General features: G+C 42.4%; 1 protein-coding gene across 1 annotated transcript; it reads right to left on the bottom strand.

Moving 5' to 3' along the window:
- Window positions 1-67,111: 67,111 nt before the first annotated feature.
- On the bottom strand, window positions 67,112-222,832 carry MARCHF11 (membrane associated ring-CH-type finger 11). Its single transcript, XM_063451848.1, has 5 exons — window positions 222,779-222,832; window positions 221,275-221,592; window positions 108,243-108,398; window positions 95,774-95,966; window positions 67,112-67,520 (listed from the first exon to the last, which is right to left on the bottom strand). The coding sequence occupies exons 2-5, from the start codon at window positions 221,437-221,439 to the stop codon at window positions 67,195-67,197; spliced, it is 840 nt and encodes a 279-aa protein (XP_063307918.1). The 5' UTR covers window positions 221,440-221,592; window positions 222,779-222,832; the 3' UTR covers window positions 67,112-67,194.
- Between the last annotated feature and the right edge of the window lie 65,526 nt (window positions 222,833-288,358).

Genomic DNA, 288,358 nt, shown 5'->3' with positions numbered 1-288,358 from the left:
GTACTATGCCTCATTCTGACATCCGACTCCACCAGGGCCGGAGATCGGGACGCTACCCAGTTTTCAGCCCAGAACCGCCCGACTGCCCACGCCGAATGGCGAGACCTCCCCTAATTTTACAGGACTCCCTGGAACCGTTAGCTACTTCTACGGCTAGAACTGGGGGGGTCCAGTGTCAGGTTGGGGTGGGGCGCTGGATGAGAGGGGGGAATTGGGAGATTCAGGTTATGAGTGTTATATTGCATGCCAACTATATTGTAGCCCGTTATGTAAGATACTAGTAAATTCGCCACTGTATGCATGTCTTAACCTGTATAACCACCATACACCCCACCCTTCTGAAGTTGCCATTTTCCCGGATCTGGCACGTCCCCTTGCTGTTGATGGAGCGGCCGCCCGCTCCTTAGTTGGGGGGGGGGGGGAGGGGGGCTTGCGGGGAGTTTCGAATGGGCCTGGGAGTTGCACGCTGCACGGGGTGTTACAAATAAGATAGTGAGCAGCCTGCACCGCCCACGCCCAGTCAGACACAGTACGATCCCAGGATAGCCGATATACCGGTTGCGCCCCATAATGCCGCAGTTCTCAATGACCACGGGTACTGGCGAACCTCCCTTTGCCCAGTGGCTAAGACATGGGGAACTGTGAGCATAAGGGGAACTTTGCTAAAGGTTTATCTACTGTTAAATCTGAATAATGTTGCCTGTACTGTATGCTCTCTGCAAAATTGTTCTCCCTTTATCAGAATGTGTGCAATTTCCCTGCCCGCGCATCCCTCCCCTCCCCCCCCCCCCCCCTGTTTCGCCCCGACCGACTGAAGTCACCCCAAGTTCCGGATACTGAGACCATTATTGGACCCCCGCCCCCCCAGCTACGCTTGGGATACCCAAGAGACGTCCCCCCCCCCATAGAAGCCAGCCTGACGAGACAGGGCGCCCCCCCGGCTCCGACTCCCACCGTACCACGGCTTAGTCCCCTGCTCCGCCCCACGCCAGCCCGCACGGACCGCCCAACGTCTGATGATTCCGTAGCCCCTCAATAAGACCGTTGACTTCCTATATATTGTTTATCCTATGCGTCCTAACTCGCACGACCCCTGAGTGTTGCTGTCCGCCCCTAAGTGGTCCGGGGGAACGTGATACCCGGTACCACCTGACGGACCACATACACGTGACTTCCTAGTCCCCCAGCAACGGACCCATCTGTATATTAGGTCACCCATACCTGACCTAGGGCCACGGTTGCCTATAACCCCTGACTCAACCCCTGTCCCGACCCCTATCTACTCCCCCCCGCATCGCCTTTCCTTCCTCTACCCCCCTCCCCCCCCCCACGCGTTCCGAGCCCGAACACAGCCATGGCATCGAGCTATCTGCCCTCGCCTTTGCTCCTACGAACGCATAATGTTCGAGGTCTTAACTCTCCCGAAAAGAGGAGACACTTACTACGCTCCCTCTGGGCACAAAGGACCTCTGTGGCATTTATTCAAGAAACACACTTACAAGGTAAAGATGCCCCCCTGATTAGCGATAAACGATTCCCCCTAGGTTACTACGCCAATCACCCCGAAGCCAAACGAGCGGGGGTCGCCATTCTCTTCTCCCACAACACCCCTTTTGTCAGCTCCGCCTCGCAGGCAGACCCCCTGGGCAGGTACATATTTGTCAAGGGTGAAATCGCCGACCATAGGTACACTTTCGCCACGGTGTACTGCCCTAACAAGGGTCAACACCGGTTCTTGACAAAAACCCTTGCACTATTAGAGAAATTCCGGGAGGGAACGCTGGTCCTGGCGGGCGATCTCAACATTCCTCTGGACCCGCGGATGGACTCATCCGCGGGCACCAGCACCATCCCCTCACACTGTATACGACAGGCCAAACAATCCTTAGCTAGATCAGGCCTGATAGACTGCTGGAGGGTGGCGCACCCCGAAGACAGGGATTACACATGCTACTCAGCGGCCCACACCAGATACAGCAGGATAGACTATATATTCCTTGCACAGGAATACCTCCCCTTCCTGATAGACGCCTCCATTGGCATACAGCATGACTCGGACCACGCACCGGTCCAGGTTACAATCAAATCTCCGCTCTTTAAACCCAGTGAACGCCACTGGAGACTTAATGAAAATATCCTGACTGACAATGTTATCACCACACAAGTAGCCCAGACCCTGACCCAATACTTTGAGGAAAATACCACACCAGATGTCGCCCCCCTCACTATATGGGAGGCACATAAATGTGTAATACGGGGACACTTGATCAGGCTATGCACTCAACGGAAGAGGGAACACGGCGCCAAAACCCAAGCTCTGATACGTGAGATCTCCACCCTAGAGACGCGACATAAACTTGACCAAACGGACGACACTTATCGACACCTCACGGACACACGTAGACAACTCAAGGACCTCCTATCCCAGAACCTATTACACACCATTCGCAAGTCCAACAGACACTTTTATGAGTTCTCTGACAAATGCGGTAGGACTCTGGCACGCACACTGAAACAGAGACAGAGACTGCATCACATACACCAAATCAAAGGACGGGACGGGACAATGAAAAGGACCCCGACAGATATCCTGCAGACTTTCAGGCTCTTCTACGAAGAGCTTTACAATTTGGATACCACCGACCGAAGTACTGACGCGCGCCAACACCGGCGCAAAATAGATGACTTCCTCACGGACCATATAGGCCGCACGCTCCCGGAAGACCTGGCTGAGGAATTGGAACAACCGCTCACGGTAGAGGAACTTGCTATTGCACTCAAAAGTTCCAAAACCCATAGGGCTCCAGGCCCGGACGGACTGCCCACTTCGTACCTGCGCAGGTTTAGGGACATACTGCTCCCATGCCTGGTGCAAGGTTTCAACTCTCTACTAGAAGAAGGTCGGTTCCCAACTGATGCCCTACGCGCCACCGTAACGGTCATACCGAAGGAAGGCAAAGACCCCGCGGAATGCGGGAGCTACAGACCGATCTCCCTCCTCAATGCCGACCTCAAACTATTCGCCAAAACCATAGCCATGAGGCTCTCCCGTGTGCTCCCCACCCTGGTCCACCCGGACCAGGTGGGATTCCTACCTGGGCGTGAGGCGCGTGATAACACCACCCGAGCCCTACACATGATCCACTCTGCCCGGTCGACGAAGAGGAACCTAATCCTGGTCTCCACAGACGCGGAAAAGGCGTTCGACCGGGTAGACTGGACGTACCTTGAAGCCACCCTCCGCCACATGCAATTCGGCCCTCATATCCGCTCATGGATCCTCTCCCTCTATACGAACCCCACGGCCCGCATTCGGGTTAACGGCGCTCTGTCTGCCCCCTTTGCCATCCGGAACGGAACCAGACAGGGGTGCCCTCTGTCCCCCCTCCTGTTTGCCCTCACTCTAGAACCCTTCCTGGAGGCGGTCAGACAGGACGGGGGAATTAGTGGGTACAGACTCCACAACGCAGAACACAAAGTGGCCGCCTATGCGGACGATATGCTATTTTTTCTAGATAACCCCACAATCTCTTTTCCCAACCTGCTCCGAGCCTTTAGGACCTTCGGCGGTATATCCAACCTGAAACTTAACTTAAGCAAGTCGGAAGCCCTACCGATATCTCTCACGGCAGAGAAGGTCGCGCACCTAAAATCGCAATTCCACTTCTCCTGGTGTGACTCCAAACTTAAATACCTTGGCGTCTGGCTGCCCAATGACCTGTCACTCCTATACCGGCTAAACTTTTTACCCATACTCGCGACAATACAGTCAGACCTCCAACGTTGGAGGAACCTCTACGTTTCCTGGTTCGGCCGCATCAACGTGGTAAAAATGAACGTGCTGCCACGTCTTCTGTACCTGTTCCAGGCCGTCCCTATCACTATCCCCAGAGCATACTTCCAATCTCTGAACACAGCCATTCGGCAGTTTGTATGGAACGGGAAGGCGAGCAGGGTCAGCAGGGCGCTATTGGAGCGTCCCAAAAGCAAAGGGGGCGCGGGCCTCCCATCCCTTCAAGGATACTACCACGCGACACACCTACTCAGAGTGATAGACTGGCATGCCCACCCCACGGTTAAACTGTGGGTCCCCATGGAACATGGGCAGGCAAGGGGAGCGCTCCCTTCCCGATTATGGCTCAGCTCCCTCACGCTTTCCTCACTGCAAACAGGCAATCCCTTGATTGACGCTACACTACGGGTCTGGTGCTCGTTGAGGTATACACGTCAACTCACCTCTACTGACAGCCCCCTCACACCTATTACACACAATCCGGGTGTGGGAGGTGGCCTCACGCCGGCAGACCTACACTCATTCCCCGACCCCGACTGGCTTAGCTTCCGACAGCTCCTGCAGGGACAGCAACTTAGACCCCTCACGGACCTCTTGGGCGATAAGGTACCCACTGGACTGGATCACTTCCGCTATGCTCAAATACGGGCTTACTATAAGACATTCCCAAACAAACAGTGCCTACACAGACCCCCCACGCAGTTCGAATCCCTATGCATCTCTAGAACCCACCCAGACAAGGGAATCTCTATGCTGTATGCGACGCTTCTACACAACGAACACCAGACACACCCCAGATATGTGACAAAGTGGGAAGAGGAGACAGGGACTACTCTAACAGCTCAGGAATGGGACAAGATCTTTATACTGACGCACAAAACCTCCATCAGCTCTAAAGTTCAGGAGACAGGCTATAAGATTCTCACACGCTGGTACAGGACCCCTGATGTTGCCCACCGCATAGACCCTGGGATCCCTAATGAATGCTGGCGTTGCGGAGGGCCAGACGGCTCCTTCCTCCACATATGGTGGAATTGCCCTGATATCGTCCCTTACTGGACACGGATCAGAGAAGCTATCCGCCTTATAACAGATATCACCCTACCCCTCCACCCCCTCACTATGCTCCTACACCATACTGACATGTCCATCGCTGCCTACAAAAAATCCTTGCTTAGGCACCTACTGACTGCAGCCATAGCACTCATACCTACCATGTGGAGACAAAAGGGCGCGCCCACCTTCCAGCGGTGGCTGGACAGGGTTGGGGAGATACATCACATGGAATCACTCACGGCAGCCCTGCAAGGCAGATTGGAGAAATGTGACCACATCTGGATGCCATGGCTGTGGTACCTTATGATGGACGGGACCGGAGCCCGTGGATCCCCTCCCTCCCCCCCCCCCTCGTCCCCATCCCTTCCTCCCCCCTCACCCTCCCCACTTACCTGCGATGAAACATAGGCTAACCGTTACCCAAGCCCTGCCCCGCTTAGACTGCCTGCCACCCATATCTCGACCTCGGATATAGGGTTGATGACACCCCCCGACCTTGACTGTACCGGATCCAAACCCGACGAATGCCCGACACTACGGACCTTGTATGACCTGGACCCCTAGACTATAGACCCAGACGAGCCCTACCTATACTCACCAGACCGCCCCGCAAACACTCCACGACCAGGTGAGGTAAACCGTCCTTTGAAACTGGGGACCCCACCTTTCCTTTACGTGACATGTTCCAGGCCGATACACCGGTAGCCCCAGTTACTGACAGCCGCAGAATCTGGAAACTCAACTCCCACTATGGTCAATCTGAGTAACCCCACAGGTGGTCCCCACTTGGTTTCACTGTTTTGGGCTATATAATCCCACACCGCCCACCCGCGTTAGCTCTCTATGTTTCCTGAAACTACACGTACTTTACGCCCCGTTTCTGTTACCCTCATGCGAGACACTACTCATAATCAGGAGTGGGCCCCCACTTGCCCAACGGGCTAGAGGGGTCCCTTCACTCCCCCCCATAGCATGATACAGGACATGCTCTATTGCCAGCGGGTATTGATGACCATGGTCACCTGAATGTTTTCTAGCCAATGAATGTGCTTAGGTTGTGTCTCCTTATTACGTGACTCACCAATGTAGTTGTAACTACGCTTGTGGTATATGTTGATACCGTTACCACCACACAAGCTACTGTCTACGCCTGGGAGTCTTCTTCAGTACGCCCTATTGGTTCGAGGCACCTAAGTCTCCCCCACGTAGCACGGTACAGACCTCACGATGGTGTCAACCGCTGGTTACAAAAATATGTACGTGCATGTCTACCAGTTGCTTAGTTTGGTTACTCTTAGGCACCCTATTTATGTCTTTGTTGTGATTTCATTTCGCCGTGTCATTACCACTTATGACACTCATTTATGTTACGTTTTTATGCTATTGATGATGAACACGAGCTAAAGCCTGTCCTTGTCGCTCGTTATGTGTAAACTGAAAATTGAAAATAAAGATTGTCAAAAAAAAAAAAATAACATACCCTGGAGTGTCTGCTTTCTCAAATGGAAGGCCTTTGTGGGGTTATTTGAACAGTCAAATGGCTATAATGCCACAAAATCAGACATATGACCATCTATGAAAATTCCAACTATAGAAACTGAAATAGCATGGTCTCCTATATGGCATTGTAGCTTCCCAGAATTGGGGCAAAGGTATACAATGGGGGTATCGTTTTACTCAGCAGATGTAGCTGAACACAATATGGGGTTCTGTACAGGGATAGCACACACTAGGTTTACAAAATATATATTACAAAAACCTTGTAATATGTGTATATGCCAAAATAGAGAAAAAAAATAATTTTACTCCAATATTTAGCAGAGATTGGCGGTGAAATGGCTACGCAAAAAGTGTCAAACTAACCTTAGGTAAATAGCCTGTGATGTCTACTTTATATAAATATATCCTTTTGTGTGTCAATTTTGTTTCCTGTAATGGGTATTAAACTTCCAAGACAAACATACCAACTTCTAAAATTGTTTCACATTGAAATTTTATTTTAGACCTTGTAGTTTGTGACCTGTAACTTTAAAAATAAACTGAAATCCTACACATATTATGCGTTTTGTAAATCAAGACACATAAATGAATTTATTTTGAATTACTTTTCCTAAGCTGGACATATTATACACACATTATTATTGCCAAAACTTGGGGGGAAAAAAACATAAATTAAAGCCATTTTTGTTGTATAAAAAACGGTATATAATATGTGTTGGTACAATAAATGCATTTGAACACAAACAGAAAAAAATGCAAAAATTGCTTGTGTCCTTAAGGGTATGTCCAGCTTCTGAAGCTGTGTCCTTAAGGGGTTAACAGGCATTATACCATTATACTGTTTTTATTTGTGTCACACTTTCTAACATGATATCACTCATTGGGGACATTTTTAAGGTTTAGTTGTTTTAGTGGGGCTTTGCCTGTGTTTAATGAAAATTATATAGATTTAATCAATATCATTGTACGTGTATTTTGATATTAATATATATTTATAATTTTCTATATATTAATATTAAAATACACGTAGACAGTGTATGTGTATGTGTGTATATGTGTATATATTTACTTAGATCATATATATAATAAATATATATGTGAGCTAAGTATATATAATGTTATTTTACACTGCTTTTAACATTTATTATTTTTTTTTTACAGTCAGCAGGGGGAGTACCTCTCATTACAGGCACTCCCCCTGCTGGCATTAGTGATGTCGCGAACATGAAATTTTCAGTTCGCGAACAGCGAACGCGAACTTCCGCAAATGTTCGCGAACGGACGAACCGCCATAGACTTCAATAGGCAGGCAAATTTTAAAACCCACAGGGACTCTTTATGGCCACAATAGTGATGGAAAAATTGTTTCAAGGGGACTAACACCTGGACTGTGGCATGCCGGAGGGCAGGGGTCAAGTCCTGGGGGAAAAAGTGTGGGAACTCACCCAAGATCCCCCCCCCCCCCATCTCCTAGTGCAGTGTGTGTATAATGAATGTAGTGTGTTTGTAGTAAATGCAGAGTATGAATAATAAATGTAGTGTGTTTGTAGTGAGTGCAAAGTGTGTATAATGAAAGCAGTGTGTTTGTAGTGAGTGCAGTGTGTATAATCCATGTACTGTGTTTGTAGTGAGTGCAGTGTGTATAATAAATGTAATGTGTAGTGAGTGCAGAGTGTGTATAATGAATGTAGTGTGTTTATAGTGAGTATAATAAATGTAGTGTTTGTAGTGAGTGCAGAGTGTGTATAGTGAATGTAGTGAGTGCAGAGTGTGTATAGTGAATGTAGTGTGTGTAGTGAGTGCAGAGTGTGCATAATGAATGCAGAGTGTGTATTGTGAATGTAGTGAGTGCAGAGTGTGTATAGTGAAAGTAGTGTGTTTGTAGTGAGTGCAGAGTGTGTAGTGAGTGCAGAGTGTGTATATTGAATTTACTGTGTTTGTAATGAGTGCAGTGTGTGTAGTGAATGTAGTGTGTTGTAGTGAGTGCAGAGTGTGCATAATGAATGCAGAGTTTGCATTGTGAATGTAGTGAGTGCAGAGTGTGTATAGTGAATGTAGTGTGTTTGTAGTGAGTGCAGAGTGTGTAGTGAGTGCAGAGTGTGTATATTGAATGTACTGTGTTTGTAATGAGTGCAGAGTGTGTAAAATGAATGTAGTGTGTTTGTAGTAAGTACAGATTGTGTGTAATGAATGCAGTGTGTGTGTGCTGAATGATGTGTGTGTGTGCTGGATGAAGTGTGTGTGTGTGTGTGTGTGCTGGATGATAGGGGGGGGAGCATTTTTTTTTTATTTTTTATTTGTGTTTATATTCTTACCTTGCCAGGGAGGGGGAAGATCGCCTGGTTGTCCGGTGGTATGGTGGAGAGAGCCAGCCGCTGCACACGGGGGCCCAGCAAACTCTGTGTTCCCTCTCCAGGCCCTTTGTATATCTCTTTCTTCCTACCTTTGTGTTTCTCTTACTTCCTCATCAGCCCCTTTTGTGTGTCTCTTTTCTCCTCACAGCCCTTTTGTGTCTCTTTCTTCCCCCCAGCCCCTTTGTGTGTCTCTTTCTTTCCCCCCGGCCACTTTCTGTGTCTCTTTCTCCCCTTAGCCCCTTTCTGTGTCTGTTTCTCCCACCACGAGCCTCTTTGCCTGGCTTTTTCCTCCCAAACCATACAGACATAGATATACAGGTACAAATACATACATGCACAAAGGCACAACCATACAGGCACGTAGTCATAAAAGGAACACAAACAAACACAGTCATACAAGCAACCAGTCATGCACAGACACACACAGTCATACACAGACATACAGGCAACCGGTCATACAGAGACACGCAGACGGTCATACAGAGACACGCAGACAGTCATACAGAGACACGCAGACAGTCATACAGAGACACGCAGACAGTCATACAGAGACACGCAGACAGTCATACAGAGACACGCAGACAGTCATACAGAGACACGCAGACAGTCATACAGAGACATGAAGACACAGTCATACAGTGACAAAGATACAGTCATACAGTAACATACAGAACAAGGCATACAGACACAGTTATACAGAGACATACAGACGCAGTCATACAGAGATTTACACACAGTCATAAAGAGACAAACAGACGAAAGGCATACAGAGACATACATAAACAGACATATACTGCTAGTGATGAGAGGAGGAGAGGGATGGCTGCTAGTGATGGGAGGGAGAGAGGGGGATGGCTGCAAGTGATGGGAGGGAGAGATGATGATAGCTACTAGTAACAGAGAGAGGAGGATTGCTGTTAGTGATAGGGGTGAGAGTAATGGCGGCTAATGATGGGGAGAATGTGTGGCTGCTAGTGATGGGGGAGAAGGGGATGGCTGCTAGTAATAGGGGTGAGTGAGGTATTGCTGCTAGTGATGGGGAGAAGGGGATGGCTGCTAGTGATAGGGGTGAGAGGTATTGCTGCTAGTGATGAGGGAGAGGCGGATGGCTGCTAATGATAGGGGAGAGGAGGATGGCTGCTAGTGATGGGCGAAAGGGGATGGCTGCTAGTGATGGAGGAGAGGGGATGGCTGCTAGTGATGGGGGAGAGGGGATGGCTGCTAGTGATGGGGGAAAGGGGATGGCTGCTAGTGATTGGGAATAAGGGGATAGCTGCTAGTGATGGGGGGAAGGTGATGGCTGCTAGTGATAGGGGTGAGGGATGGCTGCTAGTGATGGGAAGAAGGAGGATGGCTGCTGGTGGGGAGAAGGGGTGGCTGCTAATGATAGGGGGAGGAGGATGGCTGTTAGTGATGGGGGAAAGAGGATGGCTGCTAGTGATGAGGGAAAGGGGATGGCTGCTAGTCATGTAGAGAAGGAGATGGCTTCTAGTGATAGGGGTGAGAGAGGGGTGGCTGCTAGTGATGGGAGAAGGGGATGGCTGCTAGTGATGGGAAGAAAGGGATGGCTGCTAGTGATAGGGGTGAGTGAGGGATGGCTGCTAGTGATGGGGAGAAATGGATGGCTGCTAGTGATAGGGGTGAGTGAGGGATGGCTGCTAGTGATGTGGGAGAGGAGGATGGCTGCTAGTGATAGGGGATGGGTGGCTGCTAGTGATGGTGAGATTGGATGGCTGCTAGTGATTAGGGTGAGAGAAAGCATAAGAGTAATAGAAGTGAGGTGGCACTGTTGGACCAATAAAACACAGAGCTCCACATGAACTACAAGATTTAGCTCTGTGGAGCTCTGTGCTAGGTACATTATTATTGCATGAAAAAATAAATAAAACATTGCTGCTTACCTTGGTGGTGTAAGTAGCTGAAGAGAGATGTTCTTCCTCCTCCCTGCTCGGTAATCCTCTAGCAGGGCCTGACAGGAAGTGAAGTTAAACGCCCCGCCCACTGCAGGCTTCACTCCTCAGTAAACTACCGCGGGGGAGAGTAGTGTGAGCAGGCACATCTCCTGCATCTTGACAGCCATCAGACCACCAACAGCAGACAGTGCATTGTGCTGTGTACGGGGAGAAATGAGCACAGCGACATTGCGCCCCCTGGGCAGGTCCTGCAGGATCACTAGCGGGAACGGCGTTCCTGCTTTGGAAAAAGTGCAGGAACGCCGTTCCCATGCGTTCCTGCAGGACTCGAGCCCTGCCGGAGGGGGATCCATGGCAAAACTCCCATGGGAAATTACATAGTTGATGCAGAGTCTGGTTTTAATCCATAAAGTGCATAAATCACCTAACATTCCTAAATTGTTTGGAATAACGTGCTTTAAAACATCAGGTATGATGTTGTATCGATCAGGTAGTGTAAGGGTTACACCCGCTTCACAGTGACAGACCAAACTCCCCGTTTAACGCACCGCAAACAGTCCATTTGCACAAGGTTGTATACCAAGCTAGCCATGTCCCATTCCTTGTCCTCACTGATGTCATTGAAGGTCTCTTCCTCCACCCAGCCACGTACAACACCAAGGGTCCCCGAAAGGTGACAACCAGCCCCCTGTATTTTTTTTTTAAATGTACACTACTGTTACACCAGATATGAGTTGCACTGGTGTGACACTGTGCCCTGGCAGGCCCTGAAACGCACACATGTGAAGGAAACTGACTGCTATTATATCACAGTCCAAAAAATCTTTTCATCCGCTATACCACTTTATCCCACCTAGAACTAGTGCCCAGTTAAAATACTTGACTCTTACTTACCCACTTACTAAACACAGGTTACTGGCTATGGGGGGGATAATGTATAATGAACACAGGTTACTGGCTATGGGAGGATAATGTATAATAAACACAGGTTACTGGCTATGGGAGGGATAATGTATAATAAACACAGGTTACTGGCTATAGGAGGGATAATGTATAATAAACACAGGTTACTGGCTATGGGGGGATAATGTATAATGAACACAGGTTACTGGCTATGGGAGGGATAATGTATAATAAACACAGGTTACTGGCTATGGGAGGATAATGTATAATAAACACAGGTTACTGGCTATGGGGGATAATGTGTAATAAACACAGGTTACTGGCTATGGGAGGGATAATGTATAATAAACACAGGTTACTGACTATGGGGGATACTGTATAATAAACACAGGTTACTGGTTGTGGGGGGATAATGTATAATAAGCACAGGTTACTGGCTATGGGAGGATAATGTATAATAAACACAGGTTACTGGCTATGGGAGGGATAATGTATAATAAACACAGGTTACTGGCTATGAGGGGGATAATGTATAATAACCACAGGTTACTGGCTATGGGAGGATAATGTATAATAAACACAGGTTACTGGCTATGAGGGGGATAACGTATAATAAGCACAGGTTACTGGCTATGGGAGGATAATGTATAATAAACACAGGTTACTGGCTATGGGAGGGATAATGTATAATAAACACAGGTTACTGGCTATGGGGGAGATAATGTATAATAAGCACAGGTTACTGGCTATGGGGGATAATGTATAATAAACACAGGTTACTGGTAGTGGGGGAATAATGTATAATAAACACAGGTTACTGGTTGTGGGGGGATAATGTATAATAAACACAGGTTACTGGTTGTGGGGGGATAATGTATAATAAACACAGGTTACTGGCTATGGGGGAGATAATGTATAATAAGCACAGGTTACTGGCTATGGGAGGATAATGTATAATAAACACAGGTTACTGGCTATGGGGGGATAATGTATAATGAACACAGGTTACTGGCTATGGGAGGGATAATGTATAATAAACACAGGTTACTGGCTATGGGGGATAATGTGTAATAAACACAGGTTACTGGCTATGGGAGGGATAATGTATAATAAACACAGGTTACTGGCTATGGGGGATACTGTATAATAAACACAGGTTACTGGTTGTGGGGGGATAATGTATAATAAGCACAGGTTACTGGCTATGGGAGGATAATGTATAATAAACACAGGTTACTGGCTATGGGAGGGATAATGTATAATAAACACAGGTTACTGGCTATGAGGGGGATAATGTATAATAACCACAGGTTACTGGCTATGGGAGGATAATGTATAATAAACACAGGTTACTGGCTATGAGGGGGATAATGTATAATAAACACAGGTTACTGGCTATGGGAGGGATAATGTATAATAAACACAGGTTACTGGCTATGGGGGAGATAATGTATAATAAGCACAGGTTACTGGCTATGGGGGATAATGTATAATAAACACAGGTTACTGGTAGTGGGGGGATAATGTATAATAAACACAGGTTACTGGTTGTGGGGGGATAATGTATAATAAACACAGGTTACTGGCTATGGGGGAGATAATGTATAATAAGCACAGGTTACTGGCTATGGGAGGATAATGTATAATAAACACAGGTTACTGGCTATGGGGGGATAATGTATAATAAACACAGGTTACTGGCTATAGGAGGGATAATGTATAATAAACACAGGTTACTGGCTATGGGGGATAATGTATAATAAACACAGGTTACTGGCTATGGGAGGGATAATGTGTAATAAACACAGGTTACTGGCTATGGGGGGATAATGTATAATGAACACAGGTTACTGGCTATGGGAGGGATAATGTATAATAAACACAGGTTACTGGCTATGGGAGGATAATGTATAATAAACACAGGTTACTGGCTATGGGGGATAATGTGTAATAAACACAGGTTACTGGCTATGGGAGGGATAATGTATAATAAACACAGGTTACTGGCTATGGGGGATACTGTATAATAAACACAGGTTACTGGTTGTGGGGGGATAATGTATAATAAGCACAGGTTACTGGCTATGGGAGGATAATGTATAATAAACACAGAAAATGGGACTAGTGGTTGACAGAGTTAAGACACACTGCCACACCAAAAGACCTTATATCCTTATATGAAAAAGGCTGTTTCTGCACATACCCTGTAGGGGAACTCTTATGAGCAGATAGCCAGAAAAAATGTCAATGTCTATAGCACTTTTAAACGTCGGTTCAGAACCAATTCTGAAAATGTGCTAACCTCTGAATATGACTCATCTGACAATGATTCAGAGAATAGAATGCTGACACAAACAGGCTCATTAGACTCTGACTCCAGTTCCTCTAATCAAAGCAGCTCAAGGGGTATTTTGAAAAAGGGGGTGAATTTTTTAGAGATGGGCCATTTGGACGACCCACTACCACGCCAACCACCATATCACACGCGCAACAGGGGCCGAGGGAGGAGCGTAACAAGGAGACGACGATACTAATTAACAACTTACAAATAATCAATCTATCCTTGCACTCACTAACTACCCAAGAAACAAATGTTCTCTCAAAAGGCCTTTCGTTTGTGCCAGTCCCACCATTTAACAAATTTACGTGGGTTAAAGATCTACATCTATTCGTTAGAAAGCTTGCTTTATGCAAATATCACCAAATTAAAATGGACAAAAAACTTAAAGATCTAGGTCTCCTTGACAAGGACTATGACTGCCTAATGACTTTAATTTCTCTTTTGGATGAGAGTGATACTACCCCCAATCCCCACCAGACAAATTTGAAACCTCGTTGTCGCTTTACCCCCAGTTTGGGGAACTTTAAGAATATTGAATTCTTCTTGGAGTCAGCCAAATTTGCTATTGATAACATCCATCAGAAAGATCTAGAAATACATCCAAATATGAACCTTACTAAGTCTGAAAATAAAGCCCTCCAGTCCCTTAAAAAAGACACTACAATCACAATTAAACCGGCTGACAAGGGAGGGAACATTGTCATTCTAAATACAACCGATTATGTTAAAATGACTCTAAAAATTCTTGACAATAGGGATACCTATCATCTTTTGGAAAAAGATCCTACGGATGCATTCCTTTATGACTATCAAGTCATTCTGGACATGGGCCGCAGTAGAGGGGTGCTATCCAGGGAGGAATATGACTTCATTCTGAACAAGTTCCCTAGGATAGCTACCTTCTACTGCTTGCCCAAAGTTCATAAAAATCAGACCAACCCCCCCGGGCGTCCAATAGTCTCCGGTGTTGAAAATCTCACCCAAAATGGGAGCATTTACCTGGACAAGGTACTCCGTCCATTTGTTGAACAACTACCCTCATATATTCAGGATACCAAGCAGACGCTGGTTCGCCTAGCAAGCCTACTAGTTCCTGAGTCTGTGTCACTTTGTAGCCTCGATGTTGAATCCCTCTATTCATCGATTCCACATAAGGGGGGTATTCAACACGTTAAACATTTCCTGGATAAAAGGGGCCCAGCCTTCAGCGACCATTCCTATTTTTCCTTGGAACTGCTTAAATTTGTCCTTTGCCACAACTACTTCCTCTTTAATGAGAAATTCTATCACCAGATACAGGGCACTGCGATGGGGACGGCTTGTGCCCCATCGTATGCCAATTTACATCTAGGCTGGTGGGAGGAAGTGGTTGTGGCGAAGGACATGGCCTTTGCACCATATAGACCGTTCATCTACCATTGGGCCCGCTACATCGACGATATCCTGATCCTGTGGACAGGTAGTGAGGAAATGTTTAAGAACTTTGTAGCATCACTTAATACAAATAATTTGAACCTATCTTTTACATCGGAATTTGGGGGTGATACATTGAATTTCTTAGATCTTACCATTACAATAAATGGTGACTCCATTAGCACCACACTGTTTAGGAAACCAACATCCTCCAATAGTCTTTTACGCTGGGAGAGTTTCCATCCCCAAACCCTTAAACGAGGGATACCCACAGGGCAGTACCTTAGAGCCCGCAGGAATTGCAGTAACATTGAAGATTTTAAAATTCAAGCCAACATACTGAGACAGCAATTCAAAGCAAAAGGGTACCCCAACAAATGCCTTAAAAAAGCATACAAAAGGGCCCTAGAGGTAGACAGGGATACTTTACTAGCTCCTAAGAAAGGGGAGTTTTCTACTACACCACAACCCCCACGCCTAATAGCTACTTTTGACTCAGGCTGGGAGGCTGTAAAAAATGTCATTCAAAAATTCTGGCCCTGTCTTATGGATGATACTCACCTCAAGAGGATTTTGGGACCAAGAATAGACATGACCGCACGCAGAGGGAAGAATCTTAGGAACCTTCTTGTTCCAAGTCACTTCCACTGCCCCCCGGCGCGCACTTGGCTACATTCCACTACGGTGGGATCGTATCAATGTGGCCACTGTGTGGCCTGCAAATTTATCAAGCGGGATTCCAAGACCATCCCGGACAGCACGGGAAAAAGATCGTTCAACATCAGATCTTTTTTCAATTGCAATACCTCTGGACTGGTTTATCTCCTCACATGCAGCTGCCAACTACAGTATGTGGGTAAAACCTTTAGACCCTTTAAGGAGCGGATCAAGGAGCATGTTAGATCACCGAAACTGCTTATTGATACCCCCATAGGCCGCCACCTAAAAGAGTTTCATGCGGGCAATCCCCAGGGGCTTCGTTTCTGTGGTCTAGAACTGGTCAGAAGGGATAGACGAAGGGGAAACTATGACCGTTTCCTGAGACAACGAGAAAGTTTTTGGATTTTTCAATTAAAGACGCTTCATCCAAAAGGTCTAAACGAGGGTTTTTCCTTCGCCCCTTTTATCTAAAAATTTTATAAAAATTTCAAAAATTCATGAAGTCTCTAATGACATCGAAATATTCTAACAATTCAACTGGCCCGTAGATATCCAGTCTACCCATCTATGGTCACCCTTATTTACCAATTAATTGCTTGTAAATAATATCGATTTATACCTCCAATAACCCTTGATCGAATCTTGTCCATCTGTTCAATTTGTGGAGTACATCTCCATTCTTCTACCCATATTTGTCATCACACATGTGTTACATTCAAACAGATCTCTTTTTCTTGGTACTTACCCCCTATATCTTGGGGGTTTTAATTTTAATTTTAATTCTAAATATCGCTCTCCAACACTACTCTTTAAATGCATATGAATAGCTATCTGTTCCCTACTAATGGTATTGTCCAATTTAGGGCCTCTGTCCAGCTATAAAGTATTACCATTACATTGGGTCCCCCAGCATCGGATATGGCCCCAGCAATAAGACCAGATTTATGATAAATACTTGATTTGGAGACTCTGACAATGAAGGGCAATATGGGCATTTACAGATCAACCCCTTACAGCCGATAATGTGTTTGGACAGCTCCTGTTTGCCACTTTAAGGAACGCCTGGGCATACATATGGTGATATAATCGTCCATACTCACTGCACACAACACTCTTGACATTTATCAGGAAGGCTTTTTTGCCTCGTATACCCATGTATGTAAAAACTTTTACAGATCATCTTTCTGAGTCACATCGCTTTTTCACGGAAAGGGTTAATCACTGTGAACATTATTGGAAGATCTCTCTGCCCCTTCATTTATACGAAGCCCACTGATTGGTCAATGACGTTTACGTCACACTAGAGGGCGGTACCAAATATGCATTTAAAAAGAGGCGCCACTCATTTCACAACGGCTCTTGACAAAGGCGACGTACATCGCCGAAACGCGCGTCGAGCTACCGACACAGAGCGGATGATTCCCTAACTTTTAAACTTTATTTTGGGACAGTTCTGGGGTTTTTTTGACTAATCAAACGGATTCTCTGGACTCTACCTGCGGTTGCTGTCTGTATGAACAGAATGCTAGGGACTCCTACCCCCAAATCTCATATAGTTGTTTGGCATTCTGCTACATATTTGACATAACGCTGTTTTGCACCTTGTTACATATTAGACACAACGCTGTTCCTTTTCTGACAACGAGGAACTGAGTTTCTGTCTAAATTTTCCCACAAATCTAGATGTGCTTCTAGAAATACTCCTCGCTTTATCTAACTGAGATTTACCTATTGTATATTCTGTTATGGTGTCTTTCTGTCTTATATATAAGTAATCTACTATAAGGGTCTGACACCATACAAATGAAATCAATTTCGGTGTGCTACTCTTGTAGATCTCCTGTATATTTTTCTCTGGTTTAGGCTAGAGGAGCATTTAGCACATGGGATATTAGCCAAGGCATGTCCAGGAACCATTTGGTCCGCAAGTTATAATTTATATACATTTATGACACTTGGTGTTCTGTGATATTAGTACATTGTTACAATCCCTGGCAAATTTTCAATATTTTGATACAACCCTTGCTACTTGCTCGTGGAACATTGTTTCCCGGTTTAGTCATTACCATTCCCCACTAGGTCCCAATTTTAACCTAGTTTGTATGTTTGTACGTTTATTCATTTTTTCTCTCCCCAAGAGGGACCATTAAAGAGTTTTTTTGTTTTTTCTGGCTATCTGCTCATAAGAGTTCCCCTACAGGGTATGTGCAGAAACAGCCTTTTTCATATAAGGATATAAGGTCTTTTGGTGTGGCAGTGTGTCTTAACTCTGTCAACCACTAGTCCCATTTTTTGTCTCTATTCCCAGGGGTTATGCCCCACCATATCCTTTAACCACCACAAACTCTGGTGGGTGGATATTTTGTGTCCATTCCACCTCAGTGTTGTTCTTTTTATAATAAACACAGGTTACTGGCTATGGGAGGGATAATGTATAATAAACACAGGTTACTGGCTATGAGGGGGATAATGTATAATAACCACAGGTTACTGGCTATGGGAGGATAATGTATAATAAACACAGGTTACTGGCTATGAGGGGGATAACGTATAATAAGCACAGGTTACTGGCTATGGGAGGATAATGTATAATAAACACAGGTTACTGGCTATGGGAGGGATAATGTATAATAAACACAGGTTACTGGCTATGGGGGAGATAATGTATAATTAGCACAGGTTACTGGCTATGGGGGATAATGTATAATAAACACAGGTTACTGGTAGTGGGGGGATAATGTATAATAAACACAGGTTACTGGTTGTGGGGGGATAATGTATAATAAACACAGGTTACTGGTTGTGGGGGGATAATGTATAATAAACACAGGTTACTGGCTATGGGGGAGATAATGTATAATAAGCACAGGTTACTGGCTATGGGAGGATAATGTATAATAAACACAGGTTACTGGCTATGGGGGGATAATGTATAATGAACACAGGTTACTGGCTATGGGAGGGATAATGTATAATAAACACAGGTTACTGGCTATGGGAGGATAATGTATAATAAACACAGGTTACTGGCTATGGGGGATAATGTGTAATAAACACAGGTTACTGGCTATGGGAGGGATAATGTATAATAAACACAGGTTACTGGCTATGGGGGATACTGTATAATAAACACAGGTTACTGGTTGTGGGGGGATAATGTATAATAAGCACAGGTTACTGGCTATGGGAGGATAATGTATAATAAACACAGGTTACTGGCTATGGGAGGGATAATGTATAATAACCACAGGTTACTGGCTATGGGAGGATAATGTATAATAAACACAGGTTACTGGCTATGAGGGGGATAATGTATAATAAGCACAGGTTACTGGCTATGGGAGGATAATGTATAATAAACACAGGTTACTGGCTATGGGAGGGATAATGTATAATAAACACAGGTTACTGGCTATGGGGGAGATAATGTATAATAAGCACAGGTTACTGGCTATGGGGGATAATGTATAATAAACACAGGTTACTGGTAGTGGGGGGATAATGTATAATAAACACAGGTTACTGGTTGTGGGGGGATAATGTATAATAAACACAGGTTACTGGCTATGGGGGAGATAATGTATAATAAGCACAGGTTACTGGCTATGGGAGGATAATGTATAATAAACACAGGTTACTGGCTATGGGGGGATAATGTATAATAAACACAGGTTACTGGCTATAGGAGGGATAATGTATAATAAACACAGGTTACTGGCTATGGGGGATAATGTATAATAAACACAGGTTACTGGCTATGGGAGGGATAATGTGTAATAAACACAGGTTACTGGCTATGGGGGGATAATGTATAATGAACACAGGTTACTGGCTATGGGAGGGATAATGTATAATAAACACAGGTTACTGGCTATGGGAGGATAATGTATAATAAACACAGGTTACTGGCTATGGGGGATAATGTGTAATAAACACAGGTTACTGGCTATGGGAGGGATAATGTATAATAAACACATGTTACTTGCTATGGGGGATACTGTATAATAAACACAGCTTACTGGTTGTGGGGGGATAATGTATAATAAGCACAGGTTACTGGCTATGGGAGGATAATGTATAATAAACACAGGTTACTGGCTATGGGAGGGATAATGTATAATAAACACAGGTTACTGGCTATGAGGGGGATAATGTATAATAACCACAGGTTACTGGCTATGGGAGGATAATGTATAATAAACACAGGTTACTGGCTATGAGGGGGATAATGTATAATAAGCACAGGTTACTGGCTATGGGAGGATAATGTATAATAAACACAGGTTACTGGCTATGGGAGGGATAATGTATAATAAACACAGGTTACTGGCTATGGGGGAGATAATGTATAATAAGCACAGGTTACTGGCTATGGGGGATAATGTATAATAAACACAGGTTACTGGTAGTGGGGGGATAATGTATAATAAACACAGGTTACTGGTTGTGGGGGATAATGTATAATAAACACAGGTTACTGGTTGTGGGGGGATAATGTATAATAAACACAGGTTACTGGCTATGGGGGAGATAATGTATAATAAGCACAGGTTACTGGCTATGGGAGGATAATGTATAATAAACACAGGTTACTGGCTATGGGGGGATAATGTATAATGAACACAGGTTACTGGCTATGGGAGGGATAATGTATAATAAACACAGGTTACTGGCTATGGGAGGATAATGTATAATAAACACAGGTTACTGGCTATGGGGGATAATGTGTAATAAACACAGGTTACTGGCTATGGGAGGGATAATGTATAATAAACACAGGTTACTGGCTATGGGGGATACTGTATAATAAACACAGGTTACTGGTTGTGGGGGGATAATGTATAATAAGCACAGGTTACTGGCTATGGGAGGATAATGTATAATAAACACAGGTTACTGGCTATGGGAGGGATAATGTATAATAAACACAGGTTACTGGCTATGGGGGAGATAATGTATAATAAGCACAGGTTACTGGCTATGGGGGATAATGTATAATAAACACAGGTTACTGGTAGTGGGGGGATAATGTATAATAAACACAGGTTACTGGTTGTGGGGGGATAATGTATAATAAACACAGGTTACTGGCTATGGGGGAGATAATGTATAATAAGCACAGGTTACTGGCTATGGGAGGATAATGTATAATAAACACAGGTTACTGGCTATGGGGGGATAATGTATAATAAACACAGGTTACTGGCTATAGGAGGGATAATGTATAATAAACACAGGTTACTGGCTATGGGGGATAATGTATAATAAACACAGGTTACTGGCTATGGGAGGGATAATGTGTAATAAACACAGGTTACTGGCTATGGGGGGATAATGTATAACGAACACAGGTTACTGGCTATGGGAGGGATAATGTATAATAAACACAGGTTACTGGCTATGGGAGGATAATGTATAATAAACACAGGTTACTGGCTATGGGGGATAATGTGTAATAAACACAGGTTACTGGCTATGGGAGGGATAATGTATAATAAACACAGGTTACTGGCTATGGGAGGGATAATGTATAATAAACACAGGTTACTGGCTATGGGGGAGATAATGTATAATAAGCACAGGTTACTGGCTATGGGGGATAATGTATAATAAACACAGGTTACTGGTAGTGGGGGGATAATGTATAATAAACACAGGTTACTGGTTGTGGGGGGATAATGTATAATAACCACAGGTTACTGGCTATGGGAGGATAATGTATAATAAGCACAGGTTACTGGCTATGGGAGGATAATGTATAATAAACACAGGTTACTGGCTATGGGGGGATAATGTATAATAAACACAGGTTACTGGCTATGGGGGATAATGTATAATAAACACAGGTTACTGGCTATGGGGGATAATGTATAATAAACAAATAAACAAAAAAAATACAAAAAAATAAAGGAATGCAGCTTCAGAATTAATCTAAATTGTATGCTGTCTAGGAGGGAGGGTCTGCTGCTGATTGGCTGGAATGTGTCTGCTGACTGTGAGGTACAGGGTCAAAGTTTACTCAATGATGACGAATAGAGGGTGGACCGAACATCGCATATGTTTGCCATCCGTGGCGAACACGAGCACGCTATGTTCGCCAGGAACTATTCGCCAGCGAACCGTTCGGGACATAACTAAACACGAATCTATTGTGTGGAACTATATCAAATGCCTTGGCAAAATCCAAATAGATCACATCCACTGCAACACCCTGATCTATAACCTCTACTATCGTCTTCGTAGAACGCAATCAAGTTAGTTTGACATGACCTGTGCTTCATAAAACCATGCTGATTTTTGCTGATAACCATGTTCTTCTCAAGGAATTCTTGAATATTTTTTTTTTTTACATTCTTTATTTAGTTTTCTCACAATTATAAGATATGGAAACATTGGCTATGCAAGTTATAAACATAGAGGTTTAAGTGCTCCCTTTTTTCAAAGGGTTGTGCGGCAGTAGTCGCGATACGATCACGTAGTAACAATACAACATTAACAACTTATTAATACTTGTTGATTACAAGTTAACTTGGGAACATAGAACGATATGCATAGCAGTGTCTTGGGGCATGTGCTCGAGCTGTCCGAGTGTGCCATCCAAAACGGCAGAGTCAGTGGAGTGTGTGGGCTGCTTGTTAGCTAGAGAAAAGACACTATATTGCAAATAGGGTGGTTGTCGGGGCCTAATGCCCTTGACATCGATGTCGGCCGCAGTCTTGTTGTCTCAATAGCCTTTGACTCTGGGCAGGGGGTTCTATGCGTCACTATGTTATATTATGGCGTTTCGTCGGGGCGTGCTACCGGTCTGCAAGTGGTTGGGTTTGCTAGCGCATGGAACTATGCTGAGTTGACGTGGGTGTCTTAAGGGACCTGTTGCGTGCCATTCGCGACTTATGTTAGGCTTGACACTACAGGTTTCTATAATCGTTTTCTTAGTCGTCTTTTGTAGTAGTTGATCGTATGCCCAGGCGGGCATGTTGAGCAGGGGCTGTCACATAAAGTCCCCAAGTCACTCAATTGAGTGTGCTGTGCCCTGGGTTTGTGAGACGGTCGAGATCGTCTGCTCAGGCATGGGTTTTGCCGTTTCTCGGTTATGTGGCTATGCTTGTGTTTGTTCTATCATTCGTCTGCGTCCTGTTATCGGCTACCTGTGGGTGTCTGTGTTTGCTGTCGTGGGTGATATGGTACGTTGTGGGGTAGCTGTTTTTGTTTGTGTATGTTGACGGTTCTGGTGTTGGCAACACTCGTTGGATGGTATATTTGCCGGTTGTTTGTGCATTGATATCATGTATAGGACCGAAACAGGAGAGAGGGAGAAGAAGAGAAGAGAGAAAAGGAATTCTTGAATATTATCCCTTAATATCCTTTCAAATATTTTCCCAGCCACAGAAGTTAAGCTCACATGTCTATAATTTCCAGGCAAGGATGTTGAACCCTTTTTGAATATAGGAACCACATCTGCCTTCCTCCAATCCTCCGGAACACTTCCTGAAAGAAAATAATCTTGAAAGATTAAAAACAGAGGTTCACTTATTTCTACACTTAGTTCCTTAAGTACTCGTGGATGGATACCGTCAGGCCCTGGTGCTTTGTTTATATTAACTTTCTTTAGTTGCTGCAGCACCTTGTCTTGAGTTAACCAATTATTCTGCAAGTTTTTAGTAGCAATCATTTGCACATCTATTGCCATGCGTGTATGTCTGTCTGTGGGTGTCTGCCTGTGTGTGTGTGTGTGTCTGGCAGAGAGTGTTTGACTGTCAATGTGTGTGTGTGTGTGTCTGCCAGTGAGTGTCTGTCAGTGAGTGAGTGTATGTATGTCAGTGAGTGTCTGTGTGTCTGTCAGTGAGTGAGTGTATGTCTGTGAGTGAGTTTCTGTGTGTGTCTGTCAGTGAGTGAGTGTGTCTGCCAGTGTGTGTCTGTCAGTGAAAGAGTGACATGAGGGGGCGGGAAAATGGATCATTACCTAGGGCAGCAGAAATCCTTTCACCTCCCCTGCTCCTTAGTCTCTATAGGAGAATACTCTTGCCAGCTGCAGCTGCAAATTAAATACTGGTAAGATTTTAAAGTATAGAAACAGACAGTTGTCACTTACATGTGAGACATCGATTTTTAGCAATCATTGGGTTGTCAATAAAATGTTACAACAATGGAAATAAGCATTTGGTGGGCACAAAACAATTACTATTACATGCAATATTTGGATTACACAGTACAGGGTATACAGCTGCTTCCCCCTACTGATCACCTACTGATCATTATTAACCCACAAATGTCCATGATAGGATGGTCTATATTGGTTACCAGGGACTTTGGACGATTGCTTTTTGTTTATCCCTGGTCACTTACTTGCCATACATGTTTGATCAGGAACTGTCACCATAAGCATTTCACAGAAAAATTAAATGTGTGCATTTCCTTTAATTGTATTAACGATTGTGCAAAATGGTAAATTGTTGGTAATTTGCCAAACAATGATTTATACCTGTATATAACTTTATTAACCTGATTACATATATAATCCACCTGCTTATTTACATTATCAAGACTGTACCAGAAAATGTGAGTCTGCATTTCGTTTGATGTTGAACAATTCTGGGTGATCTACACAGTGCAGCATCCTGTCCTAATAAATGTCTGCAAGTCAGAGATAATGTTTATGGCAGAGGATATCAGACAGGATAAACCATTGTGTACATGTCGATAAGGCTCAGAAGACCTTAACCTGCTGTTAGCTGGTAAGGTGCCTACTTAAAATCCAGATCTTGAAAAGCTCTTTATACTTCAGATCCAGTGATATAGGTAAGCAATTTTGCTTGTTGACCATTTTTTTCTGGTTTGCCTCAATCAACCAAATGGTCAGTAGAAAGCAAATTTCTGATTTTAATGTATTTTTTTAAAATTCATACAGGCATTTAATTGATGTCTAAATAGTAGATGCCAATTAATGTTTCCTCTCAGTACACACAGTTGGAGTATTTGAAGATAATAGTTCAGTAAAACAAAATGGTTAGTTTGTTATACTTTTTTTTATTTTTTCTAGGTTAATAATTCCTATAGAATTGTTGGATCAATTAAAGGATATTTATTTATTGATTAAAATTCCTGTTTAATTTTTAATGGATGCAATCTATTTTTGAACACTAAGCCCTAAACATCCTTTCACTGATGTATGCATTTTAAGAAGGAGCTTGCACTATTAAGATACCATTAATCAGAGACATGTGACTGGTAGCAGTGAAGCCGCTGTGATGAGTTATATTCATGTTTAAATGCAACATTGGTTTCAACCTCTTTTTTAATCCCCAAAACACTTTATTTTATAAAAATTCATTTTATATATGATATATGACGGGCTAAATGTTTGAATATATACATATGTTTTCATTTTCTTCTCGTTTTACTTTCTCTTCTTCTTCATATTCGGGTATGTATTTTTAAATGTTTTGGTCTGTTGAACATTGTAAAACATGTCACAGTACAGCATGACTCTTCATCTAAGTGTACCTGCTCCTTTTGGGCATTCCTAATGACAGGGGGAGGGGGGAGTTTTGAATTCTGTATACTGTCCATAACTCTTTCTTTTTCTTTTTTTTGTTATAATAATCTTTATTAAAGTTTTTGTTTTTCATTTTTCAACATTAAATGCACATACATATAGACAACATTTATAAACATGTATTTCTTTCTTTCTATTTTTCTTTTTCTTAAAATTTACATAAAGTTTTATCGTAAATTGAATTTGGTACTGCTGAGAGGAGAGAGAGACCCGATGTGAATGTAGAAAATGTACTTGTTTTGACTTTAGGGTCTATTTGTTGCTTTTATATAGCTTGTTATGGTTTCTATTTGATTGACCGTAGTATTTTATTTAACCTTTGATAACCATTGGTACCATATATATTGTTGTTTTGGAGAATTTAGTATAGTTATACTAATCTCTCTTTGCATTTGGATTTGGGATGTTGGTTGAATATATGCTTTATACCAAGTGGGTTTATTATTAGATTTCCAGTTTTGAGCTATAATTAGTTTTACAGCTATTAGCAAATGGATGAGTAGCATTTTTGATGATTTAGACATATTAGGCCAGTTCATATGTAGCAAAACTTCTTTGGTGTCTAATTTAATTCTGTTTCAGATATATTACAAAACCATTCATAAGATTTTGACCATATTTCTTTGACCAGTGCACAATCCCACCATATACCGTGTTTCCCCGAAAATACACCCTACCCCGAAAATAAGCCCTAGCTGAATTTTCGGGGTGGGCTGCAATATAAGCCCTACCCCGAAAATAAGACCTAGGCATTGCACCTTTGCGGCCCGGCGGGACTTCCTTCTTCTATGAGGAGGAGGGGGAGGAGAGTTGCGGGCCGCAGCATCGCGCAATGTGATGACGACACGCGCAGCGCCGTCAGTCTGCCTTCACGGATCTTCAGCGGAAGGATCCATTTCCGGGAGGTGAGGCACCCAGTGGTTGGACTCGGCAGGCAAGGAAGGCCTCTTTGAAATGTGAGTAGATATTTTATGTCTGGGACTGAATTAATTAAAGGGGGCGGTGAATTAATTAAAGGGGGGGGGGTGAATTAATTAAAGGGGGGGCTGGATTAATTAGGGGGGGGTGGATTTATTAAAGGGGGGTGGATTTATTAAAGGGGGGGTGGATTTATTAAAGGGGGGTGGATTAATTAGAGGGGGTGGATTAATTAGAGGGGGTGGATTAATTAAAGGGGGGGTGGATTAATTAGAGGGGGTGGATTAGTTAGAGGGGGGTGGATTAATTAGAGGGGGTGGATTAATTAGAGGGGGTGGATTAATTAGAGGGGGTGGATTAATTAGAGGGGGGTGGATTAATTAAAGGGGGAGTGGATTAATTAAAGGGGGCGTGGATTAATTAAAGTGGGGGTTCAATGTACATACCGGTACCGTAAATAAATAAGCCCTACCCTGAAAATAAGCCCTAGTGTGTTTTTTGTGACTAAAATTAATATAAGACCCGGTCTTATTTTCGGAGAAACACGGTATGTACATAGGTTCTTATTTTTTATTGCATCTCCAACATAGATTTAATTTATTAGGGGAGATTTTTGATGATCTAGTTGGGACCCAGTGCCATCTATTGGCTAGTTTGTATTGCATTCCAATTAAATTTAGACAATGAATTATTGAAGATGATATATGTGCGCTACGTCATGCTACATCACCGTCAAAAGAATGTAGATCTTTAACCCCTTAAGGACACATGACATGTGTGACATGTCATGATTCCCTTTTATTCCAGAAGTTTGGTCCTTAAGGGGTTAAGAAAGACTTTGAGCATTAAATATTATTTTACATTTTATTTTCATTTATAAGGTTATGTCTCCCTTCCCTAATATTGATTAATAGAGGGAATGGTAATAAAGATGGTAATTTGGGGAATTGGTAAAGGGATGGCTATGGGCTCATTGCCGATGAGGAGGGTTGCATCTAACCTTTTTGAGTTTGGGGATTTAGGGGAGGGGTGAAGGATTGGGGTATCTTCTCTGGCTAGCGGTAACAGGGACCCCTTACTTAGCATCCTAGGCATCTATTATAATGTTAGAGGCACGTGATTGCAAAATGCAAAAATACTTGCTGGAGATATATAAACCATAATTCAATAAACATCAAATGTTTAAGAACACAAATTGAGTTCTGTAAAGCATATGGATTCATTCAAATATGATCAATGCCGCACAAGCAAATTCTGGATATAGATGGCGATAAAAACCTATGTAGTCCATCATATGGTATGAGTGTGTAGATGACACTTTGGTTCCTAGCCTGACATTTCCTTGGTGTGAAAATATTTTTAGTGTATGAAGTGGAGTTTTATTTCTACAGGAATTCATCAACACTTTGGTAATCAATTAACACTAATATGTGTGTTTATTTTATTCATTTAGGAATACACTGAGATTTCTCTTATTTTCAAGTATGCCTTACCAGAGTTTAAGAAATGTGCAAGTCGGTTTCTAACTCTAGACAATATTCCTGTAGGTTCTATAGCAAAAGCCAGCTACCTTAATGAACACACTAAACACCATAACCAATACAGAACTCTGCATTGGGGAGCATTCAACATTTCAATACAGTGAACATGCCTAATACCAAAGATTGCAGTATGGCAACAAGAGGGGCCTCTAGCTAATGTCTCAGAAAAGACTGTGTTTATCATTTTCAGCCTGCAGGGTCAAACTCTAGAACCACTACATTAAGCTCACAGACGTCAGAATGCACCTCAATGGGAAGTCTTTACAAAGTAGTTTAGCAGTACTGAGCTAAACATACCAGGAAGTAACGAGACCAGTTGTTTGATTCACAGCAAGGGGTGTGAAACAAGGTCCTATTGAAATCTGCTCATTTTGTAAAATGAAAAAAAGAGGACACACACTTTTATGCACTTCAGCAAGCTAACTTGGTTTAGGGCTCCAGAGTGTCCCTTTATGTGTGTTAAAGTAGGGATATCAATTTGTACATAATTACAATATAAAAGTAGGAAATGCACCTTTATATATTTCCATATAAGGGTACTGTATTTACCAAGATTTTGAATAGCATTTTTTAGTCTTTAGCCCGGTCAACAGAGTTCATAGTCCTTTCAGTCTGTTAACTCTGTTGTCCGTGAGTGTTTTATGTGCTTGCATTTAGTTGTGGATGATGCAATGATGAACCCATTTTAAAATAATTTTTGGTACAAATGCTATTTAGGTAATGCTGATCATCACATCGATGGTAACATTTCATGATCAGATCATTGATGGGGTAGCTTTTCTTAAGGGGAAGCTTGCTGTGTCTGGTGGTGGTGAACGGGTGCTGGAGAATAATAGCCTTTCATCCTAAAGTGATACACAACAACATCTATTAGCAGCAATAACCGAATACTCCAAAGTGAATCAGATTCCAGACACTATGTCTGATACCTTGTGGCTTGCTCATAAGGTAGAATTAAGGGGACATTTTATCAAGTACGCTAAGACTGTCAAAAAACTGACAACAGAAAAATTGCTTTCCTTACAATCGCAACTTTCTCATCTCAAAACATTAACTAAAACAACAGTATCAAAACCATGTTTCAGCACTACAACTCCTTTAAAGAATGAGATGAACATGCATGCATATAATGCATTTAGAGAAAACTCAGTCTATGCTCAAAAGACATGAATCAATATTTTAAAGAAAGCTAATTTGGTAAATCAACTTGTAGCAACTAATTTTGTGAACAGAGTACAAACTCCAACCTTCCTTACCTAGAGGGAGAGGCAAAAGATCTATCATATACATAGAATTGGAAATTTATATGTAGATTTCTATTAAAATTCTATGAAAATGACATAAGTGTCCAATGCACTGTACCTGAATCCTGGAGTGATTGCAGAGCATCTAAAATAGGATGCGTGACACGATCACGCCCTTCATCCTGAAGGCAGTAACGCCCGCGGCACCCACGGCTGCACATACCTGAGGTGGACAGTAGGTGAACTGCGCCTTCCTCCTTCCATACTTGGGACTTATGCTTTCCTGGCATGTTTCCTGGTAAATCATATTAATAATAATATAAGCCTCTGAAGATCAAGTGTTGTCAAGTGCCCCAAAATAAAGTGTTATTTCACTTTGTTTCTTAGGTAGAATTATTATTATTGTAATAGTCGTATTCTATCTATATATTTAGGTCACCACCATCCCCCTGTTTTTCAAGCAACTAATCTTTCAAAAGATGATGACCGGCACCCAGTATGCCTGATCTTAATAGTAGGAGTCACTGAGTGGAAGTGGATAGTCAGGGCCTGGTGCAGGGTAACCACACGCCCCCCTGGTGTTGAGCACTAGCGTTTGTGCGGCCACCAGGGGCGGACTGACCGGTCGGGCACTTAGGACATGGTCCGAGGGCCCGCCATCAGGGGGCCCGGCCGCCCCTTTAAATGCTGCAGCCGCCTGAGCGCTCTCTTAAGAGCCTCAGGCGGCTGCAGCTTCTCACCTCCCCTCCCCTGTAGCGTGGCCGAGCTGCACTCCGGTCCGCGGTGCCCGGGCGGAGTGATAGGAAGGTGCACACTGAGTGTGCACCTTCCTGTCAGTCCGGCCGGGTACAGGAAACAGAAACTCCTGTTCCGCGCGGAACAGGAGTTTCTGTTTCCTGTACCCGGCCGGACTGACAGGAAGGTGCACACTCAGTGTGCACCTTCCTATCACTCCGGCCGGGCACCGCGGACCGGAGTGCAGCTCGGCCACGCAGAGGGATGGGGGTTAAGAACAAAGAGAACAGAGAGGGCTGGGGGGGTAAGAAGAAGGAGGGAGGGGGGTAAGAAGAGGGAGGGGGGTAAGAAGAAAGAGGGGGGTAAGAAGAGAAAGGGAGGGGGGTAAGAAGAAAGAGGGAGGGGGGTAACAAGAAAGAGGGGGGTAAGAAGAAAGAGGGAGGGGGGTAAGAAGAGAGAGGGGGTAAGAAGAGAGGGGGGTAAGAAGAGAAAGGGAGGGGGCTAAGAAGAGAGAGGGAGGGGGGTAAGAAGAGAGAGGGAGGGGGTAAGAAGAGAGGAGGGGGGGAGTAAGAAGAGAGGAGGGGGTAAGAAGAGGGGGAGGGTGTGTAAGAAGGGAGGGGGGGAGTAAAAAGAGGAAGGGGGAGTAAGAAGGGGGGGAGTAAGGAGGGGGGTAAGAAGAGGGGGAAGGGGGGAGTAAGAAGAGGGGGGAGGGGGTAAGAAGAGGGGGGAGGAGAGTAAGAAGAGGGGGGAGTAAGAAGAGGGAGGAGTAAGAAGAGGTGGGAGTAAGAAGAGGGGGAGGGGGGAGTAAGAAGAGGGGAAGAGTAAGAAGGGGGAGTAAGAAGAGGGGGAGGGGGGAGTAAGAAGAGGGGGAGAGTAAGAAGGTGGTAAGAAGAGAGTGAGGGGGGAGTAAAAAGAGGGGAGAGTAAGAAGGGGGTAAGAAGAGAGGGGAGTAAGAAGGGGGGTATGAAGAGGGGGAGGGGGGAGTAAGAGGAGGGCAATTGCCCCCTCCCCTGTCCGCAGGCACCGTGCGGGCAGGGGAGGGAGGAAGAGAGGATCCGGGAGCTCAGCCTTCAGCTCCTCTGGGTCCTTCTTGCGCGAGCACAGATCGATGCCGCGGTTACCACGGCAACGTTACGGCTCTTGCGAGAGTAAACTCTAGCCCTGGAGCTACGGGCTAGAGTTCACTCTCAACACTGTGACCACCAGGGATTCCTGGTGGTCGCAGTGGTGAGAGTGAACTCTAGCCCCATAAACACACTGCCCCCACACACCATACACATTCACACACTGCCCCCATACACCCACACACACCATACACATTTACACACATTGCCTCACACACACACACACATACACTGCCCACCCATACACACACAGCCCCCCATACTAACATTGCCACACACATACACAGCCCCCTCATACACACATTGCCCCACACACCCTACACATTCACACACTACACCCCCTCACACACACTGCACCCCTTACACATTGCACCACTGCTCCTATACCCTACTACAGCCTCATATCCCAGCAGACCCCAGGTAAGTTGTCAAACTGTTCTTAAACGGTTTGACTACTTACTCTGAAAGGGGGCCCCGGCCCTCCTGGCACCATAACGACTACACAGAGCACTAGTGGTTATTGTGCATGGATTATTTCTTTAAATAATCTACAAGTGCCCCAGTAGCCAGCAAGCCAGCCAGCCCACAGGCCGGCCAGCCAGCCAGCCCACAGGCCGGCCAGCCAGCCCACAGGCTGGCCAGTAGCCAGCCAGCCAGCCCACAGGCCACCAGTTAGGCTTACAGCCAGCAAGCCCACAGCCTGCCAACCACAGCCAGCAAGCCACAGCCTGCCAGCCAGCAAGCCACAGCCAGCAAGCCAACAGCCTGCCAGCCGCAGCCAGCAAGCCCACAGCCTGCCGGCAGTAGCCAGCAAGCCCACAGCCTGCCAGCTGCAGCCAGTAAGCCCATAGCCTTCCAGCAAGCACACAGACTGCCACCCAGCAACAGTAATTAAGGTAAGAGGAGCCAACTTGGCCTAGGTATCAACGAGCTATGTTGTGTTGCTATATTGTGAATAGGAACCAGAGTGTTGGAGAGACCCCCCTCCAGGCCCCATTAGACTCCATTGTAGTCTCTAATGGGACCTGGAGGAAATTCTTTCTAACACACTCTCTCTAAAGGACACTGAGATAGCCTCTGCTAGAATGCTCCCCCCCCTCCATGGCCCATTAGCCCTCAATTGTAGTCTCTACTGGGGCCTGGAGGCGACTGTTTCCAGCAGGGACACTGAGATGGCCTCTGTTAGAAAGACCCCCTTCCAAGCCTATTAGACTCCATTGTAGTCTCTAATATGGCCTGGAGGGGATTCTTTCTAACACACTCTCTAAAGGACACTGAGATAGCCTCTGCTAGAAAGACCCCCCTCCATGGCCCATTAGCCCTCAATTGTAGTCTCTACTGGGGCCTCGAAGGGATTATTGCACTTTTGTTCCTTGTGTCTAAAGATTGTGTAGGGTGTGGCTGGAGGCGGTGCATGGAGGCGGGACATGGGTGGCGCTTGCTGCGGAGTATGGGTGGGGCCTGTAAGGGGGCCCTTGATTTATTTTGCCCGGGGGCCCTGATGGTTCTCAGTCCGCCCCTGGCGGCCACATACCAGGGCCCTGATGCAACTTCTGCGGATCCCAGGAGCTTGGAGATATGCAGATCTCCCAGGAGCTGGATAGGGAGGCTCTGCAGCAGACATGTATCAAGTACAGAAACAAGGCAAGACTAGAATAGACACCAAACAAGAAAACAAGACAAAACTAGGAGAAGCCAGAGCCGGAGCAGAACAGAAAGCAGAACCAAGAACATGTACACAAGACATGAGGGAAACATGAACAGGGCAGGACAGGACTGTACAAGAACTGGGAATACAAGACAAAATAAAACAAGACCAGAGACACAAGGCAAAACAAGAGGAGACATAACTAAGTACTATATATGTAAAACACTGTAGATTTAGACATACATAAATGGCCAAGATGTATGTAGCCCACCAACTGCATCAAAGTCCTCAAATTAAGGTGGGTCCTAGACATGCATGACTAAATAAACAATAATAAAACACACTTACCTGCAAGAAAGGGGCAGATGACTTGAGCAACTGCCTGCAGGGACCAACTGAAACAAAAGGAATCATGGAAAAGGAACGGGTGTGGCAACATAAAACAAACATTTGAAGGAATCCTGGAGACTGGGAATTCCAGGAACGGAATACAGGAATGAACCCAGAAAACCCAGCATAAAGAAAACCAGACATAGAATAGAAAACCAGAAAAACTAAACAAGAATTGTAAAAAGATTACTGGATACCAGAAGCCATTGCCAGAAATGATCCACAGCCAGGAACAGAATGTGACAAAAACTTACTTGGAATCCATTGGCGGGCCAAGTTCTCCAAGTCCTGCTGGATGCATTTGGCCCTGAATTTTGTTAATATCAGTCCTTTGTGGATCTTCTGAATCCAATACTTTGTATTGCATTTGGGTGTGAAAGCATTGATTTTAATCCAGGCATCGAAAGCATCCAGGCAATTGCTGCAAACCTACTTGGGTCGACCGAATTCTCACTTAGTTAATTAGAGATTTCCCAATAGGTCAGAATATGGTATTTTTCAATCTTTATTCTTTGGCTCAAAAAGGCCAAATAAATAAATATAAGGCCACATACACAGCTAGTATAGGCTAATGCAACTGAAAAAAAGACAAAAACAGTTATGAATAAATAAACATCACGAAGCTTTCATGTGAGCATATTATGAATTCCATGGAAAATGGGCATTCAAGGCAGGCAAAACCTTTATTTTAATGCATAGCAGAATCACTATAATAAGTGACAACACTACAGATTGTTTGAGACTTGCCTGGTAATGAGACTTGCCTGGTAATCCATGTATATGGATTATATGTGGACTATATTAGTATCTGTAGGAAGTAAAGGACGTTTGATTTTATTTACTTTATTTTGTCTGCTTCCAACAGGCAGGGGTAAGTGTAAAAGCTGCAGTTGGTAATACAAGCTTGCAAACTTTTCCGAAACTAGCTGTTAGAAACGTCCATTATACTCTTGAAATTGTGAAGTGGAGACACAGCCGCTAATAACCAGGGGTCAAGTCCTGGGGGAAAAAGTGTGGGAACTCACCCAAGATTCCGCCTCCCCCCTTAAAAAAAAAAATTACACTCCTATGCATATAGTGCAGTGCAGGGTGTGTATAATGAATGTAGTGTGTTTGTAGTGAATGCAGAGTATGAATAATAAATGTAGTGTGTTTGTAGTGAGTGCAGTGTGTATAATAAATGTAGTGTGTTTGTAGTGAGTGCAGTGTGTGTATCATGAATGTAGTGTGTTTGTAGTGAGTGCAGAGTGTGTATAATGAATGTAGTGTGTTTGTAGTGAGTGCAGTGTGTATAATGAATGCAGTGTGTTTGTAGTGAGTGCAGTGTGTATAATGAATGTAGTGTGTTTGTAGTGAGTGCAGTGTGTATAAAAATGTAGTGTGTTTGTAGTGAGTGCAGAGTGTGTATAATGAATGCAGTGTGTTTGTAGTGAGTGTAGATTGTGTATAATGAATGTAGTGTGTTTGTAGTGAGTGCAGAGTGTGCATAATGAATGCAGTGTGTTTGTAGTGAGTGCAGTGTGTATAATGAATGTAATGTGTTTGTAGTGAGTGCAGTGTGTATAATGAATGTAGTGTGTTTGTAGTGAGTACAGTGTGTATAATGAATGTAGTGAGTGCAGTGTGTGTATAATGAATGTAATATGTTTGTAGTGAGTACAGCGTGTGTATAATGAATGTAATATGTTTGTAGTGAGTACAGAGTGTGTATAATGAATGTAGTGTGTTTGTAGTGAGTGCAGTGTGTATAATGAGTGTAGTGAGTGCAGTGTGTATAATGAATGTAGTGTGTTTGTAGTGAGTGCAGTGTGTGTATAATGAATGTAGTGTGTTTGTAGTGAGTGCAGAGTGTGTATAATGAATGTAGTGTGTTGGTAGTGAGTGCAGAGTGTGTATAATGAATGCAGTGTGTTTGTAGTGAGTGCCGTGTGTATAATGAATGTAGTGTGTTTGTAGTGAGTGCAGTGTGTGTATAATGAATGTAGTGTGTTTGTAGTGAGTGCAGAGTGTGTATAATGAATGTAGTATGTGCAGAGTGTGTATAATGAATGCAGTGTGTTTGTAGTGAGTGCCGTGTGTATAATGAATGAAGTGTGTGTAGTGAGTGCAGTGTGTATAATGAATGTAGTGAGTGCAGAGTGTGTATAATGAATGTAGTGTGTTGGTAGTGAGTGCAGAGTGTGTATAATGAATGCAGTGTGTTTGTAGTGAGCGCCGTGTGTATAATGAATGTAGTGTGTTTGTAGTGAGTGCAGTTTGTGTATAATGAATGTAGTGTGTTTGTAGTGAGTGCAGAGTGTGTATAATGAATGTAGTGTGTTTGTAGTGAGTGCAGTGTGTGTATAATGAATGTAATATGTTTGTAGTGAGTACAGAGTGTGTATAATGAATGGTGTGTTTGTAGTGAGTGCAGTGTGTATAATGAATGTAGTGTGTGTAGTGAGTGATGTGTGTATAATGAATGCAGTGTGTGTCGTGAATGTAGTGTTTTGTAGTGAGTGCAGAGTGTGTATAATGAATGCAGAGTGTGTATAGTGAATGTAGTGTGTTTGTAATGAGTGCATAGTGTGTATAATGAATGCAGTGTGTGTGTGCTGGATGAAGTGTGTGCGCTGGATGATGTGTGTGCGCGCTGGATGATGTGTGTGCGCGCTGGAATATGTATGTGTGTGTGTGTTGGATGATGTGTGCTGGATGGTGTGTGTGTGTGTGTTGGATGATGTGTGTGTGTGTTGGATGGTGTGTGTGTGTGTGCTGGATGATGTGTGTATGTGTTGGATCGTGTGTGTGCTGGATGATATGATGCGTGTGTGTGTGTGCGCTGGATGAAGTGTGTGTGTGTGTTGGATGATGTGTGTGTGCGCTGGATGAAGTGTGTGTGTGTGTTGGATGATGTGTGTGTGTGCTGGATGATGTGTGTGTGCGTGTGTGTGTGTGTGTTTGCTGGATGATGTGTGTGTGTGTTTGCTGGATGATGTGTGTGTGTGTGCTGGATGATGTGTGTGTGTGTGCTGGATGATGTGTGTGTGTGTGCTGGATGATGTGTGTGTGTGCTGGATGATGTGTGTGTGTGTGCTGGATGATGTGTGTGTGTGCTGGATGATGTGTGTGTGTGTGCTGGATGATGTGTGTGTGCGCTGGATGATGTGTGTGTGTGTTGGATGATGTGTGTGTGTGTGTGTGTGTGTACTGGATGATATGTGTGTGTGTGCTGGATGAAGTGTGTGTGTGTGTGTGTGTGTGTTGGATGGTGTGTGTGTGTGTGTGTGTTGGATGGTGTGTGTGTGTGTGTGTGTGTGTTGGATGATGAGGGGGAGCATTTTTTTTTTAACTTTATGTGTCTCTATTTTTTTTAGTTTTATTCCCCCCTCCCTGCTTCTTACCTTGTCAGGGAGGGGGGAGATCGCCTGGTGGTCCGGTGGAGGGAAGCAGCCGCTGCACACAGGGGCCATCACACGCTGTGTTCCCTCTCCAGCTCTAACTCTCGCGAGACTCGCCTGTGCGGAGCGTTGCCATGGTAACCGGTGGCAACGCTCTAACAGCCGCGGGTCTCGCGAGAGTTAGAGCTGGAGAGGGAACACAGCGTGTGATGGCCCCTGTGTGCAGGTAGCAGGGCAGGTCCTGCAGGATCACTAGCGGGAACGGCGTTCCTGCTTTGGAAAAAGTGCAGGAACGCCGTTCCCATGCGTTCCTGCAGGACTCGAGCACTGCTAATAACTCATCTCAGTGGTATCCACTTTAGCTAGTAACAACGTGCGTGATACTGACAACATTGGAATCGAGTAATCTGTTGTGCGCCCACAGTCATTCCATTCTGTACAAATATCCTAAAGTGGAAGTTAATGCTAGCACATAAGCAATATCAGTTTTGTGCAAATTTGAACATTATTGATTGGCTACGAGTGTCATTATGAACTTCCAGTTTGGTACAGTACATCAGTGTAGACCAGAAAACACAGGAACCCTATGACCCTTTGCAGGACTTGATAAATATTGGATCAAATATTAGCGCTTTTCAAAGTATATCGAAAATTGAACCTGTCGTTTCCATTGAAGTTCTATGATTCAATACAATTTAAAAAAGACACAATCCTCTATAAATGGCCATAAAAAAAAATTTAAATCTTTTTTTGACTACTTGCCAGCTGGCAATGCTAGCAGCACTGGCAGCCAGCAAGCAAATAATAGAAAACAAAAGCCTATGAGGTCAGTATGACCACCACATTAGTCCAAGGAAGGCTACGCACCTCTCCCCTGCGCCTATTTAACATGCTGTAAGTGTGAGTATGTTAACTAAACAGCTTATTCCTGTAGTAAACAGAAATTAACTGGGAAACTATTGCTGCCCAGTCACCCAGTGCAGGAGGAATCTGGTACATTACAAGAGTCTATAAAATATGCAATATTTGTTTAACCCCTTAAGGACACATGACATGTGTGACATGTCATGATTCCCTTTTATTCCAGAAGTGTGGTCCTTAAGGGGTTAAAGGAACACGTCACACACCATAACCATTACAGTAGACCATGGGAATTTGTTAAAGACTTTAGAGGGCGCCAGTAGCCAACTGACACCATAACCACAACAGCACTCCATAGTGGTTATGGTCCTTGGAGTGTTCCTTTATTGCAATCCTTTCAGTGGTTTGCCAGATTGTCTTGTTTACTCAGACACAATTTCTGCAGCAAATAATTTAAACATTTGGATAATGATCTTATATAGTTTATTCTTTCTGTTTTCATGGCCAAAATCCTCCAATGTCATAAATGTGACGCACAGCACATAAAATCAATATCTGTAAAAATAAATCTATACAAATGTATTCTTTGCAAATAGACATGGAACCTAATCCTGAGAGACTAAACGGATTCCCTGGAGATTAATAAAAATGTTTTGGTATGTCCTGCTTTGATCAATAGCATGACTTATCACTGGCTCCTTAAGAATATTTAAATATGTTACTTGAAACTATCAGCTAGTAAATAACTAGATCTTTGTAAACAGCTGCATATTTTTTTCCTGGATAAGAAAGTTCTTCTAAAAGCCACAGTCAGCTGCCTTTTTTCACCCCCAAAACTACACGAGACAGCATTGTTACTTCCATTATTAGTTTAGCTTCTATGTGCATTCAGATAACTGTTAAAGGTGCTAAGGCTGAAAGGTCAGTTTGATCATGATTTTTACAGAAACGTGGTCCAGGAAATAATGATGCTATAACTGGAAAAGAAGTCAGTATTGCCTCCTCTGCTTTTGGTGCATTTCTGTCAATTAACTTTGTATGGGACAGCCTTGGGATACATTAACCCCTTAAGGACACATGACATGTGTGACATGTCATTATTCCCTTTTATTCCATAAGTTTGGTCCTTAAGGGGTTAATTAATTTGCTTCCATCTTTTTAACAAAATATGTGTCGGTATTTATTTTTTTGTTACCAATACAAAAAGGAAAAATCTAGAAAAATTATAGTATGTTATACATTATATGACAAGTTCAATTATTATTTAATATATACCACCTGCTAGCCAAACAGTCAACAAATGAAAAGATTTGCAGTTCTTTAAAAAATAGTACATATATTACCAGTTCTCCAAGGGTATGCAAACAACAGTATGTTAAGTGTGTGTACACTTAATATAAAAGAGGTAAATTATGGTTGAACAGTAGAGATGTCCCGAATAGTTCACTGGCGAATAGTTCCCGGCGAACATAGCTTGTTCGTGTTCGCCACGGCGGGCGAACATATGCGATGTTCGGTCCGCCCCCTATTCGTCATCATTGAGTAAACTTTGACCCTGTACCTCACAGTCAGCAGACACATTCCAGCCAATCAGCAGCAGACCCTCCCTCCCAGATCCTCCAACTCCTGGACAGCATCCATTTTAGATTCATTCGGAAGCTACATTCTTAGTGAGAGGAGGGACAGTGTAGCTGCTGCTGATTTAATAGGGAAATCGATAGCTAGGCTAGTGTATTCATTGTCCACTACAGTCCTGCTATAGTAATATAATAGCAGTCAGTTTCCTTCTCACGTGTGCGTTTCAGGGCCTGCCAGGGCACAGTGTCACACCAGTGCAACCAGGGGAGGGCTGGCAGCCTTAGGCCTGGGGGGCAAAACCAGTCAAGTGGCCCATTGCGCCACGAAATCAGTTCACCATCCATGCCCACCTTTTTCTGGTTTTATAACGGATATTGATGTTATGCTAATCAGTAGCTCTTTGCCATACCCGCACCTTCACGGCTCTGACTTTCAATGTTGTCAGAGCACAGGCTGAGAATCTCTGAGCCTGTGCTCTGACTCACTAACTGAGCGCCGGAACCACGAGGGAGAGGATATGATCTGACTGCACCTACTGCTGGTGCGCACCAGTGGACCACCAGCGAATCGTTTAAATTAAATATGCTGGTGTACCCAACTTGTGAGCTGTGTTGGCCGCCGGGCGCCTCTGTTGTCATGGCACCGTGCGTGACCGCACAGCTTGCCCACCCCAACGGCTGGCCCTGCTGACACACACTGATATCCCTCAATATTAATACAGAGATGAGAGTAAACACCAATAAACTGTGGAAACAGAGCTGATCCACCCAAAGGTTTGCTTAGAGGATTTATTCAAGATTAAATCATGCCTCCTCCTCTCTCCCCCATGCGCTGCTCTGTAGGCTGGGAGGAAGTGAAGAGTAATCACAGTCTCCCAGCACAACGCCACCTGTGGCTGCATGGGGAACAGCTGTTTAATGCAATGCTTGCAGGACGGCCAGCTTCCGCAGAACCTCTTTGTTTCCGTCTCTGCAAAGGGCTCCAGGCACTGCTTGTTGTGAGTGTGAGCCACTGTAAATTAGGGGCAGAGGGCACTTGCACTACGGTCAAGACGGGTCTGGGCAGGAGGAGAGTGCAGTGCAATCAGTGCACTCCCCTCCTGTGGGTCACCAGTAGACTGGTGCACCTGCCCAGGATCAGAGCCGGTGCAAGGATTTTTGCCGCCCTAGACAAAATATAAATTTGCCGCCCCCCCATGTGACATCACAATGCCCCACCCATATGATCTGCCATATGAACTAACGCCAGTGCTGCACACAGTGTGTGTTTACATTAAAAAGCCTGCAGGGACCAGCTATAGACACCAGAACCACTTCATTAAGCTATAGTGTCCCTTTAATGTGAGGTAAATTATAGATTAGTGTCACTAATAATATACTAGATTGCCTACTTACAATTAGATGAGGATGATGATGGGCTGCAGTTTGGCTCCACTGGTCTGGTGTAGAACAGGACCTCTGGAGGCTGTTTGCAACTGTGGTCACAAAATTCAACGTTCTGGGAGAATTGGAAGCAGCTCCATTTTTTGGTGGCCTCTTACACAGCTCAAGGTCTGGGCCCCAGTGCCTGACGGTTAGTATGCCCATAAGGCCCACTCATAAGTCCACTTACATGTTCCACCCACCCATGAGCTCGCCCACAGGGAGTGGAGTGTGTAGGGGATGTGTTATGTGTTATCTAATATGTGTGCTTATGGTATGTAGTGTATAGGGATACCAGTTTGTGCAGGTGATGCAGTGTGTTTGTGTGTAGTGGAAGCAGTGTGTATTTGTGTATAAGGGATGTATTATGTGTTTCTGGTTGTGTGTGAGGGATGCATTGTGTGAATCTGTGTTTGTATGCATAAGGGATGCAAGGTGTGTGTCTGTATGTGTGTGCATTGAGTGTAAGAGATGCATTGTGTTTCTGTGTGTATGTAAGAAAAACATTTGTTTGCATGTGTGTGTAAAGGTTTGCATTGTATGTTTCTGTGTATGTGTGCAAATGATGCATTGTCTTTGTGTGTAAGGGTTGCATTGTGTGTGTGTGTAATGGATGCATTGTGTGTTTCTCTGTGTGTAAGGGAAGCATGTTCTGTTTCTGTGTATGTATAGGGATGCATTGTGTGTTTCTGTGTATGTATGTATAGGGGTGCATTGTGTGTTTCTGTGTATGTATAGGGGTGCATTGTGTGTTTCTGTGTATGTATAGGGGTGCATTGTGTGTTTCTGTGTATGTATAGGGATGCATTGTGTGTGTGTGTGTGTGTGCGCGTAGTGTTAAAGAGCTCCCTGTCTTGCCCCCTGTCCTATAGAGCTGTCCCTTCTGTCCCTTAGAGCTCTCCCCTGCCCCTTAGTGGTCTCTCCTCTCCCCCACACTCCCCTAGCGGTCTCTTCTCACACTCACCCACCCTCCCTGTGCTCTTCTCATACCCCCTCCACCCTCCCTGTGTTCTTCTCACTTCTCCCTCTGTGTGTTCTCACCCCCCCTGTGTTCTTCTTACCCCCCCTCCTCCCTGTGTTCTTCTTACCCCCCCCTTGTTCTTCTTACCCCCTTCTTCTTCTTACCCCCCTTCTTCTTCTTAACCCCCTCTTCTTCTTACCCCCTTCTTCTAATTACTCCCCACTCTTGTTCTTACTCCCCCTTCTTCTTATCTCCCCTCCTTCTTACTCCCCCCTCCCCTCTTCTTACTCCCCCCTCCCCTCTTCTTACTCCCCCCTCCCCTCTTCTTACTCTCCCCCCTAACCTCTTCTTACTATCCCCCCTCCCCTCTTCTTACTATCCCCCCCTCACCTCTTCTTACTATCCCCCCCTCACCTCTTCTTACTCTCCCCCCCTCCCCTCTTCTTACTCTCCCCCTCCCCTCTTCTTACTCTCCCCCCTCCACTCTTCTTACTCTCCCCCCTCCCCTCTTCTTACTCTCCCCCCCCTCCCCTCTTCTTACTCTCCCCCCTCCCCTCTTCTTACTCTCCCCCCTCCCCTCTTCTTACTCTTCCCCCCCTCCCCTCTTCTTACTCTTCCCCCCTCCCCTCTTCTTACTCTCCCCCCTCCCCTCTTCTTACTCTCCCCCCCTCCCCTCTTCTTACTCTCCCCCTCCCCTCTTCTTACTCTCCCCCTCCCCTCTTCTTACTCTCCCCCCTTCTTACTCTCCCCCCTCCCCTCTTCTTACTCTCCCCCCTCCCCTCTTCTTACTCTCCCCCCCTCCCCTCTTCTTACTCTCCGCCCTCCCCTCTTCTTACTCTCCCCCCTCCCCTCTTCTTACTCTCCCCCCATCCCCTCCCCTCCCCTCTTCTTACTCTCCCCCCCTCTTCTTACTCTCCCCTCCTCCCCTCTTCTTACTTTCCCCCCCTCCCCTCTTCTTACTCTCCCCCCCTCCCCTCTTCTTACTCTCCCCGCTCCCCTCTTCTTACTCTCCCCCCTCCCCTCTTCTTACTCTCCCCCTCCCCTCTTCTTACTCTCCCCCCTCCCCTCTTCTTACTCTCCCCCCCTCCCCTCTTCTTACTCTCCCCCATCCCCTCTTCTTACTTTCCCCCCCTCCCCTCTTCTTACTCTCCCCCCCTCCCCTCTTCTTACTCTCCCCGCTCCCCTCTTCTTACTCTCCCCCCCTCTTCTTACTCTCCCCTCCTCCCCTCTTCTTACTCTCCCCCCCTCTTCTTACTCTCCCCTCCTCCCCTCTTCTTACTCTCCCCCCCTCCCCTCTTCTTACTCCCCCCCTCCCCTCTTCTTACTCTCCCCCCCTCCCCTCTTCTTACTCTCCCCCCTCCCCTCTTCTTACTCTCCCCCTCCCCTCTTCTTACTCTCCCCCCTCCCCTCTTCTTACTCTCCCCCTTCTTACTCTCCCCCCTCCCCTCTTCTTACTCTCCCCCCTCCCCTCTTCTTACTCTCCCCCCCTCCCCTCTTCTTACTCTCCCCCCTCCCCTCTTCTTACTCTCCCCCCTCCCCTCTTCTTACTCTCCCCCCTCCCCTCTTCTTACTCTCCCCCCCTCCCCTCTTCTTACTCTCCCCCCATCCCCTCCCCTCCCCTCTTCTTACTCTCCCCCCCTCCCCTCTTCTTACTCCCCCCCTCCCCTCTTCTTACTCCCCCCTCCCCTCTTCTTACTCTCCCCCCCCTCCCCTCTTCTTACTCTCCCCCCTCCCCTCTTCTTACTCTCCCCCCTCCCCTCTTCTTACTCTCCCCCCCTCCGCTCTTCTTACTCTCCCCCCCTCCCCTCTTCTTACTCTCCCCCCTCCCCTCTTCTTACTCTCCCCCCCTCCCCTCTTCTTACTCTCCCCCCTCCCCTCTTCTTACTCTCCCCCTCCCCTCTTCTTACTCTCCCCCCCTCCCCTCTTCTTACTCTCCCCCTCCCCTCTTCTTACTCTCCCCCCCTCCCCTCCCCTCTTCTTACTCTCCCCCCCTCCCCTCTTCTTACTCTCCCCCCCTCCCCTCTTCTTACTCTCCCCCCTCCCCTCCCCTCTTCTTACTCTCCCCCCCTCCCCTCTTCTTACTCTCCCCCCTCCCCTCTTCTTACTCTCCCCCCTCCCCTCTTCTTACTCTCCCCCCCTCCCCTCTTTTTACTCTTCCCCCCTCCCCTCTTTTTACTCTTCCCCCTCCCCTCTTTTTACTCTTCCCCCCTCCCCTCTTTTTACTCTTCCCCCCTCCCCTCTTTTTACTCTTCCCCCCTCCCCTCTTTTTACTCTCCCCCCCTCTTCTTACCCCCTCCCCTGTAGGTGGCCGAGCTGCACTCCAGTCCGCGGTCCCGGCCGGAGTGATAGGAAGGTGCTCAGTGTGCACCTTCCTGTCAGTCCGGCCGGGTACAGGAAACAGAAACTCCTGTTCCGCGCGGAACAGGAGTTTCTGTTTCCTGTACCTGGCCGGACTGACAGGAAGGTGCACACTCAGTGTGCACCTTCCCATCACTCCGGCCGGGACCGCGGACCGGAGTGCAGCTCGGCCACCTACAGGGGAGGGGAGGGAGGGAAAAGCAGCTGCAGCCGCCTGAGCGCTCTTTACAGAGCGCTCGGCGGCTGCAGCATTTAAAGGGCCGGCCCGCCGCGGCCGGTCCTAATATATTTTCGGGCGGCCTGGGGGGCAATTGCCTCCCTGCCCCCCGGCCCAGCCCGCCCCTGAGTGCAACTCATATCTGGTGTAACAGTAGTGTACATTAAAAAAAAAAATAACTAGAAATTTGACTGTGAAATAATAGCAGTCAGTTTCCTTCACACGTGTGCGTTTCAGGGCCTGCCAGGGCACAGTGTCACACCAGTGCAACTCATATCTGGTGTAACAGTAGTGTACATTAAAAAAAAAAAAAAAAAAACCTAGAAATTTGACTGTGAAATAATAGCAGTCAGTTTCCTTCACACGTGTGCATTTCAGGGCCTGCCAGGGCACAGTGTGTCAGGCCAACAGCGTCTACTCTGCCAACTTCTGCCAGTGCACAGTGCCACTCATATCTGTTGTCACAGTAGCTTGCACGCATAGTACCACTAATCGAAAAAAAAATGACAGGCAGGGGCCGTCATTGTCGTGGTGCTGTGATTCCCTTTGGCCCTAGAATAATGCCCAGTGTTCAGAGGCCACGTACCCTGAACTCGCAAAGTTCTGAGGACATAGTTGACTGGCTAACACAGGACACCCAATCTTCTACAGCTTCCGCTCGGAACCTTGACGCACCATCCTCCTCCAGCTTAGCTTCGGGCACCTCTCAAGTTACCACTCGCCCGCCTGACGCCACCACCAACACTAGCACCACAGCCGCTTCACTTGATCTGTCAGAGGAGTTATTTACACATCAGTTGGAAGAAATGAGTGATGCGCAACCATTATTGCCAGAGGATGTAGATAACAGGGATATGTCTCAGTCAGGCAGCATTACACACATGGACATACGGTCTGATGATGATGATGATGTTGTACCCGCTGCTGCTTCCTTTGCTGAGTTGTCAGATACAAGTGAAGCGGTTGATGATGACGATGCGTCCGTGGATGTCACGTGGGTGCCCGCTAGAAGAGAAGAAGAAAAGGGGGTAAGTTCAGATGGGGAGACAGAGAGGAGGAGGAGACTAGTTGGAAGCAGGGGGAGGTCGTCGCAAAGAGCTAGTGGCACAGTCAGTCAGCATGCATCGGCGAATACCAATCTAAGGTTACCTCTTTTTACGGAGGAATGTGTGTAACAAAGTGCTGAAAAAGTGAGAAATGATTTACAGGCAGCTCTATACACTTGTGTGGAGATATCCTCAATTCCACTAGATAGATATGTAAATGAAAGTGCGGTGTAAGTGACAAAGACCTACACCTATAAGTGGAGGGCTCAAATGCATGCATGCATTGGCACCCGGGGTCAGCCAAACAGCACGCCAATCAACGCATGCTGTTGCCACCACCAGAATGCCGTCATTGCAGAGCTCAGTAGTGTGGCATTTTTTTGTGTGTCTGCCTCTGACAACAGCGATGCCATTTGCAACCTGTGCCAAAAGAAACTGAGTCGTGGGAAGTCCAACACCCACCTAGGTACAACTGCTTTGCGAAGGCACATGATCGCACATCACAAACGCCTATGGGATCAACACATGAGTACAAGCAGCACACAAACTCAAAGCCGCCATCCTCCTCCTGGTCCAGCATCTTCAGCCACGTCAACCACTGCTGTCCTCCTTGCGCCCTCTCAACCATCCGCCACTCCGTCTCTCGCCTTGAGCAGTTCCTGCTCATCTGCCCACGGTCAGGTGTCTGTCAAGGACATGTTTGAGCGTAAGAAGCCAATGTCACAAAATCACCCCCTTGCCCGGCATCTGACAGCTGGCTTGTCTGAACTCTTAGCCCGCCAGCTTTTACCATACAAGCTGGTGGAGTCTGAGGCGTTCCAAAAATTTGTAGCTATTGGGACACCGCAGTGGAAGGTACCCGGCCGAAATTTATTTGCACAAAAGGCAATCCCCAACCTGTACTCGATTGTGCGAAAGGAAGTAATGGCATGTCTGGCACACAGTGTTGGGGCAAGGGTCCATCTGACCACTGATACCTGGTCTGCAAAGCATGGTCAGGGCAGGTATATCACCTACACTGTGCATTGGGTAAACCTGCTGAAGGCTGCCAAGCATGGAAGGCGTGGCTCTGCAGAGGAGTTGGTGACACCGCCACGACTTGCAGGCAGGCCTGCTGCCACCTCCTCTACTCCTCCTACTCCATCCTCTTCCATAACCTCCTCGGCTGAGTCCTCTTCTGCTGCTGCGTCTTGCTCCACATCAACGGCACCCCCCAGCTCCCCAGGTACTATTCCACATCCCGGATACGGCAGTGTCACGCCTTCTTGGGGTTGACTTGCCTGAAAGCAGAGAGTCACATCGGACCAGCACTCCTGTCCGCCCTGAACGCACAGGTGGATCAGTGGCTGACTCCGCACCAACTGGAGATCGGCAAAGTGGTTTGTGACAACAGAAGAAATTTGTTGGCGGCATTGAATTTGGGCAAGTTGACACATGTGCCGTGCATGGCACATGTGTGTAATCTGATCGTACAACGCTTTGTGCATAAGTACCTGAAGCAGGCCAGGAAGGTGTGTGGCCATTTCAGGCGTTCCTACACGGCCATGGCGCACTTTTCAGATATCCAGCGGCGAAACAACATGTCAGTGAGGCTCTTGATTTGCGACAGCCCGACACGTTGGAATTCAACACTCCTAATGTTCGACCGCCTGCTCCAACAAGAAAAGGCCGTTAACAACTATTTGTATGACCGGGGTGCTAGGACAGCCTCTGTGGAGCTGGGAATTTTTTTGCCACGTTACTGGACGCTCATGCGCAATGCTTGTAGGCTCATGCGTCCTTTTGAGGAGGTGACAAATCTAGTCAGTCGCACCGAAGGCACCATCAGCGACATCATACCATTTGTTTTATTCCTGGAGCGTGCCCTGCGAAGAGTGCTGTATCAGGCCGTACATGAGCGTGAAGAGGAAGAGTTGAGGTCACCATCACCACCAGAAACAGCCTTATCAGCATCGCTTGCTGGACCTGCGGCAACGCTGGAAGAGGATTGTGAGGAAGAGGAGTCAGAGGAGGAATGTGGCTTTGAGGAGGAGGAGGAAGACCAACCACAACAGGCATCCCAGGGTGCTCGTTGTCACCTATCTGGTACCCGTGGTGTTGTACGTGGCTGGGGGGAAGAACATACCTTCATTGAGATCACTGAGGAGGAGGAATGGGAAATGAGTAGCTCGGCATCCAACCTTGTGCAAATGGGGTCTTTCATGCTGTCGTGCCTGTTGAGGGACCCTCGTATAAAAAGGCTGAGAACGACCTGTACTGGGTGTCCACGCTACTAGACCCCCGGTATAAGCAGAAAGTGCCTGAAATGTTACCGAATTACCGCAAGTCAGAAAGGATGCAGCAGTTCCAAAATAAATTAAAAAGTATGCTTTACACAGTGTATAAGGGTGATGTCACAGCACAACGGGAATCTAACAGGGGAAGAGGTGAAAGTAATCCTCCTCCTCCCACGACCACGCCGGCAAGGACAGGACGCTTTACAGACGTGTTGTTGATGGAGGACATGCAGAGCTTTTTAAGTCCTACGCATCGCCACAGCCCTTCGGGGTCCACCCTCAGAGAACGACTCGACCGACAGGTAGCAGACTACCTCACCTTAACTGCAGATATCGACACTCTGAGGAGCGATGAACCCCTTGTGGCACATTAGATTACACTCGCAGTGCCCCAAATTTGAAGTAGGAGGACCAACCAAGCATCTTTTCCATCTCCCGGTTCCTAAAATCAATGCCATATACACGTCCCCTGATAGGGGACGTAACAGGGATTAAACTGATAGGTATAGTACTACTTAACACACCTTATAATAACGCAGAGAGAGGCAACGCAGAGAGAGGAGTCTGAAAAAGAGGAGTCAGAGGAGGAAGGTGGCTTTGAGGAGGTGAAAGACCAAACACAGCAGGCGTCCCAGGGGGCTTGTTGTCACCTTTCGGTTGTGGTTGTGCTAAAAAACAATGAAGTTAAAAATGGTGTAAGGTACTCATATGGAATATTCTTGTGGAACTCTTTTTTTTTTCTCACCGTATAAGTTCTACAATAATATCCTCTATGATTACCTTGTTCCATTTTTATTTTTCATTTAGGTTGACCATTGCATTTTGGCTCTAGTATCCGGGATGTCTAGCAACGGGAGAGCTATTCACTGGACTGCATAGAGCAGTGATGGCGAACCTATGGCACGCGTGCCACAGGTGGCACGCCGTGCCCTCTCTGTGGGCACGCGGCCACAGGTCCGCCATCACTGCAGAGTAGGCACCTGCCTGCCCGAAACGGCAGGCGCCTACTCTGCTTCCGTGTCGGGAGGCAGGGGGAGGGATCTGTGATGCTGATCCCCTGTCCTCCCGCACATGCTGTGTGGAGCGTTGCCGAGCATTACCATGGCAACGCTCCACACAGCATCGCGCGGGAGGACAGGGGAGCTGTTTCACAGATCCCTCCCCCTGCCTCCCGACACGGAAGCACTGCCTGCCACCACCGGACCACCAGGGATGACGGTACCACCACCGGACCACCAGGGATGACGGTACCACCACCGGACCACCAGGGATGGCTGTGTCCCCCCCCCACTTCATTAAAGGTAAGAAGGAGGGAGGGAGGGGGGGGGGATACACAGCACCCCTACCCCCCCAGAAGTACCCTTACCCCCCAGCACCACCCCTATCTCCCCAGCACCACCCCTACCCCCCCAGCACCACCCCACCCCCCAGCAGATCCCTACCCCCCACAGCACCACCCCACCCCCCCAGCAGCACCCTACCCCCCACAGCACCACCCCACCCCCCCAGCAGCACCCTACCCCCCACAGCACCACCCCACCCCCCCAGCAGCACCCTACCCCCCCAGCAGCACCCTACCCCCCAGAAGTACCCCTACCACCCCAGCAGTACTCCTACTCCCCCACAACAGTACCCCTACCCCCCCAGCAGTACCCCTACCCCCCAGAAGTACCCCTACCACCCCAGCAGTACCCCTACCCCCGCAGTACCCCTACCACCCCCAGCAGTACCCCTACCCCCCAGCAGTACCCCTACTCCCCGCAGTACCCCTACCACCCCAACACAGCACCCCTTCCCCCCACACACAGTACCCCTACCCCCCCACACACAGCACCCCTTCCCCCCCACACACAGTACCCCTACCCCCCCACAGCACCCCTACCCTCCACAGCACCCCTACCCCCCCACACACAGTATCCCTACCCCCCACAGCAGTACCCATACCCCGCCAGCAGTATCCCTACCCCCCACACAGTACCCCTACCCCCCCACAGCACCCGTCTCACACACACACACACAGCACCCCACACACACACAGCACCCCCCTCACACACACACACAGCACCCCCAAACACACACACACAGCACCCCCCTCACACACACACAGCACCCCCCCAAACACACACACAGCACCCCCCAAACACACACACAGCACCCCCCTCACACACACACAGCACCCCCCCAAACACACACACAGCACCCCCCCACACACAGCACCCCCCCCACACACGGCACCCCCCCCACACACACACAGCACCCCCCCACACACACACACAGCATCCCCCCACACACACACACAGCACCACCCCCACACACACAGCACCCCCCCCGCACACACACACAGCACCCCCCGCACACACACAGCACCCCCCCCACACACACAGCACCCCTCATACACACACACAGCACCCCTCATACACACATACAACACCCACGCACACGCACCCCCACACACACGCACCCCCCACACACGCACCCCACACACACACGCACCCCCCACACACACACGCACCCCCCCACACACACACATGCACCCCCCCCCACACACACACGCAATTGCCGTGTTGGCACTTTAAGGAAAAAAAGTTGGCATGTATTGCGGTTTGGGCACTCGGGCAGAAAAAGGTTCGCCATCACTGGCATAGAGTATGTTTTATGTTTATGGTTTACCAACAATGGTGATTTTTTTTTTTTTTACCACCACAGTTGGAATTTAAACTGTGCTCGAATGTCATTCTAATTCTCTTCTCACTGTCCTGTAAGATATATTGAAATTGTTTTATTTTGAAAATATAATAGGGCAAAGTTGCCGTGTTGGCACTTTAAGGAAAAAAAAGTTGGCATGTATTGCGGTTTGGGCACTCGGGCAGAAAAAGGTTCGCCATCACTGGCATAGAGTATGTTTTATGTTTATGGTTTACCAACAATGGTGATTTTTTTTTTTTTTTTACCACCACAGTTGGAATTTAAACTGTGCTCGAATGTCATTCTAATTCTCTTCTCACTGTCCTGTAAGATATATTGAAATTGTTTTATTTTGAAAATATAATAGGGCAAAGTGAATTTGCATGTATTGTATTGTCTTCAATGAAATGTAAAGGGACACTATAGTCACCAGAACAACTACAGCTTATTGAATTTGTTCTGGCAAGTAGAATCATTACCTTCAGGCATTTAGCTGTAAACGCTGTCTTTTCAGATAAAAAACAGTGTTTACATTACAGCCTAGTGATAACCTGGCTGTTTGAGATCCTTCCTGGGTCATGGCTGCCTAAAAAGCATCCAAACATTCAGTATCTCCTTCCTCTGCATGCAGACACTGAACTTTCCTCATAGAGATTCATTGGTTAAATTCATCTTTATGAGGAGATGCTGATTGGCCAGGGCTGTGTTTGAATCATGCTGGCTCTGCCCCTGATCTGCCTCTTTGTCAGTCTCAGCCAATCCTATGGGGAAGCATTGTGATTGGATTAGGCTACCACTTCTGATGATGTCAGTAGACTGCTTGTTTTTCTCAGTCAAACAGCATGCAGAGTTACAGCTTCAGGCTTGAATACAGTAAGAGTTTGCTATATTTATGGAGGCATGAGAGGCCCAGGGGGGCTAGATGGTGGTTTTAACACTATAGGGTCAGGAATACATGTTTGTGTTCTTGACCCTATAGTGATCCTTTAATGGAAAATAAGATTAAGTTTGCTCCGTTGTAAAGGTCCTGAAGAGAAAGACAGTATTTACTGAGGAGAGCCATAAGATCAAGCAAATGTTATTTTATTGACGGTAAAGTGGCCTAAACGTCCTATGCCTCGTTTTACTTAATTTCCAGTGGAGTTAATGTGATATGAGGGTTGCTCACCTTTCTGAGGTAAAGGTCCACACTGTTCTATTTTTGTATTCCAGGAACTTTTTACCTTGCCTTATTTATTCACTGCAGAATAAGGTGGTAACTGTATCTTGGGAGTTGTATCCATTATGCAAAAAAACGGTTGCTGGTAATGATTTTGTTAAAAAAGACTGTAAAATTAATGAGGGTGGTATGTTAGTTTCCTGCACTTAAAGCCTTTGCACTGCCTTATTGCCTTTGCTTACACTAAACTTCACATGTGTTCTCTTTCTGGAATGTTATTTAGCTGTAGCAGTGTCTCTACTAAGCCAACATGATGGCGGATCATTGTTTGGAAAATTAAGGGATTACAAACCTTGCGGTAGGGTCCCTGTTTTTCCATTTCATTGTAATGATTTCATTATGATTCATGCTAGTCCCTTTCTTCCTGTCACTAGTTGCCACTTTTAGATTCTGTTTTGGTGAGGGGTATTTATCAACAAACAACACAACATTTAGGCTAAAATAGCTAGGTAGTTAAAATTACAAATTCAGACATAGGAAGATATTGCTCCTACTTCTGGCTTAATTATGCAGTCACTTTTCAAGGAAACATGCTGTTTAATGATAAGATCCAGACAGATACTAAGATCCTTTGATATGCAATCTCCCGGTTTATACAATATTTTAAAATCAAGACCAGGGTGTGTTAGATCAGACTGGTCAGTGTGCATTAAGCATATCCTACAGTATAGACTTTTAACCAACAGAGCAAGGGTGGCCAAAACCTAGTCCCCTAATTTAAAAGAAATACAACTCTCCTGATGCTTTGTCAGCCTTAAGGCTGGCAAAACATCACATTCAAAGTTTAGTTTGAACAACTATCAAAATGCTTTCTAACTATAAAGGGGTACTCTAAAAACCATAACCACTGCAGTGTGCGTAAACTACACTTTAGTAATATCTGTGAAGAGAGGAATGGGAAATCCAGTTTCACTCCTTCCCATAAGACAACACCACTCCTGTTGGCTTTATAACATCTGCAGCATTCTGTAGTGATTATGGTGCATAGAATGTTCCTATATAGTTGGTAAATAATCATGTGAGGTGCGGTCCAGCATAAATGCCACTGATCTTCCTATTAAGTCATTGCAGTACATACCAGCAATTTGGCAGGTGCAGTTAAAAGGGAGGTTAAACTGACAGTATGCTTTATTTGATTTAAAAGCACGGTGGTGTCCAAAGAAAGTTCTATAGTTAACCATTTTGAGGCCATAATAAATTGTAATGTCATACAACACTTTGACATGTTGTGTTGTAGTCCTAGTATTCAATTGTGTGCAAATTCTACATGATTAAATGCATATTAGGGATTAAAGACACTAGCCAGACCTCAGAAGATAGATTTTTTTGCCTAAGGCAACTGGCCTTGTCAAGATGTAAACATGTTGAATAAAGCCAGACACTTAAATTAGATATACGAAAAGTAGCCAGCTGCAAATAGCAAAATTATGATGCAATTTATAGATTTAAGTGACATCATTAACCACAAGGCTAAATTGAAAACTTAATGCTAGAAAATATCTTTTTTTAGAAGGCTGTATTTCAAGCTTCCATCACAAAAAAAAACCCAAACAAACAAAACAAAGCAAAAACATGCTTCACAGAATTAATTTTCTGTAAATTAAAATTAATTAATTAATCTGGATAAAAAGTGGAAAGAATTAGCACCTACCCTGTTGAACAAATGGATTCTCTACTATTGCTACAATTCAGAGGTTGTAGTCCTCAACCATGGTGTTCCAAGCCAGGCATTGGATCTCAATTTTTTCCGGTGTGCCACACCATATTGTTTAAGGGTGCACAATGTAATAATGTTTGAGGAGTTATTATCTATCTCATTGTAATCAGAAATGACAAATCAGAGTGTATTCAGACAAACTGCCCATAACCCAATCAATGGAGGGTAAAAAGGGTTAGGAACAATAAGTGAAAAAAATCTATAATCTTTTGTCCTGGGAGTCTAACCAGACTTTATGGAGGTTGCAGTAGTAGTTTTAGTTGTGTTGATTATCCCATTTTATCAGTATATATTTTACCCACCAGCTGTTTTACTGGGTACAGAAACTTTTTTTCATATTTCTTTGGTGTGACGGAGCGCCTGGCACCCCGACCGGGTACCCCCATCAATCGCTGCTTCCTAGTAATTGTGAGTACCATAAGCACTGCACTGGAGCACCATAACCACTGTAAATCCCACGAACCGCCGCAGCTTGGTTGGGGTCTCGCCATCCTCCACCCACCCTGGATCCAAGACCAGGCTCCAGCCTCCAGTGGGTATGCCTCTCTTAGTCCCGAGAGCGTAGCAGGAACAACTCTTACAAGAGCTTAGTGATTATACTCAAGGGAGTATAGTGATTATAGCAATCCCCAGAGTGTAGTTCTCCAATACCCCAAACATGAGCCAATACTTCATGAAGGTGCAAGATGATCTGAGAGTTTAATGGTACAGGTTGGATTTTTTTTTTTTTTAATTCTTTATTTTTGGTATGCAGGGATGTACAACAGTGCCTGTGTCGCCACAACAGCTTTGACAGGCTCAAGTTATATAAACATATGGTAGCAGTATTGTGGCACGATAAGTATGCATACATTTTTTATTAAATGAGGTTAAACAATAATGATATACTAAGTCGTGGTAAAGTAAACAGCGCGTTTGAGTTTTTAGATATATCAAGTTAAGTACATGTTAATAAAACTCTATAACTGAGCTATACATGCTAACAGGTTGGATTTTTATACAACTTTTCAGGCCAGAGGAACACCCACTGAACCTGATGGGGTACAGGACACAAATTGTATAGACCAATAGAATCAATGTAACAATGCCTGACACTCTCACATACAGCACACAATCCCTCCCCTCTGCCTGTGATACAATTAAGGTGGATAATGTATTAACGTCATTATCCCCAAGCATAAAAAACACATATTTTACAAAGTCTCATAGGTACCCCAAAATACCACGTATGCCAAAAATAGAGAATTAGGCTGTGCGGCCGGTCTAATTCCAATTATTAAAGTCCACTTCAAATAGTCGAATGGGACCGTTCGTAAGTCAGTGTTGAAGTGTGTTCGGTAGATTATTTCTACTGACCGGCGCTCTGTTCGTGCCATTTAGCCAAACATGGAGGTGGAAGTGCCAGTGGTGTTCGTGCCGTCGATTTCAGTTCCATGAACACAACGGCAAATCACCGCTGACCGCATTCGATTAACCAAGATGGCCGCCGCCACGTGTTCGACTATACAAACGACGACCACCCAGCCGTTCGTCAATTAAGCTGCGGTTAACCATAGCTTCTGGTAGGTTAACAGGCTGCACACTCCAGTTTGTTCGGTAAACAAACACCATAAGCCTAATCTATTCGGTAAGCCCCATATACTGCACCATAGAAGGGAAAAAGGCACGAACAGGGTTTTTAGCCCCAAAGTTCCCCACAGGGCCATAATCACAGGGCAAGAGGCTGGCAAGCAGGCCTCTCAAAATCCCAGTGACGAAGGTGCTTTCGTCACAGTTGGCATGACATTGGTTTATTCTATTGTAGATTAACATCATACTTCTTTCATAACTTAGCTATGTATAATATCACTACTATAATAATTTGTGTTATCATCACTTGATTCCCATTAGTTTAGATGGCCATTTTAAAATGAAGAATGATAAAAGCCCATTCAAGGCGAGGATACACATTCTAAATAAATATGATACTCGGCCGAGAGTAACAAAGAAGAAGAAACTACTGCAAGCACCCAAAGCACAGGGAGGCTTGGCAGTTTCTAATGTCCAAACATACTATCAAGCGTTTATACTAGCGGCTGCACTCCCACACATAATGAACGCATCCCCCCCAATGGGCATTAATTGTAAAATTATATTTAGCACCACATGAATTCCACAACCTGATGTGACTTCCTCTACATTTCCATCTTTCCATCTCCTCGATCCCTGCCTCAATAGCTCTTTCTTCCAGGTTTGGGATAAAACTAAGAATAAACTAAACAATGGGAACACACAATCATTAGCGACCCCAATCACAGTGTTGTTATACCATGTCTCAACAATTAATGCTAAGCCATGATTACAGAGAGGAGTGACACACCTGTATCACCTCACTGACCTTTTAGAGTACGAAGCGCTGTCTAACAAGTACAATCTCCCACAAACCTCACACTACTCCTACCTACAGCTGAAGTCCTTCCTCACTTGCCAACTTAGAATACACAACAGACAGGTAGTCTTGACAGCTACAATTACAAAATGGGAACAACTTTGTATAAATCGAGCATTACCACCAAAGTGTAAACCGATCTACACGTGTTACAAATTGTTTTCTGAACACATTACATTTGCCAAATCCCACCCCGCACAACAATGGAACACAGATTTACATAGTGAAATATACCCTTTTCTCCACAAACATATCTTTTGCTTGACGTGCCTACCAAGACATGCCCCCAAATTACTTATGCAGATAACTCTTACAGCACAGCATCTCATAGCAATGGCTTGGAAGTCTAAAAAGGCCCCACCACTCACTAACCTATTACTTGAGCTAGACAAACAAAGCTTCTTTGAACACAACTTTCCATCTATATTTCCCCCTCCCAAGACTATCTTAAACACATGGTTACTGTGGGACCCGTGTAGATCGGGTGAAAATGCCCTCTGTTACACCTGATTTACTACACTGTGATGGCATGTACACAATCTGGTAATGAGCAATTATTGTATGCTATCTGTGTTACGGTTTCCCTATTACAACCTCTGATCAGTGCAAGATACACCATAGCCAGCCAATACCCGCATTGGCAATAATACCTGGATGTATGCAGACAACCCCTCGGCAGCAGACACTGCCAGTAGGGTTCTGGTGTGACATAGCTTAAGCCACCCAAGCAAATACTGAGCCCAATAGATGCACACTGGATATATAGAGAGTGATGCCATTGTTGCCACCAATGTTGTTACCATTGTACCACCATGCTGTTATTGCCATAATCTAATATGTACTTGATATTGTAAAGGGATACAGGGTATTTATGTGAATGGGGTATGAATTTTATAGAAGGGGGTGCAGGTTTTTTGTGTGTGAAGGGGGGTGCAGGGTTTTTTGTGAAGGGGGATGGGCAGGGGTTTTGTAAAAGGGTGACAGGGCAGGATTTTTATAGAATGGGGGAAAGGGGTTTGCAGGGATCTTGTAGAAGGGGGCAAACACAGCACCTGTACAAAAGTGCTCTTATCAGTGAAGAGTTAATGTAATTCACTACCAATTTCATCCTCAAATTTCCAATCAGATATATGTAAAGGCAGCTTTATTAGTCAGTCTGGTTTAATATTAAAGTTGAGCTGTCACTTTCCAGTATTTGTCTGTCAATCGCTTTTTTTTTGTTGAGGCACATTAATATGGTGATACTAGCATCAGACGAATTTAACAAGCTTTGACATAAGTGACATAGCTTGACATAGTTAATTGAGTAGTTATGAACTTGGATATCTCATTTTAAATTAAGTACAGGTGAATAATAAAGATCACATGCATGCTACAACATGGCCAGCAATGGCAATACAAGCTTCCTTACAGGAAGTAAAGAAAGAACCTATCAATCTCTAACTTCTACTACATAATGCTTAAGTGTAGTCTAGTGATATGCAGCCTAGAGATCAGTGAAATGTAATATAGTGAGTAAAATATAATAGTTGAGCAAGTTAACAATTAACAAGACTATTCTGCCAACCGGTGATGGGACTACATACTGAGCCTGCCGGCCTGGAGTTCTGAGGATGCCAGTCTCCGACGTGCTGAAGGGAGGTGTAACGGACACCTTCCGTTGATGGATGCTCCTAGCGCTTCCTGAGGACTCCAAGCACTGCAGACGACACCACAACCACCGCAGACTCCACAACCACCGTAGCTTAATTGGAGCCGCGCCGTCTTCCTTCCACCCTGTATGAACCTCCAGCATCCAAGGAGAGCGTAACCGGAACCAACTCTCAAAAGAGCTAAGTGATTAAAGCTCAAGGGAATATGCAGCGGATAGCAATCCCCAGTGTGAATATAGCTGTACCCTCCAATCACGAGACAAGACTACGTGTTGAGGGTCAAAAATAACTCTGTTTATTAGCACCAAAGGAACCTGCTTTTATGCAGGTTTCCCTTAGATAGGACCACCCACAGGGCGTTACAAAACAACCAATCACACACGTACATTACAAAAAACACTCCCAGCAATTACACACAAAATCCTCCCCATCTGCCTGTGATATAATTATGGTACACAATACTTAACATAATTATCACAAGCAGGAAAAATACAGTTTTTACACATACACTGTAACTTTAAAACCATACATCTAATCTTCATAAAAAATCTCAAAAATCAGCCAAATCCATTCAGTAGATCAAAAGTTAGACGGAAGTCCTTTATGACCGTCCGCAAGCACATTTTCCTGCCCAAAACAGTTCCATAGATTTGGGCTGTGCAGTCGGTCAATTTCATGCAGAAAAACGACTAAGTCCCATGCGATCGTGCGTTCGAATCTTCGAACAGGACTTAGTCTCTGCAGCTGAAAATTCAGTATGGGAGAAGGTAAGGGTCAGTGGTGTTCGCGGAAATGTGTAGCCGATTTTAGTTCCATGAATTTGGCTACACATACCGCTGACCTCGTTCGAATGAACAAAGATGGCCGCCGCCACGTGTTCTTTGCACGAACAGCCGCCACACAGCGCTCGGCAATTAACCTGCAGTAACCTCACAGCCTGAGAGGTAAATTGCCTGCACACTTCCACTTCTGGGTGGTCCGCCTGTGGGGTACTTGGTTCAGTAAGCCCCATTTAGAGAAGCCAGGAACACAGTGTATTAAAGGTTTGGGGACACCGTCTTAAAGGGGCATTGTTCAACAAAGTCACAATATGTCCCCAGATGGTTCTTAAAGGGCCATACACACCCAATAAAAGTCCATAAGTTTTTCAGGGGCACAATCTTCCAGGGGACATAGTCATGAGGAAGGAGGCTGGCAAATAGGCTTCTCCACAACCCAGGGAAGCAGGGCAATTTGTCATTTAAAGAGCCAGTTACAAATGGCAGTTTGTAACAGGAGGAAAGTAAGTATGGTTTCAGTCATCGGTGCAACCTTTCCCAGATGCACTCAAACAGCCGGTCTAATTTAAAGAGGACATGAGCTAATGGTTGACCGGGGTCATCGCCACGTTGCCACTCCACCATCATGAACGATAGGCCCAGGCGCCTCTGCCTGCTGAGACTGTCTGGATCAGACGACAGCAGCAGCCTCCCCAGTTGGGACCAGGATATCCCCCACTGGTCCAAAGTGAGGTTACGGGGTCAGCAGGAAGTAACATCGAATGGCTTGCATGTTGACGCTGGGCAAGGAAGTGGGGAGGCAGCAGTTCATCCCACTTGCTGCCTGGGTAGACCTCAATTACAGTATTTGTAATATAATACGTGTTATAGGTAAATCTTTATATTTTACTTAATTATGTATATTGCAGAAATTATAGTTCCCCTTTAAAAAAAATATAAAGCTGCATTTAGTCAATACAACTTTCGTCTTTTTCTTACAAATAATTTCTATGCCAGGACTCAGTTCAGTCGCTCATTATTTCTACAGGAGGACTGTAAAAGCCAGTTAGTTACCTGCCATATGTCATATTGTAGAGAAACCTTTGTAGATGAAAGTATAGAGCTGCATTTAAGCAGTCAGGGAGATGAATGATATTAAGAGTTCCTAGCACCAAACAGGGCTTACTTGCAGTACTATGAAAAAGTCATCAATATCTTGATTTATACACATATCTATGTTATGGACATATCAGAGGTTTCTGTAATACATTGTCAGCTTCTATAGTACACTGATTAATTACAGATATCACACATCTAAACGATGACAACCCATATACAGTGAGGGAAAAAAGTATTTGATCCCGTGATTTTGAACGTTTGCCCACTGACAAAGAAATGATCAGTCTATAATGTTAATGGTAGGTGTATTTTAACAGTGAGAGACAGAATAACAAAAAAATATATCCAGAAAACGCATGTCAAAAAAGTTATAAATTGATTGGCATGTCAATGAGTGAAATAAGTATTTGATCCCCATATCCCCTAAGATTTCGGGCTCCCAGGTGTCTTTTATACATGTTACCGGCTGAGATTAGGAGCACTCTCTTAAAGGGACTGCTCCTAATCACAGCTAGTTACCTGTATAAAAGACACCTGTCCACAGAAGCAATCAATCAGATTCCAAACTCTCCACCATGGCCAAGACCAAAGAGCTGTCCAAGGATGTCAGGGACAAGATTGTAGACCTACACAAGGCTGGAATGGGCTACAAGACCATCACCAAACAGCTTGGGGAGGAGGTGACATCAGTTGGTGTGATTATTCACAAATGGAAGAAACACAAAATAACTGTCAGTCTCCCTCTGTCTGGTGGTCCATGCAAGATCTCACCTCGTGGAGTTTCAATGATCATGAAAACAGTGAGGAATCAGCCCAGAACTACATCGGAGGATCTTGTTAATGATCTTGAGGTAGCTGGGACCATAGTCACCAAGAAAACAATTGGTAACACACTACGCCATGAAGGACTGAAATCCTGTAGCGCCTGCAAGGTCCCCCTGCTCAAGAAGGCATATGTACAGGTCCGTCTGAAGTTTGCCAAGGAACATCTGAATAATTCAGAGGAGAACTGGGTGAAAGTGCTGTGGTCAGATGAGACCAAAATCGAGCTCTTTGGCATCAATTTAACTCGACATGGTTTGAGGAGGAGGAATGCTGCATATGACCCCAAGAACACCATCCCCACCGTCAAACATGGAGGTGGAAACATTATGCTTTGGGGGTGTTTTTCTGCTAAAGGGACAGGACTACTGCACCGCATCAAATGGAGAGGTGTGCAAGCCTGGTGGCCAACTACAAAAAAGGTCTGAACTCTGCGATTGCCAACAAGGGTTTGCCACCAAGTACTAAGTCGAAGGAGTCTAATACTTATTTCACTCATTGACATGCAGATCAATTTATAACTTTTTTGACATGCGTTTTTCTGGATTTTATTTTTGTTATTCTGTCTTTCACTGTTAAAATACACACACCATTAAAATTACAGACTGGTCATTTCTGTCAGTGGGCAAACATTCAAAATCAGCAGGGGATCAAATACTTTTTTCTAGTAATGGGAGTTTGAGCGCAGGACTAGTTTCTTTGTATTTGTATTCACTTTTGTATCACACAGCTAGGTTGCAATACTGCTGCCCATCCCATGTGTTCCCTATTAAGGGTTAATACGCATGTAGGGATGTATATAAAAAATACCCCTTTCGGTCTCATTAGAGATGTTTTTGCCAGAAGCTCAAGGAAGCAAGGCGAATGGTTAGCGTTAGGACTCACCTAAGAGGTCTGCCTTGACGTGGCAGGTGGGCATACCCTCTCATGGCCATTGGAGGTAACTAAACACCTCCATTTGTTTAAAAATACATAGGGATGTGGAAAGAGCGCAGGTAATTTTTTCTTTGTTTTTTACTATATATGTTTAAACAGTACAATAGCAAGTGTAGAATAATAGCTGGTGAAATCCCTTATCATTTCGCCATAATTCTATTTTAGTGAATAAACTCAATACATGCATTTTCAATAATTAGTTACTGCAAAATAAGTCAATATTTATATCTATATATACTATTTTCTCCTCAGCATTGGTTTTTGATGCTTTTCTCTACAGAATTGTGGTATTATGTGCTTTAAATTATACTGAGTCTGGATTTGATATGGTTACATAGAGTATGTTCTTACAATGCTGTCATCAATATAAATAGGTATTGACAATAAACGAGAAATAATATAATAATAATTAGGAAAATAATTTTTGAGGATACATTAAATCAAAGTGACAGTAAATAAGGAAAGTTTGTCATTTGGTCTAGCATTAAAAAAATGAAACAGTTTGTAGGAAATAAATATGAGGGTTGGGTGAGCAGGTGGTTTTAATCTGGGTGACCAGTGGCAGGGGCGACCCATTTAAGCATTGTCATGTGGGACTGTGAGAAGAGGATCTTCATCCCTCTTCCGGGTATGACAGGAAGCCACAAGCAACTGGAGAAGGCAGGGTACTGAACGATACCTTTCACTTACCTCAAAGCTCCCTGTCAGATGGGGCAGAGGAACAGGTTCCTCTACAATACTGGTAAGTGGGCGGTTAGAAATACGCAAAAGGGGACACACAAGGAATAAGAAAGGGGTTAAGAGACTCGCAAGTAGTATGAGGGATTCAGAGACACAAAATAAAGTGTTAAGAGCAGGGCTAGTCAACCTGTTCCCTACTGCCCACTAGTGGGTGGTTTGGGGTTTCAGGTGGGCGGTGGTGGATCCTGCTGAAAATGGCCGTGGGCCAAGGCTGGCAAGGGAGATCCTTTCATCTTCCCTGCGGGCCTATGCAGAGCCAGCCTTGCTGTAAGCCCTCTCGGGCTGGTTAGGAGATCAAAGATCTCCCTAACAGCCCACTGGCAGTTAGTTAAAGCAGAGGGAGGGAAGACCTGGGCGGCTCTGTGTTCCTCCCGCGAGCAGGTTGGTCGGAGCATTGCCACACGTTACCATGCCACCACCGAAGGCTTACGTGAACATGCCACCACTGGACCACCAAGGCTTTCAGCATTATGTCTCCCCTCTCTGGTAAAAGGTAAGAAGAGCGGAAGGGGAGATATTAAGATACATTTTCACATCTCACCCACCTACACACAACATAGACACTCTGCAGCTTTCACACACAAACACACTACACCCCTCACACACACACACTACACCCCTGACACACACTACCACCCTCACACACTGCACCTCAGACACACACACACTTCACCCATCACACACTGCCTCCCTCACACAAACTGCACCCTTCACACATACACAGCACCTCACACACACACTGCACCCCTCACACACACACTCTGTCCTCCCGACACACAGACAGCACCCATTTACACACACACGGTACCCCTCACACACACTGCACTCTTCATACACACTGCCCCCTCTCACACACAGAGCACCCGTTACACAAACCCAGCACCTCACACACACACATACACACACTGCACCCTTCACACATACAGCACCCCTCACACACACACACAGCACCCCTCACATACACGCTGCCACCCTCACACACACACACACACACACACACTCACACACTCACACACACAGCACTTTACACACATATATAGAAAAAAAAGTAGATTCGAAAATAGAGAAAAAAAAAGGGAAAACAGATCAATTTAAGTACATATTTTCAAAAAAAGAAAATTGCACTTGCACTATAAAATTAGTTACTGTGGCACTTGTGGGTGGTAATTAAATTTTACCATCAACAAAGATACAAAAGTGGGTGGTAGGTATTAAAAGGTTAATAAACTCATTTATTTTTAGCCACTAAAATAGTTATATCTAGGAACTGGAAAACTGGAAATTCCATCTCTTGGTTACAAGTTAAAAACCAACTCAAATTCCAGATCAAAATGGAACAAATGTTTAGTATACAAAATATGAGTAACAAATCATCTCTTTGGAACACATGTTGGGAACTAATGGATATAAATCCAATTTCATCTATATAACAAAGTTGATAAACAAGAAATAAAATCAACAACAAATATCTAAGAGAATAGACCAACAGGTGACTACAAGTAGACTTGCGTAACAAACACAAATTTCTTATATATGGTTCATATCAACGGACAGGATAAGAAACAATAAAATTGGTAAAGGTACTCAAAGTACCAGCCTAAAATATCAGATTTATTAGAAACCTATAAATAGTAAACCCCCTCCTATCCTTGGCATTTCAGAGATAAAAGCTTGCATTGTCTTGTCTGATCTAATTGGTTGTAATGTACATGAATATGTATGCTTGTTAATACATTGGATGGCCCATATTCATTCTTAATTTAAATCTGAATATGAAACATAATTTGCTGAGGTGGCATTTGCTCTTCTCAGTTGATCTATAAGTATCACAACAAGTATTGCTCATATGTATAATTATTTATGGCTGCTTATTGTATAGTCTGTTTTATGTTGTATATAGATTCAAATGTTTAATAAAGAATATAAACAAAGGAAAAAAGGTTGACTACCCCTGGTTTAGAGACAAACAAGGAGTAAGGGAGTTTAGAAACATACAAAGAAGTTTAAGAGATACATAAGCTGGGTTTAAGGGACATGCAAAGAGGCAGTTGACACGTGTGTTAAGAGACATGCAATGGGTTAGATGTGATAAAGAAGGGGAAGTAATAGGGCACACAATGGAATTAGGAGTGAAATACAAGGGGGGTGCAATTAGACACTTTACAATTAGACGGGGTGCAAACCTATAATCCTTCTTGGGTGCCATATCCCCCATGGTATGCCTCTGGATACCATATTACCTTCTGCATTTAACAAATCTCTTAGTTATAAGCTATACAGATTGGCAATGTTTTGGTCTTTGATAGCTGATATCTGAAAAAAATATAAAAATAAACCTCACAGCCCCTATTAATTTGCCACAGTAATAACCACATTCCTAACAACTAAAAGAGACAATGAGTGTAATGTAGCTGTTCAATATGTATGAAGGTAAGGTTAACTTTTATTTTTAGTGATTCTATGAAGTTTTTACAGCCTTGTACTCCAACATACTCCCAATGGGGGCCAATCCTCATGATCCCCATCACAATTGAAGACAGTGTCCAGAAGGTTCTAGGGTTTACATGCTTCCAACAGTACTTTCAAGTGTGGTCGTGTGGGCTAGTCTCAAAGAAGCTTTTTCTGGGTGCCATATTTTGGATCAGGGGACTAATATATTCTCAATACCTGGCATGGGTGGCTGTTAGCAAGTTCCCTGATTGCCAGTTAAGTTGCCTATGTTTCTTACTGGAGTTTGCCAAAAACTATAGATTTTTAAATTTAGCTGTAAGTTTTATTATTTTTGGTGGGTTTTGACAAGAATCCAAGACTTGCCCTTCAGAATGCTGTGATTGTTTGGCTTCCAGGCCAACCAACCAGAGTTCTCTGACATTCAAGGTGTGGTAAGGCTTTTATAAAACATGGGACTACCTGGTGGCATGCTGTCAATGTGTAGAAGATACTGACTTTTTGACTATGCTGAAAAAATTGTGTCTTAGATTCAACAGGCACACTCGATCTGGTTGAGTTCCATCTAGCATCTCTTTTACATAGCACACCGAGAGTAGGTGCCTGACAGGTTTTTAGACATTCATTATTTTTTTTTTACATATATTGATTTTGTCACTACAGTTTTTTTAATACTAACACACTCCTTTTTTTGCTATTGCTTATTTCACTAGTTTCTGTGACTTAATTATTATTAGAATTTTATAACCCTTTTAAATGTGTTAAAAGTTAAGTTTTACACTCTAGATACTCACTTGTCTTCTTAGCTTTATCTATGAGGGCTGGAACCTCTACTTCAGGGTAATAGACATCTAAAACAACCTGTCTCTCCTTTGCCTTTTTGTAATTTTTTTTTAATGGAATACTAAAGACTGGGCTTTTCCTTGGCCCCTTTTTAACTGATCAGCAACAACATTAAAACCACTTACCTGTTGTGCCTTCTTCCCACAGTGCATCCTGCTGACATTTCTTCCCAAGGTAAACAACGCACACACAAGACTTGCCGTTTTGGAGATGCTCTGACCTAATTGTCTAGCCATCACTATTTGGCCCTTGTCAAGTCACTCAGATATTTTCAGTTGCCCATTTTGCTGCTTCCAACACATGAAATTCGAGAACGGACAGTTCACTTACTACCTAATATATGCTACCCCTTAAAGGGACTCTCCAGGCACCCAGACCACTTCTGCCCATTGGAGTGGTCTGGGTGCCAACTCCCACTACCCTTAACCCTGCAACTGTACTTATTGCAGTTTTTTTATAAACTGCAATAATTACCTTGCAGGGTTAACTCCACCTCTAGTGGCTGTCTACTAGACAGCCACTAGAGGGAACTTCCTGACTCATAGCAAAGATTTTCTTTGCTAGAGCGTTGCTGGACGTCCTCACGCTGTGTGAGGACCTCCAGCGTCGCTCAATTCCCCATAGGAAAGCATTGAAAATCTTTTTCAATGCTTTCCTATGGGGAGCGCTAATTGCATTGTATTGCCGCGTGTGCGCTTTAGGTCTCCTCGGCCGGTGGGTGGGATCAGTCTCGCCCACCGGCCGACGGAGTCAGAAGGAGGAGCGGCGTGGAGGAGAAAGCAGCGACGAGGGACATCGTCGCTGCCTCAGGTAAGTGACTGAAGGGGTTTTCACACCTTCAGCAACTGGGGATTGGGGGGTGGGAGGGAGAGGGAACCTGCAGTGCCAGGAAAACCGATTGTTTTCCTGGCACTGGAGTTTTTCTTTAACCCCTTAGTGACCAGACCGTTTTTGAATTTTCTAACCGTTAAGGACCAGTGCTGTTTTTACATTTCTGCTGTGTTTGTGTTTAACTGTAATTTTCCTCTAACTCATTGACTGTACACACACATATTATATTCATTTTTTCTCGCCATTAAATTGTCTTTTTAAAGATACCATTATTTTCATCATATCATATAATTTACTATAAAACAATTATAAAATATGAATATAAAAAACACACCTTTTGTAACTTTGACCCCCAAAATCTGTTATGCATCTACAACTGCCAAAAACACCCATGTTAAATAGTTTTGAAATTTTGTCCTGAGTTTAGATAGTCCCAATGTTAACATGTTCTTAGCTTTTTTTTTTTGCAAGTTATAGGGCTATAAGTACAAGTAGGACATTGCTGTTTCAAAATATATATTTCTAAAATTTATCAATAGTGACATTGTAATACTGTTATCTGTCATAAATCTCTGAATCACACCTAACATATACATATTTTTTTAAAGTAGACAACCCAGGGTATTCAATATGGGGTATGTCCAGTCTTTTCTAGTAGCCACTTAGTCACAAACACTGGTCAAAGTTAGCGTTCATATTTGTTTGTGTGTGAAAAAAACAAATTTGAACGCTAATGTTGGCCAGTGTTTGTGACTAAGTGGCTACTAAAACATACTGGAAATACTCCATTTGCATACCTTTGGTTGTCTACTTTTGCAAATTGTTAGCCATCATGTGGGTAATTCTCATTCCTGGGCTACCATACAATCTCAAATGCAACATTACCAACCTGGCAAATTTCAATGTGAAAAAAAAGGAAACGCAAGCCTTATGTTTGACTCTGTAACTCTTGAAAACACCATAAAACCTGTACATAGGGAGTTCGGTTTTACTTGCGAAACTCAGCGGAACACAAATATTAGTGTTTCAAAACAGTAAAATGCATCACAACAATTACATCAGTCAAAGTACCATTTGTGTGTTAAAAAAAAAAAAAGGGTCACTTTCACTGACAATATCATTGTTGTGATATGTTTTACTGTTTTGAACACCATTTGTGTCCAGCGAAGTCTCCCGAGTAAAACAGTGCCCCCATGTACAGGTTTTATGGTGTCCTGGAAAGTTACTGGGTTAAATATAGGGCTTGCGAACCAAATTCTCTAGGACTTTCTGCCTGTTTAGTGATGCCAGGGTCAGAATTACATTATATACTGGCATCACAGCAGGGAATATGAGGGATCAGAGCAAGGAGAGCAGGAAGATCACAGCTGGCCACCTTCATTCACTCCAGTTGGCTGCTCCCGCTGAAGGGGCTGACAAACATCTAGGCGCCAGGGCAAAATTCCTAGTTGCCACGGCAACCAGGGATTTGTCAAGCCCTGCTCTACACACAAAATTATTTATATGTTGAATATCTGGAAATATGATAGAATGATTAATGACATCTGAGATTGACTACAAATGCTAAAAGTTAAATGTCACTGTAACTTCGCAGAGATATATAATCAGTCAAATACTGCAGACAGATGTGTTTCTGAAAACTGTATTTTTAATATAACAGCAGTTATAAAAAGGTTCAAGTTAAAAATGTTTTACTATATTTTAAATCATTTAAAAGTGCTTTGGGTTCATTGGACCAACATTCCAAAATACTGTCCAGAACGGGAAACCATGTCCAATTCTTCTTAGGAACACAGAAGTTGTCTTACTTATACCGAAGTCACTCTCATTACAACTTCACCAGAACTGTTGTCCTCTAAAGACTCTTCAGGAGGAGGTCTTATTCTATTAAACAAATGTAACAGTACATATCCACACTGGAGCCGAGGAGAACTTAGCTGTGTAGGGTGAACTAAGGTCCTGGATCTCAATGCGGTCAAAGGCAACCACAATGTCCTACTGGTTGAAGGCACTGCACGACTGGTCTCCTCTATATCTGTAGCTTTATCATAATTCAACACATCCCAGTGAAGGTTCACTGCTCGCCATCGCCGGAAAACTTTGTACACAGCTGCTCCTTCATGGATAATTAAACCTGGAATAAGATAATGTTTGTGTTAAAAGCTGATAAGCGTCAAATATTTCTGAAGATCGTTCTCCCCACTTCTTTGGATCAGTTATGTAATAGTTCATAAAAAAGAAACATCTACTAATCAAAGCCATAATCACTACATTCCTGATGCATGTTCTTATATACTTCCTAAACTATAAGGAAAAGAGTTTAGTTTTTTTATACAGATATACTCAGGTTTTTTGTTTTTTTACATTTTAGCAAATATACTGCTTGTATGAAAAAATAAACACATATATAAAACTGGAATGCCAGGCACACTTAAGTGAGAGTATCTTTTTTGAGGCACTGCAATCAAAGTAATCATTGGACACCTAACTGGCAAGAGATTGTCCTGATGCTTGTTAATTCCTTCCTACAGCCAGTCACCTTAATCCAGTGATGGCAAACCTTTTTGAGCCCGAGTGCCCAAACCGAAATACATGCCAACTTTGTTTCCCTCAAAGTGCCAACACGGCAATTAAACCTGAACACTGAGGTTTAAGTTTAGAAAAAACAACACGTACAGTTGTCCGAACTAGTTAACAACTTTTGTTTTAAAAGAAGAACACAACAACAGAGTTCAATTATTCAAATTTTAAATAATGATATAAAAAGATAAAATTAAGTTTATACTTATTAGTATATCCAACAAATGCTGAATATATACACTGCTGAATACACATACGACTGCTGAATACACACACAGACTGCTGAGTACACACACAAACTGCTGAATACATACACACAGTCTGCTGAATACACACACACAGTCTGCTGAATACACACACACAGTCTGCTGAATACATACAGTCTGCTGAATACATACAGTCTGCTGAATACATACAGTCTGCTGAATACACACAGACTGCTGAGTACACACACATACAGTCTGTTGAATACACACACACACAGTCTGAAGAATACACATACAGACAGACTGCTTAATACACATACACACACACACACACACACACACAAAGACTGCTGGATACACACACACAGTCTGCTGAATACACATACACACACAGTCTGCTGAATACACATACAGACAGACTGCTTAATACACACACACACACAGACTGCTTAATACACACACACACGCAGTCTGCTGAATACATAGAAACATAGAATGTGACGCAGATAAGAACCTTCGGCCCATCTAGTCTGCCCAATACACTGCTGAATACACACAGTCTGCTGAATACATACACACAGTCTACTGAATACATACAGACTGCTGAATACATACACATGGTCTACTGAATACATACAGACTGCTGAATACATACACACGGTCTACTAAATACATACAGACTGCTGAATACATACACACAGACTGCTGAATACACACACACATACTGCATTGAGGGGTGCGGTTTATGTGTTTGTGTGTGAGGGGTGCTGTGTGTGTGTGTCTGAGGGGTTCTGTGTGTGGGAGGCTAGGGGTGCTGTGCTGTGTGGGTGGTAGGGGTGCTGTGCGGGGGTAAGGGTGCTGTGTGTGTGTGGGCTAGGGGTGGTGTGTGTGTGGGGGGGGGGTAGGGGTGCTGTGTGAGGGGTAGGGGTGCTGTGTGTGAGGGGTAGGGGTGCTGTGTGTGTGGGGGGTTGGGGTGCTGGGTGTGGGGGATGTATGGGTACTGTGTGTGGGGGGTAGGGGTGCTGTGTGGGCAGGTAGTGGTGCTGTGTGGGGGGAGGGGATTGTAGGGGTGCTGTGTGTGGGAGGGGTGCTGTGTGGGGGTAGGGGTGGTAAAGATACATTTAATAAAACATAAAAAATATATATTAAATCTGTATTCCCCTCCCTTCTTCTTACCTTTGGTGACGGAGAGGGGGGACACAGACATCCCTGGTGGTCCGGTAGTGGTAAGTATGGCTCTTTTAAGGAGCTCTCATGCCCTCCTGCGCGATGCTGTGTGGAGCGCTGCCATGGTAACGCACGGCAACGCTCCACACAGATTGCTTGCGGGAGGACAGGAGAGCTGCTTCCTCGATCCCTCCCCCTGCCTCCGGACACGGAAGCAGAGTAGGCGCCTGTCATTTTGGGCAGGCAGGCACCTACTTTGCATTGATGCAGACAGCCAGCGGCCCCCTTCCCCGGCGACCTATGGCTGCGTGCCCACAGAGAAGGCCCGGTGTGCCACCTGTTCGCCATCACTGGCCTAATCTATAAACTGCTATTGAAGGCTCTAAGTAAAATTGGTTAATTAGATACTTTGTTTCCACTAACATATCTCTTCAGAGTAGTAGCTACAGTGTAACTATAATTGTTTCTCGCTGTCACTATACGTATTTCAGCAAGACAAATAGCAGCCTGATCACTGTCTATACTAAGAATTACGTTTGAGATAACTACCAGTCTATTTTCTGTACACATTTTCTTTTCTTTTCTTTACCCTTTCCTTTTTTGTTTTTTTGTGTTGTTTATTAAGAGCTAGATATCCCTCTAGCCTTTTCTAATTCGATTTATCAAAAGTTAATTTTTAACTTCACCATAGGCCACAGGACAGTACTGTCTCTTTTTGTTTTTCATTTATTTCTAAGGGTTATCCCCTATTACAACTGTCCTGAGTATTCTTTATTTGCTTCTATCTCTCTTAGTTTATTACACCTAGGGTTTTAATACCCACTGTTTTCTGAAGCTTTTTGCACCTCAAAACTCGAAGAGTGTCAATTCCAAATGACCGATCTCCTAGACAAATGACTAGACCCTAACTTAGGTCAGGAGGAAATCACGAATGTGTTTTCCATTAACCTACTGTCCCAAAACAACTGTACTAATTATGATATCAATCAGGCATTTTTTCGTATTCAAAAATCATACCGGGGGCAGAGCCTAACTGCGAAGCGGAGAGGTCGCATGGCGCCGAAGCTCCAGAGAAATAATTATAGTTTTAGTCACATCAGACCAGCAAAACCTTTTTAACCCGATTAAGGACACATGACATGTGTGACATGTCATGATTCCCTTTTATTCCAGAAGTTTGGTCCTTAAGGGGTTAAAACCGACACAAATACCGGCAAGAGGTGGCAGACCAGTCATGGGTCGAAAATCCAAAAAAACGAAGCCGGACCAGCAAGGTCATAACCACGATATCGGGGCAATGTGGAGTCAAGCGCACGGAGCACCAGGGCCCAAGATGGCTGCCCTAGCCGACACATACTCTGACTTATCCGATGGAACCTCCCTGGAGGAGGACGAGCTAGTTATGCCGAGACCACCGGCTGCCATGACCAAGCCCCAGACGGGGCGCCGATCACAACATCGGTATTAAAGTCCCTGCTGGCTAACCTACAGTCCACGATACAAGGGGACATAGCCACCCTCCGTGTGGAGCTGCAAGGCATAAACTCGAGGCTGGGCGCCATGGAAGTCACCTCAGCAGCCCACAGCACGAGCATCACCTCCATACAGACGGAGATAGCGCACCTTCAAAAACAAAATGCAGAATTCGAACAGAGGTTCGCCGCTGTAGAGGACGAGCGCCGAGCAGCTAACATAAAAGTAAGGGGACTGCCCAACGACATACTTGCCGAGGAACTACCGCACTACGCACGCAGGCTACTGGCTGAACTAGTCTCACCGAAAGCAGCCAAAGCCATCCAACTCGACGGCACATTCAGGATCCCGAAACCGGCCAGAGCCCCAGCGACGGCCACTTGTGACCTAATAATTCGCTTTCAACACAGAAAGGACAGGGCCGCAACCCTAGCAGCGGCTAGAAACCGGGCACAACTCACGTTTGAGGGCCACGCCTTGTCTTACTTTGTGGATCTCACGGGAGGCACGTTGGCCTGGAGGGGGTCGTTAAAACCCTTCACCGCGTTACTCAGACAAAGGGACATACCATACAGATGACGCCCCGACCGCTCCCTCCTAATCCAGAGGGGCGAAGATAAACATGTGGTACACGACCTCCAAGGAGCACGGGACTTACTTCAGGCTTTGGGCCTACCACAGGATGCCATGCACCGCACGGCATCCCAGACGACCACAAGGCTTCCACACAGCTGGGACCCTGAACGGGCATCAACTTTTGTGCCGCGACGACCCAGGCAGGAACCTTCTGAAGGAGCCGGCACCTAGAGACCCGGAATGACCCACGAACTGTTTTCCTGACACTATTGGGACAATGCAAACTATATCGTTTAGCCATAATTATTTGGCATTTTGACTCACCATTTTGACATTTACTTAGCCCTTTCTCAGCCTAATTTATATTGTTTTTGTTATCTCTACTGATCAATCGAAATACGTATCATTTTACCATGGCGACCGCACACGTGGCCACCTCTCCGCTCTTATTATTCTTTGATACCACGTTATGCAACACTCAGACCCCCCCCGTCGGTCAAGAGGACCCACGTGGTGACATGCGAGGGAATAGCGAAATGACATATAAATACTTACGTAAACCAGCAGCTTAAGACGACAAGACTTACATATGACTGCTTGCACGACACGGACGTACGCAATTATTATTATAAACATCGACCCAGAGTATACAGAACGCTGATAATTTAGTCAGACTTATAACAAAACCTAACACCGTTTAACGGTAGGAAAACTACCCCTTAGAGCGGAATACATGACCCTGACGCGTAGCTCAAAGTTTGAGTCTCCCCGCTACTTACTATAATAACCAGCAAAAGATTACACAGCAAAGTGCACTACCATAGGACAGGTGTAATGATGCACTGATATAATTAATTTAGCTAGCTTAGCATCATAAAAATGACACTCTTGATAACTCGGCAGAATGTGTGTAATCACGCTAAGATGTCTTATATATACATCTTAACTAGTCAGGCATTGTTTACCTGTACTTACTTATATCTGAGCGAGGTGAAATTATATTATGCTTCATAATTTAAGCATGTCGATCCACTCGTGACTCAACTAATTGAAGTGTGACACAAACGAGCATTTACCATGTTTATTAGTTTAACAATGTTCCTAGCGCGTTATATCTACTTATAAAAATAAAATGTGCAGTTTATCTTTGCCATGACCATGTATGCCGCTGAAATGCCTGTAACCGCTGTTGTGGCGCTACAGACTACTCTGTTTTGTAATATAATGCACAAGAAAAATAAAGAATTTATATAAAAAAAAAAAAAAAAAATTGTTGCTTTTGGGAACTAACAAGCTTAAAACAATACATTCAACAAAAATTGGTTCTCAGAGGATTACGCCCTGAAATTCTATTGCCAGACAAGGTACAGACGGAGGACCAATTGAATGAATGGAATTCAATTCTACTTAATTGCTCCTTCCACTTAATGGACTTCCTCATCAAATTGGAGACTTCCAATTTTGATGAGATTAATCATAAATTAACCAATGAGATAAGCCAGATTAAGGAGTTTAACCCTTTAAGGACCAAACTTCTGGAATAAAAGGGAATCATGACATGTCACACATGTCATGTGTCCTTAAGGGGTTAAAACTGAGACTTTGTACCCACACATGGAAACAAAACTACAAAAAAAAATTACAATTTCAAATATAATCTCAAGGTTAAAAAACATACTAAATTTCAGAGACTTTCGAGACTTTCAAGAAGGACATAGGCGTAAACAACAAATGGTATAGGCATAAACAACAAAAAAACAGACGTTATAATAGTAATTATAACAATTCCACCACAGGAGAAACATCCTGGTCTGATATAGATAGCAGTTCCAATACACGACAGAGAAGTCGTTCTAGGAACAATAGTACAGAAAGAAACATAGCACCCCCAGCTAAACCAACAGCCCAAAGAAGCACCGGATAAAACCGTGTCCTTTCTAGACATACCTATTCCTGTAGACACCAATAACCTCTCCTCTTTACCCCAGTCAGCTCCTTTTTTGGTACAGGGCCCCCCTCGCTTACAGAGGGGGAGACTACGGGACAGGGACAGATGGACATACAAGCAGCAGGGTCGCATGAAGAATTAACTTCCAATAGGATCATTAACCTTTCTGATTTCATACTACAACCCAAAAATATCTCCTTACCTTTCATTTATACCAACTCCACAAAGCAATATCTTTGATTGGACCAAAGACATCAATTTATTTGGTAGAAAACTAGCCCTCAATATTATCCACACTAAAAAAGATATGCAAACAGCTAATGACTTAGGACTAAACATTGAGGATTTCCATCTGGCACAAATCTTAACCGACCTTTTAGAGGAACAAAACCTTAATAAACCTCTGACTGACTTGAAATATTGGTTTAGTCCTAATTTTAAGGAATTACCACATATAGACTTATTTATCCAAATGTCAACCAGTGAACTTGAAAAAGCACTACTCCCACACCCCCTAAAAACCTAACTCCAATGGAATGTAAGGGTTTTAAAGAACTGAGACAATCAGAAAATACTATCATAAAACCTGTGGATAAAGGGGGCAATGTTATACTTCTCAATCGTGATAAGTACTTTAAAATGTGTAGGTCACATCTGGATGACCATCTCTGTCACAAAACTCTGCCTAGGTACCCCACGTTAGACTTTGTTAAAGAATTGGACCATATACTGTCCGAAGCTGTATCAGCACAGATCATCACCAAGAATACAAATATATATTACCTCACAAAAGCCCCACCATAGCCACATTTTACTGTCTACCCAAGATACACAAAGATCTGAACAATCCACCTGGTAGACCAATAGTATCGGGGAATAATTGTCTGACAGAAAGATCCAGTAGGTTTTTAGATAAAATTCTACGTCCTATGGTTATAACCCTGACATCATATCCGCAGGATACGAAGTCAACTCTACTGACCCTGGAGGGGTTACAGGTCCCCCCTTACACTCTGCTGGCAAGTTTGGATGTGGTATCCTTATATTCTAATATACCACACGAGAAAGGAATTCAGGCATAAAAATTATTTTTGGATCAATCCATCTATGATCCCCCTAAGAAGAACTTTATATTAAGTCTACTAAACTTCATCTTGACCCATAACTGCTTCATATTCAATGGTAGTTACTATTTACAACTCACTGGTACAGCTATGGGTACTGCTTGTGCCCCTACATACGCTAATTTGTTTCTCGGTTGGTGGGAGCAGTATGTCATCGAATCACCTCAGTACAATCCTTACCATGGCTATATCCTTAAATGGTACAGATACATAGATGACATGCTGCTCCTCTGGACTGGCTCAGTAGCTATCTTTGAGCAATTTGTCTGTGCCCTCAATAATAATAATATTAATCTAAAGTTGACCTCAGTGATTGATGTACAAGAATTAATTTTCTTATACAAACTCATCTATATAGAAAGTCAACTTCCACCAATTGTCTCCTTCACTGAGGGCCTCCATCCCTTACAGTCAGTATCTCCGCGCCAGAAGAAATTGTTCGGAGGATACTTCTTTCTATCAAGAATGCCAACTACTCAAATTACGTTTTAAGTCATTGGGTTATCCCAACAGGGTCCTCAAAAAGGCATTCAAACGAGCAAGCCAAACGGACAGACTCACTAGTCTCAGATCTACATGCATCAAGACCACTAACTCCACTCCTAGATGCATTACCACATTTGATAGTGGCTGGGCTACTATGTCCAACATCCTATCAAAAAACTGGCCCATTCTTTGTCACAATCCAATACTACAAATTGTATTACCTGATCATCCAGAATTAACAGCTCGAAGAGCAAGGAACTTACAGGACATGCTTGTACACAGCTATTTGGCATCTCCACTAGCAACCTCTAATTGGCTAGCAAAGACTAAAGGGACCTTTAGATGTGGACACTGCAAAGCCTGTAAGTTCATCCTCCCATCTAAAACTGTTCAATCAACTCACTCTAAAGTCAGCATTCACACTAACGCCCTGATTAACTGCAGCACCACACACATCATTTATCTCATAACCTGTGACTGCGGCAAGCAATATATTGGAAAGACCTTCCAACAGTTTAGGCATAGAATCCTACAGCATATTGGTTCTGTCAAAAATATCATCACACCTACCCCTGTTGCTAGACATGTTCAGAATTTTCAAAATTGTCAAGCGGAAAGTCTAAAATTCCAAGCAATAGAAAAGCTTCTCCCAAACCCCAAAAAAGGCAACCTTAATAGACTTCTTTTACAAAAAGAGTCACAGTGGATTTATAAATTTAGGACACTGACACCTACAGGTCTAAATGAAGAATACAACTATACTCCCTCATTCATAAATAATGTTAACCCGTCTTCTTTGGCACTCTTTTTATGATTTGTCTATCTATATTTTGGCCACCAGATTTGGCTGTATTACAACAAAGAAAGCATTATTTCTATACCCATATACCCATGGTCACCTTCTGGGTATTCTCAAGATAGTGATTGAACTCATTAGTATCCCAGTGTTAACCTAGGCAATTTATGTTTTAGCCCTGACGAGCGCTACATCTATATACCCGTAGCTATATGCCTCACTGAGTTCATAATATCACATCCCGACTTTTATTATCATCATACCAGGAACCTGAAGTTGTCCTAGTTGAGTTACAGTCTTACTACATGACAGTACAACTGTGACTACTAGGTATTTTTTTTATTTTCATGAGTAAAGATGGATTATTTTTAGGGCTCTAACATTAAGGAGATAAACAGGTTTTGCCCATCATTATCCTCCACTTACTCATGATCAGTGTTCTCTACCTATTAGTATAGGTATCGATAATATATACTCTTTCATTGTATTTCGAATTATTACACAAGAAGATGTTATAGGTCTTTTGAGATACCGTAGGAGGTAAACCTACATCACTAACTCCACCCATAGACCAGTCAGGTTCGTTGGCGCCTTATTTAAACCTGGTGCACGAGGGTATCACTTACCCCTTGAAGAGCCGCTTACTGGCGAAATGCGCATCGGGGCTCCTACTTGTAGCCGCATCTTGCAGTATCTACAATCAGGCTGTTAACTTTTAAAGATGGATATTCCTTTCAGCAATATACAAATGATTGACTATATATCTGCTAAGGGCTACTTAGGTTTAGCCGTCTGGTCAGACCAAGTGATTAATTTGACAGGGCACTTTCTCCATGATTAACGTAGTTAATTATCCTGTCTACTGGAGGCTATAGATCTCTTAAATTTTTGGCTTGCAGTTGCAGTTTCTTTATTAGACTTAGGTTCCCATGAAAGCACAGTTTAGACAACCCCAGTTTTGGGGTTAGATTACAAGAATCATATACATGTACTTGAGAACAGTAGCAGATTACAAATATGGGGTGTTTACAGTGGTGGGGCATGCTGTGAATTCCTCCAATGGTCTGTGAATGTCGCCAACGGTCTGTGAAATTCGCCAAAATTAAACGTGTGAAAAAAACCACAAAAATTAATTATTTTGACATAGGTTTGTGATAGAAAGTTTAATGAAAAGTGTCAAATGCTCTTTGTTAAATAACCTAGGGGATGTTTTTTCTAACAATATGTACTTTAGTACAGCGCTACGGAATGTGATGGCGCTATATAAATAATAATAAAATAATAATAATAATAATAGTATTGCAGTTTTGGATCCTGTGACTACTATAAAAGATGTAATCTTAGTATGCCACATTTTGCAAATGTTTAGCTTTAAAACCATAATGCTCTGCTTGCAATATTTGTTTTATAACTTCTAAAAATGAAATGAAATCTTAGACATATTTACCATTTTAACAAATGGGACTAATTAGTGACTCTATTATCAATTAGTTTTCTTTAGTTGCATTTGTTGTGTAGAAATTATTAAATTTAAAACTGAGAAAATGTGAGGGTTTTGTGAAATATTTTTTTTCCAGTTTAAAAAACCCAGTTAATTTCTTTATTGTATTATGTATACATATCAGGTATTAAAAAATGATGCCCTATTTCCCCTTTAAAAATTATATACAACAGGGCTTGACAAATTTGTTTGGAATCTAGAAGCCAGCTAAACAAGTTAGGAGACAGTCATTTTCAACTGGAAAATGCAATTCTTAAAGGGACAATATAGTCACCAGAACCACTACAGCTTGATGTAGTTGTTCTGGTGTCTATAGCCTGTCCCTGCAGGCATTTTAGTGTAAACACTGCCTTTTCTGCAAATTTACATTGCTGCTTAGTAACACCTCTAGTGACAGTCACTCAGACAGTCACTGAGTCACTAGAGAGTCCTGAGTCACTGCTGCACCATGTGCAGCACCTAGGCTCAGTATCTCTAAGCTCTGCATGGAGGTGCTGAATGTTCCTCGTAGAGAATAATTTTTTTTAATGCATCTCTATAAGGAGATGCAGATTGGTACATTTGCTGCGCATGCACAAAATCCTGTGGGAAACTGTGATTGTGATTGATTGATCAAAGCCAGGAGGTGAAACGGACAACTGAAAGTTGGTAAGTCTACAACCATTTATTATTATTTACAAAGCGCCAACAAATTGCAAAGCACTGTACAATGGGACTCTAATCTTTAGTTTGATAGATTTAAATTACAGGTCTGAAATATATGAAAAACTTTAGTGTGAAATTTGCTCTGTAATCACTCCCTCCAATATCCGTATAGAAGAAAAGTGTGAATTATTCTTAGAATGACAATTTGATTTTGTATTGCGTATAACCCTTTTCAACAAAATCCCCCATGGATAACTTAGCCAGGCTTTCCCAGAGCCATAGAATCATTTTAAGCGTGCCCTAAATTGCTAAGACTTGTCTGTTTTGAGGCTGATTATTTGCTCCTAAATTCAAATTTCCCTGACATGATATACCATTAGCAAAAGCACACAAAATGCTATTTCACGCAGAGTGTTTTTAGTATTGTTATGTAGGCTATTTAATGCCCAAAATACCAAATATAAAAAACCTTTATATTAGAAAATGCACAGAAGTTAGCTGTTGTCAAAATACAATTCCATAGCTTCACAGCTCAGCCAATTTAAAATACTTCTCCATGAAAAAACATGTCACACGAGTGAAAATTCAGAATTCAATATATTTATTTTTTCAGGCAGTTCTGTGAACATAATCATAAGAAAAAATGTTGTTCATTCTATTGTTCAGACTAAATTAATAAAATCACCCTTAGTTTAACAAATAAAAAGGCAAAAAACAAGAGTAGATTTAACCCAGGTGAATTATGAAGACAAAACTAAAAGTCTATTATGACACATTAAGAGTGAACTATGGCACAATATTGAAATACAGCAAGTAAGTCCTTAAATGACACAAGATTGAAATATGGCAAGGGAGCTTACATGTCAACTGTGAAATTGTAAGATGTGGCAAGGAAGATGAATGATGGAAAGCTGGACAGTATGATGAAACATGGCATTGGAGGTGAAACATCAAGCAAGGGGTGGCATGGTAAAAATGTGGTATCATGTTAAATTATGGCATATGAGGAGATACACGAAAGTAAGCGATGGGTAAATTGTGACACAGTATGGCAAGTGATGAGTGAAACAGTTATAACACACTGATAGGGTTTTCAGACCTTACTGCAATACAACAGCCTTCACCCACTGACCCAGGGTAACAGCGGGGCTAAGGAGATGCCCAACCTCCTGTGCTCTTATGGATCCCACAGGACCCCGTAGATGATCAGTGCTTATCCTATAATCCCATATTGAACCAAGGTGTATTGGCTAAAATCATACCTCACAGACAAGAATGAAAGGATCCTAGAAAGGAGGGATACCTGGAGCTACAATCAATGTCTTTACACTATTCAGCTTCGGGACCTTTGAAAGGTAAGTATGTTTTATTTAGCATTATCTTTAATTCATGACGAATATAATGCATTAAAAATAGTCTGCTTTTAACCAATCTTTCCCTTTTACGCTACGACAGCTTTTGAATAATGTTTGTGCTTATAAAAACAATGCCGTTGGCTTTTTTGGGGGCACTGCTTACTAATTAATTGCAAGCTTCTTTTATTGCCTGTAGGAATTTATACTCATCATGATTGTGGTGGAATCTCGGTAAAAATAAATTTAGTAGGCCGAGATTACCACGTGGCATGTGTACGTGCATATGCTGACGTATCGATCAGTTGGATGCACGAGGCAAGATACGATCAGTAGTGTACGGAGCATGTGCAAGAATACAGGATATAGTATTCCCCCTCCTCCATTGTGCTGGACAAGCCATGCGGTCAAACAGGAAGTTAATTCTTATTTGTATTGATTGGTTAAGAGAATGTGCGGGTGGAGCTTAATATGGGAGGAGTTATATGCCTATATAAGGAGCCTGCACTATTGTCCGGGGCTCAGACTTTGCTGTATTTTGGTGACGCTAGTCCCTCTGAGTCCCGATCGGTGATCCAATAAAGAATCTCTTCCTTCCTGAAGAAACCTGTGTCCATCTCTCTGTGCTTGGCTTCCGTCAGTTTCTCCGGTATCATTTGGTGCATTGGCCGGGAAGCTCATCGTTCAACGGTAGCTGAGAGGCAGAGGCGTGAGACGGTCTATCTTTGCCCACGTTCTCTACGGCTGCACCCCTGAACTTCTGCGTGGACCTCCCTTCGTCTCGGCGCCACTGGTCTGTTGTCCAGGAGATCATCGGCCTCTACGTGAGAAGTGCTGGGGTGTCCCCGTCGATGAGTGTGAACTCAGGTTCAGGAACGAGGAGGTAAGACAACTGCTGTTTTAGACGGCAGGACCCACTAGGGGTATACCGATTGTGCGGTAGGCCCAAAGGGGTTTTGAATCTGTGTATCTGCCCCCTCTGTCGGAGGGAAGGAGCGAAGGCGCACCGCTCGATCGAACGCTCTTTAGTCAGACCGTTTGATTTGGTTAGTCAGGCGGGGCGCTCTGGTGTAAAATAAGCCCTAGCCGGACACCGGTGTCTTGTCTAGACTAGCGTTCTAGGGTGTATATTTTGTTCGCTAGGTCGGAGGGACCGGGAGACTAAGCGGCGTCTGTGTAAATCCGGTTCGCTAGTTCTCATCCTATCTGGGCTAAGTGGGAAGGCGTGTAAATTTGGAACCCACTAGACTTTTGATAGTACGACTAAGAGGCGTCTGTGTAAATTCGGTCCTCTAGCTCGTTGTATAGTGCGACTAAGAGGCGTCTGTGTAAATTCGGTCCTCTAGCTCGTTGTATAGTGCGACTAAGAGGCGTCTGTGTAAATTCGGTTCTCTAGCTCGCTATATATGTGGTGATTGGGCAGTGTGGCTAACCAAAACGTATGTAGATTGTTTTTAGGTAGTCCATTCAAGGTACTGGCCAATAGTTTAGTTGGGAATTGTAAATGTGTTAACGATTGTTTTAGTAAAGTGTATATCTTGTTAGATAGCGCGAGCTCAGCCGTCTAGCGAGAGTGTTAATAGTGTGTTGCTGTATTATAGTGCACGGTACCATAACCCTGTATATTTACTGACATTGTATAATAAGTACTAATCATTGTCGTCCATTGCATGTTTAACACCATAACCACTAATAATTGTATTGTGACCTTAACTTGTGCTTTGACCTATGCTAACCGTACTGTAACCGCTATTTGTAAAAGACGATGTTACTGGGGTGTGTTATAGACGGGTAATTCGTATATAGAGAATTATAGCGTGGGTGACTGTATAGTTACGCCAAAGGGCATAATATTGATTATATAGTGACTGGTGTAGCAGCTGTGTGTGTACGGGAATTCCCTGAGTGTTTATTGTGTTATTGTGTACGTTTCACTTGGTAACCGTACCACGTGGTGCTGTTGCCAGAGGAAACGGGTGTGACTGTTGAATAGTACGCGTGCATAGTATTCGTTGTCGACGACGTTCCATTGTTAAGTATGGGTGCGTCGCAGTCAACGATTCCGGATCCCTTAGGTTGTATGGTGAAGAATTTTAAAAAGGGATTCAAAACTTGTGATTTTGGGGTTAAGATGTCTCCTGTGCGTTTAGTTACTTTGTGCACTAGGGAGTGGCCTACTTTGGTTGCGGCATGGCCGCCACGTGGCAGTTTGGATTTAACTCTGGTACAGCGCTTACACGTGGCTGTATCAGGTAGGCCTGAACTTTACGGCCAGTTTCCTTATATTGACTGTTGGAGACAGGCCGTAAATGACTCGCCAAAATGGCTCCAGACATGCCACGAGGAGCAGTGTCGCCTCATGGTAGCTAGGACTTGTTCGTCCACTAGGATCGGTGTTAGGCCCATTTTGGACACGCCCCCTGAGTCCGAGATCCCTTTGCCGCCCCCTTACTTTCCGTTAAGAGGAAGTGACGCAAACGCAGGAAGTCCTGCACCCCTCCCCTCATTACCCTCATCCACTTCCGCTTCCTCCTCCAGTACAGGATCCACCCCCCCTCGTACTAAATCTCCCCTTCCGGAACCAGAACCCACCCCCATTAGAAACGAATATCCTGATTTGGCGCCACTTCAGACTTCCGGTCAAGCTTCATCTAGCTCGGCTCGAAGTGTTCTATTTACGACCTTTTCCCAAAACCAACCTCCCACATCCCCATACCCTATCTCTCCCCGACCGGAAACCATGACTGACGCTTCCCTACGTAGCCCCATCCAAACCCGACAGTTGACTGGTGCCCAACAATTAAAGCATTATCAGATGCCTCTTCGCCTAAATCCCGGGTCAGCTTATATCGATGCCGCAGGTCAAATGGCACACGCTGACCCAGTCTTCGTATATGTCCCATTTACCACTACCGACCTTTTAAACTGGAAGACCCATAATTCCTCGTATACTGAGAAACCACAAGCCATGACTGATCTGTTCACCTCAATAGTACAGACGCATAATCCGACATGGGCTGATTGCCAGCAGTTACTAATGACTTTATTTAACAATGAGGAAAGGACAAGAATAAATCAAGCAGCCATTAAAGCATTAGAAGATAGAGCCCGTGCTTTGAACCAAGCTAATCCAGCAGCATGGGCCGCAACACATTATCCCAATACTGATCCCGATTGGAACGTAAATGGTGCTGATATGGTTCAACTCAGAGCCTATAGAGACGCTATAATTGCTGGCATGAAAGCAGGAGGAAAGAAAGCCATTAACATGTCGAAGACAGTTGAGGTGATCCAGAAAAGCGATGAAGCGCCCAGTGTCTTTTATGACCGATTATTGGAGGCGTACCGCTTGTACACCCCCTTTAATCCGGAAGACGCAGATAATTCCCGAATGGTTAACTCCGCCTTTGTCAGCCAAGCATACGGAGATATTAAGCGCAAGTTACAAAAGTTAGAAGGGTTTGCAGGTATGTCCATCACCCAACTAATGGAGGTAGCTAATAAGGTTTATATGAACAGGGATACAGAAAGTAAGAAAGAGGAAGAGCGCAAGATGCGTAAAAAGGCTGATATGCTAGCGGTAGCGATCGCAGGCGTAGATAGACGGGGCCCGGATAGAGGCGATAGTAAGTGGAATGAGGAACCTCTAAGTAGGAATCAGTGCGCTTACTGTAGGGAAGAAGGGCATTGGAGAAATGAGTGTCCGCGAAGAGAACAGTCTGAGAGAGACAGACCTAGGTCAGGTTACGGAAACTTTAGAGGCAGAGCGAGAGGTAGAGGAGGCCCCGGAGGGAGTAATGGTTATAGAGGGAGTAATGGGAACAGAGGAAGTGTTAGGGAAGATAGATATATTCCAGCAGCGCAAAGGTCCCGCGATAGAGAAGGTAGGGACTTCGTAGGATTGGCTGACACGGTCATGGAGGACTATTGATACCGACCGGGCTCCATCCCCCTTGGTCGAGCGGAGCCTATGGTCGATGTATCAATAGGGGGGAAAAGGAGTGCGTTCATGATCGACACTGGTGCCGAACATTCAGTGGTGACTAATCTAGTTGCTCCTCCATCTGGAAGGACTATTACTGTGATAGGAGCAACTGGAAGAAGTGCTGAAAAACCGGTTCTTAAAAGTCGACTCTGTACATTGGGAGGCCACGTAGTAAAACACCAATTCCTTTATATGCCTGAATGTCCAGTCCAATTGCTGGGACGTGATATGCTATCAAAATTACAAGCGCAGATTACGTTCCTACCAAATGGAACAACATCTTTAAAGTTTAATGGACCTTCAGGTATTATGACTTTATCCGTACCAAAGGAAGAAGAGTGGCGACTTTATACAGTGTTGACTAGCCAAAACCCTAGGAGTGATGAGACATTGTTTAACATACCAGGAGTTTGGGCAGAGAACAACCCACCAGGACTGGCCCGCAATATTCCACCTATAAAAATTGAACTGAAACTTGGGGTTTATCCAGTAAGCCTAAGACAATACCACATCCCACAGAAGGCTAAGAAGAACATCCAATCCTATCTGGATAAATTCATACGGTATGGTATCCTAAAATTCTGTACTTCCCCCTGGAACACCCCATTGTTGCCTGTTCAAAAGCCCGGTACAGATGAGTATCGACCTGTGCAGGACTTAAGAGCAGTCAATGATGCGGTTGTTAGTATACATCTAGTTGTACCCAATCCATATAACCTGCTTGCTTTAATTCCGGGCGGGGCTACTTACTTCACAGTCTTAGATCTCAAAGATGCCTTCTTTTGCCTTCGAATTGCCACAGAAAGTCAATGTATTTTCGCTTTCCAATGGGAGAACGCTGTAACGGGCTCAAAACGCCAAATGACTTGGACAAGACTACCCCAAGGGTTTAAAAATTCACCTACCCTATTTGGTTCAGCTCTAAGTCAAGATCTACTGGATTTCGAGTCCATCCCAGGAGAGTGTGTATTGTTACAGTATGTAGATGACTTGTTGATAGCAGCAGTTACAAAAGAAAAATGTCAGCAAGCAACGCACGATCTACTACACATTCTCTGGAAGGCAGGATACAAGGTGTCTAGAAAGAAGGCTCAGTTGTGTTTGCCAACTGTCAAGTATCTGGGATTCCATATCTCTGAAGGTCAAAGGATTATGGGGCCAGAGAGAAAAGAAGCTGTCTGCCAAATACCAATACCCAAGAATAGAAGACAAGTGCGAGAATTCTTGGGGGCAGCAGGCTTCTGTAGGATATGGATTCCCAGCTATGCGATACTAGCAAAACCTCTGTACGCAGCCATCAAAGGTACAGAGCACGACCCCTTCTTATGGACCCAAGAACAGCAAACGGCATTTGAAGATGTGAAGAAGGCTTTGATGAGTGCCCCAGCATTAGGTCTACCTGATCACACACGACCATTCTACTTATATGTACACGAGCAAAGAAGAATGGCTGTGGGAGTATTGACACAGTACTTGGGATCATGGCAAAGACCTGTTGCCTACATGTCTAAGCAACTGGATGCAGTGGCCAGCGGACTTCCACCTTGTCTAAGAGCCGTAGCTGCAGCCGCCTTGCTAGTAGCTGAAGCCGATAAACTCACTCTGGGTCAAGAACTTTATGTACGAGTTCCACATGCAGTACAGACGTTGTTGGATTACAAAGGAAATCATTGGTTTAGTAACAGCCGTATGACCAAGTATCAAGCAATGTTGTGTGAAAACCCAAGAGTGCATTTAGAGACTGTAAACACCTTAAATCCAGCTACCCTTTTGCCACAACCTACTGAAAGTCAACATGATTGTTTGGAAGTAATGGATGAAGTATTCTCAAGTAGACCAGATCTTCGTGATTTTCCCATCCAGAACCCCGATGTTCAATATTATACCGACGGCAGTAGTTATGTGAAAGAAGGGATCCGCTATGCAGGATATGCAGTAACAACAATAGACAAGGTGATAGAAGCCCGGCCACTGGCGAAAGGAACATCAGCACAAAAGGCAGAATTAATAGCACTAACACGAGCGTTACAATTGGCTGAAGGTTTAAGAGTAAATATCTATACGGACTCTAAGTATGCGTTTTTAACCACTCATGCCCACGGAGCTTTGTATAAAGAAAGAGGACTACTGAATTCAGAAGGCAAAGAAATCAAATACGCAGCTGAAATCCTACAACTATTGGAAGCAGTGTGGGAGCCGAAAGAAGTCGGTATCATACATTGCCGAGCGCATCTGAGAGGAGATGGTGATGTAACCAAGGGAAATCGGATGGCAGATAGTGCAGCTAAGCGTGCTGCTGAATCAGGAAGACAGGAGTATGTGGGGCATATAGCTGCTCTTATACCAACTCCACTGTCTCAATGGACTCCAGTTTATACAACTCAAGAAGAGGAGTGGTTAAAGACTGAACCGGGAAAGTATTTGGAGAACAAGTGGTATCAGCTAGAAGATGGGAGAATAGTTATACCAGCATCGCTAGCGGTAGAAATTGTCCAAAATTATCATAACGGGACACATTCTGGGAGAGACAGTACTGAAGAATCTCTCCGGAAACATTTCTACATACCAAGATTGTCCAATTTGACTCAGGCCATTGTACGCAGATGTGTAACGTGTGCTAAGAATAATGCAAGACAAGGACCAGTAAAGCCACCAGGAGTCCAGTTTATGGGGGGACTCCCCATGTCCGATCTACAAATAGACTTTACAGTGATGCCTAAATCGGGTGGACATCGTTACCTGTTAGTAATTGTGTGCACCTATTCAGGTTGGGTAGAAGCATGTCCTACTCGTACAGAGAAAGCAGGAGAAGTTGTGAGATTCCTGTTACGAGAAATAATACCCCGATATGGACTACCCTGTTCTATAGGATCGGACAATGGTCCAGCTTTTGTTCACCAGTGCCTACAACAACTGACTCATATGCTTGGTATAAAGTGGAGGCTTCATACTGCATATAGACCCCAGAGTTCTGGTAAGGTAGAGAGAATGAATAGAACTATTAAGAACCAGTTGGCTAAAATGTGTCAGGAAACCCAACTTAAGTGGAACGTTCTCTTACCTATAGCTCTATTGCGAATCCGCAGTACCCCTACCAGAAGGATGGGCCTCTCTCCTTTTGAAATTATGTATGGACGACCACCTCCCGTACTTGGTAACTTAAGGGGGGATTTGAGTCAGTTGGGAGAAGGAATTACCCGGCAGCAGGTTGTAGAGTTGGGTAAGACTATGGAGGAGGTACAGAAATGGGTACAAGATAGATTACCTGTGAATATTTATCCCCCTGTTCATAGCTATCATCCAGGAGATCAAGTGTGGATTAAAGAGTGGAATAATGTACCGTTAGGGCCCAAGTGGAGAGGTCCTTATGTTGTTCTTTTGTCTACCCCTACAGCGATAAAAGTAGCCGAAGTGACTCCGTGGATACATCACTCCAGGGTTAAGCCAGCAGCAGTCGATTCTTGGCAAGTTACAGCAGATCCAGAGAATCCCTGCAAGATCCGGTTGAAACGCACTACTCAGTCGGAGTAACGAGGAATTATTGTGGATTACAAATTTTATTGTTACAGGTGTAAGTGAGAAGGCCATAATAAAGCCTGTCCTCTTACCATCACATAGTGTATAAGCCAGGAAAGTCCCGAAGGGACACCTGTGAAGACGAGCAGAACTCCATTCCCTGCAGCCCTCACATCCTGGAAGCTGAGGTTCCATCGCACGGACGAAGACTGAGGATGACGGCGAAAGATGTGCTTTTGATTGTGTTTATTTACATGTGTTTTTATATTCAGGAAGGTAGAGGTACCGACACTCCTAGCTGTGAGGTATGCATTAAGACTACGAGAACAGGTAACCATATTTCCCAAACCCTAATTTGGCATTCACAATACGAATGTAAAGGAGATGTATCAAGATGTAGATACTTAAATATAGACTATAGTGTATGCCATTTAGGAGTAGGAGAACCTAAGTGCTTCAGTCCGGAGTATCAGCCTCGTACAATTTGGTTGACTCTCAGGAATGGAGATCCTCAGGGGACCCTAATTAACAAGACGGTGTTAGAATCCGTACATTCTTCGGGTGTTCTGCTATTTGATGCGTGTAAAGCGATATCGAGTGGTAGAAAGCCGTGGAATGTATGTGGGGATCTTAGATGGGAGAGGACGTATGGGTCTAACGATAAATACCTTTGTCCCAGTAGCAAAAATAAATATGTGAGTCCTAGATGCCCAAATAAAGACTATAACTTTTGCCCATATTGGTCTTGTGTGGGGTGGGCGACTTGGGGACAGACAGTAGATAAAGACATGATAGTGACTAAGTTGCCGACTAGCCCATATTGTAAGTCTATGGAATGCAACCCAGTCCATATACTTATTAATAATCCCGACAAGTTCCTAGATAAGTATGGCAATTTATTTGGGTTTCAGATATACGGGACGGGTTTAGATCCTGGGACATTATTGTTTATAGGGATAGAGACTGATACGGTATCCTCCCAGACTCATCAAGTATACCACTCCTTTTATGAAGAGATGAGTATAGATAATAAGATCCCCCATAGCGCTAAGAACCTGTTCATTGACCTAGCTGAAAGTATTGCCGGTAGTCTTAATGTTACCAACTGCTATGTGTGTGGAGGTACTAACATGGGAGACCAATGGCCTTGGGAAGCAAAGGAGGTAATGTCCGGTTCTGAGGCAGTTGACCAACTAATATCTGCACCAGCCGATTATCATTTGAGTGTTAGAGGTAAATCTGAGTGGAGATTAAAGACCTCCATCATAGGTTATGTTTGCATAGCAAGGAAAGGAATAATGTATAATACTTCTGTAGGAGAATTAACTTGTCTAGGGCAAAAAGCTTATGATGATGATACTAAAAATACAACTTGGTGGTCGGCTTCAAATGTCTCAGAACCATCTAACCCGTTTGCTAGATATGCCAGTTTAAAGGATGTGTGGTTTGATTTATCCATCACATCTACCTGGAGAGCCCCAGCAAATTTGTACTGGATCTGTGGTAAGAAGGCCTATTCGGAGCTGCCACAGGACTGGGAAGGGGCATGTGTGTTGGGTATGCTCAAACCATCCTTCTTCTTGTTACCTATTGAAACAGGTGAGACTTTAGGTGTTAAAGTGTATGATGTGAATCATAGGAAGAAAAGGGGACCCATAGAGATAGGTACCTGGGAAGATAATGAATGGCCTCCCCAGCGTATCATAGATTATTATGGGCCAGCCACGTGGGCTGAGGATGGTACCTTTGGTTATAGAACCCCTATTTATATGCTCAACCGTATTATAAGATTACAGGCGGTGGTTGAGATTATCACAAATGAGACATCACAAGCGCTCAATCTTCTAGTGAAACATAATACCAGGATGAGGACAGCAGTATACCAGAATAGATTAGCCTTGGATTACCTTTTGGCAGTAGAGGGAGGTGTATGTGGGAAGTTTAACCTAAGCAATTGCTGTCTTCAAATAGACGACGAAGGGCAAGCAATAGCTGAGCTTACTAGCCATATGGTTAAACTAGCGCATGTGCCTACTCAGGTATGGAAAGGGTACAATCCAAGTAGTTGGTTTGGTAGCTGGTATGAGTGGTTTGGAGGGCTTAAGGCAGTGGTAGGTGGAGTCCTACTGATTTTACTGTTGTGTCTACTCCTACCGTGTCTTATACCCTTAGTAGTTAGGTCTGTGCAAAGCCTGATAGGAAGTATAGCAGAGAGGAAGGCTGCCGCACAGATAATGGCGATATATAAGTATAAGGCTCTAGATCAAGGAGAACCAATGCAGGAAGATGAATGTTGAAGATTCACATCATAAGATAAGTCTGGTCTGGTTCAAGGTAACTTGCGGTGTAAGCAAAACTAAGGTTATGTGATGCCTCAAGTAATTGTAAAATATCAAGAGGCATCAAAGGGGGGAATGTGGTGGAATCTCGGTAAAAATAAATTTAGTAGGCCGAGATTACCACGTGGCATGTGTACGTGCATATGCTGACGTATCGATCAGTTGGATGCACGAGGCAAGATACGATCAGTAGTGTACGGAGCATGTGCAAGAATACAGGATATAGTATTCCCCCTCCTCCATTGTGCTGGACAAGCCATGCGGTCAAACAGGAAGTTAATTCTTATTTGTATTGATTGGTTAAGAGAATGTGCGGGTGGAGCTTAATATGGGAGGAGTTATATGCCTATATAAGGAGCCTGCACTATTGTCCGGGGCTCAGACTTTGCTGTATTTTGGTGACGCTAGTCCCTCTGAGTCCCGATCGGTGATCCAATAAAGAATCTCTTCCTTCCTGAAGAAACCTGTGTCCATCTCTCTGTGCTTGGCTTCCGTCAGTTTCTCCGGTATCATGATTGGTATGCATAAATGGTCAGAGTGCTATGTAATTGCTAGACATAATCCAAACTATAATGAAATGCCAATGAATGTCACACACTGCAGACTAGTTAATCTTGCCCACAGACATTTAAGATAACATGTCGTTTTTTAATAATGTTGTAAACAAAGTCAATAAACTATTAAATATGTTACAGCATTAATAATGTGGGGCTATGTTACCAAATATGATGCTTACATAAATACGTTTCAAGCACTATTTACAAAAGATTCATTTTTCTTTACAACTAAACAATGGCAAACTGAGCTAAAATTAAAACTTTTAGTTAGCGATTCTCAAAGATGGAATGACCATTGTGGAGTTACACCCAATGATTACATTTGTAGTGACTGCTACTGATAAAAAACAAAAAAAAACACTATGGTATGGCTGCCTTCTCATGCAGTTATAATAGATCTAGATCGACTATCTCTATATCACTTGTCACCACAGTCGGGTCTCTGCTATGGATCTACAGAGATAAACGCAGATTGACAATGGCAGTCAATGTTAAAATGGCACTATACTTTTTGTATTTTAAATCACCTGTACAAGGTTAACAGTTACCCTAAATGTACTGTGTAAACACATGAATCTGCTTTGAGTCACAATGTGGCAGATGCTGAGAAATAGGATAACAGAGAGAGAGCAGTTTATCGTGCATCCTCTTCAGCTCTGCTTTGTGTAACTAAATAGAATAGTAAATAAATAGTTTATTAGCTAAGGCAAACTGATTGCCAAGTGCTGTGATGCATGTATAGCTTGTGTAGGAGCAATTGGTGTGCCATGTTATCTAAACCAGAATTACATTTTATTCCAGGAAGGGTAATTATATGAACTCCAAAATCATACAGACATTGGTCTGGTATCACGTAGAAGAGCTTTGTGTTTGCAAGCACCAGTATTAACTTCCTGGGGGGTAGGGGTGATTCTTGACTTTGGGACACTAAAGGTCTTCTCACGCATCTATAAATCAAGATAATGTTATCTTACATGTCCCACTTAGCTGGCATTTCAAGGTCTTTGGCCAAGATGGCTAATAATCTGGTTATACATTGCTTCTTGTTTAATTGTGTCTCTAATGGGCCCATTTATAAAGTCATGGTTTGGAAGTTTGTAGTCAAGTGACAAAGTATCACTTTTCTATCTCTATCTGAAATTTGATCTGCCATACACCTTGATGTTCACAGAGTAAATAGCTATTCATTGGGCTCTTGCTAGTTACCACGGACCATGAAAAGTATGTTTTACTTCATGAGATCCCTGTGCTTCCCAAATGTAAAGGAGAAGAAGCAAGGACCCCTAGTTTAATTTATTTTCTACGGTCAAATAGAGGAATGTTTGTCAGCAGCCTTCATCACTCCATTGAATGTTTACATATTTTTTTAGAAGCATATTTGTCACTCATGCTTTCTGTACCTTAACCATTTCTCATAACCTGTCTTACAATGAATGCATATGGTACGTCATCAAGGCCGGACTGGGAATTAAAAGCAGCCCTGGAAAAAAAATATTTACCAGCCCCATAATGCGTCACGCCAGCATAGTGTGCAGATACAGAGTTAGAAAAGAGAACTTAAAATTAAAAATGATTACTCCAATGTAAAAAAAGCACTCATAGGCTTCAAAATAAACAAAAGTGCTGATTTATTTTAACCCCTTAAGACCGCAGCCAAATGTACAAGTTGTGATCCAAAAAAACGTAAACAAAACCTGGCATTTGCGCTATATGTCTGTCCAACCATAATTCACCTCTTTCATATTAAATGCACCCCCCATTATTATATATCATTTTATTCAGGGGAAACGGGGCTTTCGTTTAACATCAAATATTTAGGTATGGAACATAATTTAATATGAAAAAAATATTTAAAAAATGGGAGAAAATAAGAATTTTTTAAAATTTTTTTAGTTCTACGTGACATTCTAACTGTGAATGTCATAATACGGTTTGCTTTTACTGCAATACAATACACATATTTGTATTCAGCGATGTCTCGCGTGTAAAACAGTACCCCCTATGTACAGGTTTTATGGTGTTTTGGGAAGTTACAGGGTCAAATATAGCGTGTTACATATTTCAGTTTTTTTACATTGAAATTCGCCAGATTGGTTACGTTGCCTTTGAGACCATATGGTAGCCCAGAAATAAGAATTACCCCCATGATGGCATACCATTTGCAAAAGAAGACAACCTAAGGTATTGCAAATTGAGTATGTCCAGTCTTTTTTAGTAGCCACTTGGTCACAAACACTGGCCAAAGTTAGTGTTAATATTTGAAAATGCAAAAAACTAATTTGAACGCAAATTTTGGCCAGTGTTTGTGACTAAGTGGCTACTAAAAAAACTGAACATACCCTATTTGCAATACCCTGGGTTGTCTACTATTGCAAATGGTATGCCATCATGGGGATAATTTTCATTCCTGGGCTACCATACGGTCTCAAAGGCGACCTGGTGAATTTTAATGTGAAAAAACTGAAACGCAAACCTTATATTTGACTCTGTAACTTTTGAAAACACCATAAAACCTGTACATGAGGGGTACTGTTATACTCAGGAGACTTCGCTGAACACAAATATTAGTGTTTCAAAACAGTAAAACGTATCACAACAATTATATCGTCAGTGTAAGTGCCATTTGTGTGTGAAAAATGCAAAAAATGTCACTGTCACTGACGATATCGTCGTTGTAATATATTTTACTGTTTTGAAACACTAATATTTGTGTTCAGCGAAGTCTTCCGAGTAAAACAGTACCCCCCATGTACAGGTTTCATGGTGTCTTGGAAAGTTACAGAGTTAAATATAGTGCTAGACAATGTAATTCCCTGAACTTTTGGCCTGGGTTGGCAGGCAGGTCCTGCAAATTGTAATTAATAAAATGACCTAATTATGTAAAATTATTACATAAATATATGCGTAGAATTATTATATATATATGTGTGTATATATATATATGTGTGTATATATATGTATATAATTTTTTTTAATTATTTTTATTTATATATAGGTATATACATAGTGATATATACGTATATACTTATGTATATAGATATATATATTATTTCGTTCTACATGTATTTTGATATCAATATATATATATTAATTTTAAAATACAGTTAGAACGAAATTACGCATGTTTATATATTTTTTATCTATTTTTTTAATTATTTTTTTATTATTGTTTTATTTATTTTTTTAACGTATTTATATATTTATTTATTTTTTATTATATATAAATATATATATAATGAAAATTATATATATATTTAATCAATATCATTGTACGTGTATTTTGATATTAATATATATATATAATTATGTATATATTAATATTAAAATACACGTAGACAGTGTATGCATATTTATGTGTATGTGTGTATATGTGTGTATATATATATACTTAGATCATATATATAATAAATATATATATGATCTAAGTATATATAATTTATTTTTACACTGTTTTAACATTTTTTATTTTTTTTTCAGACAGCAGGGGGAATACCTGTCATTACAGGCACTCCCCCTGCTGGCAATGCCTTGGACGGCTATGCCGTCCATGTGATCGCGGGGTCCTCGCAAGGACCTCGCGATCACATGGCCCTGGGCGGCTGAAGAGGACGCAGGGGGACTCCCTGGGCTCCCAGGTAAGTCCCCCATACCGCGATCGCCGGCGACCGGGTAAGTACATAAGATCGCAGGACGTACTATGCCGTCCTGCGGCTTTTAGAGCCACCAAAATAAGGACGGCATAGTACGTCCTGCGGTCTTAAGGGGTTAAGCAGACGTGCCTTTGCATGTAATCAATGTTTCAGTCCAACTACCTTGACATATTAAGGAAAGCTTGGTAAAGGGACTGAAATGGTGAATGTATGTAGGGCACAACTGTAAAAAAAAATTGACATTCTCTTGTTTATTTTGAAGTCCTGTGGGTGTGCTCTTCACTTTAAATATGTTATTGTTCTGGAGTATGCACCTAGCAACAAGACTGGGCCAATATCTGCTCATTACATATGGTACATATTAATGACATTTCTCTGTGTATTATGCATATATAAATGTACATTAATAAATGTGTAAATATAACAGGCATAATTATATATATATAACTAATACACACATTAATATACATGTCATATACCAGTGGTGGATCCAGAGCCTAATCCCGGGAGGGGCACTTGTAGATTATTTAAAGAAAAAAATCCATGCACAATAACCACTATTGCTCTGTGTAGTGGTTATGGTGCAAGGAGTGCCAGGACCTCCTCCCAGAGTAAGTAGTCAAACCGTTTAAGAACAGTTTGACAACTTACATGGGGTCTGCTGGGATATGGGGCTGTAGTAGGGCATAGGAGCAGTGGTGCAATGTGTGAGGGGTGCAGTGTGTGTGAAAGGTTCAGTGTGTGTGAGGGGTGCAGTGTGTGTGAAAGGTTCAGTGTATGTGTGTGTGTGTGTGGGGGGTGTACGGTGTGAATGTGTAGGGTGTGTGGGGAAATGTGTGTATGGGGGGGCTGTGTATGTGTGTGTGCAGCAATGTGTGTATGAGGGGCTGTGTATGTTTGTGGGGGGCAATGTGTAAATGTGTATAGTGTGTGTATGGGGCAATGTGTGTATGGGGGGGCAGTGTGTGAATGTGTATGGTGTGTGTGTGGGGGCAGTGTGTGTATGGAGCGCAGTGTGTGAATGTGTATGGTGTGTGTGTGGGGGCAGTGTGTGTATGGGGCTAGAGTTCACTCTCAACACTGCTCCGGCGGCACTCCTGTCAGGCTGTCTGTCACTAATGCTGACTCGCTGAGGGCTGAAGGAGGAGGTCTCTCTACCATGCTCCCTCGCGGTTCCTGTGCTGGGGATTGTGGGAACCGGTCTTTCTTAAGTGTCTCTAAGGGTGTCTCTGCAGCGGTGGCTTGTGTGTGAGCCGTGAGCCCGAGCCTTTGCAGTAGTGGCTCTGGGTCCTCTGCTGATGTCAGTGTCATTGGCATGTCACCACTAGTGCGCCCCCTAGTCCCCAGCGTCACCTTATAGAGTTGTCTCTGAGTCTTCTGGCGGTTGGGGCCAGCTTCCTCCTTTCTGTTAGGACAGAGAATGGTATATCCGCGAATATTGAGACCACCTGACCCTTATGTTGTGCCGGTCCCTGCTCTCGGGAGCATTTCATAATCGCTGTTTTCACCGATATATCTCTAGTTACGGCTATGACGTCTCTAGGCGCGGCACTTGGGGCCGTGGCAGACTTCCTCACCCTGAATGCCGAGGTGATCGTGTGTTGGGCAGGGGTGCCCTTTATGCCCATAGTATCAGGTCCCTTACAACGGTAAGTATCGACTCTTCGGGTATTTTTTCTGAGACTCCTCTGAGGCGCAGATTTTTTTGTCTGTGGCGTGTTTCTAGGGTAGTCACTGCTTGGGTCAGTTGTTGCACTTGGGAGGAGAGGCCGTCCAGTCTGTTGTCTGTGATTTGTGTGTGTTTCTTACTGGAGGCCTCCCTTTCTTCTATCTCTTGTACTCTGTGGCGGATCTCCCCTATTTCTGCCTGGGCTGCCTGGAGGTCTTCCTTCCAGACCTTCCGGAGGTCGGTCAGTAGCCTCCTAATATCTCCCTTTGTGGAGGGTGTCTCGTCGTCGTCGGACTCCGACATGCCAGACTCCACTCCTGATCGGGGAGAGCTCGGCGGATCATCCTCCTCCTGGGAGGCCTCTGATGGCTCCGGCGTCCCCTGCTCCTCCGGTGCCATTTTGGGCTGGTGCTGTGCCGCCGGCCTCTCAAAGGATAGCCGGATATCTCGTTGCCGGGGAGCCTTTGGATGGTGAATCTTCTTGTGTTTGCGCCCCATTGTTCTGTGTGTGTTTGTGTGGGGGGGGGGGGGGGGGGGTGTTGAGTTGTTCGCTGTGAATGTCGGTTTTGTGGCTTTTTTCTTCGGTATTCTCCCAGGCCCTAACGAAGCTCAAGGGAGACACGTCCGTTCGCTTAGCTCTGTAGGCCACGCACCCTATTTTGTGTTCTTATGCATACATGAGAGTATAATGATAACATGGCTCCAGATTATTGCATCTGCCAGGAGCAAGTAAAGTAAATTATACAGAACATCCATTATTGCAACTTTTTTAAGCCTCGATAATTTGTAATGGCTGTTGTAGTACATACAAACTCACCTATGCAAACTAAATCCATGAAGCCATACATTCCATAGCAGATCTGAAATAGGATATCCTTTCTTTGCCATACGGCGTAAGGGCTAAATGCTGACCAGAGAAGCCATGTAACACTAGATACTAAGAAGAGAGATCCAAGGATTACTGCAATCATTTGGACTTTTTCAACCAGAGTTACGGTTATACGCTGCCACTGAAACATAAATATACATTTATCAATTAGTCACTACATATTGCTGATAAAATCTTACACAAATGATAACATAAAATAATGAAATCATTAAAGTTACATTTAGCTATACCTAAACATTGGGTGCTTTGATGTTTTTACCCAATGCATCCTACAAATGTAAATGTAGTTTTAAACAGTTGAACCACATAGATATTACTTTTCTATTGTGCAATGTTCTACATAGTTTTTTGGTAGATAAGCACGTTTTAAATTAGATCATGACATCACAGGATAACACATAAGTGTAAACAAAATGGTTTCACTGTGTATCAAAGTGAACACATATTTACAGGGTTTGATTATTAAAGTGTTACTCCAATGATATGATCATTGCTGCTTTTTTTAAGTAGTCATGGTGGTAGGAGTCTGTGTGTGCAGCATTTCAGCTTGAGATATCTTAATGTTTATGTAGGAGGTTAGTTATTCCTCTGGCACAAGTGATTTATGCAGCCTGGAATGTTGATTCTGTGCAAACATTACACCTGTCGTCAAAACATAGTATGCTCTTGATAGATGTATACATTTTCTCCCTTGCAGGAGTGTACCTGCAAGAGGAAGTCTTGCTCACCCCTTGCTCCCATTTACACTCACTCTGCCTCCCTCAATAGGCACTTATTTGTTTTAATTTGTTTTAATACCCACCAATCAGTTTATTTATCTAAGGAAACAAACAAGTGCAATATTCTACCAAATAAGAACAGTGAAGGCTGAACTGCTGTATACATTTTAGCTTTGTAATTTACTATATTTTTGCTATATTGATTTAGTTTCTGATGCATATCAACCAAGAAAAATAACTATTTTAGTATTACAAATTTTGTGAATAAAACACTGCAAATTTTTTTTTTTTTTTACAAATTAAACTATTCTATTGATTTCAGAAATCAAACTAATTCTAAATTTTGAGGGAATTTATTTCCCATTTCATTTTACATTTGGTCTAATATTTACTAGACCACAAGGAAACAAGCAGGGTACGGACGCAGATCAAAAAATCCAGCTGCAGTATTCTTCCATCCAACGTAGAGTGTTCCGAGATCTGGGGGACCCGCCGGCCAACAGCGTGCATCATCCAGAGTGAGGTCTGGGACGCACGCCAACCTCACAAACAGCCGGCAGAGAGAGCAACATACTATCCATATCCATCCTAATCGGTCCTCACTATGAAAACGGAACAACCTACACAGATGTGCTGGTAACAATCTTGCAATACGTCCCTGACTTATATTTAATCATTTTTATGCAGTTTTTATATATTTTTATTTCACCACTTTGAATGCCCTGATATAGGCGCCTTTTTTCTAATAAATTTTGAAGTATTTTTAAACTTTATCTGGAATTCATTGGACTTTATTGAATTGTATCAATTTTATGAAATACAGTCATTTATATTTTTACCTTATAATATATATATATCTGTACTCCAAAGTACATCATTTGATATATACTCTATTTATTCAAGGATCATAAATTTAAAGATACAGACACCCTATATATATTGTTGTGCCATCTCGCATCAGTGTTACACTGATTTCTCACATCATAGGAAACAGTCTCCTATACTTGAAGGTGATTTTAATTTTCTGTTTGCTAGAAGTATTTGGCGTATACCTAATTTTTATCCTGTTCGTAACAGATTTAAAGGTATACACACCATATATACAAATTTTATGTTTTTTCATCCTGAATTTTAACAAAGCCTTTTTTAAGTGAACTAGCTCCTGGATCCATGACACGGGATTTACAGTGTTAATCACAATATTACACATTTCAGACAGTTTTTGGTGAAATTTCTGCCTATATCCAGTTTTTGAGCTCTTCACTTCAAGTCAGACTCCCTCATCCCTGTGTGTTGCACTAGGCATACCAGACCTATTTGACTAATATTTACTAGGTTGGCTACTTTCCCAGCTAGGAAAAAATACGTATTTTAACCAATATATAGATATTTTTAGTAAAGTTTTTAGTTCAGTGTTTAATGTGTAAGAACCCATTCAGGGTTATTCACACAGGACTCAACTTGGTTCAAATGTGCAATTCCAGTTAAATTCTCACATTATCAAAGGCAAATATGGTTCTAATTGGATTATTTCAACCAAAGATGCACAACTCCTTCAGTAGCATTAAAATCAGTAACTCTAATAAGCACATACTATTTATTTCATTGCATATTTCCAAAATTGAGTTCCAGATTTCAGCATTTGGTTGCATCTGGACAGGCTACATTCAATACAACAGTAAATTATAATTATTTCCCATACGGTCATATAACCAAGAAGATGACTAGCGTGAGGGATGAGCATGTTTCTTTGCCATGGAAATCGGAGTTTCGCCCTTCTGCCCCAAAAAATTTAATAAAAAAATGATTGATGGGGAAAAAGATTCATGGGGGACAGCCACTAAATGTTGATTTTAGTGAGATCAAGTGAGAAGTGACCAAAATAGGGAAATAAGAAGGAAAATCAAACAAAAAAACAACAACTTTATTTATATTATATATATCCATATTATGTTTAATGAATATCATCCTCTTTTTCCCTCTATTGGTTACTCTTTCTCACTTGATCTGTGAGCCAAATATCAGAATAATGCACCTATCCGTGTACTATAAAATATATAATCACATAATTGACATCATGTATATATTTTGCACTACACAGCTTGACCCATTTTCTCAGCCTTTTTTGTCTGTCCAAATTATTTCCTGAATATTTTTTTATGAACAATATTTGGACGAGCACCATCAAATGAAGTGTTGGAAGTCCTGAATTACATGAATTTTTGGAAGAGATGGTTCAGCCGAACTGAATTTTTCCACAATGCAGTGCGTGCACAAGTCTAATTGGTAGCTAAGGAGCACCACCCTGACGTAAATGCAATAATAGTTTAGAGTTTGCACTGCAAAAAAGAGGCCTGGAAAAATGCTGCTACTTGAGATGGCTGTCAAACCCTCACCTTTTAAGATGCCTGGCTGATTGTTACATGTGCAATATTCTAAAACCAACGCCAAATATGCAGAAAACTGGCAAATAAAACTCCTATGCTCCTTAGGGTCCCCCACCACACAAAAATAATATGGGAGTACTACAGAGCAATATGCATGAAACATATGCTAATTACCAAAGGTATAGTTAACATTCTTTCATTCTTTTCTCAATCGACATTATTAGTATCTTTTCTGGGTAACAATTATTGGATATTCTGTCATACAGGGATCCCAAGAAGTATGTCTGATGATCTGGGAGACAATGCATTATTATTAATAAGTAATCTTCAAATCATTGATTATGATTCTAATTTTACAAAACTAACTAAAATGGTAAAAAAAATACCAAATAGTAGAAAGTGCGTAGTGCTTTAGATGGTGTTACACTTACCCCTTAGGGGTTCAAAAATAACCCCTAGGTAAGTAAGGCCTTCTTTGTTTTATATATAAATATAGTTGAGAGTTAGTGTGCTTGATCCTATATGTTTTATAATTTGGTCCCAACAGTACCATTTTAATGTATGATTGATAAGTGCAGCTTGGGGTTTCATATATAAATATTTTCGAGGCCAACACCCCAGTTTTGCACCCCTATCTGTCACAGTTGTCTCATTCCAGGGCCATATTTAAAGGACCACTCTAGTGCCAGGAAAACATACTCGTTTTCCTGGCACTAGAGTGCCCTGAGGGTGCCCCCACCCTCAGGGACCCCCTCCCGCCGGGCTCTGGAAAGGGGAAAGTGTTTAAAACTTACCTTTTTCCAGCGGTGGGCGGAGAGCTCTCCTCCTCCGATCCTCCTCTTCTCCTCCCCGTCAGCTGAATGCGCACGCGCGGCACGAGCTGCGCGCGCATTCAGCCGGTCACATGGACGCTTGCGTGCTCTCACTGTGATTTTCACAGTGAGAATCACGCAAGCGCCTCTAGCGGCTGTCAATGAGACAGCCACTAGAGGAAATAGGGGAAGGCTTAACCCATTCACAAACATAGCAGTTTCTCTGAAACTGCTATGTTTATAAAAAAATGGGTTAACTCTAGAAGGACCTGGCACCCTGACCACTTCATTAAGCTGAAGTGGTCTGGGTGCCTAGAGTGGTCCTTTAACATTGTACTGCAGATAAACCCACATTATTCTTGACTAGGTTAGGTGTATTTAAAACAAAAATATTACATATTGTCGGATAGATCCATAACTAGTGGGGTTATTTAGTAAATATCGTATTTTGTCCAGATTACCGAATTCCAATCACAATGGGAATTCTCATATTTGCTAAAGCCATATGATCAGAATTCGGGCAGCCCACCATGTCAAATTAGCCATTAGCCGGGCTCTAGGGGGAGGAAGGGGTTAAACTTACCTCTTTCTCCAGCTCTCCTCCTCCTCAGCTAAATGTGCATGCGCGGCAAGAGCCGCGCGCGCATTCAGCCAGTCTCATAGGAAAGCATTTACAATGTTATGTTGTTTTGTTACCCTGAGGAAAGTCCCGAGCGGGGACTGAAACGTTGGTCTCTCATTTTAACTTATACTTAATAAAATATTGGAACTTCTAAAGACCGGTGAGCAGCTGTTTTTTTGGCATACTGTGCTATTGGAGTCCAGGCTATGGCACCCGGCACATTGGAAATCTACTAAGCGTGAGTGCGGGGGATATTGGATTTATTAAATATATATATGTATATATAATTTTTTGTATTATTTTTATTTCTATATAGGTATATATATAGTGATATACGTATATACTTATGTATATAAAATAAACCAGGAGGGCTGCACTCACCTGAACATGCATACATTATAGGGTGCTGCTGGGGCCAAAATATACAAAATACAGAATCCAGCGCACTCGCTTATTCACTAAACAATGATTTCAAATCTTAGAGATTGTAATAATTTTCTTTAAAAACACCTCACCTAGGCGAAAAATAATGTGGGTTTAGTTACATTATATGACTAAACGTAAATGTACCCCATTCTTGGCAATTTTTTTGTTAAAGTGGGCAATTAGAGGGCGTATTTTATATAGATCATACTGCAGATGACCTTCTGGGGGGCACTTCGTATTGTCATTAAGTGTAAATCGCAGTATGTCTTCATATTTTATCCCTACTCATTGTCTGGGGAAAAATGGGGGTTTTGCAAATGGGGTTTTTAGACCAATACAATCTAATGGTGGGCTTTTTTAATTATCCCCATAAGCACTGTCAGTGCCCAGAATTGTTTAAATTCTGGCATACTGGCTGGGTTACAACTCTCTTTCTGGGCGATAAGAGACTCTTGATTGTGTGCCAGATACTGCTCATCGTAGAGATCAGTCTGGGTTAGGGATGCTCTGAAATTTCGGCTGCCGAAATTTCCGGCTGAAAATGGGCCCATCCGGTTTCGGCTGAAAACGGGTCAAATTTGCCAAAAAAAAATATTTTTGTAATGCATAGTTTAACAGACATGCTTGCATTAACAATTCAGATGAGTATATATCACAATGAAAGATAGTAATGATAACATGAAAAGTCAACAATACTTCACTTGGGACAGGGCGGTGAATGAACACTATGGGACAGGGGAGGGGGGAGAACACTATGGGATGGGGAGGGGGGAAAGAACACTATGGGACAGGGGAGGTGGGAAAGAACACTGTGGGACAGGGGAGGTGGAAAAGAACACTATGGGACAGGGGAGGTGGGAAAGAACACTGTGGGACAGGGGAGGTGGGAAAGAACACTATGGGACAGGGGAGGTGGGAAAGAACACTATGGGACAGGGGAGAGGGGAAAGAACACTATGGGACAGGGGAGAGGGGAAAGAACACTATGGGACAGGGGAGGGGGAAAAGAACACTATGGGACAGGGGAGGGGGAAAAGAACACAATGGGACAGGGGATGGAGAGAAGAACACTATGGGACAGGGGAGGAGGGGAGAACAACATGGGACTGGGAGGGGGGAGAAAAAACATTAAAAAAGAGAGAGGGGAGAGGAACATTAAGCGGGGGGGGCACTACAAGAGAAGGGAGAAGGGAAGTTTTTCAGATTAGATAAATTAAATTCATTACAAAGTCTACTACTACTAAAATTTTAGGAAAAAAATGTTTTTAAAATCATTTGAGGAAAAAAGTAATGTTCGTTTTCAGTTTTCGGCCAAGGGCAACCTGAATATTCAGTTTTCTGCCCAGAATTTTCATTTCGGTGCATCCCTAGTCTGGGTGATGATCTCCCCAAAAATATCATCCCCCAAAAACAGCTGCATACAATCCAGTGCATTATAGCCAGACAGGTCAGCCTGTATGCCAGGATCGGCAGTGAACTCTGGGATGTCTAGTGAAAAATTAGGGGGTACCCAGTCATCTGCGCCACGATCAGCATCAGGGGAATCAGCTATTTTTCTTGATGGTCCTGCAGTATCTGGCACAAAGTCCCCGTCCCCTGCGTCACTCCCCACATCACTCTCTGAGGCAGTGTTGGTCGCCTCTGAGTCGGCCGCCAACAGGGCATAAGCTTCCTCTGTGCTATACTTACTAAGCATTGTGTACTACGGTAATAAACTTTAAATAACTAAAATCTAAATAACTAAACTTTTTTTTTTCACCCCTAACTAGCTTATAACTAAATTCCCCAATTCACACTAAATTCCACCCATCCCAACTAACTAAAATCACACATTAATAAAATAAAATACTACAATTTAACCCCTTAGGGTTACTAAAAAAATCAAATTTAACCCCTGAGGGTAAAAAACAAAACAAAAAAAAAAACTAGATCACAGTAAAGTACTATGATCTGTATTTTGATCACTGCTGGCAGAGATCAATCAGCAGGGAAAGGGTTCATTTTTTTTTTAAAAGAAGGGTATATAGGACTCAGAACCTTATCTGAAAGAAATGATTGTCTTCAGGGACACAAAATAACAACGATCTGTCTCTCTCCACTTCAAAGACCCACAAGATGTGGAGGGAGGTGGATCTGATATCCCAGCAGCATTGTGACCGCTGTCACTGGCTGTCACAGCGATCACGTGGGCAGGGACATCGCGATTTGCTGTTGCTGGCCTGCCACTGATTGGGGTTAATTTTAGTGCATGACAGACCGGGTCCGTCATCCAGCGTTAAGTACTTCCCCAGATTGATGGACCTGGTCCGTCCTCTGTCATTAAGGGGTTAAAGAATGCAGAATAATAACATATATATGATGCTGATTAAAAGTGTATAAGTATATCACTGTATATTTTAAGCAATACCTGGGTGCTTTTCAGAATTTTATACATGAGTTTGTTTTCACGTTTTTACTCATAAAGAGAAATTAAAGGGCCACTATAGTGCCAGGAAAACATACTCGTTTTCCTGGTTCTATAGGGTCCTTGGGTCCCTCTCACCCTGTGGGCCCCCCTCCGGCCAGGCTCTAGGGTGAGGAAGGAGTTAATCCCTTACCTTTTTTCCAGCGCCGTGCTCCCTCGGCGCTGGGGACTCTCCTCCTCCTCTCCCAGTCATCGGCTGAATGGCATGCGCGGCACGAGCCGCACACATATTCAGCCAGTCCACAGGAAAACACTCTCAATGCTTTCCTATGGACACTGGCGTCTTCTAACTGTGAAAATCACAGTGAGAAGCGCGGAAGCGCCTTTAGCGGCTGTCAATGAGACAGCCACTAGAGGCTGGATTAACCCATTTGTAAACATAGCAGTTTATCTGAAACTGCTATGTTTACAGCAGAAAGGGTTAATCCTAGATGGACCTGGCACCCAGACCACTTCATTAAGCTGAAGTGGTCTGGGTGTCTATAATGGTCCTTTAAGCAATTGTATAAAGTTGGGACGAAAAGAGCTTTCCACTTATTATTAATAAGTACAGTCCTATATGTATCAGACTTCCCCAGGTGGAACGCCAAAGGAAACACATATGGAACTAATAATTCATAATTACAAGCATGGGTGAGATGTTATGTAATTCTTCCCATTGTGAATAGCCAAAAACAGGAAGAAGTGGTGGAACGCATCATGTATGGATATAAAAAAAGTGCCAAGACGGACTCAACATTCATCCAACTGAAGAAGCCATCGGGAGAAACGCGTCTTGAATTAGTGGACTATCGTTGTGGACATTTAGTTATCCCTTTTTTGTGGCATTATGTTTATTTAATTTTAAAGTATTAAATACATTTATAGCATTCAATGATATTCATTTATTCATGTGCTTACTGCACTAATAAGAATATTTTATTCAAAAGAATATCACAGTTCTGCACCTTCAACATCATTATTATCAAGTCCAGCATATTTACTATATTTTTTAATGACCATCTTTGGACTATTTTTCATCTTTTGCACATAGGTGCATATTAATTTTATATTGTATTGTGATTTTATACACCTATATAGAATATACATGTATGTTCATTTTGATCTTATTAACTTATATTGTATATACTGTATACAATTTTTTAGAATTTAAAGGGACACTATAGGGTCAGGAACATAAACATGTACTCCTGACCCTATAGTGTTAAAACCACCATCTAGCCCCCCTAGCTTCCCTAAATATAGTAAAATCTTACTTGTATTCAAGTCTGCAGCTGCGCCCCTGTCTGCCTCTGAAACTGCCTGCTGTCATCATCAGAATTGGTGGTCTGAACCAATTACAATGCGTTCCCATAGGATTGGCTGAGACTGTCAAGGAGGATGATCAGGGACAGAGCCAGCACAAGTCAAACACAGCCTTGGCCAATCAGCATCTCCTCAGTGAGATGAATTCAATCAATGCATCTATATGAGGAAATTTCAGTGTCTGCATAAAGAGGGTGGAGACACTGAATGGCAGTGCTGCTCACTGTGCAGCACTGCTCCAGTAAGCCCCTCTAGCAGCCATCTGAGGAGTGGCCAGTGGAGTTATTGCTAGGCTGTAATGTAAACACTGCATTTTCTCTGAAAATACAGTGTTAACAGCAAAAAGCCTGAAGGAATGATTATACTCACCAGAACAAATGCACTAAGCTGTAGTTGTTCTGGTGACTATAGTGCCCCTTTACATTTTCAGGGATGCCTGATTGACAGCCATAGTGGGATGTCCTATAGTGGCAGCATTTTTTACAAACTTATTCTGCTATTACACTTTAAGAAATACAATTGGTTTAGGGTGCTCTAAACACCAAACACTTTGTAATGATGCAAAGTGATTATAGTCCTTATGGCAGTTGCACAATAGTGAACAGACAACAAACAGAAGATGATATAATTCTGCTATCAATATAACTGGCATAGCTAACGATTGAAAATAACTTTCCTAGGCGTATATTATATTGCATGATTATAACATATAAAAAGCAAAACAAGAAAGAAACAAAAAATTAGCCAGATTACTTATGATTAGAATGCTCATATATGGGGGATAACCCCTACTAATAAACTGCCATGAACCAAACAAACAAAAGAGTCTTCATCAGTGAATAATACACCCAAAGAATAGTAAAGGAATAGCGTGTATAGTGCACTTATAGATATATGGTATCAAATAAAACTAAACTTTTATTTCTTAAATAATAATAATAATGGCTGTCTGTGCAGAATATTTTATTATTTAAGAAATAAAAGATGTTTTATTGGATACTATGCATCTATAAGTGCACTATACACGCTATTCCTGTACTCTTCTTTGGGTGTATTAGTCACTGATTAACCCCTTAACGCCGTTACGACGTTCTATGCCGTCGCGCTTTAAGTGGGCTTTAATGCCGTTGCGACGGTATAGAACGTCGTAACAGCTTGCAGCCCTGGAGCACCCGGGATACTTACCTTCCCGGCGCTCCGCTTCGGGAGACTGCCTGACAGCCCAGGCAGCCCCCCCACGGCAAATCAGGCCCCCGGGGATGTGATCGCTCTCAAAGAGCGATCACATGGCCCCCTATAGCTGGCTGTGGATCTGCCAGCAGGGGGACTGTCTAAAATATCAGACAGTCCCCCTGCTGGTAGGTACTGTAAAAAAAAAAAAATATTAGACATGTTTAAAATTAAAATAAATATATTTGTATATATATATATATATATATATATATATATATATATATATATATATATATATATATAATATATGTATATATATATATTATATATATACATATTATATATATTTAACGTCATACATAGTGTATTTTAATACTAATATAAGTACATATATTAGTATTAAAATACACGTAGAATGACGTTACATATATATAATATACATATATTATATATATATAATAGATATATACACATATATTATATATATAAATACGTATAATTACAATAATAAATAAATAAAATAATAAAATTAATAAATAAAATATTAAAACAAAATTTAATATAAATTATATATACATATGTAATTTCATTCTAACTGTATTTTGTTATTAATATATATATATTGGTAACAAACTACACTTAGAATGACATTCTATATATATCTATCTATATATAAAATGCAAATAACCGCAAATATATATATATATAGATAAATACATATAATTACATAAAAGATTACATTAGTATACACGTAGAATTTAAATACCTATAAATGCATATATATTAAAATTCTACCTGTATATTTAAGTAATCTTTTAACATAATTAGGTGATTTGATTAATTCAAATTTGATTGACATACCTGATAACACAGGGAGAAAGTGCAGAGAATTTAATTCGCAAGCACTATATTTGACCCTGTAACTCTCCAAGACACCATAAAACCTGTACATGGGGGGTACTGTTTTACTCGGGAGACTTCGCTGAACTCAAATATTAGTGTTTCATACTGGTAAATTGTATTACAATGATGATATTTTAAGTAAAAGTGACGTTTTTTGCATTTTTTTACAAACGAACGGCACTTTTATGGACTATATTATTGTTGTAATATGTTTTACTGTTTTAAAACACTAAAATTTGTGTTTAGTGAAGTCTCCCGAGAATAACAGTACCTCCCATGTACAGGTTCCATGTCCAGTCTTTCTTAGTAGCCACTTAGTCACAAACACTGGCCAAATATTCGTTTTTTTAACACAAAAACAAATACGAACGCTAACTTTGGCCAGTGTTTGTGACTAAGTGGCTACTAAAAAAGACTAAACATACCCCACTTTCAATACCTTTGGTTGTCTACTTTTTCAAATGGTATGCCATTATGGGGGTAATTCTCATTCCTGGGCTACCACACCGTCTCAAAGGTAACATTACCAATCTGGCAAATTTCTATTTGAAAATGGAACGTTCTATATTTGACCCTGTAACTTTCCAAAACACCATAAAACCTGTTAATGGGGGGTACTGTTGTACTCGTGAGACATCGCTGATTACAAATATGTGCATTTTTGTGCAGTAAAACCTAACAGTATTATGACATTCACAGCTAAAATGTCAGACGGAAATACAAATGTAAAAAAAAAAATCTTATTTTCTCACATTTTTTTTTAATTTTATGCATAATGAATTATGTTCCATATATGAATAGTTAATGATAAATTAAAGCCCTGTTTCTCCTGAACAAAATGATATATAATAAGTGTGGGTGCATATAATATGAAAGAGGGGAACTACGGGGAACAGACATATAGCGCAAATTCCAGTTTTTGTTTACGTTTTGTTTTGATCAGAACGTGCACTATTGACTCCGTCCTGAAGGGGTTAAGACTCCTGTTTTTGTTTGTTTGGTTTATAACATCTAAAATGTTTTCATTATAAATAATATCTGACCGGCATTTTGAAACCTTTTTGTAAAACAGCAAGCTTTACACAATACAGATCTATTGCCAAATGAATATAAAGAAGGCTAAGGCAAACAGAGAAGGGTCATGTTCTGTGTGCACATTGTTTTAGATATAGAAATAATATGGGGGAAATACCTAGTGAACTATCATACAATGTTCATGTTTGACTAATCAAATGGTAGCTGGCAGCACATGTTCATCTTTAGTGTGAGTCTATAATATACTCAAAATAGTCATTGCCATTGGGTGTTGAATTCAACCGTTCAGTTTATTTTTTAACTTATTAGTTGTAAGCAACTTTGCTGCCACCCTACTATGGGCACAACAAGGGCCTTCTTTGGTAGTTTGGCAAGGGTTAGCACCTTGCTGTCGGGTTTCAGTATGTCCATAAACACTTATGATAATGCACACTACAGAAAAATGTAATATTTGTAATGTTGATTTAAAACTGTCTTTAAATTTAATTATAAATTATACTGCTAAAATGTATGTACATTTTAATATTTTATATTTCTAAGGCTTTTCTTACCTGGCATGGTTTTTTCATTTTGATAGCTATGACATGGTATCTATAACAGCATAGTTCACAGGTCCAGGATCCCCTTTCACTAATCCACTTTAATAGGCAGAGCTGGTGTGTGTACCTCACTGATCCATCACATCGACATGGATTAAGTAATTCCCCCTTAAGAAAAGAAATAATAAATAACTGATATGTATATATATAAATATATATAAATACTGTTGGAAGTGTTAAAAATAGAACATATACACAAAGGTGCCTTAATGATTGCTTAATATAAAGGGCAATTTTAACATATCGATGTTACGTAGTTACATAGCAGAAAAGAGACAAGCATCCATCAAGTTCAGCTTCACATCTGTGTTTGCCTCCAAAATTAGGCAAAAGCCCAGTTTTGAGAGCTTCCAACTTTGCAACAAACTAGGAAAATCTTTCTTGACCTCAGAATGACAGTCAGATATCTCCGTGGATCAAGACCTATTAACCCACAAACTAAAAATTATATCCCTGAATATTATGTATTTTAAAAAATATTTATTCCATTGCTGTTAATATTTGTATAGACTTTGATAAAAAACAAAAAACACATCTTCAGACAGGGAAATCCATATCCTTATTGTTCTTACTGTAAAAAAAAAAACCTTTTGTATGCATTAGACTAAATCTCCTTTTTTCCAGTCTAAATGCGTGACTGCATGTCCTATGTATAGTCCTGTTTGTGAATAGATTTTCAGACAATGGTTTGCATTGGCCCCAAATATATTTTTATACGTTTATGATATCCCCTGAGGTGCCGTTTTTCTAAACTCAAGACAATTACATTTGTTAATGTTTAGTATAGGGGGTGCTGGGGCTTTGTATACATTGGATGGGTGGGCAGCAGATTGTAAATGTGCCAGGGGAAGGGGGGTTATCAATCATAAACACCACTTTCAAGCCCAACAGCCCAATAAGGCTCCATCCAGCCTCTATTGGACTCCATTAGAGTCTTTAACCCCTTAAGGACGGTGGGTGTTCTATGCAGTCCTTGGGGACCCGGCTCTAAACGCCGGTGGGCGGCAAACTGTTGTAATTCCTACACCGTTCACCCTCAAATTAAAGCTGAAAGTCTGCAGTTAACCCCTTAAGGACACAGCTTCAAAAGCTTGTCTTGCACTTAAGGACCCAAGAAATGTTCACATTTTTGGCTGTTTGCGTTCAACTGCAATTTGCATTTTACTATTTTATTGCACCGACACATATTATATACCGTTTTTTAAAGGACAAAAAGGGCTTTAAATTGATGTAACACATACATATATAAATGCTTACCGTATATACTCGAGTATAAGCCGACCCGAATATAAGCTGAGGCCCCTAATTTTACCCCAAAAAATTGGGAAAACTTATTGACTCGAGTATAAGACTAGGGTGGGAAATGCAGCGGCTACTGGTAAATTTCTAAATAAAATTAGATCCTAAAAAAATTATATTAATTGAATATTTATTTACAGTGTGTGTATATAATGAATGCAGTGTGTGTGCATGAGTGCAGTGTGTGTGTGTATGAGTGCAATGTGTGTGTGTATGTGTTGCAGAGCCTTGGTGGGGGGTGGGCATTTTTATAATTTTTTTTGTAATTATTATTTTAAATTTTTTTTGTTATATTATTTATTGATTTATTATAATTTTTAATATTATTTTATTATTTATTTATTTTCGTCCACCCTCCATGCTTGATACAGGGCAGTGAGGGGGGCTCTCACTCCCTGGTGGTCCAGTGGATTGGCATTGTGTAGGAGGGGGCTGGCAGAGCTCTTACTTACCTCTCCTGCAGCTCCTGTCAGTTCCCTCCTCCTCCGGTCCGGTCCGGTCAGCACCTCTGTCAGCTCACAGTGTAAGTCTCGCGAGAGCCGCACTATGACCCCGCTGACAGAGGTGCTGAACGGACCGGCGCAGAGGAGGAGGGAGCTGACAGGAGCTGCAGGAGAGGTAAGAGCTCTCTGCCAGCCCCCTGTCTGTATTATGGCAATGCAAATTGCCATAATACAGACACTGACTCGAGTATAAGCCGAGTTGGGGTTTTTCAGCACAAAAAATGTGCTGAAAAACTCGGCTTATACTCGAGTATATACGGTATTTATTATAAAAAAAATTAAAAAAATGCCCCAAAACGTAAAAATATTGTTTTTTTTCTTCAGTTTTTGCAATAAAAATTGTGTGCATAATTAGTGCAGGTTAAGGAAAGTAATTAAAAATAAGTTAATTTAGTTGTTCTGATTTACAGAATATATAATGTGTCTAGGATTTTCATTTTTTTTGGTAGTTACAGCTCACAAAACACAAGGAGTAAAATAAACTTTTAATGTGGAGCGATTTGTCTTGTAAGCTTAATAGCCATAAAAGAAAACAAAATTGCCACACAAAAGTATATATTTATATAAAGCAGACATCACAAGCTATTTAACTAACATTATTTTGACACTTTTAACGTAGCCATTTCACCGCTTATCCCTGCTAAATATTGGACAAAAATTATTATTATTTTTTTTTGACACACAAAATTATAACAAAGAACTTCTCATGTGTATTTCGTAAAGTTAATGTGTGCTATTCCTGTACAAAACCTAATTCTGTGTTCAGCTACATTTGCGGAGTACAACGATACCCCTATTGTATGTCTTTGGCACTATTTCGTGAAGCTATAGCGCCATATAGGAGACCTGTCCATTTCGGTATTTACAGTAGAATTCTGAGAGACGGATTTGATGGGCCTATGTTTCAATTTGGGCCACTATAGCAGTTTGACTGTTGGAAAACCCCCCACAAAGGCCTACCATTTGTAAAAGTAGACATTCCAGGGTATCTCATATGGTGCATATTGTGCCTTAACATGCCCCCATTTTTTCACCAATGTATGTCAAAGTTTGTGGTAAAAAACTTATTTGGGGCATTTTTAACATCCGCATTACTTTTTTGCTGGGCATTTTGTATATTTGACATGTGCCACCATGATCAAAGCCCCAATATTATGCTCAGCTAAGTCTTCTGAGTAAAATGACACCCCCATTGTATTTCTTTGGCACTATTTCGTGAAGCTACAGCGCCATACAGGAGACCTGTCCATTTCGGTATTTACAGTAGAATTTTGAGAGACTGATTTGATGGGCCTATGTTTCAATTTGGGCCACTATAGCAGTTTTACTGTTGGAAATACACCCACAAAGGCCTAAAATTTGTAAAAGTAGACACTCCAGGGTATCTCGTATGGTGCATATTGTGCCTTAACATGCCCCCATTTTTTTCACCAATGTATGTCAAAGTTTGTGGTAAAAAATTATTTGGGGCATTTTTTACATCCGCATAACTTTTTTGCTGGGCATTTTGTATATTTGACATGTGCCACTATAGTCAAAGCCCCAAAATTATGCTCAGCTACGTCTTCTGGGTAAAATTACACCCCCATTGTATGTCTTCGGCACTATTTCGTGAAGCTACAGCGCCATATAGGAGACCTGTCCATTTTGGTATTTAGAGTAGAATTTTGAGAGACGGATTTGATGGGCCTATGTTTCAATTTAGGCCACTATAGCAGTTTGACTGTTGGAAAAACACCCACAAAGGCCTACCATTTGTAAAAGTAGACACTCCAGGGTATCTCATATGGTGCATATTGTGCCTTTACATGCCCCCATTTTTTCACCAATGTATGTCAAAGTTTGTGGTAAAAAATAATTTTGGGCATTTTTTACATCCGCATTACATTTTTGCTAGGCATTGTGTATATTTGACATGTGCCACCATGATCAAAGCCCCAATATTACGCACAGCTAAGTCTACTGAGTAAAATAACACCCCCATTGTATGTCTCTGGCACTATTTCGTGAAGCTACAGCGCCATATAGGAGACCTGTCCATTTCGGTATTTACAGTAGAATTTTGAGAGACGGACTTGATAGGCCTATGTTTCAATTTGGGCCACTATAGCAGTTTGACGGTTCGAAAAACCCCCACAAAGGCCTACTATTTGTAAAAGTAGACACTACAGGGTATTTCAAATGGCATATTTTAGTAGGATAATTGTTTTGCTAGTTTGTACCAAGTCTAGTAGCAATTAGCGTTTTTTCTGCCTTTTTGACACACACTTGGAGATGTTACTGTATATTTTGCAATCCTTATGTGTGCTCCGGCAGTATAACACCTATTATGTTGCTCAGCAATGTCATCTTAGTACAACAATACCCCCATGTGAACCTTTTTCAGGGATATTTGGATGTTGAAGGGGCACATTGGAGACTAAGCCATATCAGTTTTTTTCAAACTTTGAATTTTGACGCTGGGTCCATGTGCAATTTTAGAGCCTCTTAGCAGGCTGATACTTCAAACCACCCCACAAAGGCCTACCATTTGTAAAAGTAGACACTCCAGGGTATTTCAAAGGGCATATTTTAAACCCTAGCGTAGGATCATTTTTTTTTTGCTAGTTTGTACCAAGTCTAGTAGCAATTAGCATTTTTTCTGCCTTTTTGACACACACTTGGAGATGTTACTGTATATTTTGCAATCGTTATGTGTTCTACGGCAGTATAACACTAATTATGTTGCACAGCTATGTCGTCTTAGTACAACAATACCCCCATGTGTACCTTTTTCAGGCATTTGCCTTTTTGTACAGAATAAATGCATTGTGAGTTCCCATTTGCATAAGGTAAATGCCAAGCTTTTTGTACCATGCCCTGGTCTTCCTCAGTATTAAATAGCAGTTGGTTGGACAGGTCAACTCCCCCCATGTGCTTGTTATAATGCCTAATGCAGACTGGTACCCGTCTAATTTCTTGTCTGCCACAAAATGCGACTCTTCGAGTGTGCTCCGTATGCATAGATGTTAGCATGAACACCTCCTTCTTATCTTTGAATTTGAGAGCCAGCAGTTCGTCCTGGCAGAGAGCAGCCGTTTCCCCACTCTTGAGCTTTTTTTGTGCCAGGGCTTTTGGGAAACGACACGTGTCTTTCGGATAGTGCCGCAGGCCAGTTTCAAAGCAATAAAGCATCCTAAGAAGAGGAATGCTATTATAGTAATTGTCTATAAATAAATGATACCCCTTATTTAGCAATGGGTTAAGTAAATCCCATACGATTTTTCCACTCGTCCCAATGATATCAGGGCAACCTGGGGGATCCAAGTGGCTGTCTTTACCTTCGTAAACACGGAAGGTGTTTACCCACTGGCACTTTCACAAAATTTATACAACTTTATCCCATACCGGGATCTTTTGGCCGGGATATATTGTTTAAACCCCAGTCTGCCCTTGTATTTCATGACAGACTCGTCTACACAAATATTTTTTTGTGGGGTGTACATTGAGCAAAACGGTCTGTTGAAGTGGGAAATAAGGGGGCGAATCTTATAGAGATTATCGTATTGAGGATTATCTCTTGGGGGGCACTTCGAATTGTCGCTGAAGTGTAAAAAGCGAAGCATTGCTTCATATCTGGACCTGTCCATGGTCTGGGAGTAAATAGGGGTGCTGCATACAGTTTTTTTGGACCAGTACATCCTGATGCCGGGTTTTTTAATAATGCCCATTAGCATTGTTAGTGCCCAAAAATTGTTTAATTCTGGCACACTGGTGGGGTACCAACTCCCTTGCCTGGCGATGAGACTCTGATCATTAAGTGTCAGGTACTGCACAGCATAAAAGTTGGTCTGGGTGACTATATCCCCTAAAATATCATCACCCAAGAATAGCTGCATGAAAACCAGTGCACTGTAGTTAGTGACGTCCAACTGAATTCCAGGACTGCCAGTAAACACTGGGATGTCAGGCGTGAAATCATTTAGGGGTTCCCAGTTACCAGCATCATGATCCAGGTCAGTGGACTCAGCGCTTACAACAGAGGGCCCTGCGGTATCTGGCACAGTCTCATCACCACGCTCAGAGACAGTGTCTGTGGCGTCATAGTCGGCTGCTAGTATATCATAAGCCTCCTCAGCAGTGTACCTTCTAGACATTATGAAGGTGTAACTTTAACAAACTTTTTTTTTAACTTTTTTCTTTTTGTTATCCTTTTTTTAAATCTTTTTCTTTAATTTTTTTATAGTTTTTTTAACTTTTAAAAACTTTTCAGAAAGTTTCAGAACTTTTCTAAACTTTTCGTCTCTAACTAGCCTAACACTCCAAATTCCCACTAAAGTCCACCCACTCCAGCTAACTAAGGAATTAACGTTAAATTAATGAAATAACAAATTAAATAAAATTAACCCTTAAGGGTTTAAAAAAAAATAATCAAAATTAACCCTTGAGGGTACGAAAAAAAAATTAGATCACAGTTAAATACTGTGATCAGTAAACTGATCACTTCGGGCAGTGATCAAAATGGCAGGGAAAGGGTTAAAACTGTTTTAAAAGTATTAAAATGACTTAAAACACAGATACACTTTTAACTAAAATAGCACACAATGTTTCAGCACTGATCCGTCTTGCTCCACTTCTCAAACCACACAGAGGTGGAGGGAGGAGGATCAGGAATCCCAGCAGCACTGTGATTGCTGTGACTGGCTGTCACAGCGATCACATGTGCTGGGACAGTTCTATTGGCGGTTGCTGGTCTGCCTCTGACATCGAGGCACCCAGCAACAGCGTTAACCCCACGATCGCCGCAATTGCGGCGATCTGGCGTTAACGTTAGTAAATGACGGAGTTTTCCGTCAGCGGTCCTTAACGCACGGACAAGCTTGACGGAAAATCTCCGTCTTCGGTCCGGAAGGGGTTAAAGCACATCTTGTTTGTTTCATTTCAAACCCATTGTGTTGGTGTATAGAGCCAAAAAGATTAGAATTGTGTCGATGTCCCAATATTTATGGACCTGACTGTATATAATTATCATTTTATACATATATTTATATATAATATGATATAAAATAAATAATTATGTAAATGCATTAAAAATAAAATTAATATATATATATACACACCGTATATACTCGAGTATAAGCCGACCCGAATATAAGCCGATGCCCCTAATTTTACCCCAAAAAACTGGGAAAACTTATTGACTCGAGTATAAGACTAGGGTGGAAAATGCAGCAGCTACTGGTAAATTTCTAAATAAAATTAGATCCTAAAAAAGCTATATTAACTGAATATTTATTTACAGTGTGTGTATATAATGAATGCAGTGTGTGTGTGTATGAATGCTGTGTGTGTATGCAGTGTGTGTATGAATGCAGTGTGTATATAATGAATGGAGTGCAGTGTGTGTATATGAGTGCAGTGTGTGTATATGAGTGCAGTGTGTGTATGAGTGCAGTGTGTGTATGAGTGCAGTGTGTGTATGAGTGCAGTGTGTATAATGAATGCAGTGCAGTGTGTGTATGAGTGCAGTGTGTATATAATGAATGCAGTGTGTGAGTGCAGTGTGTATATAATGAATGCAGTGCAGTGTGAATGCAGTGTGTGTATATGAGTGCAGTGTGTGTGTATGAGTGCAGTGTGTGTGTATGAGTGCAGTGTGTATATAATGAATGCAGTGTGTGAGTGCAGTGTGTATATAATGAATGCAGTGCAGTGTGTGTATGAGTGCAGTGTGTATGTATGAATGCAGTGTGTATGCAGTGTGTGTATGAATGCAGTGCGTGTATATAATGAATGCAGTGCAGTGTGTGTATGAGTGTGTGTATGAATGCAGTGTGTGTGAGTGCAGTGTGTGTGTGTGTGAGAGTGCAGTGTGTGTGAGTGCAGAGCATTGGTGGGGGTGGGCATTTTATTAATTATTATTATTTAATTATTATTATTGTAATATATATTTTTTTAATGTTATTATTTTTTAATGTTGTTATTATTTTTTTTATTATTATTATTTTTTTATTTTATTATTATTTTTTTTAATTTATTTTTTCGTCCCCCCTCCCTGCTTGTTAGCTGGCCAGGGAGGGGGGCTCTCACTCCCTGGTGGTCCAGTGGATGGGCTGTAGGAGGGGGGCTGTCAGGAAGCTGTAACTTACCTTCACCGCAGCTCCTGTCAGCTCCCTTCTCTCTCCTCCGTCCGTGCAGCTCCCAGGTCAGCTTCCTCTGCAACTCTCGCGGCCGCGGAGCGTTGCCACGGTAACCCGTGGCAATGCTCTGACCCCGCGGCTCTCGCGAGAGTTGCAGAGGAAGCTGACCTGGGAGCTGCACGGACGGAGGAGAGAGAAGGGAGCTGACAGGAGCTGCGGTGAAGGTAAGTTACAGCTTCCTGACAGCCCCCGGTCCTTGTCTGTATTATGGCAATGAAAATTGCCATAATACAGACAACTGATTCGAGTATAAGACGAGTGAGTGTTTTTCAGCACAAAAAATGTGCTGAAAAACTCTTCTTATACTCGAGTATATACGGTATATATATATATATTTTTAAATTCGTTCTAACTGTATTTAAAAACTAATATATATATATATTGATATCAAAATACATGTAGAACGAAATAATATATATATCTATATACATAAGTATATACGTATATATCACTATATATATATATATATATATATATCACTATATATATATATATATATATATATACCTATATCACTATATATATATATATATATATATATACCTATATATAAATAAAAATACTTTTCAAAAATTATATATATTATATATTATTAATATATATTAATATCACAATACAGTTAGAACGAAATAAAACACATCTATATATTTTTTAATAATTTATTTTTTTACGTATTTACATATTTTTTTTATATTATATATAAATATATATATATAACAATAATTATATATATATATATATTTAATCCGTATCAGTCTACGTGTAATTTGATATTAATATATATATATATAATTATATATATTAATATTAAAATACACCTAGACAGTGTATGTGTGTGTATGTATATGTGTATATATATATACTTAGATCATATATATATAATATATATATATATATGATCTAAGTATATAATTATTATTTTTTACACTTATTTTAACTGTTTTTTGTTTGATTTCCAGCCAGCAGGGGGACTAACTGTCATTACAGTTAGTCCCCCTGCTGGCAATGCAGCAGCCAGCTATCCCGGCCATGTGATTGTGAGGTCCTCGCAAGGACCTCACTCTCACATGGCCCGGGGGGGCTGAAGAGGACGAAGGTGCCGCGGGGGGTTCCATGGGAGTCCCCCCAACCGCGATCGCCGGCGTGTGATCGCCGGCGACCGGGTAAGTAACAAAAAAACAGAGGGCGTACAATTACGCCCTGCGGCGTTTAAAGCCGCTTAAAAAAGGACGTAATTGTACGCCCTCCGGTCTTAAGGGGTTAAATAACAAAATAAATCAATAAGAAACATTGTATACAGCTGCATACAATGTTTATTATTGATTTATTTTGTTATTTAAACTATGGTGATCCTATTTGCACCCTTATCCTGACGAAAGTTCTGTTGTAGAACTGAAACGTTGATCATCTGTGGCAGTTGCTGAATAAAAGTTAAGTAATTTTTTTACATGAAGTCCTTGGAGTGCTATCTTTACCCTATTCTCTCGCTCTCTCTCTCTCTCTATATATATATATATATATATCACATGTGTGTATATATATATATATATATATATATATATCACATGTGTGTATATATATATATATATATATATATATATATATATATATATATAATAGTTCTACGTATATATTTATGTAATAATTTTACATAATTAGGACATTTTCTTCATTATAATTTGCGGGACCTGCCTGACAACCCAGGCCAAGAGTCCAGGGAATTTGAATTTGCAAGCACTATATTTAACCCTGTAACCTTCCAAGACACCATAAAACCTGTACATGAGGGGTACGATGATATCATCAGTGAAAGTTCTTTTTTTTTTTTGCATTTTTCACACACAAATGGCACATACATAGACGATATAATTGTTGTGAAACGTTTTACTGTTTTGAAACACTAATATTTGTGTTCAGCGAAGTCTCCCGAGTATAAGAGTACCCCTCATGTACAGGTTTTATGGTGTTTTACAAAAGTTACAGAGTCAAATATAAGGCTTGCGTTTCAGTTTTTTCACATTGAAATTCGCCAGGTTGGTTATGTTGCCTTTGAGACCGTATGGTAGCCCATGATGGCATACCATTTGCAATAGTAGACAACCCAAAGTATTGCAAATGGGGTATGTCCATTTTTTTTTTAGTAGCCACTTAGTCACAAACACTGGCCAAAATTGGCGTTCAAATTAGTTTTTTGCATTCTTCACACACAAACAAATATTAAAGGAACACTATAGTCACCTAAGTTACTTTAGCTAAATAAAGCAGTTTTAGTGTATAGATCATTCCCCTGCAATTTCACTGCTCAATTCACTGTCATTTAGGAGTTAAATCACTTTGTTTCTGTTTATGCAGCCCTAGCCACACCTCCCCTGACTATGATTGACAGCGCCTGCATGAAAAAAAAATTGGTTTCACTTTCAAGCAGATGTAATTTACCTTAAATAATTGTATCTAAATCTCTAAATTGAACTTTAATCACATACAGGAGGCTCTTGCAGGGTCTAGCAAGCTATTAACATAGCAGGGGATAAGAAAATCTTAATTAAACAGAACTTGCAATAAAGAAAGCCGAAATAGGGCTCTCTTTACAGGAAGTGTTTATGGAATGCTGTGCAAGTCACATGCAGGGAGGTGTGACTAGGGTTCATAAACAAAGGGATTTAACTCCTAAATGGCAGAGGATTGAGCAGTGAGGCTGCAGGGGAATGTTCTATACACCAAAACTGCTTAATTAAGCTAAAGTTGTTCAGGTGACTATAGTGTCCCTTTAACATTAACTTTGGCCAGTGTTTGTGACTAAGTGGCTACTAAAAAAGACTTGACATACCCCATTTGCTATACCTTGGGTTGTCTACTATTGCAAATGGTATGCCATCATGGGGGTAATTCTCATTCCTTGGCTACCATACGGTCTCAAAGGCAACGTAACAAATCTGGCGAAGTTCAATGTAAAAATACTGAAACATTTTACATGCTATATTTGACCCTGTAACTTCCCAAATTACCATAAAACCTGTACATAGGGGGTACTGTTTTACAAGTGAGACATCGCTGAATACAAATATGTGTATTTTATTGCAGTAAAAGCAAACAGTATTATGACATTCACAGTTAAAATCTCACATAGAACTAAAAAAAAATAAAAAATTCTCATTTTGTCCCATTTTAAAAATATTTTATTCATATTAAATTATGTTTAATACCTAAATATTTGATGTTGGGGGGGCGTGGCCAGCAGAGCAACCGACAAGACATGTTTATGCAGAGCTCCAGCTCCATAAACAATAAACATAGACAAAAAAAACCCCACAGAGATAGAGACCAATTGCACACATTACCCCCAACATCGAGCAAGCACAAAGAACAGCCGAGGCCGCGACTGCCATGACCCTGGGATCGAGAGGGCCGGCCCAGGACAGAACCCGAGACCCTCCATAGACTGGTCCGCCCGAGAATGAGCAATCCCTGAGGATATGAGTGCAGCCCTGCTCATCAACAAGTTACTGCACGGACTGCTATGGAATTATAGTACCTACCCTGCTATCCATTATGACTTGACCCTTTCGGCTTCAGTCCCTATCTCTGATGAATCACCCGCCAAGTCAATATACACGAGTAACGTAAGCCCACTAAAGAGACAGCCTAGTTATATAGGCACCCCATCAAAGCCTTTAACGTCTTATCATATTGTATCTCATTTGTATGATTATTTCTAATTTTTATATATATTTTTTTATTTATGCTGTCGGTCCTGTAGACAAAAGGAGGGGCAAGAAACACATAGCAACGCAATAGTGAGACACCCCTGTACCCTCCAAATAGTACACCCAGGCACACATTATAAAGCCCGCTGCCCATTGCCGGGCTTAGGCCGGCAATCGCACCACTGCCCAGACAAACTCACTATCCTAGACGAGAGCAGAACCCACCCGTTAACTAAAATGCAGAAAACCAGTCACACATAGCATATTACTTTAAAGGCGCTAACCCTAACATACCCATATCATTAATTGGTCACTCAACATCCCCAAAACGCAAGTAATGCCCAAAACATCAGACGCTAGTGGAGGTTCCACCACTAGCTCTCATATCCATTATTTACTGGCTTACACAGCGCTAATAACCCACCTTCAGTATGGCTCACCAATTTAAATGCTTCTCGGTGAATGTTAATGGCCTGAACAGCCCGTTTAAACGGCGTTCAGCAATGCAAGAGATACACAACTCAAAGGCAGTCTGTCTACAGGAAACCCATCTATGTAAACGGAATTCCACCGCTTTCAAACCAGCCCAATATCCCCAAATCTTCCATGCCTTTTTCCCGCATAAGTGAAAAGGCATAACCATAATGTTTCACTTGGACTGGGTATTTCAACAGGACACTGTTTACAGGGATGAATTGGGCAGATTGCAGTGTAGTACACTGAATGGGATTCAACTCACTGTTGCCTCTGTCTATACTCACAATAATTCCAAAACTTCCTTTCTGGCCAGGGCAATGAATAAGATCTCCAAACTGCAAGAAGGACACACCATCATAGGTGGGGATTTTAATTGGACACTGACTTAGATATTAAATGAACCAAGGGGAAATGCCCACTTCACTAGGCCACCTTTCTCAGTCACAAACTCTCCACACTCCTCCATACACATGACCTCTATGATACATGGCGTAGCTTATTTCCGCCTGGAAAGGACTACACATTTTTCTCCCCTGTACATTGCACCTACTCGCGCATAGATATGTGCATAGTGGATAAAATAATCCTGTTGAATATTTCTCTCTTAAACGATCTTGACAAAACAGAATCTAAAAACAAATTAAATCCAAAAAAGCTGACAAAACAGTTCAATAGGATTAAACATGATATACAGGCGTTGTCCCTAACTATTATGGAAAGACAGCTAAGAAAACTCAAACTATCTCAATATATGCAGGGCAATAAAGAAGGCAGAATGCTCGCAAGGAAATTGAAGTCCCAATGACCTTATATGACGTTGGCTAACAAGACCAAACTGTACAATCCTCAGGACATGGTTGAAGAGCTAGCCTCCTTTTACAATACACTTTACAACCTATGACTTGACCAAAGCACACATTAACCTACTAAGGACAAAATCGCGACTTTCCTGAGGAATGTAGACCTACCACAACTGACTAGCCAACAGTGCCAATCCTTACTCGCACAGTTCTCGGAAGATGAGGTACGAAATGCGATCCGTAAACTCCCTAAACACAAAGCCCCGGATGGGTTCTCCAATTATTTTTATATAACTTTTGAAAAACAACTTACAACGCATCTCACAAAGCTTTTTAATCACTTTAAGGACTCAGGGACAATGCCGGAGGATATGTTATTGGCCCACATAATCACCCTGCCAAAGCCTGGAAAACCACCCACAGAATGTGCCAATCTAAGACCTATTTCACTATTAAATGCGGACACGAAACTCTACGCCAAATTATTGGCTATGTGCCTAAAACCTATGTTGCTGGATCTGGTCTCACCAGAGCAAGCAGGATTTGTTTCCTCTAGACAACCTGGAGACAACTCTCGTCATTTTCTAAATTTAATTACCTGAGCCCAAACTAACGAACAGCAGGGCTTATTACTAGCCCTGGACGCTGAGAAAGCGTTTGATCGCTTGAACTGGACATACATGCACAAAGTGCTGTCAAATATGGGTTTCCCTTCCCGCATTTTTAAATAGCATTCTAGCCCTGTATTCCCGCCCCTCAGCCAAAATATACAATTTAGGTTTTCTGTCCAGCCCATTCCATATTATAAATAGAACAAGACAGGGTTGCCCTCTCTCCCCGTTGATTTTCATCTTATTCATAGAACCCCTGGTGAAACATATTAAAATTCAAGATAGGATACAAAGCCTGTGCACCCCAACTGGTGAAATGAAGATAGCCCTCTTTGGGGAAGATGTACTGCCATTCTTAACAAACCCAGATTCATCGCTCCCATATATATATATAAACCTTGTTAGACTGATATGGACAGATGTCCTACTATAAGAATAACTCTAAAAAGTCCCAAGCACTGGCGCTACGCCTCCCCGCACCCACCTTACAACTTATACAATCTCCCTACCCATTTGAATGGCGCAAAACGTCAATATCCTATCTCGGTATTAAACTCCCTACATCACAAAACTTGATAGTGAAAGAAAATCACTTACCACTTATACATAAGTTAGATCAGCAGCTCAAAGCATGGGAAGATAAGGGAAAATCGTTGCTAGGCCGTATATACACTATAAAAATGATGATCCAACCACATATATTGTATCTTTTCCGAACTCTGCTAATTGCCCTGCCAAACTCTATACTGAATAAGTTTCAAGCACTTATCAATGCACACATTTGGAAAAGAAAACCCCCACAAATAGCACAAAACCTATTATGGCTCCCATTTACAGGCATACCCAATGCAAAATTATACTACAAAGCCTCGCTGCTTGCACAGGGCATATCAGTACTTGAGCGTACCTCTCCCCCTGTATGGCTAGCGTTAGAAAATGCCTGCATGACCCAAGGCACGGTGACACATAACCCGAGAGGAATATCAATATGTTACCTGCTACTAAAACTTTACTCTACATATGGAGACAGATCACCCCAAAGCTCATAGATGATAATGATTTAATGTATGCAGCTCCCTTACAGGTCACTGCCTCCCTCACGACAGACCTGTATTTAAACCCATGGATAAAACAAGGTGCCCTAAACGTACGCTCTCTATGCAACAGTAAAGGCATTAAGCCATTCCCAGAGCTACTCAGGGCCTACTCCTTACCACCCACGGAAATATTCTCTTACCTACGCATCAGAAATATTATGCATGAACACAAACTTAGAGCAAAAGATATCCAACTACTACCACCCTTTGTCCACAAATGCATGGGGAAACTACTGCATACCAAAGCTCTGTCACTCTGCTATAACACTCTAATGTCTAATAACACTCTAATGTCTAATGTCTAATGAGACAAAGATAAACTCTCGAATATGCAGAGATGGGAGAAAGACCTGGGTAAACGAATTCTGCTGACAACCTGGCACCAAGCACAGAGGAAAACTAAAAAGGCCTCTAGCAGCTTAGCTCACTGGGAAGCATTTTGCAAACTCACTCATGCGATGGTTGTTGGTGCCCGCAAAGCTCGCACACATATATCCTGGGTCGTCTACGATGTGCTGGAGGTGTTTGGGGCAAGCAGGTACCCTGCAACACAGTTTCTGGGCATGCCCGGGCATTACAAAACTCTGGCAAGATCTTGAACAGTTCTTCCAGGATGCCCTAAAGGTTAACATCCCCATGCATTCAGAATGTTTCCTTCTACACATATTTCCCACGCCGCTCCCTCAGGATATAATCTATATAGTCATACACTGTTTAATAGCAGCTAAAACTGCAATTGCATAAAGATGGAAACAATCACAGCCACCCATTATGTCCGAGGTTATCACTAGACTTGACACCTCGAGCAAATATGAACAAATGGCATGCCGACTGAACGGCAATGAGGGTAAATATACAAAGGGGTGGCAGAGATTGCTGTCAATCAGAGACTTATATGTATACCCAGGATATACTTGAAAACTAGAGAAATCTCAACGTAGCTTTCCTAGTAAAATATTTTATAATTAAATAAATATATAATGTATAAGACTCAAAGACAAAACTAGATACAATACCGACTGCCCTAAGGGTGCCATTACACATAGTGAACAATAACGCACATATGTAAACGCATGTGATCACAAGTCCCACGAGAAGAGGACGTGCAGCGCTACCGCCCAAAGGAATTCTCATGTAAGGCCACCCCTCCCCCAGCCTAGAAATTAGCCTGGGAAAGAACTAATATACCTTCACATCAGGAATGACCACAAATAGGCCTAGGTCCATCCCTAGCAGACATCAATACACCCTCTATAACATGCTATTACCCCCCACCCTATGTTTCTTCTCTTCTGATTTTTTTTTATGTGGTTACTCATGTCGTTTAACTCTAGGCTCGGATGGCATCTTTGGCAAAGTCCAATATAAGGCGTACAGTTGGCACAGACAAGATACAATCAGCAAAAAACAAAAACAAAAAAAGATGTGTTGGCCGTTTTTAATATATATATATATATCTTATATTAATACAAGCATTCTGGAGATTCAAACCGAGGATCTTATACCTGACATAAAACCATGCTGTTAACAACTGTGTTCACTTGTGTTAGACCATCTTTGTTCATTAAATTTAAAGCATGATAAATGTCATGGTTAGTGGCCTGAGGCAAGTACAAGTATGTGACCCTCTACTTTAACTGGGTCACTAGCAACCCATAGAAAAATGCTGATGTGAACATAGTAGTCAATCCTATCCCATTAACATTGAACACCACATTGACATGATTTGTTTTCTCACACATCAGCAAATTCACAGTTGACTTCTGTGTTAGATTCTCAGTTAATTAGTTTAAGTGATTCTGAGTGGGAAAGTGAAACAGCCAGACTGGTAATTGATCACATCAGTTGTCTGTGAATAAACAGAGAAAGCTTTGATTCAACCCATATCAAGGAATGTTATAAAGCCCATAACCTGCCTTAAAAGAAACATGTTACATTATGGTACTCATTTATTGAATAGTGTAAAGTCTTTTACACTGTGAACTTTTAATATTATTTAAAATTAATTTCTTCCAGCTTTACAATTAAAGACTAGTAGTGATTGTGATTATGTTGTCTAGCGTCTTGGGGTGATGTCCTACATTTTTCTTTTAAATATTTACTAGAGGTGTAACTAAACCTGGACTCTTCACAGCATGTGGAGTCTGCTACCTCCTTGGCTGCATTAATAACAAAGAAATAACATTTCTGAATTGTTAGTGTCAATTTTTGCCCAAACCTGGATAGCATTGAGTGGCTGAGTGATGAACAGAGGCTAGCCATTAGTAAGCTATAGTGGTTATGCTGTGTATTAAGTCCTTTTAAGAATCAGCATGCTATTCTCTTGATCTCCTTAATCAAATTCAAAATAAATGCAGCAGATGTAGTTTTATTGTCTTAAATGGTGAATAATATCAATCAGTATCTGATTGTAGATAGTAACTGTGCATGGATAAGCAACGTAACATGGTAACATAGAAAAAGAGTAGCGTATTTTTCGCTCCATAAGACGCACCTCACCATAAGACGCACCTAGTTTTTAGAGGAAGAAACCCAGAAAACAATATATTCTAAACAAACTGTCCCATAGTGTTTCTTACTATGGGACAGTTTGTTCAGAATATTTTTTTTCTCCCCTGTCCCATAGTGTCCCCCCCTCCCCATAGTCTTCAACCCCCCCTCCCCATAGTCTTCAACCCCCCCTCCCCATAGTCTTCAACCCCCCCCCCCTCCCCATAGTCTTCAACCCCCCCTCCCCATAGTCTTCACCCCCCCTCCCCATAGTCTTCACCCCCCCTCCCCATAGTCTTCACCCCCCCTCCCCATAGTCTTCCTCCACCCCCCTCCCCATAGTCTTCATCCACCCCCCTCCCCATAGTCTTCATCCACCCCCCTCCCCATAGTCTTCATCCACCCCCCTCCCCATAGTCTTCATCCACCCCCCTCCCCATAGTCTTCATCCACCCCCCTCCCCATAGTCTTCATCCATCCCCCCTCCCTATAGTCTTAATCCCCCCTCCCCTCCCCTCCCCTCCCCTCCCCATAGTCTTCATCCCCCCTCCCCTCCCCATAGTCTTCTCTTCTCTCCCATATTCTCCTCTCCTTGTCCCATAATTACTTACCTGTCTTGTAGTGTTTCTCGGCAGCACAGGGCGCACCGCGGTACTGGAACTTAAATTTCAGGTTCCGGTTTCCGGCGGGACTGAAAGGAAGTGTGCACACTGAGCTGAGTGCGCACTTCCTTTCAGTCCCGCCGGAAACCGGAACATGAAATTGAAGTTCCAGTACCGCGATGCGCCCTGTGCTGCCGGCCAACGCTACAAGACAGGTAAGTAAAGCTTCATATTCGCTCCATAAGACGCACAGACATTTCCCCTCACTTTTGAGGGGAAAAAAAGTGCGTCTTATGGAGCGAAAAATACTGTATATATTCTGGTCAGATTTTTTACTGGTCTTTTCAGAGATTGTTTGAAAACCCCAGCTTCACTGCATAAAAGCAAAAAGTATTTTTTTTAATTGAAACTGACACTAACATGTGGTATAATTAATCATAAAGTCTTTAAGTAATATGGCTGTAATGCATCATGCGACTATGCGGATCTACATGATAATCTGACGTTATTATCCTTAAAATGTATTAACAATATATACTCCAAATGCCCACAGCATAGTTTATACTTACTGCTCTGGCAAAGAAACTAAAATAATAATACAGAATTAGTTCCTCCTAATGTCTTGTATAGCTAGATGTAGACAACAAATCACCGAATTGTCAATATTTATTTACCAGCAAAACTTATAGAGATTTTACTCACTAATCCCTATATGATATAGGTTAACAAAGTGTAGTGTATCATTATTAAACTAGCTCCGCAGTAGACAAGAAATATTTGTGTTTGTTTGTTCTAATACTATTGCCCTTAGGAAAATGTAAACATGCTTTAGTGCTTTGAAACAATTTCAAAGATGTCAGATAGATTTGTTGGGCATCTGTTCTTTATTATGGATAGAAAGTTACGAAAGAGGCGTACTGACAACAGATTCAGCAGCGCACTAAGTGGATACAATACTTAATGGGACATTATAGGCACCCAGATCACTTCATCTCATTTATGTAATGTCCCTGTCCCCTTAACCCTGCAATGTATAACTTTTAGAGAAACTACAATGTTTATATTGCAGGTTTAAGGGACACTATACTCACCAGAAGAACGACAGCTTATTGTATCTGTTCTGGTGAGTATAGTCAGTCCTTGCAGGTTTCTTGCATGAAACATGTTTGGTTTTTTTTCCAGGGAAAATGCTGTGTTTACTTTATAGTCCAGGGATTCCTCCACTGGCCACTCATCAGATGGCTACTAGAGGTGCTTCCAAAGGCAGTGCTGCATCCTCTGCATGTACTGTCCTAGGAAGCCTACACCTTCTGCATGGAGACACTGAACTTTCCTCATAAAGATGCATTGATCCCACGCATCTCTATGAGGTGATGCTGATTGGCCAGGGCTGTGTTTAACTTATACTGGCTCTGCCCCTGATCTGCCTCCTTGACAGTCTCAGCCAATCATATGGGAAGCAGGCAGATTAGGGGCAGAGCCAGCAGTGTGACAAAAAGTTAGTTTTTACTATATTTATAGGGGTGGGGGGGGGGGGGGGGGGGGGCAGTGGGTTATTTTAACACTATAGGGTCAGGAATGTCCTAGAGACAGGAGACATATCTGTAATATTGTTAAGCGGGCAAAACAGGAAGGGGAATTGGATGTACTTGTCCATCTAGGGACAAATGACTTGGCTTGCAATGAGGGTTCAGAGGTAAAGCAGTTTTTTTGTGTTTTTGCCAATGATGTATGGCAGGTCGCTTCCACACTGTCATTGTCTGAAGTTCTGCCTGTGCATAACACTCAGAACGACAGGCAGATGTGTATTAGGGAGCAAGGATTTGGCTTAATTTCTCATGGTAGCTCTGTTTGGAATGGAAATAAACTGTACAAAAAAGATGGTTTGCATCTTTCTCAAAAGGGAACACATGTTCTTAGTGAGCAGTTCAGATGTTTTGCTAGGACGTATTTAAACTAGGAAGGGGGCAAAAGGGTAATAAAACATCAATCCAATTGCCCCCCAAACCAAGGACAGAAAGTGCTTGTAGCTAGTGTGTTAAAAAATGATAAGCTTAGAGTCATGTCTACAAATGCTCGCAGTTCAGGGAATAAGATCCATGAACTTGTCGCAATAATGGCAGCTGATAATATAGATTTAGTCATTGTTACAGAGACATGGTTCAATAAGAAAAATGACTGGGACAAAGCAATACCAGGCAGGGACGTGTCTTCCGCGAGGCAAACAAGGCATCTGCTTTGGGCAGCACTTTGCAGGGGGCGTCAAAAAAAGCCGCACCGCAAACGCCCAGGCAGATCCCTTGCTTGCCTCGCTTCCTGGGGGGCTCAAGAGCTGGCCGGCTGGCCACTTTTGAGCCCCAGGGCGGCAGGTGGCAGGCAGTGAGGGAGAATACTTACCCGAGCACTTCCTGCTCAGCTCCCTCCGCGCTGCTTAATGAAGCCGGGAGCCGGAATATGACTTTATACTGGCTCCCGGCATCACTAAGCGCCGCCAACTCAGCCTGTGCGCCCCCTGTCTGGCCGACCAGCAGCCACACTGGACAGGTAAGGAATCCACTCCAGCTCTCCCATGGAGGCCGGGTGGATTTAAAATAAAATAAAAATAATAATTTGTGAGTGTGTATGTGTCTGTAAGTGTGTGTGTGTCTGTAAGTGAATGTGTGTGTGTAAGTGTGTATATGTGTGTGTCTGTAAGTGTGTGTGTGTCTATGTGAGTGAATATGTGTGGGTCAGTAAGTGTGTATGTATCGGTCAGTGAGTGTGTGTGTCTGTCTGTGAGTGTGTGTGTCTGTCAGTGAGTGTGTGTGTCTGTCAGTGAGTGTGTGTGTCTGTCAGTGAGTGTGTGTGTCTGTCAGTGAGTGTGTGTGTCTGTCAGTGAGTGTGTGTGTGTGTCTGTCAGTGAGTGCGTGTGTGTGTCTGTCAGTGAGTGCGTGTGTCTGTCAGTGTGTGTCCAAGTAATAGTATGTGTATGTCATTGTTTGTCAGTGTATGTCTGTCAATGAGTGTATGCGTCTGTCAATGAGTGTATGCGTCTGTCAATGAGTGTATGCGTCTGTCAATGAGTGTATGCGTCTGTCAATGAGTGTATGCGTCTGTCAGTGAGTGTGCGTCTGTCAGTGAGTGAGCGTCAAAAGGTTAGCATTTAGTAATTATAAAAAAAACAGAGTGGGGAGGATAGACAGATCTATAAGATTAGGCAGAAACAGGCTAAGCAAGTTATAAGAGCTTCCAAATCAGACACAGAAGAGAAAATAGCACAGTCAGTAAAAAAAAAAAAAAAAAGGGGGAGAAAATATGTTTTTGATAAATGAAGAAAAGGAAAGTAAATCAATGATTAGTTAGATTAAAAAAAATAAGGAAGGTATGTAGAAGAGGATAAAGGTCTAGCTGACTGCCTCAATGAATATTGTTGATCAGTATTTACAGATGAAAATGAAGGAAAGGGACCTCAGTTAGGAAAAAGGACAAATTAGTAATATGTTACATGTGAGTTTACAGAGGGAGAGGTTCTATTTCAACTGTCAAAAGTAAAGACAAATAAGTCAATGGGGCCTGATGGAATACACCCAAAGTTATTAAAAGAGCTTAGTGGTGTACTAGCAAACAATTTACAGATTTATTTAACCAATCATTGTTAACAGGAGTAGTCCCAGAAGATTGGAAGTTAGCGAATGTTGTGCCCATTCACAAGAAAGGTAATAGGAAGGAGTCGGGCAACTATAGGCCAGTAAGCCTTACTTCAGTAGTGGGGAAAGTAATGGAAACCATGTTAAAGAATAGGATTGTTGAACATTTAAAATCACATGAATTTCAAAATCAGAGACAATATGGGTTTACTTCAGGGAAATCATGCCAAACAAATCTTAATGATTTTTTTGATTGGGTAACTAAAATAATAATGGATCAGGGTGGTGCAGTAGACATTGCTTACCTAGATTTCAGTAAGGCTGTAGATATTGTTGCACATAGAAGGCTTATCAATAAACTGCAAACTTTAAGTTTGGATTCCAATATTGTGGAATGGGTAAGGCAGTGGCTGCCAACAGAGGGTCGTAGTCAATGGAGTATATTCAAAGCACGGTCTTGTCACCAGTGGGGTACAGTGGGGTACCTCAGGGATCTGTACATGGACCCATTCTCTTTAATATTTTTATTAGTGATATTGCAGAAGGTCTTGATGGTAAGGTATGTCTTTTTGCTGATGATGCTAAGATATGTAACAGGGTTGATGTTCCACGAGGAATAAGCCAAATGGCAAATGATTTAGGTATATTAGAAAAATGGTCAGAGTTGTGGCAGCTGACAATTAATGTGGATAAGTGCATCTTGGCCGTAAAAAGTAGAGTACAGAATATTTGATAAGAGTCCTAACCTCAACATCTGTGGAAAGGGATTTAGGGGTAATTATTTCAGATGACTTAAAGGTAGGCAAATAATGTAATAGAGCAGCAGGAAATGCTAGCAGAATGCTTGGTTGTATAGGGAGAGGTATTAGCAGTAGAAAGAGGGAAGTGCTCATGCCATTGTACAGAACACTGGTGAGACCTCACTTGGAGTATTGTACACAGTACTGGAAATCATATCTCCAGAAGGATGTTGATACTTTGGAGAGAGTTCAGAGAAGGGCTACTAAACTGGTTCATGGATTACAGGATAAAACTTACAAGGAAAGGGTAAATGATCTTGACATGTATAGCTTGGAGGAAAAATGAGACGGGGGGATATGATAGAAACATTTAAATACATAAAGGGAATTAACACAGTAAAGGGGGAGGCTATATTTAAAAAAAAGAAAAACTACCACAACAAGAGGACATAGTCTAAAATTAGAAGGACAAAGGTTTAAAAATAATATCAGGAAGTTTTACTGAGAGGGCAGTGGATGCATGGAATAGCCTTTCAGCTGAAGTGGTAGAGGTTAACACAGTGAAGGAGTTTAAGCATGCGTGGGATAGGCATAAGGCTATCCTAGCTATAAGATAAGGCCAGGGACTAATGAAAGTATTTAAAAATTGTGCAGACTAGATGGGCCGAATGGTTCTTATTTGCCGTCACATTCTATGTTTCTATGTTTTGTGTTCCTGACCCCATAGTGTTCCTTTAAGACTGCATTTAGTGACCATCTCCCATACAGCCACTAGAGGCACTTCCTGCAGTGTAACATAGTATAACTCCATGAAACGAAGCTTGGCATCCTCATACTTTGCATGAGGACATCCAGCATCTTAAAAAAACCCATAGGAAAGCATTGATTGAATGCTTTCCTATGGTAAAGGAATAATGCACGCGCATGCGCATGATGTTTCTGGATTACCATTACATTGGCAGAGGAGAAGCCCGATTCAGGGACCTCGGCGCTGGTATCACATAAGTAAAATAAAGTTTTTTTTTTAAAACCTTTATTTGCCAGAGAGGTGTAAGGGGCCAGGAAAGAGGGACACAATAGTGTTAGGAATACAGCTTTGCGTTCCTAACACGTTTGTGTTCCTATAAAGAATACTATTTTAACCCCTTAAGGACAGAGCTTCAGAAGCTTGACTTACGCTTAATGACACAAGCAATTTTTGCATTTTCTTGCTGTTTGCGTTCAACTGCAATTTGCATCTCTCTCATTTATTGCACCGACACATATTATATACTGTTTTTTAAAGGACAGAAAGGGCTTTAATTTGATATAACATATAAATATATAAATGCTTACTTATTATAAAAAAAAATACAGAAAAATGCAAAAAAAATGAAAAATATTGTTTTTTTTTTACAGTTTTTGCAATCATAATGTGTGCATAATTAGTGCAGGTTAAGGAAAGTAATTAAAAATAAATTCATTTAGTTGTTCTGATTTACAGAATATATAATGTGTCTGGGATTTTAAGTTTTTTTTGGTAGTTACAGGTCACAAAGCACAAGGAGTAAAATAAAATTTTAATATGGAGCGATTTTAGAATTTGGTATGTTTGTCTTGTAAGCCTAATAGCCATAAAATAAAACAAAATTGCCACACAAAAGTATATATTTATATAAAGTAGACATCACAGGCTATTTACCTAAGGTTGTTTTGACACTTTCTACGTAGCCATTTTACCGCCAACCTCTGCTAAATATTGGAGTAAAATTGTGTTTTTGGGGGGTTTTCGCACACAAACGTATAACAAAGAACTTCTCATGTGTATTTTGTAAAGTTGTTGTGTGCTATTCCTGTACAAAGTTTTATTATGTGTTCAGTTACTTCTGCTGAGTACAACGGTACCCCCATTGTATGTCTTTGGCACTATTTTGTGAAGCTACAGTGCCATATAGGAGACCTGTCCTTTTCAGTATTCACAGTAGAATTTTGAGAGACGGATATAATGAGCCTATGCTTCCATTTGGGGTATTATAACAGTTTGACTGTTCAAAAACCCCCACAAAGGCCTACCATTTGTAAAAGTAGACACTCCAGGGTATCTCATAAGGTGCATATTGTGCCTTAACATGCCCCCATTTTTTTACCATTACATGCCAAAGTATGTGGTAAAAAATAATTTTGTGCATTTTTTACATACGGATTGCATTTTTGCTGGGCATTTTGTATATTTCATATGTGCCACTAAGTTCAAACCCCCCAAATTATGCTCAGCTAAGTCTTCTGAGTAAAAGGACACCCCCATTGTATGTCTATGGCACTATTTCGTGAAGCTACAGTGCCATACAGGAGACCTGTCCTTTTCAGTATTCACAGTTGAATTTTGAGAGACGGATTTAATGAGCCTATGCTTCCATTTGGGGTATTATAACAGTTTGACTGTTCAAAAAAAAAACCCACAAAGGCCTACCATTTGTAAAAGTAGACACTCCAGGGTATATCATAAGGTGCATATTGTGCCTTAGCATGCCCCCATTTATTCACCAATATATGCCAAAGTATGTGGTAAAAAATAATTTTGTGCATTTTTTGACATACGGATTGCATTTTTGCTGGGCATTTTGTATATTTCATATGTGCCACTAAGTTCAAAACCTTCAAATTATGCTCAGCTAAGTCTTCTGAGTAAAAAGACATCCCCAATGAATGTCTTTGGCACTATTTTGTGAAGCTACAGTGGCATATTGGAGACCAAGCCATATCAGTTTTTACAGAACTTTGAATTTTGACGCTGGACCTATGTGCAATTTCCAAGCATCTTCGTAAGTTTTAAATTCAAACTACCCCACAAAGGCCTACCATTTCTTAAAGTAGACACCCCAGGGTATTTCAAAAGGCATATTTTGAACCTTAGCGTGGGATCATTTTTCCGCTAGCTTGTACCAGGTGTAGTGGTAATAAGCGTTTTTTCTGCCTTTTTGACACACAAAGTGAGTTTGCACAGTATATTTTGCAAACCTTATGTGTACCACCACTCTATAATACTTTATATGTTGCTCAGCTATGTCGGCTGAGTACAAAAATACCCCCGTATGTACCTTTGCCAGGTATATGTGGACATCGGAGGGGCACATTTGGGACACAGCCATTCCATTTTTTTTCAAACTTTACATTTTTACGCTGTGCCCATGTCCCATTTTAGAGTATTTTACCAGGCTATATAATCCAAATACCCCATAAAGCCATACCATTTCTTAAAGAAGACATCCCAGGGTATTTCAAAAGGCATATTTTGAAAATTAGTGTGGGATAATTTTTCCGCTAGCTTGTACCAGGTGTAGTGGTAATAAGCGTTTTTTCTGCCTTTTTGACACACAAAGTGAGTTTGCACAGTATATTTTGCAAACATTTTGTGTACCACCACTCTATAATACTTTATATGTTGCTCAGCTATGTCGGCTGAGTACAAAAATACCCCCGTATGTACCTTTGCCAGGTATATGTGGACATCGGAGGGGCACATTTGGGACACAGCCATTCCATTTTTTTTCAAATTTTGAATTTTTACGCTGTGCCCATGTCCCATTTTAGAGTATTTTACCAGGCTATATAATCCAAATACCCCATAAAGCCATACCATTTCTTAAAGAAGACATCCCAGGGTATTTCAAAAGGCATATTTTGAACCTTAGAGTGGGATCATTTTTCCGCTAGCTTGTACCAGGTGTAGTGGTAATGAGCGTTATTAAATGTATTTTTTTACTTTTTAAAACTTTTACTTTTTTTTTTTTTTTTTTTTAAATTCTTTATTTTTAGGTGCATGAGTTAGTTTAACAAGCATTTGTGTCTTGCCCCAACAGCAGGAACATACATTGAAATAGACAAAGCATAACAGTTGTGGCATAGGAAATCGGTGCACATTTTTGTATAAAGGTTATAAGGAGAATACAAGATGATTAGAGGTGGTGTGACAGCATATCAAATAATACACTGATCAGGTTATTTCGGCTGACTACATGAGTGTCGCTTGTGCGATTAAACGAGTGTTGCGCATATGCTATCTATTCTGGTTGAGCAAGCTTAAAACTGAAGACTAGGCCCTCCTGACTGGAGGGTAGCCAAAGGCAAGGAACACGTTTTACAGAAGTCACCCTGGCCTATATTAACAGTTCCTGTTGGCTTTGGACAGTAGAAAAAACAGACTAAGTGCATTGATAACAGGTTGAACATATATGCATTTAAATTGTAATATTTTTGTTAGAGCTAGCTGCTTGCTGGCTGTCCAGGGTGTGTGGAGCCCGGTGAAGGTCCCACATAACTCGCTAAATTCAGTGCTTTTATGTAAAGGATATATTAATAAGTTCATAGCTAGTCGATATTTTAACGGTTTACACATAACAAGATTGGAGGACTAGATCCTATGAACTAACATGTGTAAGACACAGTGAACTGATGTAAGACTAGCTATCTTGTGTTGCAGCGTACTCTTAAACAGCCTTTTGCAAAAGCAGAGGCATAATGAGTAGTCTAAGTACATAAGGATAAAAACTATTAAGGTGAAATAAGAGTCCAAACTTGAAAGGTGATTATACATATTTTCAGGATGAGTCTCTCATCGGGTAGGTCCAGTTACTCGGCTTCTCCTTTAAGTGACTGGGCATCGCGGTTGCGAGTTGGAATACCTGCTCAGCCTATTCCCACCGGCGGCAAAAATAATGCAGGCGTGTGGGCGATATCGCTTTTTATCCGGTCATCTGTGGTGGGGTCTCGAGGTGAAACAGGATGCTGTGGGCATATGGATCTCATAACGTCCGTGTGATGATGATGGGAGTAGCAGTCCCGGATATCTGTGGGTTCAGCCAAGTGCCTTCTCACTGCCTGTCGTGATGAGCGGGTCTGCTGCTTGCTTAACGGTGAGCATAAGATTGTTGACCGATAGACGGTCTGAGGTGTGCCGGTCTGCTGGTGCAGGGAGTTGGCTGATGAGGGACAGTTAGAGTGCCGGTGCTGGTGCCTTAGTTGGGCTTTTTCCCGCTTGTGCTTGCATGGAGGGGGATGCCCGCCAAGATGGCGTCGCGTTACTGGGCGAATCCATACTGCCACCTTCTGTATCGCCCTCATGTAGGCCTTTCTTCGGGTGTGTAGCGTGGTCCACAGGCTGGCACAAATCCTGTCAAAGAACACCCCTATGTGCTGAGGTGGTATATAAATTAAACGGTTCCTGTTTGACCGTGTCTGTGCCGCCATCTTGGTCAGGGCCTGGTCGCTTCTCATCGTTTCCTTTGTTGTCTCTTGTGCTGGTCTCGATGTGGGGATAATCGTCCCCAGCGAGGACCGGGATGACCCCCACCGGTCCAGAGGGGGGGGGGTTTGGAGGTGAGCACTGTGTGGGTATCACCTGCGAGGTTACCATCCAGGAGAGCGGCCGCCTCTCCCTGGCTCGATCGCGGTTAGGCCTCAGGTCGGAACTGTGGGGACCCGATGGGGTACGAGAACATGTTTGGCATCAAAATGTTTCCCTGGGTCTCCCCCACTCGGTAGGCACCTTCCCAGCAACGAGTGAGCGCTGAATCGGGGTTTATCCCCCGTTTTAGTCGTTGGTGTGCAGGAGCACTCGTGATGCACGTCCACCCTGCTAGGAAGCTAGGCTCCGCCCCCTAAAACTTTTTTTACTTTTTAAAACTATTTTTTAAACTTTTGTTTTGCTTATTCATTTTTTTAAAGTTTCCTAAACTTTCGTAAAACTTTTTTTTACAGATTTAAAATTTTTCTAAGCTTTTTCTTTTACCGTTAACCCCTAACTAGCAGTAAGCAGCACTAACAGTAAATTCCCCATTTTCCCATAACTCCCACCCACCCCAGCTAGCAAAATATTTAATAATACAATATTTAAATTAGTTAATTAAATTAATTTAACCCCTGAGGGTTAAAAAATAAATAAAAGTTAATCGTCAGGGGTTAAAAAAAAATTAGATCACAGTATAATACTGTGATCTGTATTTTGATCACTGTAGGCAGTGATAGACTGGCAGGCAAGGGGTTAATTTTTATTTGGACTGGGTAAAGGGTTTATTTTTTTTTTATTTTTTACTTAAACGTTATTAAAACTTTTTTTTTACTTAATTTTTTAACTTTTTAAAGCTTATTTTAAAACTTTTTTTTAACGTTAACCCCTAGTTAGCCTAACACTAAATCCCCCAATTCCCCACTAACTTCCACCCTCCCCAGCTAGCTGAATTTATAATTTTAAAATATTTAAATTAATTAATAAAATAAATTTAACCCCTGAGGGTTAAAAAAAAAAAAGAATTAACCCTCAGGGGTTAAAAAAAAAAAATCAGATCATATTAAAATGTAATCCCTGCCAATTGATCACTGTAGTCAGTGATCAATTGGCAGGGAAGGGGTTAATTTTTTATTAATATGGGTAAAGGGGGGGTGGGATTTTAATTTAACTTTTTTTTTTTAACACCAGGGGGCAGGATCACTGCAGATCCGTCTCCCTGCACTTCACACTGAACCCGGAAGTGCAGGGAGGCGGAGGTGAGTATAGAGAGCACATGTGCCCGCTCTGGCATGCTGTCAGAGCGGGCACATGTACTCTGACAGCCCGATCCGGTGCTCCCGGTCTGCCTCTAATGCAGAGGCAGACCGGAGAACCATTAACCCCACGATCGCCGCGATTGCGGCGATCTGGGGTTAATTTTACCGCGTGACGGACGAGGTCCGTCACCCGTCGTTAAGGGCATCCCCAGGATGACGGACCTCGTCCGTCACCCGTCGTGAAGGGGTTAATATACTGCCTTTTGGCAAGTCTACTTCGATTGTACGTGTCTGTACAACTTACTTTTAAATCGAAGTTAAAAAGAAACACTCTTTATGTAAAATGTGTGCTTTATAGCTTGACAATTCCTGCAGAATAGACTTGCGTATGGCAAAAAAAATTATTCCTTCTAATTATTTTTACGTCTTTTTCCTTTTGCAATCTTGTATTAACCCCTTAAGACCGCAGGGAGTTCTATTCTGTCCCCATTTTGGTGGCTCTAAACGCCGCAGGGCGGCATAGAACACCCTGCGATCTTTTGTACTTACCCGGTCGTCGGCGATCCCACGCCGGCGATCGCGGTATGGGGGACTTACCTGGGAGCCCAGGGAGTCCCCCTCCGTCCTCTTCGGCCCCCCAGGGCCATGTGATCGCGAGGTCTTTGCGAAGACCCTGCGATCACATGGACGGCATAGCCGTCCATGTCAATGCCAGCAGGGGGAGTACCTGTATTGACAGGTACTCCCCCTGCTGCCTGAAAATAAAATAAAATAAGATGTTAAAACAGTGTAAAAATAAGATTATATATACTTAGATCATATATATATTTATTATATATATGATCTAAGTATATAGATACACATATACACACATACACATAAATATACATACACTGTCTACGTGTATTTTAATATTAATATATACATAATTATATATATTAATATCAAAATACACGTACAATGATATTGATTAAATATATATATATCATTTTCATTATATATATATATATATTTATATATATATAATAACAAATAAATATATAAATACGTTAACAAATAAAATAAAAAAAATAATAATAAATAAATAGATAAAAAATATATAAACATGCGTAATTTCGTTCTAACTGTATTTTAAAATTAATATATAATGGAAAATTTACTCATACTTACCGTAATTTTCTTTTCCTGGCTATTATTCATGGCAGCATATACACATGGGTTAGCTCCTCCCCTTACAGCCGATAGGACAGGAAAACCACCAAGGTTTTAAAAGGAGGCTCCATCCCTAAGGTCCTCAGTCAGTTTACAAGCTCTACAGTACATAAATAGAGACATTAATGGGTGGGAAGTATATGCTGCCATGAATAATAGCCAGGAAAAGAAAATTACGGTAAGTATGATTAAATTTTCCATTTTCCAGGCTAATCATGGCAGCATATACACATGGGGAATACCCACGCTTACAAAGGGAGGGACAGAATAGCCAATCAAATAATCAGAATAATTCAACATAGATAGAAGAATTAACTGAGTTAAGTACTTGAGTACCAAATTGTGCATCATAGACTGTTTTAACGAACAGTATGAAATGCCAGACAAACGTGTCTAAAGAGGTTCAAATGCTAGCTAACAAAAAGTGTCAGCGGAAACCATTACCATGGCAACCCATGATGCTGCAACAGCATGAGAGGAGAGTGCCCTGATACCCTCCAGCACAGGTAGAGAACGGACGTGACGTCCAAATTGTGCCTCACGAATTACTTCAATGTCCAATATGTAATGCAGGACAAACTATTTCAAAGAGGTCCAAATGCCAACTTTACAAAGTTTCAGCAGAGACCATTGCCATGGAAGCCCACGAGATGCTGTAACAGTACTAGTGGAGAATGCCCCAAATCCTTTGGTACAGGTAGAGAATGGCATTGAAAGGCTCTCACTTTAGGCAGGATCTCTGGTGCTACCAGCAAGACAACCATATCCTGTTGAAATTCAGTGAATGGGGGTACACAGGGTCAAGCCTGGAGTTCACCCATTTTCCTTGCTGGGGTACTAGCCACGAGCACTTTCTGTGCTACCACCATGAAAGCACCTTCTAGAGGTTTGAATAATGGTTCAGTCAGGGCCCATGAGAGCAGTGGTACGTCACACATTGGCTTCACCACACTCCGTGGAGGCATGATTTCATTCAATGCCTATATGAAGCAAAGTGCAGCTAAGTGCACACATTCACCTTGCTGAGGTACAAGTCACCAGCAAAAGCAACGTCTGGGCTAAAATCATGGAAGCTCCTGCTAGAAGTTCAGTCAGAGTCTGTGAGACCAGTGGTACGTCACATATTGGTTTCAACACCCTCAGCGGAGGCTTGAGTTCAATTGTTGCTTACATGAAGCAAAGCACAAGGGATATCAACGCTCAATCGGTACCCTTCAGTACAGGTAGAGAATGACCTAGATAAGCATTCACCATAGGCAGGATCTTCAGATGCCAAATGCAAGATGACCATATCTGTTGAAAAGTAGTGAAAGGGGGTTCACAGGATCAAGCCTGGAGTTCACCCATTTTCCTTGCTGGGGTACCAGCCACCAGCACTTTCTGTGCTACCACCATGGAAGCTCATTCTAGAGGTTCGAATAATGGTTCAGTCAGGGCCCGTGAGACCAGTGGTACGTCACATATTGGCTTCACCACACTCAGTGGAGGCATGATTTCAATCAATGCCTATATGAAGCAAAGTGCAGCTAAGTGCTCCTCTAGAGTGTTATAACACAGAACCTTTCAAGGCCTGAACGAGGAGTAATTCCAACAGACAAAAGCATGTCAAGCTTAGTAAAGCCTGTATAGGATTGTAAGAGGATCTCAATGACCGTCTCAGGGATGCCTATACTAATATGGACCCCTGCATCAACACCAGAACTTGAGGATCCTGGTGTGTCATGGGGCCTTGTAATAGGTCTGGACATACAGAAATTTCCCTTGGAGGTTCCAGAATCATCTTATTCATCATAGGAATTTGAGTCGACACGGTCTTCCACTGTCACCTTTTGCATTGCCTTCTTAGGAAAGTCGAAAACAGGAAAATATGTACATCAGACTAAAATTCTAAATTTGAGTCAGTGTATCCTGAACCTGAGCATTCTGGTCCTAGCATGTAAAAAATACTTCTGGACCTGGTAGGTCCAAGAAATGGCCATCAGATCTATGTAGGGTATCTGCGTCAACCCTGAGGATACGTCAGGACCTGGTTGCCAATCCACCTTGTCCACAGTTATTCAGCTCTAGCAAACAGCCATTGTATTCTGAGCCACTGGTTGTTCTTCTGTGCCCTGATTATGGGCTGGAATTCCATCAATACGTATCTGTGAGACCCATCTTGGTAAATATAGGATACAGTTGCATTGATTTTTGAGCAAATTTGGACCCACTCATTCTTCAGCAAGCATCTGAAGTGAAGAAGAACCTTGAAAATGACTCTTAGTTCCATACAAATGAATGGAAATATTGTGCAACATGTTCCAAACATTGTGCAACCAATCTTATAAAAACTGGAATTCGAGCTAATAATCGACCAATGAGGTTCTGTTCACAGGAAACTCAGAGATCTAATCCCTCTTTCAGCTGCCAGGGAAGGTGTAACTCCACTGATGGGGGACATAGTAAGTGGCTGACTCCAATAATCTTTCTCTTGTTGGATCAAGATAGGAAGGATCTGTAAGGAATCCAGAGATGCCATTGGGCCCATCTGACAAGTCTGCTGGTGGAAGCCAGGATTCCTAGTAGTTGTATCTATTTTCTTGCTGTTACCAAGCAGAAATGAAGAAACTGGGAGAGAAAACCTTTACAATCTGTGGAACTGTTCCCGAGATAGGGAAAAGCAGAGCATAGAATTTTCCACTCGGGAATGTCAACCACTGAGCTGGTCTGAAACTGCTTTTCTTGATATTCATCAAGCAGCCAAACTTTAGGAGTTATGAAAGAACTATATACCTCTGTGTGCCTGCCTTCTGAGGGTCTAAGGCTATCAGAAGTAGATCCTCCAGCTAATGGAACCAGGTGGAGTTCTGGACTCTCAATAACACTATAAGCACATATAAAGATTCTTGGGGCCACATTGAGGCCAAATGGTAGGTTCTCTTCGGAGCTAATGCCGAAGATCTCTGCAGATTGGACTGAAAATAAGCATCCTTGAGATATATAGAGGTAAGGAAATTATCCTTCCAGATTGCTTGAGATATGGATCTGCTTGACTCCATCCCGAAGACTCTGACATTCAGCCTCTTGTTGGCCCCTCTTATGTCCAATGTAGGCTTTCCTGTGCTTTTCCTCTAAGCACCAGAAGAGAGGCGAAGCTTGTCCCTGGAACTGCTCTTGTTCTGGGACCTAAAAAAAAAAAATATCACCTCTTCGTCCAGAAGGCTTCTTCCTTCAGTGCTTTACCTTTTGATTCATTGGTCTTAATACTCCTGTTGGTATGGGGACTCCTGTGCCCGTTAAGAAAAAACTCCAGTCTATATCAATCTGGACCATGGATACCACACACAAGCCTCCAGAGTATGATGAGCCCAGGTATGTGTGATCAGAAAAATGAGGCTCCTAGTACCGGAGGAGATATGTTCATTGCTGAAGAGCAAAACGACTGTGTTATAGCTCCATTAGAACCTTGAAAGGCAGGTTTACCAACTGCCATGAGTCACCTCTGGAGTATTCCCTGCAGGGCCAGCAGCTCCATGTATCTCAGAAATACTGGTCACTGGAGGTTCTCCGGTCTGACTATGACTATGAGGAGCTGGGATCCTTGGAACTTCCATCCTAAGGTACCAATATCTTGCAGCCCTCATTCGCCTTTTCAATGGAATTATCCAAAGTTTCCCCAAACAGCACCACCCCTTCAAATAGAATGGTGTAGAGGGCAGACTTGGAGGATGAGTCATCATCCCAGAAATAGAACCATAATGCTTTCCTAGCTGCTATAGACAAAGCCATTTGATCCAGAGAATATCCTAGTTACATCTAGGGAAGTTTCTGTGAAGAAGTCAGTTGTAACCTGAAGACTTCAGACTGCCTCTTCAATCTTGGCTTTTAATATCTCTCTCCATAGTAGCCTTGAGATCTTAAATCACATATTTCATGTTTGTAGAAACAGCAGCGGAAGTCACAGCTGGCTGGCCTCCTGCAATGGTAGGCGTAAAATAGGATAGGTCTGCGTCCACCTATGATCCATAAGTGTGCAACTTAGGTGGTGTAGTTCTGGGGTTGGAAATAACTTCCTCCACAGGGTAAAGCCTGGCCTCTTTTCTTACCCCTAAGGCCTCTGGAACTTACTTTGTAAGCCCTGCCTGCATGTCATGTGGCTGCACAGTGATAGGTCATGCTGAAGCGACAACCTTCTGGAGGAAGTCAGTGCATAACCGATTCCTTCCACTGTTTTCACCTCATAACCAGATCCTGGTGAAGAATCAGACACCTGACAAATAATAATAACTAAATATTACCTGTGGTAAGTATTAAGAAAAAATGTGCACTGTTAAATTCTATAAGAAACCAGCGAAACAGCTTTAAAACAGGCTGAAGACAGCACTTATCCATGTCTGGAGACACTGCAAATACTTACCAAATAAGTGTGGTAGGTTTACTGTACTTTTCCCTTTATTTTAGGCACTTTCTGGCAATTGCCCTTATCCAAGATGGCTGCCACAACTTGTATTCCCACAATGCAAGTCATCTGTATTAGGCCCAATAAGGCACAAACTGCACACATGTGGGCCTATTCCGAGTGTGTTTGCTGTTTAGAGACCAGGGAGAGGACTCTGTCTGAAGCCTACATGGCCCCTAAACACCCAGGGTACCGGGAATAAATCACTGGGACCGAGGGGAAGCAAAATAGATAACAAAAGTGCCTGCAAGGGAGTTGAAAAGGCAACCACGTGCAAAAAGTCAAAGTTTAAAGGCACCACAGTCTAAAGGCCTCAAGATATAAAAGGTAACAGTTTTCAAAATGTATCACAGTTTTAAATATATCAGTCTTCAAATGCACTGCAGTTTTCCAAATGTACTGCAGTTTCAATACATGCAAAAGTATTAAATGCAAATTTAAATGAAACAGTTTTAAATGCCACACAGCTGAAATGCAACACAGCTTAACCCCTTAAGGACATATGACATGTGGGACATGTCATGATTCCCTTTTATTCCAGAAGTTTGGTCCTTAAGGGGTTAAATGCTTCCTAGCAAAAGCACAACCGCATAATGTACCACAATCTTAAAAATAAGGTACAGCAGTATAATGCACTAGTTTAAAGATATCAAAGCTTAAATGCATCACAGCATAAAAGCACAACTGCATAATGTACTACAGTAAAACAGGCAAATAAAGTAATAAAGATAAAAAACATACATGTCCGTAAGTTAAGGGAGCAAATTGCTCACGTCCTAAGGGCTGTAGGACAGGAAAAAGACTGAGGACCTTAGGGATGGAGCCTCCTTTTAAAACCTTGGTGGTTTTCCTGTCCTATCGGCTGTAAGGGGAGGAGCTAACCCATGTGTATATGCTGCCATGATTAGCCTGGAAATATATATATATTGATATCAAAATACATGTAGAACGAAATAATATATATATATCTATATACATAAGTATATACATATATATCACTATATATATACCTATATATAAATAAAAATAATAAAAAAAATTATATACATATATACACATATATATACACACACATATATATAATAATTCTGCGTATATATTTATGTAATAATTTTACATAATTAGGTCATTTTATTAATTACAATTTGCAGGACCTGCCTGACAACCCAGGCCGAAAGTTCAGGGAATTTAATTTGCTAGCACTATATTTAACCCTGTAACTTTCCAAGACACCATAAAACCTGTACATGGGGGGTGTACTGTTTTACTCGGAAGACTTCGCTGAACACAAATATTAGTGTTTCAAAACAGTAAAATATATTACAACGACGATATCGTTTGTGACCAAGTGGCTACTAAAAAAGACTGGACATACTCCATTTGCAATACCTTGGGTTGTCTACTTTTGCAAATGGTATGCCATCATGGGGGTAATTCTTATCCCTGGGCTACCATATGGTCTCAAAGGCAACGTAACCAATCCGGCGAATCCAATATTGCAGTAAAAGCAAACAGTATTTTGACATTCACAGTTAAAATGTCACGTAGAACAACAAAAAAAAAAAAATCTTATTTTCTCCCATTTTTTTTATATTAAATTATTTTCCATACCTAAATATTTGATGTTAAACGAAAGCCCTGTTTCCCCTGAATAAAATGATATATAATAAGTGTAGGTGCATTTAATATGAAAGAGGTGAATTACGGTTGGACAGACATATAGCGCAAATCCCAGGTTTTGTTTACGTTTTTTTTGGATCACAACTTGTACATTTGGATTTCAAGTTGAAAAATAAGGATTTATCCAAAAAGAAAAGAAAAAAGTCTGTGTGCAATTGACCACCATGACCAAAAGCTTTGCCACATATCCAATCTGTAGCATCAGTGACGTCAACCTTCAGTGTGGAAAAAAACAATTCCCTATGAGCTTTTCCCAACTTCATCTAAGGAGGTAGCAAGCACCAGAAGACTCAAAATGGAAGGACAAACAGCACAATAAAAGGCATTAGAAAAATGGAGGAGCAGCAGTAGCAAGACAAATTTAATTTAAAGTTGTATTTATTTATTTTGATGAGGTGGATAATAAAGGGATGACCTGTACAAAACTGGCATTACTGTGCTAATTCCTGAATAAACATGGTAGCATATGGGTAGTTCCACCCCCAGCTGGAAACAGGACAGCAAATAGTTAACAATTAACAATAGACTGCAGACATAAAAGGTCAATCCGCCTCCTTATACCGTATCTTTTTTTTCAATGGGACAGACAGGATTTTTTTTCATTCATTTTATCTTTTTTGTTCAACTGCCATGTTTACCATGTGAATTCAGGCAAAGTTTAGTTTCTCATTAAACAGCATGTAGGAGCAGGACTAACTGGGTTAGATTCAGTATAGGTTACTGAACTGCAGTGTGGGAAATTTCCACAGCCGAAGTTTATTATATATCATGATGTTCTGAGCACCTGTGCTCGTTAGCCCGAGCATGTTCAGTAGTGCCTGTGTCCATCGGACCATTCAGAACATGCATAACTGTCGTTCTTAGTTTAAAGGACAGAATGCTGTCTTTTGCCCAGGAAAATGTAAAAAATACAGTACTTCTTACTTGCGTACAGGTTGTTATACTTGGTGCTTGTTCTTTTTAATTTCATAGTCTTATGATATCACAAGTTTTCTTTGCAAAAGTTTCACATCTCACACATAGTATAAATTCCCTTTTCATATAACATTTTAATTTGTAACTTTCGTTCTTCTTTCTTTAGCATGGCTTTTCCCTCTGCCACACGTCACTCTGAAAATAAAAGACATAGGTGAGCCAAAATATTTTATTTTCTTGGACACTAAAAAGAGAGCCTATAGGCCCAAACATAATTACCGTATTTATCGGCGTATAACACGCACTTTTTCTCCCTGAAAATAGGGGGGAAATGATGGGTGCGTGTTATACGCCGATATCCCATTTTTACTTACCTGTCTTGAAGCTTGGGCCGATGTTCAGCGCGCACCGCGGTACTGGAACTTCAATTTCAGGTTCCCGTTTCCGGCGGGACTTACAGGAAGTGTGCAAACTATTGTGTGCACACTTCCTTTCAGTCCCGCTGGAAACCGGAACCTGAAATTGAAGTTCCAGTACCGCGGTGCGCGCTGTGAAGCCGGCCCAAGCTTCAAGATAGGTAAGTAATTATGGGACAAGAGGGAAAGTGCACTAGGGGACACTATGGGAGGGGGGGAGGAAGAATACTATGGAAAGGGGGGGGAACACTATGGGATGAGGGGGGGAACACTATGGGAGGGGGTGGAGAATATTATGGGGGGGGGAATACTATGGAAAGGGGGGGACACTATGGGATGAGGGGGGAACACTATGGGAGGCGGTGGAGAATACTATGGGAGGGGGGAGAATACTATGGAAATGGGGGGGGTTCACTATGGGATGAGGGGGGGGAACACTGTGGGAGGGGGTGGAGAATACTATGGGAGGGGGGGAGAATACTATGGAAAGGGGGGGAACACTATGGGAGGGGGTGGAGAATACTATGGGAGGGGGTGGAGAATACTATGGAAAGGGGGGGGGAGACACTATGGGTGAGGGGGAAATTTCCTTCTGAAAATGAGATGCGTGTTATACGCCGGTGCGTGTTATCCGCCGATAAATACGGTATATATGGCTCTGTCGTTACAGCCCAAGTAAAACGAAAGACAAGTCTCGTAAAACATGAGGTTAAATCCAACCACTGTATAGGATGTAATCAAGTTCCTCCTGAAGGGAAAAAATTGTGCATGAAGTGCCTAATGGATGTGGCGGAAAAACAAACTCAAAGTGCTGCTCATAGGGACCTAAAAGCATGTATCACAAAAGCTATAGCGGAAGGATTCAGATTTTTAAAATGTCACTCCCGCTAAATATACCAGAGAAGACGCAATTTCGGCTGAATCAGATGAAGAATCAGAATTCCTTGAGGGAGTCTCAGAAGCGAGGAAGAATATCACAAGTTTAATCCTACATCTCTAGAGGCTAAATAAGTTGATAAATTGATACACCTCATTAGAAAAACCCAGAGAATTCCTGAAGAAAAATGTGATATTCTAGAAATCTGCCAAGTACTTTGAAGACCAAGATCTAGCAAAATCATGTTTCCAGTACATGCAACTATTAAAGAAACCATTATGATCATAGAGTAAACCATAAAAGAAGGCTACTTTTTTTTAAAGTAAAGCTACTAAAATCTATTCTTTTGGGGCTAAGGGCAGTAAGATTTGGAATTCTGCCCCTAAAATAGATGCGGCGGTGATAAGAATTAAATTAAAAAAAAAAAAAAAAAAAAAAATCTACTGTATGGCCTATTTCTGTGAACTGATGGTGAGAGAGACCCGTCTGGAATTACTGTTATTTTATGCTCCTTTGTCTGTTTGTTCATGCACTTCCCTGTCCGTATGGGCCCTATGTTATTTCCCCCAATCAGAATTAATCAATGGGTTTAAATACTTACCTTTCCTGTCTCTCTCTGCCCTGTTGTGGTCTTTGCTTTCTAGTATTGCTGTTCTACTTGTGTTTCTCTCTGGTTACGTACTCTCTGGCTTGTTTATCCGACCTTGCGACTTTCTCCTACCCTTTGATCTCGGTTTGTCTCTCGTTATTCTGTCTTCTGGTTCCCCTTACTTGGCTTGTCTCCTGACTATTCTTTGTGTGCTTAGCCCGGCCCTCTAAGGTCCGGTACTGCACCTTTTCTGTGTGTGTGTTAGCGTGTTTGGTTCCCAGAATCGTGACACTGTGACCATTTTTGCTCATAATTATTCCTTTATTAAGTTCTGCCTTTGTCTGCTAAAGAATCACGTTACCTGAAGAGACTAATTAGTGTTTTGCAATTGCTTAGATATTGGGCTAAGCTGTATTTGGTGGGTTTTTATTATTATGTTACCTGGGGGGACCAAGGCACACCATTTAGAAATTGTCTTGGTGGTAGCAGCGTTAAAATAGTAACATTTATTTTTTTATGGTTAAGTGTGGGTGGTGTTAAGTGGGAATTTATCACTTTATTTCCGGTCTAGTGCAGACAAATAGTGAACTTTAACCCTTTCACCACCACAACTACGTCACGCACACTCTTGGAGTAGGTTGCGTTCGTGATAACAAGCATTTTGATTTTTTTGCATCTCACTCAGCCTCAGAGTTCTTTAAGACTTGTCTGGAAAAGAGCTTAAGTCTACGCACACTAAAAATCCAAGTTTCAGCATTGTCTGCTCTCTACAATACTTCATGGTCAACAGATTTATTAAGGCAGCTAAGCTCATTAAGCCTACAGTCAAAAATTATTACTCCGTGGGATCTAGCGCTAGTACTGGAAGTATAACCCTTAGCTTGCTGACCTAGAAAACACTTCTGTTCTTAGTAGCCATCACACCAGCAAAAACTTTTTGTAGATGGACGCTTTCCCTTGTAAAGATTTGTATGTCCAGGTTTTCCATGACAGAGTGATATTGAGAAGAAGACAACATTTTCTTACAAAAGTGGTTTCCAATTCTCATCTTCTACAGGAAATGGTCCTCTAAGCTTCACGACCTGGATGTTAGTTATTCAGTACTCCAATATTTCTGTCTTCAAAGAAATCATTAAGCTTTTTGTGCTTCCTACTGGAACTTGTAAGGGGAGGTGGTGTTTACTCCAACCTGAATTCCTAATACCATAATTTAAGCATATGTACTACGATATCATTCTCCTCCACCAGATCACTGGCAACTACATGGGCTAACTGGCCAGAGGTATCAGAAGAAGACATATGCAGGGCAACCTTTTGATCATCTCCTGTTGACCTTCATCAAACACTATAAATTGGATTTGACTTTTTCCTCAGCCTCATTTTTGGCAAAGGGATAAAAAAACTTTTTGCAATGAAAAAATATACTCTATACAGGAGTCTGCATATAAGAGAGCTGTGGCAAACTTATCTTAACAGCAAAATATTATATTTTGGGTGCAAAGAGTTAACTGTTGAGAGACATCCTACTGGTTCCCATGGTGACTGCTCCTTATTTAGCACTTTCTCCCAGAAAATCACCTGTTTTGACTTGAAAAATTCCCCTGAAAGTGTCTAGTTTAGCTACATTTGGAAATAGCTTATTTTTTTTTCTTTTTCATCCCAGTTCTTGGTTTTTGTTTTTTATTGTTTAAGTGGGAGCTGTGACGTTCTGTGCAATAATTAGCAGTTTTCAAGCTCAGGTCAATATCACTTATTCTTGGCATGATCCTTAAATCCTGCCTTCCTCTACCGGAAAGCTGTTGTCAGATCCCAGCAGCATAAAAATGTGCTTGACAAGCACTGACATAAGAAAACTCCCTCTGAGGGGAAGACACAATACAATAAGAGCTGGCACTTTCTGTCAAAGCAGTTTTGAATTTGCAGCCTGCTGCTGGCAATTTTTAATACACTATAGCTCACTGAAGCAGAGCAGCTATAAACAAACTTAAAATATCCTTTCAAAGAATAGACACGGGGCTTAATTTTCTCTGCACAAAAAGAATTATGTGTTAGGCAGCAAGTGAGACAGCAGAAGCAACAGAAGAATAGGGAATGTTGTATGTAAAAGCAAGAAAAGTATTACACATTCACATAGAAAATAATACTCGATGTCCTATGTGGAAATCCATGCAATGCACACTGAATGCTAACACCAAAGGCATTCAACCAATTATTGGCATTGTCCTGCCCGACGGACCATGAGCACGGCAAAAGCATTTGGAAAGCTTTCTGAGGTGGACAGCGGACAGTCTGAGTGAAAACTCTCAGCAATAATGGTTGAGCAGTAATATGTGCTGTCCTTTTCATTCTACACATGTCCATTTTCTTTGCTTGTCCACAATATTTGAAGAAGTCCTTTGTAATTCCCTTCGGATATGTGAATTTCTTTTTACAAAAACACCATTTGAGGTAAAAATAGCACAATGGGGGAACTAGAGGCAATGTTAAGTTTTGTCTATGTAGGACTTGATCATAAGACTAAATAGCCCCTACTTTGCCTTATGACATCTTTTTATTTATAAAATATTTTACCAGGAAAGATACATTGAGATTTCTCTCGTTTTCAAGTATGTCCTGGGTCCACAAATCATTGCATTGTTGCAATTCGGAACAATTTGCTTTTGATTGCATTTTAATTTTAATTGAACTAAGGCCACTATAATTTGTTTCACCTATATTAAAAAAAAATATTTGTCACTCATTGTTTCTCAATCAATGAATAGACAGATCATTTTCAGAACAGAATCTCAGGGACTCTTTCCAAGTTCTTAATGTGTCCCTGCCATGGTACCAACAAGTTGGTGTAGTTTAATACTAAATCAAATTCCATCTATACATTGAGCTTGCAGAATTGCTAGCAAATGTATATATTGGAGAGAAAAAAAACAATTTAAAAACAGGTCTCTCCTCTACCTGTCAAAAATTATTTGGAAGAGACTTAGCATAACCCTCTATGCTGAGAAATTATTGACAGGTGAGAGCAGACCACATGCATACTGGTTTTCATTAGCCATGAGCAATTCGTTCTTTCCTGAATCAAGTTTAGCCCTGATTCGGCAGTTTGGAAATGCCTGAATTTCCAGCTTGACAGAAACTGAAAACAACATAGGGATCGACCGATTATCGGTTTTACCGATATTATCGGCCAATAAAGATACCGATATTGCCGATAATATATAACAGGACCGCCCGGAGGTCCTGTTGGGGGGCCCGCAGCAAGCGCTTACTTACCTTTCCAGCAGCTCCTCCAGCTCCCCAGTGTAATCTTGCGAGACCCGCGGACGTCACAGCGTTGCCACTGGTTACCATGGCAACGCTCCGCACGGCACACAGGCCGCGAGATTTACACTGGGGAGCTGCTGGAAAGGAAAGTAAGCGCTTGCTGCCACCCACCCCCCACTGCTCAGTACATGCACTGGACCACCAGGGACTGTCATATCCCCCCTCCCTGGCCAGGAAACCAGCAGGGAGGGGAGACTAAAATAAATAATAATAAAATATTTAAAAAAAGTTCTTATAAAAAATGCCCCATCAATTACATACATACACAAACACACACTCCCTTATATACACATACACTACACAAACACACTGCATTATATAAACACACTACACAAACACACTGTGTATATAATGCAGTGTGTTATATATAATGCACACTACACAAACACACTGTATTATATACACACACTGCACAAACACAGTGTTTATATAATGCAGTGTGTGTGTGTTTGTGTAGTGTGTATATAATGCAGCGTGTTTATATAATGCACACTACACAAACACACTGTGTATATAATGCAGTGTGTGTAGTGTGTGTATATAATGCAGTGTGCTTATATAATGCACACTACACAATCACACTGCATTATATACACACACTATACAAATAAACGCACTGCATTCACTATACACACACACTACACAAATACACACACTTTGCATTTAGTATATACAGTTGCAAGAAAAAGTATGTGAACCCTTTGGAATGATATGGATTTCTGCACAAATTGGTCATAAAATGTGATCTGATCATCATCTAAGTCACAACAATAGACAATCACAGTCTGCTTAAACTAATAACACACAAAGAATGAAATGTTGCAATGTTTTTATTGAACACACCATGTAAACATTCACAGTGCAGGTGGAAAAAGTATGTGTAAATCCTAGACTAATGACATCTCCAAGAGCTAATTGGAGTGAAATGTCAGCCAACTGGAGTCCAATCAATGAGATGAGATTGGAGGTGTTGGTTACAGCTGCCCTGCCCTATAAAAAACACACACCAGTTCTGGGTTTGCTTTTCACAAGAAGCATTGCCTGATGTGAATGATGCCTCGCACAAAAGAGCTCTCAGAAGACCTACGATTAAGAATTGTTGACTTGCATAAAGCTGGAAAGGGTTATAAAAGTATCTCCAAAAGCCTTGCTGTTCATCAGTCCACGGTAAGACAAATTGTCTATAAATGGAGAAAGTTCAGCACTGCTTCTACTCTCCCTAGGAGTGGCCGTCCTGTAAAGATGACTGCAAGAGCACAGTGCAGACTGCTCAATGAGGTGAAGAAGAATCCTAGAGTGTCAGCTAAAGACTTACAAAAGTCACTGGCAAATGCTAACATCCCTGTAAGCGAATCTACAATACAGAAAACACTAAACAAGAATGGATTTCATGGGAGGATACCACAGCTGTCCAAACAAAACATTGCTGCACGTGTACAGTTTGCACAAGAGCACCTGGATGTTCCACAGCAGTACTGGCAAAATATTCTGTGGACAGATGAAACCAAAGTTGAGTTTTTTGGAAAAAACACACAACACTATGTGTGGCGAAAAGAGGCACAGCGCACCAACATCAAAACCTCATCCCAACTGTGAAGTATGGTGGTGGGGGCATCATGGTTTGGGGCTGCTTTGCTGCGTCAGGACCTGGATGGATTGCTATCATCGAAGGAAAAATGAAGTGTATCAAGACATTTTGCAGGATAACTTAAGGTCATCTGTCTACCAGCTGAAGCTCAACAGAAGATGGGTGTTGCAACAGGACAATGACCCAAAGCATAGAAGTAAATCAACAACAGAATGGCTTAAACCAGGGGTCGGCAACCCGCGGCTCCGGAGCCGCATGTGGCTCTTTTGAACCTTTGCCGCGGCTCCGGGGTGGATACTAGGGAGGGGAGGAGGCGCATTGTGCGCCCTGACACTCCCCACTGTGGCGGGCGCTGTAGTTACGCACCGTCCTGACGTCTCCTTCCCGCTGTCAGATCGGAGGGCAGCGGCGCGCATGCAGGTCTACGACTGCGAGGAGGAAGATGACATCCGTCCGGGGGGGGGGCTCCACCGCAATAATACTCCCAGTAATGTGTCTGAGTGTATAACAGAGCTCCACAGCAATAATACTCCCAGTAATGTGTCTGAGTGTATAACAGAGCTCCACAGCAATAATACTCCCAGTAATGTGTCTAAGTGTGTAACAGAGCTCCACAGCAATAATACTCCCAGTAATGTGTCTGAGTGTATAACAGAGCTCCACAGCAATAATACTCCCAGTAATGTGTCTGAGTGTATAACGGAGCTCCACAGCAATAATACTCCCAGTAATGTGTCTTTAAACTACAATAAATGTGGTTAGAAATCGGTCTGTATAAATAAGATATATTGTTCTTCAAGTATTCCTTTGTCCATTTGAAATGTTAGGAGGCATGTTAATACTTGTTAATAGATACTACTTGAAATCTGCTGTAGTAAACTGTATGATCAGTCATAATAATGAAATTAAATGTGTTACGCATAACCAGCTTTTGTGGACAATTGTGACCATAATACATAAAGGGTAACTGAGCATAGCGCAGCCATAATCCTTAGTAGCTGGGTTACTAATACTTTGTTGTCATCTTTTTAAGCAATCAGAAGGAAAAAAAAGTGACAACAAAGTTCTTTTTATAATGACGAGGATGACATTGGGCCCTCATTATTAATTATTATTTACATCAGGCACTGATTATGATTTATAGTAGACTGGGGCCCTGATTAATTTTCTATGGCATTTTGGGGCATTGATTTTGCTATGGGGCCCTCTGATTTCTAATTACGTCCCTGTTTTGGACCCCCGGTAGGCCAGCCATGGATAAAGGCAAGAAAAGAAAAATTTCTGAAGAAAACAGAGTGTTTAATGATACATGGACAGAATCATTTGCATTCTCTACTGACAAGACTGGTTTACCAGTATGCTTAATGTGGTGAGAAATTTGCAAACAACAAAAAGTCAAATATTGCAAGACATTTCCACAATAAACACACAGCCAGGGGCGGACTGACCGGTCGGGCACTTCGGACATGGTCCGAGGGCCCGGCCGGGAGGGGGGCCCGCCATCAGGGGGCCCGGCCGCCCCTTTAAATGCTGCAGCCGCCTGAGCGCTCTCTTAAGAGCGCTCAGGCGGCTGCAGCTTCTCACCTCCCCTCCCCGTAGCGTGGCCGAGCTGCTCTGCGTCCCTGGTGCCGGCCGGATTGATAGGAAGGTGCACACCCACTGAGTGTGCACCTTCCTGTCAGTCCGGCCGGGTACAGGAAACAGAAACTTCTGTTCCGCGCGGAACAGAAGTTTCTGTTTCCTGTACCCGGCCGGACTGACAGGAAGGTGCACACTCAGTGGGTGTGCACCTTCCTATCAATCCGGCCGGCACCGCGGACGCAGAGCAGCTCGGCCACGCTACGGGGAGGGGGTTAAAAGAGAGAGGGAGTGAGGGGGGGGGGGGTGGTTGAGAGAGGGAGGGGGGGTTAAAAGAGAGAGGGAGGGGGGGTTAAAAGAGAGAGGAGGGGGGTTAAAAGAGAGAGGAGGGGGGGTTAAAAGAGAGAGGAGGGGGGGTTAAAAGAGAGAGGAGGGGGGTTAAAAGAGAGAGGAGGGGGGGTTAAAAGAGAGAGGAGGGGGGGGGTTAAAAGAGAGAGGGAGGGGGGTTAAAAGAGGGAGGGGGGGTTAAAAGAGGGAGGGGGGGTTAAAAGAGAGAGGAGGGGGTTAAAAGAGAGAGGAGGGGGGTTAAAAGAGAGAGGAGGGGGGGTTAAAAGAGAGAGGAGGGGGGTTAAAAGAGAGAGGAGGGGGGGTTAAAAGAGAGAGGAGGGGGTTGTTAAAAGAGAGAGGGAGGGGAGGTTAAAAGAGAGAGGGAGGGGAGGTTAAAAGAGAGAGGGAGGGGAGGTTAAAAGAGAGAGGGAGGGGAGGTTAAAAGAGAGAGGGAGGGTGGTTAAAAGAGAGAGGGAGGGGGTAAAAAGAGAGAGGGAGGGGGTAAAAAGAGAGAGGGAGGGGGGTAAGAAGAGAGAGAGGGGGTAAGAAGAGAGGAGGGGGAGTAAGAAGGGAGGGGGGAGTAAGAAGGGGGTAAGAAGAGGGGGAGGGGGGAGTAAGAAGAGGGGGAGGGGAGAGTAAGAAGAGGGGGGAGGGGGGTAAGAAGAGGGGAGAGTAAGAAGAGAGGGGGGGAGTAAAGGGGGTAAGAAGAGGGGAGGGGGGAGTAAAAAGAGGAAGGGGGAGTAAGAAGAGGGGGGAGGGGGGTAAGAAGAGCGGGGAGGGGGTAAGAAGAGGGGGAGGGGGTAAGAAGAGGGGGGAGTAAGAAGAGGGAGGAGTAAGAAGAGGTGGGAGTAAGAAGAGGGGGAGGGGGGGTAAGAAGAGCGGGGAGGGGGTAAGAAGAGGGGGGAGGGGGTAAGAAGAGGGGGGAGGGGGTAAGAAGAGGTGGGAGTAAGAAGAGGGGAAGGGGGGAGTAAGAAGAGGGGAGAGTAAGAAGAGGGGAGAGTAAGAAGGGGGAGTAAGGAGAGGGGGGAGTAAGAAGAGGGGGAGAGTAAGAAGAGAGTGGGAGTAAGAAGGGGGTAAGAAGAGGGGGAGGGGGGAGTAAGAGGAGGGCAATTGCCCCCTCCCCTGTCCGCAGGCACCGTGCGGGCAGCCGTCAGGGGAGGGAGGAAGAGAGGACCCGGGAGCTCAGCCTGCAGCTCCTCTGGGTCCTTCTTGAGCGAGCACAGATCGTTGCCGCTGTTACCACGGCAACGTTACGGCTCTTGCGAGAGTAAACTCTAGCCCTGGAGCTACGGGCTAGAGTTCACTCTCAACACTGTGACCACCAGGTATTCCTGGTGGTCGCAGTGGTGAGAGTGAACTTTAGCCCCATAAACACACTGCCCCCACACACCATACACATTCACACACTGCCCCCCATACACACACACTGCCCCCACACACACCATACACATTTACACACATTGCCTCACACACACACACATACACTGCCCACCCACACACACACAGCCCCCCATACTAACATTGCCACACACATACACAGCCCCCTCGTACACACATTGCCCCACACACCCTACACATTCACACACTACACCCCCTCACACACACTGAACCTTTCACACACACTGCACCCCTTACACATTGCACCACTGCTCCTATACCCTACTACAGCCTCATATCCCAGCAGACCCCAGGTAAGCTGTTCTTAAACGGTTTGACTACTTACTCTGGGAGGGGGGCCCGGCCCTCCTGGCACCATAACGACTACACAGAGTAGTAGTGGTTATTGTGCATGGATTATTTCTTTAAATAATCTACGAGTGCCCCAGTAGCCAGCAAGCCAGCCAACCCACAGGCCAGCCAGCCCACAGGCTGGCCAGTAGACAGCCAGCCAGCCTACAGGCCACCAGTTAGGCTTAAAGCCAGCAAACCCACAGCCTGCCAGCCAGCAAGCCACAGCCAGCAAGCCACAGCCTGCCAGCCGCAGCCAGCAAGCCACATCCTGCCAGCCGCAGCCAGCAAGCCCACAGCCTGCCAGCCGCAGCCAGCAAGCCCACAGCCTGCCAGCCGCAGCCAGCAAGCCTACAGCCTGCCGGCAGTAGCCAGCAAGCCCACAGCCTGCCGGCAGTAGCCAGCAAGCCCACAGCCTGCCGGCAGTAGCCAGCAAGCCCACAGCCTGCCAGCAGTAGCCAGCAAGCCCACAGCCTGCCAGCCGCAGCCAGTAAGCCCACAGCCTTCCAGCAAGCCCACAGACTGCCAGCCAGCAACAGTAATTAAGGTAAGAGGAGCCAACTTGGCCTAGGTATCAGCTATGTTGTGTTGCTATATTGTGAATAGGAACCAGAGTGTTGGAGAGACCCCCCTCCAGGCCCCATTAGACTCCATTGTAGTCTCTAATGGGACCTGGAGGAAATTCTTTCTAACACACTCTCTCTAAAGGACACTGAGATAGCCTCTGCTAGAATGCTCCCCCCCTCCATGGCCCATTAGCCCTCAATTGTAGTCTCTACTGGGGCCTGGAGGCGACTGTTTCCAGCAGGGACACAGAGATGGCCTCTGTTAGAAAGACCCCCTTCCAAGCCTATTAGACTCCATTGTAGTCTCTAATGGGGCCTGGAGGGGATTCTTTCTAACACACTCTCTAAAGGACACTGACATAGCCTCTGCTAGAAAGACCCCCCTCCATGGCCCATTAGCCCTCAATTGTAGTCTCTACTGGGGCCTTGAAGGGATTATTGCCCTTTTGTTCCTTGTGTCTAAAGATTGTGTAGGGTGTGGCTGGAGGCAGTGCATGGAGGCGGGACATGGGTGGCGCTTGCTGCGGAGTATGGGTGGGGCCTGTAAGGGGGCCCTTGATTTATTTTGCCCGGGGGCCCTGAGGGTTCTCAGTCCGCCCCTGCACACAGCCTTTGCTGAAAAATATCCAGATGGAGATGAGAGACGAAAAGCCATTGCAGAACTTATGAGGAAGGTTGATAGGAGCAAAAATAATTTCAAGAAGTGGGTGAAGTCTGCAAATTCCACAACATATGCTAGTTTTGTAGCCGCTCAGGAAATAGTCAAGCACGGGAAGCCGTTCACAGATGGAGAGTATATAAAAGAAGCATTCATTAATATTTCGGAACATCTATACATGGACTTCAAAAACAAGAATGAAATTGTGCAGAAAATCAAAGACATGCCTCTCTCTGCGAAGACTGTTAAAGACAGAACCCTAAAAATGGCAGAAAACATTAGCAAACAGCAAATTCAAGACATTAATTCAGCTGTGGCGTACTCCATCGCCTGTGATGAGTCCAAAGATAAAGGTGATATTGAACAAATAGCGCTGTTCTGCCGATATGTGAACTCTTTTGGGCCACAGGAAGAACTGATTGAGCTGATACCACTAAAAAACCAAACAAGGGGTGAGGATATCTGTAAGGCTGTCCTGGACTTTTTAAGTGCTAAAGAAATAAACACCAACCACCTGGTCTCAGTGGCTACTGATGGGGCACCGAGCATGAGAGGAGCACAGAAGGGCTTTGTGGCTCTACTGCAGAAGGCGCTGGGTAGAACACTGCTGTCATTTCATTGCATCCTGCACCAAGAGGCATTGTGTGCTCAAACATTTCCCCCTGAATGCACAAAAGTGATGGATGTGGTCATTCAGATTGTTAATAAGATAATGGCAAAGGGTTTAAATCACCGCCAGTTTCGTTTGCTATTGGATGAGGTGGAAAGCACATATTCTGACCTCCTGCTTCACAACAAGGTCCGGTGGCTGTCCAGAGGCGAGGTGCTAAAACGCTTTGTCACATGTTTGGAAGAAGTAAAAACCTTCCTGGCCAGCAAAGAGCTCACCTTTGCTGAGCTGGAACAGCCAGAGTGGCTGGAAAAATTACATTTTATGGTAGACATGACAGCCCATCTAAACACGCTAAATACAACCCTTCAGGGGAAAGGAGGCACAGCCCTGCACATGCTGGAGGAGGTTTTGGCATTCGAGCGCAAGTTGACAGTGTTTGTCAAAGATTTCCAGAGAGGTACACTGTCTCACTTTCCCTCTTTGAGAGAGTTCAAACAAAGTCATGATACGATAAATTTGGAATATTTCAAGTCTGCAATCACCGCAATGCAAAGCTCGTTTGGGAAACGATTCTGTGAGTTCAGAGAGGAAAAAAACACATTATCCTTCCCTGTCACTCCCCTGGCGATCGATCCATCCCTATTGAATATGACTGCATTTGCAGGTGTAAGTCAACCTGATCTTGAGATGGAACTGGCCGATATAGCCGACAAAGATATATGGGTGTCCAAGTTCAAATACTTGACCGCTACTCTTGAGGATGTTGCCCGTCAGAAGGCCATTCTGGCTCAGAATCATAAATGGAGTGATATTGAAAACCTTCCCAAACAGGACAAACTTGTATTCGAAACATGGAATGCCATCCCCAACACTTATATAAACATGAAAAAGTATGCATTTGGAGTCCTGTCGATCTTCGGTTCCACATATGTATGTGAGCAGGTCTTCTCCAACATGAACTATATTAAAAACAAACATCGATCACGCCTCACAGATGACAGCTTGCAAGCCTGTGTGAAAATGAAGGTGACGTCTTACAGCCCTGATGTGCAGACACTGAGCACTGAGGTTCAGGAGCAAAAGTCCCATTAACCAGGTAAATTAAACATTTTAATTAGCTATTAATTTGCAAAAATATATTTTACATTGTTAAGTGAAAGTCCTTGTTTTCTTCAGATTGACAGCTGACTGCACGATCCTGTATATATAGCATTAAGGTAAGAAACAATATATGCAGTGTTATATTTGTTTTAAATGTCGCAATGGTTTTGCGGCTCCCAGTTTTTTTTTTTCTTCGGAAACTGGTCCAAGTGGCTCTTTTTGTCTTAAAGGTTGCAGACCCCTGGCTTAAACAGAAGAAAATATGCCTTCTGAAGTGGCCCAGTCAGAGTCCTGACCTCAAACCGATTGAGATGCTGTGGCATGACCTCAAGAAAGCCATTCACACCAGACAACCCAAGAATATTACTGAACTGAAACAGTTCTGTAAAGAGGAATGGTCAAGAATTACTCCTGAACGTTGTGCACGTCTGATCTGCAACTACAGGAAACGATTGGTTGAAGTTATTGCTGCCAAAGGAGGTTCAACCAGTTATTAAATCCAAGGGTTCACATACTTTTTCCACCTGCACTGTGAATGTTTACATGGTGTGTTCAATAAAAACATGACAACATTTCATTCTTTGTGTGTTATTAGTTTAAGCAGACTGTGATTGTCTATTGTTGTGACTTAGATGATGATCAGATCACATTTTATGACCAATTTGTGCAGAAATCCATATCATTCCAAAGGGTTCACATGCTTTTTCTTGCAACTGTACAGCATTCACTTTACACACACACACTCCATTCACTTTACGCACACTACCCACACACTGCATTCACTATACACACTACACAAACACTCTGCATTCATTATATACACACTACACAAATACACACTGCATCCACTACACACACTACACAAACACACACAGCTCCCCTGTCTAAACACACTGCATCCACTACACATGGCATGTATATTTTGTGAATTTACCTTTAGAAATAGTTTGTTTGTTTTTCAAAATGGTAAATGTACAGAATATCGGTAAGTTATCGGCTATCGGCCTGAAAGTTCACAGAATATTGATATCGGCTCTAAAAAATCAATATCGGTCGATCCCTACACCAAAACAAACTGATCTGTAACGAATCAAAACAGTTTGTTTCAGATCCATTCATTTTGATATGGCTAGCCAATTATGGAGTTATCAACTAATCAAATTGAAAGCTCAAAATTCAGAAGGACTTTTCTTAATTTTGATATATCAGCTGTTTAGTAGATAGCTCACTAATTTGCAATTCTTACATGTGATTGCCATTGTTAAGGATACCAAATTAGGTAGATATTTACTAATCAACTGAAAAAAAAAAATGGATAGTCTTAATTTTGATTTTTAACAGTTTTTTAGATAAATCCCTAATTTGCTATCCTAATATGGAATTCCCATAATTAATTATGCTAAATTATAGTTATCTACTAAACTGCTGAAAGAGAGAAATTAAAAAAATGACTTTTCCTAATTTTGATCTTTCAGCTGTTAAGTAAATAGCACACTCATTTTCTATCTTTACATGGGATTACCAAATTAGGGAGCTACCAATTAAATAAATGAAAGAGCAAAATTAAGAAAAGGGCTGTAAATAATTTTGATCATTCAGCTGTTAAGTAGACAACTCCCTGTTTTGCACATGCAAATCCAATATTACATACATGGGTATTCGGCTTACCAGCAATGTCCACCTACTCTACAAGACAAACTAAATCTAGGTAGAGGGCTCTTGTTTCTTGGCTGGGTCTCATCGTCTCCGTCAAAATTAACTTACTTCCTAGATTCTTATACATTTTCCAAGCATTACCAATATAGGTATGTGCAAGTCAGACCTGAAAGCCTTGCAGGTGGCAGTGAATTTGTTCGTATGGAATGGTCAAAAAGCCAGAATCCGTAGGAACACATTGTATATACTTGAGATCTGGTGGCCTAGGGCTCCCTAATTTCACTCAATACCTGTATGCAACTCACCTTGACCAAATACAGCAATGGCAGGTAAAGACAGATAAGAAACTTTGGGTTGACCTGGAACATCTGATCGGTATGGCTTTAAAAAATGCACCATCCCCTGCCTGCCAGTCTTTCCAAACTGTTCTAACAATCACACATTCCGTTCACTTATGGGACAGACTTAAGAATACATTTGAACTATCTCCACTTACCCCCATATTACGTGACAAACTATTTCCATCAGAATTCACACCCACGAGGGACATTACACGCTTAAGACATCTTTATGTTAACTACAAAATTCTAGAATCTACTAACATTCCAGAACATACCTCACTCAAGACATTTACCTTTTTGATACTTACAACTTAGAAGCATTGCATCTTCTCCCACCATCCGTCAAGCCGGCGGTACATCACCACTGACATATTTTGAACGTGATTGCATACATTTACCAAAAGGACAAATATATGATATATAAACACTACTGGCAACACACAAAACTCGAATAGCTTGGGAGTCAAATCTGGGACCCCCAGACAAGACCACGTATTTGTTGGATATCTGGGAAACAACAGTATCCCCAACAATCTGTATTACTCACAAAGAACAAGCCTACAAAATGCTATGTAGGTGGTATCTCACACCTCAACGTCTTGTGACCATGCACCACCTGCCAAATAAGTTATGCTGGAAACAATGTGGAGACGCTGGTACATTCATCTATTGTTGGACATGCCCTTAGTTGTAAACAATATGGCAAAGCATTGAAGTAGTGCTTAGTAGAGTGATGGGTAAACTCTATCCCTTAGATCCAAAGGCTTTGCTTTTGTTCAAACTGATCAATCCCTTTACCAGAACGGAAAATAAACTTGTGGCCAGGATATTGCTTGTCACCCAGAGAGCAATAAGTGAGATTTAGGCCACTTAGCATGTTCCTTCTGTTGTTGTGATTAACAAAAAAATACAGGATAGCACCGATATGGATAGACTCACTTTCCAAACTCCTGACACACCCAAATCATTACTCAAAACTTAGGACCCTTGTCTGGATGCAGAAATATACCTCCCATGGTAGAAAACGTTTTAACCAATATCTCATTGATCAAATTTTCACCACAACTCCTCAGTGTGATTCCTCCTGCTTCCGATCCGGCCCTCCTGGGCCATGTGATCGCGAGTTCCTTGCGGGGACCTCACGATCACATGGACAGCATAGTCGTCCATAACAATGCAAGCAGGGGGAGTGCCTGTTATGACAGGTACTCCCCCTGCTGCCTGTAATTGGCAATAAAAAAGTTAAAACACAATTTAAAATAAAATATATACTTAGATCATATATATACACACATATACGTACATACACATACACTGGATAAGTATTTTAATATTAATATATAAATACATATATATATATTAATATCAAAATACACGTACAATGATATTGATTAAAAAAATATATATATATATAATTATATATATATATAATATATAAAAATAAATATGTAAATAAGTTAAAAAATAAAATAATAAAAAATCATATATATATGTGTGTAATTTCGTTCTAACTGTATTTTGATAATATATATATATATATATATATAGATATCAAAATACACGTAGCACAAAATAATATATATATCTATATGCATAAGTATATATCACTATATATATATATATATATAAATATATATATATATACATACACACACACACACACACCTATATATAAATAAAAATAATGGAAAAAAATTATATATATATATATATATATATATATATGAACACACACACACATATATATTAATTCTACGTATAAATTTATGTAATATTTTTACATGATTAGGTCATTTTATTAATTACAATTTGCGGGACCTGCCTGACCACTCAGGCCGAAAGTCCAGGAAATTTAATTTGCTAGCACTATATTTAACCCTATAACTTTCCAAGACACCATAAAACCTGTACATGGGAGGTACTGTTTTACTCGGGAGACTTTGCTGAACACAAATATTAGTATTTCAAAACAGTAAAATGTATTACGACGATGATATCGTCAGTGAAAGTGAAGTTTTTTTGCAATTTTCACACATAAAACGGCACTTACACTGACGATATTATTGCTGTGATACTTTTTACTGTTTTGAAACACAATAGTTGTGTTCAGCGAAGTATCCCGAGTATAACTGTCCCCCTCATGTACAGGTTTTAGGGTGTTTTCAAAAGTTACAGAGTCAAATATAAGGCTTGCTTTCCGTTTTTTCACATTAAAATTTGCCAGATTGGTTACGTTACATTTGAGAGCCTATGGTAGCCCAGGAATGAAAATAATACACCCATGATGGCATGCCATTTGCAATAGTAGACAACCCAAGGTATTGCAAATGGGGTATGTCCAGTCTTTTTTAGTAGCCACTTAGTCACAAACGCTGGCCAAAATTGGCATTCAAATAAGTTTTTTTGCATTTTTCCCACACAAACAAATATTAACGCTAACTTTGGCTAGTGTTTGTGACCAAGCGGCTACTAAAACAGTTTGGAGATACCCCATTTCCAATACCTTGGGTTGTCTACTATTGCAAATGGTATGCCATCATGGGTGTAATTCTCATTCCTGGGCTACCATACGGTCTCAAAGGCAAAGTAACCAATCTGGCGAATTTCAATGTGAAAAAACTGAAAAATGTCACATGCTATATTTGACCCTGTAACTTCCCAAAACACCATAAAACCTGTACATAGGGGGTACTGTTTTACACGTGAGACATCGCTGAATACAAATATGTGTATGTTACTGCAGTAAAAGCAAACAGTATTATGACATTCACAGTTAAAATGTCGTGTAGAACTAAAAAGATTTTTTTTAAATCTTATTTTCTCCCATTTTTTTTGTATTTTATTCATATTAAATGTTTCTCAGCTGAATATTTGATGTTAATTGAAAGCCCTGTTTCCCCTGAATAAAATTATATATAATAAGTGTGGGTGCATTTAATATGAAAGAGGTGAATTACGATTGGACAGACATATAGCGCAAATGCCAGGTTTTGTTAAGTTTTGTTTTGATCACAACGTGTACATTTGGCTCAGTCCTTAAACCCTTAACCCTTAAGAATTTGGATTTTTTTTTACAGTTTTTGCAATAATAATGTGTGCACAATTAGTGCAGGTTAAGGAAAGTAATTAAAAATAAATTCATTTAGTTGTTCTGATTTACAGAATATATAATGTGTCTGGGATTTTCAGGTTTTTTTGGTAGTTACAGGTCACAAAGCACAAGAAGTTAAATAAACTTTTAATGTGGAGCGATTTTAGAATTTGGTATGTTTGTCTTGTAAGCTTAATAGCCATAAAAGAAAACAAAATTGCCACACAGAAGTATATATTTAAATAAAGTAGACACAACAGGCTATTTACCTAAGGTTGTTTTGACACTTTCTACGTAGCCATTTCACCGCCAACCTCTGCTAAATATTGGAGTAAAAAAATGTTTGGGGGTTTTGGCACACAAACTTATAACAAAGAACTTCTCATGTGTATTTGTCAGGGTACCTGTGGTCTCTACCTCCGAAAGAGGTAGAGACTTAGCTGTTCCTCCATCCAGACGGTCTGATGGCTCCCTTCCCTGCGGTCTATCCGGTCATGCTAGGCCGGCCGCGAGGGAGTGACTGCCTTTTACAGCATCTAGGCAGGAAGTAGTCATCAGGACACTCCCCCGGAACAACCTGTCAGTCAATGGCTGCAGGACCAATCAGGACGCCTTGGGGGCGTGGTTACTGCTCTGAACAGGGTATTTAACAGAGCTTCTTTCATTAGCTCATTGCCCTGTCGTGATTCTAGCTTGTTCTAGTCACTCAGTGCTTGTGTATTCTATTATCCCTTTTGGTTTTGACCCGGCTTGTTTACCTTACTCTGCTTATCTCTGTTACCCTTGATTCGGCTTGTCTCTCGCTTACCTGTCTTCTGTTACCCTCGACCTCGGCTTGTCTTTGACCATTCTATACTGTACTACTTACGTTAGTCCGGCCATTCTAAGGTCCGGTATACGTATCTGGCTACTGTTTGTACTCTGCGTGTTGGATCCCTGTCCCGATCCTGACATTACGACAGGGCCAATGGATCCTGCAAGTACAAACAGTCAGCTGGCTGCTCCTGATCCTAGGTTTGAAGCCATGGATCACAGAATGGATCAGATGGCGCTTGCGCTACAGGCTCTATTAGCTTGTGCCAATAACCCACCAGAGGAGATACGTAATACCCCTGTTTCTCCTATCGGTTCAGGTCTAGAGGTAGCCACAGTGGGTGCTTCTTCTCACATTACCCCCCCAGTACGCTATGGTGGGGCTCCTGAGAAGTGTCGTGGTTTTTTAAACCAAATTAGTATCCACTTTGAATTGCAACCTCGCTCTTATCCTACAGATAGGGCAAAAGTAGGATTTATTATCACCCTACTCATTGAGAAAGCTCTGAGATGGGCCAACCCACTATGGGAGAACGATAATCCATTAGTTTATAACTATAACGCATTTGTAGCTGCTTTTCGAAGAACATTTGACCCTCCAGGTAGAAAGGTTAATGCAGCCAGATTACTGTTGCGCCTGAGACAGGAGAACCAAACACTGGTGGATTATGCACTAGAGTTCAGGTCTCTGGCGGCAGAAATCAAGTGGAATGAGCAGGCGTATATGGATGTATTTTTGAATGGCCTATCTGATGTAATCCTTGATGAGGTTGCTACCAGAGAACTCCCTGAGAATTTAGAGGATTTAATTTCGTTCATCTCTCGTATAGATGAACGTCTAAGAGAGAGACAGAACACTCGAGAGAGGAACCAGAGACCTTCTTTTAGGTTAGCTCCCGCTGTTCCAAGTCCTGACTCCACGATATCTTTGCTTACTGAACCTATGCAGATAGGGTATACCCGCCTCTCTGAGGAGGAAAGACAGCACAGGAGAAGAGAGGGTTTGTGTATGTATTGTGGAGCCAAGGGTCATTTACTCTCGAACTGTTCTAACCGCCCGGGAAACGCTCGCACCTAAGTCTCTCTAGAGGACAGGCCTTGGGTGTTTCTATTTTGTCCTCTACTCCTGATTATAAAGATCACAGGCTTCTGCTACCAGTTTCCTTAACTTGGGGGAAGGAAGTAGTAAGGGCTATGGCATTGATAGATTCCGGTGCTGCTGAGAATTTTATCGACCAAGCCTTTGCTAGTAAGAACAATTTCCCATCCCAGCTAAGAGAGATACCTTTGGCCGTTGAGGCCATAGATGGTAGACCACTACTAGACCCTGTTATCTTTCGTGAGACCATACCCATTAATTTAAATGTGGGTATCCTACACGTGGAGAATTTATCTCTTCTGCTCATTTCGTCTCCTTCCGTTCCCATAGTTCTGGGGTACCCATGGTTGAAAAAACATAACCCTATTATCGATTGGGAGTTAGGAGAGATACTCTCGTGGGGCCAGGGCTGCCAGGATCAGTGTTTGTGCAAGGTTTCTCCATTAGCTAATATTAACATACCGGAGAATCCTACTCAGTCCACAGAAAGACAAATACCAGACCTTTACCTAGACTTAAGGGCAGTGTTTGACAAGAAGAATGCCGATTCTTTGCCTCCACACAGGTCATTTGACTGTAAGATTAAGCTTCTACCCGGCACTATGCCTCCGAGGGGCCATGTATATCCTTTGTCTGTTCAGGAAAACTCGGTTCTAGAGGAGTATATTCGGGAGAATTTAGAAAAGGGATTCATCAGGAGGTCTTCTTCTCCGGCCGGGGCTGGGTTCTTTTTCATTAAGAAGAAGGATGGCACGCTGAGACCTTGTATCGATTACCGAGGCTTGAATAAAATAACTGTCAGAAATGCCTATCCTATCCCACTGATTACCGAGTTATTTGATCGTCTTAAGGGCTCCAAAATCTTCACCAAGTTAGATCTCAGAGGGGCTTACAATTTGGTGAGAATCCAGCAAGGTCACGAGTGGATGACGGCATTCAATACCCGGTATGGCCATTACGAATACACTGTTATGCCATTTGGACTATGCAATGCTCCTGCAGTATTTCAAGATTTGATTAATGAGGTACTTAGGGAGTTTCAGCATGATTGTGTTATTGTTTACCTGGACGACATACTAATACACTCTAAGGAGATTGAGACTCACCATAGACAGGTCAGAAAGGTATTACACAAGCTGCTGCAACATGGTCTATATTGCAAATTGGAGAAGTGCAGTTTTGATCAGTCTCAGGTAGACTTTCTTGGATACGTGATTTCTGGGGAGGGTTTTAAAATGGATCCTGTAAAACTTCAATCTATTTTAGACTGGCCCTTGCCCAAAGGACTCAAGGCTATCCAAAGGTTTATTGGTTTTTCCAACTACTATAGGCGCTTCATTAAAGGATACTCCTCTATCATTGCGCCTATTACCAATATGACCAAACAAGGGGCTGATACTAAGTTCTGGTCTAAGGAAGCTCTGGGTGCTTTCAAGACTCTCAAGGAACTTTTTGCCTCGGCTCCCATTCTAGTCCATCCTGATACGACTCTGCCTTTCTTGCTCGAGGTCGATGCCTCTGAGACAGCAGTTGGGGCTGTTCTGTCTCAAAGGTTAGGGGTGGATAAACCGTTACACCCTTGTGGTTTCTTCTCTAAGAAATTTTCTGGGCCTGAGAGCAGATATGACATCGGGGAAAGGGAACTGTTAGCAGTCATTAAAGCCTTAAAGGAGTGGAGACATTTGTTGGAGGGGACCCTACACCCTATTACGATTTTGACGGACCACAAAAACTTGTCCTATATTGGGGAGGCTAAGCGCTTATCCTCTAGACAAGCTCGTTGGTCCTTATTCCTGACTCACTTCAATTATGTACTGACTTACAGACCTGGTTCTAAAAACTCTAAAGCCGATGCATTATCTCGCCAATATGAACCTTCTACTGTACCTGAACCAGTTCTTTCTTCTATAGTTCCGAAATGCAATATCATTGCTAATACGAATCTCAGGATTCATTCTCCATTACTGGCCGAGATCATTAAGTTGCAACATCTAGCACCTGCGGGCCGTCATTTCGTTCCTCCTGCTCTTCAACTGGAACTTTTACAGTGTTTACATAATAGCAAGATGGCGGGACATCCTGGTATTCGCAAAACTTACACGTTGATCTCTAAGGACTTCTGGTGGCCTGCTTTACGGAGGGACATTGAGGAGTTCATCGCTGCATGTGAAGTTTGTACTAAAACCAAACAACCCCATACGCTTCCATGTGGATTCCTGCAACCCTTGGAGGTTCCAGAAAAACCATGGTCCTGTTTGGCCATGGACTTTATTGTCGATCTACCTATCTCTAAAAGACAGACTGTTATCCTCACCGTGGTTGACAGGTTTACTAAGATGGCACACTTCATTCCCCTGCCTAAACTCCCGTCTTCTCCCGAATTGGCAGAGATATTCGCCAAGGAGATTTTTCGCCTACATGGGATACCCTCTCAAATTGTATCGGACAGAGGCTCCCAATTTGTTTCCCGCTTTTGGAGGTCCTTCTGCTCTCAACTTGGTATTAAATTAAACTTTTCTTCTGCCTATCATCCTCAGTCTAACGGAGCTGCTGAACGTACCAACCAGAAAATTGAACAATATTTACGATGCTTTGTTTCTGAACACCAGGATGATTGGGTCGGTTTGATTCCTTGGGCGGAGTTTGCACACAACAATCTCGTTTGCGATTCTACTCATTCAAGCCCCTTCTTCATGAATTATGGTTTTCATCCGTCTATTCTTCCTTCGGATTCCCCTTCCCAGGGGGTGCCGTCGGTTGATGTTCATGTTGCCAATTTGAGGAAGTTGTGGGATCAAACTCGACAAATCCTTGTGCATAACTCTATGTTGGTCAAGAAACACGCTGATAAACGTAGAAGGGCGGCTCCGGTCTTTGTTCCAGGTGATAGGGTATGGCTGAGCACGAGGAACATCCGTTTAAAAGTGCCCTCCATGAAGTTCGCTCCTCGTTATATTGGACCCTATAGGGTGCTGACCCGTATCAATCCAGTTGCGTATCGTTTAGCTCTTCCTAATACCTTACGCATCCCGAACTCGTTTCACGTTTCATTGCTGAAACCACTCATATGTAACAGATTTTCCTCCACAATAGCCCCTCCTCGCCCCGTTCAGGTGGAGGGTCAGGAGGAGTATGAGGTTAACTCTATTGTTGATTCTCGAATCTCCCGGGGGAGAGTACAATATCTGGTTGATTGGAAGGGATATGGTCCTGAGGAGAGGAGTTGGGTACCTCAGGAGGATGTTCATGCTCCCCGTCTCCGCAGGGCGTATCACTCTCGCTTCCCATCTCGTCCCGGTTCATTCCGCCCGGTGGGCGTATCTGAGAGGGGGGGTACTGTCAGGGTACCTGTGGTCTCTACCTCCGAAAGAGGTAGAGACTTAGCTGTTCCTCCATCCAGACGGTCTGATGGCTCCCTTCCCTGCGGTCTATCCGGTCATGCTAGGCTGGCCGCGAGGGAGTGACTGCCTTTTACAGCATCTAGGCAGGAAGTAGTCATCAGGACACTCCCCCGGAACAACCTGTCAGTCAATGGCTGCAGGACCAATCAGGACGCCTTGGGGGCGTGGTTACTGCTCTGAACAGGGTATTTAACAGAGCTTCTTTCATTAGCTCATTGCCCTGTCGTGGTTCTAGCTTGTTCTAGTCACTCAGTGCTTGTGTATTCTATTATCCCTTTTGGTTTTGACCCGGCTTGTTTACCTTACTCTGCTTATCTCTGTTACCCTTGATTCGGCTTGTCTCTCGCTTACCTGTCTTCTGTTACCCTCGACCTCGGCTTGTCTTTGACCATTCTATACTGTACTACTTACGTTAGTCCGGCCATTCTAAGGTCCGGTATACGTATCTGGCTACTGTTTGTACTCTGCGTGTTGGATCCCTGTCCCGATCCTGACAGTATTTTGTAAAGTTGGTGTGTGCTATTCCTGTACAAAGTTGTATTTTGTATTCAGTTACATCTGCTGAGTAAAATGACACCCCCATTGTATGTCTTTGGCACTATTTTGTGAAGCTACAGTGCCATATAGGAAACCTGTCCTTTTCAGTATTCACAGTCGAGTTTTGAGAGACGGATTTAATGAGCCTATGCTTCCATTTGGGGTATTATAACAATTTGACTGTTCATAAAAACCCCACAAAGGCCTACCATTTGTAAAAGTAGACACTCCAGGGTATCTCATAAGGTGCATATTGTGCCTTAGCATGCCCCCATTTTTCCACCAATATATGACAAAGTATGTGGTAAAAAATAATTTTGTGCATTTTTTACATACGGATTGCATTTTTGCTGGGCATTTTGTATATTTCATATGTGCCACTAAGTTCAAACCCCCCAAATTATGATCAGCTAAGTCTTCTGAGTAAAAGGACACCCCCCATTGTATGTCTTTGGCACTATTTCGTGAAGCTACAGTGACATACAGGAGACCTGCCCTTTTCATTATTCACAGTAGAGTTTTGAGAGACGGATTTAATGAGCCTATGCTTCCATTTGGGGTATTATAACAGTTTGACTGTTCATAAAAACCCCACAAAGGCCTACCATTTGTAAAAGTAGACAATCCAGGGTATCTCATAAGGTGCATATTGTGCCTTAGCATGCCCCCATTTTTCCACCAATATATGCCAAAGTATGTGGTAAAAAATAATTTTGGGCATTTTTTTTACATACGGATTGCATTTTTGCTGGGCATTTTGTATATTTCATATGTGCCACTAAGTTCAAAACCCCCAAATTATGCTCAGCTAAGTCTTCTGAGTAAAAAGACACCCCCAATGAATGTCTTTGACACTATTTCGTGAAGCTACAGTGCCATATAGGATATTTATCTGATATGTTTTGAGTGACCGCAATTCGCAGCTATTTTTACTACAATTCCCATGCGACATTGCGGTTTACTTCCGAAATGCGGAAGTGCCGAAAGGTCACGTGACAAATTTAAATCATTCCAAAACACACTCTCGCCTTCGTTTTAGATTTCTATGTATCAGAATCATGCAATAGTAGCATTATCTATGTATTTATTAAGTTATTTATTTATTTTTATGCTTTAATTCTGTTCTCATTTCTGATTGGATGTTCCAAATTTTGGCGCCAAATTTGAATTAATTCTGTTCTTATATAATACCTACTAGCCAGGTATCATTGTTATTCCATTTGAAAAAGTCTTTGACGAAACGCGTTATGGATATTTAATATTGTGTTCTTTTATATATATTAAAGTATTTTTGGTCATTTTATTGTGCCAATTATCTTTTTTATAGACACATAATCTTTTTTACCCTGGCTTTTTAGTATTATCTTATTCACCTTTTATTGGTTTTATGCAAAACCTTTGAAATACATCTTTGGAAGTTTCCTGTACCTAAAGAAACCTTAGGTGGGGATAAATCCACCCACGCTGTCATCACAGAGCAGTTGGTCTGCTCTTGTCTTGTAAGTACATTCTTTTATTCTTTTATCAACATTACCATACAGTGTGCACTATTGGTTGTCTCTTTTTATCCAAGAATTGGACAACAGTGACGGAGAGGAATCCATTTACATCCTACAAGTGGGGATTAAACCGCTGTATGCGCTTCACCCCAGAGCTGGTTATTAGCTCTGGTAAATGTGAGTTTTATATTATTACTCTTTTACGTCTACATTTGAATTTTACATTGGTTGCCCTTCTCTCTTTTTATCTTTCATATAAAGCGGATCCTCTACAATAGTAGAAGACCTCATCACCAAAGACCATTTGTAAGGATAAAATATTTGTACTTTTTATTACTGATTGTGGCGCAGCCTTTTTTATTGTTTTTACTTGTCTTATTCTAAAGGGTTTGAGGGATTCCTTTTAAGGTTGCTGCCTATAAGTTAAGTAAGCGCTGTCTCATTCTTCCATTCTTTTACCGTATAGGAGACCAAGCCATATCAGTTTTTACCGAACTTTGAATTTTCGTTAAGGGGTTAATTATCCTAACCCTTCCAATCTTTTTCTCATTCTCTTTGCTACTTTCCTTTCTATCAACAGGGGAGTATGGGCATAGGATGGGGATCTCTTTTGGGAGATTACCTCTCACACTTCCCAACAAACATACTATTACTCTCATGAGTGCCTCTCACCCTCATACTTAGATTGTACACACACATAACTCCCTATTTTAAACTCTTACTTTGATTTTCAAATTAGTCTCCTTTTTTTTATCACACCGACCTGGTGATCGAAACCTGTCCCCAAAACATACTAATGTTGATATTTGTTTAGTCTTTTTCTACATGTACTGTGTCGAACTTTAACATTAAAATGCTGAGACCTGTCTAGAATGTTTTCCACTTTTGGATAATCCTTTAAACTGTAGGAAGATGGAAATAGCAGTAAAACCCTTTCCAGTTTGATGGAAAGCAACAATTGTTTCTCTAAGATCAAGCTTATCTTCCTCCTTGGCATTGTGTTAACACACACCTGAATGTTCCAGACCAGCAAACTGCTAAAACTTTGGCTTTTGTAGAGGTGGTCATGCTTGATGATGATCAATTAATTAATGGCATTTGATTAGCAGCACCTGTCTGTTATTAAGCATCTTAATTCCTATGGAAGCAGTTTACTTAGTTTTTCACACGTGACTTTATTTTTCTTAAATAAATAATGACACAGTGTAATGTCATGTGTTGTTGTTCATCTGAGGCAGTATTCAACTAATTTTAAGAACTGCCAAAGAACAGATGATTGCTATTAGGGATCGACCGATTATCGGTTTTACCGATATTATCGGCAGACATTCGGTATTTTCGGCAATATCGGTCCTGGAGGGGCCGGCAGCAAGCGCTGACTTACCTTGCCAGCAGCTCCAGCAGCTCCCCAGTGTAAATCTTGCGAGACCCGCGGCCGCAGAGCGTTGCCACGGGTTACCATGGCAATGCTCCACGCGGCACTAAGGGCCGCGAGATTTACACTGGGGAGCTGCAGGAGCTGCTGGCAAGGTAAGTCAGCGCTTGCTGCCGGACCCTCCACAGTACTTAACAAACCACCGGACCACCAGGGAATACTATATCCCCCCTCCCTGGTAAGAAGCAGGGAGGGAGGACCAAAAGAAAAAACACAATTTAAATATAAAAAAAATAAAAATAATTAACATAAAAAATCCCCCCCCCCATTTTACACAAATTACATCACTACACAAACACACACTGCATTACATACATACACACACACTGCATTACATACACACACACACACACTGCATTACATACACAGACACACACACACACACACTGCATTACATACACACACTGCATTATACACACACACACACACACACACACACACTGCATTACATACACACACACACACACTGCATTACATACACACACACTCACTGCATTACATACACACACACACACTGCATTACATACACACACACACACTGCATTACATACACACACACTGCATTACATACATATACACTACTTTACATACATACACACACACACACTGCATTACATACACACACACACACTACACAAACACACACTACACAAACACACACACTGCATTCACTATACACACACACTACACACACACTGCATTATATACACACACTACACAAACACACACTCTGCATTTACTATACACACACACTACACACACACTGCATTCACTATACACTCTGCATACACTATATATACACACTACACAAATACACACAGCTCCCCTGTCTAAATACACTTCATCCACTACATGTGGAATGTATATTTTGTGCATTTACCGTTAGAAATAGTTTATTTTTTCAAAATGGTAAATGTACAGAATATCGGCAAGTTATCGGCTATCGGCCTGAAAGTTCAAAGATTATCGGTATCGGCTCTAAAAAATCAATATCGGTCGATCCCTAATTGCTATTATGTCCTGATATGTAAGACCATATAATTCAAAGAGGATGTACTTTATTTTTCCCATTAATGAGATGTTCTGGTCAGTGACACTGTTCCAAATAAGTAGGACCCTGAAAGGGGATGAAAATGGGTGTATTACCAGTGTACTAGATGGTGGATGCAAATAAGCTGTCCCCAGTAAATCATGCATTATCATCTTCTACTGTTAAACTATGCACTCCAGGAAATTTCTTGCCATCCGTGCAACATTAAGGTCACAGATTGGCAATATGCGACCCAAGCCTGGATAATCCATTAACCCCTTAAGGACACATGACATGTGTGACATGTCATGATTCCCTTTTATTCCAGAAGTTTGGTCCTTAAGGGGTTAAAAACCATGTCCTGTTACAATAAAGTGTATATTTATATGTCACTCAGCAGTCACAAGTATAACTTGTTAAAAATTTCAACAATGAGAAGTGAGACAAGTGAAACTAGGTAGATAACCCTGACAGTTAGTCGGTATCCCGAGAGTGCATAAAAGCCATAAGAAGAATGGATGGACTGAAAACCTGAGCAAAATTACAAAAACAGTTAAACTACACTTAACTAAGTGTCAGCTCGCCGTCCAATCCCACCACCCCAAGGCTGCTTTACTGAAATGCTTAGAAGTAAAAGATTATAGCTACTGTGGAATTGTTTGTAAGGGGTCACAACCCGCCATCACCTCCGCCAAGAACCATGCCGTGTACTCCAGAGTGGCTCTCACCTTGGATCGAAAAGAATCACCCAAAGTAAGAATACATGGTCTCCAAGTCAAGAGAAATTTCCTGGCAAGGCTTTCCTTCTGGGTAAATTTTTCTAGTCAATTAATCTTAAATATAAAATGCAGTTTTGTCAAAAATAATTGCAATGAGGTAGTACCTGGCTGAATCAAGACCTGGTGAATGGTGTTGCGTCCAACAGCTGCGATTATAAGAAGGGAAGGCCTGGTAAGTGTCCCAACAGCAAAAATTCAAGGGAGAGTAGTAGAGGTGGCATGTCCCCTTTGTCTAGATATTTCTTCAGTACACTCTCTCAGACAGTGATACAGATCTGCTAGCGCATGTGTGCATAAAGTTCTGCTCAAAAGTTTGCATAACCTGGCAGAAATTGTGAAATGTCTTTTATGGAAGGATAGTGATCATGTGAAGCAATTTATTATCACATATTGTTTGGCTCCTTTTTAAATCATAATGATAAGAGAAATTACCCAAATGGCCCTGATCAAAAGTTTACATACCCTTGAATCTTTGGCCTTGTTACAGCCCCTCACGGTGACACACACAGGTTAAAATGGCAATTAAAGCTTAATTTCCCACACCTGTGGCTTTTTAAATAACAATCAATGTATGTGTTAGCTCTCACATGGATGCACTGAGAAGGCTAGATACTGAGCCATCAGGGGGTAGAAAAGAGCTGTCAATGGACCTGCGTAACAAGGTAATGGAACATTATAAAGATGGAAAAGGATATAAAAAATATCCAAAACCTTGAAAATGCCAGTCAGTACTGTTCAATCACTTATCAAGACAGGGCTTGAAATTTGCTTTGAATCTAGTAGCCAGCTAAAAAGATTGAGAGACAGATTTTAAAATACAATTCTTAAAGGGACACTCTAGTCACCAGGACCACTACAGCTTAATGTAGTGGTTATGGTGTCTATAGCCTGTCCCTGCAGATTTTTCAATGTAAACACTGCCTTTTCAGAGAAAAAGCAATGTTTACATTGCTTCCTAGTGACTGTCACTAAGACGGTCACTAGAGTGCTCCCTGTGTCCGTTCTGCACAGTGTGCAGCACCAACATTCAGAGTCTCCACACTCTGCATTGAGGCGCTGAACGTCCCCCATAAAGATGCATTGAATCAATGCATCTCTATAAGGAGATGCTGATTGGTGGAGCGTTTTGCAGGCCAATGTATGGCAAAAGCATGGATTGGCTGAGATAATCAAGCTTGATAATCTCAGGCATAGAAGCAGGGCCAGTCGAGGGGAGACCAGCACGGCGTGGGAAAAAAGGTTAGTAAAAACACCATTCCTTTGCGAACGGAAGGGGTCTGGTCATGTAAACACACACATCATGACAGACACACAAACACTATCACACAGACAGACACACACACACATCATGACACAGACAGGCACACACACACCATGGAAAACTTAAATACATGTAAAAACTAACCAGGCTGAGACAAAGTTAAAAGGATTCTATAGTGTAAAGAATACAAAGATAACCCGCTATGCCAACATCTACATGAGAAGATGGGAAGAACTTATGGTGTGGACTTGGCATGAATGGAGTCGTGACCTGGTATGTGGTGGAGGTATATAGACGATGTTCCTATTATTTGGCGAGGATCAGAACACTAATTTTTCAATTTCGTTGAGTTTTTGAACACGAACAGATATAATTTGAAATTCATCTCTGAATGGCATCGTAGTAGAATACATTTATTGGATGTGACCCTTTCAAATGAAAATATGGATATAGTTTCCAAATGTCATTTTAAAAAAACAGATGGGAATAGCTATGTTCATAGACAAAGTTGCCATCGTGATCCTTGGCTCTCAGGTATTGCTAAGAGCCAACTCACAAGGGTTAAACGTAACTGCACTACTCTGGATGATTATTATCAACAAGCCACCATTACAAAAAACATTAATAATGAAAGGTTATAAAAAACATCATATTGAAAAAGAGATCAAAAGAATCGCAGGGATAGATAGAAACGCATTAATGATAGACAGATCAACACACCTTAGTAACAAGAAACAGAGACAGAAATTTGAACATGCCTTCACTACTAGATATAATACTGATCATTTTAAAATTAAAAGAGTGATATCGAAATATTGGCCTATCCTTCGAGAGGATAATATCCCTGGATCTGTTTTGCCAGAACGACCTCCCATTATTTTAAAAAAGAACCAAAATCTTAAAAATAGGTTAGCTCCAAGTTATAGTATCAAACACAGTGACAAGACAGAGAATCACACTTTGGATAAAGAGCTTAGATATTACAGAGACTGCAAAGCATGTAAAAAAAAATCCTATGTTGGTGGTAAAGAATTTTACTAGCACAGTTACAGGCAAACAATATACAATTAAACACAAAACAGATTGCCACACGGTCCACGTGATATATTTATTACAGTGCCCGTGTGGCAAACAATATGTTGGTAAAACAAAAAGAAAATTAAAAGTGAGGATTTTAGAACACTTTGGAAACATCAGAAAGAATGCCACTAATCATACAATCCCTGCACATTGTAATTCCTGTTCACACTTCAGTTGTAACAGATTCTCCTTTTTTTGGAAGAGAATATGTCCCACCACATTGGAGAGGGGGTAATAGGGAAGATAAGCTTACGCAACGGGATAATTTTTTAAATCCATTAATTGGGCTCCTTGGAGCAAGGTGGTCTCAACACAGACATAGATATAGTGTGCTTTCTCTAATTTATCATTTACATAGGGGGTTAATTTTTCAACTAGATATTAATTCCGACCAGATATTCCCTTTAAGAAATATATATTTTTGGTCACAATGGATCTATGTTTTTTGTCCCTAAAGATTTGTTGGACGGGACCTTTATTCCTTAAGTGTTTCTTTTTATCTAAACAGGTTTCTTTGCTATTAAACATAAAACACTATATCCAAAATGTTGGGGTTTAGGCTTTGTTAACATATATATATTTATGCTTTGTATGTATTTGCATGTTCCACATCTAGTTAGACAAATATGTAGTAATACTCCCTAGTGCTGCAAGGTATTATACAACATAAAAGTAATACATATCTGAATTCTGATTTCAATGTCATCAAAAATTAGATTGAAACCATTACTGCAATTCCCTTTTTATTATCATTTTTTAATTCTAATACAATCATTAATTTCTATTTTTTCATTATTTTTAAGAAGATATATATAGATATATATGTATATATATCTCCAGCTGTGCTGTTTTATCTACACAATTGGGAAATGCTACCACATGGATGTCTGAGTTTTTGCTCTTTTTATTTAATCTCTAATCTCCCTCTCATCCCTCTTCGGATATATTATGCACTGGATGTATTCTCATATGTACTATTATGTGTACTGATTTTGAGCCCTGTAGGCGTCCTTATGACTCACAAAGGACTCATTCACATCAACATATGACTGGTATTTCACATTACCGAAGGTGTAACACAAAATGGCCGTCACACATACATCACCCGGAAGTGAATACCGGAAGTGACATAGCGGAAGTGACGTCACACGCATATGATACCCGCGAAAATCAACTGAGAAATCATCTGAATTAGCTAAACAGTGTGGACAACACCTACAGGAAGAAATGATACCACATAAAAGAAAGGACTGGAGAGGGAAGGTTATGCTGCTATTTTGTCCTTTTGTTAAGGATATTTTATATTTGCAATTTGTTTTTACTATTGTGGCCCTGAGGAAGTCTTTTTTTGTTAGACAAAACATATTGGACCATATTTGTTTTTTTACCTTTTATACTTATGAAATAAAGCAGATCATTTTTACTATTTCCTAAATCCGGACTTCCATATTGTGGCGACACCATCAAGCAACTGGGAGTGAGTTCTGGATATACCTCCCAAACATCTAAGAGGAGGCACCCTAAGGCGATCTTACTATCTACATCTTGTGAGTTTAACTTTATTGGCGCGGTTTAATTCTTCATTTACAGTATTACACTATTGTATTGTGGGTTTTTTTCTGTAGACTATCAGCTGCACTCCTCTACCATTTGTATAGACATTCTATTTGTACGGGATAAAGTCTGGAACATCCTGAGAGGAAGCTGTTACACTATTACGATATGTCATTAATTTTGTACAGTTACATATAGAGGTGTGGGTTTAACACACTCTGTTGTTGATTTCTGTCACATGTTAGCATTAAGCACCTTATAGAGCCCGTCCTTCATGAGACTGGTCATCAATATAAGAGGAATAAGCCGTCCTCCTAAGGCAGAGTTTTCGGACCACTTGATAACACCCAGAAGGTCCGGGTACAATAATGAGGGGCAATGGCTATCACCTTCATGGAAGGGGCATGAGCACAGGCATTCTACTGGAGAACCGGATACAAAGACCAGTGGCATAGCTATCTCCAGAGGTCCAATCAGCACAACCCAAAGGGGACAAATGTGGGCAAAAGGCAGAGCACCCAATCAGGCTGCTCAGTGATGACCAGAAGGGGCAAGTGCATCGATAAGCTAGTGCTCCAGTGTGGGGGACAGCAGCATTTCCTTTTGTGGAAGGCGTGGGGCACACACACACACAGGTGCTGTACACAAGTGTCGGATACAAAGACAGCCCACCAAGGGCAAAGCTATCGCAAGAGGTTCGACCGGCAGCTCCATAAAGAAGTAGAAAGCACAAGTGGAGAAAAAAGGTCAGTAGGTGGTGTGTCCATACAAGCCTTAAATACAGGCACACCCATTGGCAACCCTGAATCTTAGGGAGAAGCTGATGCAGTGAAGAGACTGACTAGTATCTGAGGGATTGTAATCAGCATCTAGCTGAGCAAAAAGTCTCTCTACCAGATACTGCAAGGACTCCTTACATAAATCAAAAACAAACTGTAAGGGTTTAGTGGAGGGAGCCCTAGATGCAGCAAGAGCTGTAGACAAGTTTAAATGATTTGCAATACAGACAAGGATGAGGCAGGGACGAGGTCAGACAAGGCAGAGGGTCATTTCAGGCAGCGTAGGTTCAAAGTCAGTAAATCAAGCAGAGAGTCAATATCAGGAACGCAGGTATCAGGATAGTAGGTAATAGTACTGTGAGCACAGTATATCTGAGCACTGAGGAGGGCTACCAGGTGTTCTTTTATAGGGAGGGGAGAGGAGAGGCACCTCCTTCCTCAGTGTCTTCAGGTGTGGTGTTGCACTTTAATTGAAATGAAGCTCCTTCTCCTCTAAAAGACGGTGTGTGCGCCTAAGGAGCCTTCAGCGTGTGAGCGGCGTCTTTGAAGAGGAGTCTTGGCCTTGTGGTATGGAGCGGCGTGCTGCATAACAGCTTGTGAGTGCCCAGGGAGTCTTGCTTGAGGTCTCGCATTGCCGTCCTCGATGCAGGGAGGCCTGTGGTATGGAGGAGTCGACCACATGGAGAAGCTGCGAGGGAGAACCAGGTAAGTGCACAGCGGGGGGACCTGACAAAAACTTATCAGCAAGCCAAGATTAACAGACACATAATAACTACACACTTCATAGATGACATCCCTCAGAGTCAGCAATGTGTCCATATATCCCCCCCCCCCTTTATATATTTATATCATAAATTATAATTGAATTGCCCTAATATCCACTAGCCAGCACATAACAATAATTTGGCGAATATGGGTCAAAGGGATTGCAATGGAAAAATGGTCCTACCAGAGGTATTAGGCTTAAGCAATGGTATAGCAGAGAACTACCAAGAAAAAGGAATAATGAAAATAAATCAATGAGTAAACTGTAATGAGTCTTACCTGATAGGGAGTCCAGCTCGCTGAGTTATACGCTCACCCTTGCAAAGTAGACACAGACCAGGGTGACCAGGTAAGATGCCACCTGGCCTGTGAGTCTGTGCACGGGGGCTTTCCAGGAAAAGTGCTCCAAGTCTCAGTACAGCAGGGATTAGCAGAAGCGTAGTCAAGGAAAGCCAAAATCAGGGAAGCCAGAGATCAGAGTAGTCCAGGAGGAAAGCCAAGGTCAGAAGCCAGAATCAGACAGGAAAACTGGAATGCAGATACGGAGAGACAGGAACCAAACAAGGGAACCAGAGTCAATGAACTGACACCCCTCTCAGGGTGAGGCAGGCTTTTATATACAGCCAATTAATATGGGATACAGGTATGCAGAGCAGCCACGGGTAAGTTCAGTTTCCAGTGCTGGAAACAAGGCGAGGACACCTATTAAAGCAATAAATGAATGGCTGGATAGCACAGTGGCAAAAGAGCAGGATTCACGAAGCCAAAGTCCAGGGTTCAAATCCCCTGCTGGGCACTCCTGGGATGACCTCGTCTGGCAGATTGGATGTTGCGGCGAGAACCGTAATATAAACATTATTCATCATAATATAGGCTAGGACGAATAGAAGTAGTGATATTTTATAATAAAGTCATATAAACAAAACATTATATGATTGAAGAGAATGAGAACCCCTCATTCAAACCAAGAGGGGATAAGGTATCAAGTCTATAAACCCAGAAGGATGTTCTCTGTCAGAGCCTCTGGTATCAGTCATTCTTATGCTGTGATTGGGTGTATGAATAAAAAGAATGCCGGTAGCTGAGTTCTTATGGTATGGTTTGAGATGTCTGTAGATTGAGGTCTTTAAGCATCTTTTAACTGAGTTAACATGTTCCGAATGTAGTATTTGAATGGTCTAAAAGTCTTGCCCACATATTTCAGAGAGTAAGAGCACGTTAATAGATAGGATATCTCTATGGTGCGACATTTAAAGGAGAGGTACTCAAAGATTTCTAGGAAGTCACTACAGTGACCACATTGTAATGTACCAGACAGTTGGTCTGTGACTCAGGTTTAGGGGAGCAGGGATCAAGTGGCTGGGTACTAATAGGTCTTTAAGAGTCCTACCTCATCGGGCTGTAACCGACAGGACTGGATAAATAACTTGTTAGAAGTGTTGGTCCAAGGTCAGTATAGGCAAGAAACTCTTCAAGATGTCCATTATTTTTTTGCCAGCCGGCATCGTATGTGGCAATACAACATATGGGTCTTTTCATATTGTCCCTAATAAGCATCTCACAATCAGTACTTATGGCACCTGCATATGCCCATGGTTTGGAGAACATTTATCTATTAAGGGTTTCTGTAGACCCCTAGCTTTGGCTTTAAATTCCGTAAGGGAGGAACAATTTTGATGCAGCCTTAAGTATTGGCCAGTAGAGATTCCAGATTTCAATTAAAGTAACAATTAAAGTTGATGTAGCTCATCCTCCGTGGTATTCTGTCTGGCTTCTAGTAAGGTAAGTTGAGAGGAATGAGTTTGAAGAAGATGGACTGCACTATCGATAGATTCCTTAATGTTCTTAAATTGGGATTCAAGATAGGTTTAAGGAGGTTGGAAACCTCTCACGCTGTTTCTATGGCTTGTTGTGAAATGAAGATACCGATGGAATGCGACTGGGAGGATTCCTCCTCTATATACGAATCCGTTTGTTAAAAGTGGGGAGTAGAGAGGGATTGCCATATTTAAGAATACCAAATTAGGGCACTGCTTAACAGATTTCCCCCTTATTTGGTATCCTTTAATATGGATAGGTAGGTATCATTCAATAGGGAGCTATCTATTAAACAGATGAAAGATCAAAATTAAGAAAAGGGATTTTCTTAATTTTGTTATTTCAGCAGCTTAGCAGATAAGTACATGGCTCTTTGTAACCTTGTGACTGTCACCTTAAAGGACCACTACAGTGCCAAGAAAACAAACTTGGTTTCTTGGCACTATGTAGTCCTTAGGTTCCCCCCCACCCGAGTGGGCCCCCTCCCGTTGGGCTTAAGGGGTTTAAACCCCTTCAGTCACTTACCTTTCTCCAGCGCCGAGCTCCCTCTGTGCTGGGGAACTCTCCACCCCCTGCCGACGTCAGATCCGAATGCGCATGCACGGCAAGAGCCACGCGCACATTCAAACCACCCATAGGAAAGCATTACTCAATGCTTTCCTATGGACATCCAGCGTCTTCTCACTGTGATTTTCACAGTGAGAATCGCGGAAGTGCCTCTAGCGGCTGTCAGTGAGACAGCCACTAGAGGCTGGATTAACCTTCAGTGAAACATAGCAGTTTCTCTGAAACTGCTATGTTTTCAGCTGCAGGGCTAAAACTAGAGGGACCTGGCACCCAGACTATTTCATTAAGCTGAAGTGGTCTGGGTGCCTATAGTGGTCCTTTAATTCATTCCCCTTGGGAATAATGGCCACCAATTTAAAAAAAACTAACAGAATATAGAGACAAAATTTGGTTTGTCGAACCAAAATTTGAAAATGAAGGAATCAAAAAGACATTGTTTCTTCTGTGCAAATCTCTAGTTCTCATAATACCCTCACGCCAGAGCTTCTAGTGCTGGCTACCGGAGAATTGGAATGTAACTTACTTCAGAGATTAATTAGTTGGCAAGGAAGTCACCAACTCGCTGACATGAGGAGTACTGCCATGCTTGGTGAGGTGTTATCTAGCAGAATAAATTAGAGCGTGGGCAGGATGAAGGAGTGACTGGGATGGGAGTTACTATTCTGTAACACCTACAAAACAGTGATCATGGTGGTGTTTGAGCTTGGGAAGGCCTGAGGCTTTCAGGAGCCTTGTACGAAATGTAACCATGCCATTTATTCACTATTACAAGCAGTTTATATAAAAAGGGAAATGAAAATGTAATTTTCTTTATATATCATCATTTTGTAGTGCTTTAAATGTAAAATATATTAATTAAAACTATGCAAATAATCCACCTCTGGACCTAAGGTAAGTACATGCATTATCTCAATTGAATATATAATTTATTTCCATGAGAAAAGGCAGCTTCAGTTTAAAGGAACACTCCAGTGCCAAAATTGTTTTCCTGGTACTGCAGGTCCCCTCTCCCTCCCACCCCCCATCCCATGTTGCTGATGGTGACTTACCCGAGACCAGCACCGATGTCCCTCGGCACTGGTTTAGTGTCCGTCCATAATCCTCCCCCACCGCAGTCATCCGGCGGGGGAGACCGATTGCGCATGTCCGCCAGTCGGCGGGGAACACCTAATGCACAACCGCGGCAAGCACATTAGAGCTCTCTGTAGGAAAGAATTGAAAATGCTTTTGAAGCTTTCCTATGGGGATTTTAGCGACGCTGAAGGTTCTCACATAGCATGAGGACGTCAAGCGACGCTAGAGCACAGAAAACCTGTGCTATAAACCAGGAAGTGCCCTCTAGTGGCTGTCTAGTAGACAGCCACTAGAGGAGGAGTTAACCCTGCAATGTAAATATTGCAGTTTATGAAAAGTTAGCATCCAGACCACTCCAATGGGCAGAAGTGGTCTGGGTGCCTGGAGTGTCCCTTTATGTGAATATGTCATGACAGGTTGACTTAAAATATTAAGACTACAGATTTTTTTTTTCTGTTCAAAGGTTTGCTTGCCAATCAGGGTTGTATATAATAAAAACCGTAAGGACTAAGGATCGACCGATACTGATTTTTAAAAAATATATATTGTTTTTTTTAGTCCCCCTCCCTGCTTCTTATTTGGCCAGGGAGGGGGGCTATGGTATTCCCTGATGGTCTGGTGGCATGGACTGTGCGGTGGGGGCCCAGCAAGCTCTTACTTACCTTCCCAGCAGCTCCCTTGTGTAAATTTGGCGGCTAGCACGCCGAGGGGAGCATTGCCATGGTGGTAACGTGTGGTAACGCTCTGGCTGCAGGACTCGCGAGATTTATACAGGGGAGCTGAAGGGAGCTGCTGGGCAGGTAAGTAAGCGCTTGCTGGGCCCCCCAGGACTGCCGGGCCCATGAAATGTATGTCCTGGTATGTATTATCGGCAATTTCGGTATATCTATTTGCCGATATTGCCGAAAATACCGAATATCGGCCAGACCGATAATCGGTCGATCCCTAGTAAGGACCAATAAGAACCATGTTAAAAGGTACAAGGAGGGGTGGGAACTGATGAGAGAAAACCGGGGGCAGGACTAGTTCAAAGAAGTTACCTGTAAATAAGTGCAATGCTGAAAAAAAGGAGAAATGGTAAAGTATGATGAGACAGAATAGAACATTCAATTTAAATATATTGTGGGCAAATAATATAAACTATACACACAACCCCCAAAAATTGGAAAAATTAGTGCATATAGAAAAGCATATCACTTGATAGTGAATATCATCATAAAATACAGAATTAGAGATAGAAACACTGCACATTAATGAAAGCTGATAATGAACATGGATCTGTTTATATATGATAAGATACAGTTCTGATAAAGCGAATAGAACAGCAGGTGTATCATTTATTATACAAAGAACAAAGTGCAGCATATCATTAGCATTTATAATAATTGCCCCACAGGAACTGCGGCAGGAGGCCGTGTTTACCAACATCAAATGTAAATGAAAACACAAAACTAGAAAAAGGGGGGTCAAATTACAAAAATTAAATAAGTAATATGCATTATTAAAGTGCAAAAATATGAAAGATTTGTAGATCAGATTTGAAAAGACTAGGCTGCATGACACAAAGTAACAGAACCAAAATCTTTAGGGGGAAAAGACAACCTGTAGTGGCACAAGGCCAGAGTCCAAGGCCTATTGTTAGGAGGACAATACAAATGAAGAAGGTCAGTTTAGTGAGCAAGAGTTAACAGTCAAAAGGGAAAGCCAACGTTCAGGCTTTAGCAGGGTTAGAAGGGGAGAGCTTGCAAAGGCAGCAGACAAGAGATCTGCAGTTTTTGCTAGCTGTTTTTAAATATACTCCCAAATAATTTTTTTTATAATTAAATGGATACAAGATTTAATTTTGGGTATATTTGCTAAACAGTGATTTTTATGTATTTTGTATTTGGGCAGTGGAGTGTCCCTTTAATGTAATGGAAACAATAAAGCCATGCCCCAAAGGCCGGACCCAGAACCTTCCATTCCTGCCTGGGACTGAGGGTCAATAAATAGTGATGAGCACCACCTTCAATGGGCATGCTTGTCATAACCATGGCTCAGTAGCCTACCAACACCCTAGGATCTCTGCTAAGGCCTGGGAAACAGAAGGATAATCCTCCATGTAGAAATCATCAAAATCTGAAGGTAGAACAGAGATCATAACAAGGGAGAAGAGGAGAAGGTAGAACAGAGATCATAACAAGGGAGAAGAGGATGTGCATAAAGTGAAATACCTCCACAGAGTGAAATTGTAACAAGTGGCCATTCCACCTGTTGCTGGGCTCAGTGAAGATAATATTGTCCACATGGTGTGGAATTGAATGTATTATAATGTGTATAGTGTGTAATATGTATAATGTGTATATTGATTCCAAATTTGTATGCCAAATGCAGTGGGAGGACCTTGACCTGATGACTGATTATAAATATCACAGTCTAAAGGAAGGTTGTTTTAAAAAATGTCCAAGATCGTAAGTTTGAAATACCCCACGTAGCTAAAACCAAGAAATTGAAAGGATCTAGGAGACCATTGAACTTTGATAAAGTGCCCTTGGGCATGAAACACATATGACGTTTACCCCTCCTTTTTCTATAATTCCATGATTTTTAATGTAATAATAAATGCTAGATTTTACTTATTTGTTCCCTTCTTCTAGAGATACCTTACAACAGGTATAAGATACATAGTTAAAGGGACACTATAGCCACCCAGACCACTTCAGCTCAATGAAGTGGTCTGGGTGCCAGGTCCCTCAGGTTTTAACCCTTCAGATACAAACATAGCAGTTTCAGAGAAACTGCTATGTTTACAGTTGGGGTTAAGCCAGCCTCTAGTGGCTGTCTTCCGGACAGCCACTAGAGGCGCATCTGCGACGCTGGAGGCATATTATGCCTCCATCACGCAAAGCGTCCATAGTCGGACGGGGGAGCTGACGTCGGCGGGGGAGGAGAGGTCACCAGCGCTGAGGGAGCCCGGCGCTGGAATAAGGTAAGATGCTGAAGGGGGTTTTAAAGAGTGGGGGCACCATCAGGGCACTATAGTGTCAGGAAAACCGCTTTGTTTTCCTGACACTATAGTGATCCTTTAAGTCTTTTATATTGACTCAAATTATTATATGGGTCTTGTGGTAATCAGGTGGGGCCTAGGGTGATATTGATAACCAAAAGCAGACTGTATCATAATGCTCTCATGCTGTAAAATAAGCCATTTTAAATATGCAATGAAGCCCTCCTTCGAGCTCTACCTACTCCTAGGGTGGGATGTCACATTGTGTAGTAAGGGTTGTAAATATTGATTAATCAAATGGCTTGTATAAAACCTTTCAATAAATTCCTGGATTATTATTCCTAGGAAATTGATAAAGCAAGATTTTCCAGTAAAAAATTCCAGTAAAAGAGGTTATGACCATAGTAGCACTGTACATGCAAATGAGCTAGCACAACTGCCAGCCTCCCACCTTTTCAAATTCAAATTATGCTGCATTTTCTAATAAACTTGTTTATGATATCAGTCATTATGGTGTGATCAGATTATTTAAAACACACGTATGTAAAAGGATACTTATAGTTCAGATCCAAACATAAATTTAGAAGCCAGAATACAATACATTAAGAGAAATTAATATGAAATAGCACACAAAACATTTAGCATCGGCAGTTACATTTTAGGACCCACAGAATATGCTGCTAACATTGTAATTGTGAATAGTCGGTGTTCCTTTCAAATCATTTTTTGAGCCCTTACTCTTTTTGCATTATCATTCTTATGTTGCAAAGTCTCAACCTATTATAAGCAGCAAAATAGACCAGTCATTCTGATTAGATTCACCAAAGACATTGGGAAAAACTCCAGGGTAAAAATTTAATTTCCAGAGGATAAATCTTAGCAGACAGCAAATGCATTAAGCTAATGTCTAATCATTACCAGTATTTCAGTCTTCAGCTTTATTTTACTTTATAAGTGAGTAAAGCATCTATTCTGAGTATTGAAGCAGAGCTTGAAGTTTGTTCTTATGCAAATTTAGATGTATTAACCAAGCTGTCACTGTTTTTTCCCCAAATATTGAAAAGATATACAACAATTACAGACCACAACGTCTAGCTAGCAATACAGGAGATATGTAAAAGCACTTATGGCAAACAATGCCAGAAGGTAATAAACCGCCACAGTGAAGGCAGTTTGAACAAAAAATACATCTATTTTCTGCCATCAGTTCATTAGATACATTATTCCTCACACCAATTGTTGTGTTAAATCAGGCTATAACGCTTAAAGCTTCTAAACGACTAAAAATAACTGTATAGTACATATAAATGTAACTATCACCAACCTAAAAAACTGCATGATAACTGAATCTTAAAGAGGCTATCATATCAGACATGGAAACAGGCATGCATTTTTTTCCATTAGGTGTATATCTAAAAACAGCTTGCAAAACCTTTCTATCCTCAGCCTTTGCCAGCCCTCCTCTTCTAACCCTGCCCAGACTTTCTGTGGCTGTCCAATCACAGACTTTCTAATGCAGCTAGAAGAATAGTCTTATCAAGGCATGTGATTTGGGCAATTTTTGCCTTTACAATTTAACTCCACTAACCTAAGCAAAACATGAATTATCATAACCAGTTGTCTGCTTAAAAAGCCAGGCAGTACAACAAGGTTAATTTATAAAAGTGTACATGTCTATTGAAATCTGCACTTTTTGTGCAATGAAAAATTACAAAAGATGGCACACTCTTCACATGTAATGTTTTTCAGCAATCTAAAAGGGGTCTGAAATATGACAACTGGCGACTCGAGCATCAACCCGACAATACAAGTGAACGGCACCCACCTCACGAAAGCTATGGGACGCCGGTCTCAAAAACCACAGACGGGCGAGAGCCAAAACACCCGCAACATTGGCACCATGCTTCAACGCTCCTCAACCTCCAAGATGGCGGCCCGCAAAGCTACAGGCGCGGATCTCGGAGACACAAGCACAGAACACAACGGGGCACCGACTCATACTTTCACTGTGTCCCTAGTAGAGCAGGAAGCGGAAATAAATGCACTTGCACCGGCCACCAAGCAGGACATATTAAACCTCCTGCGGGAACTGAGACAATCATCAAATGCCGACCTGGATCTCATCAGGACAGAAGTCCAGGCGGTAACAGCAAGCACACGGGCATCAGAAGAGGATATTGCAGACTTACGACAGGAGGTGACAGGTCTCAGGGAATCCCTGCAAAACGTACAGTCCGCTCAGTCTGCACTCCTCATGAGAGCCGACCTCGCTGAGGACCGCAGCCTTGTGCCAACATTAAAATCAGGGGCATCCCAGACTCCACTGACGCGGCTGAACTGCCACAATACATCCGACGGCTAATTACCACAATCTTACCGCACACTCAGGCCAAAAAGACAGAACTTGATGGCTGATTTTGCATAGCCAAATCTAAGCAGGCTCCATCCTCCACTCCTCAAGATGTAATCATCAGGTGTCACTCCCTATCGGACAAACAACGACTTATGAATGCACTGAAAGGGAAAACCCCGCTCAAGTTCGAGGCAGCACAACTTACCTTCTTCCACGACATAACCCGAAGCACGCTACAATGGAGAAAATCCTTGAACATGGTGACATCTCGGCTCAGAGAGGCGGGAATTGAATACAGGTGGTCCTTCCCTAGGGCACTAACAGTCACCAAGAATGGCACAGCGGTGAAACTCACCTCACCGGAGGAGTCCTACTCCTTCCTCCAGGCAGTAGGACTACCGCCACAGACCTTGACCCCGGCCGCTCCATCCACCCCACAAACCTGGGACCCAGAACAAATAATTCCATTCATCCCCAGAGGAGGCGACAGCACGAGAAATGGGACTGGATGACCGGACATGTCTCCTTTAATGTTATCCTGTTATAATGTGTTAATGTTCAGCATCTAATTCTTCTTTCATAATTTTCACGTATAAATTCGATCTTTTGACCGACATACCCGCTGATGACCCCCACTCCACATAACTTGCGACTCCACAGCAGGGGGCTAATCCAACCGCGCAGGAGCCTTACGCTCTCACAAGCGCTCCTAAGTATACCCCACCATGTGTCCTCCTGGGTTAGAGGACGTGAATAGCCTCAAATGACCGGTATGTTAGCCCCTGGCACGGCACATACCTTACCGAAGCCATACGCTTACCCAATTACGAGCCATGAGCTCTGGAGACAATCCACGGCTCTTACTAGCCATGCCAAAGCTCAAGTCCAGGACACATACCAACTACTAAGCTGTACACCTTGTGCGCGACACATACTCTCCTCCTCCTCGGCTGAATGCGCATGCGCGGTACGAGCCGCGCGAGCATTCAGCCAGTCCATAGGAAAGCATTCACAATGCTTTCCTATGGACGCTGGCGTCTTCTCACTGTGAAAATCAGTGAGACAGCCACTAGAGGCTGGATTAACCCTAATGTAAACATAGCAGTTTCTCTGAAACTGCTACGTTTATAGAAAAAAGGGTTAATCCTAGCTGGACCTGGCACCCAGACCATTAAGCTGAAGTGGTCTGGGTGCCTATAGTGGTCCTTTAAGTCCTATAGTGCTCCTGTGACCACAACCACCTCTAAGGGTACATATTTATACATCTGTTAGTCAAGAATTTTCCCTTAGCACTTTTTTCTATATATGCCCTTGGTGTGGTTGATATAGTTGCACATTAGGAATCCTAGATGACCTTTGTGACCTCAAATAGAATACTAAACTGGATTGATAGTCTAACATGGATTTGTATATCTATAGGAGGCAACTCTGGGCATGAACATTGTGGGAACCTTAGCCTATTCTAGGATTTACGTTATGATATCTAATTTGCATATGGATTTTATAGTCTGTTCACCCCAAGTGGCAATAGTTTACATATAAATAATATTGTACATTGATACGTTGCAAGTTAGGGTTACAACAAGCTCTCCTCATATGCAAATTTTATTCAGTTGTTGTACATATTTGCCTCCTTAATAATATAAATTGTTTTTTATTTTTATGTATAATGTGAAGTTTTTCCATTATTTTGTTTTGTATATAGGTTTTTCTATTTTTCATGTATCTATATTCATGGCACACTTTTAGGGTCCACATGGTGAAGTTACACCTTTTTTCATGGGCATTTCCAGTGGTGTCCTCTTGGCTATGTATTTTTATCATAGTATATGCCTGGTATGGCACTTTCACAATTTGTTACAGTATACACAGGGTTAATTTTATAATGATCCAGCACAGTAAGCACTTAGGCTTTACATACAGCGCTATTGCATTACTATTTCAGCATCTAGGTGATATAACACCCTTCTTGGTTTTCTTTAAGCTTCTTCTTTCTTTAGTAGATTGTAGTTGGTTGCCATGGATACGCCGGGACCCTGGAAGTGAGTAGCGTGTACAGCCCAATGGGCAGACATCAGGAAGTAGCTATCCGGCATCTCCCTTGCAACGAGCACCACGTGGTACTATGGTGGGTACACGTCACGATTGGGGGTGTGTTTGCACATGCGCAGAGTGCACGATTAGACGTGGGCAGCACTACACCTGGGGCAAGTAAAGTCACTTATTTCCAATATATAAGCTATTGTATCTAGATGAAGTTTTATGCTGTCCTGAGGAAAGTCCCGATTGGGGACTGAAACGTTGACCTTTGGCATTTATTTTTTATCTTTGATGTAAGAATAAAAGTTACATTTTAAACGGAGCCTGGAGTGCGAACCATCTTTTGAAGTTCCTGTACATATATGACCTGGATTCAGCACCCAGCATGTAAGCTAATCTACTTTTGAAGCCTGCAGAGCAAGGAACTTTGATAGATAGATATTTTTTTTTTACAGGGGATTTTTTTCTTTTTATATATATATATATATATATATATATATATATAAAAAGAAAAAAATCCCCTGCACCCACGCTTAGTAGTTCCTCATTAGCCGGGTGCCAAAGCCTGGACTCCAAAGATACAAAGATGCCAAAAAGTAGCTGCTCACCGGTCTTTTAAAAATTCAAATACTTTATTAAATCACATTAAAATCTGCGACCAACGTTTCAGTCTGCGCTCTGGACTTTCATCAGGGTCAAATATGATAGGACAACACATAATACATGCAAGGAATAACAATATATAGCTATAGTAATGATTAGAAATAACTCACCCAGGTGCATTGTGTCAGAGGCGATTCCGCCGTGTGTACTTCCGGGTATGCGCACATGGAGACTTATAAGCTCCAACCCCAACCCTGTACGTGATAGGGTGATATTTAGCCGGTTATGCAGCCATGAACATCAAGGCTGCAAAGAGGGGTGCGGCATATCAAACGCGGCTAAACGCCGTCTATGCTTCCGGGTATGCGCGAGCCCACCAATATGCACGTGATACGTGCCGTGATAGATGCCGGCTAGAAAGAGGTTGCTAAGCAACCAAATGCGCTCAATGTCCATAAAAAATATGTTAAGACAACCATGCAAAAAGAGTATACAAAAGAACATGTGAAAAGATGCTTAAAGGACCACTCTAGTGCCAGGAAAACATACTCGTTTTCCTGGCACTAGAGTGCCCTGAGGGTGCCCCCACCCTCAGGGTCCCCATCCTGCCCGGCTCTGGAAACGGGAAAAGGAGTAAAACTTACCTTTTTCCAGTGCTGGGCGGGGAGATCTCTGCCTCCGATCCTCCTCCGTTCCGCCCCGTCGGCTGAATGCGCACGCGCGGCAAGAGCTGCGCGCATTCAGCCGGTCGCATAGGAAAGCATTTACAATGCTTTCCTATGGACGCTTGCGTGCTCTCACTGTGATTTTCACAGTGAGAATCACGCAAGCGCCTCTAGCGGCTGTCAATGAGACTAGAGGATTTGGGGGAAGGCTTAACCCATTAATAAACATAGCAGTTTCTCTGAAACTGCTATGTTTATAAAAAAAATGGGTTAACCCTAGCTGGACCTGGCACCCAGACCACTTCATTAAGCTGAAGTGGTCTGGGTGCCTAGAGTGGTCCTTTAAGAAAATTATTATCATGTAAAAAAGATGATAGTGAATGTAGTGACTTGTTACCTATAACGGTTTGATAAGGGAATGTCATATAATATGACTTAAAGTGCAAGAATATAGAAGAATAGCTATATGACATATAAGTGCTATATTTGAAGTGCTGTATTTAAAGTGATAACATGCAAATAAATAAAGTGCAGTGCCATGCAAAAATGCGAACACAAACAACGTGATATATTATAGCTATTAATGTAAAATATGTTTTGAACCCTATATAGGGTAATTACACATATCAATAAAATAGGCTAAAAATAAAACATACAGGTACAAGCTAACTGAGCTAAATAAATGAATAATAAGGGATGGTCTCATTTAGACCCTTAGGAGCTACTGTGTCCAGCTGGTGTATCCAAAACACTTCTTTCTGAAGAAGCATTCTACCTCTATTGCCACCCCTCTTAGGGAGGGGAATGTGGTCTATACCCACACATTTGAGGGAAGATAATAAATGCCCCTTTTCCAAAAAGTGCTTGGCCACAGGTTTGTCAGATTGCCCATCTCTGTAGGCTAACCTAATACTGGAGCGGTGGCCCCTGATGCGCTCACAAAGCGGTGTCTCTGTTTTCCCCACATAGTAGAGGCCACACGGGCACATGAGTTTATATATTCCGAAAGGGGTTCTACAAGTGATAGTATGCCTAATGTCATAAACTCTATTTGTGTGTGGATGGTTGAATTTTTTAGATGGAATCATGTGTCCACAAGTCACACAACCAAGGCATCGAATACATCCTTGTGCAAGCTGGAATGTATCTCCGTTCACTTCATCGTCCGGAGAATGAGCATCGGTTGAGTAATTTGATATCCGAGCAGGTCATCACGTCTTGGACTGGATTAAATGGATCCCGAAAGAAGGAAGTCGCCCACTGGATCACCAATGAACTGAGTAATAAGCTGTTTCTTTATAGATAAGCATTATTTTATTATATCTTTGCTATCATCCCAAACGATACAGTTTTGAGGTGTAGGTTGTTTGCTTACAAATTTTCTTTTGTCTGATTTTACACTTGCTGTAACACACACCTCTCCTGCATATCCATGTTTGGGAATCACAGACTTGCATCCCATAACAGGTTAAAATCCCACAACACTTTATGTTGGCTTTGTATAAATAAAACTCATACAGAGCCACCCTCTTGCAGGCATTGCTTTCCCTTATGCTGAATTCAAGCAAGAGATGCGTCCAGAGAAGGGTTTCTGTGATAACAGACATGCAGACACAGCTGGTCGCCACAGGTTAAGAACGGACTGAATTGACCGTGAGGACGGAGAAATGGCTGTTCTTTAACCTAGCACAATTTAAAGATGAAATGTGTTTCTCAACCTTTTAACATTGTTTGTTTGTTTTTTAACAAGTTTTATTTGTCATGACAGGTTTTTAAGTCTTTGTAAAGCTGAGGACATGAGTTAGAAATGCTTTACATTGTACCTCTCATGAATATGTGACATGGTGATATGTAGATATAATTAAAGGGACACTCCAAGTAACATAACAATGTGCAATCAGGTGTTACGCTCCTGTTTCTCTGCATAGACTTACGTAATTATAATTGCAGCACCTTGCAAAAATCACTGCAGCTATAAGCTTGCACTCTGGTTTGAGACATCAGAACAGAGAACTATGCCATACACAAAAACTGTATGACGTGCTCATTTCTCCTCCACAGTTTTCAGAGTTGAACAGCAGCTGTGGCAAATACTGTGCACAGCAAAATTTGCATAACATATACCTACTGTGGACATTTTGGCGCACACCTTGACTAGTGAGAATTTTGAAATCCACCCCTTGTTAAATATAGGTCTAGATTAAAACACTGGGTTACTTCTTTAAAGTTAGATGTTATAGATATATATAACTCAGCGTGTAAGAGAGCACTTGGGAAACTTGGTAAATATGCAGTTTTATTTAAGCAGCCACAGAATAACAGGACACAAACAAACAAAATCAAAGTTTCAGTCCTCATTTTTATTGTTGATAAAAGTCCCGGTGAGTACTGAAACATTGATTTTGTTTGTGTGCTATTATGCTCGCTGTTTAACCCCTTAAGGACTGAGCCAAATGTACATGTTGTGATCAAAATCTGTTCAACCGTAATTTGACTCTTTTATATTAAGTACACCCACACTTGTTATATATCATTTAGTTCAGGAGAAACAGGGCTTTTATTTAACAGAAAATATTTAGCTATGAAACATAATCTAATATGAATAAAATATAAAAAAAGGGGAGAAAATAAGAATTTTGAAAACATTTTTAGTTCTACGTGACATTTTAACTGTGAATGTTATAATAGTGTTTGCTTTTAATGCAATAAAATACACATATTTGTATTCATCGATGTCTCACGTGTACAACAGTACCCCCTATGTACAGGTTTTATGGTGTTTTGGGAAGTTACAGGGTCAAATATAGCATGTTACATTTTTCAGTTTTTTCACATTGAAGTTCGCCAGACTGGTTACGTTGCCTTTGAGACCGTATGGTAGCCCAGGAATGAGAATTACCCCCATGATGGCATACCATTTGCAATAGTAGACAACCTAAAGTATTGCAAATGGGGTATGCCCAGTCTTTTTAGTAGCCACTTGGTCACAAACACTGGCCAAAGTTAGTGTTAATATTTCTTTGTGTGTGAAAAATGCAAAAAACTAATTTGAACGCTAATTTTGCGTTCAAAAAGTATTACCATACATTAAATGTTAATTTCTAATACTTTCTCAAGAATCCTTTGTATGCAATGACTGCTTGAATTCTGGAACGCATGGCCATCAACAAATGCTGGGTTTCCTCTTTTATGATGCTTTGCCAGGCTTTCACGGCAGCTGTATTCAGTTGTTGTTTGTCTGTCTTAAGTTTTGTCTTCAACAACTGAAATGCATTCTTGATAAAGTGGAGATCAGGTGATTGACTCGGCCATATTCTACTTCTTTGTCTTAAAAAACTCCTGGGTTGATATCACAGTATATTTTTGGTCATTATAAAGTGCAGCCCTGTCCAATCAACTTTACTGAATTTGGTTGAATCTGAGCAGACAATATATCCCTATGCATTTCAGCATCCATCCGTCTGCTTCTGTCACAACATAAATAAACACTAGAGACCCAGTGCAACTGGAAGCCATGCATGCCCATGACATCACACTGACTCCATAGTGTTTTACAGCTGATGTGGCATGTTTTGGATCATGAACCGTTCCAAGCCTTATCCATTTTTCTTCCTATCATTCTGGTACAGGTTGATCTTAGTTTCATCTGTCCAAAGAATGCTGTTCCAGAACTGGGCTGCCTTTTTTTTTTTTTAAATGTTTTTTTGTCAAAGTCCAATCTTACCTTTCTATACCTGCGTCTTATTAATGGTTTGCACTTATGTGGTGAGCCCTCTGTATTTCCTCTCCTGAAGTTTTCTCTTTATGGTAAACTTGGATAACTATATCCCTTCCTCCTGGAGAGTTTTTTTTAACTTGGATGAATGTTGTGAAGAGGTTTTTCTTTACCATGGAAAAGATCCTATGATCAACCAGCACTGTGTTTTTCCATGGACGTCCAGGCCCTTTTGTGTTGTAGAGCTCACCAGTGCATTCTTTTTTTTCTCATTTGGCCACTCCTAATGTTCCTGCTATCTCTTTTTTTTTTTGCTATTTTTTGGCCTGCTTCACTTGCATTGAGAGCTTTTTTGACCGCATGTTGTGGGTTCACAGCAATAGCTTCCAAATGCGAATGCCACACCTGGAATCAACTCCAGACTTTAATATGTTTACTCTTCTCTCACTCATGTATGCTATGAAGCTGATCATATTTTTGAAACAGGTTCTGGGAGCAGACCAAATGGCACACCATGAAATTGCTAGTGTTGATTGAAGATCATGTATTTCCAATGGGAACAGGGTGGGGCGTCCATAAAGCATCACTGGTGGCCGGGTGCACCGGCCCGGGAAGGAAGCACATAGCCAGCCACATCTCGTAGCGTGGCCGAGTGCCAGCAACTCCGTCCAGCCTGCCTTTCACTTTCTGCCACGGACTGTGTGAGTGGGGCAGGGATATGGACACATCACATCTCTGCTCCCCGTGTAGCCCACAGCGCGGCTAGCACCCAGCAGGGGAGGAGCTATCGTCGGTCTCCTTCTTATCGGCACGGGAGGAAGTGATGTCCTCCCAAGAAGACTAGAGCAGCGAGAGCAGGAGATTGCAGAGATGAAGGGGGCTGGGCAGCGCTAAATATAATCCTGCAAGCATGGGGAATTGGTAGAGCCCCAGCTTTCAAAGCATTGTTGAAGTTGCACGACAGATGGGGATCTATCTTTTAGCCACCCTGTGTATATACACAGACATACATACACTGACAGTCATACAGAGACATACAGTCGGTATGTCTCTGTATGACTGTCTCTGTATGACTGTCTGTGTATGACTGTCTGCGTATGTGTGTCTCTGTATCACTGTGTATATATGTCACTGCATGCCTATCTATATGTCTGTGTCTGTATTTCTCTGTGTGTCTGTATGAATGTATGTCTGTGTTTGTTTGACAGTGTACCTGTATGTGTAGATTTGATTGTGTGCCTTTTATGACTGTGCGTCTATATATCTTTGTGACTGTGAGCCTGAATAACTATATGTACCAATACTTACCTAGTCCAGGTGCCAGCAGGGGCCCTCCGATCGAGCCCGCCAAACAGTCTGATCAGGCGCGCGGCCCGTACAATATTGGGAATGCAGCTCGCAACACAAGCATGTTCTTAAAGGGGAAATGGGAGCCTTACCTTGCGGTCGCCTCCCATTGGCCTACGTCATTTCGGAGCCCCCATTCACGCACGTTTTGATGTGGACCAATCAAATTAAAAATAAAAGTATTTAAACTTACCTGCCCCTAGAATCTGTCCTTGGTCCCCTACTGTTCTCTATCTATACTGCCTCCCTTGGTAAACTCATTAGCTCCTTTGGCTTCCAATATCATTTATATGCGGATGACACAAAAATCTACCTGTCCTCTCCTGATCTCTCCCCGTCCCTCTGGACTAGTGTCTCTGACTGCCTCTCTGTATTTCTAACTGGATGGCTGCCCACTTCCTTAAACTCATTTGACCAAAACTGAAATTTTGGTCTTTCCTCCCTCAAGTGTTGCTACTCCTGTGTCTGTCTCCCTCCAAGTCAATGGTGCTACCATCAGCTCCACCACGCAGGCTCGCTGCCTAGGTGTTCTCTTTGACTCCGACCTCTCCTTCACGCCTCATGTTGAGTCTATCACCAATTCCTGTCGCTTCCATCTCAAACACATTGCGCGCATCCGACCCTACTTAACATCCATTCCACTGTCCTTTCTCGCCTTGACTACTGTAATCCGCTTCTCAGTGGTCTTTTTTTTTTTTTTTTTTTAGACAATCTTTATTTTTGGTTGTCATAGCAAGATGTATTATAACAATAACAAGCAATAATATGACAAAAGTACATTTCAGCAAGCTTATAACAGGTATACACAGGATAATCCAGGGTAGATAATTTTAGATAGCAAGATACTGAATGCGCGAAGTATTCACAACTGCCATACATAGTTGGTTAACCCCTAGTACCTTCGGGGTGGTAGGACGTTGTTGGACTCTTGTGTAAGACTACTGTAAGACAGATCAGGCTATCTAGGTTCCTGTTTACTGTTTAGTGTCACAAAGTTATGCTCTTACGGTGATACGTGTAACTTTATCCTATCTTACTTCATCTCGACTTCTCGTCCCACCCCTCTAATTCCCACCAGTAACATGGAGGTCTTGCTATGTTTTGGTAGTTATACTATGTGTCGTCGTCGCAGGGTTACAAGGCCACTACTGAGTAGGTCGTTTATGAGGTGGCCATTACTGGTTCAGATGAGATTGAATGGAACACTGAGTGGTAGTAAGTCGTGTCGGTGGAGGGGAGGGAGTCGACCCTCTGGTGGGTCTGTGGGTCCGTCACTCGGAACGGTCGAGAACGGCTTTTGGCCGTAACCTTTAGGCAGTTTACAGTGTGGAAGTCAGGGGAGTCGTCTCTACGGAGGAGTTAATGAGTCTGTCCTTCGGGACTAAGGGAAGGAGGGAAAGGAGAGAGGGGGGGCGAGGATGGGGTGGGTAGGGTTGCATGTCTCCTGCCCCCCGCCCCGGCAGCCGAAATGTGCCACAACCAGGGTGTCCAGATACGGGTAAATTTTTCCTGTCTATCCTGCAAGGCCGCCGTAAGGGATTCCATAGTGTAGATTTCTCCCACCCTGTCCATCCACTGCCGGAGTGTGGGCGCATCCCGTCGCTTCCACATCGTGGGGATCAGTGAGGTGGCTGCCGTCAGTAAATGTTTTAGCAGGGACTTTTTATAGGCTGCAAGCGACATGTCTGTGTGGTGTAAAAGCATGGAGAGGGGTTGGAACGGCAGGTTAACATCCGTGATCTGTTGAATGGAGTCTCTGACCGATGTCCAGAAGGGGGTAATCTCGGGGCAGCTCCACCAGATGCGAAGGTAGGAGCCGTCTGAAGCTCCACACCTCCAACAGTCTCCGGGTATCTCCGCGTCCATACGGTGCAGAGTGTCCGGTGTCCTGTACCAATGCGTAAGGATCTTAAAGTTTGTCTCTTGGAATTTGGAGCTGATGGAGCATTTATGGGATAGTATGAAGATCTTTTCCCACACCTGGTCTGTGAGTGTGGTCCCCGTGTCCCTTTCCCACCTGGGAACATATCTCGGGTGTGACAGGTGTTCGCTAGTGAGAAGATGTGCATATAGCCTGGAGACCCCCTTATCTGGGTGAGACCTGGTTGTACAGAGAGTTTCAAACTGTGTGGCGGCTCTGTGTAAGCACTGTTTGGCTGGGAAAGTCTTGTAGTATGATTGAATTTGTAGGTAATGGAAGGTGTCTAGTCCCGTGGGTACCTTGTCCCCTAGGATGTCCGCCAGAGGTTTAAGTCGGTTCCCTTGTGTGAGATGATGAAAGCTGAACCAGTCGGTGTCGGTGTATGTGCTGAGGTCTACGGGTGTTAGTCCCCCTCCCACCCCCGGGTTGTGCGTTATGGGCGTGAGAGGGCTGTCCGTAGTTGTGAGTTGGTGCGAGTATCGCAGTGTGCACCAGATTTGCAGTGTGGCGTCGATCAGTGGGTTGCCAGTCCGCAGGGATCCTAGCGTTGGAGTGCTTAACCAGAGGCGTGAGGGCAGTACGCCGCCCGCCTGCGCGAGTTCCATGGGGACCCACAGTTTGGTTGTTGGGCGAGCGTGCCAGTCCACTAGCCTGAGTAGGTGGGCTGCGTGGTAATATCTCAGGAATGATGGGAGCCCTGCGCCCCCTCTTGTTTTTGGGCGTTCTAGTATCGCCTTGCTCACCCTGCTCTTTTTCCCGTTCCATACGAAGTTTCGTGCGAGGATGACCTGATCTACAGGTGGGTCGGTTGCTGGGGGATGAGGAAGTCCGGTAGGAGAAGTTCGTCTAAGGAGAACGGTGCCCGCTCTCCCTCGACCCACGTCGTGGGGCGTTCATCTCGTCTATTAGGTGTCTGGGGAATGGGAATTCACGTGGCGGTGTGCCAGAGCAATGGTATATGCAGGGCAGAGGGGGGGGTACCGTCTAGGTTGGGGCGTTTGGGTCTTGGCCGTGTGAGTGCTGCCACCTCACGCCATCAGCATACCCCGACAACATTAGGCAGTTTGCATACAACTTAACAGTGCTTGTTAAGGTAGTCGGCCCCGGGGTCCCCCCGCTGAGCCATATCCCCCCCAACTAAGAAATCCGCTTGGGGATGGTGTTTGAGGCATGGAGCCCTGTACAGTGCCCAGGCTTATAAGACTACTTGTTTGGTTAGTGTGGGGGGCTCATATAGCGGCTCTACACTGTTGGCGCCATGCCCTGGGAGGCCCAATCAGGGGCGATAACTTCACCTAATGTGAGGGTCTGCAGGTGTCTGACTCGCAGCCGCGGGTTGGGGGAGTTGATAAATTGACGTGGGGGGCCCAATTTGGTAGAGGGACCTAACGTCGCAGGCCGCGAGGTGACCCCGAGGCCGTAATAAGAGGTCAGGTTGAACACAAACGGCCCCACCCCGCCAGTACTGATCTAGAGTTCAGCTATCAAAGTTAACCATAACGGAAATATAACATCAAAAGACCAAACATAACAGTTGACATACATTAACTTTTACGAGCCTCAAGGGGTGGGGAGGAGCGACCCCGGAGCCGCGACCCGAACCACCCGCCACGGCATTATAGGGACACCTCTCACAGTGTAGCTGGTATGACAGCACGTGGCGCGCGCGATATGGTGCGGCCCCCGGGTCGCACCCGCTGCAATGGACAGACAGCCGGACTCGATCGCCATTCAGCGCCGCCAGACCGCAGGCGCAGACCTAACGGTCCACTGTCTGCTGTGGGCCAGCTGGCGCATCCAGGTCGGCTAAGGGGACGCTCCACAGTATAGTACGGGCCCTCGCCCCCGAGCATTATTCATGTACAGCCCAAATGCAATTATAAAACGTCTCATCTTCCCCGCGGGTGCCCCCATTGCAAAGTGTGTGTCAAAAGTTCAGACTGGAAGGCCTCCGAGGGCAGCGTGTTAAGCTGGGCCTTAAACTGCCGCCGTATGTTAAGGTGGTCGTTCCCCAGGCGGAGGAGTGCAATCGTCCAAACTGAACAGGCCCGCAGGGGGTGTTAGGGAGAAAGGCCTCTCAAATGTCCCACGAATGATGGTGTTAGCGTTTACCCGTTCCCCACCCAAAATCGGCAAGGGCCTAGATGTAGCCTTGAAAAAGCCGTTACTGTTCACACTGCGTCAAATGTGTAGGGAGGCCCTGCCGGCGGAATGTCACGGTTCCCAACCATATTAAGAGCTAAGTGTTCTAGTGTAAATGTGAACGTGGCAACTTATCTGTTATCAACGTCGTCTGGGGAGGACTCCCCAGGTCGGCTCCTGCTGCTGCTGGACCAAGACGACGGGATACATAACCGGAGGACAGCAGTTATTCTTCTGGGCCAGCCGGGCCCCCCCAGCGAGCGGGTTGCGCGTCTCTTCTAGGTTGATTGCGGAGAGCCTCGGGGACCTCGGGGTGGGATGGACGCGGTGGAGGCTGGTCCAGGATCCAATTGCGGATGTTGACTGGCGGTAGATCGAGGGCTCTCAAGAAGCTGGGTATATAGTTAGGCCAGCGCAGGGAGCACCACATGTTGTCCTTCTTGGCCTGAAGGTTAAAAGGGAAGCCCCACTTGTATGGGATGCGTTTTTCCTGGAGGATGCTTGTCAATGGGCGTAGGGCTCTCCGTGCATCTAGAGTGAGGGCCGAAAGGTCCTGGTATAAGGATATCGGGGCGTCCTGATAGGTGACGGTCTGCGTGCGTGCTGCCTTCATAATGGCTTCTTTAAGCTGAAAGGAGAGGAGGCAACAGACCACATCTCGGGGCAGGCCATCTCTTCTCGGGGGCCGCAAGGCCCTGTGTGCTCGTTCGATGTGGTAGTCATCCTGAGCTCTGTCGCCCAGTATACAGGTAAAAAGCTGCGTGAGGGCAGTACCTAGGTCTTCAGATTAAGCTTCGGGCATGCCTCTGATCCTGATATTATTCCGCCTGCCCCTGTTGTCCAAGTCCTCCACCTGCCTGCGGAGCTCTAGGAGCACTGAGCCCTGTCTGGCAGTGGCATGGTCAGCTGCCTGGGAGTGTTGTATAGCTTGTATGTTTTCATGCTCCAGCTCTGTGACACGCTCCTCTAAGGCCGTGAGGTCCCTGCGCACCTCTAGAATCTCTTCACGGATCGCCGCTCTCAGTTCCGCTACCATAGCAGTTTTATCATGCTTGGTGAGCATATTAGCCGATATGGCCGTCAGTTCTGCCGTGATTTGCGTTAGTGTTTCCCCTCTTGCTGAGCTAGGCTCCGAGCCTGCTCCGCTCTCAGCTCCAGGGGATGCCGCCGCCATTTTGTCTGCCTGCCTCGTGGCACGGTAAGCGTCGGGCGTGGCGAGAAAATCATCCATCGGGCTGGCCTGTTTTCTCGATGGGCTAGTGCCCGATGGTCCTGGGGTGCCCTGGCGTCTAGTTTTCCCCATTTCACCTGTGTTGTTTCGCTAATAATAGGGGCTATGTGGGTCGAGATCGCGGAGCTCCGGGAAAGCACGTCCCACTCCATGCGCCGGCAAGCCACGCCCCCTTCTCAGTGGTCTTACGTGCTCCCAACTTGCGCTGTTACAGTCCATAATGAATGCGGTGGCGAGGCTTATCTTCCTGTCCGCCCGCACATAACATGCCTCACCCTTCTGTCAGTCCCTACATTGGCTCTACCAAATTGGGCCCCCCACGTCAACTGTAAGAGCTCAATTTAAAATTCTAGTTCTTGCTTTCAAATCTCTACATAATGCTGTTCCTACCTTTCTATCATCCCTAATACACAAGTATGTCCCGTCTAGGCCCTTACGCTCTGCTGAAGACTTACATCTATCTTCTGTACGTACTCCCACCTCTGATGCTCGCCTTCAAGACTCCTGTGGAACTCACTTCCCTCCTCCGTTAGATGCTCACCCAGTCTCCACTCCTTCAAAAAATCATTAAAAGCCCACTTCTTCCTAAAAGTGTATCAATTAAACTGTTAATAGCTCCCGACTGATTCCACTCTAGCAACTGTCATTATTCTAATACTACCCTTACCCTTTGTGTCACTTTACCCCACTCCCTCTCGTATGTAAGCTCATTGAGCAGGGCCCTCAACCCCTCTGTTCCTGTGTGTCAAACTTGTCTGGTTACAACTACATGTTTGTTCGCCCACCCACTGTAAAGTGCTGTGGAATTTGTTGGCGCTATATAAATAATAACATCATAATAATAATGTATGGTCTCTGTAAACCTAGTAGTATGTAAACCAACAGTAAAACACCAATGAACTGTCCTTGGTGCTGATATTTTCCAATTATCATTTAACTACTTATACAATTTGTTTTATTTGAACTACAAGTTTATGTTTTAGATTTCACCTTCAGTTGTTCAACTATACTTCAAATTAAACTTTACTCATCTATAATCATTTCTAAGTGGAGTAAAAGATAGTAAAGGAATTGTATAATCACATCAAAATTAAGTTGTTATGGTGCCCAGAGGTCCCTGGTGCTTAGTGATTGGAAATATAATTTAACAAAACATAACACAATATGTCATAACTCATGCAACATGAATTCTAATAAAATACATTGATTATTCACAAAAGCTTGCAAATACCCTCAAAACATATCTAACCAAATATAAAACCAGCATTTTAATACTCAAGTGCCATTCTCAAAAGCACTTCAAATGCCAGGCGTCTTACAAAATTATTGCAAACATTAACAGTGGAAGATTATCATTTATACATTACAAAGACCTTGATTTAATATTGTTGGATAAACCTTTTAAATGATTTAATGTTGTGAAAAAAAATATTTAATTTTGTAATATTTTGTGTGTTTGTGTCTGTATATATATATATATATATATATATATATATATATGTGTGTGTGAAACTCGAAAAATTAGAATATCGTGCAAAAGTTCATTTATTTCAGTAATGCAACATAAAAGGGGAAACTAATATATGAGATAGACGCATTACATGCAAAGCAAGATAGTTCAAGACGTGATTTGTCATAAGTGCGATGATTATGGCTTACATCTCATGAAAACCCCAAATCCACAATCTCAGTAAATTAGAATATTACATGCAATCAATAAAACAAGGAGTGTACATAGAACAATATCGGACCTCTGAAAAGTATAAGCATTGTGAGCGAGAAAGTCGAATAGTGCTTAATGGAAGATATATCAGGCCTGATTTGTTAAACAGCAGCCAGAGAATTTTTAGTTAAATGTCCCAGGGAGAGAGGTTAAAGTTTGCAATATACATTGCGGATGCTCTACAAAACACGGTATGGGTCCCTGGGGCGGAGCATTTGGAGAGCAGGGTGGGTCAATGCTCCAACAGCACTAGTTGCTGTGTACTGACAGGGTGGGTCAATGCTCCAACAGCACTAGTTGCTGTGTACTGACAGTACTGTACAGAATTTTGATTTAGCTTCAGAATTAACTAATTGGCACTCACCTGTAGCTGGTCAATTAGCAGACAGGCCTTTAAAAGAAGAGATTAGCCTGCTGAAGGGTGAGGGAGAAAAAGCCAGCTAGGAGAGCTGAAGGAGAGAGAACAACTATTGTGTTTATTGCAAAGCTATTTCGTTTTTTTGTAAAATTGGTAAGTGGGAAAGCCACCCAATTACAGATAGTGATTTCTGTCTAGTAAGAGCTCAAGTAAGAGCAAGGAATTTTGTTTTGTTTATTATTATTTAAAGCAGGTGTTTTTTTTCTATCAAATAAAAAAGGAAAACTGAGCTGAATGTGTCCTGGACTTTGTATACCCTAGAAGGCTGTGGTTACTGCAAGATCAGTGACAAAATCCTACCTGTAAAAGAGGTGGTTTGTTACAGCATGCATATGGACTCAGTACTTGCTTTGGGCCCCTTTTGCAGCAATTACTGCCTTAATGCGACGTGGCACGAAAGCTATCAGCCTGTGGCACTGCTGAGGTGTTATGGAAGACCAGGAAGCCTTCAGCTCTTCTGCATTGTTCGGTCTCATGTCTCTCATCTTTCTCTATGGGGTTCAGGTCGAGTGCGAGTTTGCTGGCCAATCAAGCACAGTCCTGCTGGAAAATGAAGTCAGCATCCCCATAAAGCTTGTCTGCGGAAGGAAGCATGAAGTGCTCCAAAATCACCTGGTAGACTGCTGCGTTGACCCAGGACTTAATGAAGCACAGTGGACCAACACCAGCAGATGACATGGCTCCCCAAATCAACACAGACAGAGGAAACTTCACACTGGACTTCTAGCATCTTGCAGTGTGTGCCTCTCCATTCTTCCTCCAGACGACTCTGGGTCCTTGGTTTCCAAATGAGATGCAAAAGTGACTCTCGTCAGAAAAGAGGACTTTGGACCACTGAGCAACAGACCAGGTCTGTTTTTCTTTAGCACAAGTAAGACGCTTCTGACGTTGTTTGTTGTTCAGGAGTGGCTTGACAAGACGAATACGACATCTAAAGCCCATGTACAGGATCCATCTGCGTGTGGTGGCTCTTGATGCACTGACTCCAGCCTCAGTCCACTCCTTGTGAAAGTCCCCAACACATTTGAATGGCCTTTTCCTGACAATCGTCTCCAGGCTGCGGTCATCCCTGCTGCTTGTGCACCTTTTTTTCTTCCACACTTTTCCCTTCCACATAACTTTCTATTAATGTGCTTTGATACAGCACTTTGGGAACATTAAACTTCCTTCACAATTACCTTTTGAGGCTTTCCCTTCTTATGGAGGGTGTCAATGATGGTTTTCTGCACAACTGTCAGGTCAGCAATCTTCCCCATGATTGTGATTCCTACTGAACAAGACAGAGACCATTTAAAGGCTCTGAAACCCTTTGCAGGTGTTATGGCTTACTTAGCTGATTAGAGTGGGACACTGTGAGCCTAGAATATTGCACCTTTTCACAATATTCTAATTTACTGAGATTGTGGATTTGGGGTTTTCATGAGCTGTAAGCCATAATCATCGCACTTATGACAAATCATGGCTTGAACTATCTTGCTTTGCATGTAATGTGTCTATCTCATATATTAGTTACCCCCTTTACATTGCAGTACTGAAATAAATTAACTTTTGCACAATATTCTAATTTGTCGAGTATCACCTGTATATATTATTTTGACATTGTAATATTTTAGAAAAAAAATTAAAGTCGTACCCAAAAATATCAATTAATTTTAAATCACGGAATTAGATAGGAACTATTTGAATGTAGCTAGTTCTGTTACCTCCAAGCAATTAGAGTTTGCATGGCTCTAAAGAGACATACATACTACAATCTTATAAGGTATGGCAATATAGATTACTAGCTGTATTCCTAGATAGACATACATTTGTATGATTTGACTAAACTTGTATATATAAGTCCCCAAATGTCCACTTATCCACTCTATCCACTTATCAATAATAAGAATAATTATTCTAGATGGGTTATATTTTTTTTGTAAATTATATTTTATTGGTTCCCAGCAAGCAAACTAAACACAAGAAGACATACAGGTCCCCACATGTTTTTGGGCCACGCAGGGCCTTATATGTAGTTTAAAAAAAGTAAAGTTGGACGCACAGGTCCATCAATAGACTTCAGCAAAATATAATACTATGGGCAGCAACATTCCCTATGAACTGTGCGTCAGAGTACCATGTCTAGTGGTGTGTTTAACAAACAATATCAGAAAGCTACCTATTCAAGCATCTACCCACTAACTCTATCCAATGCCAGGAACCAACCTCTAGTGGTCAAATTACTCGCCCTCCTGAACAGGCCTAATCTTAAGTTATGATCAAACATGATAGTCTAAAGGTTTCCACTTTAAAGGTTAGTGAGTTAAAAAATAATATTAAATATGAGGTAAGGAGTTACGGAACCTCTGTAATTCAGGGATACTTTCCTTTACGGCAGCACGGACCCCACCCCCTGCTGAAGCTCCCCTTTGGTGTCTATATGTCAGTAGACTTGAAAATTTCCCTGAAGAGCTACTGTCAACCAATGTGTCAATTTATGTACGAATGTTTTAAGTACAGCCCTGAGCTGAAAATGTAAGTTCTTCCAATTGTCAAACTAAGGAGTAAGGGGGGTGGTGTATCCGTTCTCAAACACTGCGGAACATCTTGTTGATCCATGTGGTCAGAGATTTCTTATATCAAGCCATGTTTGTGGTGGTATGGTTTAAGAGGAAAGAAGCAGGATGAAAGAGAGAGGGGCTGTCTGAGAACTGTTTCAGGATGGCATAATTGGCTTGAAAAAGGTTTGATATTTAAACAATATCACTAAACATGTAAATGTGTGCCTGTAGCAGCATGACAGGGCCAACAGTCACAATGCAGGATTGATGTTCTGAAGAAGTGTAGTGTTCTGTACCACATCATCAAAACTTTACAAGCCATTTCCTGAATTGTACTTGCTGGTGCATGGTGCATAGTGGTGTAGTAAGACACAGGTCACATATTTGTTTTAAGTAAATTTCATTAAAGCAAGAATTTTTTATAATTCGAATTATGTTTCTTTGCCCAGCTATCATTCCCCACAACCTACTGTGGTGAAATTCCAAGCTTTTCAACAGTAAAGAATTACAAAGTTAAATAAATGAATACTTAACTTTCCATACAATTTTCGAAATGCCTTTCCCTGGGTCTAAAAAAACATTACGTGATTTTATATTTTTAATAATATCTAGGACTAGCAATACCTGCCAGACCATTGAAGTTTCTTTTCCCTTTTTATGTGATTTTATTTTGTTTTGCAGTGTTTCTGCAAGATTTAAGTTTTTCCATGTTTTGACATTTTTCAGTGAAGTTCTTTGAAGTTCCATCTGAATGCATGTTAAACAGCAACCACGCAGGTAGCATTGGGCAGCTACTGATGTGCTGTAAAAGTCTCCCCTTTACCCATATATGGAGGAGATGGGAAATTCAGATTTTGTTAAAACATAGAGTACAGGTAGGAACTAGAACAGGGGCAGTCAACCTTTTTATACCTACGGCCCACTAATGCATCTTTCTTGATGGTAAAATTTCCTTACCGCCCACCAATGCTGCAGTAACTCGAACTTTTTAGCGCAAGTGTCTTCAGATACTCTGGTATATAGCCACAAGCCTATTTCTCTTTTCAGACATGGGTTCTAAATTTGTTGCACAATTTAACAACTACTTTTACTCTTACCACCTTTTGATCCGCACTCCACACAGCGCTTCCCCTCCCCAACCTTTTCCCTTTTATTACAAACTCCAAAAACAATGCTTTATTAGGGGCCAGTTTTTATTACGTTTCACCATAAAAATAAATTCCCCCTTTTTTCTACTTTTCCTGCCTTCTTCTTCTTTACCTTCCTTATATTATAGCAATTTATCAGGGGTCTCTTTTTCCACTTCTTAGTAAGTGATTGAACAGTACAGACTCGCATTTTCAAGGCTTTAGATATATTTTTATATCCTTTCCCATCTATATAAAGTTCCATTACCTTGTTACGCAGGTCTTTTGATGGTTCTTTTCTGCTCCCCATGGCTCACTATCTAGCCTGCTCAGTGCATCCACGTGAGAGCAGTATTGGAAAATATCATGATATTTATATAAATATCAATATATCTGATATTTATGATATATATCAAGTGTTTGATATATATCACAATTGTTTTTCAAAAACAAGAAACATAGAAAACATAGTGAAACATAGAATGTGATGGCATATAAGAACCATTCGGCCCATCTAGTCTGCCTAATTTTCTAAATACTTTCATTAGTCCCTGGCATTATCTTATAGCTAGGATAGCCTTATGCCTATCCCAGACATGCTTAACCCCTTAAGGACCAAACTTCTGGAATAAAAGGGAATCATGACATGTCACACATGTCATGTGTCCTTAAGGGGTTAAACTCTTGTTAACCTCTACACTGTGTTAACCTCTACCACTTCAGCTAGAAGGCTATTCCATGCATCCACTACCCTCTCAGTAAAGTAATACCTGATATTATTTTTAAACCTTTGCCCCTCTAATTTAAGACTATGTCCTCTTGTTGTGGTAGTTTTTCTTCTTTTAAATATAGTCTCCACCTTTACGGTGTTGATTCCATTTATTAACTTTAATGTTTCTATCATATCCACCATGTCCCGTCTTTCCTCCAAGCTATACATGTTTTGTTTTTTTTTGTAAATATGTTTTTTATTATTTGCGGAATTTATATAAGTATAACAATGAGACTCGCAGGTCTCCACAATTTTACAACATGTATATGATTCAATAATTTTCGTCGTGTACAGACAGAAGGGATATCTTAATATAGGCAAGTAATGTGGCTCGCAGGCCCATGTATATTTTGGACTCACATGTCCTTAATGGTATTGCTAGACAGGCATTTCCATGCGGATGTGATGAAGTTTACTGAGTCATATTTCATTACTAATATTGTATCAAATCCGTTGGCTAGCTGATTGTGTGGGAGGTGCCCTAGTCACTTCCTTGCTTATTCGTTTGTCATAGGCTATATCGCTAATCCTTATGGCAGAGCCTCAAGCTATACATGTTAAGATCCTTTAACCTTTCCTTGTAAGTATTATCCTGCAATCCATGAACCTGTTTAGTAGCTGTGACGGACCGCCTGCCACCCCGACCGGATGCCTCCATCAATCGATGCTCCTAGTGCTTACCGAGGGCTCCACGCACTATACCGGACACCATAAGCACTGTAGACCCCACAAACTGCCCTCAGCTTGGTTGGGGTATCGCTGTCCTCCACCCACCCTGGAGCCAAGACCAGGATCCAGCTTCCAGTGGGTGAACCTCTCCTCCAAGAGAGTATAGCTGTGAGGCTCTTAAAATAACTAGTGGTTATAGCTTGTATAGCAGGCAAACAGGCCCCTCCAAAAAACAGTGGCAAGGTTACTTTCGCCACAGTAGCCCTTTCTGTACTCTCTCTAAAGTATCAATATCCTTTTGGAGATACGGTCTCCAGTACTTCGTACAATACTCCAAGTGAGGTCTCACCAGTGTTCTGTAGAATGGCATGAGCACTTCCCTCTTTCTACTGCTAATACCCCTCCCTATACAACCAAGCATTCTGCTAGCATTTCCTGCTGCTCTATTACATTGATTACCTACCTTTAACCCCTTAAGGACCAAACTTCTGGAATAAAAGAGAATCATGACATGTCACACATGTCATGTGTCCTTAAGGGGTTAAGTCATCTGAAATAATTACCCCTAAATCCCTTTCCTCAGATAAAAAGAAAAGTAGTGTCAGCACTTAGTTAAAACTTCCTTATAACCCAAAAGTGGGGAGAAAAGTCAGAGAGTAAACAAAACCAAATTAAAAGAGTTCCAACAATATTCTTGATCAGAAAAAAAGAATATTACTCCTAGTTGAAGGGAATAAAACATTGATCTGTGTGTGCTGTCAATTGTATCCAATCCAGGTGTAATCTTGTATCCACCTTAACCCCTTAAGGACCAAACTTCTGGAATAAAAGGGAATCATGACATGTCACACATGTCATGTGTCCTTAAGGGGTTAAAGGACCACTATAGTGCCAGAAAAACATACTCGTTTTCCTGGCTCTATAGGGTCATTGGGTCCCCCTTACCCTCAGGGCCCCCCTCCCGCCGGGCTCTAGGGGGAGGAAGGGGTTAATCCCTTCCCTTTTTTTCCAGCGCCAGGCTGAAGACTCTCCTCCTCCTTTCCCCGTCATCGGCTGAATGCGCATGTGCGGCATGAGCCGCGCGCGCATTCAGCCAGTCTCAAAGGAAAGCATTCTCAGTGCTTTCCTATGGATGCTGGCGTCTTCTCACTGTGAATATCACAGTGAGAAGCGCAGAAGCGCCTATAATCAATGTCAATGAGACAGCCACTAGAAGCTGGATTAACCCATTTGCAAACATAGCAGTTTACAGCAGAAAGGGTTAATCCTAGATGGACCTGGCACACAGACCGCTTCATTAAGCTGAAGTGGTCTGGGTCCCTATAGTGGTCTTTTAAATTAGGAAAGACACAAATATAGTGTAACACTGTAAGTACAGTGGGACCTCGGTTTACGAATTTAATGCGTTCTCCGGGATATTTCTTATTGCAAAAAATCTGTAAACCGAAACGCGGTTTCCCATAGGAATGCATTGAAAACCAATTAATCCGTTCTGGAGGTCAGAAAAAAGTCAAAATGAGCTGGCATGGAAACCAACCCACAATGCAGAACACACAATAAAAGGCATGCAAATGACAAAGCTCAGCTCCCTACCTTTCCACAGCATGAGAAATGCACCAAAAAGTCCCAAAACAACTGTAAATAATTTCCAGAATGGCTCCAAAACACCTCTAACACCTCCACACTCGACGCCACGTGCTACCCACAGGCTCTAGCATGCAGGGGGCGGTGCTATAAACCTCCCAGGTGCAATGCATCCTGGGGAAACGTGCTTTGTATTGCGAATTTGTTTTGAAAACTGAGGCATTATTTTCAATGGATTTTCATTTGTAAACCGAAAATTATGTTAACCGAGGCGTTTGTAAACCGAGGTACCACTGTATTTATTTCCCTAAAACAACCCCTATATCTCTTACAAGTTTGTATTGAATTTTGAAACTTGGGAAGGTTTTATTGTATGTAACGGCTTTCTAATTATTTTTTACCATTTGTTTTAACGACTGTTTTCATCATTTTCATTGCGCTCTCTTATATATATTTTTATTCTGCCCTTTCCTCAGATGTTGAGGTTAGGACTCTATCAAATACTAAACAGGTTCATGGATTGCAGGATAATACTTACAAGGAAAGGTTGAAGGATCTTAACATGTATAGCTTGAGACTCTGCCCTTGGGTTTTTACGTCCAAGATGCATTATCTTGCACTTACCTACAATATGTATCTATAATAACTTGGTAGGATATGTGCCCACAATGGGCTAACTTAGGAACAATGTATCTACAATGAAAAGGAAACTTTATTGTAATCACAAAATAAAAAGATACAAAGGCTCCAGCAAGGGAAGTGTGAGCAGTTACTTCTAAATATGTGGATAATTTACCTCTGGGTGAATACTTGACAGTGCATACCATATGGATACTAATATAAACGCATCCAAATAATGCTACTGCATCAAAAGTTAAAAACAACCACCGGGGCATTATTCGCTAAGTGGTGCGTTAGATCCTAGATCCACTAGGAGGTAAACTGCAGAATGGTGGGGGTAGAGGACAAGCGGGTTAGGGATAAGGATAAACTAGGAGGCAAGTAGAGAGTAATCTCTGGATAGGATCTTGTAGGTGGTCACTACCACTGTGCAGATAAAGATTCGTGTCTAACCAACTGCTGAGTATGGATAAAGCAACTCCCGGGAATCACCTACATGTATGTTCAGCGCTACTGAGGTTGAAGCAAAAGCAAGTTACTGCCTGACATTGATTAACGGTCTGCAGCTCCCAGGAAACACCTTTGTGGGTGTTCTAAGCTATTGAAGCAAAGCAGACCTATTTGCTATCCACCTACTGAACTTGAAAAGGCTACAGCTCCTAAGCAACATCTTCGTGGAAAGCCGTCCTCCCCTCCAAGCCCTACTAAGACTGAAATATAACAAAAACTTAAAGTGATATGGAGTACATAGTGCTCAAAAAGTGAGTGATCAAAAGGACCCGACACGCGTTTCGTTGCTAACAACGGCACCTTCGTCAGGGTATAACCTTAGCTCTGGAGGTGGTCTGGTTTTCAAAGGACTAAGAAACAATCAATGACTCTTCGCCTCAACCCAAATTTTCTTTCATTTTTCTATCATGTTACTTTCTGTATTGTACATTACATAATTACAATTTTCAAACCCTTGGAGACTGATAAAAGCACAAGGCAGCAAATAGTTTTTTTTTTATATGCACGACCAATCAGAATCTGTGATTTGTTTACTGGCTTCCAGCTCAAGAACTCTATGATGTTTTATGCCAGTCATGCAAGAATGACAAGAAGTCCACTACTCTTTTTTATTATTATTATTATTATTATTATTATTAAAAAATGCTGATTTAAAAATGATTAATACAACAATCACAAGCAGGCTCTCTTTACAAGCTGTACATCCTACATAAAGTGGGCTTTAATGCCTGTAGGGTGGCATAGAACATCTTGCATATTTGGTGTGTGCAGAGTAATTCCCTGCTCACACCAGGGAACCCCAGGTATCAATGGATATCAATGGATATCAATGGATCCCCAGGTATCAATGGATCCTGGGGCTCCCCTCTGCCTGCTGGGGACATTTTGTTTTCGTGGCCCCAGACATTTAGATGACCTGTTTGAATAGCTCTTTAAATAGGAATTTAAATACCTATTAAAGGATCGCTGTGTGAGCAAAAGGACCCGACACGCGTTTCGTTGCTAACAACGGCACCTTCGTCAGGGTACCCCCTTAAAATGCTGAGGCCAATTTTAGTTGCCCCAGACTTTTTGATGAGTGGCAGGCATTTAAATGTATACTGCAGTGTGAGCAGGATTAAACCCTAGGTTTCAACGGATACCTGGGGATCCTGTAAGTCAGCTGGAGCCATTTTTAGTGGTCCCAGACTGACCAATGAGCTCTGTGCACGCCGAAAGTCAGCACTGAACAGAGCCCTTTAACTCCTTCATAAAACTGTGGCTGGGATAGAGCTCAGTTGCATTTTTGCTGGGGGGAGGCAGCTTGCTGGGGGGAGGCAGTCTAGTCAATATGGACTGGTGCAGCTTTGCCAGCTTCCCAACACCGATATCTGCATGGTCTGGGAGCTAGGCTCATTCAGATAAACCAATAATTCTATTTATTCTGAAAACGGCCAGTAGATGGGGCATCTTTATGTGCTAAATACAGTAAAATCCATTTGTAATATCAGAACTGATATTCGAGTGGGATACCTTAAGGTGGGGTTACTGGTTGGGTTAGTATAGGGTTAGATTTAGTTGGGTACGGTAACACTTAGTGTTGGGGTAGGGTAACCTTTAGGGTTAGCGTTAGGTGATGGATAATGTTGGGTGTGGGTGAATGCTGTTTTACAGTGAAAGATAGTATAGGCTTAAAGTTAAAGGTAAGATTAGGATAGGCATACAGTTAGAGTTAGTGTAAGCATTATCTAAGGGGTATAGTTAGTATCAAATTTTAAAAATTTATTTAGATCTAAACATATTAGGTACCGTATATACTCTAGTATAAGACGAGTTTTTCCAGCACATTTATTGTGCTGAAAAAACCCCACTCGTCTTATACTCGAGTGAGTGTCTGTATTATGGCAACTTACATTGCCATAATACAGACCAGGACCGTCGGCCACATTACAAGCCCGGCGCTCCTGTTGGGGGCAGGTAAGAAGCTCCTACTTACCTTTCCTGCAGCTCCTGTCAGCTCCCTTCTCTCTCCTGCGTTCCGGTCAGCTCCCTCTGCAAGTCTTGCGAGAGCCGCGGGGTCAGAGCTCCGCGCGGCACTCACCGCGAGACTTGCAGAGGGAGTTGACCGGAACGCAGGAGAGAGAAGGGAGCTGACAGGAGCTGCAGGAAAGGTAAGTTACAGCTCTCTGCCAGCCCCCTCCACTGAACTGCCAATGCCACTGGACCACCAGGGAGTGAGAGCCCCACTCCCTGCCATGTATCAAGCAGGGAGGGGGGACGAAAATAAATAAATACAAATTTAAATAATATATAAAAAATATAAATATTAATAATACAAATATTAAAAAAATATTAAAATAATAATATAAACATTTTTTTATAATAATATAAAAAATAATAATAAAAATGCCCACCCCCCCACCAAGGCTCTGCATCACATACTCATACGCACACACACTGCACTCACACACACCACTCATTACACACTGCACTCACACACACGCTGCACTCACACACACGCTGCACTCACACACACGCTGCACTCACACACACGCTGCACTCACACACACGCTGCACTCACACACACGCTGCACTCACACACACGCTGCACTCATTACACACGCTGCACTCATTACACACGCTGCACTCATTACACACGCTGCACTCATTACACACGCTGCACTCATTACACACGCTGCACTCATTACACACGCTGCACTCACACACACGCTGCACTCACACACACACACTGCACTCACACACACACACTGCACTCACACACACACACTGCACTCATTACATACACACACTGCATTCATTACATACACACTGTAAATAAATATTCAATTAATATAATTTTGGGGGGATCTAATTTTATTTAGAAATTTACCAGTAGCTGCTGCATTTCCCTCCCTAGTCTTATACTCGAGTCAATAAGTTTTCCCATTTTTGGGGGGTAAAATTAGGGGTCTCGACTTATATTCGGGTCGACTTATACTCTAGTATATACGGTATTTAACAATCACTGACATATGAATCTATTTTGAGTTCTTTTTAACTACTTGAACTGTATGTGTAAATATTATTATAAGCAAAACATTTTTTAAACATAATGTTCTGTTAGGTGTACATATCAGAATTTAAATAAAAACCCTTTCTGTCCCCCTCCAAAGGGTTAAAAAAGAGTTAACCTACCTTTTCTCCCACGCCACGCTGCTCACTCTGCGGCTGTAATGCCTCTCGATATCAGCCAATCCAATGCTTTCCAATAAGAAAGCATTGGCAGACTAATGCCTATTTGCAGCTAAACTCCACGCAACGCCATTCAGATGGTCTCAGGTGCAGAAGTTTCTCTAGTGGCTGTCATTAGAAGCATTTAAACCATGCAATGTAAACATGTTTTACACTGCAGTGTTCAAACAAGAGGGACATGGCACCCAGACCACCTATTGAGTTGAAGTCATCTAGATGCCAATAGTGTCCCTTTAAGAAAGAACCAAAAAGTTAACAAAGTTTAGAATTAGAGTGAATGTATTAACATGTAAGTTTTGCTATAATACATTACACATTTAACAAAAGCAATAGTGTGTTTATAAGAAAGATAACAAAGTCTTCTTTCACAAATGAGTGCTGTATTATGAAGTTGATATATGTTTTAGGCCACTGCACTGTTAAAAGGAATGACAAGGATTACCTTGTGCTAATGTACTCAAAGTTGTAATGATTATGTGCCTCACTGACTTTAGTAAAGTATGAAAGAGCCATACAGTGGAGTCATCCATATCTGATTATATCTGGTTTCTGGGTAAAAGTAAACAGTTTAAGATTTAGATTTAGAAAAATGGGCAAGTGAAAAGATATTGGTGACATATGACAAGGGCCAAATAGTGATGGGTAGACCACTGGGTCAAAGTAACTGGATTTAATGTTCTGGCTGCTCAGTGTATTTTATATACATCCGTGGTGTGATTATTCTAAAAAACTGATTTAGTTTATTTAACAGATATTTGGAAGTGCTGCGTGAATTTAAGGGGATACCTGCTTTAAGGAAGTCAATTAACATTTATTTTACTTCTCAAAGAAAGGTTATATGTATTTACATGTAGACAGAGATGATCCTACTCCAGATAAAGACTGAAAGTTACAATGAGATGAGAATTGCTTGTTGAAATTAGCAACAGCGAATCGAATCTCATCAAACCATCATAAAGCTTTAAGTTAGTTATTCTTTTCTGTTGGCAACTGTAACTTATACCTGCTGTCCTAGAGAGAGGCCAATTTAACGACTTGATTGTTAGTTTTTTTTGGCTGGAAGGGGAGGGGGGGTGGAGGGGCTGGAGAACGGCAACACATTTGTTTTTTACCTTTACCAAAAGTTTTACCTTTTGTAAATTGCCCTTGCTCTCAAGTTTACTCCAGCTCATCTAAATATTAAAGAACCACTATAGGCACCCAGACCACATCAGCTTAATGAAGTGGTCTGGGTGCCAGGTCCAGATAGGTTTAACCCTTTTTGCTGTAAACATAGCAGTTTCAGAAAAACTGCTATGTTTACAGATGGGTTAATCCAGACTCTAGTGGCGGTTTTCACAGTGAGAAGACGCCAGCGTCCATAGGAAAGCATTGAGAATGCTTTCCTATGGACTGGCTGAATGCGCGCGTGAATCTTGCCGCTCATGCGCATTCAGCCAGGGGCGTCAGAAGAGGGAGGAGAGTCCCAGCGCCGAGGAAGCCAGGCGCTGGAAAAAAAGTAAGGGATTAACCCCTTCTTCCCCCTTAAGCGCCACGGAGTGGGATGAGTTTGTTTTCCTTGCACTATAGTGGTCCTTTAAGATTACACACCTGCAGCTTCTTTTCGTGCATCCTTGTTATTTAATGGTAACAACTTACAGACATTTTGAAAAGTGAATATATGTTTGCATGTTCCACTGAAGCCATTCAGGAACAGGTTGGTAGGGTATTTAAACCCTCAACCACTGGGGTCTCACTTAATTAAAAATTTCAAAAAATGTTTCACAGAATTAACTTAGAATATGATATTGTGAAATTAGCATAAATGTTTCAGTTGGAAAAACTGCTCATATATTTTAAGACATTGTCCATTCAAAATACTGAGCTTTTGTCAGTCATCTATGCATCTTTACATGTCTTAACGGGTTACTCCAACCACTATGACTACTTCAGTGATTTAAAGGTGTCCCGGTAATAGTAGTTTAGATGTGAAGAGTTTTTGCAAGAGCCGCTGCACATCTAGAGATAATTACCCTTGTGTGCCAAAGGCTAATTACACAACATTTTACTTTGGCAGCCATGAACTCTATTCCAGACTCTCTAATGTCAATTTCGTGCACATTTTATGTCTGTCATCAGCGTGCTTGCAACAAGACAATAATAATTTTCTCCCTTGTATGCATGCTATCTACAATGGCAAGCTTGCTTACCCCTTCCACCACTGCTTTTATTTTTATTTTATTATCTTATGAAAAATCCTTCCATTTGCCAGCTCAGAGATTGCGCATCCACTCTTTGCCAGCGAAAGAGTCCAATCACAGGCTTCTCTCAGTCGCTGGGTGACCTGCAGAAGAGGAGCGTGCAGCTCAGTACTCCCCTCCTGCAGGTCACAACAAGTAGCATGGCCGAGTGAGTAGAGAAGTCAGATTCCCTCTACCTGGTCTGACAGGAAGTGCTCACTGAAAACACATCCTGTCAGATGGGGTACCATGGTCTGCTCGGCCATGCTACAAGGGGACCAGGTACAGAGGGGGATAGGGGAGAGAAACATGGAGGGGCTGGGGAGAGAATTGAGAGACATAGAGGGTCTGGGGTGTTAATGAGACACATGGAGGGGGGAATTGATACACATGGAGGGACTGGAAGGGAATTGATACACAGGAAGGGGCTGGGGCAGCGGTTCCCAAACTGTGGGCCGCTGCGCCCTAGGGAACCGCAACGTGCACACAGGGGTGCCGCGGAATATTTCCCTGGTGAATCATTATAGCACCGGGGAAGCATTACTGCTCAACAGGGACCCGCTCGAGTGCCACAGTCCTTTAAGACCGAGACCAGGCCCCTGTAATGTCAGCCGGCTGGGAGGAAGTAACAGCCTGTCACTTCCTCCCAGCATCCTGCAGGGACACAGCGCGAAAGGGAGAGGAGGCAGCTGCAGCGTGAGGGGAAAAAGCATGAAGAGCACCACAGCATTCCCACAGCAGCAGGACTCCAAGACACCATTTTGGCACATAAGGTAAGCTAACAGAGATATAAAAAAAAAATCACGTGTGTGTATGTATAAGTGTGTGTATGAGTTTGAGTGTATGAGTATGAGTGTGTGTATGATTGTAAGTGTATGAGTGTTTGTATGTGTGTGTATGAGTTTGAGTGTTTGTATGTGTATGAGTGTGAGTATTTGTATGTGTATGTGTATCTATGTCAGTGTGGATCTGTGTCTGTGTGTGTGCACACACATCTGCGTATGTGCATTTGTGTGTCAGGCTGTGTGTTTTCAGTGTGTATCTGTGTCATCGTGTGGGCATGTATCAATGTTTGTGTGTGTCAGGGTGCATGTGTGTATATGTCGGTGTGTACCTATGTGTGTGTACGTGTCCGTGTCTATATAAATTTGTGTGTATGTGTCGCTGTATTTATATGCATCTGTGTGTTAATGTGCATGAATATCTGTGTGTAAATATGTATGTGCATACATCCAAGCAGTTAAACACCAGCACAACATACAAGCACAAAAAAATATACAGACACACCCCTTCACTCAAACACAAATACTTCACACAAATGTACATCCACATTTAAAAGTGAACATTACATTCAGACACATCCCTGCAATTAAACGCAAACATCACATACAAACTCACCCCTGTATTAAAACACAATAAATGTATACAAGCACCCCTTCAAACACCAACACTGTACATTACACTAGAGCGCCAGTAAATGCGGCAGCGCTGTACAAATATACAACCTAGAAATTTTTACTTGGGGTGCCTTGGAAAAATACTGAAATATTAATGTACCTAAAAAGTTAGGGAACCACTGGGCTGGGGGATGAGGCATGAATGGGCTGGGGGGAATGAGACACATGAGAGAAATTAGACACATGGAGGGACTGGTGGGATGAGACACATTGAGGTACTGAGGGGGTGAGACACATGGAGGTGCTGGGGGAGAATGAGACACATGGAGGGGCTGGCGGTGTGATACATTGGAGGAGGGCAGAGAAAAGGGCCGGGGCCCGGTGTTTTCTTGTTACACCTCTGGCTGGATTATAGGTAACTTTTCAGTTCAGGGTATTTTAAGCCTAAAAAGACAAACAGTGTTAAAGGGTTGGAGTAATCCTTTAACACACACCTACTAGACCCCTATGCCTTATGGAACCAAGCGGACCTGAGGGGATGATCTATGAATCATAAACACTACCAGTTCTTGCAGTAGTTATTGTGCAACTAGATTTTGGGTTCCATGCTAATATTTTTTGACAAATAGTTTTTATGTAATTCAACAAAAGAAATGGAGCTCTGCAAGAAGGTTTCACTTCCACATTATTACTTACCATCAAAAAGCAGGACACCATAAAAAAAAGTTGGAAGTGCAAGATAAGACCTTAAAATAGGGATTGTCCCACTAAAATCAGGGCACTTGGGAGGCCTGTTATTCATTGGCTGAGACTGCTGGGGTATTCCATTTACATTTTTGCATTTGTTTTTCAGGTCAAAACTGAAACACTCTCTGATCCGTGAAGACCCTATATAGCAAATAATTTTATATCTTTGTCAATAAATATACTGTTTAGTATTTATACTTTGCTATATGTCATTAAGGGCCAAATTAACCATCTTCTTATATTTAACACTGATTTATAGACCAACTAAATTTAAAAACAAGTAAATTAGCAGTTCATGCTTTCAGACCGCTTACGCGCAATCCTTGCGTGTACTATTGGTTTAGTAACAAATATCACATGATGGTCTCATGGAGACCAATCCAAGAAGTCTATGCCAGTAAAAATGCAAATATCATATGTCCATCTAGTTCCTATGAAAATTACTTATACAGAACAAATGTGCCATGAATATATTTTTCTCTCAAAGCATAGGCTTCTGTGTTTGACCTATCTTATATAAGCTGATAAAAACTGGTAAGCGTAATGAAACCAATGGTTGTAGAGAACACAGGATAAAAAATAAATTGTAACCTAAGGATAATAATCTGCTTAGGTTTTACTAGTCCCTTAAAAATCTTTAAAGCAAATGTTGCTACACGATCACTCATGGATGCTTGCAGCCTACAGGAAGTTCTACTTTTAAATTGATTTTGGAGACCTGCTCTAAATCATTACATTTTAATGACACTAAAAGGAAATGAAAGGATACTTAAGCATGCAATAATGCTTTTTTTCAGGTGGCACTGTCCTGTTAACTGCTATTTACAACAATCACACAGGTTGTTTTCTTTCTTCCTCATTTTTTGAAAAACGAAAGCAACTTCAGCCCTCAGAAAATGAGGCAAATGTCTGATTGGCTATTTCAAGATGAATGTAATGCAGTGCAGAAATGTGTATTGATAAAGGCAATGACACAAGCCTGCACAGAAAGTTGCAAAAAAAATATTGTTGGCTCCAGTCAGTATGAGCATCCTGCATATTGACTATATGAGTACAAATTACAGGATACGTCAAAAACATGAGACATCAAAGGGCTCCATAAAGAACCGACCAGTTACCATATTTTAAACAAATGAAAGGCTCTTGTGGAGTAAGACAAATAAAAGATCAGGGATCTTAGTATGAGATGTCAGTTATAATTAGTCAGGTAGAAAAAATAGGTGTGAGTGAAAGGGAATAAGAAGATGGGACACTAAAGTGTTGATGGGTGTGCGCAAAATAATGTGAATGGTTGGGGTGCAAGTAAAGTGCATACACATGTGGGGTGGATGCAGACAGAGAAAGAAATCTATCGGTTTCAATAAAAAGGAAAACACACACACATAACTTGGCCGAGCTGTCACACATACTACAGCTACATGATGGCTATATTATTTCAGCATCTAATGGGGCCGCGGAAAGCATATATCATGCAGATCGGGTGTTTCCATGAGAAGCAGACATTATTAAAGCTAGGCATTGCATACATGCCGTATTGAGTGCCTGGCTCTAGGTACATGCCATGGGTGTAAACACGGGCTCTGTTACCTGCTCTGGCCCCTGGAAGCAGATCTTGCATGTGGGGGGGCTGGGGGTCTCGTTGCTCTCCACGCTGTCGGAGTCGGTCCTCGGATGTGGCTGGCAGGTTGCCTCTACAAGCACAGCGTTATCCTCCTCCGTGACTGGTGCATCACACAGCCGCTCCTCCGGCATCCCGCGGGCGGGCGTGTGGCTGCCGGGTGCCCTGCGTGCGGAATGCGGCCACAGGGCTGGGGCACGGAGCAGGTGCAGTGCGGGGTCAGTGCGTGTCCGGCTCCATCACAGGCTGCACATCATCTGATGGAAACATGAGGAGGAGGAGACTGGCTGAGGAGGAATAATAACACTATGCTGAGTGCAAATAATAAGAGCACGGCCGCCTGCCAGCACGGTGTGTGTGTGACACTATGACACATGCACAAGGTGTGTGTTACATGTCACCCCTGACACCAGCCATGTGTGTACATTGTGTGTGCACTGCATACTGCTTACTAACACTGTGTGCAGTGTGAGGGGGCTGGCAGTGATTATCAAATAATACAATATTCACCATGGTAAATAAATATGACGTGTGAAACGTGATGGCAGGTAACTGGCTTTAATATAAACTGTTAGTTAGGAAGGAAAGAGGATAAATGAAATACATGAAAATCTGACTTTATTTTATATTTCAAAGTTAAATATTTGTCTTTCCTCTTTGTATCATGGTTTTATTAAGATATGTATAGAGGGTTATCTCTCAGACTGAGAGATAACAATAATGTGATCATTGCATGGATTGGGCTTTCTACATGCAGTGAATACAATATATATATATATATATAGTAATAATGGAAACAGGACAGACAGATCTTGGTATTTATTCCAGGGTCTCTCAACCTTGTGCAAAACTATCACAGCTACCTTTCATTAGTTACTATTTGAATGGCACCAATAAAATGGAAAAGTTAAATAACTGTTGAATATCATTTAAACAATGTCATGGTGGCACTGTAACAGTCACTATGTCCCTGAGCCAGATAACTGTTTATCGCCCCTAACATAACCGCCATCAGTGATCCTCCCATTAATGGAGAGTAAATACTGTCAGGGTGATTCAATAAAGTGACAGTTCAAGGATGCTATATATTATAACCATATGGTACAATGATCCTGTAACCCATCTAATGCTATTATAAATAGCACTTGTATGACTGTTACTCCACTGTGATACTGGGCGCTTTATTTGCACCATTTTCAATAAAAGCAGGCTGCTATTACAATATATGCATTAGATATTTAGATATGGAAAGATGATGGTGCCAGATGTTCAGACCCTGGTAAGTGATATGGGCCCATTGTGTGGACAGTGCCTAGAAGCAGCTACTGGGATATTATATTACATCTTACTGTCATACCGGAGTGAAATACATATAGTCATGGGCTAATACAGACAGTGTACTGTGCTAATACAGACAGACATGACACTCCGCCATTTGTAGCTCACTGAATTCAGTGTTGATACCAGACTCACTCGTTGTGGACATGTAATGGGAATTCTCTTATGTCCCCCATATCACTGTCGATGCATGCCTGGTACAGTATGGGTAGTCCAGCCTGAACCGCTAACCGTCACTCTGACATTTAAACCGCGCCCGCCACGAGCCAGCACGCGGCTACCGCGCGCGCCCTGCCCTTCCTGAGTCTTTCCAGCCAATCTGCAACGACTGCCTGGAGATCGCGTACTGTGAGGTGTTGCGCCCGCGCGGGCTGGTCTGCCATCAGAGTATGATGGTGAATGCCGTTAGAGCACGCGGCTGGGGTTATTATACGCGTTCTATCACATGTTACAGCACTCACTGGGAGTGCACCTAGACAGACACAGGATAATGGAGAGGGCTTGTGTAAGTAGAGCTCTATGTCAGTGGAGGGGAGAGGCTTTGAAAGGTGAAATTATTTTAGTGCTCAGTCATTCCAGGGGCATTGTATTTATTTATATCTATATATATATATATATATATACAGTGGTGAAGAAGGTATTTCTGCCCCTAACCGGGGACCGATAGCACTCTGAGAGTCCCTGAACAGGCACATAGATAGCCTCGCTCCCTCTGTGTGACACTGACTGCTGTGTTGTAATGTTTAAAATCCATATAGACCAGTGGTTCCTAAACCAGTCCTTAACACCCACCAACAGTCCAGGTTTCGTCAGTATCTCCATTGGGATAAAACAGGGAAATAAATCCCGGATTGTTGGTGAGCCATGCCAACTGGTATAAACTATAGCTTCTTTCTGAAATACTCACTTTGACTGTGTTGTAATTTAACTTAGATTCCAGCCCAGTCAAGAGATTTACAGAGACAAAGTAGGAACTACTATTCCTCCGTTTTTTTTAGACTCAAAGCGAAGTCAGTGCCGACAGCCATCACCAGTGATAGCCGCAGGGAGTATGGCTGTGTCTATGGAGGACCTTGCGGGATCCCCAATAGACCTCAATGCTGTATCCTCGCATGCAAGAGAGCACAGCAATGATGTCAGCTCCTGGAGGTTAAAGGACCACTATAGGCACCCAGACCACTTCAGCTTAATGAAGTGGTCTGGGTGCCTGGTCCAGCTAGGATTAACCCTTTTTTCTATAAACATAGCAGTTTCAGAGAAACTGCTATGTTTATAAATGGGTAATCCAGCCTCTAGTGGCGGTCTCGGGTTGAGATCGCATTGCAGGGTGTATCTCAGAAGTGTTAATCGGTGCTTCAAGCAAGAGCTTCCAGATCTCACATTTGGCTGTAGTGAGGCAGGGGCGCCAAGTAAGAATCCAAACAGTTTAACTACTTTCATTGCTGGCATCATTAACCTCCCTGGCGGTATGATTATGTCAGTATTTTTGAATGTTTTTACAATGTATTTATTTATTTTTTATTTCCCACCTGATTCCGCCAGGCGGCACTCACGGGAAAAGGGAGCCCAAACAATGGATGCCTTCTTAGGGTGGAGGACACCAGGGGCTCGTAGGGACAAGGTAAGTGATACTACAGTGTCCCGGGGTTACCGCTTTTGGTACTGAAAATTAACCACGAGCCACGCTCAGAATTACCGCCAGGGAGGTTAACAGTACAATGCACTACAGCAGGGGTGGTCAATCTGCGGCCATCCAGATGTTTTGGACTACATCTCCCTTGATGCTTTCCTAGCATTATGGCTCTAAGAGCATTATGGGAGATGTAGTCCAAAACATCTGGAGGGACACAGATTGCCCACCCCTGCACTATAGTGATTAATATGCTTGAACTGTTCCTTTAAGAGCTATACGGATATTTACTTGCAGTAAACAATTAAGTGGGCTGAACTGACCCTATTGTAATGCTGCCATGAATTAACACAGAATTGCATTTTATAAAAAGTGGACAATATGGATATTTTCTCAATGGGTGATCATTAACGATGTAGGTTATAATAGTGGACTCACACCTTTTTAAAAGCATGAAGAAATAGCAATATTAACCCCTTAAGGACGCAGCTTCAAAAACTGGACTTACCCTTAAGGACACAAACATTTTTTGCTGTTTGTGTTCAACCTCTGTTTGCATTTTTCTTATTTATTACACCAACACATGTTATATATCGTTTTTTTAAAGGACAAAAAGGGCTTTAATCTGATGTGACATATACATATATAAATTATTATTTATTATTAAAAAAATCCAAAAAAATGAAATAAATTGTTGTTTTTCACAGTTTAGGCAATAATAACGTGTGTATAATAAGTGCAGCTTAAGGAAAGTAATTTAAAAAATATTCAATTAGTTGTTCTGATTTTCAGAGTACATAATATGTCTTGGATTTCAGCTTATTTTGAAAGTTACAGGTCACAAAATACAAGGAGTAAAAACTTTTTTTAATGTGGAGCAATTTTAGAATTTGGCATGTTTGTCTTGTAAGCTTAATAGCCATCACAGAAAGCAAAATTGCTGCACAAAAGTATATATTTATATAAAGCACACATCACAGGCTATTTACCAAAGGGTATTCTGACACTTTTTATGTAGCCATTTCGCTGCCAATCTCTGCTAAATCGTGTAGTAAAATTGTGTTTTTTTCAGATTTCTAACATACACACATAAAACAAGGATTTTTAATGTGTATTTCATAAAGTTGATAAATACTACTGCTGTAGAAAACCCCATATTGTTTTCAGCCATATCAACAGAGTAAAATGATACCCCCAATCTATGTCCTTGCCACTATCCTGTGAAGTTATAGTGCCATAAAAGAGACCTGACCATTTCAGTTTTCACAGTGATAATTTTGATAGTTGAATTTGATGGAGCAAGTCTCATTTTGGGGCATTGTAGCAGTTTAACTGTTGAATTTATCCCTCAATGACCTACCATTGGTGAAAGTAGACACTACAGTGTATCTCATATGGTATATATTGTGCCTTAGCGTGATGCCATTTTTTCACCAGTTTATGTCAAACTTTGTGGTAAAATATTTTTTTTTGCATTTTTTACATACACATTACATTTTTTGGGGTCATTTTTCAAGTCTGGTATGTGCCACTGTGATCAAAACCCCATAATTATGCTCAGCAAACTCTTCTGAATAAAACAATACCCCCAATGTATGTCTTTGACACTATCCTATGAAGCTACAGTGCCTTAAACGAGTCCTGACCATTACAGTTTTTACAATTAGAATTTTGATAAATGGATTTGGTGTGTCTATATCACATTTTAGGGCATTGTAGCAGTTTGACAGTTAAAATTACTCCATAAATGCATACCATTTGTGAAAGTAGACACCACGGGCTATGTCATATGGTATATTTTGAGCTTTATTATACAGTTATGTTAGCACCAATTACTTTCAAATGTTATCATATTGTTTTATTTTTGCATTTTTATACACACATGTTGTATTTTAGTAGTTAATTTTGGAAACTTGATATATGTTACTGTAAATTAAATCACAAAATTATTCTCAGCTATATTTCCTGAGTACAAAATTACCCCCTTTGTACACCTTAGCCAGGTTTTTGTGAAAAAATACAGGGCTAAAATCATACCCGGCCCATTACAGGTTTTTTTTAAATGGCAAATTGACGAATGGTCATTGTTTCATTTTGGGGCATTTTAGTCGCTCATATATTTAAATAACGCCACCAATGCATACCATTTACAAAAGTGGACAACATGGGGACCCTCATATAAAATATTATAAGCTTTATTGAAGTGATTTTGTTACCATTTTGTTTATAAGCTTTATTGAAGTGATTTTGTTACCATTTTGTTTCAAAGTTTGTGGTATTCATTTTTATTTTAACATTTTTACATACACGTAGTATTTCTGATGATTATTTTTTAAATATCCTGTTTCCCACTGTCATAAAATTATCTTAGCTGTACTCAGCAACATCTTCTCAGTACAAATATACCCCATATGCATATCTTTGGAAAGTAGCAATCTTAATATTAATCTAAATCTCTAATCCCAAACCAAGCCCTAATTCTAAACCAAATCCTAATCCTAAATCTAACCCTCAATCTAATAATAAACCATTACCACAATCCTAACCCATAACGTAATCCCATGTGTAACCCTAATTATAACCTTAATCCAAATCTCAATCCTACCTTTAGCAATAGTGTTAAAATGATTCCCCCTGCTGGTGTCAGCCGAGGAATTCCCTTGCTATATTCAGCAAGGGATGCCCGTGCTGACCCTAATCCTAATCTGAACCATAATCTGAATCCTAATCTGAAACATAATCCCAATACTACAATTAATTATAAACCTAATCTCAAACATAAACTTAATAATAAACCCAGTAATAAACCTGATAATAAATCTAGTACTTATGCTAAACCGAATAATAATCCTTAATTGTAATCCTTAATTTAATATTAATCCCAAAGGTTTCCCTCTACTAATATCAGTGCTGATATTAGTAAAGGGATTTTAAACTAAAACACAGTGGTATGTTGCTGCCATCTACTGGCTATTTTCAGTATTGCAGTCTCCCATCTCTTACATTGAAGACATTCTTCCCAATGCAATGCGATCTGTGCTGGGCAACTAAAAATGCCCAGCACTGATCAGAATGGCATTTGGGCATAGAGGGTGATCCTCCAGGGTTTGCTCAGACCCTGGGGGTCTCCCAAGCACCAGATCACTTGAGAGAATGACTAGCTGAGCTTGATGGCTCAGCTGCAGTGTTCTTTGTGGATTTAAATGGCTACATACAGTGCTAACTTTCAGCACTGCATGCAGCTCATCAAAAAGTCTAGGGCCACTAAAAATGGCCCCAACTGACAGAGGGGACTCCCAGGTTTCTAATGATACCTGGGTTTCCTTGTGTGAGCAGGGATTTAACCCTGCTCACACTACATTGCTGTCTATGGGGATTTAAATCCCCATTGAAAGAGCTGCTTGCCGACCTCCCTTTGAGCTCTGCATGCAGCTCATCAAAAATCCTGGGGCCACTAAAAATGGCCCCAGCTGACAGAGGGGACACCCAGGTTTCTAATGATACCTGGGTTTCCTAGTGTGAGCAGGGATTTAACCCTGCTCACACTGCATTGTGCTCTATGGGGATTTAAATCCCCATTTAAACAGCTGCATGCCGATCTCACTTTGAGCTCTGCATGCAGCTCATCAAAAAACCTGGGGCCACTAAAAATGTCCCCAACTGACAGAGGGGACCCCCAGGTTTCTAATGATACCTGGGTTTCCTAGTGTGAGCAGGGATTTAACCCTGCTCACACTACATTGCTGTCTATGGGGATTTAAATCCCCATTAAAAGAGCTGCATCCCGATCCCACTTTGAGCTCTGCATGCAGCTCATCAAAAAACCTGGGGCCACTAAAAATGACCCCCAACTGACAGAGGGGAGACCCAGGTTTCTTTTTTTTTTTTTTTTTTTTTTCAATGTTTGGTTTTTATTGAAAATTTCAAATAACTGATAATGGGGGTACATAAAAGAAGAAGGGTTGGGGCAAAGATGCAAAATGTACATATATACAACACACATATATACACGCAGGACAACAGTATTTTATAGTTACACAGAATATATATAAACAGATTGATATTGCGAAACCGAAGAGTTCAGGTGAGTAAATCTAACTAAAGGTAATAAAGTCCACTAGAATTCAAAGGCAGTTGTGGTTACTATATTACAACAGGCAGTTCAAAACATGTATAATGGGGCATATGGTAACGCGATATGCGACTTTGGAGATAGTATATTAACCATTAGTGGAGTACACTCATTCCATTACTTGGAATGTATTTCATGCTATGGTGGTAAATACAGTGTAGATTGGAATCTAATATCCTGTAGTGATGCAGAACATATACATGTAATTATAAATGCCCTTTGTAGCCATAATATAGCATTCCCATAGAGAGTAACGGGCAGCCTTGTGTTATATGCATAAACTCTAGGGAAGCGTGCTTGTGCGTCTATTATGTGCATTTTAGCAAAGTCATATGTCATAATGATGCGTTGAATATAACGTTCGATATAGAGTGTTTGGTATAATATAACCAAGCTTGTGCGACCTCACCTCACATTTCGTGTGGTGGGAGAGCGCATCAGCTACCAGCGTGAGGATGTTGTAAGGGGTCAACTGATTTGGAGTGGCTGCTAATAGGCGTTTAAGTGCCTCGTCATTTAAGATGTGGATGGACGTCACCACCAAAAATCTCGGTGGTAGTAAGCATACTCAGTGCTGAACTGCTAGCATCTTTATGAAATGATATCATGTGGGTGAACGAGGAGTGGGGGTAAGGGATTATGAAGTAACGTAAGGATGGGGAGGGGAGAGGGAAGAAGATTGGGGGTGAAGGAAGCCACCAATAATTGACGTTCAGATATAAAACATAGTCTATGTATGACAGGGTAATACAACAGTTAGTGAATCACATCAGTTTAGTGAATTGTTCGTAAGTGGACTCCCAGTTATCCCAATGTTTATTGAATGCGGAAATATTTCCTCTTCTGGCCCATTCCCTTTCGTGACAGTGGACGGTGTTGACTCTATTGATTAATTCTTGTAGAGATGGGACTTTGCTACTTTTCCAATGAGTTACAATGCAAAGTTTGGCTGCTATCAAGATGTTAATAATCGCTACTTTTAATGGGGTACAATGTATTTCAGGTAGAAGGTGGAGTAAGCACCCTGCTGGGCCTAAGGACAGCTGCATGCTATAAAGTGAACTAATAACATTCTTCACATAGTACCAAAAGGTTCGAAGTTTCGGGCAGTCCCAAAAAATATGTAGGATTGATCCTTTTTCTTTATTGCATCTCCAGCAAGTGGAGGTGGTATCCGGGTAAATGTTATGTAATCTGCTGGGAACTAAGTACCACCTCATCAGAACTTTGAAATACGCTTCCCATAAGGTGACGCATTTCGTGGACCTTTTAGTGAGTGAAATAGCCGCCAGCCAGTCGTTTATAGGAAACTCTACACCCAAATCGTGTTCCCATTTAAGCATGTAAGGTAGTTTAACAGATGTGTGGTCTGCCGAATGAGCTAAGTAGCATAGTTTTAGAAATTTCTTTGGCAAACGGGATTTGGCAGACATATAGCAGTTGTGGCCTATCGTGCTAAGTGCCGATAGATCTAATCGAGAGATAGCAGCGGTGGAAAGTATATGTTTTACTCTCAAGTAAAGGAAAATATCACGCTGCGGTAAGTTATGAGAGGTTTGTAAGTCAGGGAAGCTGCGAAGGCCTTCTAGATCATAAAGGGAATATACATGGGTTAGATTGTGGAGAGGCCAGTGATGTATGGGGAGATCTGGTGAAATCGCTGTAAGCGCTGTCACTGGAGCTAGGTAAAGTAATTATTTTTTGGGGCATAGAGTCTCGCTTCATGAGGTCCAAGAACGCAAAAGAAATTTTGTGCTAGGAAGTAGGGACGAGGAGGTGTGTTTAGCCTTTGACCATAACATGTCGGACAGGGATTGCAGATTTCCGCAATCTTGTTCTAATTTAAGCCATATTGGGTTGGTTTTCCTTGTCATAACATCCAAGCTTTGCGACAGAGAGGAGGCCTTATAGTAGTTGCTGATATTAGGGACACTTAAGCCTCCTTGATGGATGGGCCCCATAGGGAGCGGAACGTAACCCTTGGAGGTTTTCTTCTCCAGATGTGTGCATTTATTGCGGCTTGAAATTTGGCAAGGATGGAATTCGGGATGGAAATGGGAAGTGTGCGAAATAAATAAAGTATGTGGGGCAACGCCATCATTTTAATTGAGTTTATTCTGCCTATCCAAGAAGTGTTCAGTTTATCCCACGCTTTTAATTGAGTTGATATTTTGGTTAGGACTGCTTCATGATTTTCCTTTATAGTTTGCGATTTATTTTGAGTTATTTTAATACCCAGGTAGAGGTTTTGCGCCAGTCGAATTGGAACTGCGACTTCAACGTGTCTATAGTTTGTCTATAGTTTGATGGGTTAAGTTCAGGAGGAGTATTTGAGTTTTGTTGATGTTGTTTTTATAAAATGAGACCGTACCATATGCTGTGAGAGTGCGTAAAAGATGGGGTATGGAGGAAGATGGGTTACCTAGGAAGAGTATGATGTCGTCTGCAAATACAGCAAGTTTTTTTATCTCCTGCAGGAGTAGTGAGGCCCGGGAGTAAGGGGTCTTTTTTGATTAAACGAATAAGCGGTTCCAGGCATAGAATGAAAATCAATGGGGATAAGGGGCAGCCTTGCCTCGTTCCATTGGATATGTCGAAGCTAATGGATGAGAAGCCAGCATTAAAAACTTTTGCTGAGGGCGCTGAGTACAGGGCTAGTATGCTCGTGAGGAAGGGATCTGAAAAACCAAAGGCTTTCAAAGTAGCCTCCATGTACGCCCAATTAAGGCGATCAAAAGCCTTTTCAGCGTCAAGGCCCATTAGGACTCCGGAGTGGCGTTGACGAGTGGCCCAGTGTACTAAATCCATGCAGAACCTGGTGTTGTCCCCCACTTGTTTGCCTGGCACAAAGCCCGCCTGTTCTTCGGAGACTAAGTTTGGTAGTATAGATTTTAATCTGTTAGCTATAAGTTTTGCATATAATTTCACATCTGCGTTAAGCAGAGATATTGGCCTTAAGTTGCCACAGGATGTAGGCGGTTTGTTCGGTTTGGGCAGAGTAATAATATACGCCGCTAGCATTTCCTTCGGGAAGCGGCCCATGGTCTGTATTGTGTTAAAAAGTTTTGTAATATGCGGGGTAAGTTGTGGTTCCAACTTAATGTAGTAATAGTTGGAAAGACCATCTGGGCCTGGAGCTTTATGTTTGGGTAGGGATCTGATGGCTTCAGCCACTTCGTACTCTATGAATGGGGAGGTCAATTGAGCATTTTGCTGTGGAGTGACTTGTGGAATATTTTGCAAAAAGGTCAAAATGTCTTGATTGGTTGGGGTGTACATATTGTCATTTTTGTCTAAATTATACAAATCGTTATAAAATGATGATAATTCGTTGACTATATCTTGGGGGTTGAACAGTTTAGCGTTAGAGTTTGAAAGAATGTACGGTATTTTTGTCTGAAGATATTTGGATTTTAGCTGGTTGGCTAACATTTTTCCGGCCTTATTGTTTAGATTGTAGTATTTTTGTTGAAGTTTTATCGCTTTAGTGGTATGTTCCTCAATTTTAAGGTTTAGTATTTGTTCTCGTAATAATGTTATTTGTTTAGTTGTGGCATGGGACGGGGACTTTTTGTTCGAGTTTTCCAATGATTCAAGTTGTTGGTGGAGCGAATCGTTGAGGGTTCGGGCTATTTTCTTTTTAGTTGAACCTATTTTAATAAGTGCTCCTCTAATAACGGCTTTGTGTGCCATCCATTGTGTTTCTATGGAGGTGTCGCTCGTGGTGTTAGTGGCAAAGTAATCTTGTAGCTCAAGGGTAATTTTACGTAAACTCTCAGATGAATCCAGGATTGATTCGTTTAGTCGCCAAGTGCCACGGCCTTTTGCAGGGTATGGCACTGCTATTGTGACAATTATCGGAGCATGGTCGGACCATGTCCGTTGGCCTATGGATTGATCAAAAAGATGGGGCAAGGTTGCTTTGTCAAGTAGACATAAGTCTATGCGTGTATATGTTAGGTGAACTGGGGAGAAATAAGTAAAATCTTTGGCTGTAGGGAAAAGACTTCTCCAGGTGTCATAAAGATCATGCGAGAAGATAAGATTGGAGAACAGTTTGCTGTTGTGAGAAGTAAGTTTGTTGGGTTTTTGATTATTGATACGTTGCATGTCCAGTGAGGGGTCTAGGGCGCAGTTGCAGTCTCCACATATTATAACATGACCTTGTTTTAAGGTAGATATTTTTTTTATAGCCTTATTAAGAAATGAGAATTGGGCGTCATTTGGAGCGTATAGGGATGAGATCGTTACTTGGATACCATTAAGTTCTCCGACTAATATTAGCAGTCTCCCAGTCGGGTCCGCATATTGTCTAGTGGGGGTGAATACCCAATCTGCATGGAATAATATAGCTACACCTTTAGACTTGTTAGGTGCATATGCGTGGTACGCTATAGGGTATTTAGATGATTTTAGTTGGGGCGGTTTATCTTTGCTGAAGTGGGTTTCTTGGAGGCATACAATGGCAGCATCGGCATTATGCATATCTTTTAACAGTTGCCTCCTTTTATATGGACTATTCAGACCTTTTGCATTAAGGGATAGGATTTTCATCGAGTTAGTCATTTTGATAGGTATTTGAGGCGTGCAGGGAAAAGGCGTGAACACACTTTAGCGAATAGAATGAGCTGAGTCTCCGGATTATATTGACTGTGGTCAAGGTACTCCATGTGAGAACCTGGAGAATAGTATGAGGATATGAGCCATGGCTTCCAAGGGGAATTCTTTGTTGCATGGGTGGAGAGTAAGGGGGGTAGAGGAGAGGGGTAACAACAATAACATGGTAACTATATACACAATTATTTTCCTTGAGTGGAAAACGTGAAGTGGCCATATTAAGAACACTAGGTAACTTAAGTGGTGACCAGGGGGGTGAAAGAGCTCCGATAACCTGATAAAAGTGATAGGTAGATTGACGGACTGCGCATGGGTTAAGGAGATTGTCAGGGCAGTCGCTTATAAATGTTCATGGAAAACATGATAAAAGATGAAATTGAATAGTTGGTTTAGGCATTCGATTAGGTGCGGATCTGACACGGGCTATGGTTAGCAGCTCGTTCGATTCGAACTGATCAAATGTAAACATCATAGGCAGCTGAACTCTATAGAGTTTACAAGATGATCTTCAATCATGTAAAGTTCGATGAATCTAAAATTTGAGTTTGGTCTTAGAGTTAATGCAACTTATTCTCTGGCTAATGGACACGAAAGTTGCGCATCATAAATGTGTCTTAGGGGAATTCATGCGCAGCCATCTTGGGATATTCTCTTTTTAGAGATACGGGGTAACGACTAGCGCATAGATAGCACACGTAATATTAATGCATCAATCATCACAGACATTTTAAAATAAGAGTTAAGAAACAATACTAAAACAGAAACTTAAATGTTTAACGCTATAGGTAAATTACCCGGTTGTGTTTGTTTAGTTGATACTAGTACTAATAAGGGAACTGTTGCTGAGGTCAGTGCTTCGAAATGAATGTTAAGCTAGGATTATTGTGGAGTAACAATACCATAATAGTTTAAAGTGAGGGTAGACTGAGTGGTAGTGGGTGAGTATACGTGAGTACTATATCCATACAAGTACTGAGCAATATGGGTCATGTACGAGGCACTATAGTGCAATCTAATCACTGCGCTATGTAGCGGCTCTTGGATTATAGTTGTGAGCCGGGGTGATGCACGCATTTATGGGCAAGAACTCCCTGTCCCTTGAGAGAGTAACATCTGTATGGGACTATGTATCTCTGGGGTGGAATGACCAGATATTGGATTAGCCTAACATTGGAATAGGCGGCAAATGGTACATAACATAAAAATAACACCTCATTTAGCAGTGTAGGAGGTCGAGAAAAATCCCCTGTCGCTGCACATGGTGTATGTGCCGCGAGAGGGATTAGTCCCGACCAAGCATAAGAGAAAGGGAATCCCTTTGCATTTAAGTACAAATATTGAGGACAATCAGGCAAAAAATGTAGAATGTATAGAGCACTTAGTACATAGCAACGGTTAGAAATCATACCCATACTGCTACACGGACAAGATTAGGCCTAAACGTGAAAGTCTATCTTTCCTTGGGTTGAGCACCAGCCATCTGCCATTCCGCCGAGATTTTTTTCGGTGATTGTTCAGTAGCGGCGTCTTGGTGGTTGCTTGTGCTGTGCCATAGATTCCACTCGGATAGAAGTTTCATGCCGTCTTCGGGTTCTGCTATCACACGTGTTTTGCCTTGTCGCCACACTATCAGCTTGGTTGGGTAGCCCCATTTGTAGGCCACATTGTGATTGTGTAAAGTTTTAGTGATAGTGATAAATTCTTTACGTCTTGCCATAGTGGTCGCTGAGAGGTCCGCGAATAAAGCAATTTTCGTATGCGGATCTGGAAGCACTGGGTTTTTTCTTGCAGCCGATAGCAAGGTTTCTTTGTGGGAGTAATAATGAAACTTGACTATCACGTCTCTCGGCGTATCGCTTTTTAGCCAGGCCGGTTTAGGGAGCCTGTGCATCCGATCGTACGCCCAAGCGGAGTCCGGCAAATCGGGGGCCAGCAAGTTGCAGAGGGACAAAATGTAGGCTGGGAGTGTATCATTGGAAATATCCTCAGGTATGCCTCTGAAGCGAATGTTCTGTCTCCTCGATCTGTCCTCTACATCAGCCAGTTTCATTTTTAAAGCAGCGTTTTCTTCTGCCAGAGTTTGAAGTTTGTCCACAACTTCGTTATGAGCTTTGCATAATTCCGCCGTTTTATTTTCAAGGTGGTTTGTTCTCTCGCCCACACTTGCGATTTCCCGCCTAAGATCGCCATCAATCCTTTGAAAGTCCTCTTTAATCGTGGCTCTTAGATCTTGTAACATTTTGTGAAGGCTTCTTTCTGTGACAGGTGAGTCAGCGTATCTAGAGGGTATAGATTCTGGGTCAGAGAGGCCCTCCGAGAAATCTTCCAGATCTCCGTCGCCATCTTGGTTTGGTTTACGGCGGTCCTTTTTCTTTTTCAATTTCATCGAGTCTTGTAGTTTGAGTTGCTTAGGAGGTGACATCTCGCAGCTCTCTTGGGTACAGGGAACACAGGTATCGTAATTATCCGTGGGTTGAAGGAGATAAATGCTTGATTTGTAGCTCTCAGGTTGTATAGCCGACGGAGCTCCTAAGCCATGCGTCCAGCCGCACCGGAAGCCAGACACGCCCCCCGAGACCCAGGTTTCTAATGATACCTGGGTTTCCTGGTGTGAGCAGGGATTTAACCCTGCTTACACCACAATCTAGATATAGGCATTTAAATGCCTATTTAAGCAGATACATGCCGCGCTGACTTCCAGCACTGCATGTAACTCATCAAAAAGGCTGGGGTCACTAAAAATGTCCCCAGCTGATAGAGGGGAGCCCCAGGTTTCCATTGATACCTGGAACTCCCTTGTGTTAGGAGGGATTTAACCCTGATCACACCAAATTGTAATAGTGGGGATTTAAATCCCCATTTAAATGCTTGTTTGCAGCGCTCACTTTGAGCTCTGCAAACAGAGCATCAGTCAGTCTGGGGACACTAATTCTGGCCCCAGGTGAGAGAGGGGAGCCCCAGGAATCAAATGATACCTGGGGCTCATAGTTACCAGCAAGGTAATAGACCCTTCTGGAAAAATACTGCATGACGGAAATGTTCCGTCATGCGTCCTTAAGGGTAGGACCAGCATGACGGAAAATTTCCGTCATGCGTCCTTAAGGGGTTAAAAAGCCTTTTATCATTAAAAACAAAAACAAGAGTATCTTTTAATATTTGCTGAAAGGGTCAAAAATAAGATTTCTCTTTCATTTGTATAAACAAAGTACAACTTTACTTATTTAAGGATCCAGTAAGAACTCAAAGTTTTGATTTCATCCTCGATCTGTATTGGCAGTTTGGTGCAGTAACCATGTAGTCATTAAGGCTATATAGTAACACTGTGACTATATGCAAACTCGAATTTTGTCCATTTTCTATAGTTAGATATCATACCATTGGCTAAATACAGAGATATAATGGGAAAACTTTGTTCCAACAATTTTAGAATATGAATGGCAGTTATATGCATTGTTTTCCTTACCAAGATAGTTAACTTTTGCACTTACATTTATCATACATGTATTTTTTTGTTCAATTGAAGTTTTTTATAAATTTCCTTGAAGAATTGGATACATATACTTATCCTGTCCGTGTCACCTCAATAAATTAAACCATTTATATTGATGTCCACCTTGAACAGCCATGTTATTCCTGTGTCAATATTTTATAATATACTGTCACAGCTCTTTAGTGGCTTTCTTTATCAGCAAACATCCAATGGTTGATTTACTTCCTGTAAGCAATGCTTGGGTTAGCAGGATTATTTGATAAAATAAATTCCACACACTTCACTTCAGCTATCCATGAAGTTGAAAGAAGTCAGGGGAAAAAAAGTACAAAATACTGCTGATTCATATGGAATGTCTTTAAAAAGTGTATATAGGCATCTTATGTTCTGAGGTGTAGCATTTACACAACAAAGACTAGTGCAGTGTGGTCAGTGATTAGTCCTGTTACCACTGTCTGTGCAATATGATATTCTCTTATCACCTTTGTCCACTTGATATCATGCCTATAGTGATAATCTGTAAAATGTGAACTGGCAGTAAGTTTAAGGGACACTATAGTCACCTGAACAACTTTAGCTTAATGAAGCTGTTTTGGTGTATAGGACATGCCCCTGCAGCCTCAGTGCTCAATCCTCTGCCATTTAGAAGTTAAATCCCTTTGTTTATGAACCCTATTCACACCTCCCTGCATGTGACTTGCACAGCCTTCCATAAACACTTCCTGTAAAGAGAGCCCTATTTAGGCTTTCTTTATTGCATGTTCTGTTTAATTAAAGCGGCACTGTCATGCCGAATCACGTTTTTTTTTTAACCCGCCTCCACTACATCCAATCGACCCCCTAGTCACCCCTAAATGCCCCTAAGCCCCCCAGATTACCTATTTTTTATTCTTTATCTTCTGCCCCGATCTATATTCAGGGCCCCGCCATCTTTGTGTGGGTAGGTGAAGTCCCTGAGGGACACGTCATCTACCCACACTACACAGACTGTGAGATTCCCGCACATGCCCAGTGAAACACCTGGACATGCGAACGGGAATTTCATCTATTCATTCATCAGACAGACGAATGAATGAATAGAAAAAATCAGATGAACAAACTAACACTGAGTATCAGTGTTCGTTTGTTCGTTCAGTTTATTACAAGGATGGAGCTACCGGCGTGCAGCTCCCTCCTTGTAATATGTAACTATAGAAGCGGCAGGGAGCAGAGCTCCCCACCACTTCATAAGCCCCCCAGATCCCCCCCTCACTCTATGGGGGTTAATATGACCCCCATAATAGCACAAGGGAGATTAAAATCTCCCCAATGCCCCTACTCGCTATACCGCGAGTAGGGGCATGTCCACTAAACAGTGAGCAGCCTGTGGCTGCTCACTGTAAAAAGATGGTAATAAGGGGGGGGACCTACTGCCCCCCCCCCTGGCCCCCACCCCTGCGCGGTGGGTGGGGGCCCTAATAAAACAATAAGGGGGGGGGAACCTATTGTCCTCCCCCCCGGCCCCCACCCCTGCGCGGTGGGTGGGGGCCCTAATAAAACAATAGGGGGGGGACCTACTGCCCCCCCCCTGGCCCCCACCCCTGCGCGGTGGGTGGGGGCCCTAATAAAACAATAAGGGGGGGGAACCTATTGTCCTCCCCCCGGCCCCCACCCCTGCGCGGTGGGTGGGGGCCCTAATAAAACAATAGGGGGGGGACCTACTGTCCTCCCCCCTGGCCCCCACCCCTGCGCGGTGGGTGGGGGCCCTAAATGACCCCCCCCATCAAGGTGACTAGGGGTCCCAAGCCCCTAGACACCCCCCCCCCACACACAAAACATTCTATCCCCTACCTACCCCCCTCACCCTAAAAATAGTGAGGGGGGAATAAAATAACTAACCTGTAAAAAAAAAAATTAAACTTACCATTTGACGTCTTCTTTTTTCTAAATTCTTCTTTCTTCAGCCCCCCAAAAGGCCAAATAAAAATCCATCATACCCGTCGCACTTTAAAAAAAAACAACAAAAAAAAACGAGCGCAAACAAAAATTAATCCATGTTCACCCATGGAGGGCACGCCGCGTACTGAGCTCCGCAGGGCGGGTCAAGGCTTATAAAGCCTTGCCCCGCCCTGCAATTAGGCTTTTTTTACAAGCGGCAATTTTACAAGCGTGGGAAAATTCAAAAGAACTTTCCCACGCTTGTAAAATGACACAGATCACTGTGATTGGATGGTTTTCAAGCCATCCAATCACAGTGCTCTGTGTCATTTTAAAAGCGTGGGAAAATTCCAAATAACTTTCCCACTTTTGTAAAATGACACAGAGCACTGTGATTGGATGGTTTGAAATCCATCCAATCACAGTGCTCTGTGTCATTTTACAAGCGTGGGAAAGTTCTTTGGAATTTTCCCACGCTTGTAAAATGACACAGAGCACTGTGATTGGATGGCTTGAAAACCATCCAATCAGTGATCTGTCATTTTACACAGCGTGGGAAAGTTCTTTTGAATTTTCACACGCTGTGTAAAATGACACAGAGCACTCTGATTGGCTTAAACCAACCAATCAGTGTGTTCTAAGCCTAATTGCAGGGCGGGGCAAGGCTTTATAAGCCTTGACCCGCCCTGCGGAGCTCAGTACGCGGCGTGCCCTCCATGGGTGAACATGGATTAATTTTTGTTTGCGCTCGGGTATGCGACGGGTATGATGGATTTTTATTTGGCCTTTTGGGGGGCGGAATTTAGAAAAAAGAAGACGTCAAATGGTAAGTTTAATTTTTTTTTTTTACAGGTTAGTTATTTTATTCCCCCTCACTATTTTTAGGGTGAGGGGGGTAGGTAGGGGATAGAATGTTTTGGGTGGGGTGGGGGGGGGGTGACTAGGGGCTTGGGACCCCTAGTCACCTTGATGGGGAGGGTTCATTTAGGGCCCCCACCCACTGCGCAGGGGTGGGGGCCAGGGGGGAGGACAGTAGCCCCCCCCCCATATTGTTTTATTAGGGCCCCCACCCACCGCTCAGGGGGGGAGGACAGTAGGTGTCCCCCCTTATTGTTTTAGGGGTGGGGGCCGGGGGGGAGGACAATAGGTCCCCCCCCCTTATTGTTTTATTAGGGCCCCCACCCACCGCGCAGTGGTGGGGGCCAGGGGGGAGGACAATAGTTCCCCCCCCTTATTGTTTTATTAGGGCCCCCACCCACCGCGCAGGGGTGGGGGCCGGGGGGGAGGACAATAGGTTCCCCCCCCCTATTTTTTTATTAGGGCCCCCACCCACCGCGCAGGGGTGGGGGCCAGGGGGGGGAAGGACAATAGGTCCCCCCCCATTATTGTTTTATTAGGGTCTTCACCCACCGCGCGGGGGCTGGGGGGGAGGACAATAAGTCCCCCCCCTTATTGTTTTATCAGGGCCCCCACCCACAGCTCAGGGGTGGGGGCCAGGGGGGGAGGACAGTAGGCCCCCCCCCCCTAATTGTTTTATTAGGGCCCCCACCCACCGCGCAGGGGTGGGGGCCGGGGGGGAGGACAATAGGTTCCCCCCCCTATTTTTTTATTAGGGCCCCCCACCCACCGCGCAGGGGTGGGGGCCAGGGGGGGGAGGACAATAGGTGCCCCCACCCACCGCTCAGGGGGGGAGGACCGTAGGTCCCCCTCCCTAATTGTTTTATCAGGGCCCCCACCCACCGCGCAGGGGTGGGGGCCGGGGGTGAGGACAATAGGTCCCCCCCTTATTGTTTTATTAGGGCCCCCACCCACCGCGCAGGGGTGGGGGCCAAGGGGGGGAGGACAATAGGTCCCCCCCCCCTTATTGTTTTATTAGGGCCCCCACCCACCGCTCAGGGGTGGGGGCTGGGGGGAGGACAGTAGGTGTCCCCCCCTTATTGTTTTATTAGGGCCCCCACCCACCGCGCAGGGGTGGGGGCCAGGGGGGGAGGACAGTAGGTCCCACCCTCTTATTGTTTTATTAGGGACCCCACCCACCGCGCAGGGATGGGGGCCAGGGGAGAGGACAGTAGCCCCCCCCCATCTTTAACCCCCGCGCTGGGGGGGGGTTTATTAGTTTTTGTTTTTCTTTTTTACAGTGAGCAGCCACAGGCTGCTCACTGCTTACTAGACATGCCCCTACTCGCGGTATAGCGAGTAGGGGCATATTATTTACTAATACTAAGTAATCTTTACTTAGTATTAGTAAAGTTGGCTGAAAGACCAATTTAAGTCTTTCAGCCTTTTAGTAGATAGCTCCCTAATACCGTGGGAATTAGGGAGTTATCTACTAAGCGGCTGCAAGATGCAGCCGCGGCAATGAATAGGATCGGAGTTTCATTCATTAGAATGAAATTCCGATACGATCAAAGTACCGAATTGCATCCTAACACCAATGGAGAAACAGTGCTCATTCTGTTAGGATGCAATTCGGCAGTTTTGCCGGCGTTCTGTCTAAGTGACAGGACGTTCGGCAATACTGACAGGAAGCATTGTGGGAACAGGGAGGAAAGCTAGGGATCATGGGAAAATTGCTCTGACCAGCGGAAATGAAGCACACTTTGCTCCTCCGCTGGTCTGAGCTGGTCAAGCGGAGAAATCCTCCATAAGGCAAAGAGTCCCTACTTTGTCTTATGATTTTAAAGAAAACTAAAGAAGACAGGAAGAAAAGAAGAACAGATCCTGAGAGAGGGGGAGAAGAGGAAGAGATTGAGGAAAGGTAAGTTCGGCATGGCAGTGCCGCTTTAAGATTTTCTTATCCCCTGCTATGTTAATAGCTTGCTAGACCCTGCAAGAGCCTCCTGTATGTGATTAAAGTTCAATTTAGAGATTTAGATACAATTATTTAAGGTAAATTACATCTGTTTGAAAGTGAAACCAGTTATTTTTTTCATGCAGGCTCTGTCAATCATAGCCAGGGGAGGTGTGGCTAGGGCTGCATAAACAGAAACAAAGTTATTTAACTCCTAATTGACAGTGAATTGAGCAGGGGAATAATCTATACACTAAAACTGCTTTATTTAGCTAAAGTAATTTAGGTGACTATAGTGTTCCTTTAAAGTAATTTCAAATTTTAGGTTAAAATACTAGAATTGGGAAAGTCAACTATGTTGTGAATGTAGTAATTTTTGGTTAAAAAAAATGAATTTACTTTGAATTCCCCACAAATCAACGCCACACTGCGCCAAACAACTTCTCCTCGTAGAGAATCATTGAATCAGTGTATCTCTATGGGGAGCGTTTAGTGCCCCCATGCAAAGCATGTAGACGCTGAACGTCCACAATGACCCAGGAAGCACTTCTACTGACTGCCATTAGTGGTGTTATCAGGCAATAATTTAAACATTGCCTTTTCTCAAGGCAGTGTTAACATTTCAGTGCCAGCAGAGACAAGCTATAGACACCAAAACAACCACATTAAAGGACCACTCTAGTGCCAGGAAAACATACTTGTTTTCCTGGCACTATAGTGCCCTGAGGGTGCCCCCACCCTCAGGGTCCCCCTCCCGCCCGGCTCTGGAAAGGGGAAAAGGGGTAAAACTTACCTTTTTCCAGCGCTGGGCGGGGAGATCTCTGCCTCCGTTCCGCCCCGTCGGCTGAATGTGCACGCGCGGCAAGAGCTGCACGCGCATTCAGCCGGTCGCATAGGAAAGTATTTACAATGCTTTCCTATGGACGCTTGCGTGCTCTCACTGTGATTTTCACAGTGAGAATCACGCAAGCGCCTCTAGCAGCTGTCAATGAGACAGCCGCTAGAGGATTTGGGGGAAGGCTTAACCCATTAATACACATAGCAGTTTATCTGAAACTGCTATGTTTATAAAAAAAATGGGTTAACCCTAGCTGGACCGGGCACCCAGACCACTTCATTAAGCTAAAGGGGTCTGGGTGCCTAGAGTGGTCCTTTAAGCTGTAGTTGTTCTTGTGACTATAGTGTCCATTCAGCCGAAGAGGAGGAGGAGGAGAGCTCCCCGCCCGGCGCTGGAGAAAGAAGCAAGTTTAACCCCTTCCTCTCCATCCAGCCCAGCAGGAGAGGGTCCCTGAGGGTGGGGGCACCCTCAGGGCACTATAGTGCCAGGAAAACGAGTATGTTTTCCTGGCACTATAGTGGTCCTTTAAGCAGTTGCCTAGGGCGCACAGGCCCTGAGGCGCAAGTTTTGAGTGGCCTGGCAGGAGAGAAGCGCACAACTTTGCGCCCATGTTTGAGAAGGGTAATATATGGGAAAGAAAGGAAGGAGTGTATCAAAAAAGAGGCATATAATTGTATTGCTAAATACAATATCTAAATTGTGGTCAATAGCAGAATATGTATTCTCTATCTATGACTTATGCAATTAAAATATAAAACCACAATATAAAATATAATAATTAGAAATGGAAATTATGTAAAATAGGGGTATAACACTGAATATAATATAAGGTGGGGTGAAAAAAATGGGAACCAGAAATAGGAGTGGGTGCCTATGACTGTAATTTTTTTTTTTTTTTTAAAGGAACACTATAGGGTCAGGAACACAAATATGTATTCCTGACCCTGTAGTGTTTATCCCACCATTTAGGTGGCTTGCCACTACTTAGTCCCCCTATAAAAGTTTAAAACTCACCTTATTTCCAGCGGCGCACGGGACCGCTGGTGCTGGCACCGCCCCTTTTGTGACATCATCAAAATAGCCGGTTTTCAGCCACGGGGGCTGGGCCAAATGCCGTTTTGGCCATCAGGACCTCCTCATAGATGCCTTGTTTCAATGCATCTGTATGAGGAAAATTCAGCGTCTTCATGCAGAGCGTGGGGACGCTGAACGTCAGGGCTGCTTTTTTTCGGCAGCACTGACCCAGGAAGCACCTTCAGTGGCCATCTAAGGAGTTGCCACTTGGAGGTGACCATAGAGGCAATGTAAACACTGTCTTTTCTCTGAATGAAAGGCCTGAACTTTTTAATTAAGCTACAATATACAAAAAAAGAGAGCGCTAGTATTGAATGAATTCTTCACTGTCGTGGTGACTAAAGAACAGTCTAGATAAAGTAGGTGGAAGATATAACTATACCTATATATATCAGCTGCTAAAACAAAATAAATTTCCTAGTTTCTACAAAAGTATGTATATATGGGTTTCAGCGCTTAGTAGATATTCCCCTCATTAATAATGAGGGTCTTAAAATATAAAGGGTTATAAAGGATAATCAAACCTTGTGAACCTCAAAGATCAAGGGTATAACAACCAAGATCCAAAATATAAATAGAAAAATATAAAAATAAAAATGAATAATAAAAATCCATAAAAAGACCAAAACAAAAGCAAAAGAAAGTCCAAAGTCAGCAAAAACTAAGTAAAAGTTCTGCACAATAATAGTCCAATGATGCAGTGGTTGGTGGGGGTCCAAATATGTGGAGATACCTTAGATAAAGGGAGACAAAACTGGATATGGTGTAACTCTGTGACACAATTTATTTCTCCAAATACAAATATAAAATCCCCTAGATAAATACTCTTACATAAAAAAAAGTCTTTAATACTCATCGTGAAGCAGGGAAAAAGACGAAGGACTCCGTGCTCACTTGTGTACAGTCCAGGTGGAGCTCCAGTTTTCCTCGAAAGACAGCAGCTGCCCAGTGCACTCGGGAGAGCTGTCTGTGTTGGCACTCGCGGGGAAAAAACAAAATGCGATCTGAACGGCTCCTATCAGGTATCTAAGGTATCTCCACATATTTGGACCCCCACCAACCACTGCATCATTGGACTATTATTGTGCAGAACTTTTACTTAGTTTTTGCTGACTTTGGACTTTCTTTTGCTTTTGTTTTGGTCTTTTTATGGATTTTTATTATTCATTTTTATTTTTATATTTTTCTACTTATATTTTGGATCTTGGTTGCTTTTACCCTTGATCTTTGAGGTTCACAAGGTTTGATTATCCTTTATAACCCTTTTTAATTAAGCTGCAGTTGTTCTGGTGACTATAGTGTCTCTTTAACCCCTTAAGGACGGAGGACGGTTCAGGACCGCCATCGGCATTTTTGCGTTGCCGACCGACGACGGTCCTGAACCGTCCTAACTTTCAGATGTACTTACCCGATCGCCGTCGTTCCCCCGGCGGCGATCGGCGTTGGTCCCGGTGTGGGGAGACTGCCTGCAGCCCAGACAGTCTCCCCATGGCGGATTAGGACCCCTGTGGCCATGTGATCGCTCAACAGGGCGACCACATGGTCACAATAGGTGTCCATGTGTCTGCCTGCAGGGGGACTTTCTGTGCTGACAGGCAGTCTCCCTGCTAGTGTAAAATCAGAAAAAAAAATAAAGTTAATGTTAATTAAAAAAAAAATAATAATTATATATGTGTATATATATATATAATATATAGACATATATTATATGTATATAATATATGTCTATATATCATATATAATGTCATACTAAGTGTATTTTTATATTAATATGTACATATATTAATATAAAAATACACTTATAATTAAATTACACACGTATATATATCATATATATATAATAACTATATATATTGTATATATATATTATTCTAAAATACAAATAATAAGCCATTTAAATTAAATTAAATTAAACATGTAAAAATAATAATAAAAATGTAAAAAAAATTATATATCTATACGAAATTTTATTCTAACTGTATTTTGATATTAATATATATATATTTATATCAAAATACAGTTAGAAGGAAATTGTATATATATCTATGTATATATAAATAAATAAAAAGAATACGAACTATTCATATGGCCATATACAAAATTACATAAATAATTATATAAATATACACGTAGACTTCAAATATATAAATATGCATATATATTTAAATTCTACGTGCGTATTTATGTAATAATTTTACATAATTAAGTTATTTTATTGATTGCAATTTAAGGGACCTGCCTGCCAACCCAGGCCGAAAGTCCAGAGAATTTAATTTGCTATCACTGTATTTTACCCTGTAACGTTCTACGACACCCTAAAACCTGTACATGGGGGGTACTGTTTTACTCGGGATACTTATAATTTATAGCGTTTTTGAAAGTTACAGGGTCAAATATATGGGTCAAATATTTTTACAATGAAAATGGCCAGGTTGGTTACGTTGCCTTTGAGAGCGTATGGTAGCCCAGGAATGAGAATTACCCCCATGATGGCATACCATTTGCAAAAGAAGACAACCCAAGGTATTGCAAATGGGGTATGTCCAGTCTTTTTTAGTAACCACTTAGTCACAAACACTGGCCAAAATTAGCGTTCAATTTAGTTTTTTACTTTTTTCACACACAAACAAATATGAACGCTAACTTTGGCCAGTGTTTGCGACTAAGTTGCTACTAAAAAAGTCTGCACATACCCCATATTGAATACCCTGGGTTGTCTACTTTAAAAAAAATATGTACATGTGGGGTGTTATTCAGCGATTTCTGACAGATAATAGTGTTACAATGTCACTATTGATACATTTTAAAAATGTATGTTTTGAAACCGCAATATCCTACTTGTACTTATAGCCCTATAACATGCAAAAAAATAGCAAAAAGCATGTAAACACTGGGTATTTTTAAACTCAGGACAACATTTTGAATCTATTTAGCAGTTTTTTTCATTCGCTTTTGTAGATGAGTAAAAGATTTTTCACATAAAAGTCAAAAACATGTATTTTTTTAAATTTTTCATCATATTTTTTCATTTTTTTAAAATTAAATTACATGAGATTATATAAATAATGGTATGTAAAGAAAGCCCCTTTTGTCCTGAAAAAAACAATATATAATTTGTATGGGAACAGTAAATGAGAGAGCAGAAAATTACAGCTAAACACATACACCACAAAAGTGTAAAAAGATGCCTGGTCGCAAATGTACAACATCGCAAAAACAGTCCGGTCCTTAAGGGGTTAAATTTAAAAACAGAAGATAAAAATAATTTATTTTAAAAATATTTAAATTGAAATGTAGAAAAGGTTATAAAAAGTTAAACAATTCAAATTCTACATTTAGACCGTTTGGGTGTAGAGTGTCTATATAATAAACCCATTACATTTCTGTTTTTAATTTTCTTGATAAAATATCCCTCTCTCTAATGATATTTTACCATAGTGAAACCCGTGAAGGTGAGATATTTGCAATTTTTTTTCATGTATGCAAAAGTGAAATGTTAGAGAGTGTTTTTTATATCCTTTGTCTATGTTCTTGCAATGCTATGCTATTTGTGTTCTTAATGGCCTGGTCGTTTGTCCAAGGTATTGGAGGCCGCATGGGCACCCCAATAGGTAGATTACATTTCTGCTACTGCAGGTGATTACGTCTTAAATATTTTATATTTTACCAGTATTATTTGATTTAAATGTGGTTCTCAATTTCTCTGTTTGATTAGTTCTTCTGCAGGCTAGGCAGCAGTTACATTTGTAAAAACCTTTTTTCTCTATCATAAAATTACTGATCTTATTTGGACTGTCTTTGTTTTAGTTTTTGGTGAGGTGCATTTTTAAATTGGGTGCACATCTAAATACTATTTTAGGTCTTTCTGGAATTAGATTTTTTTTAGTATCTCATCTTCTTTCAGTAAGTGCCAGTGTTTATTCAAAATTGTTTTGAGAAATTTTTGTTTCCTTTGAGTTTTTTCTTTATATATAAGATTGCGTAAAGTGGTACTCCTTAAAGTTCCTGACTGATGTTTTGGTCACTTTTGAATGCTGGCGGTGCTTTCACTCTAGTGGTAGCATGAGACGGAGTCTACAACCCACACAAGTGGCTCAGGTAGTGCAGCTCATCCAGGATGGCACATCAATGCGAGCTGTGGAGAGAAGGTTTGCTGTTCCTGTCAGCGTAGTGTCCAGAGCATGGAGGCGCTACCAGGAGACCGGCCAGTACATCAGGAGACGTGGAGGAGGCCGTAGGAGGGCAACAACCCAGCAGCAGGACCGCTACCTCTGCCTTTGTGCAAGGAGGAGCACTGCCAGAGCCCTGCAAAATGACCTCCAGCAGGCCACAAATGTGCATGTGTCTGCTCAAACGGTCAGAAACAGACTCCATGAGAGTGGTATGAGGGCCCGACGTCCACAGGTGGGGGTTGTGCTTACAGCCCAACACCGTGCAGGACGTTTGGCATTTGCCAGAGAACACCAAGATTGCCAAATTCGCCACTGGCACCCTGTGCTATTCACAGATGAAAGCAGGTTCACACTGAGCACATGTGACATCCTCCAGCATGACCAGTTTAACAGTGGGTCAGTAATGGTGTGGGGTGGCATTTCTTTGGGGGGCCGCACAGCCCGCCATGTGCTCGCCAGAGGTAGCCTGACTGCCATTAGGTCCCGAGATGAGATCCTCAGACCCCTTGTGAGACCATATGCTGGTGTAGTTGGCCCTGGGTTCCTCCTAATGCAAGACAAGGCTAGACCTCATGTGGCTGGAGTGTGTCAGCAGTTCCTGCAAGACGAAGGCATTGATGCTATGGACTGGCCAGCCCGTTCCCCAGACCTGAATCCAATTGAGCACATCTGGGACATCATGTCTCGCTCCATCCACCAACGTCACGTTGCACCACAGACTGTCCAGGAGTTGGCAGATGCTTTAGTCCAGGTCTGGAAGGAGATTCCTCAGGAGACCATCCGCCACCTCATCAGGAGCATGCACAGGCATTGTAGGGAGGTCCTACAGGCACGTGGAGGCCACACACACTACTGAGCCTCATTTTGACTTGTTTTAAGGACATTACATCAAAGTTGGATCAGACTGTAGTGTGTTTTTCCACTTTCATTTTGAGTGTGACTCCAAATCTAGACCTCCATGGGTTGAAACATTTGATTTCCAGTTTTTTTTATTTTTGTTTTATTTTGTTGTCAGCACATTCAACTATGTAATGAACAAAGTAGTTCAGAACAATATTTAATTAATTCAGATCTAGGATGTGTTATTTTTGTGTTCCCTTTATTTTTTTGAGCATTGTATCTTTATTCATCCATCCATTACTTCCTGGTACCATCACATTCCTAGGTGGGGATTATACCACCCATATTGTATATACTAGAGCAAATTCTGGTAAATGTAAGTACACTACTTTATTTTTTCATTCAAATATCTACCAGTACTTACTTCACCATTGGAGTATCTCTTGTTTGTATTAACTCCTACATATGTCCTGCGCACTGCATTTTATTTGAGGCACCTGAGATGTTCATATCATCATATATCCTTAGACTGGGATTGTTCCGTCCATGCGCAATACAGCTCTAAATTAACTTATTCACTGTACATACTGCACTGCACTATTATTTTTTTTTGTCTTTTTTATCTTTGAGGTCAACTGTGTATACAACTTTAAAAGGTCTATGTACATATACTTTTCTGTCCACATACTTTTGGGCGCGGCTTTCCCTACCCCTTTCATACTTTACTAACTACAAGGTTTGGGAATCCTTCATCCAGTTACTGCAGGAGTGGAGGGGAGACCTCTAAGGGACAGGGGGAGACGTGGAGTTGAGACCACTAAGGGCAGGAGAAGTAGAAGAGATCATTAAGGGACGGGGGAGTGTATGGCACACAGAAAGGCTGAGGAAGGGGTGAAAGAAAAGTGCTGGTAGGGGAGCCAGAGAAGCACAGAGGGGCTCAGGAGAAAGACACACAGAGTCACTTGTGAGGGAGACACACAGAGGGGCCTGGGGGGAAAGAGACACACCGAGGAGCTTGGAAGAGTAAGACACAAAAAGGCTTGGGGGAGTGAGACACGCAAAGGGGTTGGGAGGATGTGGGAAACATACAAAGAGGGGGGATAAGAGACACACAAGGGGTTTGTAAGAGATACACTAAAGGGGAGTGAAAGACACAAAACTTAAAGAAAAAAATATACAATGCATCCTACACTCACACAGAAACACACCATTCTTCCCGTACACACACAGAAGCACACAATGCATCCTTACACACACACACACACACACATACACACTGCTTATCTTAATGCATATCTTACACACTGGAGCACTGCCTCCAGAGAGCCTGTTTTAACACCAGACCAGTGGAGCCAGACTGCAGCCCATCATCATCCTCTTGTCCTCATCTAGTGGTAAGTAGGCAATCCAGTATATTATTAGTGGCACTAATCCCTAATTTACATCACGTTAAAGGACCACTATAGTCACCAGAACCATCTATAGCTGTCCCTGCAGGCCTTTTAAGTTAAACACACTGCCTTTTCAGAGAAAAGACACTGTGTGCTGCACTGGCGTGTGCTCATATGGCAGATCATATGGGTGGGGCTTTGTGATGGTGGGGTGCGGCAAATATTTGTTTGCCTAGGGAGGCAAAAATTCTTGCACCGACCTTGCTTCTGCATACCCTAGAAAAAAAGCTAAATGCTAAAATGAAAAACAACCTTGATATATTATACTATATAGAAAATTTTATGGCAGGACAGGAGGCTTCATATTTGCTTTACCTTCTTTACTGAAACCTCCAGCAGCAAAGAAATAGTTAACAGAACTTTTCAAAACAACCAATCATAACAAAACAACAGTAGACAGGCCCTTCCACTTCCTCTTTCTTTGCTGCTGCCTCCAGGTGAGCACTCACCAACTCAGAGTTGTCTTTGCTCTGGGTTGTTTTTTCTCCTACCGTGTTTCCCCGAAAATACACCCTACCCCGAAAATAAGCCCTAGCTGAATTTTCGGGGTGAGCTGCAATATAAGCCCTACCCCGAAAATAAGACCTAGGCATTGCACCTTTGCGGCCCGGCGGGACTTCCTTCTTCTATGAGGAGGAGGGGGAGGAGCGTTGCGGGCCGCGGCATCGCGCAACGTGATGTCGACTCGCGCAGCGCCGTCAGTCTACCTTCACGGATCTTCAGCGGAAGGATCCAATTCCGGGCGGTGAGGCACCCAGTGGTCGGACTCGGCGGGCAAGGAAGGCATCTTTGAAATGTGAGTAGATATTTTATGTCTGGGACTGAATTAATTAAAGGGGGCGGTGAATTAATTAAAGGGGGGGTGAATTAATTAAAGGGGGCGGTAAATTAATTAAAGGGGGCGGTGAATTAATTAAAGGGGGGGTGAATTAATTAACGGGCGAGTGAATTAATTAAACGGGGGGTGGATTTATTAAAGGGGGGTGGATTAATTAAAGGGGGTGGATTAATTAAAGGGGGGTGGATTAATTAAAGGGGGGTGGATTAATTAGAGGGGTGGATTAATTAAAGGGGGTGGATTAATTAGAGGGGGTGGATTAATTAGAGGGGGTGGGTTAATTAAAGGGGGTGGATTAATTAGAGGGAGTGGATTAATTAGAGGGGGTGGATTAATTAGAGGGGGTGGATTTATTAAAGGAGGGGTGGATTAATTAGAGGGGGGTGGATTAATTAAAGGGGGGGTTTAATGTACATACCGGTACCGTAAATAAATAAGCCCTACCCTGAAAATAAGCCCTAGTGTGTTTTTTGTGACTAAAATTAATATAAGACCCGGTCTTATTTTCGGAGAAACACGGTACATGATGCTTGTTTATTTAAGCAGTTTATTTGCTAGGTTTATTTAGGAAGCTTAATTGCTGGGTTTATTTAGGCAGTTTGTTTTGCTGGGTTTATTTAGGCAGTCTATTGCTGGGTTTATCTAAGCAGTTGTTGTTGTATCACTTTATACCATCTATTGCTGTATTTTTAGGCTATTTATCTGATATATTACTGGATACCGCTCATTGATATATTATTATTATACTGGGTTACTTCATGCTGTTTTCTTACTCTGTAATGTGTTACTCTGCTGTATGTGGAATGGGTCCCTGCTATGGTGTTTTGCTCTGCCTGTAGCCTGTTCCCCCTCCCTGGGTTTCCCTTCTGGGCTCTGTCGCCCATACCCCTTCTCCCTCACCCCCCACCTGCTCCCTGCGGCCCCTGGCTGCTTGCCGAGCCGCTTTTCGACTACCATGCGGTAGGCCACGCTCGTTTTTTTGTGGCCATTTTGTTGGAGCCGCAGCAGCCATTTTTTGGAGCCGCAGGTGCTCCGTGCGTTCCGAGCAGCCCGGTCTCACCCACCGCGCTGCCCTGCTGGCCAGCCTCCCCTCTCCCTGTGTATCAAGGTTGTACACGACCATGTAGGTCCAGGATCTCGTTCTTTCGTCCATCTACTCATGGACTCTGCATCTTCGCTCGGTCGTTGGATTTGGTGGATCCTCTCATCGGCTGACCTTGATAGTTCCTCTGGGACACATTTGGTTCGAGGTGCTGCCATCTCAACAACTTTGGAAGCCATTGGGTCCCTTCTGGATTTTCTCTACACCGCTGCTTGGTCTAGGGAATCGGTTTTCCATCTTCCTTTTATTTCAGTCCTCTATCTAATATTGCTTCTGTTTTTTAATATTTGTTTTGAATATTTTTTATTGTTATCACAACATAGACGCGGATATCAAACATATTATTATTAAAGGGACACTCCAGGCACCCAGACCACTTCTGCTCATTGGAGTGGTCTGGGTGCCAACTCCCACTACCCTTAACCCTGCAAGTGTAATTATTGCAGTTTTTCACGCTGCACGCTGTGTGAGGACCTCCAGAGTCGCTCAAAACCCCATAGGAAAGCATTGCAATGATTTTTCAATGCTTTCCTATGGGGAGACGTTATGCGCATGCGCGGCCTTTCCGCGCATGCGCATTAGGTCTCCTCGGCCGGTGGGCGAGATCAGTCTCGCCCACCGGCCGACGCACTCACTGGGAGGAGCGTCGCGGAGGTGGAGACAGCGGCCAGGAACATCGCCGCTGTCCCAGGTAAGTGACTGAAGGGGTTTTCACCCCTTCAGTAACCGGGGATTGGTGGGTGGGAGGGAGAGGGACCCTCCAGTGCCAGAAAAACGGATCGTTTTTCTGGCACTGGAGTTTCCCTTTAAATCAGGCAATCGCCTACGCAGAGGCGTGTATATCAGATCATGTGCATAACAATAAACTGCCTTCTATTTGGTTGTGTGCGTTTCGTAAAATATAAACTTATCGCGCTCATTTATAAGCCTACGTTTGCCTACGCAGAGAGAGGCCTATTATGTCAGTAGTGTTATCATAACAGAATATCAAAATGGCGCCATCAGGCAGTAAAATCTATTTGGGTGCGTGCGTTTCGTAAAATATAAACTTATCGTGCTCAGTTATAAGCCTACGTTTGCCTACGCAGAGAGAGCCCTATTATGTCAGTAGTGTTATCATAACAGAATACCAAAATGGCGTCATCAGGCAGTAAAATCTATTTGGTTGCGTGCGTTTCGTAAAATATAAACTTATCGTGCTCAGTTATAGGCCTACCATTTGTAAAAGTAGAAACTCCAGGGTATATGGTGCATATTGTGCCTTAACGTGCCCCCATTTTTTTTTATTTTTTTTTAATTCTTTATTTTTTTGTGCTTGCAAAAGAACAATTAGGCTTGCATTGCCACAACAGCGTTTGCTTGCCCTTCAATTCAACATACATAAACATGTGTTAGGCAGGTTTTAACAATGCACATTTTATATTATTTAACATGTTAATTTCAAGAGAAATCTCGGCATTGAGTAACAATATATGTAGTAGGTAAGCTGCCTGACAATAATGTGGGTAATTTAAAAGATCTAAACAATTTCGCTGCTGCAGCGCATTTTTATATTTAAGGGAATTGCTGTTTGGCTTGTATATATCGGCATTCATGAGAAACAAAACAGAACAGAGAGCTTATTTGTGCCATGAGGGCAGAAGCTAAGGTCCTATAGATGCTTAACCACTTATTAAAACATATTTTAGCTATGGTCATGATGCGGAGCTACGATTATAGGGAGGCTCATGCATAGAGTTGTTTGCTACGTAAATAAACAGTAGTATGTAACTCAGCGCGTAATACACAACATATGATACAATAAGATTAAGTAACAGGCTTATAGATTTATAGCAGGTAAACAGGATCATAGAATGCGTCAAATATATTGCCGGTTGCCACTGTAGGACATTGCTATATATCGCTAGTTGTCTACCCAAAACGGATCGTTTTTCTGGCACTGGAGTTTCCCTTTAAATCAGGCAATCGCCTACGCAGAGGCGTGTATATCAGATCATGTGCATAACAATAAACTGCCTTCTATTTGGTTGTGTGCGTTTCGTAAAATATAAACTTATCGCGCTCATTTATAAGCCTACGTTTGCCTACGCAGAGAGAGGCCTATTATGTCAGTAGTGTTATCATAACAGAATATCAAAATGGCGCCATCAGGCAGTAAAATCTATTTGGGTGCGTGCGTTTCGTAAAATATAAACTTATCGTGCTCAGTTATAAGCCTACGTTTGCCTACGCAGAGAGAGGCCTATTATGTCAGTAGTGTTATCATAACAGAATACCAAAATGGCGTCATCAGGCAGTAAAATCTATTTGGTTGCGTGCGCTTCGTAAAATATAAACTTATCGTGCTCAGTTATAGGCCTACCATTTGTAAAAGTAGAAACTCCAGGGTATATGGTGCATATTGTGCCTTAACGTGCCCCCATTTTTTTTTATTTCTTTATTTTTTTGTGCTTGCAAAAGAACAATTAGGCTTGCATTGCCACAACAGCGTTTGCTTGCCCTTCAATTCAACATACATAAACATGTGTTAGGCAGGTTTTAACAATGCACATTTTATATTATTTAACATGTTAATTTCAAGAGAAATCTCGGCATTGAGTAACAATATATGTAGTAGGTAAGCTGCCTGACAATAATGTGGGTAATTTAAAAGATCTAAACAATTTCGCTGCTGCAGCGCATTTTTATATTTAAGGGAATTGCTGTTTGGCTTGTATATATCGGCATTCATGAGAAACAAAACAGAACAGAGAGCTTATTTGTGCCATGAGGGCAGAAGCTAAGGTCCTATAGATGCTTAACCACTTATTAAAACATATTTTAGCTATGGTCATGATGCGGAGCTACGATTATAGGGAGGCTCATGCATAGAGTTGTTTGCTACGTAAATAAACAGTAGTATGTAACTCAGCGCGTAATACACAACATATGATACAATAAGATTAAGTAACAGGCTTATAGATTTATAGCAGGTAAACAGGATCATAGAATGCGTCAAATATATTGCCGGTTGCCACTGTAGGACATTGCTATATATCGCTAGTTGTCTACCCAGCACATATAAAGGGTGTCACCAGAGATGCTTTTAAAGACATACAAGGTAGTTAGTTGCCAATATGAAGCATGTGGGGAGATGTCCTGAAAAAGGGGCACCAAAGCGAGTGAGGAGAAGTGTAGATAGTGGGCTTTACAATGGTGTGAGTAGGATGGCCTCGACCAGAGAGTCCAGAGAGTCCAGTCCCCGCCCGTCCCCTTTCTTGGGGCTGTGTGTGGTATGGGTGAGTCTGCCTATCCGATGCCCCTACGTGAGGCCGAGTCCAGCGGTTCCGGCGATGGTGCCGTTGGGAACCAGGCTTTCTGAGGATGCCGCTTGCGGGAAGCCCTTGCAGGCGATTGTGTGCAGGTAAGGAGCGTCCGTGGACCTGTCCCTGTGGTGGATAGGTGGCTCAGCTGCGGCATAATAATGGTATCTGCCGGGACCGACTCACCAGTCCGCCATCTTCTCCTTCTGCCTGGCTGGGCTTTACCGTGCTGGGGCCTGCGTTGGGTTGATGTTCTCCGGCGGGGCTGCCTGCGGCGCTGTACCAGAAGAATCCTCTTGGGTGTTTGAGCTTTGTGTAGGCAGTGTCCAGTGGCAGTATTGCGCCGTTTGGGCGTTGTTGGGTTGGACCCTTTCTTGTGGGTGTCCGTGGTAAGAGTGAGGTTTGTCCCGCTTGTCGCCGTGCTCTTGCGTTTCCGACCCTGCAGCACACCGCTGGGTGAAGATCCGGCTTGTGGGGGCATCAGTAGAGCCTCTAGTTTCTCCCAGAGTGCCTGGAACATGCGGTCGTACCTGAGCTTTGTTTCCCTCTGGATCATGATCTCAGCGTTGGAGCATTGGCTGCCCGCCATTTTGTGGGCTCCGTCTGCCGTCTCTGGACTTTGTGGGTTTGTCGTTTGGGCCTTGCGTGGCCTGTTAGTCACATGTAGTAGGACCGGGATATCCCCCGCCGGTCCAGAGGGGGGGGAACGGGGGTTTCGTGCCTGTGATCCCTTCGTTCTCAGCGGCGGGAGGGCGGCAGGCTCTCCCGCGCCTGCTATGCCAGTAGGCCTCATCGGCTCGTGGGGTGTATATCGGGTCGGTCGGCGCTTGGAAGGTATCAAAATGTGTGTCCCGGTTTCCCCTCACGCCCGGTGGCCTTAATCTGGCTCTTAGGTGCCGTTTCTGTAAGGATTTCTCGCCTTTTAAGTCGTTGGTTGCAGGAGCTGACATGAATTGCTGCCATTCAGTTCTGCGGTTCGGCCCCGCCCCTCAACGTGCCCCCATTTTTTCACCAATATATGCCAAAGTACGTGGTAAAAAATAATTTGGGGCATTTTTTACATTTTTGCTGGGCATTTTGTATCTTTCATATGTGCCACTAAGTTCAAACCCCCCTAATTATGCTCAGCTAAGTCTTCTGAGTAAAACAATATGCCCAATGTATGACCTAGACACTATTTTGTGAAGTTACAATGCTGTAAAAGAGACGTGACAAGTTCAGGTTTTAAGTGTGATTTTTTTATGGAGGGTTTTGATGCGTCCGTGTTCCACTTTGGAGCACTTGAGCAGGCTACATATTACAACTACACCATAAAGGCATACCATTTCTTAAAGAATACATCCCAGGGTATTTCAAATGGCATATTTTGAACCTTAGCGTGGGATCATTTTTCCGCTAGCTTGTACCAAGTGTAGTGGTAATAAGCATTTTCTGCCTTTTTGACACACAAAGTGAGTTTGCACAGTATATTTTGCAAACCTTATGTGTGCTACGACTGTATAATACTTCATATGTTGCTCAGCTATGTCAGCTGAGTGCAGCAATACCCCCGTATGTACCTTTGCCAGGTATATGTGGATGTTGAAGGGGCTCATTTGAGACGCAGCCATTCAGTTTTTTTCTAACTTTGAAGTTTTACGCTGTGTCCATGTTCCATTTTGGAGTAGTTTAGATAGTTGGTCATTGAAACTTCCCCACAAACACATACTATTTATTAAAGTATACACCCTGGGGTAATTCAAAAGGCATATTTTGAACCTTAGCGTGGGATCATTTTTTCTCTAATTTGTTCCAGGTGTAGTGGTAATGAGCGTTTTTAAATGTATTTTTTTACTTTTTGAAACTTTCCTAAACTTTCTTAAAACATTTTTTTTACAGATTTACCATTTTTCTAAGCTTTTTTTTTTACCGTTAACCCCTACCTAGCAGTAAGCAGCACTAACAGTAAATTCCCCACTTTCCCATAACTCCCACACACCCCAGCTAGGGAAATATATAATTATAAAATATTTAAATTAATTAATTAAATAAATTGAACCCATGCGTGTTAAAAAATAAATAAAAGTTAATCCTGAGGGGTTAAAAAAAATTAGATCACAGTATAATACTGTGATCTGTATTTTGATCACTTTAGGCAGTGATCGACTGGCAGGGATCGGGGGTAATTTTTATTTGGACTGGGTAAAGGGGGGTGTTTTTGTTTATTTTAGACAAACGTTTTTAAAACTTTTTTTTAACTTAATTTTTAAGTTTTTAAAGCTTATTTTACAACTTTTTTTTTAATATTAACCCATAGGTAGCCTATCACTAAATCCCCCAATTCCCCACTAACTTCCCCCCACCCCAGCTAGCTAAATATATAATTTTAAAATATTTAAATTAATTAATAAAATAAATTTAACCCCTGAGGGTTAAAAAAAAAAATTAACCCTCAGGAGTTAAAAATAAAACAGATCACAGTAAAATGTAATCCCTGCCAATTGATCACTGTAGACAGTGATCAATTGGCAGGGAAGGGGTTAATTTTTTTATTAAAATGGGTAAAGGGGTGTGGGATTTTAAATTAACTTTATTTTATTTTTTTAACAGGGGGCAGGATCATCACTGATCCATCTCCCTGCACTTCACACAGAACCAGGAAGTGCAGGGAGGCGGAAGGTAAGTACATTGAGCTCATGTGCTCGCTCTGACAGCCTTCCCCCGCCCTGCAGAGCCTAGTCTGCACGGAGTCCTCCATGGGTGAAGATGGATTAATTTTTTTTAGCGTCAGGTTTTTTCTTTTTTGTCTGGATTTTTTTTTTGCGCTCGGTTTTTTTAGTTTATTTTAATTTCGACGTGTATAATGACTTTTTATTTGGCATTTTTTGGGGCTGAAAAATGAAGATTTTAGAAAAAAGAAGATGCCAAATGGTAAGTTTAATTTTTGTTTACAGGTTAGTTATTTTATCCCCCCCTCACTATTTTTAGAGTGAGGGGGGTAGGTAGGGGATAGTTTTATTTGGCGGGGGGGGGGGAAGGGGTGACTTGGAGCTGGGTGGGGGCCCTAAATAGCAAAAAAATAACCTCTTCCTACCCCCCTCACCCTAAAAATAATGAAGGGGGACATTTAACTAGATACCTGTAAAAAAAAAGGCAAAATAAAAATCCATAATAACCAACGCACTTTGAAAAAAACAAAACAAAAACTCGAGTGCGAAAAAAAAAAAATAATTTTCACCCATGGAGGGCTCCGCGCAGACTGACACTCTGATTGGTTGATTAAAAGTAATCAATTAGAGAGTTATGAGTCAAATTACACAGCGTGAGAAAATTCCAAAGACATTTCTCACACCTTTTTAGATTTTATTCATGTTAAATTATGTTTCATCCATAAATATGTGATGTAAAATGAAAGCTCTATTTCTCCTGAACCAAATGTTATATAATAAGTGTGGGTGTACTTAAAATGAAAAAGGTAAATTATGGATAAACAGACATATGTTTGAAATTGTAGGTTTAATTTTGGTTAAAAACTTTGTCAGTTGCCTCCATCCTTAAGGGTTAAACATCTTCAAACTGTGTTTTTAAACATTATAAAGGGCTGTACACTAGAAACATTGTTTAAGTTTCATTGGCAAGATAAAGTCTTGTGGATTACTAGAAGTTACATATATAATTCACTATTTAATAACTGTGCATTTAATTAAAAAAAAAGATTACCGTATATACTCGAGTATAAGCCGACCCGAATATAAGCCGAGGCCCCTAATTTTACCCCAAAAAACTGGGAAAACTTATTGACTTGAGTATAAGACTAGGGTGGGAAATGCAGCAGCTACTGGTAAATTTCTAAATAAAATTAGATCCTAAAAAATTATATTAATTGAATATTTATTTACAGTGTGTGTGTATAATGAATGCAGTGTGTGTGTATGAATGCAGTGTGTGTATGAGTGCAGCGTGTGTGTATGAGTGCAGTGTGTGTATGAATACACTGTGTGTATGAGTGCAGTGTGTGTAAGAGTGCAGTGTGTGTAAGAGTGCAGTGTGTGTGTATGAGTGCAGTGTGTGTATGAATGCAGTGTGTGTATGAATGCAGTGTGTGTGTATGAGTGCAGTGTGTGTGTGTATAAGTGCAGTGTGTATAGCTCCCTCTCCCCGCCCCATCCCTCCTACACACTTCTCCCTTTAGAAGAGTAAAGGTAAAAATACCCTTACGGTACTTACCTAATCTCAGCGCCGATGTCCTTTGGCGCAGGATCGGCGCGCTCCATCTCCTTTGACGTCACCCTATGGGGTGCACATGCGCAGCAAACACCTCAAACGCATTAGTCCTTCCCCATAGGAAAGCATTGCTGCAATGCTTTCCTATTGGGTTTTGTTTGACATTGGACGTCCTCATGCAGAGCGTAAGGACGTCCTGCATCAGACAGGTGACCAAAAGTCACCTAACCATCAGGAATTGCCTCTAATGACTCTCTGATTGACAGCCACTAGAGATAGTCTTAACTATTAGAATTGAAGGGTTAAGTTAACAGGGACATTGCAATCAGACCACTTCTAACTGAAGTGGTCTGTGTGTGTATAATGTCCTTTAAAGTGCTTCTAGTAGGTGTATCTCAGACAAATTGCTGCTATTTCTACTTGATGATTGTAGCAGATGGTACCAGGGCTGTCCTAAAAGACTGTAATACTATTGCAATTCGTGTGTTGTTTCTGTTTCTATGTTTAAAATATATGTGGGATTCGTATGATTGTTCGGTAGTATCCATCCGTACTCCATACGAATTTAAACTACCGAACCAATAGACCGCCCCAGAGAGAAGTGTGTACCTTATTAAGCGTTCACACTTCTCTAACAGCAGGTTAATCGGTACTTTAGTGATGTATCTGTGTGGCCGCCGTTCGGTATACGAACACATGGCGGCGGCCATCTTACGCACGAAAATCTCAGCGGTGTTTGGTCGTCAAGTGTCTGGAACTCAAATCGGACACTCGATTACCCGAACACGACCTCCATGGCTCCGTAACTCTCGAACGGGAAGGCTAATTAGCCTCCCGTTCGGTAGGTTCAAAGTACCGAACAAGGGGATTCATACGAATACAAGATTAATCGTGAATGGCAGTATTTGATGTGTGTTTTACCTCCCGAACGAAGACCGCAGGGCCAAAACCCATGGAACTCTTTTCGGATACCACCTCTTGTGCGGTCGGTCAAATTACACCCTCCACCTAACTCCCAATCCCCTGGTCCGATCTGGGTGATTTTTGGATATGTTAGTCACCCAGATCAGGGCTACCAAGGGGTACCCCAGTATTATTGTAACTGCTTGTTTTGGGGTACATTCAGAACTCGGGGTACATTCAGAACTCGAGGAAAACTACAGTATGTATAATGGGATTAAGTGTCATACTGAGGGGAGGAGATGTGTGGGAGGTAACGGTTACACTATTGGATACTGTACTGATTAATGTGAATCCCTCCCTTGCATGGGAGAATGCTTTATAAGGAGACTGTGTGGATTAAAAGTCAGTTCTGCTCCTGATGCTGTGTGTCGTCCAGTCATTGGGATCTGTATGGGGATATTCGTGGATTACTTTATTTGCTGGAATTACTGCTTCATGGTGTTTTTACTATTTGTTCCTGAGCCTCACTGGGATCTATAGTGGAGTTAACCTGTGGAATATCAGGCCTCAGCTACAATGATCTCAAAGATTTTTGACTTTTTTGCAACACTAGCCTCCCAATGCTTTCGAATGGAAAGCATTGGATTGGCTGAGATCATCAATCCTGATTGACCAGACCAGTGCTGCGATGGAAGAAGAGGTAAGTAAAAGTACTTTTTTTTTTTCCTGCAGGTTGGGACCAGTCACCTGAAGGGCCATCTGGAGACTGTAGCATTAGGAATACACATTTGTATTCCTAACGAAATAGTGTTCTTTAAGGAATAACATCAAGTACAATTTGGTTGACAAACTGACTACATGCATACTTGAAAACAGTAATAATAGAGTTTTATAAAAGAATAATTTTAGACACACAAACTTGCTAATAAAATATATGCGAAACCAAGGAAAATATATGCGAAACCAAGGAAATCGCATAAATGTACAATCCGCACCCACCGGGAGCGGTAACAAATAAAACTCTGTTATACTATTGTAGCGGACGCCTGGTAACCCACCGGTTACCTCCACTAATTCCCTTCCTTCAGCCGAACAGGAACTATGTAAAGTGTAAAGAGACCCATTTTCCCCTAGTAACTGGACAAAACACAGTTCTGGAGGTACAACAACACTTTATTTGCCACGCTCGGCTTTTATGTAAAACCCCATGCAAGGGGCGTATAACACACAACGACAGTGTCCCCTCCCAGGGGTCACATTGCGAAACGGAACTCCAGTCCCTTTGTCCCCTGTTCCTGCCACCAAACCACAGCATTCAAAGCGTCTCCTTTCGGGCTATGAATGCTTCCCCTGGGTGGCGTTCGCTGATACAAACGGCTGCCACCCAGGGGAGCACTTATAAATTACTCACTTATGTTGCGAGTTGTTAAAGTCTGGCGGTTTGTGGTTTGACACCTTGTTGCGCAGTGTGAACGTTCTAATCAACGTTCTAAGTGGTTCATTGAGGTGGTCCTCGTTCGGGAGGCAAATGGATTCCCTTTGTGGAAGCACTCCCAAACGAGGAGCAGGCACAGCACATAAATATACAGGCAACACACATACCAAAGAAGGGCAAAACCCATAAATAGCTGCCGTCCCGCCACAACTATATTCCTCTTTTTCTGTAGTTTATGGTTCATTTGAGGTATACCAGATTGAGGCCGATTTACCCAGAGGAACGGGGACAAATTTTATCTTTCACCACTCCAAATGAACAGTGTTGATGATATTGTATGGTGACATTTTAATAGTGGAACTCTAAATAGAATTGATTTGCAGCTATTACAGCATTATGAAGCTAAACCTGGTGAGATAGAATCTATTTAAAGGATCATGTATTCCTGACCCTATAGTGTTAAAACCACCATCTAGCCCCCTGGGCCCCTCATGCCTCCATAAATATAGCAACATTTTACTGTATTCAAGCCTGAAGCTGTAACTCTGCATGCTGTTTGACTCAAAAAAACAAGCTGTCTGCTGACATCATCAGAAGTGCTGGCCTGATCCAATCACAGTGTTTCTCCATAGCATTGGCTGAGACTGACAAAGAGGCAGATCAGGGGCAGAGCCAGCATGATTCAAACACAGCCCTGGCTAATCAGCATCTCCTCATAGAGATGAATTGTAATCAATAAATCTCTATGAGGAGAGAGATACAACTCAGATGGAGACTGTAAAAGCGATAGATACTTCTCAGATAACCCCAGACTTCCTCAAAAACTGTTTTGAGCAACAATTATCTGATATAAAACAAGAGATTACGAACAATAACTCTGAATTAAAAAAGGAGATAAAAGAAATTGGACAAAAGATCAGACTGGTTGAAGATAAATTGGAACATACAGAATGTTCGATTGTAGAACAACAAGAAATACAGGGGAAACTCCAAAAGAAAATTCAAGAATTAGAGATAAAGATCATAAATATGGAAGATCGCTCCAGACGAAAGAATCTGAGGATAAGAAACATATCAGAAGATATAAGTCAAGACAAATTGGAAGATTTCCTAAAATCGTACTTTGTGGAATTAGGAATCCAGATGGATGAGAAATACAAATTCCTGGAAAGACATCACAGAATTCAGAAACCAAGTATTTACCAAAAGAAATCCCAAGAGATGTAATGGTGCGTTGTAACTCCTATATTTTTAAGGAGGAAATTAGAAAAGCATCAAGGCAAAACAGTAAGAAAGAAGAATTTAAAGATATCAAGGTGTTCCCAGACCTATAATATGAAACAAGGAAAAAAAGACGTTCCTATGCTCCAGTGACTGAGTCTCTAAGGAAAAATAATGTCAAATACTACTGGGGTTTCCCATCGAGACTTATAGTGGTACATCAAGCAAAATCTGTATTTTTTGATAATGTGACCTCCGCTAATATCTGGCTGCAAGAGAGGGCTTTGAAATGAGATTAGAGAAAAATGTAATATATATTAACTAAGAGAGTGAGGGAATGTACATTGACTAATATTTCTATAAGAATTACACAAAGGAGTACGTGTGCAGATGAATCACTCGATTATAATACTGAAAATGCTGATATAGGGGGAAAAAGTTAAGGTAAAGGGAGAGAGAGTCTAAATGGATGATTGATGATAGATAATGGATTAATCTACCAATTAGAAATGTCAAACCTTTAAAGGGGGAAAAGTATAGAGAACAGAGGGAAAATTGATGAGAACATTATATGCTTGGTTTTGATAATAAATAGAGAATGAAATAGTTAATAGATACAGAAAGAGATACAGAAGGAATAAATAGATTAAAGGCACTTAGATGATTAAGGAATTTTTTTTATATATATTTATCTATCTATTTATTTATTTTTAATTTAAATTATTTGATTCTTATAGACTCACAGAGTTTCTTTTTTGGGGTGATTTGGACGCTGTCTCTTTATTTATTTATTTTTCTACTTACCCTTTTTATTATTCTATTTTAAAATATCACAAATTGGTGGTTTAACTATCTTAGTAGAATAAGAACATAAGAGAACATTTGTAAAAATTTGAGAAATGGGGGAGAAAGGGGAGGAAATGTAACACTATATAAATGTACAAAAGAAAAGATATAACACTTTTAATATAATAATATCCTTTGAAATAAAGGAAATAATAATTAACACTTAGACAATATAATAAGTTTAATAAATCTGCACAACATTTAATTACTAAGGAAGATTGTGAAAGGGGTGAATATTTGTAAATTTTCTACTTTTTTCTATTTTATTTATTTATTTATTTATTTTATTTTTTTCCCCATTCACAATATGTGTGTTTAACTTGTGAAATAATAAATTGTTTGACACCAAATTAAGGAATTAGATATAAAAGGGAATTAGAGGTGGTGTAAAGGGAGAAGAAAATAGTCACAATAAAAGTTATCGTTAATGATAATACACAGCAAGTATCATAAAATAGTTCACTCTGAAGTTAAGAAAAGAACCATAGCATACAAATAGATAAGTTAATAAAGCCGAATAATATATAATGTATAAAGAACTTATTTTCCCCCTACCCTCTCCATATCCCCTTTAGTATCCCAACTCGTTACATTGTGATACCCTCTTCTGAACTCTGATACACTGCATCTCGCTAGTCTGAGGTGAGGCTTAATCCCCATATTACTCCAATATTAGATGGAGTTTGGATGCCACACCATAGGGAAAAGGGTGTGGATTGCTGTCCCCAACAAAGGGGGTTGGAGACGGGATGCTTCATGTATTTTTTACATGAGGGATCATGGTTTTTACCATGTTTTATTTGTTGTTGTTTTTTCTTTCTTTTTTTCTTTTGTTGTTGTGTTGACTGTGCCGAGACTTTGTCCTATTCTTCTACTTTCTCCGAATGGTTAAAATTCTGACACTTAATGTACAGGGTTTAAATAATCCACATAAAAGATCCATGGTATTTGAATATATTAAAAAAGAAGGTGCAAAAATAGTTTTGTTGCAAGAAACTCATTGGTTAAGGAAAGATACAAAAATATTTATTCCTAATACTTTTAATATCAAAATATGTTCTTCACTAGAGGATAAAAGAAAATGTGGGGTTGCCTTCCTTGTAACCAGTGACATAGATATACAGATTATGTACCAGGAAATAGATAAAAACGGAAGATACACTATAGTAATATGTAAAATACAAAATGAAATATATACAATAGCAAATTTATATGCACCTAATGTTAAACCTATTGGTTTTATACAAACGGTACTAAACAAAATAGATGATATTAAAAAGGGAAAGGTCCTTATAGGGGGAGACTTTAATTGCATTATGGATGAAACGCTAGATAGAAACTCACTTAAAGGGGTTATCCAAAACAAAAAAAGTAAAAAAACATCAAACCAGCTTAAACTTTCAGTAGGTAGACATGGTTTGTTAGATATATGGAGAATCTACCACCCCCAAGAAAGGGACTTTACGTGCTTTTCAAAAGTTCATTATACATATTCAAGGTTAGATCTATTCTTGGGTACAGTAGAGATATCACTTAAGATAAAGAAGGTCATAATTCAGGAAGTTACTTGGTCAGACCATAACCCGGTTATATTAGACCTTAATATAAGCCCAGATAATAAAATAAGGAACAGTTGGAGACTAAATGATCTTTTATTAAAAAATTCTCAAGAAATTAAAAGAAAATTCTCGAGAAAGTAAAAGAATTAACAAAATATTTCTTTGAAGATAACCAAAACAAAGGTACATCAGATGTAGTAGTTTGGTGCACCTATAAGGCAGTCCTGAGAGGGCACTTTATCAAAATGGGTTCAATAAGAAATAAGAGTAGAAGTTCCTCCTTGACAGACCTATATATTTCGTTAAAAGCTCTAACAAGGCTTAATAAAGATAACCCCTCCAAACAAATGAGTGAGAACATAGATAAAATTAAAGAAAATATTAATGAAATTCTATGGCAGCAAACCGCCAAGAAATTGGAACGCTTAAGAATAAAATGGTATTACAGAGGCAACCGGGCAAATAAAATGCTTACAAATAAAGTTAAAGGATTTAGAATGGCCACGAGGATACAGAAAATTACAACTGAGGAAGGGCCACAACTAACCCCTGAAAAAGTTGGTAAAGCATTTAACTCTTTTTATCAAGAGCTATATAACTTGCCTAACCAACCCAACAATCCAGAAACATTTTTTAAAAATAAAAAGATGAAACAGCTATCAGCAGAACAGGTTAATAGCATCAACAAACCTTTCACTGAATTAGAGATTAAGGAGGCAATAGATACGTTAAAAAAGAATAAAACTCCAGGCCCGGATGGCTATCCTAACATATTTTATAAGCAATTTAAGGAAGAATTGGCGCTCCATTTGAAAAATGTATTTAATAAAATTGTGGAGGAAAAGGTCATCCCGGAGGAAATGCTATACGCAAATATTATCCCTATACATAAGCCAGAAAAACCACCAGATCAAGTAAGAAGCTATAGGCCTATTTCCCTGCTAAATTCGGATATAAAGATATATGCTAGCATTCTAGCGAACAGGTTGCAAACCGTCCTTTTATAATTCATAAAGATCAGGTCGGTTTCATAAAAGGTAGACTATCCAGTAATAGTGTGAGAAAAATAATTGATATCCTAGACAGCACTAACGATTCGGGAGTCCCATTTCTGGCCCTATCATTGGATGCAGAGAAGGCCTTTGATAGGGTCAGGTGGGACTTCCTGATAGCAGCTATGAGGGCTTTTGGTTTTGATGGATGGCTAATGGACGCTGTAATGGCTTTCTATTCTTTCCCAAGGGCTAGAACTATAGGGAGAGGTATAACATCCGACTGGTTTAAAATAAGCAATGGGACGAGACAGGGGTGCCCTCTCTCGCCGCTGCTCTACTTGCTATATATCGAACCTCTAGCCTGTGAAATTAGGGAAAACTTAAAGATTAAAGGTGTCAGAATCGGTCAGGAAGATTATAAATTATCTCTATATGCGGACGATGTCCTAATCTCCATTACAGATCCTGTACCATCATTGGATGAATTGATGAAAGTCATAATTGAATTTGGAAATTATTCCAATCTCAAGCTGAATGTAGATAAAACAACTATATTAGCAAAAAATCTAAGTAAGGAAGATAGAGGGAAGATTGGGAATAGATATGACTTCGCTTGGGCTAAGAAACATTTGCAATATTTAGGTATTAAAATTACAAGTAACCCAAATAAAATCATAGAGAACAATATTCTCCCTATGATGAAACAAATAAATAAACAACTTAAAGACTTAAGAACTGCAGAGATATCATGGATTGGGAGAATAAACGTTGTAAAATCATATTTAATGCCCAAATGGAGCTATATATTCCGCATGATACCTCTTAAAATTCCAAAACCATGGCTTACAATGATACAGACAGCTTTTGAGAAGTTTATATGGCTGAAAAAAAAAACGAGGGTGAATAAAAAAATACTAAATATGAGTTCCAAAAAGGGTGGGTTGGGGGTCCCAGATATTTTAGAGACATATGAGACATGCGCGTTGGCTCATTTAATTATCCTCACTAAAAGAGAGCTCCGCAGAGGAAGCTTGGGCAAAAATAGAAGCCACAAGACTGGGATCTCCAGACTTATTAGCTATATTTTGGAGTCTACAAAAGAGAAATAATACAAACATAGGCCTAATTACGGATAATTTATTATGGCAGTGGAAAAACTGGAAAAAGAGACTTAAGATACAGGATAAAATTATCACGGATATAACCTTCAGTATTTTGACAGTCAATATAGAAGATTTAAATATAAAAAACTGGACGGCTAATGGTATTAATAATATAGATCAAATAATGCAACAGAATCAAATTATGTCCTTTGAGGACATTAGGCAGCTATTTTCCCTTCCCTATAGAGAGAAATTTACATATTTAAGGATAAAGCATTTTTTACATAAACATAGGGCCATAGAGTCATCTGAAGGATTACATACATTCATGAATTTAATTAACTCTAAAAGTAATAAAAATTTAGTATCACATTGTGCTAAACTATATAAATTATATAAATCAAGCCCAACATTTCCAGCCCTTGTATCTTGGGGAAAAGACCTACAGGTTACTATTACAAGAAATGAGTGGATAAATGCAAATAATGCCGTAACTAAGGCTATCCATTGTTTAAATTCATCTGAAAGTCATTATAAGATCATTAATAGATGGCATTATGTCCCCACTAAACTGGCAAAAATTTACCCATCCTCTCAACATAAGTGTTGGAGATGTGGATCATCTAGAGCAGACTATGTCCACATCTGGTGGTCATGCCCAAACCTAAGGCAACTATGGAATAAAGTAGCAACATTTTGTCAAGAGGTGATAAAAGTAGATCTTGACTTTACCTGTAAGTCCTTCGTATTACATCTAGGTTGGCCTAGAATTTCAAGAAGCAAAAAAGATATAGTGATTCACATTCTAACGGAGACTAAAGCAACATTGGCGAGATATTGGAAATTATCTGATTCCCCCTCTTGGGACATGATAAAATTTCAGGTCCTGAACCATTGCAAAATGGAGATTGGAATCCTGAGACAAGACAACTATACTAATCCTAGAATAGAACAATGGGAGGAATAGGTAAAAAAGTTAAGCCCTACATAAGGAAAATAGTGGTATCCATTATTTGATTTTAGCACAGTATGAGTATTGGACACTACTGTTAAAAACTATGTAGCGAACAATAATAAAAAAAAAAAATTCTTTTGAGAAGAATAAAAGATGATAAACTTACTGTGACTTATGAATATAGACAGATCAGAATTTTTTTTAATAATTTTTCATCTTACAGATCTAACATTGGTGATACGTCTTGGGGCTGTAATGTTTCTATATTTTGCATCTCTATATAAAGCCGTTTTCTTGGCTATTAATAACGTACATTATTAATAACGTACAAGAGAAAGTAGAAGAAAAGGAAAAAGTAAAGGGGAAAATATCAAGCCCCATAGTAAGGTATTATCTATCAGGATATATAGATCTCGGCACAGTGTGACTTTATGTTTGTTTTGTTTTTATGCTAACATGGTTTATCATAGACAGTAAATAGCTATTTAAGGTTCTCTCAAGTTGAAGTAAAGATACTAAATTTGGTATGTCATCCAATTTATAATTAAGAGGATAATTAAGGGTAATAAACTAAAAGATTCAGTATCTTAGAGGGCTAATACTGTCGAAACGTATTTATTGTTTTATTGTCTATATTTTTATTTTTTATTTTTTTTTAGCTTTTTTTTTTTTTAAAATAAGTCCTGTACTGTGTACTGTCTATTGTGATACATTTTTGAAAAATAAAAAAATGAAAATGAAAAAAAAATATCTATGAGGTAAGTTCAGTGTCTGCATGCAGAGGGAGGAGATACTGAATGTTTGGATGTCTTTTAGGCAGCCATGACCCAGGAAGGATCTCTAACAGCCATCTGAGGAGTGGCCAGTGAAGTTATCACTAGGCTGTAATGTAAACACTGCATTTTCTCTAAAAAGACAGTGTTTACAGCAAAAAGCCTGAAGGTAATGATTCTACTCACCAGAACAAATTCAATAAGCTGTAGTTGTTCTGATGACTATAGTGTCCCTTTAAAGACTTATTAGCATTGGATGATTGTGCAACATAAGTATAAATGTAAATCAGTTGTTTTATAATATTGACATATTTTACTGTTGCCAGAAACTGTAGAATATATATATTTATAGAACTGGTCATATTATAAGATTAATCATTGATATTTTATCAGACAGTGCTTTTCTCTTGGAAAGTGAACAGATCTCACTAAATGTATCCAATATCAGTACCTTGTACAATGCAAATGCAAGGGATTTGTGAGTTCTGTTTTATGGCTTTTTCCCTAAATTTATACACAATAAATATTGTTCAACAAAATTCTCATTAGCCCAAGTGCAATTTAATTTTCTTTAACTGTTCTATCAGATATAGCTTTGTGCTTAGTATGCTTACTCTCCAAGAGGGCAATACATATACCTGTATTTATTGAGAAAACAGCATGTCCCATATCATGATCCCATTAAATTAAATACTATTTAAAAATCTTTATAAATTGTGTTTTCTTAGTGTAATTGCTGGAATGATAATGGATTTTAAATGTGTGAACTCTAACAAAGGATATAGGGGGTCAGAGAATGCAGTGGACCTGCTGGCTTTCTGTGGAATGCTAATTCCCAAATTTAATCTTCAGACACTAAGCATTTCCTTCATTCTGTGTTTGATTTTATTTAATCATCTTTAAACATTAGTGGTGTGAAGTTACAAATTATTGATTGCATTGTTGAAATTACATTCTTGCAATGTCTGTAGTAAAATATAATGAATGTGGATCATACTTTAACCAGTAGAGTTTAAATCTTTGTATGTTGTATTCACATTTTTTTTTTTATTAATTTAACAGATCTTAAAATAGTTACATTGTTATTGTTAGGATCGTGAGAGGGATCCAACACGCAGAATGCAAACAGGAGATAGGTACGTTTACCGGACCTTAGAATGGCCGGACTAACGTAAGAAGAAGGCAAAGAATGGTCAGAGACAAGCCGAGGTCGAGGGAACGAGAGAGCAGGTAAGCGAGAGACAAGCCGAGTCAAAAAGATAAGAGAGGTAAGCAGGGTCGAAAATACAAAGCCGAATCAAAAACCAAAAGACAATAGAAATAAGAGCACTGAGTGACCAGACTAGCTAGAACCACGACAGGGCAATGAATCATTTCAAATTACACTCTTTTATACCTTGGCTCTTTAATTGTTGGCCCCGCCCCCGAGTCCTGATTCGTGGTTTCTGGCGGGTCGGGACGTGATTGACGTCATGACGTCGGCTAATGCGTCATAAAAGGAGGCGGAGCTATCGCGGCCGGCGTGTAAACGGCCGAGGGGGCTGGGGAGATCGGGCGTGCCAGCCCCCCTTTGAGGACGGATGTCTAGGTGTCTATCCTCCTCTGAGGTAGACATCATAGGTAACATGACAGTACCCCCCCTCTCAGAAACGCCCACCGGGCGGAAGGAACCGGGGCGAGACGGAAAACGAGCATGAAATGCCCGGAGGAGATGAGGGGCATGCACATTTTCACGGATCACCCAAGACCTTTCTTCAGGCCCATACCCTTCCAGTCAACAAGATATTGCAACTTCCCCCAAGAAACACGAGAATCAAGAATGGATTTGATTTCATATTCCTCCTGACCCTCAACCTGGACAGAATGAGGGGAGGACACAGTGGAGGAAATCTGTTACAAACAAGAGGCTTCAACAAAGAAACATGAAAAGACTTAGGGATGCGCAGGGCATGAGGAAGGGAAAGACAAAATTTCATGGAAGGAACCTTCAAGCGGATGTTTCTGGTACTCAACCACGTAGACCCGGGGCAAAAACCGGAGCCACCCGTCTACGTTTGTCAGCGTGCCGTTTGAACACCGCGGAATTCTGAAGAAGAATTTGTCGAGTCTGATCCCACAACTTTCTCAGATTAGCAACATGAACATCAACCGACGGTACCCCTTGGGAAGGGGAAACCGACGGAAGAATGGTAGGATGAAAGCCATAATTCAAGAAAAAAGGGGCTAGTACGAGTAGATTCACAAACCAGATTGTTGTGCGCAAACTCCGCCCAAGGAATCAGACCGACCCAATCATCCTGGTGTTCAGAAACAAAACAACGTAAATATTGTTCAATCTTTTGGTTGGTGCATTCAGCAGCTACGTTGGACTGGGGATGATAGGCAAAGGAGAAATTAAATTTGATACCTAATTGAGAACAGAAGGACTCCCTGACCCCAAAAAACTATCTCACCCAGTTCCCAGTCAATGGTAGGGTTATGCTTCTTAAGCCATGGATACCCCAAGACCACTGGAACTGAAGGAGATGAGATAAGCATGAGGGATATTCTTTCTTCGTGTAGGATACCAATGGTTAATTTAACTGGTATGGTTTCACGAAAAATAACAGGTTCTGATAATGGTCTACCATCTATGGCCTCAACGGCCAAGGGTGTATCTCTTAGTTGAGATGGGATAGAGTGGTTAGTGGCAAAGGCTTGATCAATAAAGCTTTCAGCTGCTCCGGAATCTATCAAAGCCATAGCATTTATTACTCCCTTTTCCCAAGCTAAAGAGACAGGTATAAGAAGCCTATGGTCTTTATAATCATATATAGAGGACAAGATAGAAACACCCAAGGCCTGTCCTCTTGAGAAACTTAGGTGCGAGCGTTTCCCGGCCGGTTAGGGCAATTTAGGCGTAGGTGACCTCTTACTCCACAATACATACAAAGAACCTCTCTTCTCCTGTACTGTCTCTCATCTTCTGAGAGCCGAGTGGTTCCTATTTGCATAGGTTCTGGAATAGCTAAAGTTGTAGAATCAGAATTCTGAAATGAGGGAGCTAGTCTTATGGAAGGTCTACGGGTTCTATCCCGAGTATTCTGCCTCTATCTCATACGTTCATCTATTCGGGAAATAAATGAAATCAAATCCTCCAAATTTTCTGGAAGTTCTCTTGTGGCAACCTCATTTAGAATCTCATCAGATAACCCGTTCAAAAATACGTCCATATAAGCCTGTTCATTCCATTTGACTTCTGCCGCCAAGGATCTGAACTCTAACGCATAATCCACGAGGGTTCGGTTATGCTGTCTGAGATGTAACAGTAGTCTAGCTGTTTTATGTGTTTTAATATGTGTATATATATATATATATATATATATATATATATATATATATATATATATATATATATATATATATATATATATACACTGCTCAAAAAAATAAAAGGAACACAAAAATAACACATCCTAGATCTGAATGAATTAAATATTCTTCTGAAATACTTTGTTTTTTACATAGTTGAATGTGCTGACAACAAAATCACACAAAAATTTTAAAATGGAAATCAAATTTTATAACCCATGGAGGTCTGGATTTGGAGTCACACTCAAAATAAAAGTGGAAAAACACACTACAGGCTGATCCAACTTTGATGTAATGTCCTTAAAACAAGTCAAAATGAGGCTCAGTAGTGTGTGTGGCCTCCATGTGCCTGTATGACCTCCCTACAATGCCTGTGCATGCTCCTGATGAGGTGGCGGATGGTCTCCTGAGGGATTTCCTCCCAGACCTGGACTAAAGCATCTGCCAACTCCTGGACAGTCTGTGGTGCAACGTGACGTTGGTGGATGGAGCGAGACATGATGTCCCAGATGTGCTCAATTGGATTCAGGTCTGGGGAACGGGCTGGCCAGTCGATAGCATCAATGCCTTCGTCTTGCAGGAACTGCTGACACACTCCAGCCACATGAGGTCTAGCATTGTCTTGCATTAGGAGGAACCCAGGGCTAACCGCACCATCATATGGTCTCAGAAGGTGTCTGAGGATCTCATCTCTGTACCTAATGGCAGTCAGGCTACTTCTGGCATGCACATGGAGGGCTGTGCGGCCCCCCCAAAGAAATTCCACCCCACACCATTAATGACTCACTGCCAAACCGGTCATGCTGGAGGATTTTACAGGCAGCAGAACATTCTCCACGGCGTCTCCAGACTCTGTCACATGTGCTCAGTGTGAACCTGCTTTCATCTGTGAAGAGCACAGGGCGCCAGTGGCGAATTTGCCAATCTTGGTGTTCTCTGGCAAATGCCAAACGTCCTGCACGGTGTTGAGCTGTAAGCACAACCCCCACCTGTGGACATCAGGCCCTCATACCACCCTCATGGAGTCTGTTTCTGACCGTTTGAGCAGACACATGCACATTTGTGGCCTGCTGGAGGTCATTTTGCAGGGCTCTGGCAGTGCTCCTCCTGTTCCTCTTTGCACAAAGGCAGAGATAGCGGTCCTGCTGCTGGGTTGTTGCCCTCCTACGGCCTCCTCCACGTCTCCTGATGTACTGGCCTGTCTCCTGGTAGCGCCTCCATGCTCTGGACACTACGCTGACAGACACAGCAAACCTTCTTGCCACAGCTCGCATTGATGTGCCATCCTGGATGAGCTGTACTACCTGAGACACTGGTGTGGGTTGTAGACTCCGTCTCATGCTACCACAAGAGTGAAAGCACCACCAGCATTCAAAAGTGACCAAAACATCAGCCAGGAAGCATAGGAACTGAGAAGTGGTCTGTGGTCACCACCTGCAGAACCACTCCTTTATTGGGGGTGTCTTGCTAATTGCCTATAATTTCCACCTGTTGTATATCCCATTGTCACGGTAGTTTACCCCAACTCGCAAGATTTAGTCCAACAATTGACAATATAGAGCAGAGATACGTCTTACCGGACCTTAGAATGGCCGGACTAGTCGTAGGGGAGAGAAATACAGAGTCAGGAACGATCCGAGGTCAAGGGTACAAAGAGACAGCGAAAACAAGAACTAGCCAAGGTCTGGTACACAGTAATCAGCAAGCCGGCAAATAGTACAAAACAGGGATAAAGAGATAAACGGAGTCAAATAGAAAGCCAAGGTCAAGTACGAAAAATCACAACTGAACACAACAAGCGCTAAAGGGAACTGAAACAGAAACCACGATAGGGCAGGGAGTTAAGGGAGAGGTAAGTATAAATACCCTAACATTTAATTTGATTGGCCCCTGTCATATCCACGCCCCCAAAATGTGAGTGTATGGGGAATGTGGGATGACAGGGGCCAATGAGAGACCTTTGTAATTTTTGGCTCCCACTTCCCCTTTAAGAGAGTGCCCGAGACACGCGGCGCACTCTTGGAGCTAAGCGGGACATATGGCCGCATCCCGCGGTCAGTGGCCGCCGTCATTTGAGCCCCGAGCGAGCCGCACGCGGCCCGCCCCCGGATAAGGTAAGTACCGCTACAGTACCCCCCCCCGGGAGGGCCCGGCCTGGCAGGAAAACGAGAATGGAAGGAACACACAAGGCGAGGAGCGTGAACAGCGTCAGCGGAAATCCAACTGCATTCCTCAGGCCCATAGCCCCTCCAATGCACCAGGTACTGGAGGCGACCCCTGAGAAAACGAGAGTCAATCACAACGGCTACTTCAAACTCCTCATGACCCTCCACAGAAACAGGAAGGGGAGGGGGAACATGCCGGGTATAACGGTTACACAGGAGAGGTTTCAACAAGGAGGTGTGAAAGACGTTAGGAATATGTAGGTTCCTGGGAAGATCCAAGGCATACGAAACAGGATTAACTTTATGTAAGATACGAAAAGGACCGATAAAATGAGGAGCCAACTTCATAGAAGGCACACAAAGACGAATATTGCGAGTGGAAAGCCAAACCCTCTCCCCCATGACATAGGATGGAGCCGCCCTGCAATGCTTGTCAGCTTGAACCTTTTGGCGAGCAGTGGAGTCCATCAAAGAACGCTGAACCTGCTCCCAAGTAGTACGTACACCAGCCAAAAGCTCATCCAGAACTGGCATGCCCTGTAAGGAGAATGCAGCTGGAAGAACAACAGGATGCTGGCCATAAACAACGTAAAAAGGGCTTTTAACGAAAGATTCATGTGCAGCGTTATTACGAGCAAACTCAGCCCAAGGAAGAAGGTCAGCCCAATTGTTCTGATGGTGGGATACGAAACAACGAAGATACTGCTCTTGGGATTGGTTGGCACGTTCAGCAGCTCCATTAGACTGGGGGTGGTTAGCGGAGGAAAACGAGAGAGAAATACCCATCTCTGAACAAAAGGCTTTCCAGAATCTGGAAATAAATTGGCTACCCCTATCGGATACAATCGATTTAGGAATACCATGCAACCGAAACACCTCCCTGGCAAAGATAGAAGCAAGTTCCTTGGAAGAGGGCAATTTGACAAAAGACACAAAATGAGCCATCTTAGAAAACCGATCCACTATCATCAGGATGACTGTTTTATCATTCGAAGGAGGCAATTCAACAATAAAATCCATGGATAGATTGGACCAAGGCCTTTCGGGTATGGGCAACGGGTGCAACAACCCACAAGGAACTCTATGAGAAGACTTCATACTGGCACAAGTAGTACATGCCTGTACGTAATCGGTGACGTCCTTGCGTAAGGAAGCCCACCAAAAGTATCTAGAAACTGCTGATAAGGTTTTAGAAATACCAGGATGTCCAGCAGTTTTGGTGTCATGATATAATGACATAATGTCCTGTCTTTCGGGGACATCAACGAACAGTTTATCAGCAGGTCTCTCACTAGGTGCCAAGTTTTGTTTAGCCTGTATAACTTGCAAGAGTGAAGAAGAAATAGATAGAACCGTAGTAGCTATTATTCTGTCTGGGGGAATGACAGGGGTATCATCAAACTCTTGTTTGTCGGTAGTTTCGAATTGCCTGGACAGAGCGTCGGCTTTAGTGTTACGATCACCTGGTCTGTAGATGATGATATAATTGAAATGAGATAAAAACAGTGACCACCTGGCCTGCGTAGAAGACAATCTTTTGGCTTCACTAAGGTAGGAAAGGTTTTTGTGATCCGTAAAAATTAGGATGGGATCCTTAGTACCCTCTAATAGATGTCTCCACTCCTTAAGTGCTAAAATAATAGCAAGGAGTTCTCGATTGCCTATGTCATAATTCTTTTCGGCTTTGGACATCTGTTTGGAAGGATGTAATGGCTTTTCAGGTGATTCTCTTTGAGATAAGACAGCACCTACCCCAATATCAGAAGCATCAACTTCAAGAATATAAGGCAAAGAAGGGACAGGATGCTGTAAAATAGGAGCAGAGGCAAACGTAGTCTTAAGAAATTCAAAGGCCTCAAGCGCCTCTGGGGACCAGACACGAGTATTACCATCCTTTTTAGTCATACGGGTTATGGGCGCTACAATAGAAGAAAAACCTTTATTAAAGCATCTATAATAGTTAGAAAAACCAAGAAAACGCTGAATGGCTCTCTAACCTTGAGGTAGAGGCCATTCTATGACAGCAGAAAGCTTCTGGGGATCCATACAAAAACCCTTAGCAGAAATTAAATACCCCAAAAACTGGATTTCGGATTGATCAAATAAGCATTTTTCTAGTTTACAATAAAGTCCATTAACAAGAAGGGTTTTCAAAACTTATTTAACATGCATATGATGAGTATGCAAATCCGTTCAATATATTAATATGTCGTCCAAGTACACTATTACAAATGTGTGAATAAACTCCCGTAAGACGTCATTAATAAATTCTTGAAACACTGCTGGGGCATTACAAAGACCAAATGGCATCACAGTGTACTCGTAATGACCAGTGTTAGTATTGAATGCAGTTTTCCATTCATGGTCCTTCTTTATACGTATTAGATTGTATGCACCTCTAAGGTCCAGTTTAGTAAACACAGTAGCGTGTTTGAGCCTGTCAAATAATTCTGTGATTAAAGGTATAGGGTAAGCACTTTTTATGGTGATTTTATTTAGACCCCTATAATCGATACAAGGTCTCAAATCGCCCTTGTATCAAAACAGAATAAAGGGATAAAGAGATAAACTGAGTCAAATACAAAGCCAAGGACAAGTACGAAAAATCACAACTGAACACAACAAGCACTAAAGGGAACTGAAACAGAAACCACGATAGGGCAGGGAGTTAAGGGAGAGGTAAGTATAAATACCCTAACATTTAATTTGATTGTCCCCTGTAATATCCACGCCCCCAAAATGTGAGTGTATGGGGAATGTGGGATGACAGGGGCCAATAAGAGACCGTTTTAATTTTCGGATCCCACTTCCCCTTTAAGAGAGTGCCCGAGACTCACGGCGCGCTCTTGGAGTTAGGCGGGACACGTGACCGCATCCCGCGATTACTGCCCGCTGTCATCCAAGCCCCGAGCGAGCCGCGCGCGGCGGGAACTGAGGACCTCGGCCGGCCCTCAGATAAGGTAAGTACCGCTACACCCATTTGCACAACACCATGTGAAATTGTGTTGCTTCCTAAGTGGACAATTTGATTTCACAGAAGTGTGATTGACTTGGAGTTACATTGTGTTGTTTAAGTGTTCCCTTTATTTTTTGAGCAGTGTATATATATATATATATATATGTATTAAGGCCTTTTGGCCTGTAATTGTGGGAGGGGCGTATGACTCACCTTCTACCTACTTAAGGGACACCCCTTACCTGGCTCCATACCGTCCGAGGTCAGCGCTGCATCCTGAATCCACTTCCGGTTCACGGACGGCGCCATCTTGCTTTCGGGGAAACTCTGCGTTTCGTTGGTGTTAGCGGTGTCCAGGAACTCCTTTCAGGTCTTTCCTCCCGGCCAGCCACGCACAAAAACCCGGTCTTCATTGTTGATTGAGTCCTCAGGTCTTCAAAAACGTAAGTCCGTCGCCCGGATCACTTCCCACGGCGTCACGATTTTTCACGGCCTTACTTTACGGCCGCACGCTTTACGGCCAAGTCACAGGCGAATTAACCCTCTGGTTTCCGGAAACCTATGTACCGTGTATGTAGCAATCGTATGCATCCTTATTCAGTATTCACAGTATGTTACCATGTTTCTATTTATCCTTATAAAATTTTCTGTACTTGGCAATTATCCTGGTAAATAAGTTTAATTTTAGTCTTTTATTAAGTACCTCTGTATATATATTTTCATATTGATACTTCATCTATTTTATACATACACACACACACACACAGACTGTATTTTATATACATATGATGTTTAAGCATATCCTCCCTATTCATGTGTTATAAATTATACTTAAGTGAGGGCTCAGATATATTATTAAATTAGGATATATTAGTATAACATCCTGTTATACAACAGTTATGGTTAGCCTACATTACGGCTCCTTTTTCTGTCATGCTCGTACACATACCACAAGCTCAAGGACACAGTCCTATTTTCTAAGAGTATAATGGAGATGTTATTACAACCATGTACACTACGATTACATGGCACTAACTATTCAGGCCATTTCTTATCATACTCATACGCAATACCACGAGTATATAAGAACACGGTCCTACCTTCCACAGAGGGTTTCGGGTTGAATCACACGCTTGGTTCAACCTCTCATACGTCACAACATTTTCTGCATAGATTGTCATTTCACATAATTTCACATGGCATTTACAAACTCAGGCCTTTTCTTGACACACTCAGACGACGTAACACGAGTATTCAAGAACACGGCATATACGTCTCACAAGACTTTCGGTTTTGAATCACACGTTCTGGTTCTTACATTCATACGTCACTTTACAGCAACATTTATGATTCTGCATATTGTCATTTTCACATTAAAAGTCCCTTACATTCCCAGATCAGTTTAGTGACATGCATATCATCTGATCACCTTCCATATATACACATTACACGGCCAATCCCCTGCTGCCAGGTATCGGACTCAGCATAACGCTTGTCACCAAGCATGGGCAGTCATGTCACTATCCTACTCATAGACTTTTACACCTCCCACACATACTGCTAGAAGCCATAATCCCAGCCTATACAGATTACACAGGTCTCACGGGATCCATTCTCACTCTATCCCTTTTTAGGTTTATCCAGGTTTTCATACCTGTCGATTCTCAAAACTTTATACATACTACCAGGTACGTAAGCCTGCTCACGCTGTAGTTCACATACGTTTCATTCTTCTAGGCCATAGAGTACTGGCAAGTTAGGGGTATAGGCCCAAATAGGTATCTCCCTTCTTGGCATTTCTGCCTATCGTTTAGTGGTCCGCGAGGCCAACACCCCGCCTCCAAGTCTCGGAGGCAAACGCCATCGGGCCACACGTGAGTTAGCCGCCTCGCAATATTTATAGAGAGGGCCTCACCTGTCACTCCCTCCCCCTGTTTTCTTTTACTATCACCGAGAGGCCTACGATTCCTGCCACTACGACGGGTGGCCTCAATAACCCCTCGCGCCAACTCATAGACAGAGCCTCTCATAGCCACTTGGCAACTAGCAGGGCCTCACCTGTCACCAAAGAACAAGATTAATGGTTTCGCCTTACCCGGCATAATTAGCCTGCCAGTACATCCCCTAGGATTTTTCCAAAGTGTCTGGCGCATTCTCACAGTACGGGACAAGGTCCAACTGGAGCGAGATTGATACTGTCATTTTCTGCAGACACTTTGCAGGTTTGAGAACACCGGCCCGTGCATACTGCTCCTCCATGGCCATACTGCCAATTTTGTCCTACCACTGCAAACGAACCTACTACCTCACAGGGCACTGGTTCCGCTGGTTCAGCAGAGGAAACGCCCAAAGATAAACTGGGTCGTCCTATCAAGTTTTTGGGAAAATCCCAAATATGTAATAATTTCAATGTCTGTGCATGTAATTACAGTGGATGTAGGTTATTGCATATATGTTCAAACATGCTTTAGAGCACAGGCGAAAACTATGTGTCCAATTAAAATGTACCCTAAGCAATACTTAACGGATATAAAGGGAAATCTTCCCACAAACAAAGATTTATCATCGATCTGTCTGCACCTCACACCTCTGCCAATAATCACGCCATTACGGCTATCATGCAGGCAGGTGTCGGAGCACGGCTCAGCAAGACTGACATAACACATGCTTTCAAATTATTGCCTATCCACCGTACACTATGGCACCTGCATGGCATTAAGTGGGCCGGGCACTACTATTTTTTCTCACGTTTAACGTTTGGTTCAAAAGTAGTCCGGCCTTTTTCGACGTATTCGCCGAAACACTATGCTGATTATTGTTAAATGTAGCCAGATGCCCTACAGTTATACACTACTGGATGATTTCTTACTGATCGAAGAGAATATTTCTCCACCCAGTAGCCTCATAGAAACCATCAGTCTTTTTAAACAGGTGGGCGTCCCAGTTTCCCCCACCAAAACCGAAGGACCAGATTGTCAGGATCGGGACAGGGATCCAACACGCAAAGTACAAACAGGTACAGGATACGTATACCGGTCCTTAGAATGGCCGGGCTAACGTACAGAGAGTATAGAGAATGGTCAGAGACAAGCCGAGGTCGAGGGAACGAGAAGACAGGTAAGCGAGGAACAAGCCGGGTCAAGGATAACGGAGGTAAACAGAGTAAGGAAACAAGCCGGGTCGAAACCAAAAGGATAACTGAGAAACACCAGAGCACTGTGTGACTAGACAGGCTAGAACCACGACAGGGCAATGAGCAACAGGGCGAAGTATGTTTAAATACCCTGGCTAGAGAGGATAGACACGCCTCCGACGAAACCTGATTAGTCTGTCTCGGACTGAGTGACAGGTCGTTCCGGATTGGCGTGATGACGTCGGCCTCCGGGCACCATGCTACAAAAGGAAGAGACTCCCTCGCGGCCGGCGTTTGTGTGACCGGGTCGACCGCGAGGAACAGAGGAAACATGGCGTCCGGACGGATGAACGTCTAAGTCTCTACCTCTCTCGGAGGTAGAGACTTCAGGTACCCTGACAGTACCCCCCCCCTCAGATACGCCCACCGGGCGGAAAGAACCGGGACGAGATGGAAAGCGAGAGTGATACGCCCTGCGGAGACGAGGAGCATGAACATCCTCCTGAGGTACCCAACTCCTCTCCTCAGGACCGTATCCCTTCCAATCGACCAGATATTGTACTTTCCCCCGGGAGATACGAGAATCAATAATAGAGTTAACCTCATACTCCTCCTGACCCTCCACCTGAACAGGACAAGGAGGGGCTGTTGTGGAGGAGAACCTGTTACAAATAAGAGGTTTCAGCAACGACACATGAAACGAGTTAGGGATGCGTAAGGTATCAGGAAGAGCTAGACGATACGCAACTGGATTGATACGAGACAACACCCTGTAAGGTCCAATATAACGGGGAGCGAACTTCATGGAGGGCACCTTTAAACGGATGTTCCTCGTGCTCAACCATACCCTATCACCCGGAACAAAGAGCGGAGCCGCCCTTCTACGTTTATCAGCATGTTTCTTAACCAGCATAGAATTGTGCGTAAGGATTTGCCGAGTTTGATCCCACAACTTCCTCAAATTAGCAACATGAACATCAACCGACGGCACCCCCTGGGAAGGAGAAGCCGAAGGAAGAATAGACGGGTGAAAGCCATAATTCATGAAGAAGGGGCTTGAATGAGTAGAATCGCAAACGAGATTGTTGTGTGCAAACTCTGCCCAAGGAATCAAACCGACCCAATCATCCTGGTGTTCGGAAACAAAACATCGCAAATATTGTTCAATTTTCTGGTTGGTACGTTCAGCAGCTCCATTAGACTGAGGGTGATAGGCAGAAGAAAAGTTCAATTTGATACCAAGTTGCGAACAGAAGGACCTCCAAAAACGGGAAATAAATTGGGAACCTCTGTCAGACACAATTTGAGAGGGTATCCCATGTAGGCGAAAAATCTCCCTAGCGAATATCTCGGCCAATTCGGGAGAAGATGGAAGTTTAGGCAGAGGAATGAAGTGTGCCATCTTAGTGAATCTGTCAACCACGGTGAGGATAACAGTCTGTTTTTTAGAGATAGGTAGATCGACAATAAAGTCCATGGCCAAGCAGGACCACGGCTTCTCTGGAACTTCTAAGGGGTGCAGGAATCCACAAGGAAGCGTATGAGGTTGTTTGGTCTTAGTACAAACCTCACATGCAGCGATGAAATCTTTAGTATCCCTACGTAAAGCAGGCCACCAGAAATCCTTAGAGATCAACGCAAAAGTCTTGCGAATACCAGGATGTCCCGCCATCTTGCTGTTATGGAAACACTGCAAGAGTTCCAGTTGAAGAGCAGGAGGAACGAAATGTCGACCCACAGGAGTCTGTCTAGGTGCTAAATGTTGTAGCTTAACGATCTCGGCCAGTAACGGAGAATGAATCCTGAGATTCGTATTAGCAACAATATTGCATTTCGGAACTATAGAGGAAAGGACCGGCTCAGGTACAGTAGAAGGTTCATACTGGCGAGATAAGGCATCGGCTTTAGAATTTTTTGAACCAGGTCTATAAGTCAGCACATAGTTGAAGTGAGTCAGGAATAAGGACCAACGAGCCTGCCTAGAGGACAGGCGCTTAGCCTCCCCAATGTAGGACAAGTTCTTGTGGTCCGTCAGGATAGTAATAGGATGTAAGGTTCCCTCTAATAAATGTCTCCATTCCTTTAAGGCTTTAATGACTGCTAAGAGTTCTCTGTCGCCGATGTCATATCTGCTCTCAGGACCCGAAAGTTTCTTAGAAAAAAAACCACATGGGTGCAATGGTTTATCTACCCCCAATCTTTGTGACAGAACCGCCCCTACTCCTGTCTCAGAGGCATCGACCTCGAGCAGGAACGGTAAGGTCGTATCCGGATGGACTAGTATTGGAGCAGAAGCAAAAAGTTCTTTGAGACTCTTGAAAGCAGCTAGAGCATCAGTAGACCATGTCTTAGTATCCGCCCCTTGTTTGGTCATATTGGTGATGGGCGCAATAATAGACGAGTAGCCCTTAATGAAGCGTCTATAATAATTAGAGAAGCCAATAAATCTCTGAATAGCTTTGAGTCCCTGAGGCAATGGCCAATCTAAAATAGACTGGAGTTTGTCAGGATCCATCTTAAAGCCCTCCCCAGAAATCACGTATCCAAGAAAGTCTATCTGGGTCTGGTCAAAACTGCATTTCTCAAGTTTACAGTACAAACCATGTTGTAAAAGTTTGTGTAATACCTGTCTGACTTGTCGATGGTGGGTCTCAATCTCTTTAGAGTGTATGAGTATGTCATCCAGGTAGACAATAACACAATCATGTTGAAATTCCCTAAGAACTTCGTTAATCAAATCTTGGAAAACTGCAGGTGCGTTACAGAGACCAAAAGGCATGACCGTATACTCATAATGACCATAGCGGGTATTAAACGCTGTCTTCCACTCATGGCCTTGCTGAATTCTCACCAAGTTGTACGCCCCTCTGAGGTCCAACTTGGTGAAAATCTTAGAGCCCTTTAACCGATCAAAGAGTTCTGTAATCAAGGGGATAGGATAGGCATTCCTGATGGTTATTTTATTCAACCCTCGATAATCGATACAAGGTCTGAGTGACCCATCCTTCTTCTTAACAAAAAAGAACCCAGCCCCGGCAGGAGATGAGGATCTCCTGATAAATCCCTTGTCTAAATTCTCCTGAATATACTCCTCTAAAACAGCATTCTCTTTAGTGGATAGAGGGTATACATTGCCCCTAGGAGGCATGGTACCAGGTAATAGGTTAATTTTACAATCAAAGGACCTGTGTGGAGGTAGAGTATCAGCGTTCTTTTTATCGAATACTGCCTTTAAGTCCATGTACAAAGGAGGTATCTGTCTCTCTTTAGGCTGGGTAGTAGTGTCAGGTGTGTAAATTACAGCCAAAGGGGATACCTTCTGTAAACACCTCTCCTGACAACCCTGACCCCACGAGAGTATCTCCCCTAACTCCCAATCGATAGTAGGGTTATGTCTCTTTAACCATGGATACCCCAGGACTATGGGAACGGAAGGGGACGAAATAAGCATAAGAGATATACTCTCCTCGTGTAAGATACCAACAGACAGGCTCATGGATATAGTCTCACGAGTAATAACAGGCTCGAGTAGTGGTCTACCATCAATGGCCTCAACGGCCAAGGGGGTCTCTCTTAACTGGGAAGGAATAGTGTGCTTAGTGGCAAAGGCTTGATCGATAAAATTCTCAGCAGCGCCGGAATCTATCAATGCCACGGTCTTAAGTACTTCCTTCTTCCATGTTAAAGAAACTGGTAGTAAAAGCCTGTGATTTTTGTAATTATGCGTAGAGGACAAAATAGAAACACCCAAGGCCTGTCCTCTAGAGAAACTTAGGTGCGGGCGTTTCCCGAGCGAACAGGACAATTCAGGCGTAAATGACCTCTGACTCCACAATACATACACAATCCCTCCCTTCTCCTGTACAGTCTCTCCTCTTCTGAGAGATGAGTATTGCCTATCTGCATAGGTTCAGGAATTAGTGAGGTATTGGACTCAGGACTTAGAAATGCGGGTGCTAATTTAAAGGCAGGTCTTAGGTTCCTCTCTCGAGTGTTCTGTCTTTCTCTTATACGTTCATCAATACGAGAAATGAACGAAATTAAGTCCTCTAAATTCTCTGGTAGCTCCCTAGTAGCAATTTCGTCAAGGATAACATCTGATAACCCGTTCAAGAATACATCCATATAAGCCTGTTCATTCCACTTAACTTCTGACGCCAGAGACCTGAACTCTAGTGCATAATCCACTAATGTTCGGTTCTCCTGTCTCAGGCGCAACAGTAATCTGGCTGCATTGACCTTTCTACCAGGGGGGTCAAAAGTTCTTCTAAAAGCAGCTACAAAGGCAGTATAATTGTATACCAACGGGTTATCGTTCTCCCATAATGGGTTAGCCCATCTCAGAGCTTTCTCAATGAGTAAGGTGATAATAAACCCAACCTTTGCCCTATCAGTAGGATAGGAGCGAGGTTGCAATTCAAAGTGAATGCTGATCTGGTTTAAAAAACCACGACACTTCTCAGGTGACCCACCATAACGTACAGGTGGAGTAACACGGGAAGAGGCACCTACAGTAGCTACCTCTAGGCCTGAACCTACAGGGGAAATAGGAGTAGGACGCGTCTCCTCTGGAGGATTATTAGCACGAGACAACAATGCCTGTAGTGCTAAGGCCATTTGGTCCATTCTGTGTTCCATGGCGTCAAACCTGGAATCAGAGGAACCAACCTGACTGTTTGTACCTGCAGGATCCATTGGCCCTGTCGTAATGTCAGGATCGGGACAGGGATCCAACACGCAAAGTACAAACAGGTACAGGATACGTATACCGGTCCTTAGAATGGCCGGGCTAACGTACAGAGAGTATAGAGAATGGTCAGAGACAAGCCGAGGTCGAGGGAACGAGAAGACAGGTAAGCGAGGAACAAGCCGGGTCAAGGATAACGGAGGTAAACAGAGTAAGGAAACAAGCCGGGTCGAAACCAAAAGGATAACTGAGAAACACCAGAGCACTGTGTGACTAGACAGGCTAGAACCACGACAGGGCAATGAGCAACAGGGCGAAGTATGTTTAAATACCCTGGCTAGAGAGGATAGACACGCCTCCGACGAAACCTGATTAGTCTGTCTCGGACTGAGTGACAGGTCGTTCCGGATTGGCGTGATGACGTCGGCCTCCGGGCACCATGCTACAAAAGGAAGAGACTCCCTCGCGGCCGGCGTTTGTGTGACCGGGTCGACCGCGAGGAACAGAGGAAACATGGCGTCCGGACGGATGAACGTCTAAGTCTCTACCTCTCTCGGAGGTAGAGACTTCAGGTACCCTGACACAGATACAGTTATCACTTTCCTAGGAATCATACTAGACTCAGCCACAGCCAGCAAGCCAGCCTGCCACACACCAATATAGAGAACATTCTTACCAACATCAACCTATACTTACACCTCGGTACTTGCAACCGCAAGAATTACATCTCTACTTGGGTCACTAAATTTTGCCATGCGCATTATACCCCAAGGCCGGGCTTTCATCTCACGACTCCTAAACATGTTCCCACTGTTTAGCATGATGCACACAGGTTACCCCTGGATACCCAGGCCACGGCAGACCTACTTATGTGGAGAAACTTTTAACCACCTGGAATGGGAGAAGCATGTTTCCCCCTGAATTGTCTGACTCTTCACCTACCATCTGGTCAGACGCGGGTCTACCACAGGTTTCGCAGTAATTTACGGGAATGAATGGCTTTGGGGTAGTTGGCCTCCAGAGGTTCAGGACCTGGAGAGTTTTTCCAACTACTTCAGCTCTATTTGAGATATATCCCATTGTGGCAGCTGCCGTGACATGGGGGCATCTATGGGCAGGTTCGTCAGTACGTTGCTACTCAGACAACCAAGCAACGCACCACATCATAAACAAAGGTCGATCCAAATCACTGACCATTATGAGGTTCTTGAGGAAACTCACCTGGCTGGCCGCGTGTCACAATTTTTTCTTGTTTTGTGTGCATGTCCCAGGTGTATACAACACGGCTGCTGACCATTTGTCTTGTTTCAATTTACAGGCTTTTCGACAAATACTTCCGTCAGCTGCACGCACAGCCACGACCACTCCACCTTTCCACCAACTAGTCATGGACTAGACGCTATAATGCAACATAGCAGGACATTGTCACAATTAGCGCTATCCGCCAATACCCGGAAGACCTATGACAGGGCTTTCCTTCTATTCAAAAGATTTCTGTCATCACACAATATCGCACAACCTTTCATTATGACATCCTTGTTGGGTTTTGCTTCCTTTTTGCCACCTCAAACTCAAATTATCATACAACACAATCAAGCTATATCTAACAGGCATACAACATCACATGTTAACATTACAACCAATCAACACAAGTTTCATGTCCTCCTACCAGATCAAAAATATCCTTAGGGGTATTCAGAGATCCGAACCCCCACGTACTGCGCAAAGGCTACCCATAGACGTCAATATTTTCAAAGATCTATCCAAACTACTAGATTTAAAACCCTTTGCCAACAACACAAACCTTGTTATTAAAACCGCCATCTATATGGCTTTTTATGGGTTTTAAGACCAAGAGAATTTACCGCCATCTACACAACCCAGTCCACTCACATTCTGCTTCACTCACACTTAACAAAACACATGGATTACTATATCTTGCCTCTGCATCACTCCAAAACCAATCAACACGCACCTCCGGTAGAGGTTAGATACTATCCTACCCACAACGAGTGGTGCCCCGTCACATTACTGGACACATATACCCAGGTTTTACAAGCATCACCATCTCAACCACTTTTGTCTACAAGGTTCGGTACTCACTACCACCACCTTCATGACCCACGTCAGGTCATTACTTACACAACTAGGCCTAAAAGCAAATAACTATTCGGGCCACTCCTTCCGCTTAGGAGCAGCCACTACAGCGCTGGAAGTCCTCTGCATACTCTAGATACACACCTAACCCAGTACAAGAAGTTAGAAATGCCTTTCAAGATATGTCTGGTTAAAGTATGTATATTGCTCGTTTCGTAATAAATTTTGATTTTCTACTTTTGCCCTCTTTATTTACAGGTCTACCTCATCGTCGGTTCCGGCACACCACAACCGACTTGCTCTTGTAATACCATCCCACACCTAACAGTGTTTGTATCTTCTGTACTATCAGGAGCCCTTAACACAAGTATTAAGGCCTTTTGGCCTGTAATTGTGGGAGGGGCGTATGACTCACCTTCTACCTACTTAAGGGACACCCCTTACCTGGCTCCATACCGTCCGAGGTCAGCGCTGCATCACCCTCCCACCCACTCCTCTTTATCAACTCCTTTTTCTTACATTTCTTCTAGGTGGGCCCTCTTTATTTACAGGTCTACCTCATCGTCGGTTCCGGCACACCACAACCGACTTGCTCTTGTAATACCATCCCACACCTAACAGTGTTTGTATCTTCTGTACTATCAGGAGCCCTTAACACAAATATATATATATTTTTTTTTTTTTTTTTATATATATATATTTGTTTTTTCTACTCTTCACATGCTCTTGCTTTGTGTAGAGAAAATTAAGTATGGAAACTTAAGAGGGATGTGTGAGTACAAAACTTGTGTGGACTGGCTGACACTTAAAGGGGCACTATAGTCACCAGAACAACTACAGCTTATTGAATTTGTTCTGGTGTGTAGAATCATTACCTTCAGGCTTTTTGCTGTAAACACTGTCTTTTCAGAGAAAATGCAGTGTTTACATTACAGCCTAGTGTTAACTTTACTGGCCACTCCTCAGATGGCTGTTAGAGATCCTTCCTGGGTCATGGCTGCTTAAAACGCATCCAAACATTCAGTATCTTCTCCATCTGCATGCAGACACTGCACTTTCCTCATAAAGTTGATTCAATTCATCTCTATGAGGAGATGCTGATTAGCCAGGGCTGTGTTTGAATCATGCTGGCTCTGCCT

This window comes from Pelobates fuscus, chromosome 4 (assembly GCF_036172605.1).
Source record: "Pelobates fuscus isolate aPelFus1 chromosome 4, aPelFus1.pri, whole genome shotgun sequence".
Classification (NCBI taxonomy): Eukaryota; Metazoa; Chordata; class Amphibia; order Anura; family Pelobatidae; genus Pelobates; species Pelobates fuscus.
Note: the sequence above shows the minus strand (reverse complement) of the source record. Positions and strands in the feature narration are given on the sequence as shown.

Bases quoted from the DNA above. Each gene is read 5' to 3' on its own strand.
- MARCHF11 (XM_063451848.1), bottom strand. From the start codon at position 221,439: ATGCCGGAGGAGCGGCTGTGTGATGCACCAGTCACGGAGGAGGATAAC. The intron at 108,399-221,274 runs GTAACAGAGCCC...TCTTTTCTTAAG, and splicing joins GCTTCCAGGGGCCAGAGCAG to GGGGAATTACTTAATCCATG. The intron at 95,967-108,242 runs GTAAGAAAAGCC...TTTATGTTTCAG, and splicing joins AAATGAAAAAACCATGCCAG to TGGCAGCGTATAACCGTAAC.